The 288,358-nt window shown below is 41.8% G+C and overlaps 4 protein-coding genes and 1 long non-coding RNA gene across 8 annotated transcripts; 1 reads left to right on the forward strand and 4 right to left on the reverse strand.

The window, feature by feature from the left end:
* Positions 1-110,649: 110,649 nt before the first annotated feature.
* LOC134022940 (uncharacterized) lies at positions 110,650-183,899 on the reverse strand. The gene is made up of 3 exons (XR_009930719.1): positions 183,763-183,899; positions 182,811-183,664; positions 110,650-110,969 (listed from the first exon to the last, which is right to left on the reverse strand). It is a non-coding gene; the product is annotated as an uncharacterized LOC134022940 (long non-coding RNA).
* Positions 183,900-200,791: 16,892 nt separating this feature from the next.
* Positions 200,792-213,548, reverse strand: trmt11 (tRNA methyltransferase 11 homolog). Of its 3 annotated transcripts, none has more exons than XM_062464684.1 (13): positions 213,528-213,548; positions 209,645-209,710; positions 209,464-209,537; positions 209,148-209,229; positions 208,757-208,849; positions 208,501-208,635; positions 207,215-207,371; positions 207,036-207,116; positions 206,756-206,920; positions 206,446-206,518; positions 205,840-205,974; positions 204,061-204,181; positions 200,792-201,124 (listed from the first exon to the last, which is right to left on the reverse strand). In XM_062464684.1, exons 3-13 carry the CDS (start codon positions 209,484-209,486, stop codon positions 200,987-200,989), a joined length of 1,203 nt encoding a protein of 400 aa, XP_062320668.1. In that variant the 5' UTR covers positions 209,487-209,537; positions 209,645-209,710; positions 213,528-213,548; the 3' UTR covers positions 200,792-200,986. The 3 variants fall into 3 exon arrangements, with proteins under 3 accessions (XP_062320668.1, XP_062320666.1, XP_062320665.1); XM_062464682.1 differs by lacking the exon at positions 213,528-213,548 and adding an exon at positions 209,909-210,052 and having other exon boundaries at positions 208,757-208,834; XM_062464681.1 differs by lacking the exon at positions 213,528-213,548 and adding an exon at positions 209,909-210,052.
* si:dkey-29b11.3 (actin-binding Rho-activating protein-like) lies at positions 210,341-222,734 on the forward strand. Of its 2 annotated transcripts, none has more exons than XM_062464685.1 (2): positions 210,341-210,561; positions 220,459-222,734. In XM_062464685.1, exon 2 carries the CDS (start codon positions 220,510-220,512, stop codon positions 221,011-221,013), a length of 504 nt encoding a protein of 167 aa, XP_062320669.1. In that variant the 5' UTR covers positions 210,341-210,561; positions 220,459-220,509; the 3' UTR covers positions 221,014-222,734. The 2 variants fall into 2 exon arrangements, with proteins under 2 accessions (XP_062320669.1, XP_062320670.1); XM_062464686.1 differs by lacking the exon at positions 210,341-210,561 and adding an exon at positions 219,342-219,429.
* Positions 221,934-235,218, reverse strand: hint3 (histidine triad nucleotide binding protein 3). The gene is made up of 5 exons (XM_062464687.1): positions 235,063-235,218; positions 234,660-234,777; positions 234,306-234,375; positions 223,212-223,338; positions 221,934-222,991 (listed from the first exon to the last, which is right to left on the reverse strand). The coding sequence occupies exons 1-5, from the start codon at positions 235,177-235,179 to the stop codon at positions 222,944-222,946; spliced, it is 480 nt and encodes a 159-aa protein (XP_062320671.1). The 5' UTR covers positions 235,180-235,218; the 3' UTR covers positions 221,934-222,943.
* A 19,517-nt stretch (positions 235,219-254,735) lies between these two features.
* On the reverse strand, positions 254,736-261,182 carry LOC134023757 (uncharacterized). The gene is made up of 4 exons (XM_062466122.1): positions 260,751-261,182; positions 260,553-260,658; positions 254,927-255,393; positions 254,736-254,752 (listed from the first exon to the last, which is right to left on the reverse strand). Exons 1-4 carry the CDS (start codon positions 260,944-260,946, stop codon positions 254,736-254,738), a joined length of 786 nt encoding a protein of 261 aa, XP_062322106.1. The 5' UTR covers positions 260,947-261,182.
* Between the last annotated feature and the right edge of the window lie 27,176 nt (positions 261,183-288,358).

Here is a 288,358-nt window from a genome sequence, read left to right on the forward strand (position 1 = left end):
CTAAACTGCAAGTACATTATTTTTTCTTTGTTAACCCTTGTGTTATCTTCGGGTCATTCTGACCCATCAGCCGTGTGACCCACCGTCGTATTGCGACAAATTTACCTCATACAAAAACAAAGTGAAGCATTTTCTTTTAACCGTTGGGCTGTCTCAGACCCCCCACATTGCAAAGGTTAAAAGAAAATTATTTTTATTAGTTTTTGTATTGGGTAAAACTGGGTAAACACGATGGTTCGTTATGAACCTTTGGGTCATGTGACCCGAAGGCAGCACAAGGGTTAAAGTAGTTTTAGGAGTTCAACTGAATCAAACACCCCAAAATATGTCTAATGTATTTTATAAAAATATTGTGAATTTTCAAAATGTATCTTTGATCTTAGATTTTTATATTCAACAGGTAAAAGGTTTCAAAATCGTATGCAACTCTCTGTGGTTTTAATTTTCTCTATATGGCCTGTTTGCAATACATCCCACCACATGAGCAAAATGTATGGATTTTATCAAATTTATTACAGTTTTTCACAATTGCTAAAACACATTCTTGAAACAGTCACCGATTTTCTCAAAACTGTAAACACAAAACCTCATCTTCAAAATGATATACACTATCAAGCAGTCAGTAAACAACACAGAAAAAAATTGAAAACACATTGTTCAAAACATATAGTTCTGAAGGAGAAGTACATTTTTACGTAATCTCAAAACAAATGTCATATTTATCCGTCATTGTCTTTTGATGAACGACAACATGTTCTATCATAGTAGCTCAAAATGTATCAGAAATTACTACTCTGCTTTGCTCTTTGCAAATTTTTTTGTTCTTTCTCCATCCTTGTACCTCTATACAGTACTGTACCCTGCATCTCACTACTCACAACTCACTCTTGTTCTTTGTTGATATGAACCTGCAACCAGTCAAAATCTATTGAGCAGTCAGTACTGTTACTGTAACAAATGGAAAGCACAATGTTCAGGGCCATACAATTTGTTCATTGTACAGTATACAGCCTACAATGCACTGTACTACAGTATACAATACTACAGTAAAAGGGACAAAAATCTAAGGAGTAAACATGTGATCAATGTGCTTCTTCTTGTCTTTGGGCTGGGTCAGGCCAGAGCACTTCGTCGACATCACAAGCAATATTTTCCCACCTTCAACAACCTGTTTGCTCTCTGAACTGGCTTATATTGGTTTGGGCTGGGTCAGGCCAGAGCACTTCGTCGACATCACAAGCAATATTTTCCCACCTTCAACAACCTGTTTGCTCTCTGAACTGGCTTATATTGGTTGTGTCACATCATTTGAAACAAGTGAAATCAATTTTGAGTGGTTGTGTTTTGTCAATGACATGTTTTCTCTATTTGTATTTGATTGTTGCCATTTGTGTTTACCAGTATGGATGACATGTGCATTAGAGTGCAGAATGTGTTTTGAGAATGAGAATGTGTTTAGAGTTTTGCTGAAAAGTCTATGTGAGATCTGCAAATTGTGTTTTATCATGTGAAATGGTTTAAGGTATTGACAACAGACTGCACAATTAGCTACATGAGTTCAGGCAACTGAGAACTTTGTTCAGCCGATGGGTTTTAGTGTTTTAGCAATTCAGAAAAACTGTAAGACCTATGCCTTTGGCACTATTGTATCGGTTTGCCAATTTCCAAGCTCAGGTTTACATACCGTATACCCACCCACATGCAAACCCACACGTACACACACCCACAAACATATTTCACACACATGTAGACACACATATACACACAATCTTGTATCAGTTCCATCTGCATCTCCTGTTCAGGGCCATGGTAGCCAGCAGCAGCCTGCTCTAATTGAATGCTATATGCCTTATTTTTGGACTGGATAACGATATCTACTTATTATATGGTCCAATCAGGAAATTCAGTAAGACAAGTCCCTTCAAACCACTGCCAACAGGAATGTCTGCTTTTCAGACGGTTTCTGAAAGGACCAGATATGTTCTGTTTTTGGATGACCACATGTTGAACGGGTCCTGGTTTACCCTGAGCGTCTCATACAACTATAGCCTCACCACGCTGACACCCACTCCACTAGACTGACCTGCCTCTCTGACTCCACACACTGCTTAACTGCTAACCTCTCACTTGCTCATCCCGTGTGAGTTTTAAACAGTGCTTCCTGTGTTCATCATCACCAGCTTCACACAGCATGGGGAGCTGACAAGAGAACAACAGAAAAAGGGGAAAAAGAGAAAGAGGGATAGAAGAAGAAGGTACTTTAAAGGACTGAGATGGAAATACACACAAATTAAAGGAATGAGGTTTAGTATCAACATTACGATGGCAGTTCCCTCCCAGCTCCCTCATGTTACTTTGGAAGAAGCACCTGTTTCATAAAAGGATGTCCATAAAGCCTTCACACAGATAGAAGGTGACGGGGAAGAATGCACACATGTGTTCCAGTTTCCGAGCAGACACGGGTGAATAGTTCACGTCATGTAACAACAAAAAACGGATGGCAGTGTTTACTATTGGAGGTAAAACTCAATGGGCTGCTTTGGATATACCAGGGATGAATGGGTGTTCATAGGGTATATGTGTCACGTCATGGTTTCTATGAGGAAAGGCATTCAAGATGGTTTGTCAAAATACGGACCTGTGGGCTATGTGTGATAAATGAGCCTGTGACTGAATAAGGATAAGCCTTTAGTTTATTAGCTTAGCCTGTGTTTAGACAAGCATTTGCTAAACCTGGGCTGATCCTTGGATGTGGGGTTAGGCATTCACACTCTCAAGTCAGTGACAAACATTTCACACACAGTTTGTTGGCTATTCAACATTAGCATTCCACCAAAACGAGTTCAGTTCAGGAGTTAGCTAGGGCTAATGTGCATCGAGCCAGTTGTTGTTCTGTCTATTTGGCCTACCTTGTCCTATTTTCCTACTGTAGCAAAACTATAGGGCTAATCCTAACCTTAACAGTGGTTTGCTCGCATGCAGTAAGCCCTAGTAGGACAATGTTAGGACACCAGCAGTGTTGCCTAATCTGGTAGTAGTTGCACATAGCCTTGCTAAGTTCTGTGTACATAAAGTAAACCATAGTGTGAAAACACCTTATGGGGCCTGACTGGCTCGATCCCTGGAGAGGATAGGCCTTGGTGAGAAGGTGAACTGTTCCTCCAGAGTCAGTCTAATTGTTGTTAAATGGGTAATTCTATCCCCATTACCAGGGACCAGCACTCTCTCCCTCTCTCTTTCTCCCTGTCTCTGTGTCTCTCTCCCTGTCTCTGTCTCTCTCTTTGTTTAACTTAGCTGAAAACATTCCAGGGGTTTTCCCTGTTCTACATAACCCAGGCAAACTGACTGCTCTTTGGACTCATTGGGTTTCTTTTTTCTCTTCGCCATCCTTTTTCTTACCACTTTGTTTTCTTTATGTATTTATGTATCCACTACATTCAACAAATTGTACCTGACAGAGTTGGCTTCCAACAAGCTAGTTTGCCTCACTATCTAATATCCATTGAGCAGGTTAATACAGCGTACTACTAACCGTACCCCACTGAAGGTTGTCAGTAGGACTATTTGAATAAACTACAAATAAAGTATGTTATTTCTGAAACCCTGTGGGGTAGATACAGTTTTGGTTCACTGCATCTGAATTTATTTATATATTTTGCATATACAAAAGTGTAACAGCTTTATATTTTTTAAACAAACTCCTTGGTAGTAATCCAATTTGTAAGTTGAAATTGCAGGCATTATATTATTACTGTATAGTATATAGTGTGTACAATTACCAGATGTCAGTGTATTAGCACAATCATTAAGTTGTTTGGTGTATTGATGTCTCAATAACATTTAATAACAAGGCAAACACTGTAAGTTTAGGTAGTACATACTGGGTGTGAAAATGATAACATTTGGAAAGAAAAGTCCTGTCCTAACAAAGTTGTGAAACAGTGTCTTTGTGCTCTCGGGGGGGGGGGGGGGGGGGGGGGCTTTAGAAGGCTTTCACCATGGCATGGAAGCTCCTATTGGGTCAAACAAGGTGTCAATCGAAAGGGCAGAGTGTAGCGGCCATCTTGACACTCTGCAATTGTAAATATTCGAAGAAAATCTCCTTCAATGAACGATAAAAAATCTGCAAAAATTGAATTGGCGAAGGCAGAATGACAAAACAAGATCGTGGCTATGTGCTTAAGTAATACATTGTTTTGGACAAACTACTTGACATGGTTAGATAGTTTGGACCTTTGGGAATGTAACCAGTCCATTTTTGTTTGGATATTTTGCATACATGGACCATGCTGAACCTTTTAGGGTGAGTAGAATCATTTGCTTTTGCTTTGTTTACATATTTGTGACTGGACAAAGACGTTGGTAATACTTGCTGTTGCGAGTTGATCTTGAAATGGTTTCCATAAGTACAAGCACAAGAATCGTAGGTTTCCAATGATGTATGGCATGTGTAGCAGTCAAAAAAATATATTTGTTAGAATTTAGTGCTAGTAACTGGGGGAGGAGGGGGCGGAGTTTCCGTCCCGCGGGCAGGCCCACCATTCCATGTCAAAACTCTTGATAAAGCCAGAATGCTCATTGTCATTCACAAGGTGAGACATTGATGTGTATATAATAGTTTTGGGATAATTTCTAATTAAATTAGTTGTTTATAATAGAATACGCGACCACCAGCTATGCTAAAGAAAAGCTAGCAGCATTTCAACATACCTGAGGAGTAAGTTTAACCAATCTACACCGGCCTCACACACCCCTCTAAATTCACTCCTCACACCACAGCTATCCTAGCCTCTCGGCTGCAGCTAACCTGATGATCCGGGTCACAGCACCAATGTAACAGACATGGCCGGACCCCCGTCGGAGGTACACTCGGACGACGTTTGCCCGCACCTGGGATCGAATTTGCCACTTCCAACCACTACCAGGTACGCCAACAAAAAACGAGCAAATCGCTGGCGCGGGTGGCCTATTACATACCTGAGGAGTGTGTTTCACCGATCTGCACAGGCTTCATATATGTATTAAAAACAACAATATATGATTTAGTGTATCTGCTGCATGTGTACAATATGTTTTCTCCTTCCATTGTCTCACAGTTTCTTCTCTCCTACTGTGGAGTTCTCTCTGTCTACTTACTGCTAGTCTCACAACACAGCAACATGTGCACCTGAAACTAGTTTGGGCATCTCAGAATGGGAAAACTAGACTTTCGTAAAAAGTGGCTACATAACATCTGACTCAGTCTTGAGAAAGTAAACATAAATGTAATGACAGGGATTTAAACTGATATCCGTTTTTGTGTTCTTTGTTCACTGACAGATTTGGGAAACATGATCCAATGATTATAGTTATTATTACACTGAGAATAACCAAACAAAGACACTTCATCTAATATGTTATTGTACTTAAATAAATAAAAAAATCAGGTTTCTAAATGGAGAAAGTCTGTCCCTCATCAAATGTAATTCAAACAAACAGGACTGGTTACATTTCAGTCTCATGGTTTCAGAGGAGAAAACCAAAACTCCTGGTTTTGAAGGTTGGCCAAGCCAACCTCAGATTCTCTAAGATTTCCTGTCTTTCACTCTTTAGCATCTGAGGCCAAATCAGGCAGCAACAAAGATAAGATAAGGGTTTGACTACTTAGTTGATAAGGTAATGACCACTTAATTAAAGGCACACTAAACCTTGTAAACATTTTTTTAAACAATAATAGGATTACAATTAAGATTATATACATAAAGATTTGTTATCTTTTTTTACTTGTGGCCATGTCAATATTGTAATGAATAACTTGGTTGAAGCGTTGCATCTGCAATGTTCTCATACTTTCTGCTACACACTGTAAACCCAAAAGGTAACAACTCATTTCTTAAAGTGGCTGTAAAGCAGAACTGCAAATGAGTTTCAAGTTCATCACACCACAGAAGAATGTGTTGTTAACTACCCATCCAAATTCGAATGAAAAAAAAACACAGACAAGTATGTCAAATTAAGCTTTGAAATCGTGAGAATTCTCTGCTTGATAATGGGGGGAGTGTCGTCTGAAGGAGCTGAAGCTCCGCCCCCTCTAATTTATTGAATTTAGCAACAACAGCAACAACTAGCTAAATCAATTGCAGATATCAGAACAGACCTACCTGCAGTCTCTGAGTGTTTTATGTGTTAATTACTTTGTCTTTGCTTCGTAACAAAATGCAGGTTATATATATATATATTTTTTTTTATTGTAAGACCTAGTCCTAAAGCAGAACTGTCTGTGATCTGACGTAGATAAGTGGCTGTGACGTAGATAGGTTGGGTTTTGCCCCGCCTATACAAAACTGAAAACAGGTGTTCAACGGTCTAACTCCACATTTCAGTGTGACAAAGTTTTTGCGCTTTGTACATGCTTTCAGCAACTCATTTCACACATATATAATGTACTGAGAAGCAAATCATGGAATTTGTTTTACAGCATCTTTAATGCATCTTACCAAATGAATCAAGTACATTTTACTTACCAATATTTACAGTCGGATAAATTTACTCAACTCCGCTCCACGAGTAGTATGAACTTGATCATTGTGTATTGTGAGTATTACTGTGAGGTTGTCTAACTCAAGCATCCAGGAAGGTGGTAGGTAGGCAGACTCAGCAGACTCGGTAGGTTTACAGAAGTGAATATTTAATTGTTGAGTTCTTCATGACAGGAAACAAAAAGAAAAATAACTAAAGAAAACTGGATAATAACTCAGAAATCGAATCATAATAACTCAAACAAAATATACATGGTTGTAAGATATCCCCCCACCCCTGGTGCTAAACCTCCACTGACCTTATAGGGTGGTGGTCCACTCACATCTAGACCTCTTCAGCCAGTACCATAGAAAATATCTCACCATCTCAGTCACCCGGGGCCAGTTGTTCAAAAAATTTAATCTGGATCAGAATTATCTGGATTTTGAAATCTCATGTTTTGCTATCCAGGATCGGGTAATCCATCTTACTTTTGTACTGGTTTTTCAAAGCAACATTGGATTGGATCACCCTGATCCAGATACAAACTTTTCAAGATTACAAAAACCGGATTCCCAGTGTTGTAAATGAGACTACATATAACAATGTAGGCCAATGTAGTAGGCTAGCCAAGTAAAAAAACAGGTTCAAAAAGGCTAAATGAATAAAAAACTAAATTAAAGAACTTTCAAAGTTAGTCTTCGGTTGCGGAGACTAACTTTTTGAAACTCTACTTTTAGGAGGCGGATCTCAAGTTGGGCTTTGGTTTGCTGAAGTTGGGTAAGAGTGATTTGTTCTTCTGCCAGAAGAATCTGTACTTCTGCTCTTACATATAAATACATTTATATGACTACATGATATAAATATAGTTTTATTTGACCAATTTCAAGTTTTATTACATTTGTTGCTGAAATTGATGTTAGTTTCCTCCAGGATCACAATGACTCTTATTGAGAGACTTGTTGCTCTTGTTGGTTAGTTGTAACGGATTTAAATTCTTGTACTCGCTGTGAAATATTTCACTGTTGATTGTTTTTCTACTGGTACACTCTTGCACTTTTTGAGTTTCATGTTGTTTAATTGTGACTTGTTAAACTGCATGCTCTTATGGTTCTTCCCTTTGGCACTTATTTGGTTTTTCACAATGTATGCTTCATGTTTTGGCTGCTCGCAATGTTGGGGCTATCTCGTTGTTATGATCAGTGACCTATGCACTTTTGTAAAGCTCTCTTGTGGAAGTCGCTTTGGATAAAAGCGTCTGCTAAATGCATAAATGTAAATCCATCCTGAATCCACCATTCTGCTGGGATCAGAATGATCTTGATTTTTTGGATCAAAGGTATCCCAATCCTACAAAAAAGTTTTGGACAACACATATTGAAGGTTTGATCCAGATCAGAAACAAGATTGGATTACGTGATCTAATCCAATTTCAGAATCCTTTTTTTTTTTTTTTAACAACCCATTTTCAAGATTTGATCCAATCCAAAAGCCGTAATCCTATCAGATCACTTCTGAACAACTGGCCCCAGGCTGTCTGTGCTTGTTCAACACTTCTTGCATTGCTCAACCACAAGAGTCCAGTCAATCCACAACTAGCACTGTTAGTGTTGAAGAAGTGTTATTGTCAATTGACATATGCAGTCTCAACAAACATAAATTGTCATATAAATATACCGTATTTTTCGGAAAATAAGCCACATTTTCTATAAACCGCACCCCACCAGAATGGAAGCTTTGTGTTTGTAAATCTGAGTATAAACTGCACTGGAATATAGGTCGCACTTGATACAGGAACAATGATACCAAGCAATGCACGAGTATAGGCGATCTTACAGCATGCCATTGCAACACACTTCGAAAACGAAAGTAAGTGCGTTTTCTATTGCACCGGAATTAAATAATATATACCTTTAGACGCGTGAGTTCTAAATATTTCCGACGGTCCCCAAAGCGTAAGTTATTTTCCGAAACGGTAGCTAGCTAGCTTAGTTATCTTCCAGGCTAAGTTAGCTAGCATAATACTTGTAGCAATGCTACTACCATGCTAGTGTTACTTGTTAGCCTTCTCATTAGTACATTTTGAAGCCTGTTTTGTTATATAAACGTTTTATAAGCCGCTTCGAAATATAAGCCTCACCACCACAAGAAAAATGTAAAATCGGGGAATAAACCGCGGCTTTATTTCCGAAAAATAAAGAAAGTGCATTCAAGTCATTCAGACCTACTTGGAAAGAGTAGTATGACACATTCCATATGTGTTACATGGGCTCAGTCAATTTAAGGACATTCAAGGAATTGATCTGAGTGAGTTACAGAAACATAAGGAATGTAAACAACCCATGTTGCACTTTTTGTATTGTATTGGAGGAGTTGGTAATACAAACGTATTTGTTTTCCAACTCAAATGGTTCAAGGCAATCAACTTCCGAGTTTAGTTAACTTTCAGGTTTTAAGTGATTTGCTCATGCAAACAATCTCTGGACACCTATCCACAGTCATGTGAACACTTATACGCACTCAAATGAATCACCCATCATTAAATGAGAAATACTCAAGCATATATTGTATATAAACTACTGTCTCATACAAATACATCTGACGATCTTCTCCCTCCTGCCCGTGGCTTACGGATGTTGTTCGTGAAGAACGGTCCATCCTTCGGGCAGCTGAGAGGAGATGGCGCAAGTCCAAAAACGGTCTGGACCTTGATAAGTATCACTCTCTCCTTAAATCCTTCTCTGCCCGCATAACTGATGCTAAAACCCACTACTTCCTGAACAAAATTAACTCTGCCTCAAACCCTCACAAACTTTTCTCTACCTTCTCCACCCTTCTTAACCCACCTGCCCCACCCCACCCCCCTCCACCCTGACAGCAGACGACTTCTCCTCCTTTGAGAAAAAAGTTGCTGACATTAGCAGTTGGTTCCCTGAACCCACCTTTCCTATCCACTCACCCTCTATGACTGACCCTACTAAATGTCTAAACTCTTTCTCTCCCCTGTCCGAGGCAGGGATTCTCTCTCATCGCCCCACCTCCTGTCCCCTTGATCCAGTCCCCTCCCCTCTCTTTCAAACCATCTCCGGCACTTTCCCCTCTGCCTTCAAACAGGCCAGAGTTAGCCCTGTACAAAAAAAAAAAAAAACTTAACCCAGCCGTCCTCCAGAACTACAGACCGGTATCACTGCTACCCTTCTTTTCTAAAACAATTGAACGCGCTGTATCTAACCAACTGTCAAACTTTCTCTCTCAGAACAACCTGCTTGACCCCAACCAATCAGGCTTCAAGACTGGCCACTCCACAGAAACTGCCCTCCTGTCAGTCACAACTGCCCTCCAGTCTGCCAGAGCGGCTTCGAGGTCATCCGTCATCATTCTGCTGGACCTTTCTGCAGCGTTTGATACGGTTAACCATCAAATGGGGGTCAGATGGCAGAGCGATTAGGGAGTCGGGCTAGTAATCAGAAGGTTGCCGGTTCGATTCTTGGCCGTGCAAAATGACGTTGTGTCCTTAGGCAAGGCACTTCACCCTACTTGCCTCGGGGGGAATGTCCCTGTACTTACTGTAAGTCGCTCTGGATAAGACTGTCTGCTAAATGACTAAATGTAAATGTAATGTAAATCCTGCTCGCCAGACTTTCTGAGATGGGCATCACTTCGGTGGATCTCATCCTACCTGTCGGGAAGATCCTAAAGGCAAAGTGTCAGGCCCCCGCCAGCTCTCCACTGGTGTCCCACAAGGCTCCGTCCTTGGACGCCTTCTCTTCTCCCTGTACACCACCTCGCTTGGACCAATCATCACCTCCCATGGCTTCTCCTACCACTGCTACGCTGACAATACGCAGCTGTACCTGTCGTTCCCCCCCGACTGATCCGGGGATCTCAGCTACGATCGAGGCCTGCCTCACAGACATCTCCGCCTGGATGACCGAGCACCACCTCCAGCTGAACAAAACAGAACTCCTCATCATCCCGGCCAAACCCTCAATCTCCCACGATCTCTCAATCACCCCGGAATCTGCGACGGTGACCCCTTCATCCTCTGCCAGGAACCTCAGGGTGACAATGGATGATGAGCTCTCCCTCACAGCCCAGATTGCTGCGGTCTCCCGGTCGTGTAGATTCACCCTCTACAACATCCGGAAGATCAGGAGATACCTGTCTGAGCATTCCACCCAGCTGATAGTCCAAGCATTTGTCCTCTCAAAGTTGGACTACTGCAACTCGCTGCTCGCCGGTCTCTCGCATGCGCAACCCGCCCTCTCCAGAGGATTCAGAACGTGGCAGCCCGTCTGGTCTTCAATCTACCCAGACGCTCCCATGTTACCCCGCTCCTCATCTCCCTCCACTGGTTTCCCATCACAGCCCATATCAGATTCAAGATCCTGGTACTGACCTTCCGAGCGGTGAACGGGACTGCACCCGACTACATCAAGTCTCTCCTTCAGCCTTACACCCCCACCCGCCACCTACGGTCTTCTTCTGAGAACCGTCTGGTGGTCCCACCGCTCAAGAGCGCCCGGTCCCAACACAAGCTCTTCTCCTGTCTGGCCCCCCATTGGTGGAATTAACTCCCCACCTCCATCAGGGACACTGACTGTCTCCCCACCTTCAAGAAAAGGCTCAAGACGCACTTGTTCCGCTGGACCTGATGTTAGTTTCCTTCAGGATCACAATGTCTCTTATTGAGAGACTTGTTGCTTTTGTTGGTTTGTTGTAACTGTCTTAAAATTATTGTACTCGCCGTGAAATATATTACTGTTGTTTGCTTTTTTCAAAAGGTGCACTATTGCACTTTTGAGGTTCTTGCTGTTTAATTGTAACTTGTCTAACTACATGCTCTTATTGTTCTTCCCTTTGGGACTTATTTGGTTTTCACAATGTATGCATCGTGTTTGGCTGCCCGCAATGTTTGGGGCTATCTCGTTGTTATGATCAGTGACCTATGCACTTTTGTAAAACTCTCTCTTAGAAGTCGCTTTGGATAAAAGCGTCTGCTAAATGAATAAATGTAAATGTAAAAGCTTGTATATTGTTGAACACATATGATCACAAGTTAATCTGTTGCTAAAGTAGATTTTAAAACTATAAAATGTTTAACAAAATATATTAAAAAGTTCCTTTAATATTCTGATTGTAAAACTAGTTCATTTTCCACTCCTGCAATTGTAACCATATTGCATGTAAAATGGGTACATTGTGTTTGGGCTGTCAGAAGCATCCACTCTTTCATTCATTTTGACTTGTGTGTGTTGTGTACAGTAGCTTTCCTTGGATCGCTGAAACAGAATACTAATGCTGAAAAGTAAATCTATGATTTAATGTTAATGTCATGTATGTCACTGTATGACTACACAGACTGCAGTGTCTTGAACATTATTTCACACAATACAGAAATGTTTCAGATGTAGGATCTGGATGTGTAGTGTTATATACAGTAAGATACTAAGGACCATATATAACTGGTGTAGTTCTATCACAGACTAGGCACACTGCTCTCAGAAGAGAACAAGGCTGAACCTTTTGTCTAGAAAAGCTTACAAAATTTAAAGCAACATCTTGTAACACCATTGTCAAGAAACATATTGGTAGAAGGTGATAATCAATTAGAAAGATAGATAGACCAAGCTTAGACCATTTTTTTATTTGATTAAGAAACACTACAAAGTTTCTCCAGTATACCACCTCCATAATCACACCATCTGATAAGAGAGTAAAAGAAAGACTGTCAGAAAAAAACGGACCCTCCCTTGCAAGGTTCTGTTGAGGGCACCACCAAGCTGTTACAAAATAGCAGGCCCAAGTTCATGAAACTAGTTATACCCAGGGATGGCAACTTTGCCCCCACTTTCAGTACAGCCGCTGTGATGCTAAGCTAAGTTAACCAAAGCTATGTCAACCGCAGATAAGTGAACTGTCTGGACGATATTCAAGATTAAAACGGAAGCTCCACCAGGCAGACAAGGACATGTATGGAGGTTATCTCCATCTCCATCAGCTTATCCATCTATTCAGCCCTCCATATATCCCCTGGCCTTCTTCAGAGAGAGCCCAGGCGTGACCAGATCTGGGACGGTGCTAATTTGGAGGAACAATGGGTATCTTGTTTGGTGTACAGGCCAGGGCAGCCCAGTCTAATTCTCAAGTCCCTGTCCCAAACAGGGCCTCTCGTTGCCTGGAATCTGGGATTGCAGTCATATGTGTAAGAAAAACATGATGCTGCAAGGAGGGAGACATTCCAGAGATATCTGTGTGTGTTAGATGGAGGGGGGGGGGACTGTGAGGAGTAAGAGGATAGCAGGTTGAGAGTGCGGGAGGAGGAAAGGTGTGAGAAAAAAAGATGGAGGTTTTTAAGTTCACTCCAAATAAACAACCTCTCTCACCACAACTGTGTCTTCAGACAGGGGGCGGTGCCTGACATGCACACAGCGTGCACGTGTGTAAATGAATGCGTGTGTTTGCGCTCACCAACGCATGTGTGTGTGTGTGCGTGTACTGATCCCATAGGCGACAACTCGTTGGACAAACAGTGGGGCGTTTCTTCTGTGTGTCAGATCCAGCATCAACATTCTCTCATCACCTGTCCCAGCGACTAGCCAAATTAGCCATGCCTATTTATAGGAACTGCCTGAATGTCAGCAGTGTAATTACAGTTAGCTTCGGCACCCTACACACAGCAGCAGCTGGCCTCAGCCCCCAAACCTAGGCCGTGCCTACATCTATCCTGAAGTTGGTGTCAAAAGTTCATCAGTCTGTTGGAGAATAAGACCTCACTGTTATCCTCCATATGGCAACACTCCCCACTGGGCTGAGAGCTGCAGGGCTGAGAGCTGGTCTCAGATTGATTCAGTTGGGTGAGATTGAGGTGAACACTACCAGAGTTGTGGGGTTTTGGGAGTCTGTGAATGACCAGTGATGACTCGTCCTGGATGAGAGCCACTGTATCCACCAATCCGAGGCAGAGAAAGAAGATGGGGTGGATATCATGGAAAATAGAAGAAGTGTTTTCCTGGCATCTCTCTTGGCCAAACAGGCAGAGATGATTTGTCAAGTGAATGGCTTTGTTTAAAGAGAAAGAGAGTCCAAGCTGAAGAGATGGTACTGGAGTAGGGCTGTCCAGGAAGGAAATGTTAACTCCACTCTTTCTCCTGCTGTTAAGTCGTGCGTCCGATTCAACGTCAGAAGAAGACTGGATGGAAGGCTGGGTCTCATTTTTGAGACACCTTCTCTCTCTGTTTCTCTCTCCTGTTCCTGTCTTTCTCTATCTTGCTCTCTTTGTCTGGTGATTTATTTTTGCCTGTAAGACTCTTCTTATACTCTGTGTCTGTCATCTGTCTATCTATACTACATACCCATCTTCTAATCTAGACTCTCGCTTGCTGTCCATTTCTTGATATAAGTTACTGTTCTTGGGATACAGAGGAAAACCAGTGGCAGAACAGTTTTTTGGAAGAAGCCATTATTTTTCGATCTACAGACGAAACATAAAGTAAAAGCAGATGTGTGGTTAGCTTTCAACATGCAAAGCAGCTGAACCAACTATGGGGAGGGACGGGTGTGATATCCCAGAGGGCCTTTCTTCTGGCTGGGCCCAATATCAATGCTCACCCCTCATTCTGCTTTACATATTGTCAATGCAGTACTGGTTTAACAAGATAAGGTAGATCAGCAACCTTTCTTTGATGTCATATACTTTGCTAGAAAAAAATATTAATACACAGGTAAAGTATAATAACAATAAATATAGTATAATAGCATAAAGTAAAATAATATATATTGTGCTAGATCGACTGAAAGAAAGAGACAGAGACAAAGAGGGAGAAATGTATTTATTTTTTCATTTGCCATAAACATGTTTTGCTCATCTAGTTTCTATGTAGAGGTTTCCTCAGCACACACATTTTCCACAGCCCCACATGAGTTCCATCACAGATGAATCCGTGCATGGAGAATAATCCTCTACTGTACTTGAGAAAGTGTCCAATCATAATTTTGGTGTCAGATGTCAAAGAGGATGAGTAGAAGAAGATGTGATGAAAAACACGACACGTCTGGGTCAGAGGTATGCCAACCAGAGACACACATGGTGACATCTGAAGAGAACAAACGACCAATAACAAATGGGAGTGGTGACAGCAGCCAGTTGGTACAACTGAGAACCAAGACCACATATCTTAAAAGGGTATCACTCATACAGACTCACACACAGATACATACACAGATTAAGTCAAACACAGACATGGTCACAGTCACACAGGCATGGAGAGAAGTAAGTGTTGGAATATGAGGCTCCTAAATCAGACAATTGACACCTCGTACATCATAGACCAGACCAGTGCTGGCTACTCTTCTATCCATACTCAGATAACACTTCTCAAGTTTAAAGCCCTTGCAAAAATGATTGAGAATTCAATAAACTTAGAAAAAAAGACACCAACACGATGTTTCTCATAAACCCTATTTACTCAAACCAGAGGAAAAATATGCTATTTGAACCGTTTGTGTGCCAGTTTCAAACATGGATATCCTGCTATAGATTTTGAAACCCTCTTCTGTTTGTTTGCAAATGTCAAAAATAGTCATTTGTCCATCCATCATAACATGAAAAAGAAAAAATCTAAATACTACATGGGAAGGACTTTGCTTTCCAGCAGCCTCAATACCATCATCAGTGTCAGTCTCACTTCTGTCCTTATCCTCATCCCACACACAGTTTCAACTCCAGCCTCAGCCCCATCTTCATTTCCAGCCTTGTCCCCTCCTGCTCCTAGAACCAGGCAGTGGAAGCTGTCATCTGTTTCCAATGAGGAGGACGTTGGATTGTTGAACTTGTTAAAGGGCTTTTCTGCAGCATTCTGTGTTCTCTCCCCAAACATCCCCCCTTCAACCCCTGCCTTTTTATTTCTCTCTTTGACTATATAAACAGGAAGGGTATACTTGTAACCAGAATATGCAGGCTGGTAAGTCTGTGCCAAATTGTTCAGGCAGAGTAGAATCCTATCAGTACACTACTTTACTCTACTAATATCTTCTCTACTCTTTTACTGGTGGAGGATCTGACAGTAACAGAAAGAGAGAGAACCATGTGTGTACTAGTAGGAGGCAGGGTAAAAATGGTGAAGCTAGTCGAAATCAAGTTGCTAGAAAATGAACTTACTGTTTTAATCTCCCCAAAACCTTTTGAAGGCTCCCAACATTTCCATCATCACCTGAGCCGGAGTCCTCTGAAACACAACCTTAATTGAAATAAAGTGGTCCAGAAGTTTTCTGAGGACTCAATACATATTTTGCAGGAAATCTCCCATGACTCCCCCAAAAAGAGAAGCCATAATTTTGAAGAACTATAAATCATCATCTCTGCTCCAGTGCCCTGTGCTAGTCCATTTACTGACTGCTCTGGACTTAATCACTACAAACTCTTAAACAATGGCCCCACAGCCCTGCAGTACACCATGGACATGAGAGCTGCTTGTGGTACCCTGAACAGGAGTACTTGAGGGCTACGAGAGTAAGGCAGGGGCAGGGGGGCGAGTGAGCAAAGGCGGGGAGGAGGGTGTGTGTATGTGTGTGTGGAGGAGATAGATGGGGTGGTTATGTTGGATCGGAGTGGGGAGAGGGTGGAGGTATGAGAGAGAGAGGTATGGAGTGGTGAGGTGATGGCGAAAGAAAGGGAGAGTGAGGTGGAACTGGGTAGGGGGAGCACAGAGGTAGGGGGGAGGTGTTTTTTGATGGGAATTCTGATGTTGATGGAGTGGATGGGGCTGGAAAAGCTGAATTCTGACTGTCTGGGGAGAATGCTGTTGATGACAGCAACTGCCCCCTTCCACCTACAACACCTCTGTTGATGCTTTAGCCTTGATCGATGGCCTCACACCCCACCACCCTCCTCTGTCTGTCCCCCCTATTCATTCACACCCTCTTAGCTGCCTCTCCAAACCAAGCCCATCATCGCTGCTTCTTTCCCACCTCCACTCTCTCTCTCTCTCTCTCTCTCTCTCTCTCTCTCTCTCTCTCTCTCTCTCTCTCTCTCTCTCTCTCTCTCTCTCTCTCTCTCTCTCTCTCTTTCTCTCTCTCTCATGTCTGTCTAGACACAACCTCCAACCAATTAAATGGTTCCTACCTCTCTTATTCCTACCTCCCTAGTTTCTACCTCCCTAGTTTCAACCCCTCTAGTTCCTACCTCTCTAGTTCCTACCCTGCTGGTTCCTACCTGCCCTGGGTAGGAAGCCCCCTGGCTCAAGGCCCTGGGGCTGGGGGAACCAGAGGGAGTTAGAGGATCAAGACCAAGGGCTAGAAGTTTGGGTCTAGACTCATGTCCCCTGCTGCATCCCTATACCACCCTGGCAGCAGGTCTCTTCATCATCTTTATCAGTTCAGTCTGCATCCTCACCTACCCACTCGCAACCTCCCGCCCGCGCCCACATTCAGAACCACCCTACCGTCCCCATCCTCGTCCCCGTAAAGCCCCCCCCCCCTCCCCTGTCTAATCTGTCTGTCTGTCAGTGGCTGGGTAATTGGAGCTGTTTAGGGGGTCACCTATCCCAGGTGGATGGGGGGCAGGGCAGAGGAATGTGTGACAGACTAAGAGTCTTGGCTTCCCACGCCTGGGTGCCACCCCGGGAGCACACTGGGCATTCTTTGAGGCACATGCTACACACACACTTCTTGAAAGAATTACAAAAAGCCTTTACTCACAGCATCAACATTCATTATCTTACAACATCCTAATGAATCAGAACAGTGTTTTTTAGCAATTTTTGGGACAGTGTAGTGTGTCATTTTTAAAATGTGCACTCTATTACAGCTCAGGTTCTTTTTTAAGTTTTCAGAAGTTAAAGCCTGTCAATACAATAAGTGAACAATTACTTAACCCTGTGTGTGTGCCCGTAGCTTTTAGAGGCCAATATCTACAGTACACGTCTCAGTTCAACTGAGACACAAACTTTAGCTTTAACATTCTATTAACAACAACAAAAAGTATTGTGGTGATCATAGACAAATATTCATTCAAATTAGACTTTCCACAATAATGGCTTAGTATAAATAATTTGTCTCTTTGAGTGGCTGGCGCTTTTGGTGTCATAATGTAACACGTCTGTAGGGTTTGATGTAATTTTCAAGAATGGATATCACGTATGCTGATCTTAAGTTATTGTGAGTAGCCAAACATGTTACATACCAATGTTACATACCCTTTTCGGAGACCTTAAGGAACAGTGTGAAATACCCCCAAAACCCAGTCAATGACCCCTTTAATGTCCGATTCACTTTGTGTGTATGATGGAATCCCATAAATGAGACCAAGAGCCCCTGACTGGAGGGGAAATCCATGAATGCAGTGGAGACAGCAGAACAATGATGGTTTGTTGTCTCGCTTGTTGTCTTGTCCACTCCCTAGGAATTATGAAAGCTACCCACTCGCTTGGAAAGAAATCATCATTTATCATCTGGTAATTCATTGGGATGGAGGGTCTACCAGCGAGAAATACTGTAAGAAGAGAGAGAGAAAAGAGAACGAGAGGTAAATGGATAAACACAAAATGACAAAATTATTTACAATCTGTTGTGAATTTCAATCAGACATTTGGGGATTTTGGATTGTAGCCTATTCATCTTTTTGTCTAACACACTTTTTAAAACTATGGAACCCCTTTATAGTTATTTATTTGATCACTTTTCTCTCTCTCCAATCCATGGAAAATAAATGAGTAAATAAATGGTTTTGACATGAACACAGAGAACACTCAAAAATGTGTCCATAACCATATTTGTCAATATTTCAGCATACTTACAGTCATAGAATGTAAACAACATTTTAAATGAATATATACAAAGTTATACTACACAGCTAGGGTAAAACATGTTAACAATTTTAATTGATTGATTTGAACCATTCATTTACTTACTGTGTGTAAGTAAGTGTTACTTTGGAATAAAATACTTGCATTTATAGATCATTATTTAATTTACAATTCACCAAAATACTAAGAAATTTGCATTCCGGTTATTTGTTTTCAAAATACTTAAGGAACTTTGGGTGAATAAGGAAAACTAACCCAAAGCACAGTCTGCTGATCCGGGGGGAGATTTAGGACTATGTTGCTTATTATTCCTGCGCCACTGAAAGGTGCTGCCTTTTCTTGTTTTTTACGTGTGTCCGGGATGAGAAAGCTATCTCACAGAAGCACCAGGTTCAGAATGACAACAACACAATGATCTCTGGAAAAAAAAGTTATGTAAAGTTAAGAAGTATTTGAGCATTGGAAAAGGTACTGTAAAGAGGTGAAGTTAATTAAAACTGAATGCACATCCCTCCAGTCAATGAGACTTGTTTTATTCGACCAAGTGACTGGAAAACCATTTGTTCTTGCCTTTGTCAAACAGATTTGTCAGAGACAAAACAACAACACAGATGGTCAGCAAAGGGTTGGGATGGAAAGAGTATCTAGCTTGTATGCATTGGTTTCTCCAGTGCTGACAAGAGCCATTAATTGCTAGCAGATAACATGTGTTCACAGGGATATGAGCAAGAAACCCTCAGAGTGCTTACTCACGTTCTCCCTGCCTGTGTCATGGTCTGCTGGTGTTTTTAGAGCAGTGTGCGTTTGTGCATACAAGGGTGTGTATTGTGTTTATGTATGAAGTGGGGGGCTAGTGGATTTGTTAGATGGGAAACCACTGTAAAACAATGAAGACTTTATCTGACTTCCAGTATCATGGGGAATATTCTCTCCTTTCTTCCCTTCTCTCCATCCTTGTTTCTTGGAACTGGATCCCTGAGAATCCCAATAGACTCCGGAGAGCATTCCCCAAGGCTTCTTGGCTATGTTTGAGCTGACTGTTGGCCCCCTGTTCCAAGGCAGCAGAACTAGATTTTGACAACACACTGGAATTATGTTCTGTCACTAGGAAAACCCTCAGGACAAAAGTCTTGACTTCTGAAAGTATTTTCATTTTTTTGAGCTGTGCTCAAGTGCTTGAAATCCCCATCAGTGCTAATATGTGGCTGGCTTACTCTCCCTTCAGTCTCAGTATTGGAGCGTCCTAACATGCATTTCAAGTTACAAAGAACTGATGTGCCGATAATGCATATCCATGTACCAGAGAGGAGTTTGCTATAATGTTTCCGTACCGAAATACGCATAACAGCGTCTCTTATATATATTCCAGTCAACCCTAGAAACCAGGCAAAGTCATTGGAGCTACCTGCGAGATAGTAACTGTGTTACTCGAACAAGTGAGAGGGCAGGCAAGCGAATGGACCACATGGCGGTATATCCTGCGCTTAGCCCAGTTCGGATCTTAAATTCCGCTGCTCGGCAGTATAGGATTACGACTGCACAGACGGTAAAGTAAATAGAGGCTTTATTGCAGCTCATCCATTTGGTTTTCACCTTATTAAATTATGGAGCAGACTGGGTAGTAACAGGTATGTCAGACACGTCAACCCCCTCAGAGCTTAGATTGTTTTCATTTACGAGTTCTGGGGAGGCCTTGTTTTCACTAAGCTCCCCGTTGTTGTCTTTCCCCAGGGACCAGCGTAGAGCTGGGTCACTAAGCTAGGGAGTGTCTGAGTGTGGCTGTGTGTGTGTGCGTATGTGTGTGTGTGTATGTGTGTAACTGTGTCTGTATCCATTCCCAAACCTAAACCACTCCACATACTCTAGACGCTCTCCCACAGGCATCTTCCTGCTCCTCCCACCTTAAAGGTCTGTGTGTCGCTGGATCCTCACTTCTACAAAGACAGTGATACATCTGGCACATCCAGTCATCCATGTTCCAGGCAGTCATAGAGCCCTCTTACTCCCTGAAATGAATTAACACAAATACAAACTCCACGACTCCATTTCCTGTTTTCATCCAAACATACAGTACCGCAAAACATGTACATTTCCTACAATACTGTATATACATCTGTTTAATTTTGTCTACTTTCCTGTACATCAAACCAAACTGTGAATTCAGGGCACAAGATGGAGAGCAGAGTTGTGTTTTGTCCACATGCCTGCAGGTCAGACCCCCATGTTCCACGGTTGTAATTAAAACTACATTTCATGTCTCAGTGGCTATTCTCATAATATTTACTCTCCTGTAGCCGCAGTTCAAGAGAATTCCCTCCAAATGTGATATCAGCGCGCAGAGACTCAAATAAACAAGCGGTTGGAGGTAACAGGTTTAAGATGTCACAATCAGACAACCATCCATCATAGGCCTGCTTTCTCTGTCACTGGATTGTAGGTTACCAACAACAGGAAACTAGAGATAGAGGGAGGCACAATGAATGAATGTAGTGTGCATGTGAATGTGTGTGTGTATCTAAGAGAGAGAGAGAGAGACTTCAGACTCCAAATCAGACATGGGAACAATTAGGCCAAAAGTAAATGAAGTGAACAGCATACAGTCATTAACACAGACATACGTATGTTTCTTGACTGAATGTGTGCTGAGTAGCTGAAAAGTACACTTTTAGCTTCTGTATTGGAGGTGGTTTGAGACCATGGTGACAGAATGAGGTTGCTCCACCTGCCACCTTTGTCAAACAATGGTTTGACACTGGTCCAATGGTGCTGTATGCAGTATGCTTGCATAGAAGACCTGGGTTTGATCCCCATTGTTCTCACTATTGCCCTCTTCTCCACTGTCCCTTGTGTGAGAGGAGGATATAAAGCCAGTCAGATACGATCAATTCCCCTCTTGTTTCTCTTTCCCCTTGGGTTTGAATTATCTGATTAAAAGCTTGGAGATCTCAGTAGACGTTTTTATTTTGTGAGGGTGGAGGCTGCTGGGGTGAGCAATCTTTTCCTCTATCTTTCTCTGACAAGAAAATGTTTTGTCCGTCTCTTCGTTAACAGAGTGACTAAATTCAGTTGAGTTATGGATTTTTAAGTAAGATTTTTAAGAAGTATTATCAATCTGCAGATTAGGATAGAAAACAGACCTCTGACAATAAATGACAACACAACACCAGGCTTAGGTCTCAATCATGTCTCTCTCAGCTCTGAAGGCCAGAGGACCCTCTTTTATAGGGCACAAGAAAGTAAACATACATAATGACAGTCAGGCAGTAATGGTGTTACAACAGTTACAGAGAAAGAGATTCACAGCTCCCAGCCCATGACCACTCAGGGCAGAGTGTCATCACAAGGGACGTTTATCCAATACTTTCTCCTGACCCTGAACATCTATTCAACCTGACAAATAGACACAATCTACCCTTATCAATAGTAAACTCACATGAGAACATACTAACTAGTATCCAAAGACTAGTTCTATTGATTAGTGAGAGTTTTGTTGATTAGTGAATAACATAAGTACACAGGATATCCCATTTTCCTGCACACCTCCACTCTCTCTCTCCTTCCTCTTTCTCTCTATCTTCTACTGTATTTTCCTGGTCTAAATACCTCTAGAGAAGACAGGCGGTCAAACAGGTGGACACTCCCTCCTCTCATCGCCTCCTGAGGGACATGAAGATGTCACTGCGAATGCAAGTCATCTTAAAGAAGACAAGAAGTGAGGAGTTAGGTTTCAATTGGGAATTGACGTGAATAAGTGCATACAGTCCTTTATAATGAGAAAAAAACATACCACAAACATGAACACAAGCATTCAACATATAGACAGTTGATTTACTTCTTACTGTGTGTTTACCTAATCTTTACGTGAACAGTTCAGACGTGAACTGTTTCCTTGGTGAGGTATTTCTTAGAGAGGTTTTAAAGTCAATCTGTGGAAGAAATACAATAACATTAATACAACAATGCTAGAAACATAAAACAATGTGTGTGTACATGGGTGGAATACAGTATAGTAGGTTTATCAGTGATAAACACCGTGTGTGTGTTTGGGCGTGGATTTTGTGGTTAGGGCGGAACCAGGCACTAACACTTACTCAGGCATTGTACCTTCCCAGACATGTTCTCCCATCGCTGCACACCGTGAGCATACAGTATGACTCCAGCATAGTTAACACACGTTTAGCACATGTCTCCCACACGGCTAGCACAGCTTGTACATGGCCCACACACGGACCAGGTCCTTAGCACTGACCATGGGGGACACTGGTGATAATGGTAGCCACATGTTCCAACCCTGCTTTGCTGTAAACACACACACAGACAAACACACACAGGCACACACAAAAACACACACACTTACAGGGCGTGAGAACTCTTTCACGACCAACAGGTCTCCAACTCTCCTCCTCCCTCCTCTGCTGCTCCCACCCTCCTTTCCTCCTCTCTTTTCTCCACGACTGTGTTTTGCTGGATGGCTGCACCCCAGATGAAGGGTCGGTGTCCTAGGGAGTCATTGTTGGTGTCCCAGGTCAGAAGCCTCACCCTGGAACCAGCCTTTAACAATAAAATACTTTGACAAGCAGCATCAGGAGGCATTTTCAAAAAAAGCAAACATATCTTACTGGGTAGGAGAAAATACCTTGAAGTCATTGTTAAAAACATAGAAAACATTTTCAACCCTGTGGTGTGTGAATCTTTGTTTAAGGAGTTTATGCAGTGTGGGGAAAACAATAATTAATTGATAACAATTATTATTTTAATGATTTGATCAATCCATACTGGTCTCATATATGTCCAGAATTACAGACCATCAGTTAAAACCTCCCCCTCCTGAGCTCTGATCATTAAACCTGGGTGGTCTTTGGAGGGAGAAACAAGAAGTTCCTCTATCATACATCAGAAGATCCTCACAGATGGAGGAGGGGCTGACAGGAATCGACATCATCTGTGAAGGATGTGTCACACACATCCTGACTGATTTAAAACCTTATCAGGGCGTCCGAGAGCAATATGCCTCATGGGATGTCAATATCTCCCATCCATCATCCTCCTCCTTCTAAGCAGCTGGTATGTGGGAAGCCCCCCCCCCCCCCTCCCCAAGAACTGTCAGTTCCATTTGTCAATGCCTGGCCTCTCCGGTCATTACTGTCAACAGCTGGGCAGCAGACCTCATCTCACACAAAACACCCACCACACCTCACCCCACCCCCATTCTCCATTCTTTACAGAACATCGTTATCACAAGTATTTTTCAACAATGTAACCCCACCCCCTAACCTTCACCCAACACTGGTCCATACACTGCCTAAATGACCCCTGACCTTGAGATGTGTTGGAGAGAAGTTGGGGCGAGTGGCTGTCACTGGAGACTTCTGGGTAATGACTGAGATGGAGGGGAGGAAGATGCGGTGGATTACTGCACGTGTGTGTGCGAGTGTGTGTGTGTTTGTGTCTGTGACCTACTCGTTCATCACAAGTGACAAAGTGTAAAAGTCAGTTAGGCCAGAGATTTACTCTCAGGTCATTAATCAGACCATGGCAGGGTCTCTTAACACACTTCAACTTTCACCCTCTCCAGCTCCCAACTCTCTATCTCTACATCCCCCCTTTCTCGTGGCTCCCATCACTCTCTCTTTTTCTTTCTCTCTCTTTCTCTCTTCCTTCATTTCACTCATGACACCAATTATGATACTGTATACCAATTATGACATACAATTATATCATGAGAAGTTTTATATGCATGCGTGTGTGCAGTATGAATACTCATACTCATGAATACTCATCCATACTTAAACTAGTAATACTTACACGTGAGAGGTCAAACCACCCACAGATTAGTGGTCAGGGGATTGGCGCAGCTTCCTGATGGTGAGGTTTACTTGCATCCGACTGGGGTCCAGAGTTTGGTGGATGGGGGTGAGGTAGAGGTGATGAGGGTGTGCTCTACCCCCAACCCTGGGCTTTTAGGAGATGAGGAGGGCTCTTTACCTTTTCTCTTTTCTTCTCTTTTTGTCTGTCCTTTTCCTTCTGTGATGGGAATATTGGCTCACATTCTCCTTCATGTAAACTCCAATAACAAAATGTATCTAATTTCTTATATCCTAACCCCCACAATAATTGTTCTCTGGATCCTCCAAGGTAACAGACCAAACACGTACAAGATAAGGAATTGAAACAAAAAATCTCAATTACCATAATGTGTCAGGCCCACAAAGAGCAAAGTTAATTAATCAAAGCTTTTATTTTGGCAGTCAGTGATGTCCGCAATCATGTCATCATCTGTCTAAATGTTATTCTCTGCCCTGCCTTCCACACTCATGCTTTCTATCAGGTAACACTGATTGTATTTACTGTATCTAAGTATGTAGCTGCAACAGTTCCCGGGCTGATGTAACAGAGAACAGAAAAACATGGCCTTTTATGGTGTCTGGTGTGCCAATCTCCCTCTCTCCCACAAACTGTGGTATCTCTAGGTAAAAGTGGAAATACTGGCAGACAGTCAGACAGACAGATACAGAAATAAAGGATGGATACATGAATGAAGTGAAAGAAGGGAATAGTGGATGTTCAGCTAACCTAGTTGAGAGTTTAAGTTGCCTGCATCGACCTGTCATGGTGGAATATCAGGTGAATGGACCTCCATCTGTCTCAGATTTGGACAGATTCTGGGTTGCTGACCTTACCAGGAGAGAAGAGGAGAGGCCCAGACTGGGGTGGAAGAGGGATGGTGGGTATAGGAGGATGTGAGGGGTTAAAAAGAAGGTTTCCATCACATTAAGCAATTTCATAACATGATATCAGCAAGTTTGCCCCATTCAGAAGCCAACATTGTCCCCTTCCAACATTGACAAGCTCTATGTGTGTGTGAATTTGTGCATATGTTCGTGACTACAGTATGTGTTGTTTAAAGTTTTGAGTGAGCTCACCACTTTGCCAGCCACCCATAAAAAACAACCTGCAGTTTCAGGAAACAGGTGACTCAGCACCCCGTAACTCTCATCCTCATGTTTAGGAAGATTTATCTCTGGGGTCCGAGTCGTGATAGGTTGCGGCTGACAGACACACTGATTAGATGGCAAGCCTGTGCTAAAGCTAGCTGCCGTATAACAACATACAGAGGCCTGAGTTATGATAATGTGGGTTGCTGGCTGGGCTGAGTCATCAGTTAAACATGATTACGGAACAGACAAACTCAACTCTCTGGACAGTGTCTCCTCTCTGGCATTGTCTAAATTCAACTGCCGTCTGTGTAGCGGTGAGAGGGGGAAGCAGAGTGTAGGCACAAAGCCACCTATCTGCATAGTGTACAACTTATTCAGCCATTTTCTTGTCCAGATGAAGCTAGAAACTCTTTTTGTCAAGCTCTGATCATCAAATTATGATTATGATGATGATAGCAGTGACAACAGCAAAAGTAAGGATGAATAGAATAAGAGTTAAATCACCTTTTTCATTGTAAATACAATATATGACTATGAGCTCCATCTAGTAAGTTCCAAGAATCCCCATAATTAAACAATTACCATGATGACGCTGCTAAATAAAAGGTCTCCATTACCCAGTTGGCAATGGGGTCAAAGGTCACATCTTTAAGGAAAAGTTCATGTCAACAGTCCCTAAAATAGGACTCTCCCCCTCTTCTGTCTCTCATTCCCTCTCTTACTCTCTCTCTCTCTTCCCTCCATTTCTCTCTCCCTCCTTTTTCCTCTCTTCCGCTCCCTCCCTGCCTCCCTTACTCCTCTCTTTCTCTTTCTCTCTCTCTGTGAGGTTGCCTCTTGTCGTCGTTTGTTTTGTTTCACCCTCCTTCCCTTTTCCCAGGTGTTGTGATTCTGAAGGAGCTGTAAAAGGGAAACACAAACCTTTCAGCCATAGCAGTCGAACATCCTGACAGTAACTCTAGACCACCATTAAGCCTAATGGGCCTCTCTGGAAGACAGGGCCGACCAGGGCAGAGCAGGCCTTTAAAACCACCTATCTGGGCTACAAAGGCAGCCAGCCCCCCTGCTCCTCCTTCTTCTCTCCCTCCAGTTCTTTTTCCTCCTCCTTTCACCTCCTCCTTCAAATGGATATAAACATTGCGCAATGGAGTGCCGTTTACAAAGCATCACATTGAGCGAGAGGTCTTCTCCGAGGTAGAAGGAATGAGAGCCAGGTGAAAGTTAGTCTATCAGTCAACAGGGAAGGGTTCCACAAGGAAGGAACTTTACACATAACATATTTTCCCACAGTTATATGGTGCATAGGTGCAGGTCTTTAAGGAAAGGTACTGTACATACATTATATGTTATTTCTGAGGTTCAAGGTATCAGGTTGAACTTCAAGGTGTACACTGCAGCTGCAGCACTCATACTAATCCTACTACAAGTATGTGTAACCATGCAATACCTTTGAGGGCAGTGTGCTGCTAATGTTTCTGCAGACATTTAGCTAAGAGTGCATAGATAGAACCTCCTCTCTAATCTTCATTTTTCTTTTCTGCTAGTGAAAACAAGCAGCCAGGCATGGCTTTTACAATCAGCCCTGTTTACAGTGTTTATTCATGATATGCAGAGAAGCATGCCCACATACACACAGATCTCAGGTAAAAAGCGGGGTAGTGAGAGGAGAAAAAGATTAGTGCCGTCTCTCCCTCTCTGCTTTGCTCGTCTTTTGTTTGTTTTTAACACTGAGGGAACAACACCCCTTTCAATTAGCGAGGAAGTGCTTTTTTATGGGGCCCAGTCTATCGGTACAGGACTTTCTTACACACACACATACACACTAAATCTCGGTCTCTCTCTTTCTCACTCTTTTTAGATCATTCTCATTCTCATGGATAGCAAACCCAAATAATCCCCAGTGTTCTCCCAACCAGCATTACATTCTGGTGTTCACAGGGAACACAGGCATACTCACGTGGAGTGTGTTTTTAATTAGTTGTACTGTAAAGCTCACTGTCAGAAGGCTTCTACATCAGCCCCTGGTCTAAGCAAGGCAAAATCAACACCGCAAAAGACTCCAAATGACTCAGACAGGGAACCCAATGACACAATTGTAAGATCTCTTTCCACACAGTCCAATCAAAGGAGAAAGGGTGAGACAGAGAGCGAGAGGGATGTAAAAAAGTTCCTTGTTATCTCTCATGACCCCTGTCAAACAGAGGAACACCTGGGGACCCTCCTCCCTGTCCTCATCCCCTGTGTCTCCTTCATCCCTTCCTCTTAGACACTGGAAACCAGTTTAATTGATTTCCCTCTGTGTGTGTTCTTCCTCCCCCTTCTCCCCCTTCTTCTTGTCCTACTCCAGAACCAGCATAAAAGAGTGTGCTACTCCCTCTCTCCCAGGCACGAGTTGTGTAAATCAAACTCTCTCTGGGGCTCCGGAGAGAGGGTAGGCGAGGCTCTGGGTGCCCCTCCCCCACCCCCAGCATGGTGGCTGCCCGAAATGAAGGCAGGGGTGGGAGGGGAGCTGGAGTGTGGAGATTCCAGGATGGTTGTGCGGCTAGGGCCTTTCTGATTTCTCCACAGGCAGCCCCAAGAGCAGGATTCCAGGACCCTCGCACCACATCACCGCGGACGACCTGGATCTGATCACGGCGTTCACAGTCACACCTCTACCTCCAACTCCCCCCCCCTCTAAATACCACAGTTCCCTTATCCACAGTCTCGACCTTCCAATTTCCTCTGTCCAGACATCCCCCCCCTTGTCCCCTCAACCCCCTCACTCCTTCCCTTGATCCACCCCTCCCCACATCCCTCCATCCTTCCTGACCTGGCATTTGTCTCTCTAATGCTTTTACTGCTAGTTTTACTGATTACTACTACTTTGACCAGCAGTAATCTTAAAATTCAACTGAACCTTCCCTCTCATCTCCCCACAAAATACAGATTTTTTTTTATTAAGAATTTAAATAGTAGCCTCTTAAACCTCTTAAAGTCTTATTCAATATAATAAATATGGAGGCTGTTATGTATATTATATGGCCAAGATTATGGAACAGCAGATTGCTCCAGGGTGCTGTCTAAAGCTCCGGGAAAACTTAATTGCTTACACAATTCATCGAGAACTCGATGAGACCAGCTCCACCATGTGGGTGGAATGATTGAATAATTAAGTAATTTGGTTGGTCCCGGTAACCAATCAGGTGCCCGACTGTTGAAACGGGGGTTGTGTGAAAATATGCTATATGATACTAAGACAATCTGAATTCACAGAGGCTGAGATGAAGAGATAAAAAAGAAGGATTTATTGAGATGCTTAACATCCACCACAGATTACTACATTTATTCATTTAGCAGACGCTTATATCCAAAGCGACTTCCAAGATTACTACAACTAGAACCACGAGTGAGGATTTCGAAGTGGCTGTCAGTGCATCTTTGACTGGCAAGCCAGGCTCAATGACCTCAGACGGAGTTTGGAGAGATACAACATACAGTAGACCTGATGTAATCTCTCATATCCCACAAGCTGAACATTTACACAATGGAAACCCTGGTGATTTACATAGATGGCAAAGTGCTGTTGTGTATGAAATAACTGATGATTAATTTATTTTATTTAAATAGAGGAGGCTTTTAGAACATGGTAAGCAGTTCTTCAACCATTTTTACTTACCTACCTTTACCCTTTACCTTTGTTTACCATTACCTAGTGAATCAACACACAAGCGAGCACTGGTCTCCATCCTAAATGTAATTTTCTCCCACAGTTAAAGACAATTGGTGTAAGGAGAACCATCTTTCATGTGAGTGTGTGTGTTTGATGTGTGGGCGTGTGGGGAGGGGTGATAATATGTAAATAAAAAATAAAAAACACCTGTCTAATGTACATTTGAGTAAGAAAACCATGTGTATGTCAGCAACTGAGGCACTGTATGTAGACCACAGAGATTAAGTCTGCATGTGGGATTGTGAGTGTATACTCTGTGTTCATGTTTGTGTGTATTAGTGTGTGTGTGCGCGCTAGCCAGCTGTGGAGAGTCTGGGTTAGGTCTGAGAGCAGGGACTCAGACATCCTTCATAGTGTACTGGTAGAAGTCAGTGGGTGAAGCTGAAAGTAAATAAGTCTATTGATTTGAATCTCCAAAAATGTGAATGCTGAGTTCCTCACTTCATCACCTCACACTTGACTCCAAGTGTGTCAGTGTGCATGAGTTTATCTGTGTAGACTAGATTAAAATATTAGATGGAGTGATTAACAATCATGGCCTCTGAGATCTGTTCCTTTCCAAACGGATGTGGCGCTCTCTTCTGTACCTCAGGGAATAGTAGTGGTCTGTGAAAGACTCCCAGGGAACGTGCCTGTGTGGTCGTAATGCCAATGGTTTCATGGCCTAGACAAGCATGGCATTACCTGCCCAAGGACAAGCCAGCCCACATCAATTTTTGGGTAGACCTGTCATAGACAGGTTAAAAAAAGAGTGTAACTTAGTGTGAATTATTCATTTTGTAGTTTGGGCTCCTGATTCAGTAAATAAAGCAAACACTTCCCACCTATGACACAATTCAAATGTAGGTATCTTGAGAGCTGCTAATGAGTTAAAATGTACAAAGAGGTGTATAGGTGGCTGAGCGGTTAGGGAGTCGGGCTAGTAATCTGAAGGTTACCGGTTCGATTCCCGGCTCTGCCAAATGACGTTGTGTCCTTGGGCAAGGCACTTCACCCTACTTGCCTCGGGGGAATGTCCCTGTACCACTGTAAGTCGCTCTGGATAAGAGCGTCTGCTAAATGACTAAATGTAAATGTGTATGTTTCAGTGTGACGTAACCTCAGCACACTATAGCTGTTACGGTGTGTGGAGGGTAGGACCCAAACGCGGGAGGTAGCCAGTCATAGTATCAAAAAAGGTTTTAATCATCAAATGTGGAAAAACAGACAAGGTACTTACAGTAACATAGGGTAAGGAAAAGACAAAGACTGGACACAAAACAGGAACCTAAATACACAGAACCAAACAAGACATGATAAGACAAACGAGAACTGAAACCATTCAACGAGACACAGGTGAAGACAACAACAGACACAGGAAAACACTAGGGCAGGGCAAAACCAAAAACAGGGAGGCACGGCTGTGGCCGTGACAATAGCAAGCATGTATATCTTGTGTGTCATGTGCCAAAGACACGCCATTGATTACTATGCTATTGTGTGTTTTTATCTGTGTGCAACAGTAACAAGTTTGAATGTTAGTAACACTGACTGTGAGTTCATTGAACCTGCATGAATATTCTACGTTAATGCCTGGCCTCTTGACCTAAGGATATGAGAACTTACTGTAGGTGGTCAGGTGAGCCCAGGGCACTGGGTTCCTGGGTTACCTGGGTCCCTGGATAACGAGTGGAACGACACACACATACACACACATTCATACACACATACACACCAGAGTCTTTCCGCTGGTTTGTTTCCTGGAAAAGTCGGCCAGTGAAAGAATTCTGGCTGTGTGACTGTCAGGCCCGTAACGGAAACACATGAGGCCCCCCGCAGAATAAGCATGAGAGCCCCCCCCCCCCCCCCACCACATATGTAACGAATAATGTAATACAAATACCGACGGGACGAACAGGACCCCGACGCGATCAACTGAACTTTTTGGAACATTCTGAAGAGCCGTGTAATAAATGCAAGATATCAAAACTCAAGCTTGTCTTGTGAGGGAAATGTATTCAAATTCAAATGTACTCAATAAGAAAAAAACGCTCAAACGGTTTGCAGGTGAATAGCCTACACATGTGCGCGTCTTTTAGCAAATCTGTGTGCAAAGTCTTTTACCACACTCTTTACATCTAAACTGCGCGCACATTCATTTTCTATGCTAAGGATGGCAAGACCTGACAGCCTCTCTCGTGACATGGAGCTTCTGAGATATGTTTTGATCAGTTTCAGCTTGGAAAATGACCTTTCAGCGCTTGCGACAGTCACGGGAATTGTCAGAAATAATTTGATGGCCGTGGCTACATCAGGCACACTTGATAGTATGGAGTTGTGTTTTATTATTAGCGTGTTCGCTAAATCATAAATGGAGCCATTTTTGTCGTGTGAATCTTGTAGAAAGCAATGACTGTACGTTTTACACGATCATAATATGTATATAACTGAAATACAATGACTTATTGTAACTTTGATTATGTTTTTTGTATGTTTAAATAGTCAAACGCAATCGCTGCAACTGCACGATACTACTGTCGCATAGCGTTACGTTATCATGTTTGCTAATAATGTCAGTTATGTAATATATTTTATAATTAAGCACTTTTTCTACTTTCTATTTTTTTGTAGTTTCACTCCATTTCAATGTTGTCAGCTTGATAGAAAGTCAATAAAGGAGCAAGGCTAAAGGCTAACACAGACAGAGCAGTACAGCTGTCAAAGTATAGGCTAACGTTAGCTACGTGGTACAGTAATGTTAGCTATAGCAAACAGTACAATACCTGTCTCTTCTGGCAGATGAGTGCATCCTTCACCGGCTGGTCGAAAAAGAAATTTGTAATTTTGGGAAGTTTGGCATTTAATTCAGAAATGTTCTGTTTTGAATGCCGCTTTTGGGCACCGCTTTTAAATGTGCGTTTCATTTTTCCTACGCTACGCTACACTATTAAATATACTTTTCTTTATTTTTATATCCACTCTGGAAACACAGACAAGACAATAAGACATCCCATGTAATTCAAATTGGATAAAAAAAATTAAAAAAAACGGGGGGCCTGCCACGCGAGGCCCCCCATCCCTGCGAGCCCCCCCCGCGGTGCGGGGGCTGCGGGGGTAATCTTTACGGGCCTGGTGACTGTGAGAATGAAGTGGCTCAGGTTGGCCTCCTGTCCCACCATGTCCTCTCCTGATCCAGCAAGTAATATACTGCAACACACACACAAACACACTGAGTAATTGATAGTGACATATAAATACAATGTTGAGATGATAATATTTTCCCTGTGATTCCCTGGACTCTGGGCTGGGGATTAGAAGGCTAGAATACTAGGATCTTGGAGGAGAAAGACTAGGAACGAGCTGTCTTCTAGTGGATCCGGCCCTTTGAAAAGTTAGAACAACTACAATTTCAAATGGGAGGCTCTCAGTACAAATCACAATAATAAAATCTTGTCTTTCTTTCTTCATTCCTCTCTCCACCTCTCTTACCTTCTCACCACCTCTCCCTCTCTCCACCTCTCTCTCACCCTTTCTCCACCTCTTTCCACCTCTCTCTGCACCTCTTTCACCCTCTCTCACCTCTCTCCACCTTTGCCTGCTTCTCTCTCAATCTCTCTTTCCATTTCTCTCTCACCCTCTCTCCATCTCTCTCCCCCTCTCTCTCTCCTTCTCTCCACCTCTGTCCACCTCTCCGTTTCTCTTACAAACCCTCTCACACCCTCTTTCTACACCTCTCTCCACCTCTCTCTCCATCTGTCTCGAACTCTCTCTCGGACCTCTCTCCATTTTTCTCTGTCCCAGCTGTTTCCTAGACAGATGAGTAACAGAGGTTCAGTTTGACATCATGGTGCGGCCCCCAAACACCAGCTCACAGCTTTGTTTGTTTTTGTAAAAACAGGGAAAGAGGAAACAGGTACCATTTCTTTGAACACGCTGGTCACTGTTTCCTGTCCAAGCTCACAGGCCAGACAGACTCTGTTCCACCTGTCACTCTGCCAAACTGCCTGACACACATTTCCTAACTTTCACTTAGAAAGGCACCAGAAGCTAGAGTTGCTCCTACAAACAGACATGCATTATGTCCGACATGTATGAAACCCAAAGACTCTGGGGTACCGTCTAACTACTGCGGTCACATAACAAACATTCTGGGCAAAACGAAAATACTTAGATATTTTTATAACATAATTTAACCAGAAGCTAGTGAGGCCAGAAAATTTGGCCTACACTGAGACATTTTACAAAAGTTGAAATGGCTCATTCTCCAGAGTCATTGTCATTCATATGGTGTGTTCCATTTCTAGAATTGTGTTTTCAATTTTTCACTACTGTGTGCTGTAAATTCTTGGTAGTGTGCAGCAAATGCTTATTGTGTGTACTGTTATGAATGGTATGTGTGTGTCATTTGAAAATATGGCTGTGTGTACCAAATGAGAACACGAGTTGCATTTTGTGAACAGGTAACAGATTTGATAGCAAAGAGTCATCTCGCAAAGGGAGTGTCATGTTTAGCATTTTGTGTGTGAGGTTTTTAGTTTTGTGTGCAGTTTTGAGAAAGCCGTCATTGTTTTGAAAAATGTGTGTTAGCAATTGTGAAAAACTGTAATGGTATGTGTGTGTCATTTGAAAATATGGCTGTGTGTACCAAATGAAAACACAAGTTCCATTTTGTGAACAGTTAAGAGATTTGATGGCAAAGAGTCATCTTGCAAAGGGAGTGTCAGGTTAAGCATTTTGTGTGTGAGGTTTTCAGTTTTGTGTGTGCAGTTTTGAGAAAGCCGTTATTGTTTTGAGAAACATGTGTTAACAATTGTGAAAAACTGTAAAGACTGGGGTACACGGTCTTTCTGCTGGGAATTGGCAAAATGGTTTTGTGAGGATGGCTTACACATACCATTTTTGTGTGTTAGCAATCGAGAAAAACTGAAATATAATGAATCAGTGAAATTTGTTTGTTTTGTCATGTCAGTGCGTAACCCTGATTTGGTTTTCATGGAAAGGCACATTCTTGGCATGCTAAGAGCAGTAAATCAGAAATGTTGCAGGTACAAGCGTGTTAGTCCTCTTACTGTAAAACAATTCAATCAAGCACCAACCCTAATCCTAATCTGAACCATTCGTATTTGCACCTATGAGAGCCTTAACCTGTGTGCTTGGTATGCATTCCCATACAAGTTCTGCACAATAGAAATTGTATAGAATGGGTTGCAAAAACAAGTGTTCAATCTTTAGGATGTCTGTTTGGACTACAAAACACAATTGTTTTTGATCAATTGTGCATGAGAAATGAATTTGTTGTTGAAGTAAAATACATTGTTTAGGAGTAATATATTTATTGTGCCTGCTGTGCTGTGATCATCTTGACCCAATAATAGAACAGCTGCATGCAACTATCAAGTTATTTGTTATTTCTTGCATGGATGCTTTAAGAAGGTGTCCACATTCGTTCCAGCACCTGCATGCATTCCAGTTGTTTTGTTTATCTACAGGAACAAACAAACAGACTTAGCCCTTGTATAAAAAAACAAACACCTATCTGTTAAAAACACAAGCACAGCTGGAGGAGGGAGGAATGCTGTCATGAGGGGTGAAGAGGAGCTGTCAGCACCTCTCCTTATTCCAGAATCTGCTGGGTTCAGAGTCACTGCAATCCGACCTCGTCAAGTACGCATGGGGAGAAAAAAGTCGGTGATTTTCCAGGATACCATCTAAGTGCAAGTAATAAATGTAGCATAAAGAGATTGAGAAGAGAGGAATTTGAGAGCAACTTTTGGCACAGGCTTTGAAAGGGGCCGCTGAGCAGTAACCCACCCCCATCTGACCAGCCATGGTTCTGATGACAGGAGACAAAGATGGCATCCACTGATACTAGCTATTCATCATCACCTTAGCTTCACTGGCTGCAGCCAGGGCAGAGCGACAAGGTGTGTGTGTGTTTGTGTGTGTGTGTGAGTATGTGTGCATGTGTGTGTGTTTGTGTGTGTTTGTTTGATTTGTTTGTTTGGTTTGTTCATGTGTTTGTGTGTGTTTGGTTTGTTTGTGTGTTTGTGGGACAGGGGGGTGTTCACTCAGAGTTGGAAGGTTTAATTAGGGAGATTGTGTACAAGAGGCAGAGCCCAGTATACACTAGGCCTCATACATAATCTCCTCACCTACAGTGTGACCTCATCACACTGTCTCTCATCCCCCGCAACCATACACCCATGATATGTATAGGAGGGATGGAGAGAAGTTGGCGCATTAGAGTAAGCCTCTTCTCTCCTTTCTTTTTTAAAATGTTTGTTTGCTCTCCACTTCTCTCCTCTCCTCCTGGTGTCAGGCTCCCTTGATAAAACTAACCAGACTGTAGGTGGAAGCTTGATCTGTTTTAGCCATAGATACCCGAAGACAAAATGTCTGTGTGTAGAAAAGGTGGTTTGGAACAGGTATACCTAATTGTCGACTTGGATCACTTTGTCATCTTGGTCTAATGTTAGCTGTTTCAACCACCAAAATATGAGACGGTGATGATTCATTACATGCATTGTTTTGGAGCAAATTTCTTGACCAGTTTAGACCTCGAACCCATGTCAATGCATGGTGTAGTGTCATGTGAAAAAAACAGATTATGTTTGCTGCAAACTATGTACAGCAGATCCTGATTTGTGCCAGGGTTTCTAAGGGAAGCAGATACACCTATTTGTCTGGCTTGGCCGGGGCCTGTCCACAAGGCTGAGGCCAAACATGCTCTGTCCCAGGTCAAACATGCATACACACTTTCTCACACACACATACACAAACACCCCCCCCCCCACACACACACACAAAAACACATTTGATGGCTAACAAGAAACACATTTTGAAATAAGTGTTCATCCACATGATAGGACAGCGGTTTGTTTCAGAATACTTACTTAGACATTTCCAATGAAATGGGTTGACAGTACTGTAAACTGTGGCTGCTCTCTGATAGAGATACGTAAAACAACCTGCTGCCAAAACACAAGATCTGGACAGTCTCTTGTTAAATTTTCATTTCAACGTGCGTGCCAGCAGATTGTGTAAATAACATACTGTAGGTCCATCATCATTACAAACTGCAATGCACTATACCATACACGTCAATTTGAGCTACGTAGATTGATCTATTTGATGTCTGCCTATCAGTTTACTGGTGGTCAAGTAGTGTCTGTCTGCCTCCACCCGCCTGCCTGCCTGCCCGTCCGCCTGCTTGTCCGTCGGGCTGCCCGTCGGGCAGAGTGATCAGGGTGAGAAGCAGCAGATCATGGAGAGTGTCTGTCCCTCCATCTGCCTCTATCCATGTTACTGCAGTTTGACGCCACATAGGACAGCAGTCTCAGCTTGCCGGGCCTGGTCAGGGGCCATTGGACCCTGATTGTTTTACCATTAGTCATCTTTAAACAGGACTCAGGTGTACACTGACCATCCTTATACACACCTTATGTATCCTAACACTCTTACTCGCTTTCTCTCCTTCCTCCACCTCCTCATCTTCATCGTCTTGATTTTCCCTGGTCCAAGTTCATCTCTACCTTCTCTTCCTCAATTAGTCTCACCTACCCTATAGTGTTTATGTTAGGTTTACATCATTCTGATACTCTTTGATGTTAATGAAACACAATGAATAGCACCAACAGTATGTAGCATTCAGACCATGATCAGGTATTAGTCGTTTTTTCCCTCATTGAGGAATCTGTTCTAGAAGATCCACACAGCCCAGCCTCTCAGGTCTCCCCTTAAAACTCGGCAAAAGGTTTTAAACAAAAGGTTCCCTGGCGCAGCCAACATCAACATCCAATAAAGCTCAAAGATAAACATGGAACTGGAGCTGTGGCAGAGTAGATTTCACCCCTTGGGAACCACCGTCAATTCTCCCCCATCTGCCCAAACACAATCCTGCTGGGTCTCACTGACTCTCCCAAGCTACAAACCTGTATACCTAGACATGGACCTGAGGAGACGTAAGTCTTCACTGTGTGATTACAAAGAATTTGGAATGTTATCCACAGAACACATGTTCTCTGTTTGTGTCATCATGTTTGTTCTAAGAACTTTGCAGTCCATAGGTCATTTCCACTGCCATTTCCAGTGCAGAGTATGAGAAAGTATGAGAGAGTGAGCGGTTTGATTTTGAGAATGTCATTGTTGCGATCTCACTCAGTGTCCTTAACTTGCTCCAAAAATGAAGGGAAATATTTCTGTTGAAACTGGCTCAGTGAGGAGCAAAACGCAGGTGTTTTCTGTAATTGCAAACAGTGGAAAATGGTTCAATGGGAAAATATACAGAGCGCTAATTTAAAATAAAGTATCAGTTGAAAAGGAAAACATTCAAGGGGCACCTAATAGGATCTTTATCTGCCTGCCCGTTGCCAACTGGAACATCACGACTAAAACAATCTCATCTGTGTCCTGAAAAACATCTGACTTCAAGTTGTTTTTCTTTTTGCTAACCTAATTTCACTCCGAATGATACCAAATGATAGTGGCCTCCAAGTCAGTGATGGCTATTGTATTCATTTGTTTTCCACTCCAGGCTGCTATGGCTTATTGGGTGCAGGTTTTCATAAGGCTATCTGACAGAAGGGGGTGTATGTGGCTGGTGTGTGTATGTTTGTGTGTGTGAGTGTGTACAACACTTGTAAACCTCTATGTTGGACCCCTGTGCAAGCGAGTGTGCCTGCGTGAGTATGTGTCTACTCATGCATTAAAGACCCATCAGTCTATGCCAGCACACGTTTGGCCAGATCTCTACAGGACTGCATCTGCATTCTCTACAGATAGCCAAATACACTGTTTCACACTGGGTGAACCTGGGTGCACCTTCCAGAGCAGACGGCTGCTGTCCTTGCACTCTTCAAAGGGATAGCTAATCACATTTACATTTAAATTTATTCATTTGGGTTGAAGTTCTGAACTGGAACTGGTTTTACTCAGGAATAATATCATATTATTCCTACGAGTGGAATAGGGATGTGTGGCTAGAACAGCAGGCAGTTAGGAGGCCCAGAGGTCCAGATCATCTTGATAACTGGATCTGCAGGCAGAAGGACAGACAACTTGTCTGCCACCTGACCTGTGAGGTGCAGTCCCGAACCTGAAAGCAGTTAATGGTAATTTTTTCTGAGATGCAGCAGAGTAGCTTGGAGGAGAACTAAATCTGTGAAGCGACCCTAGGGAAAGCTAGGCTATGATGACCTACTGTATAGAAAGACAGATGGATGTGTAGCCGGTTAAGATTGGGTAAACTCACTCCTCAGGTATGTATAATGAAGCGCTAGCTTTTTGTTGGCATAGCTGGTAGTGGTCACACTTGGGATGTCAGAGGTGGCAGGTTCGATCCCAGGTGCAAGTGAACATCAGCCAAGTGTACCTCCGACGGGGGCACGGCCACATCTGTGCATGGATACGAACATGGATGCATGGATATATCACAATATGGAGGTATAAGAAGAAATAGGCCAACCAGGCAGGTGGATGCAGGCAGACAGACACTACTTGACTACCATTAAACTGACACCATTCTCTGTGTATGTATATTACGATATAGAGGTATGACAAGGAACACGCCGACAACCAACAGACAAACAGACAGTCTGGACTGATCTCATCACTTAATATCACAGGATAATACTAGATTTTTGGTGAGTCTAAAGATCCATCACTGTCTGACTCTTACGGAAACAAATGAAACCACCGTAGCTCTGTGGAACCAAGTTGAATTTGATTAAACTCACGCATGAGCATAAAGACCGCCCACTGAGGTTGAAGCGGTGTTCGAGAGGTGGTCGTTTGCGTGCATCAGCCAGGAGTTTGAACCTCAAATGTGGGCAACGCGGTGACACCTGCGACATCTGCAATGAGCTCTCAGGGCTCTGTGAGCTAATTCATAACGGCAGCAGGGGCTTGACTGCGTTAAAGGAATGTATTATATAATCAGTGCCGCTGCTAGCCATTTTGGTGCCCTAAGCATAATTCCTTTATGATGCCCCCCCCCCCCTAAAAAAACCTGATTGTTTTTACCAGTTTAACTTTTTATTACCAAACATATAACTCAATACCAATAGCCTAACACTACAGCAGCATCACAATGTAACACCTATTCAGAGGTGGTGGTTCTCTGCTGTGTATCTGTCCCTAAACAGCTGGTTGAGGGTGGTTGATCAGGGCTTGGCAGGGACGGACTGGGAGTAAAAATAGGCCCTGGACTTTGATCCAGACCGGCCCACCAGAACCGGCCCCCGTATACGCCACCACAGCTGCCCTGCCAATGCATCCACATTCTGTGTTTGATGTGATGCTAGTTACGGAGTTCCCAACGTAATAAAAATGTTGGCCTTTATTTGAGCGCAAAATAGTTTTTGAGCTTCATGTAAAATAAACAGCCGTTTTTCAATTGGTAAAACCTCGTCTAGTGAAGGTGATGTATTTTTGTCTCTTAATGCTTCAGCCCCACCCTTACGTTTCTTAGCCTGGTTTTCCAAATTATAAACATTTAAAACTGAAAGCATGCAGCCAAGGAGCTTTCCACCTTTATTACTCATTTAAAAACTATTTGATGAAACCATTTTCGAAAAGTTGACCCTACTGTCAAAGTTCGTCAAGCCACTGAGATAGGACAGGGCACCCACGGCGAGCTTGGGAAGTTGAGTGTGTATTTGTTTTGGGGGGGGTGGGGCACCATCGTAACTTTTTTTGAGCAATTAAATATATCTCTTGTTCTGCCTGTTTTGTGATATACATGCCTAAAAGGTGCCTAATATTTATATACTGATATAATATCGGCATTATAATTATTAGTACTATGATGATTTTTGAGTGAATTTTTTGGTGCCCCCTCAGGGCTTGGTGCCCTACGCACAGCGCGTAGTGCGCGTTATGGGAGCGGCAGTACTGTATATAATGTTAATGATCAATTTGACCACAGGGAAAGAGAAAGTGTGAGAGTTAAATAGGAACGAGTAGGAAAGACACAGTACTAAAAAAGAGAGAATGGCAATCCAATAGTTTTAGCTGTGGTCTTGGTCATAATCAAGCCCACCTGAGTCTTGCTGTGCGTTATTCCCCTTAGCAGAGCAAGCTAATAATGCAAGGTCTGTTGTTAGAGGAGCTGGTCCAAGGAATGCTCCGGCTCTGGTTACATCACACAGGGTCTGGCCTGGGTCACTCAGGCACAAACACTTGTTATTTCTCCTTACATCAGTCCCTCCTTCCCATCCCTCTGTCTCTCTCTATCCCTCTTTCCATCCTAGCCTAATGGTTTCCCCTGACCTCAGATGTCCCTTTCAATAAGTCACCTAATCTTGACCAGGCTCTTTTTATGAAACAAACAGTTCCTGAATGATATGGTGACTAAGTATGATGATTGTGTGTTTACACGCTATTGTTACCTCTCCAACAGACAATCGTGAGGGAAAAACATTAAGAAAGAACGTCAACCAGCCAAGAGGTAGGAGCCTGGAATGTTTTGAGGGATGTAACCCACTGTGAGGAAACTGGATCACTGGATCAGATCCCAGTGTATAGGAAATACACTAGCACACATTCCCATGGTAGCGAGTTAGCTAATGAATCACATGCAGTTTGAGATCTTGGGGTGCCTTCAGCATTCAGCTCCCTCCCTCCCCCCCTCTCTCTGTTTTCCCTATTCTCTTCTTTTTTCTTCCCCTCTCGCTCTCCATCCTTCTCTGTCTCTCTTTCTTTTTCGCTCTCTTTCTCTTACCCTCCCTTCCCCGTTCCACCCCTAAGTCTCTCTCAGTGTGTAACTGTATTATATGCTGGTCTCCCGTTGTGCCAAAGGCTAGCCAGCCTCTTCAACACACCATGTCCAATTTCAGTTCCTCAGTGTTCTTATACTCTTCTCTAATTAAATCTCCACTGAGTGGGTCCTGGGCACTGGGACTGCATTGTGGCTCTTTGGACAAGCAAAACAAATCGAGACCCCAGAAAGACGAGATTAGAAGCAGACCCTCCATGTGGCTTTTGTATGGTGGAATGGAGGGTGTAACTGTAGGGGTGGGAGAGAGGAGGAGGAGGAAGAGCTGGGGGCGCAAAGGGAATTTGGTGGTGGGAGAGTGGAGGGGTAGGTGTGGGAAGAGGAAGGGTCCGGAGAGGTGGAGGTGCGGAGGTGGTGAGCAGGAAGGAGGAAGGGGTGTGCAGGAGTGTATGTGTGAGGCGGGTGAGAATTCAATGGACATGAGAAGAGCAAGAAGCAGAGCACGACGCTATGAAGACCGCAGAGGCCCCCCAAAAAAACCTGCCTTAGCTCTGCGGCTGTACCAGCTTCAGGAAATAAGTTTCTTCACCTTGAACTGCATCTTCTTAGTTTGACTCCAGCTGTGCAAACATGGATGTGACTAATGAGCCAGTGGCTGAGAGTCCTGCATGGGGGCATGTGCTAGGCAAACAAACAAATAGCCAGGTTCGACTCCAAGCGACGGCTGCTTTCTAGCAGTAACCGGATCAGGCGTGACCGTGGTTTCTGTGGTCGTGTTTTTCTCAGCTCATTACTTGTCTAAACAGGAGCTCTTTTACAGCTCCAGCATTTACAGAGCGCTCTGTAGCTGTCACTGAAACAACTATTCAAATACGAAGACAGAAAAGATGTACAGATGCCTGTACCAGGGGTCTGAGCTGTTTGACACAGGGGTGACATCTTTGATTAATCTGATCTGGAAAACAATATCATCTTAAGAAAATGTCTGGCACATTTCTGTTTTTTTGGGTGGGGATTAAAAGCTCATGTGGTGTTGGTGCTCCTACCGACAACCTGGGCTGCGTTTCCCGATAATGATGGATCGTAGCAACGATCGAGCAAAAAACAAAACCATCGATATTTCTTACGTGCGTTTCCCAAACATGCTCGTAAGGAGTAGGCTAATCTATGAGCTTTCAAGAGCTACGAATTTTCAAGAGCCACTTTAGCTACGATGTCTTTGGGAACGGCCCCTAAAACTAAGATTCGTTGTAAGATGAATTCTACGATTAACTTAGGCTTACAACGCTTTTGGGAAACGCAGCCCTGGCTGACTGAGGAGTAAGAGGCTTGCAAGGCTTCTACCATGAAAACTGTGTTGGTTGACTTTGCTGCCGTAAAGGTGGACAGGATACCATTGTCTGGAACATCTGATGGCTCAGTGGGCTGGGTGCTGAGTTTAAGACCTTTTGAGTGAGAGAGAGAGGGGGGGGGAGAAAGGGAGAGGGATATAGAGGAAAAGAGAGAGGGGGAGAGAATAAGAGAGAGCTCTCCCACTACTATACGATTTGTTGTTGTTCCTGTTGAACCCAGAAACTGGCGTGAGACTGGAGTGGCCCTGCTGAGGTGGCAGAGCTCCATCGGTTGTGTGAGTCACACATCCCTAAATACCAAATGGGTTTTTCAAACTAATATCATGTTGGGCCTCCGGGAGAGGGTGGAGTGGGAGCGGAAAAGCAGAACAATATGTCACAGGGGCAGACCTGTTCTCTGCAGCTGGTGGTTCTTGTCTTTTTTAATGTGTTCCTTTATCTCTCGTGATTTCTCACTGAGCTCTGAAAACCATATTTCACACAGAGGCACATTTGTATCCTCCTCGATAGGAAACAGCAGATGAGGAAAGGGGTTAGTAGGGAGACAAGAGCCCTCTCTTAACAGCCTTGTGTTCTCTGTGTGCTCCTGGATGCATCAATGGGGTCAACCTGGAGGGAGATTTATAGACCAGCAGACTACCAAAACACAGAGCCTTAGGGGCTTAAATGCTCTACCACTGAGCTATACCTATCCCCTCTCTGTACATCCTTCCACACCTAATGCATGGCGCAGAATGACCTGGCACATAGGGGCCCCAGCCGAGAGAAGAATACGACAGCTCCAAAAAAGAGGCATGATAAACAATGTCATAAATGGAAAGAAAGACATCTGGAGAGCATTCTTGTGTTTTGGCGGTCCATGTGTAGCAGTCTTCCCTGGTGGGTTCAGGGTCTTCTCTGGAAGCAATGCCATGCAGGCTACTGGGAATCAGGCCCCTGGCTGGACAATTAGGCCTGACACTGGGCTTAGAGCTGTTTGACTCCTGCTCACCTCAGGGACCAAACCACTCCCATACCAGCTCCTTGTGGAGAACCGCTGAAGACTGTTACTCTGAAATATCAGAGATCAGAGAAAGATAAGCTTGTGTGTGTGTGAGTACAGTTATATATTAAAAAAAGAAATATTTAGCGTTGGTAGTTTAGACTGAACAATTTCACACTTTTAGCAAAGGCGCATCCTATTGATTTATTTGTTCACCATGCAATAGCAAAGTGTAAACCACTCAATGTTTATTATTTGGTCTGCTTGCCTTTGGAAAGGCACAACCTATATTCACTCTCATATATTATTATTATTTTGCCACCCTAACTCATCCCTCAATTTGTAAAACTACATACACAATGTCAGTGTCAAAATGTTCGTCTTGCGTTGCTTTTAGAATGATTTAAGTTCTTGTGGCAAAAAGTGAAGTTAACAATAGCTAACTAGCTAGCCACAGTCAGAAACGTCAGGACATCAAAAAACGCCACAACTCGCACAACGCGTGCGTTCATAACAAGGCCTGTACAATCAATACAAGCTGTGAGTCAGTGGAGACCGACTCAGTGAACAAGTCTTAAGTAATTTTGATACTTGCATTGCTAGTTCTGGATAAGAGTGTCTGCTAAATGACTAAATGTAGTTACAGCTGACAAAAAAAAATACAGCCCAGGGTGGCGTTATCGCAGAAAACATAGCTGGCTACATCTGCGGTGTCGCCCTGTTTGTTTAACAGATTTGTCAGTTTTTTTGTTATATATATAGCTTCTAGCTATCTTCCATGGGGGAGTCAGGTGGCCGAGTGGTTAGGGAATCGGGCTTGTAATCTGAAGGTTGCTGGTTCGATTCTGTCCGTGTCAAATGACGTTGTGTCCTTGGGCAAGGCACTTCACCCTACTTGCCTCGGGGTAATGTCCCTGTACTTACTGTGAGTCGCTCTGGATAAGAGGGTCTGCTAAATGACTAAATGTAATGTAAGCTTCCGGGAGGTATTGTACCTGGTTACTGTAGCTGGCTAGCTAGTTGTTAGAACTGCAAGGCCACACACACAGGCCAAGGTGATAATGTCTCATATGTAGTTCGAGCTAAGTAGCTTGATATGCTTTTCTGTGATATCAACTCTGTATATCAGTGTTAAAGCACTAACACGAAAAGTACTGCTAGTGCTTGCATAGCTCTACAACTCAACAATGTAAAATACAAGTGGGCTTGTCATGGAAATTTTGGAATACAGTTAATGTGTGTGTTTCATATATGAGGAATGTGTTTTAACGGAAGTCTAAAGTTGATTAAGAGTCAACTCCATTTGGTAGAGATGCCATTTGCAGTTTTATAACTAGGAGACGGGAAGTCTGGGTGACCTGAGAGAGTTCTTGTCACCTGGGGAGGAAGAGACAGTTGGTCTGGAGACAATGTGGATTCAACTGTATTGTTATTGTGATCTGCTGCTCTGACCCTTCCTGTAGACTTGTTTGAAGTGGCCCACACAAAGGACAGTTGACCATTTGACTGGTGAACCCCTGTGGTTTTACTATCTACTGGTTTGGGGAGAGAGGCCACAATAAAGAACCGTGGGAACTTGATATGAAGTCACTGTCACTGAGCAGTGCTGACCAATCACAGAGTTCAGAATAACCATTTGATCTAAAGTTTATATAAGGCAGGGTTTTGGGGTTGTTCTGTATCACTCTGGCGAACGACCTGTGGCTAGCACCTCCTTCGTTATGACTGATCACAAAGTACTTTGTTAAATCTTGATTTGTACAAGCAAAATAAATTTATTGTAACCGCCATCTCTTGACTATTCAAATCTACACAGTGCCGCTAGAATTTTTCCATATCACTTGGTGGCCTGTGGGGAGATCCTCGTCTGCTCAGTGTATCTCCGACATGTACTCCCTTAGAAAAGGTGATTTGATCAATCCGGCATAGCCGCCTTTACCTCTATCCAAAATTGTCAGAGAAAGCGGGGCCGATTCGAGGGGGTGCTTGACTGGTTGCACTTTCGCTGGCGCGGGATCCTGAAAGAACCGGTAAATATTCTTTTGTGGCTTCTGTGTAATTTGAGTTGTCTAAATGTGTGTTGTTTAGACTATGGTCAATAATTCGGTTTAGTTAGTAATAGGGCGGAGACTGGAGAAGAGCTTTGTCCTGTACGTGCAAGTCGTACGAAATTAATAGGGCGGAGACGGGAGAAGAGCTTTTGTCCTGTACGTGCAAGTCGTACAAATTAATCGGGTAAGGCCGGAGAACTTATCCTTTACGTGAAAGTCGTAAAAAGCATGCAGGGAAAGTGTGCTGACGAGCGCACAAAAGGGTGATAAATTCACATGTTATATCATGTTATGTGTCTTTTGAGACCCTAGGATTAGAATATGTTGGGTTAGTGATAGTTTGAGAAATTGTATTGGCTTTGGTGGTCATAACAGTTCTTATTTATTTACGGCCAAAACGTGATTCTAAGTCCCGAGAGAAAAGTATACTAGTCAGCTGTGTGAGTGAGAGTGTTTACAAAGGGTTTGAGTCCCTGAAGGTGGAGAACAAAGAAAAGAAAAAGTTTAGGAAGTATAGGCCTGTGAAATTTCAAAGTAGAGGTTTTAAGTTTGCAACACGCGTGTTCATTTTTGTTTTATATGTTTTTTGAGGTTAAAAGAAGTATGAGTAACTAATGGTGTCTATTATTCAAGCTATATACAAATTACAAAAATCAAAATTTTAATTACTTTTCGAAATTTTAATTATTTTTTCGGTTTGAATATTTGTAATTTAAGATTGTGCAGTTATTTTCATTGAAAGTTGGGAAGTCGGAATTTAATTGTTTTTAGAAAAGAAAAGGGGTAATTGTGTCTTTATTTTCCGTTGTTGGTTATCGTTTATGGATTGTAATTCTAAAAATGAATGGTCTGGAGGCAGAATTGACCTGTCTAAACATCGATTACATGAAGCAAAAGTATGGTAACGATAGTTTATTGCAAATGCAAATATGGATTGATAAATGTGGATTTTCGAGTGTGGAGTCGTTTTGTTTTAAGGACCTTATTGTATTGCGAAATGGGTTTGTGGAGAGAAATAGATACACAATTTTTTTTGAAGTGGAGAAAAGAATAGATTTTAGCCTGATTGGAGAGCTTTTTTTCTGATTGGATGGAGATAGGTAGAGGGATAAAGAAATATTACGACAGAATAGTGTGGGGAATTTTTCATCTATTTCCCCACAGATTCACGATTGAGATTTTCTGGCTGTTCCGCAAACAAATTTCGCCTCATCCGCAGCCAGGGGTGTTGCGGCAGGATGCGCGGGCGCATGAGGGTTTGCGGGAATGCGAGAACAGAATACGAAGAGGTCAGACATTTGCCATTTCTTCTGACAGCCGGTTATATCTAGGAAAAGTCAAGAAAGTAGGATCCTGGAATGTTCTTTATAGATTTGCTTTGGATTCCCGCAAAGATTGAAGCTTGTGCCTTGACTTGCAATTGCCATTGTGTTTCCAAGAAGGAAAGGTTAAAGTCCTCTCCGGAACAAAGGGTTTGAGTCCCTGTTGTGTTTGGAATAAGCGTGTTGTGGGCTATGGTCAAAGCTGATGCAGAGCGTGTTGACATGCTGTTGAAAACATGTAGGCCAGCACGAATTGCTAGGTATGGTCAATCCAAAATGCGTGCTTTAACTGTGGGAATTTGAGCAAAATGTACGTGAATGTCCGGAGATGTGTCATCACTGTTGAAAGTTTTTTTTGGAAATTGTGAGCGAACTCTCAAATCAGAGGGGTTCGTGACCGGAAGTTGAGTTCTGAACTGGTGACGTACAATGTTTATCGGTTATGACAGTTGGTAGAGGAGAGACGATTGACTTGTTATATTGTTTTACAACTCTGTGTTAACCGTTATATATTTGATGTTAGACTTTACATCGGTCTGATTACCGCCAGAAGGCATTTGTTTTTGAAGACGGAGACATTCTGTTTTGAAAATGCTAATGTTAATTCTTTGACTGAATTCTCCACTTGAAAAGAGGCGCATGCGCTTGAGCCTAGCGGAAGTTGATTCTTTCAGTGAAGCTCATTCTGCGTGCAGTGCCCACACGAGTACAAAAAATAAAAAAATAAAAAATCACTCATTTTATTGAGAATTTGACGTTGAATTGAGAAGTATATTGGTTGGGAAAACAGATGTGTGTTTCTGTTTCTTTGTCGAACTTAAGAAACTATTGTGAGTTGCCATACTCTTGATTTGGATATTATGTACAGACCGATTTTCTATATTATGAGCTTGATTCGTTATTGAATAACGCGCTGGAAATTTAGTGTTTGGGTAGGATAATTGGTAAAAGGCCAGTTTTGGCAATAAAAGCGGTATTCATTTTAAGAATTACAATCCCGGGGTTATTGAAACTTTTATAGAAAGTTATGTGTTCAAACGGAAATGTTATGTTGTTTAAGGAATATTTTTGTTTATGTCTGGAAATGTTCGATGGTTTTATTTTTAATTTTGTGGGAGTTCACAGATGTTACTGTTGTTTAAAGAAATATGTAAAGGGTTATGAAGAAGTGATTAGAAAGATTGAGCCAGTCCGAGGGACTGAAATGTATACAAGGGGAACTAGTTCGAGTGACCGAATTGCGTTTGTTGTTAAGGGCAAAGGTGCTACATATGTGTGTTTATTGCTGCTGAGATGATTTGTTGAAATGTGTTGGGTTTGGTGGTATTCATATTTACCTATTTAAATGGACTTGAAGTTGAAGCTTTGTCCAACCAGAATGCTAATACATGGGTAAACTGTCGTCCTCTGACGAGTGATATTAGGTGCATATGTAGATTTCGGAGCCTAATTTTTATGTTGAAAATAAAATAGTACTAATGGTTGTAATTGTAAAGAAAATCTAGGCTGTGACTGTTGGTTAATGGCTAATGGTGAAAACGTGGAGGAAGTGCATTTTGCTCTGTCCTGAGACAAAGGAGAGTCCAGGAAGTTGAATTTGCAACTATGACAACAAAATTTGTAGCTAACAAACGTACAGACAGACTCAACAGCGATGGAGGCGGGTACAGGCTAGTAAAGGAATTGCAGCTTGATATTTGAGATCCAGGATGAGTAACCGCATGACGCATGCGCAGATGGAAGTTGAGAAATTTACAAAGACGCAAATTTAGAGAAATAGATACATTTGGAGCGAATTTTACATATTAATTTGGTTACTTTTGAAATATGTTACGTGATGAGCATTTTGAGACATTTGCTAACAAGGTTTTGTTTGTTTGAGGACATTTTAAATGAGTTTCAGAAATTCCGAGGAAAGGTGGGGGCTACAAAAAAAAAAAGTCCCGTTACGTTGAGTCTTACAAAGGTGATCCCAGAGGGTGTAATTCTGCATACTTATGTGAGTATTAATGGTGAAAGATGTGTCCGTTTAGATGAATTCGAAGTTTGGTGGTTTACGAATGTATGATTTAACATTTGTTCTAAATCCTAGCCAAACTGGGAGGTAGGAGCCTTTCAGACCAGGACTTGTATTTACGAGCGGAACATCTGTGGTGTGTGATGGTATCCATAAAAATGCAGAAATTAGACCCTGGTTCATAAATTAGTTCTAATTGAATTGGAAAAGTTATACTTTAGCAAAATTAAGTGAATAGATGGTAAACGCCAACCATCTGTGTTGTTTAAAAGAAGAAAAAAAAGAGAAAAAGGTTGAGAGTTTTTTGCTTTGTTCCAGAGGGCGCTGTTTGTTTGATTCGAGTTTTGAAATGCGCGATTGTTTATTTGAGTTGATACACTAACAAAGAGTAATTGAGATAGCTGGTAAATATAGGAATATTCAAAGGTGTATACATTACATGCTTTGATAAAACTTTTGAGGTGTTAAAGAATAAGGTTTTGTTTTACGGGTTTATGTTAAATTGTGAATTTAAAGGTTTAAAAGAAAAAAGGAGAGTTTATATTTTCTTTTGTCTTAAGGGCATGGTACAATGTTTTGGGATAAACAGTTAGGGTGATGAGGTTGTATCATTATGGTATTGGTTCATAAAGAGGGTTATGATAATTTGGTTTTGAAATAATTTGGGAAGACTCATTAAGTCTGATAAATTGTGGTTATGATGGTTTGTGCTAAGTAGCTTGTTCTGGACTGCAGCCAAAGCAAGTTATGAAGTTCTACCTATCTAACCTATATAGAAATATAGATGGGGTATAAGTTTGGTTAATGGTTACATTAAGAACATTTTATGGTCTATGTTTTATTTTGGAACCATACAGATTAAATTCTGGTTTAGGGTAGTGATGCTGGTTTTCTACATGTCTTGGAAAAAGAGAGATTTGATTTAATAAATTTAAATACAAAAAAATTAAAAGGGAATCTGAAATTTAAAGGTATTCATTTGAACTGTTCCTAAAGGTTTTTTGAAGAAAAGATAATAAGAGACTAAAAGTTGAGGTTATTCGTAATTTGGCTGTTTTCTAAAAATAGTTTTATTTTATACAAATTGGTTCAAAGGTTGGTTGCTTCAGTGTAAGCTTGTTAATTCATAAAAGGGAAAAGAGTTAAAATATTTACTGATAGTTAAATACATCATTGGTGTTACATATGATTTTGGGAAAGGTATGGAAACAGGAAGTTTCTTATTTTCACTTATAGAACAACTTGCTGTATGCAAATGTGGAATTCACTCTAACAATTATGATTATTCCACAGGGAAAATGCTAGTGCTGATACTAGCTGGAGCAGTTTCTAGATTGCCTGAATGCATTGATGAACTAACTAGAATATGTTTTTGATGTTGATATGTTTACAGGAAGTGATGAGATGATGTTGCTATGTCCGGATGAGCCTAACTTGACAAATTTGGGCTTACAGGACTCTTTTGAGGAAAATTGTTGTGTGACCTTGATATAACATTTGTTACAGATTCTTTAAGGGAAGCGCAGGCTTCTTAGAGAGGAAGAGGTGACGTTTAGGAATTTATGACTGACTGATGACTGACTGATCCAAACAGAGAGTGACTATGGGGGTTTTATGGTTTTATGAATTTAGTTTCAGTAGTTTGGATTTGTGATAGGATTGTGAGGGTTTGATATGATATTGCTGAGTTGAAAGTATTGGACTGTATTTAACCCAGAGTGAGAATTTTGTTTTGTTTGAGTATATTTGATAAGAATTACAGAATACAGCGGACAGATGGAGAAAGGAATGGTGGAATGTAGATTCGAACTTGGACTAATCCACAAGAAAATGCGTTTTGGAAAAAGGAAGGATATGAGAATTAAAAAATGGAGGTTGTATGGTCTGCATAAAACATTTATCTTGAGATTTTGCTAAGTTAACACATGGAAAGATCATGCCTCTACAGTTTGTGTGATATCAAGAAGAATGCATTATTTTAGCATACAAGAGGATTTGTAATGGATGCATAGTCATTTTGTCAGTTCTTCATATGTGGGACAAGTATTATGAGAAAAGGAATTTAAACACGATAAGCTTCACAGTTAAGGTTAGAGAAACTATTTGGGTATTGATAGATGGATTTTGTAGAGTTCAATTTTTGGAGAAGTGATACTGTTTAATGATTGTTGATGGGAAGAAGTTTTAGACTTCAGGGGCTCAGTGATCAAGCTTTTGTTAATTTAGATTATTTTCGATGGGATTTTTCTTTGAGGTTATGTAATGATAATGGGTCACACTTGTTTAAGGAAGTTATTTTGGTGTTGATAGGATTCAACATTGTGTTAATCACTTCAGTTGAATGAGAGAACAGAACTTTGAAGACTAAGTCAGACGACAAGAAGTCAGTTACCTTTAACTGACCTGTGAGAATGTGCTTGTTTATCACTGTGCAACCTTTTTGGAGTCTATTTTGTGTGAGATTCACAGGCAGGTGAAGGAGACTATTGCTATGACTGGACCGCTGCATGATTTGATACCAGAGGACTGGATCGTGGTGAAGGACCTGAAACGCCTGGTAAAACCCAAGGTGGACGGGGCCATACCAGATTCTCCTGACGACTAATCCGGCCGTTAAGATCGAGGGGAGAGCAACGTGGATACACGCTAACCATTGCGTGCACCTTGTCTGGAGACGGAAGCAGAGGATACGCGTTCTGCGTAGTACCAAGGAAATTTCCGAGCTGTGCGCAAAGTGCAGTGTCGTTGAAAGTTGCCCTGAGCAATTTGATCGTCGTTTGCAATCGATTCGACTAGACTACACCGCCTGACAGAAGTTTGCCTACATCCAACTGAAGATGGCATCCGTTCCGACAACCTGGACTTTGTGGTGTACGGGGTACAATGGGTTTTGTCTTGAGACTAGCATTTCTTATGTTAATGTTTGAATTTATTTTTCTTAATTAACTGTTTGGGTTTATGGAATTGTAAAAAAAAAAAAATATTTTGGAATTGTCATGGAAATTGTGGAATACAGTTAATGTGTGTGTTTCATATATGAGGAATGTGTTTTAACGGAAGTCTAAAGTTGATTAAGAGTCAACTCCATTTGGTAGAGATGCCATTTGCAGTTTTATAACTAGGTAACGGGAAGTCTGGGTGACCTGAGAGAGTTCTTGTCACCTGGGGAGGAAGAGACAGTTGGTCTGGAGACAATGTGGATTCAACTGTATTGTTATTGTGATCTGCTGCTCTGACCCTTCCTGTAGACTTGTTTGAAGTGGCCCACACAAAGGACAGTTGACCATTTGACTGGTGAACCCCTGTGGTTTTACTATCTACTGGTTTGGGGAGAGAGGCCACAATAAAGAACCGTGGGAACTTGATATGAAGTCACTGTCACTGAGCAGTGCTGACCAATCACAGAGTTCAGAATAACCATTTGATCTAAAGTTTATATAAGGCAGGGTTTTGGGGTTGTTCTGTATCACTCTGGCGAACGACCTGTGGCTAGCACCTCCTTCGTTATGACTGATCACAAAGTACTTTGTTAAATCTTGATTTGTACAAGCAAAATCAATTTATTGTAACCGCCATCTCTTGACTATTCAAATCTACACAGTGCCGCTATAATTTTTCCATATCAGGGCTCCCCTTCGTTCTTCTGGTTAGCAGTCCCACACACATCATTAGTATTATTACTACTCATAGTTAGCTGACTCTCTACCTACCCCTTGCATGGAGCGGAGAACTCAAATGAGGATCATAAGTCCTGTAGAGCAATCTATGCCATTCAATATCCAAACGATTGGAGTGGATACGCACAAGGCGGTTTTCGAGAGGCAGCTAAATCCCTCATAGCGTCATGGACGTCCATATGGATGTCCTTGCTAGGGGGAGTTTTCGCATGGACGGACGGCGATGGCTGCTTGATCTTTGCATGGATGGACGGACGGCGATGCTGTTCAGAGTGCCATCCCTGATTAGCATGGACGGCCGTCGCTAGGGGGAGCATAGAGCATGGACGGCGATGCTGTTCTAAGTGCATAGAGCATGGACGGCGATGGACAGCGATGCTGTTCAGAGTGTGAACCATGGCTCTGGTTTAGCTCAACAGCCTGCTAAACATGGCCATCCCTCTCAACCATTCAGGTGCTATCGCCGTCCGTCCATGTTAATCAGGGACGGCACTCTGAATAGAATTGGAATGGAAGGCTACCATAGAATGTAGCTACAGCAACCTTGGATGAGTCAATAACTTTTGTCACGTTATTTTGTATGAATTTCATTTATGTGTAGTCTACGGTGGCGGACATCTACCCAGACGCTCCCATGTTAACCCGCTCCTCATCACTGGCTTCCCATCACGGCCCTTATCAGATTCAAGACTCTGGTACTGACCTTCCGAGCGGTGAACGGGACTGCACCCGACTACATCAAGTCTCTCCTCCAGCTTTACACCCCCCCCCCCCCCCCGACACCTACAGTCTTTTTCTGACAACCGTCTGGTGGTCCCACCGCTCAAGAGCGCCCAGTCCCAACACAAGCTCTTCTCCTGTCTGGCCCCCCAATGGTGGAATCAACTCCCCACCTCCATCAGGGACACTGACTGCCTCCCCACCTTCAAGAAAAGGCTCAAGACACACTTGTTCCGGGAGTACAACGGCACTTAGGAATGCTTGGCTGGACCTGATGTTAGTTTCCTCCAGGATCACAATGACTCGTATTGAGAGACTTGTTGCTCTTGTTGGTTGGTTGGAACGGTTTCAAATTCTTGTACTCGCTGTGAAAATATTTTACTGTTGATAGTTTTTTCTACAGGTACACTCTTGCACAATTGAACAACTCATGTTGTTCAATTGTAACTTAACTGCATGCTCTTATGGTTCTTCCCTTTGGCACTTATTTGGTTTTCCACAATGTATGCTTCATGATTTGGCTGCTCGCAATGTTTGGGGCTATCTCGTTGTTATGATCAGTGACCTATGCTCTTTTGTAAAGCTCTCTCTTGGAAGTCGCTTTGGATAAAAGTGTCTGCTAAATGCATAAATGTAAATTAAGAAAACACATGCAAATAGACAAAACACAAGCAAATTAAGAAAACATCTTCATGAATTTGACAACACATGCGCAGCATTCAGCAAACGCGTTGCAAATACACAAACGCGTTGCAAAAACGAAAGCACGCAAACCAAAAACGCTGCAAATACATAAACGTGTTGCAAAAACGAAAGCATGCAAACCAAAAACGCTGCAAATACATAAACGCGTTGCAAAAAACGAAAGCACGCAAACCAAAAACGCTGCATCCAGTATTCACAACTGAAGTTGTCCAGGCCTCTAGGGGGAGCACTAAGTGGAACAGCTTGATTTTCGGCCCCACGGAGCGAAAGAGAGAGAGCATATGAGAAGTTTGGACCAACATCGAAGTATAGAGGCGAGATAAAAAGGTTAGTATTCATTTTTACATGTGCCCTTCCTCTTTTACAGTTTTTCAAAAGAGCAACTTCGATTTTGGTCCCATTTCCAAAACAAACTTCTCATATGTTCTCTCTCTCTCTCGCTCCGTGGGGCCGAAAATCAAGCTGTTCCATTTAGCGCTCCCAATAATGTTGAGCAATATGTAGGAGTTGGACAGACGGGGAGGGATGTTGTTTTAGATGCGAGGTTGTAGTTGTGGCCTGGCAGTACGTAAGAATCCATATCTAGCATGAACATTGCCTTGAATAAAAATTTGCAAATAGCAGTGTAAGCCAAAAGCAGATAAGTAAATACAACTGCACTTGACATTATATGCATGATAATAGGACCACCGAAACAATAAAAGCATAATAACCTTTACAATTAAAAAACCTACCATGAAGAAAACAAACAATGGTTCTCAGTTGCCCCTGCCTGGAAGCGGGTCACCGGCCCCCCCCCTGGAGCCAGGCCCAGCCCGAAGAGACAACGTGGGACTGGTGAGCCCAACTTCCAGTGGGCTCACCATCCGCAGGAGGGGTCATGGGGGTCGGGTGCAGTGTGAGACGGGCGACGGCCGAAGGCGGGGGCCTTGGCGGTCCGATCCTCGGCTGCAGAAGCTAGCTCTAGGGACGTGGAACGTCACCTCACTGGTGGGAAAGGAGCCAGAGCTGGTGCGCGAGGTAAAGAAGTTCCAGCTAGATATAGTCGGCCTCGCCTCAACGCACAGCATCGGCTCCGGAACCAGTCTCCTTGAGAGGGGCTGGACTCTCTTCCACTCTGGAGTTGCCCTCGGTGAGAGGCTTCGAGCTGGGGTGGGAATACTTGTTGCCCCTTGGTTCGGCACCTCTACGTTGGGGTTCACCCCGGTGGACGAGAGGGTAGCCTCCCTCCGCCTTCGGGTGGGGGGACGGGTCCTCACTGTTGTTTGTGCTTACGCACCAAACGGCAGCGCAGAGTACCCACCCTTTTTGGAGTCTCTGGGAGGGGTGCTGGAAAGCGCTCCTCCCGGAGATGCCCTCGTCCTCCTGGGGGACTTCAATGCTCATGTGGGCAATGACAGTGAGACCTGGAGGGGCGTGATTGGGAGGAACGGCCCCCCCGATCTGAACCCGAGTGGTGTTTTGTTGTTGGACTTCTGTGCTAGACACGGCTTGTCCATAACGAACACCATGTTCAAGCATAAGGGTGTCCATATGTGCACTTGGCACCAGGACACCCGAGGTCTCAGTTCGATGATAGACTTTGTAGTCATGTCGTCGGATCTGAGGCCGAATATCTTGGACACTCGGGTGAGGAGAGGGGCGGAGCTGTCAACTGATCACCACCTGGTGGTGAGTTGGCTACGATGGTGGGGGAAGACGCCGGTCAGGCCTGGCAGGCCCAAACGTAATGTGTTCCTTAAGGCTCTGGATGTTGTAGGGCTGTCTTGGTTGACACGACTCTGCAACATCGCGTGGACATCAGGGACAGTGCCTCTGGACTGGCAGACCGGGGTGGTGGTTCCCCTCTTTAAAAAGGGGGACCGGAGGGTGTGCTCCAACTTTAGGGGGATCACACTCCTCAGCCTCCCAGGGAAAGTCTATTCAGGGGTTTTGGAGAGGAGGGTCCGTCGGATTGTCGAACCTCGGATTCAGGAGGAGCAATGTGGTTTTCGTCCTGGCCGTGGAACTGTGGACCAGCTCTACACCCTCGGCAGGGTCCTGGAGGGTGCATGGGAGTTCGCCCAACCAGTCTACATATGTTTTGTGTATTTGGAAAAGGCGTTCGACCGTGTCCCTCGGGGGCTCATGTGGGGGGTGCTCCAGGAATACGGGGTACCGGATTCCCTGATCGGGGCTGTCCGGTCCCTGTACGACCGGTGCCAGAGTTTGGTCCGCATTGCCGGCAGTAAGTCGAACCTGTTCCCGGTGAGGGAACAGGTTCGCCAGGGCTGCCCTTTGTCACCGATTCTGTTCATAACTTATATGGACAGAATTTCTAGGCGCAGCCAGGGCGTTGAGGGGGTCCGGTTTGGTGACCTCAGGATCGGGTCGCTGCTTTTTGCAGATGATGTGGTCCTGATGGGTTCATCGGGCCGTGACCTTCAGCTCTCACTGGAGAGGTTCGCAACCGAATGTGAAGCGGCTGGAATGGGAATCAGCACCTCCAAATCTGAGGCCATGGTTATCGACCGGAAAAGGGTGGAGTGCAATCTCCGGGTCGGGGAGGAGATCTTGATCCAAGCGGAGGAGTTCAAGTATCTCGGGGTCTTGTTCACGAGTGAGGGAAGAATGGAGCGTGAGATCGACAGGCGGATCGGTGCGGCGTCCGCAGTGATGCGGGCTCTGCATCGGTCCGTCGTGGTGAAGAAGGAGCTGAGTCGAAAGGCGAAGCTCTCTATTTACCAGTCGATCTACGTTCCTACCCTCACCTATGGTCACGAACTGTGGGTAGTGACCGAAAGAACGAGATCGCGAATACAAGCGGCCGAAATGAGTTTTCTCCGCAGGGTGTCCGGGCTCTCCCTTAGAGATAGGGTGAGAAGCTCGGTCATCCGGGAGGGGCTCAGAGTAGAACTGCTGCTCCTCCGCGTCGAGAGGGGCCAGTTGAGGTGGCTCGGGCATCTGATAAGGATGCCTCCTGGACGCCTCCCTGGTGAGGTGTTCTGGGCACGTCCCACTGGGAAGAGGCCCCGAGGAAGACCCAGGACACGCTGGAGGGACTATGTCTCTCGGCTGGCCTGGGAACGCCTCGGGGTCCCCCAGGAAGAGTTGGTGGAAGTGGCCGGGGAGAGGGAAGTCTGGGCCTCCCTGCTTAGGTTGCTGCCCCCGCGACCTGACCCCCAGAAAAGCGGCAGATGATGGATGGATGGATTAAATAAAGAAAAAAAACTGTGTTTGGCCTTAAATGTTTAATTGAAATACAAAACCCCACCAACAATATAAAATCTAACTATGTAACATGAATAAAAGCAGCCTAAGTAGCTTTCCTGCTATGGATAAATAGTTCAGCCATGTAGCAGCACATCCCTTGATGCCTGTAGAGTATTCTTATAATGACCTAAAACAACACTAAACATTTTAATAAAAAAAAATAAAGGTATATATTTATATATACATAGCCTACACAGAAATGCAATTCATACAAAATAACGTGACAAAAGTTATTGAGTCATCCACGGTTGCTGTAGCTACATTCTATGGTAGCCTTCGACGACTGCAACTGGTTTAGCTCAACAGCCTGCTAAACATGGCCGTCCCTCTCAACCATTCAGGTGCTATCGCCGTCCGTCCATGCTAATCAGGGACGGCACTCTCAACAGCATTGCCGTCTATCGCCGTCTATGCTATATGCTCCCCCTAGTGACGGCCGTCCATGCTAATCAGGGACGGCACTCTGAACAGCATCGCCGTCCATTGCCGTCCATGCTCTATGCACTCTGAACAGCATCGCCGTCCATGCTCTATGCTCCCCCTAGCAACGGCCTTCCATGCTAATCAGGGACGGCACTCTGAACAGCATCGCCGTCCGTCCATCCATGCAAAGATCAAGCAGCCATCGCGTCCGTCCATGCGAAAACTCCCCCTAGCGAAGACGTCCATATGGACGTCCATGACGCTCTGAGGGATTTAGCCCCTACTGCGGTTTTCCCTACGCATGACCCCCTACTAGCAGTCTCTTTGTAATTTAATATTTCACTCGATAATACACCAAAACAGCCAGGATCGTTGGGTTTTGTAGATATGAGCATGCTGCATCTAGCCAGTATCTACATTTCTTGCATGGGGTGTGTTTAAATTGTATTTTTGATTGATAATTTGACCGCTGCTGGACAGTACTGTATTGCTGTTCGCCTCAGTCAGGCTCTTTCACTGGCAGTCTGTTTTATTATTTACTGTCAATGGTATTCGTTTACTAGATGTGTAAATTCAACCATTTGAAACTAAATACTTTTGGCAGACACAGGGATTGAACTGGTCATTCTTGTGATCTATAAAGGCATCCATCAGATGATAAAACAATTTGATTCATGTTGAACAACTGCAACTATACTTACAAGCTAAAAATTTCATTTGTATCACTTGTAGATGGAAAAAGCTTGTTTCAAAAGGGGCTCTTTAGTTATGAATGAATTCAATATGAGTAAATGCTTGAAAAGGGGAAGTTGAAGTCATATAGGTTAGGACCATTTTTACACAGGATTGCACAATTTATTCGTTTTGATTCAAGTTTGAACTATGTGAGGCTGCCACAGCCCATCATTCCCTCTTTCACTAAGGGAAATGAGAAGAGTATCGATTCATTCTACACTTCACTCTTAGTATTTTGAAGTGTAAATGAGCAGCAACAAATGTATGCTTTTTAATCTATGCAATCTTCATAAATAATAAGTAGGCATATTTATTTAAAATATACAGAAATATCCGTTGTAAAATGTAAGTCAATTATTTTTGCCATCTGCAACCGACGCAAGCACACCTCACAATTTTCCAAGAAATATTACCCTCTCTAGCTGTATTTAAATTTGTATTTTATGTTTATATGGATGGCTTCTGAAGTGTCCATATTTAGCTTTGCCGAGCAACTCCCTCTCCAGTCCACCACATTACATTGCATTTGTTGTTTTGTTCCTTACATTGTATTTCCCAAGAGAACTCACTAAAATGTGTTAAATACACTTTGGTTTTGTGGATGACAAATAACCAATGTATCCTTATATTGTTCTTTACTGTTGTCAAAGGCCGGACGCCAACTATTTTGTTTTTAAAACAAGGAGGGGGGAGACTGTCGTGGAAATTTGGAATACAGTTATAATGTGTGTGTTTTATATATGAGGAATGTGTTTTAAGGGAAGTCTAAAAGTTTGTTGAGAAGCTTAATACAATGAAAGTTGAATCAACTGATTTGGCAGAGATGCCACCTGTAGTTTTATAACGCCTAACTAGGAGACGTGAAGTCTAGGGACGGGAAGTCTGGGTGACCTGGGAGAGTTCTTGTCACCTGGGGAGGATGAGACAGCTGGTCTGGAGACAATGTGGATTCAATTGTATTGTTAACTGATCAAGTTGCTCTGACCCTTCCTGTAGCATGGGTGGTGTTAATTAAATACTTGTTTGAAGTTGCCCACACAAAGGACAGTTGACCATTTGACTGATCAACTTCTGTGGCTTTAGTATCTACTGATTTGGGGAGAGATGCCACATCAAAGAACTGTGGGACACTTGGTATGGAGTCAAACTGTCACTGAGCAGTGCTGACCAATCACAGAGTTCAGAGGAACCATTTGATCTAAAGTTTATATAAGGCAGGGTTTTAGGGTTGTTCTTTATCACTCTGGCGAACGACCTGTGGCTAGCACCTCCTTCGTTATGACTGATCACAAAGTACTTTGTTAATTCTTGATTTGTACAAGCAAAATACATTTTATTGAAACCGCCATCTCTTGACTGTTCAAATCTGCACAGTGCCACTAGAATTTTTCCACTACATCATGGTGCCGAAACCCGGGATCCTCGATTGGTCTACGGCGTTCAGCAGGCTGCTCCCCTCGGCGAATTGATCTTCCGGCAAAAAGCCGCCTTTCCTTCCGCCATACGTGAGACAGCAGGGCCAGGGGGGGCGCCCGTTGGACGTTTTGTGGCTGACGCGGGATCCTGAAAGAACCGGTGAGATATTCTTTTTTGGCCTCTGTGTAATTTGAGTTGTCTAAATGTGTGTTATTTAGACTATTGTCAATAATTCGGTTTAGTTAGTAATAGGGCAGAGACCGGAGGAGAGCTGTGTCCTGTACGTGCAAGTTGTACGAAATTAATAGGGCAGAGACCGGAGGAGAGCTGTGTCCTGTACGTGCAAGTTGTACAAATTGGGGGAACGTTGGAACGTTGGTCCCATTACGTTAGAGTCGTACAAAAAAGCATGCAGGAAATGTGCTGACGAGCGCATAAAGGGTAATAATTCACACGTGATATCGTGCTGTGTGTCTTTAAGGCCCTGGGAAATTGGGTCAGGAAATGTATTGATTTCTGAGTCCCAAGAGTAAAATGGTAAAAAGTATACTTTAGAGGATTGGTAAAGATTAAATTGGTAAAGAGTAAATTGGTAAAGATTAAAGAGAAATTGGTAACCAGCTGAGAGTGTTTTAGAAAAAAAAAAAAAAGGAAAGGAGGCCTGAATTATGGAATTTCAAAGTTAGTAACGTGCGTGTTCATTTTTTGTTTTAATTGCAAGTTATGTTTTTTGAGGTTAAAAGAAGTATGAGTAACTAATGGTGTCTATTATTCAAGCTATATATAAATTACAAAAATCAAAATTTTAATTATTTTTCGAAATTTTAATTATTTTTCGGTTTGAATATTTGTAATTTGTGTGCAGTTGGGGTATATTTTCATTGAAAGTTGTGAAGTCGGAATTTAATTGTTTTTAGAAAAGAAAAGGGGTAATTGTGTCTTTATTTTCCGTCGTTGGTTATCGTTTATGGATTGTAATTCTAAAAAATGAATGGTCTGGAGGCAGAATTGACCTGTCCAAACATCGATTACATGAAGCAAAAGTATGGTAACGATAGTTTATTGCAAATGCAAATATGGATTGATAAATGTGGATTTTCGATTGTGGGGTCGTTTTGTTTTAAGGACCTTATTGTATTGCGAAATAGGTTTGTGGAGAGAAATTGATACACGATTTTTTTAAGTGGAGAAAAGAATAGATCTTAGCCTGATTGGAGAGCTTTTTCTGATTGGATGGAGATAGGTCAGATATCTTCTGACATCTGCCATCTTTATATATTTATATATTTGCTTTGGATTCCCGCAAAGATTGAGGCTTGTGCTTTGACTTGCAATTGCCTATACTGCGTTTCAAAGAACGAGAGGTTAAAGTCCTCTCCACAAAGGGTTTGAGTCCCTGTTGTGTTTGGAATAAATAGTGTTGTGGGCTATGTTGGTCAAAGCTAATGCAGAGCGTGTTGACATGCTGTTGAAAAACATGTAGGCCAGCACGAATTGCTAGGTATGGTCAATCCAAAATGCGTGCTTTAATTGTGGGAATTTGAGCAAAATGTACGTGAATGTCCGGAGATGTGTCATCACTTGAAAGTTTTCTGGAAATTGTGAGCGAACTCTCGCAAATCAGAGGGGTTCGTGACAGGAAGTTGAGTTCCGAACTGGTGGCGTACAATGTTTATTGGTTATGACACTGTTGGTAGAGGATAGACGATTGACTTGTTATATTGTTTTACAACTTTGTGTTAACCGTTATATATTTGATGTTAGACTTTACATCGGTCTGATTACCGCCAGAAGGCATTTGTTTTTGAAGACGGAGACATTCTGTTTTAAAAATGCTAATGTTAATTCTTTGACTGAATTCTCCACTTGAAAAGAGGCGCATGCGCTTGAGCCTAGCGGAAGTTGATTCTTTCATTGCAGCTCATTCTGCGTGCAGTTGCCCACACCCGCCAATGAGTGCAAAAAAAAACAACAAAAAAAAACACTCATTTTAGAAAGAATTTGACGTTGAATTGAGAAATATATTGGTTGGAGAACAGATGTGTGTTTCTGTTTCTTTGTCAAACTTAAGAAAATATTGTGAGTTGCCATACTCTTGATTTGGAAATTATGTACAGACCAATTTTCTATATTATGAGCTTGATTCGTTATTGAATAATGCGCTGGAAATTTAGTTTTTGGGTAGGATAATTGGTAAAAGGCCAGTTTTGGCAACAAAAGCGATATTCATTTGAAGAATTACAATCCCGGGGTTATTGAAACTTTTATAGAAAGTTATGTGTTCAAACGGAAATGTTATGTTGTTTAAGGAATATTTTTTGTTTATGTGTGGAAATGTTCGATGGTTTTAATTTTTAATTTTGTGGGAGTTCACAGATGTTACTGTTGTTTAAAGAAATATGTAAAGGGTTATGAAGAAGTGATTAGAAAGATCGAGCCAGTCCGAGGGACTGAAGTGTATACAAGGGGAACTAGTTCGAGAGACTGAATTGCGATTGTTGTTAAGGGCAAAGGTGCTACATATGTGTGTTTATTGCTGCTGAGATGATTTGTTGAAATGTGTTGGGTTTGGTGGTATTCATATTTACCTATTTAAATGGACTTGAAGTTGAAGCTTTGTCCAACCAGAATGCTAATACATGGGTAAACTGTCATTCTCTGACGAGTGATATTAGGTGCATATGTAGATTTCGGAGCCTAATTTTTATGTTGAAATTAAAATAGTACTAATGGTTGATAGAATGGTAAAGGTTGTAATTGTAAAGAAAATCCAGGCTGTGACTTTGTTGGCTAATGGCGAAAACGTGGAGGAAGTGCATTTTGCTCTGTCCTGAGACAAAGGAGAGTCCAGGAAGTTGAATTTGCAACTATGGCAACGACATTAGCTAACAAACTAACAGACCGACAGGCGGGTACAGGCTAGTAAAGGAATTGCAGCTTGATATTTGAGATCCAGGATGAGTAACCGCATGACGCATGCGCAGATGGAAATTGAGAAATTGAGTAAGACGCAAATTTAGAGAAATAGATAAATTTGGAGCGAATTTTACATATTAATTTGGTTATTTTTGAAATATGTTGGGTGATGAGTATTTTGAGACATTTGCTAACAAGGGTTTTGTTTGTTTGAGGACATTTTAAATGAGTTTCAGAAATTCTGAGGAAAGGTGGGGGCTAAAAAAAAAAAAGAGTCCCGTTACGTTGAGTTTTACAAAGGTGATCCCAGAGGGTGTAATTCTGCATACTTATGTGAGTATTAATGGTGAAAGATGTGTCCGTTTAGATGAATTCGAAGTTTGGTGGTTTACGAATGTATGATTAACATTTGTTCTAATTCCTAGCCAAACAGGGAGGTAGAAGCCTTTCAGACCAGAACTTGTATTTACGAGCGGAAAATTTGTGATGTGTGATGGTAATCAGTAAAATGCAGAAATGAAACCCCTGGTTCATAAATTAGTTCTAATTGGATTGGAAAAGTTATACTTTAGCAAAATTAAGTGAATAGACGGTACACGCCAACCATCTGTGTTGTTCAGAAGAAAAAAAAAAGAAAGAAAGAAATATGGGAATGCTCAAAGGTGTATACATTACATGCTTTGATAAGACTTTTGATAAGTAAAATAATAAGGTTTTGTTTTACGGGTTTATGTTAAATTGTGAATTTAAAGGTTTAAAAAGAAAAAGGGAGAGTTTATATTTTATTTTGTCTTAAGGGCATTATTTGATTGATGTGATTGCGAGTCGTAGCGTAATTCTACGTTTTAAATCAGAATACTAAAATCTAGAGGTTTTTAAGAGTTTTGATAAAGGTATTAGATGCAATGTGGTTGTGAAATAAGAGAAAATGATTACAATGTACTTTTGTTTCGAGTTTGACTGTAATTTGATTTTAAGTTTTCTTTGAGAGTTTTATCAGGGCATGGTACAATGTTTTGGGATAAACAGTTAGGCTGTGATGAGGTTGTTTCATTATGGTATTGGTTCATAAAGAGGGTTATTATAACTTGGTTTTGAGATAATTCGGGAAGACTCATTAAGTCTGATGAATTGTGGTGTGATGGTTAGAACGAAGTAGCTTGTTCTGGACTGCAGCCAAAGAAAGTTATGAAGTTCTACCTATCTATCTAGATGGGGTATAAGTTTGGCTAATGGTTACATTAAGAATATTTTATGGTCTTATGTTTCATTTTGGAATCATACAGATTAAATTCTGGTTTAGGGTAGTGATGCTAGTTTTCTACATGTTTTGGAAAAAGAGAGATTTGATTTGGTGAATTTAAATACAGAAAAAAATATTTTTTAAGGGAATCTGAAATATAAAGGTATTCATTTGAACTGTTCCTAAAGGTTTTTTTTTAGAAAAGATAATAAGAGACTAAAAGATGGGATAATTTGGTTGTTTTCTAAAATAGTTTTATTTTATACAAATTGGTTCAAAAGTTGTTTGCTTCAGTGTAAGCTTGTTAATTCATAAAAGGGAAAAGAGTTAAAATATTTACTGATAGTAAATACATCATTGGTGTTACATATGATTTTGGGAAAGGTATGGAAACAGGAAGTTTCTTATTTTCACTTATAGAACAACTTGCTGTATGCAAATGTGGAATTCACTCTAATAATGATGTTTATTCCACAGGGAAAATGCTAGTGCTGATACTAGCTGGAGCAGTTTCTAGATTGCCTGCATGCATTGATGAACTAACTAGAATATGTTTTTGATGTTGATACGTATGTTTACAGGAAGTGATGAGATGATGTTGCTATGTCCGGATGAGCCTAACTTGATAAATTTGGGCTTACAGGACTCTTTTGAGGAAAATTGTTGTGTGAACTTGATACAACATTTGTTATAGATTCTTTAAGGGAAGTGCAGGCTTCTTAAGAGAGGAAGAGGTGACGTTTAGGAATTTATGACTGACTGATGACTGACTGATCCAAACAGAGAGTGACTATGGGGGTTTTATGGTTTTATGAATTTAGCTTCAGTAGTTTGGATTTGTGATAGGACTGTGAGGGATTGATATGATACTGCTGAGTTGAAAATATTGGACTGTATTTAACCCAGAGTGAGAATTTTGTTTTGTTTGAGTATATTTGATAAGAATTACAGAATACAGCGGACAGATGGAGAAAGGAATGGTGGAATGTAGATTCGAACTTGGACTAATCCACAAGAAAATGCGTTTTGGAAAAAGGAAGGATATGAGAATAAAAATGGAGGTTGTATGGTCTGCATAAAACATTTATCTTGAGATTTTGCTAAGTTAACACATGGAAAGATAATGCCTCTACAGTTTGTGTGATATCAAGAATCCATTATTTTAGCATACAAGAGGATTTGTAATGGATGCATAGTCATTTTGTTAGTATTTCATATGTGGGACAAGTATTATGAGAAAAGGAATTTAAACACGATAAGCTTCACAGTTAAGGTTAGAGAAACTATTTGAGTATTGATAGATGGATTTTGTAGAGTTCAATTTTTGGAGAAGTGATACTGTTTTGATGGTTGTTGGATGGGAAGAAGTTTTTGACTTCTCAGGGGCTCAGTGGTCAAGTTTTGTTGATTTAGATTATTCTTCGATGGGATTTTTCTTTGAGGATATGTAATGATAATGGGTCACACTTGTTTAAGGAAGTTATTTTGGTGTTGATAGGATTCAACATTATGTTAATCACTTCAGTTGAATGAGAGAACAGAACTTTGAAGACTAAGCAAAATAAATTTTATTGAAACCGCCATCTCTTGACTGTTCAAATCTACACAGTGCCACTAGAATTTTTCCACTACAAGACCCTCTACATGGTTACTCAACCATGTGCTAGGATGTAATGTATGACCAACCTGTTTACGCTCCTGTTTCGCTCGCGAGACAAAAATGCTGCCTCCCCCTTCCTCAGTTACGACGCACTAAATTCTAAAAAATATATTTTTTAGACGCTACACATGTTATACATCGTTGGAAAGCTACGATTCTTGTGCTTCCATTGAAATAAACCAATTCAAGATCAAGTCGCAATAGCAAGCAAAGTCAACGTCTTTTTCCGGTGAACATTCCTTCAACAATGCCAAAGAAAAAAGTTGTACTCACCCTAAGTTGTTCAAATAGGTCCAGGTGTGCAAATTATGCCATCAAAACTTGATCTGCGTAAGTCCCAAGGGTTCAAAGTATCTAACCATGTAAAGTAATTCGTCCAAATACAATGTTTTACGTTCATGAATAGCCATTATCCTTTGTTTCATTATGCAAGTTAGCCGACGGAAGAAACAACTTGTTCACATAAAAGTGTTATTTTCTCAGATTTATCAACAGAGTATTTACAAAATGAAGGTCTCAAAATGTCCGTTGAACCCTCCCCTTTTGATTGACACCTTGTTCGACCCAATAGGAGCTTCCATGCCCCGTTGACAGCCCTCTAAAGCCAACTAGGTCTGTGCGTCCTGCCCCCCCCCCGCCCCCCCCCCCACACTCGTTCTAAACAAATTTCTCGAACTGGCTTCGACTGGCTCTGAAATTAGCTCGTTAGCCTTGTAGCTGACAGCTAGCTGAAAATGCCAATACCTCATTTGTATGCGTCTGTGGAGCCTTCAAAATAACAGTCGATTGCGCAATATGGTTGACAGAATCAGTGTTCTTTGTGCGCCAATCCTTGGAATCAGATAAAGCACTCCAATGTGTTCATGCTTCAGTTTTTGTGTTTCAGTATTACTAATTAGGGATTTAGCTATTATATATGATAGTTCTAAGTACCACCTTTCATTAGAGATAACAATTATGAAAAATAATACCTTTTTATTTGACCTTGACCTTGGTTACAAAGGGTCATTTTGGAGTCTCCAAAAGACCCTTTTAGAAAATTCCTGGATGTACTCTTATAAAAACATGTGTCAAATATGAATATATTGTGGTATTATGTTTGACTTTTGATTTTAATTGGGTAAGGCTTCAACCTGTGGTCCAATTTAGTCTTCCAGATAATACCTACCACCTCTAGGCCTATTCAGGCCTCTGTTTTCAAAACAAAATCTAGGCGGAAATAGAAATTTTCACTTTCCTTGTGTTCAAGCTTCTATTACTCAACACTAGAAGGACTGACAGGGGTCCTGACAACAGGGGACATAACTTCAGAGTGTCAGCTTTCAAAAGAGATCATTTACATGCATGTACTCCAAATGGTTCAAGAACAGCTTCCAATTTACTTTGGGTATGCTGTTTAGGCGTTTTCAGGCAAATTTAACAGGAACATGAAAAGGTTAAGAGGCAAAAATGGTTTATTAACAGGTATTAAGTAATAGTGAAATCCAAGTACATGAAGGCAAAAGAGGGATTGTTGAAGATATCCAGAACTGATACAGCCCATCAGGAGCGTGGTGTAGATAAAGCATACACACACTCATACACAGACACACATGCACACACAAATATGTTGTATTATACACTGATTTGTATAAAAAAGAAGCTCACTTTATCCTTTTTTAGGGCCACAAGGTGACCACAATGTTTCCTCATGTTTCCAAACCCCTTTTGCAGTTTGCTTTTCCAGGCTATTGCTGTTCTTCACAACATGTTTGATATTAATGGGTGCTGTATTTGCTGAGCCTGTGGTGGACCTACATCATGCATGTATTTAAAAAGTGTCCGTTGGGACTCTTCGTGGTCGGAAATAAGAAAATCTTATTCAACGTGACCAGTGTTGCCACTAGGACTGTCCCCGACTAAGATTTTCTTTGGTCGACCAAGACTTGACTAAAACGTCTGAAAATCGACTAATCAAAATTTGAAACACTTTTTTTCCTTCACAAAAAAAAAAACCTACAAACATTTTCCCGATCTGACTCAATGGCTGCTGGACATTGTAGATTCAGCCGATAGCCTACTAATAATAATACTTGTATCACCAGCCCTGTTGGAACCGAATGCCGATGGTATTTAGTATCTCTTACAATGTACTAAAAATTAAAAAGATTGTTTGTTTAACATGCAAATCATCAGAGTGCGCTTATCACTGCCTGAAAACTTGCAGCATGCGAACTTACGTAGAAGCTGAGTGGGGAACGGTGCAACAGAGAAAGATTTGGTTGTCTTGGCCGGAGAAGATAATGTCATGTGATTTGGATGTGATTCTTATAATAGGCATATTCATTTTTCAACCCAGCGCGTTAGCATGAGCGAAGTAGGGCTAGGCCAATTTATGTTTTTCAGGTGGTAGGCTACATCATTTTCGACGTCAAACTATGAAAAATAAACCGTTGTTGGCAGAGTTTGCATTCAACGTTTTTCGAGTCACCCGGTACTTTGTAAATGTACTTTATTGAAATGCTGCCATACCACAGATTTCTTTGCCATTTTGACTAATAACACCGACAAAGTAGGATATGGCAGAGTTTGTAGTTCGGCAGCCAATTGTTCTCGTGCCGTGTGCAAAATACCAAACCAAAACAAAGCGCAGATTAACGAAAGGGAAAACAGTAACACCTTTTCTTTTAAATTAAATATTTTTAGAGTTGCTTTATTTGTCTTAAATAATATAATCTATAGAAAATTTCTGTAGAAAATGTTGTTAATTCAGCAATGATGACACAAGCGGGAATCAGATCTCACACTGCCATACGGCAGCTCGACAAAAAAAATCTTAGTTGACCAACAGCATATCGACCAGAAAATCGACTAGTCGACTGAGTGGGGACAGCCCTAGTTGCCACAGTTACTTTGAAAAAGTAATCTGATTACTGATTACTCCTTTAAAAAGTAACTTAGTTACTTTACAGATTACTTGATTTTAAAAGTAACTAAGTTAGATTACAAGTTACTTTATTAGTTACATTCAGCAGCTGCCGACAACACACCCGCCGCCTCAACATAAAAATGACAACCGCTTTTGCCAACACTCACTTTATTAGAAGTGCAGGTAACACTTTACAATAAGGGTGCATTAATTAGCGTTCATTAATGCTTTAACTAATACATAACTCAGAAAGTACTTAATTATGCACTGATCATGAACACATCATTTGTTATTATGGAGTCACATATGATTTACTATTAATTAAAACCGGAATCATGTATCAATTCCTATCGATATTAACACATTACCTGATAGGTGAGTTAACAACTTTAGTTAAACGTGCGAACTAATACTGTTAGTTAACTGTGTGAACTAAAACCCTGAGTTAACAGGGTAAACTAATGGTAATACCTTAATTCATGTGTTAATTACCACAATGGCGGCATCCATGGAATGAGACGGTACTTAATCATTTGTTAATAGTAATGTGCCACCCCAAGTAAAGTGGTAACATAATGATACATTCACTAATCATTAACTAATTATTCACTAAAACAAATACTGTTTTTGCAAATACTGTTGTCCGGACGGGACGTTCGCAGCTGGCTACACGATGGACGCATGGGAGAATTGGCGTGTCGTGTGTCTAGCGGCGCTTTCCGTGGAGGACGTTGAAGACATCTTCATATTCGGTACCATGATTACAGGGTTTCTGCTGTTTGGAATAAGCGCTGGCTTTGTATATCGGAAAATCAAGGAAACGGCTGCAGCCATCAAAAGCCCCGTTAGGCTGCCCGACATGATTGATGCGTTGGGCAGAGCTGTTGGAGCTCAGACTGTGAACTTAACAGGGATAAGTTTGCGGCTCTGCAAAGGAAGATGGAGGACATGGAGACATTCCTGAAGGGTGGACGTGAAAATTGAGTGCGGCTACTCGTCAAAACAATTACCCCAATCTTATCCACTTTCGGCCCCGTAACCAGCACAGGCCTTGGCCAAGGCCGTCGCTGGAAAACAACTCCCCTGGAGAGCGCTGAAGCGAGACTATCTTGCTCCTCCCTCCCCCCCCCCCCACCGACATCTGTGGTTTGGTCTCTGCCTGGGTCATGACCAAGGATGTCTCCTGGCCAACACAATCTGCATAGGGAGAATCGGACTGCTTGTGGCCTAGGTCGAGGGCGCCAACCCAGACCTACTCACACATTAACTTTCACCTACTACAGATATCACCACCCCCCCACCCCCATCCAACGCCTTCGCCTGTTTTTGTAAATGTTGTTGTACTTATGTGCTGAGGTTTTTGTCTGTTCCCACACTGTACTCCTCTAGGAGCATTGTCTGGGTGTTGCCTTTTTTCCTCCTCTTTCCTCATGTTTACCTTGTCTTGTCTTGTGTATTAGAAACTGCAAGTGGCAGCTCGGATCTAAGATGGATTCGAGAGACCGCAGATAGAGTGCGGCTAGTTTAGATCAACACTTGTATTATTGTTTTGTTAATTTTATGTAAAGCACTTTGAGCTGCAATTCTTGTATGAAAAGTGCTATATAAATAAAGTCTTACTTACTTACTGTTTTTTACAGAGACAACATTAAAATAAACTCTATTATGAGTTGGAATATCCTGCTTTACATTCAAAATTACTATTTTGACAAATGGATGACTATCATGCCGTTTGCAAAACTTTTTATTTCACTCGGACAACACATGCAATGCCACCTTTCTAAGACGAAGAATTCAACTCGAAGTATCGATCAGATCTTCCGTAGAACATGCCTGGCTGCATCACATCCTGGAGTCTGGACCGATTTATGACGGTGAACTTCTATCTTCAAATGTTAACTTTCCACTATCCCCTAAGCTCAACATAATGCATCAACTTGAAAAGGGTGAAAGCTAACAGAGAAGAAAACACAACGGCGAACAGGAAAACACAACGGCGAATAGGAAAACACAACGGCAAATAGGAAAACACAACATTAACTTCTGACGGAAAAGGTAGGGCCTATCTAGCAGAAGACGGATCCTCCTGATTGGACAGACGGACTGTCTTTTAACAGGAAGGAGAACGCCTATTTTGAAAACATGAATCCCTCAAGCCCTCGCCCCCAAGCCCCCACCCCTCGGCTTGAAGCAACAGCCCCGGTGGATGTAGGTGGTATTGCATTTCTTGTTAGACTTCCGGCTCCTCCGGTCGTTTTTAATTCTATTAACTCCAGTCAACATTTACAAAACTATCTCCCCAATATTTTTTGTTCGATTCTCGAACTAGGCTCATACTACTAGCTTTTTCATAGAATAATTTTTCCTGATTTTTGCTAAGTTTGAAACCAATCCGAAATGGGTAAACTAGCACCCCATGTATTTGCTTACGTCAATAAAAGTTGCCTGCAAATGTGCTCGCGGATACTAACAGGGCACAAGCACAAAAGTTCACATTGGCCGATAGCCGATTTACCTGGAGCTGAAAGAAATGGCTTGAGTTGCCTGCCCTGTTGTAGCAAGTTTAACAAATGGTTGTCACACATACATGAAATGTTGTTAATATAGTTTATTCCCGTTATTTTAAAACAGATTAGATTTTTCGTAAAAACGTTCATGACAGATGGCAAATATTATATTATGTTAAGCGTGAGCATAGATTGTTGACATGTCTATCTGGAGCAAAGACGAAGATTAATACTTTAACTGATAACCACAATAGGAAATGATATATATTTAAATAATATTAGTCTTGCCTTCAGAAGCTTTTGTTAAACACACTCATTATTCTTTTTTTGATCGTGTCATCAAGCCAGACTGCTTTTGTGGGACAATGAAGGTCCTCAGTGACTCTGTTTCACCCCCACTTATATCTGATGGAAACGTCTTGTATATAGTTCTGTTAATATGCCCCTTTCAAAGGCACATGTTCAATAAAGTAGACTATATTTTAGACACACTTCTCAATTTATTACATTATTACCAAGTCTTGTTAGATCATGTTATATCCATTAATAGGCCTTTGGTTTTGTAGATTAAACATATAAAACACACGCCACATTTCTACACTGATGTTAAATTGAAGGTAGTGTGAATTTCGTGGCATTTTGTTTGAATATAAAGTTGACAGTAAGCTATGGTAAGTCTGCATTATGGAAGATTTCTGTTACAAAAATAACTATTAAGCTTTCTTTGCCTGGCGAGAACAACGACGGAGCTAAATGTTCATGTTAACAGTTTATTTAATCCGATACAATGCATTGGAAATCATACTCATATCTCAAAGAAAAAAAGCAACATATGTGATGAGTTCCATCTAGAATAGCCCTATAGCCTATTTGGCCCTATAGCCTATTTCTAAAAACCAAGTGAAAGGAATTCTATACAGTGACAGCATACATTTCCGTAAAGTTTGCATCATGTCTCTGATTCTTATCGGACTTGTACCCCATTCTGCCACTGCAATGCCTTAGCTCACACGCTCGCAACCATATAAATCTATGCTCGCGACTGGTTGTCGCAAAGTATGACGTGTACAGCTAGTTGCAAGCGTGCACAAGGTCTCGGAGCTAGGGAAAAAAAGAGCCACTGTTTAAAGCTAGACCGGAAGAGTCGGAAGTGGAAAGATGGCACGGTCCAGTTTCGTGCTCTCGCTTGCCTCACTGAGCCACTGAGCACTTTTCATAGAAATGAATGGGGACGCCATCTTGGAAGACAAAAGTTGCTTCCTCTAGTAATATTAACTCTATGGAATCCCTCGAAGACACTGTCGCTATTTTTAAGAATGATTTTGATGCAAGGCATACATACAACGTGATAGTTGATATGTTGTCAACCAATCACAACATCAGGATGAGTATAAGCACTTGAAGTCACGTTAGTCAAATTAGTTCTAACGTTAGTAATTGGTGTTCGTTGGCATACAAAGTTAGTCTTCTCTTATTAGCGTAGTTAGTGATTAGAGCTAGCAACCATGAATTGCAGATTAAGGGTTCCTATCGTCCAGCTAGCTCTCAACGCTCTGCAGAAATTTCAGGTCCACTCATTAAAAACAATGACCCTCTCACTGGACATATTGTATAATAAAATGTTTTAACGAATGCAATTGGTTGCCTTGTATATTCTGTTCTATTTACCAAACTCCTTTCTTGTCTTAAATTGAGCAGTCGCTGGTGTGATTGCTATCTAGATTAGATTCAACTTGCATCAAGTAGGCTACTACAAATATCAATGTTCAAGTCTTTATTGTCAGGTGCACAGAACAACACAGGGTCCGACTGGGCACGGAAATTCTTAGGACAAGAAGCAAAGCAACCTGGCATAACACAAAGTACACAGAACATAACACATGTTGTTAACGTGGTAAATTGTGAGTGGGCTGATGAATGAAAAAACGTGTTTAACAAGTCCCATTTACTTCAACAGTCGAAAGTTAAATGTTCAGTAGAACAATAGTCCTCAATCATTAGGCTTTAGTACGCAGCTAGCATAGCCATTTCTAGCTCTGCTTCACAATATGGCTGCCTATTGTTGTAGGTTAATCATGTAATACATGAATGTTAATAAAGTATGAGACATATACATGATGTAACACACCAGTAACCAATTGATATTATGTGTTAGTATACCGTGTTAGTTTGTGTTTTTCACCGCTCCTTCCTGTTAAAAGACAGACAGTCCGTCTGTCCAATCAGGAGGGTCCGTCTTCTGCTAGATAGGCCCTTTTCCGTCAGAAGTTAATGTCGTGATTTCCTATTTGCCGTTGTGTTTTCCTATTGCCGTTGTGTTTTCCTATCGCCGTTGTGTTTTCCTGTTCGCCGTTGTGTTTTCCTATTCGCCGTTGTGTTTTCTCATTTGCCGTTGTGTTTTGCACTTCAGGGCCACCGTAGCTTACAGATCTAATGACAGTCATAATACAAAGCATAACAGTTTTTATACGACCGCACAGTGCATTGTGCCACTGGGGGCCTCGCGCCTGCCTGGTTTGCAATCACAAAAATCTACTTTCAATATTTTTTTATTCCTGTTCTTGACTCAATGTGCTCTAAAATGAAATTCCCGTTTGTCAAAAAATCTCATTTTTTCGTTCATGATTTACGTTACTCCACAGGGCGTTAGTGCACGCCCTGTGAGAGTGCGAGGAGGAAGGAGACGGCCGGGAGAAGCAAACGTCACCTACAAGAGCAAGACCGATTTTGCAAATATGAGTCGGTTGCTGAGAAAAGGAATACAACTAAAAAGAAGCAAGAATTTCACAAGTCGATTCGAGGATCGCTGGATAAATTTGTCAGCACGTCTTGCAGAAATGGTGTGGCTCCGCGCGCGCGCAGGATAATAGCTGTCGGAATTATGGACAGTCTTGCGCGTGCATCACGTGTATGTCAATAAGCAGCAGTGTTGCCAGGTCCGCGGTTTTCCTGCGGAATTTGACTACTTTTGAAGTGTTGACGCGGGTTTCATATTTTGTCCGCTGGTTAGGGTAGACCTATTTTTCATGCAAATTACATGAATATTTTTTAATAAAAATCCATATTTTAAATGAAATAATTTATTTATACCCAAATCCTACCAAACTGACTCCAGATCAGCACGTACACACATGGACATGGGACACGCCCACATACACACACGCACTGTGCGTGTGCACACGTGCCTAATGCTCTCAGTCTCCTGAGAAAACCTCTTGAAAACTGTTTTTAATGCTGGCATACTAAACATTTGGTGTTACTTTGTAGATATTACAATACATGTAATGGTTTGGTTACAGGCTGGTTTTATTGGCCATTGGTCTGGTTTTGGTCTGGTTTTGATTGGCCATTGGGCTGGTTTTGTCACACAGACCTGGCAACTCTGATAAGCAGGGCCTTGCATGTTAAGTTATCACAGGGCCTGCCCCCCCCCCCCCCCCTGCGACAGCTCTGTGTAAGTAAGTAAGACTTTATTTATATAGCACATTTCATACAAGAATTGTAGCTCAAGGTGCTTTACATAAAATCAATAATACAAGTGATAAAAGTAATAATTAAAATAGCAAATCTATAAAAACAATAATATAACTAATAAAAGTAGTAACACCCTTCTGAGATCAAATTACTTAAATGCTCCGGTAAAAAGGTAGGTTTTAAGCTGTCTTTTAAAAATGTCTGGTTTGTGTGGTTTGTTTAAGTCTTAATAAACAATGATGTGATACGTGCTACGAAATGCGAAAGGGTCCATATACAGTATATATTTTTTGTATTCCTTTTATTCCCCCAGCCGCTAAGTAAGATCCTCACAGGAGCAGGTAAAGAGCCGCAGGTTCGCCACCCCTGCTCAAACCTATCTATTTAGAGACGCTGAGGTGATTATTGAAATGATCAAAAACAGTATACTAAAGTGAATGGTAAATGTTGGAGGCAGAGATTCTAATGTAGAATTGGAATGAATTGACCGGAAGTAAGCAGGAAGCAGACGTGCATTTCGTAAGAAGGATCAACGCCACACTCTCAAGTAGAGAGGCCTACAGTAACTGTCTTAAAATGTAGTTTAAAAAGCTAATATGCTTTATTAATATTGTTATTGTTATAATCAGTTTTTACCATTCATTCTAGTATATACTGTTTTTGATCATTTTGATAATCACCTCAGCGTCTCTAAATAGATAGGTTAGAGCCTGTCCGCTAGCCTGGCTGCCTGGGGTAGAAGCCACCTCCCGGAAATGAGTCTCTGCAGGTGTCTGTCTGGTGGTATGTTCCAGTGGAGCGAGTGGTTCGTGACAGTAGCTTGTGGTACATGCCAGTGCCTCCACTGGCACGTGACAGTGGCTAGTGGTACGTGCCACTCGCATGTGTTGTCCGAGTGAAATAAAAAGTTTTGCAAACGGCATGGTAGTCATCCATTTGTCAAAATAGTCATTTTGAATGTAATGCAGGATATTCCAACTCATAAGAGTTTATTTTAATGTTGTCTCTCTGAAAAAAAACAGTATTTGTTTAGTGAATAATTAGTTAATGATTAGTGAATGTATCATTATGTTACCACTTTACTTGGGGTGGCACATTACTATTAACAAATGATTAAGTACCATCTCAATCCATGGATGCCGCCATTGTGGTAATTAACACATGAATTAAGGTATTACCATTAGTTTACCCTGTTAACTCAGGGTTTTAGTTTACACAGTTAACTAACAGTATTAGTTCGCACGTTTAACTAAAGTTGTTAACTCACCTATCGGGTAATGTGTTAATATCGATAGGAATTGATATTACATATACATGTAAGTAATACATGATTCCGGTTTTAATTAATAGTAAATCATATGTGACTCCATATTAACAAATGTGTTCATGATCAGTGCATAATTAAGTACTTTCTGAGTTATGTATTAACTGATGATGATTCATGCATTAGTTAAAGCATTAATGAACGCTAATTAATGCACCCTTATTGTAAAGTGTTACCGAAAAAGACTCAAAATAGTGATTGTATTTCCAACTCGAAAATGCGCGTCTCTCTCCTCCATTGTTTTTTGTGTCGTGGTACTTCAGTTGTCTCTAAACATCTCCACTGTAACTTAACCGATGAGAGGCATGTCACAAGTGTAATGTTGATTTATAGACAAGAGTTTCTTTTGAATGTTGACCTAAGAACGCACTTGGAAAAACGACTCAAGTCGTCGTAATGTTGATTTATAGACAAGAGTTTCTTTTGAATGTTGACCTAAGAACGCACTTGGAAAAATAACCATAAAAAACGCCCGGATTACAGTAAATCTGAGATCATTTGCAAACCATTACTTTTAGAAAAAACATTGTAATAGTTTATTAATCTTATTTGTCTTTCTTATTTGTCACATATAATCAAATCAAGATTGCACCGGAGCAAAGGGGCTTGAGGAAAGTGGCGACTCAAAGTCACTGGGAGGGAGTGGTTAGGTATGTATATACACGACCCTCATGCTGAAAACGTGACTTAATTGTCGCATAGGCTACATGACTTCACTCCCAGAGACGCAAGAAGAAATCAAATATATATTTTACTATTAATGACAAAATAGTAACGCACAGTGATTTGGACAACTAACTTTAATCTGATTACTGGTTTGGAAATAGTAACGCGTTAGATTACTCGTTACTGAAAAAAGTGTTCAGATTAGAGTAACGTGTTACTACCGGCATCACTGAACGTGACGAAAAGCAACAGGCACACAGCAACTTGTTACCTTACTGTCAAATATTCTTCCTTTGCCATTAATTTAGCACACTCCATGTTTGTTGACCTGTGTAGTGTGACGGCTTGAATAGTAATGTCCTTGTGTCAGGGTCTGGTTTGACCCCGAATATTGCTCACTAACCAATTCTGGCCCAAAGTTTGCCAGCCATCAGGACCAATCAGGAAGAATGGAGGTGGAGGAAAATAACCTGGGGTCTCATTTATAAAACTGTGCATAGGATTCTTACTAAAAGTGTACGTACGCCCAAAAACCTAAAATGGCGTACGCCAAAAAAATCTGTTTTATGAAACCGTGCGTACGCACACCTGTGAGCAATGTTCCCTTTATAAATCACAGATTACCCACAAGTGTGTGTACGTGAATCAGCATTTTACCCCGCCCTGAACACGCCCATTTTTAACCATAAATGGTCAATGCAAAGCACCTCATGAATGCTAATCCAGTATATTAATGGGGCCCTGGCATGCCATTGTTCTTACGTGACGTTACGTTGAATCATGGCGTCCGGAGAGAAAAGAACGAAAAGGCGCAACTTCTCAGACAATGACATTTAAATACTTATAGGCGAGGTGGAAGAGCGAAAAAAAACACAGGCCTATTTGTTGGCCACAGCAGCGGGATCACCAATAAATAAAAAAGCAATGCAAGGTAACAATTTGAAAACAAAAGCGTATCCGTAAACACACGTTTCTTCATGCCGGTTTTGTTATGAACAGTGTTAAAGTTTGGACTGATAACGAGGACGAGGTGTAGCAATTGCACGGGAGCTTAAAGGCAGTATTTCCAGTTTTTGACATATGATGATATATGCACAGTATTAAAGAAATATATTTAGTTATACACTATGTTTTGCAGTTATGTAAAGGTAGGATATGTTATCCTGCATTCCATGCAGCCTCCTGCACTCCTGTAGTGGACAATCTGATGGTGAAACAGCGCAGAATTTTGATTTAAAATTTGAGTTGGATTGTACAAGGTGTTTATGGAACAATTATCACTCAGTACAAGCGCAAATAACACTGCTGGATGTAATCTTCATGATAATGATGAAATTGTGTGAAAAAAACGTGTGTGAGGAAAACAAAATATATAAATATTACGAGTAACTGTCTTCCCACGTTTACTTTCTGCAGTCTGACTACAGTACGGTCATCTGCGTCGCAAATTCCCACTGTCTCCAAAATGTGGGTAGGCCTACGGATGGGTCAGAGTTTGCGTGGAGGACCGCACATTCTCCCGTCAAGTTAGTTTTTTATAAATCACAACCTTTGCGTGGGAAGTGGCGTACGCAAATTTTTCAGCCCCGTTTTGTGCATACGCAACGTTTATAAATGAGACCCCTGGTCATACCTGGGTTGTGGCTTTCCAAACTCTGAGTAACTGACAAAAGCGAGACTTAGAAACATTCATCTTACCCCCTGGATGCTTCACACAGGGGCTCAAGGGTCATCTGAAGAGTTTAAAATCAAGTGTAAAGTATCTGAATTTCGATTTGGATGCACTGCTAATTTAATAATTGGAGGAACTGATGAAAATGTATATTTGTTGGTGAGGCACTGTTGGTGAGCAGGGCTGGAGTGGGACCACTTTTCAGCCCGGGAGTTTCAGGCCCAAGACCGGCCCACTTTTTTTTGTATACCAAACAGGGCCGGATGCAGCCTGCTTTGACTGGGGGTGAACTTTTTTGGGGGGGGGATCATGATTACAGAAAGGGATCGTATTTTTTATATTGATACCAATTTTGAGACTGATTAACAATCCGAGTGTTAATCAGGCACGGAGCCGTACGGTGTAAACATTCAGGGCTCAGCCCAAACCAACAACGTATTCTGGGTTTGATCTGATGCTAGAAAGGGAATTCCACACTTAATGCGAGCGCGCATGGCACGCAAGCGAAAATATGTAAAATAAACATAGCCGTTTTTCAATTGGTAAAACCTTGTCTAGTGATGCCATCACTCCGGCCCTGCTCCCATCCATCCTCCCTGACGCGTATTGTTACGGTAGGGTCACCCGGCCCAGCTATCGGTAGGCTATCTGAGAAAACTTTTTGGAAAAGTTTGGCCCAAAAGTGAAGCGGCCCACCGGCCCAAAAGTGAAGCGGCCCACTAGAAAGTGAAGGTTCCACTGACTGATAAGAAGCTTAGATGGGTGCACACAGTAGGTTGGCGCACAAACCACACGTATCTTGGCCACATTGTACACATGGCAATGTCTAGTCAGGCCTTCACACAGTCCTTTATCCATGTTGAGGGAAAACATACTACTTACTTGAGGGGTGGGAAGGGGTAAGTGTTAGTAAGTAGATTCCTGAGTCGATGGACATTTTTTTCAGAGGAATCCATTGTAATCAGCATACAGGACATAAGGGGGCGTATTTCTCATGTCTTGCCAATAAAAAAAGAATAGGTTGTTTGACTGCACTAGCGTGAATAGCCTAGTGTGACCATAAACACTCTTTTGGAGCCGCGAGGCCAACAGAACCACTTGTCCTCACTGGCAGTAAATTGAATATGATAAAGGTTCTGACTCTGCCCTGGCGCTGGACCTGACAGATTGCTAATGACCAATATTGATTGTAGCAACACATGCTGATTGAAAGGATGAAAGCTTTGGCTGTCCGCAAGTGACATCTGTTAGCAATGCTCCCTGATTAGATTAATATGCATTGGTAACCCAATCTAACCAATGGGAAGGGGGCTTTCCCTGAAGAACAGTGCAATACCATCCAACCAAACACATTCTTGGACCTACATTAATATGGTTAAAACCAGGCGCAGAAAGTTAAGGGACACAGCTTGATTCTTCAAAATGATTTCAGAAGGATGAAGCTGTCTATTCTTTCTTCTAAATGAGAAGACAAATACACACACTGGCTTTTTGCAAAACTGTTCCAAAACCTGAGTGAAGACCATGTGAGATGTAACAGTTCAGAGGAAGTTCATGCAAGAACAATGTCCATCACAGGGGTTATTTATGAACTTGGTTTGAACAATGTCGCATACATTTGGAGGTTCAGTCTACTTTACACTGTCTAGTAAAGTAATGCCAACAACTTCTGCAAATGTATACAAAATATTGAACTTGAGAGATGTTCTTATTGCACTTGTAATCTTGTAGTGGTGCATTATTGTTGTCACACTGTCTGGTAAAAGTAATTTCCTTGGCACCTACCTCTGTATTACTGATAGAGCTATCCTGTTCTTGTCCTTAATTTTCTGCTACACTTACCATGTACTATTTGTACATCGCTTTTGATAAAAGTGTCTGCTAAATGACAAAATGTAAAGAGACGGTCTTGAAGTACTCTGAGGCATTGGGTTCAAACTCTAGGACACTGTTTTGGGAGCAAGAGACTGTAAATGCAAGTCAGTGATGGAGTTGGGGGTGGGAAGTAAGGGTACACACACACATACACACACTCCAGCAGAACCCCCTGTGTGCTATGCCATTCCTTGTCTCCACCCAGGATTATGCCAGGAAATTGTCTCGTTTTCAGCGACTCATCCGTCTAAGCTGGCCTGTGACGAGAGACAGCGCTGGGGTCCAATCTGGGGTCCATTCTGGGGATCCATTGTGGGGGTCTCTGGAACCACCTTCACCAGACCTGGATTGGATCAGACCATTCATCTGCATATGCAAGCACATCTTTCCAAAAAGTGTATTTGAAATGTTTCAATGTACTTATAAATATCTGTTTATCTATCAGTTAGTTAATTCTCATTAGGTGTAACTGTTAATATACCCTCCATACTTACTGCTTAAAACCAAAAGCACCTTGTTCAGGCTGAATCAAATCAAATGTATTTGTATAGCCCTTTTTACACGCAAGCATATCACAGAGGGCTTCACATACGCCCATAGAACTGCCCTTCAATCAACCTAAACTCTCAAGGAAGACGAGGACAAACTTCCAGAAAAAGTCACTAGAGGAGAAAATATTTAAGAAACCTTGGGAGGAGCAATTCAGTGAGGGATCCCCTCCTCCACAGACGGTTGGTGAAAGAGAGGAGCAGAACACAGGCTTAACATAGTCTTACAGCAGGGAAGTATCAATGGGTTTTGAAACACCAAAAACCATTGTTCAACTTGGTAGATGTGGGAAGGGACCGGGAAACTCGCTGTCGCCCGTCATGGAGACTGGTTTCCGGTTGGCGACTAGATCCAGCTTTGGCAGACTGTCACAGATTGACGTCCACTGGCGACCAGGTCCAGCGTTGGCAGACCGACGACCAGGCAGGTTCTGACAGCTCAAACCCCCCACACCACAGGGGATGTTGTTGAAGAGGTTGACATCAGTTATAATAACACCCAAAATAGGCTGTTGGGTCTCTTAATTTGCATGCTGTTGGTCTCTAAACTACAGCCTTGTTCACTGGGGTTTTGACATGATGCACTTCTACAGGGACACAATCAGGATTCAAGTCAGGGTTAACACCAGGGCAGAACATTAAATTATGCCAAAACAGTCTGGGAGAGGGTGGATGTCAGTTACTGTTACAGATACAGTTGTAACATACTAAAGGGCGCATGTGGTTAAATAATAATCTCACATTTTCTCTCTGACTCATGAAGTTCCTCTCTCAGACTGCACAATAATTATTGCTCATCTAATGACCCTCGCAGCACCTCTCCCCCCAACCCCATAAGAGCATCTGCTAAATGACTTCACTTTGATTTCTTCCCCCTCTGCTCCCAGAAACTCCAGCCCCGTCCTTAAGGCCGCAATATGCTTCTCCAACTCCGTTTACGGATGGGCGGGCTTACGGATACGGATGGATAGACTGCGTTTATGGTTCTCCGTAGGCTGTGGGTGCTGATAACAATTCACCGCCAGAAGAGTAGGTGGCGCAAAGTTTTTTTGTAAGTCATGGTCGAATGTTTATTTACCTAGGTTATCGAGAAGTCGGAGCAAATTTACAAATTAGTCATTTCATCAATAAAATACGCTAATTTTCAGAAACTACACTGCCCATTTCTAGTCACATTTTAATTCAGATGCTGATTTACATGTATTGTTTAGCTGAAATATGATTTGTAAAAACTTACAGCAATGGCGGTCAAAGGATTCTGTTCGTCCTGTTTATCACGGCAACCCCGCCCCTGACGCAAGCGGTTCTAAATACTGACCAATCACAGCCAAGGGGGTATCCGTAACTATCCGAAATTACGACAGATAGTTAGAAAATTCAGGAGGTGCACGTCGAGCTCTCCGGGGGCTCTCGGAGAGCTCGGAGAGGGCGTTCCCCGTAGAGGAGGGCGTTCCCATGTGTCCGTTTTTTGGAAAACGGAGAAGCAAATATCAGCCTTTAGTCCTCACCTTCCCTCCAGCCAACCCCCTAAACCTTCGTCTGCCCCCTCCCCCCCTCCACTCCATGTCACTCCTTCCCCTTTCCTCTTGCCTCCCCACCCCCTGCTCACAGTACTCCTCCCCCAGGTACTGAGCCGCTGTTTGAGTCAATTATAGTTCTCCACAGGCCAAGGAGCCAGTTAGCTTGGAATGGCTGGCTTTCAATAATAAAGCGAGGCGTTCGAGCTGCCTCCCCGCACGCAAACATGCACGCAGAGCAAAGTGACAAGCTCAGGTGCACTCATGCAAATGCATTCCCACACATGTTCAAAGACACAGATCGTACCCTCCCCCCAAGGTTCACAAGAAACTACAGTTGGCTTCTTAATATTTACCTGCATTGGCATGCACATGCAAATGTACAGACTATGTTTGTACAGACAACAGGCTAAAGGCTCAGAACAACATCCAAGTATCCAACTTCCATTGTAATCAAAGAATGCGGAAGTAATGCGTGTCATGGGCCGACCCATAGTTCCAAACATTGTATAGTTCCAACGTTCAACCCCATTCATTTTCAGTTTTTCTGAAGCACGTTAGCTGGTAAATTGATCCAATTACTGAATTTATTTCATATTTCAAGACATTCGTGGACCTCTTATCAATTTTGTAAATAGTGGTATTTCATATAGCCAGCTGTAGTTATGACAAGGTAGCAGCACAAGTGTGGATGATCAGAGTAAAAAGAAAGTTTAATTGCAGGTAGCTAATAACTTTACAGTTTTTCACAATTGTTATTGTTTTTTTCAAATGCTTACACACATTTTTTTTACTTGTCCTCTTTTTTTCAAAACTCCACACACAAAATGCAAAATGCCTCGCTTCTCTTGCAAAATGAAGCACTGCATTCAAAAGATCACAAACACGTCTCAAAAGCACACATTTGTCTCATGTTGCAAACACTTTTGCCATTATATGACATTTTTGGATATATCATATAAACAGTTATTCAAAACCTAAAGCTCTTCTTTCATGAGCTCCTTTGTACATTTCTCTACAAGATTGAAAGTAAATGGCAGAGATCATGAAAAATTCATGGTAAACACGAAAACAAGATTGAAAACAAACATATTTTTTTACTATAAGCATTTATGGTTGTGAATACAGTATTACACAGTACAAAAGAAAGAGTGTAGTAGGACAGAAACCAGACCTAATTTTGAAAAAGGTGATTACGGAATGGTGTGTCTGTGTGTGTTTTCTACAATATTGTCAGAATGTCTTCTTACAGTCACTGTACTGTTGCACGGTATGATACAGCAATCCACCACACTGTGACCAATCATGCAGTGCACTGCAGTCAATGGATGCATGGGTGCTAAAATATGTTTGTGTATAGTATACCGTGTGTTGTGCTGAAACAGCTATTATGTGTACATTAGAACCAGGGGCGTAGCCACAGGTAGGCCTGGGTAGGCACAGGCCTACCCAATTTGTTCTAAGGCCTACCCAAAGACGAAAATATCTCCGAAAAATTATGCACCGAGTGCACAGTAAATACAGTTTTTCTCGATTGGTTACACACATTTTCTGAATGCATACCTCATACTCTCAAAACTCTACACACAAATAAAAAAAACACACACACAATGGACAAAACCCCTCACTTAAACTTTACATTCAAAACAATGTTATTTAATCTCAAAATTGTATTTTGTTTTCAAATGACAAACACAAACCATATGAATAGACATTTATAAGAACCATTTGAACACTGATGTGCTCAATGTAAAACACTATGATGAATGGAAAACACTTGTTCTTCATTCATCATAGTGAGTTAGGCCTTTTTTTGTTCAGTGTTACACTTACTACAGACAGTACATACATAAGTGTGTTGTAAAATATTTGAGAATATTGTTTTTATACTCAGAACACAGAAATACACGGTAACAAATATATTTTACGTATTTTTCCCAGAAACACAATGTACACAGTGTACATCCCAACCAACACAAAGTTGCACATACAGTGGTCTACATACAAAACAACAGAAGAATTTACGGTATAATGTACACAGTTACATTATTATTATTTTTCTTTGTATTTGCCGTAATGTTATGGCGTTATTTTCTAGGACCATGTTTATGATTTCAGTTTCCTGTTCAGGAGACAGAAGATGTTCCCGACCACCTTGTGTTGGTAATCTTTCAGTTCTGCCAAACAAATAGTAAAATACTGTAAATACTGTGTAGTAATACAAAGTAGGAATACATTTCCCAAATACTTGAAACATACTTTATTTTTACAGTCCTACAGAACAGTCCACAGGCAATACTGTACTACTGTTTATAGAGCTGAACCATGTGATCGCGTGTCGTCGAGATCAAGGAGTGCAACTCTTTTTATATGGCTCTGGGTACGTTGTCACGCCTGGGACCAGTGTTGCCACAGTTACTTTGAAAAAGTAACTTAGTTACGTTACAGTTACTTGATTTTAAAAGTAACTTAGTTACTTTACAAGTTACTTGATTTTAAAAGTAACTTAGTTACTTTACAAGTTACTTGATTTTAAAAGTAACTAAGTTAGATTACAAGTTACTTTATTAGTTACATTCAGCAGCTGCCGACAACACCCCCGCCGCCTCAACATAAAAATAGGTGCGTTCGACTTCATGCAGCGCCGCCGGTGCTGCATGAAGTCGAACACACCTATTGACAACCGTCTCTATAAGTTTGACTGTGCAGTGCTGCGACTCCAAATGTTTCTTCAAATTTGACGTCGTGTTTTTGTAGCTTGATAGCACTTTGTCGCCACCAGCACAGAGTGTACAACGATCCTTGATATTTCCATCTTTAGCTGACAAATACTCAAAATAGTGATTGTATTTCCAACTCGAAAATGCGCATCTCTCTCTCTCCTGCTACATTGTTGTTTCTTATATACTAGTGTAATAATTGGACCAATACGCTGTTCCTATTGGTCCAGAAGACGTTCTCAAAAGTTAATAATACCGTTTATATACCTCCCGAATGTTCGCAGAGGTAAATAAACGGTTTTATGGACCTAGCAACAAGCGGTTGCCTTGGAGATGTAGCCATTGACCTTAACAACGTGGCATCTGCTCGGCAACAAAGTTGCCTAAATTGCCCCCAAAAAAGCTAAAACAACCAAATATGGTTTCTGCACAGGTCCGCAAACGCCCCGCAATCGCTTCCCGTTTTAAAGAAGTATCTGAAGCAGACAGAAGACGAATTGATGTTGTTGATATGTTGCCTTGGAGGTGTAGTGACGTCACCAGTGCAAATGCAGCTGATTGCTCTGACAACATGGCGTCTGCTCCAGATTCAACGTGTTTGATTTGTGATCTTCCCACGTATTGTTGTAGTATATAAGAAACCAAATGTTTACTCCTCGACAGGTCAGCAAACGCTTTGTCTCCTCGATTTGTTAAAACGAAAATCTCAAATCTTGGTTTACAAAGGCGTTTGCAGACCTGTCGAGGAGTAAACATTTGCTGTTTGTGTCGCTGAGTGGTAGGTCTATGTATATACACGTGACGTGACCCTCGTGCTGAAAACGTAACTTAATTGTCGCATAGGCTTAACTCCCAGAGACGCAAGAAGAAATCAAATATATATTTTACTATTAATGACAATAGTAACGCACAGTGACTTGGACAAGTAATTTTAATCTGATAACTGGTTTGGAAATAGTAACGCGTTAGATTACTTGTTACTGAAAAAAGTGGTCAGATTAGGCATCACTGCCTGGGACACACTGGCTGCGAAGCGCATGGAAGCGCCCGGAAGCGTCACGATCGGCTACGACTGGCTCAAGGCTGTTCACACCAGACACGCATTTCTCTGCGCCGGTCACCAAGCCTTTCAGCTGACATGGTACATAAACATGGCATAGGCTATATTTAGGAAACGTGTTATTCCAACAGCTGCCCCAACAGCATCCCAGCATTGATCCTTGTCTACGTTGTCCTTGTAAAATTGGTGCTGGGGGTCATACAACTTCCTGTGCTTTTCAACTCAAGAATTAATTTGATGTCGACCATCTCCTTGAATTTCTCGCTGATTTTCAAATGCGACTTGGGGGTTCTCTCTCGTTCAAATTGAAGATGAAAATCTCAAATTGTCAACGGTGGTGGCTAAATTTGAAGCATACTTTAAACATCTAACACTAAAAACATCACGTACGAGAGATACAAGTTATTTTCCTGTGACCAGAAGTCCGGCATCAGTTTTGATCAGTACTTAGCTGAACTGTATGTCTTGAGCAAGTCATGTGAATTCCAAGATCTTCGAGATTCACTAATAAAAGACCGCATAGTTTGTGGAATTGCAGACAATGGATTAAGAGAGAGATTTCTGCGTGAGAAAAATTTGACTTTGTACAGGACTATGGATTTGTGCAGAGCTCACGTGCGCAAGTAAAATAACTGAGTAAATCAGAAATTGCAGTGCATGCAGTAAAAACAAATGAACACTACAAGAACCGTCAGGCTAGACAAAAGACTGAAAAAGGGACTGAAATTAAATGCAACAAATGTGGAGGCAGTCATGCTCCTCGATCGTGTCCTGCCTATGGAAAGACCTGTAATAATTGTAACAAAATTAATCACTATGCGAGATGCTGCATGGCTGGTGACACAAAGAGAAAAGTGCACACAGTGGATGAGGAACCAGAGGAACCTTTGTTGATGTAGTACAGGCATCTAGTGAAAAACAAGAATGGATCTTACCAGTGACTGTAAATGAAACAATAATTCCTTTCAAATTGGATACCGGAGCCCAAGTTAACCTGCTGTCAGCAGCTGACTACAGTACACTCAAAGTGAAAAGCAAGATTCATCCTGTGAATGTTAGAGTGACAGGCTATACATGAGAAAGTGTGCCCGTTAAAGGGAGTTGTTTAGCAACTTTTCAGCACAAGGGCCAGAGCCTAAAGGCACAGCTACTGATAGTTGACAAGAAAGTGCAGCCAATATTGGGCCTATCTGCCTGTGAAAAGCTCAATCTTCTCAAAAGAGTGTTCATAGTTGCCTCAGAGCCCAACAATGATCAAGATGCACTCATGACTGAGTACAAGGATATTTTTGAGGGACTAGGCTGTTTACCTGGTGAGCACAAAATACATATTGATGAGACTGTTGCACCAGTAGTTCATGCATGAAGGAAAGTTCCTTTTGCACTAAGAGAGAGACTGACAGAGGAATTAGCACGCATGGAAAAGCTTAACGTCATAAAGAAAATTGATGAACCGACAGATTGGGTGAGCTCACTAGTGATAGTGCAAAAGACAAATGGTGCATTGAGGATATGTCTGGATCCCAGAGATCCGAACAAAGCTGTAAAAAGAGAACACTTCAAGTGGCCAACACGCGAAGAGATCATGTCCCAGTTTGCTGATGCCAAATGGTTCAGTAAACTTGATGCATCCTCAGGTTTTGGCAAATTAAGCTTACTGAGGCTAGTTCAAGACTCTGCACCTTTTAATACACCTGAAGGGCGCTACCGCTTCCTTCGCCTGCCGTATGGGATACTGTCTGCTCCGGAGGTCTACCACAAGACGATCCACACAATATTTGAGAACATCCCTGGGGTCACGACCATGATGGATGACGTCATCGTCTGGGGGTCAACAAAGATGGAACACGACACACGGCTGAGGCAAGTACTGGACCGGACACGAACCATCAACCTGAAACTCAACAAAGACAAATGTGAGTTTGCAGTCAAGTCACTTACCTTTATTGGAGATGTCGTATCCGAGGAGGGGGTGAGTCCTGACCCGAGGAAGACGTCAGCCATTGCAAACATGGAGAAACCCCAAAACAAGGAAGAGGTGAGGCGTTTCCTTGGACTGGTGACCTACCTTGCGAAATTCATCCCCAGGCTGTCCACCGGTTCAGCACCACTAAGAATGCTGTTAGAGCAGAACAATGAGTGGATGTGGCAACATGAGCAAGAAAAGTGCTTCCAGACACTGAAAAACATATTGACCTCAGAGCCTGTGCTCAAGTTCTACGACCCAAAGAGGAACACAAAAATCTCAGCGGATACATCACAGCATGGCCTAGGAGCTGTCCTTCTACAGCTGCATGAGGAGACCTGGCAACCAGTGGCCTACGCATCTAGGGCCCTGACGAGTGCAGAAGTCAACTATGCACAAATTGAGAAGGAGTTGCTGGCCTCAACGTATGCATGTGAACGCTTCCATCAGTACGTATACGGACAAGCCGTCGAAGTTGAAACAGACCATAAACCATTGGTCGCCATCATGTCCAAGCCATTGACTGACTGTCCAATGAGAATACAGCGCATGTTGATTAGGCTGCAGAAATTATGTGAAGATGATGTACACACCTGGAAAATACATGTATGCGGCTGATGCGCTCTCTAGAGCTGTGGACAAACATGAAAGACAGCACAGTGAAAAATGCACTGACATACAAGCGTATGTTGATATGATCATGACGTCACTTCCTGTGTCAAGCGAAAGAACAGAACAGATCAGAAAATAAACTGCAAAGGACGTGTAGCGGGGTTTGCTCGTTTAAAGATAGAAAAAGTTATCATAAAGTATGTAGTTCTTGGGGGCACCACCTCTTATTTCTTAAAGGGACAGAGGAAACCTTGTTTAACCTTATTGAATAATAGCCTTCGTAATAATCAGTCTAATCTTAAGTAGTGAATTCTATGAAAGTAGGGCAGATCAGATAACGTGAGAGATACGCGAATATTATACACAATGATTTATTTAGGAAAATTTAATTATAATGAACAAATACCAGATAAGTTATGGGTTAGTTTGGCTAGAGTAGTACAGTGGCTAGATTCTAATGAGAGCGAGCAACACAATGGCTGTGTAGAGCGCATGAAGGGGGGAGAGAGAGAGAGAGTGGGAGAGAGGTAGAGAGGGAAATGTAGGCCTTTCTAGTAACAATGGACGATCAATGGCAACTGACCTAACGATGGTTAGGTTAAATCATTTGTAAAATACAATCAAACAAAAACAATTAAATCACAACATGCCAATATGTCACAAGTAAGAAATATTGCAAATCGCAGTTACTTTTGTCGGTTTGAAGAAAGGAGTCAATGGTTCGTTATGTCCAACGACTAGAAAGCGGAATCTCTCATCAAAGTCCCGGGCGCTCAGTGAATGTGCAGGTTGAGAGGAATAGGTAAGAGAGAGTGACGCGTTCACCTCAATTTAATCTTACGAACAAGCGGGGGTGATTGTACGTTTGGGGGTTTTATACTCCAAAGAACAGGGGGGGTCTCCGTGAAGGTGACCTCTTTCATTGGTCAGTTACTCCCCACCTGGGCAGGTTGAGAGGAATAGGTAAGAGAGTGACGCGTTCACCTCAATTTAATCTTACGAACAAGCGGGGGTGATTGTATGTTTGGGGGTTTTATACTCCAAAGAACAGGGGAGGGTCCCCGTGAAGGTGACCTCTTTCATTGGTCAGTTACTCCCCACCTGGGCAGGTTGAGAGGAATAGGTAAGAGAGTGACGCGTTCACCTCAATTTAATCTTACGAACAAGTGGGGGTGATTGTACGTTTGGGGGTTTTATACTCCAAAGAACAGGGGAGGGTCCCCGTGAAGGTGACCTCTTTCATTGGTCAGTTACTCCCCACCTGGGCAGGTTGAGAGGAATAGGTAAGAGAGTGACGCGTTCACCTCAATTTAATCTTACGAACAAGCGGGGGTGATTGTACGTTTGGGGGTTTTATACTCCAAAGAACAGGGGGGGGTCCCCGTGAAGGTGACCTCTTTCATTGGTCAGTTACTCCCCACCTGGGCGTCGTCTTGAGATCTGCCCAGGTGTGAAGTGGCTCTTAGCTTTGAGTTCTGTTATTTCAACTGTCCATGGAATGCTTAAACTTCAGAATATAACAATACAACATTCATAAATGGTTTTGTTAGTATGGTATAATCATTTTGATATCAAGATTGGCTGACTTAACTATACCTGAAGGGAAGTTATAATCAAACCTCAATTAAACAACGTTCTATGTAAATGAGAAAAGCACACATTATAAGATTACATTTACATTTATGCATTTAGCAGACGCTTTTATCCAAAGCGACTTCCAAAAGAGAGCTTTACAAAAGGGCATCGGTCACTGATCATAACAACGAGATAGCCCCAAACATTGCGAGCAGCCAAAACATGAAGCATACATTGTGGAAAACCAAATAAGTGCCAAAGGGAAGAACCATAAAAGCATGCAGTTAAACAAGTTACAATTGAACAACATGAAACTCCCCACAAGAGTGTACCTGTAGAAAAAACAATCAACAGTAAAATATTTCACAGCGAGTACAAGAATTTGAAACCGTTACAACTAACCAACAAGAGCAACAAGTCTCTCAATAAGAGTCGTTTGTGATCCTGGAGGAAACTAACATCAGGTCCAGCAAATCATTCCTAAGTACCGTTGTACTCCTGGAACAAGTGAGTCTTGAGCCTTTTCTTGAAGGTGGGGAGAGTCAGTGTCTCTGATGGAGGTGGAGAGTTGATTCCACCATTGGGGGGCCAGACAGGAAAAGAGCTTGTGTTGGGACCAGGCGCTCTTGAGCGGTGGGACCACCAGACGGTTGTCAGAAGAAGACCGTAGGTGGCGGGTGGGGGTGTAAGGCTGGAGGAGAGACTTGATGTAGTCAGGTGCAGTCCCATTCACCGCTCGGAAGGTCAGTACCAGGGTCTTGAATCTGATACGGGCCGTGATGGGAAGCCAGTGGAGGGAGATGAGAGGCGGGGTAACATGGGAGCGTCTGGGTAGATTGAAGACCAGGCGGGCTGCTGCGTTCTGAATCCTCTGGAGAGGGCGGGTTACGCATGCTGGGAGACCGGCGAGCAGCGAGTTGCAGTATTCCAACTTGGAGAGGACAAGTGCTTGGACTAGCAGATGGGTGGAATGCTCAGACAGATATCTCCTAATCTTACGGATGTTGTAGAGGGTGAATCTACATGACCGGGAGACTGCAGCAATGTGGGCTGTGAGGGAGAGCTCGTCATCCATGGTAACCCAGAGGTTCCTGGCAGAGGATGAAGGGGTCACTGTCGCAGATCCGAGGGTGATTGAGAGCTTGTGGGAGATGGAGGGTTTGATGAGAAGTTCTGTTTTGGCGAGGTTCAGCTGGAGGTTGTGCTTGGTCATCCAGGCGGAGATGTCTGTGAGGCAGGCCTCGATCTTAGCTGAGATCCCCGGATTAGTCGGGGGGAACGACAGGTACAGCTGCGTGTCGTCAGCGTAGCAGTGGTAGGAGAAGCAATGGGAGGTGATGATTGGTCCAAGTGAGGTGGTGTACAGGAAGAAGAGGAGGGGTCCAAGGACGGAGCCCTGTGGGACACCAGTGGAGAGCTGGCGGAGGCCTGACACTTTGCCTCCCCAGGAGACCTGGTAGGATCTTCCCGACAGGTAGGATGAGATCCACTGAAGTGCAGTGGATCAAAGTTAGTCTTCTCTTATTAGCCTAGTTAGTAGAGCTAACAACAATGAATTGCAGATTAAGGGGTCCGAAGCAAGTTAGCTGGTAAATTGTTGAAAATCCTGCATTTGTTCATATTTCAACCACCACATATCAATTGTTATTAGTAGTATTTTATATAGCCAGCTTTAGTTAAAGTTTATTGTAAGATATAGCTTCTTAAATTCTAAATGCAGTTAGAGCTAGACTGTAGGTCTAGTATCTAACGTAAGCAACACTTTTACTGTAGCTAGCTAGAGAGCACGTGTATCATAGCCAGAAGTCCGTTGGTTTATAGTCTGTCAAATTAGTTCTAGTTATTGGTGTTCGTTGGTATACAAAGTTAGTCTTCTCTTATTAGCCTAGTTAGTAGAGCTAGCAACAATGAATTGGAGATTAAGGGGTCCCCTATCGTCCAGCTAGCTCTCGACGCTCGTCAGGAATTTCAGGTCCACTCACTAGCTAGCTCAACTAGATAACATGGCTATTTGCATCTAGCAAGGTTGTTCCTTGGTTAATTCAGTCATTACACAGTTGTATTAGGTACTGTACTGCATCAATCAAAACAATAAATTACCTTGAGATAAGATCATCAGCACAAGTGTGGATGATGACAGTAAAAAGAAAGTATAACTGCAGGGAGATGATAACTTTAATGATTATTCTGTGGTACTGTTGCTTTCCCTGTCTTAAGTAATAATTATTTTGAAGACCTAACATCTGAAGCATGGGAGGACAACTTTGAACCTTGGATCCAAAAAGCAACAAGGTATTGTCAGGCTGGTGGAGAGATGACCAGGTTGATGTTGCAATGACAAGGCTGGTAAGTGGGTCTGGTGGAGAGTTGGAGAGGTTGTAATATACAATTATATGGCATGTTAATTCTCCCAAATTACAGATTGTTTTTCATAAATAGTTTCAGCTATGTAGCACCCGTTAGTGCAGATTATATATTAAACACATTATATCAACTTACTGTTTGTGTAGGAGTGATGGTGAGGCTAGTGGAGTAATGCAGCTGGTGGAGCAATGGAGAGGCTGGTGGAGCTTGCCATTCCTGTAAGCGGCGGAGTGATGACGGAGCCGGTTAGTGGGGCTATTGATGGTGAGGCTGTAAGATTAAGATAGAATGATGTCTCACATTAGTATGTAAATTGCCAGTTACCACAAACAAACATAACATTGCATTTTCTGAAGTAGATGAAGCAGATATGTTGACCCTGGTCCTGGGGATCCACATACCTGTAGAAGCTGAAGTCAAGGTAGGTTGTGGGACATATGTTGGTGCAAAAGTCAGACCGAGCACCTCCATAGCAAAGATCAAAGTGTTTGATGGTGGCCTGGTTGTTGTAGGCCTAGATGTTGCTTGGCTTTGCTGGTTCTTCTTTGCTCTTTTTGTCTGGCTTTTACTTCCAAGATGCCCATCTTTTAAGAGACTTTTTTTTCTTTCAGCCTGTATCTGCTTTGCTGCGATTCTCAACCTCAGCCTGATGTATCTGTTGGTAATTTTTTTTGTACATCATGACATAAGGGAAACCTGCAGTCGATCACCATATCTTCTCTCCCCAGCACATCCATGGCATTCTGGAGATCCATGAGGGAGGCACTGGTCCTGGTACGGAACAGCTCCTCGATTTGCCGGACTAGGTCAAAGGCTTCTTGCGACGGCCGACAAAGCGCACCAGCCTTGAATTCCTTCAGCTTCAGTAAAGTACTGTGCCCTCCTTCAGGTTTGTCAGCATTGTGGTTAATTGCATTTTTGCATTCGTTACAAATTTTGTAGTATTTGTTCACTTTATTTACAATGTATCCTGTCAGATGGTAGAGAGCGCAGGTCTCTGATTTAGTGAGGTCAGGTGCAGGACTGCGCTCCATCAGCTCCTCCCCTCGCAGGTCAGGACTGGGTAAGGTCTCCTTTGCATCCAGAAAGTCAGACAAAAGGCTGTTTTCATCATCCTGATAGCTTCCTGATTTCATTGTTGTTAAAAACTGCCCAACAGAAATTGACTTCAGTGCTTGGTGAAACTCCACTGCAGTTGGGACTGGATTCCTCTGTCGGATGTAGCCAAATAGGTTTTCCAGACAGTCTTGGGTAAACCTGCTGGTCAACACAAACAAGTGTCCCTGGGACAGCATGTCTCTTGGATGGACAGTATTGTAGATGTTGCCATCACAATCCCAGTTTGTAAAGGCTTCCAGCTACTTGGTTGTCCAATCTTCAGCCCACGGAATAGTTGGATCATGTCCTGGAGGAAATTTATGGCCTTTTGGTACTCCTCCATTTTGTGCCTGCTCAGTGCCATTACTGTGGCGAGAGGACATGAGGTCAAACCAGTGGTCTACCTGCTCCAGGAGCCATGCCGTTGTCCGGTAAGAGGAGGGTCGTTGTTCCTTCTCAACCATATATTTCAGGCCAGCACTTGTTGCCTTGCTGAAAACATTTAGTGCAGGGCCTACCTTCATCTTGTCAAAATGACTGGGCTAAAGGGTTTTCATTGATACATTTTGAGAAATGTTCAGATTGCAGCCAATCACCAATCACCTTCTCAGCAGTGCGGATGATACGCTGCAGTCTGCTCTTGTCCTTGGCAGTGGCAGCAGCATACCAGATGGTGATGGAGGAGGTGAGGATGGACTCAATGATGGCTGTGAAGAAGTGCACCATCATTGTCCTTGGCAGGTTGAATTTCTTCAGCTGCCGCAGGAAGTACATCCTCTGTTCTGCTTTCTTGGTAAGGGAGCTGATGTTCAGATCCCACTTGAGGTCCTGGGAGAGGATAGTACCCAGGAAGCGGAAGGACTCCACAGTGTTGACTGGGGAGTTGCACAGGGTGATGGGGGTGAGTGGGGCTGTATTCTTCCTGAAATCCACAACCATCTCCACTGTCTTAAGAGCATTGAGCTCTAAGTTGTTCTGGCTACACCAGGTCACCAGGTTGTCAGCTTCCCACCTGTAGTCCGACTCATCTCCACCAGAGATGAGCCCGATGAGGGTGGTGTTGTCCGCAAACTTCAGGAGTTTGACGGGGAGAAGAGCAGAGGAGAAAGGACGCAGCCCTGAGGAGATCCGGTGCTGATGGACCGGGAGTCAGAGACTTGTGTTCCCAGCTTAACGCACTGCTTTCTGTCAGACAGGAAGTCTGTGATCCACCTGCAGGTGGAGTCAGGCACGTTCAGCTGGGAGAGCTTGTCCTGAAGAAGGGCGGGGATGATGGTGTTGAAGGCAGAGCTGAAGTCCACAAACAGGATCCTGGCGTAGGATGCTGGGGAGTCCAGGTGCTGGAGGGTGAAGTGAAGGGCCATGTTGACTGCGTCGTAGTTCAACCCTCAATTACACATTTGCTCGAACCATTTCACCAAGGACAATTTTGAAAACCTGGGACAATGTAAAGCAGGATTTGCTATGAAGCTGTTGCTGAAAAGAGGTGAGTTCCGACCTTATGTTCATCACAACCGCAAGCTGTAGTATGATTTTGTCGGTAACAGTTATTAGCAATGCTAACGTATCCTGCCTGTATCTAGCATCGGTAGAATGTATGATGATTTAGTTTATTGGCAATGGGGCTAACGTTATTTCATGTTCCTGACTGTGTTTCATAAAAAATAAATAACCTGTTGTCATGTAAATCTACAATTCAAGATGCATGTTTGTCCAGATCTATTTTTCAGCAAGATAGCTAGAGCTAACTGAAGCTGAGTTGAATCACAATAGTTTGTTTGCTAAGCTATAGTGCTAACGTTACCCACCTAAGTCGATCCCGTTTGCTTCGACAACAGAAGTGGAAACAACTAACGTTATAATTTCAAATGATATCTAGTCAATCTGTTGAAAACAGTGTTGTGTAGACACAATAGATTTATTTGTACGTCTCCACCTACGATGTTTCAGTGAGTGCTGTTGGCCGTGTTGCGTCTTTGCTCCGCTCGTTGTAAACCAACCAATCAGCGCGCAGCTCATCTATATATTCATGAGCATACCATAAAAGGAGAAAACTTAGCGTTTAATTCTAGGGCTATTTTACAGGATGCATCAGGGGGCATAGAACAGTACCCGGGCCATTTTCAGCCCAACCAATGTTACATACCCTATTCGGAGACGTTAAGGAACAGTGTGAAATACCCCAAAAACCCAGTCAATGACCCCTTTAAGAGTAAAAAAAACACAATTGTTCACTTTTTAGTCATGTTACTTTTGTGATTAGTAATTAATTGGTTATTCTTTCTTAAAGGTCCTGTAAAGTAAATTCCATGTTTTGCTTCTAAGTACATTATATACGTGTGAAATGAGTTCCTGAAAACGTGCAAAGCGCTAAAACTTTGTCGCACTGAAATGTGGAGTTAGACCGAAGAACAGTTTCTCTTCCGTTTTCAGATTAGGTTTTAATGGGCGGAGCCACAAAACTACCTTCTCTACGTCATTTCGACCTATCTACGTCAGATCACTGAATGGCTCCTCCTGCTGTACTGTTATTGTAGCTTACATCAGCTAGCTAGCTAGCTTCAGGATGTCTCCCACCACCCGCAACTGCATCTTCCCTGATGCAAGAACTCCAGCTGCGCTGCAACGCCATTTAAGTTCCCTATTGATAATGAAAGGAAAAATAGGTGGATAGATTTTGTGAAGAGCCACGCTCATGGAAAGCTTCGGATAAACTCCAACAGCCGCCTCTGCACTGACCATTTCACGGAGGACAGATTTAACATGGACCAGAGACAGACAAGGTTCACCAACACACGCTTCTCTTGCAGCGCGGAGTCGTACCGAGCATCGCCCCCCCGGCCATTCATCCTCCAGTCGCACCTGGACCATCCACCGCCGCCAGCAGTTCATCACTCAGTTCTGTGTGCTTGTTATAATTAAACTAGATAACTTTTCCAGAGGTATCTCTGCTATGAGTTAGTGCAAACCGCTAACTTGATATTAGGCTACTCGGTGTAGAATGATGGTATTTTAGTGAAATTCATATGCATCTGTATGTTTCACTCATTGAACAAATACATTCTAATTAGGCTGTTAGGCTCTACTGTTTTGTTCGGCTTGACGTAGCGTCCATTATCTGGGTCGTAGGTAGCTTACTTGAGAGAGGTGGCGCCTTCCAGCGAGGGGGCCAAGCTTCTCCTTCAGGCGACACGCCCCCCTAGTCTCGAACAGAGAAGACTGCTGATTTTCTTACGATTTCAAAGCCTAATTTAACATACTTGTCTGTGTTTTTTTCATTCGAATTTGGATGGGTAGTTAATAACACATTATTCTATGGTGTGGTGAACTTGAAACTCGTTTTTAATTCCACTTTACAGGATCTTTAATTGGTCATAGTTCACAAGTAGTTCTCAACGAGTATATATTTATTTAGTAATAATCAAATACCTAACAAGGAACTACCTTTGTACTTTGCTATTACTTACTGCTAGTTAATCTTGGTTCCATATTAGTTAATAGTATTAAGTTCGGTGTTAATGTAGTACTACCTATTACTTCCTGCATAGCTACTCGTTAACAACAGACCATTATTCTCAAGTGTTACCCACAAATGTTGTGTAAAAGTGGTATTTTGGTCGATAGTGTGAGTTCATGAACCCAAGTCTGCACGCTTGGCCATGACTACAACAGTGACCTTAGAGAACTAAAACTCTGTATTAACTTGTCTAACACGCCCCCGAGCGTGGTGTACTGTGGGAAGGCAAGCGGTGCAGAGCGTTAAAAAAACGCTGTAGTGGACACGCACTGTAATGCCTCAGCGCTCACCTGAGCTCCACTCCTTCACTGAAGGACTGAAAGACCTTTATGGAGTCAAATTAGGGTAAATAATATTTTGGACCCGTAGAAATTGTTTTTTATCCATAGAAATAGTTTTGCATCCGTAGAAAAAGATTTGCATCCGCAGAAAAAGTTTTGCATCCGTAAAACAAGTGTTGGTCAAAAATATTTAGCATAATACAACACTTTTTACGGATTCTAAACTATTTCTACGGATGCAAAACCTTTTCTGCAGATGCAAAACTATTTCGGCGGATGCAAAACTATTTCTGCGGATGCAAATCTTTTTCTGCGAGTGCAAAACTTTGGCCGCGTCAAAATCGGGCCAAAATGTTGGCCTATCAGTATGATGCTTGTTGATGGACACACGAAGGTTGAGTACACGGTTCGAGACCTTCCTCACACCAACAACGTTTGAAAGATTATCGAAAATCATTCTCAAACAAACATCCAAACTTGAGAAGAGGTACTCTATGAAAACTAAATTTTTGACAATCTTACAAACGTTGGTGTGAGGAAGATCTCGAACCGTGTACTCAACCTTCATGTGTCCATTGCTGCTGCGGTCGATGGGCAGCATTCTGCTTATCAACAAGCGTCGTGCTGATAGGCCAACATTTTGGTTATGTACAAACTGACATTAATCTTTAACAACGCAATTAAACTGGAGAGTTGCCAAAACAACTGCGATACAACATCGTCCACCTTCTTCTTTTGGACGGAATGGGCCATGGAATGGGCCACATGACTGTGTCCCTAAAGATCCATCATCATCTTTGAAAGCATAATAGTGTTGACAAGGCCTTAGACTTTGGGTCCCCTTGCTCTATGTAAGACACTTTAGCTTTAGCTCCGAGGGTGATGCCAGATGGCAGGTGCCAGGCAAGATCCCTCGGCAGGCCAACATGACCATACAGCCACTAGCCATCGAAGTGACGGGGCCTGGGATTCAAAAAAATTGATAGTATTGATAGATCGTCTTTACAGAAACCACTGTAATTACTGTGTCATGACAGGGTAAACAAGAACAATGTTTATTAACCTAATGGCCAAAAAAGTCCAATTTTTAAAGGTCTTGTTAGGTTTAAAGGCTTACTAGGACAAAAAAAAAAAAAAAATGGGAAAATTTAACTTGTAACATCTTCTTTTGTGGTATTTGGTCAGATGTAGGCATTTTGTGAACTCGAGAACATCATACTGGGTCATTTTGTGGCATTAGGTTTCAGGACAGACAAGACAAATACAAGACGGAAGGTGGAGTTCTAGGTTTGACATCATCAGAGTATCAGAGTAACATCCCATTATTACTACAAATGAATGCTACTAACAGGCCTAGATTTCCTATGATGAGAAAATCTCATTTAGATACATTTTGTACAATTAGGGAATATTATATATAATATATATAATATAAGAAATGCAATTACAAGAGTATGGAGATACATAGATATTTTCTCGTGTTAGTAAATACACAAACATGTACATTGAGATTAAAAACATTATTTGATATTTTGGTTCAAAACCCAGCTAGTGTGTTAGTACATAAATTAATACATTATAATATTGACTTGTTTGTAATGCATACACAGTTTTCTACGTAATTAACTTCATACAGTAGGAATGGCACAATGGTCTGCATCCAGATTTGGCAGGATAATAACATGGTAACGTTATTTTAAGTGGAAGCCTGATTGCTGCCCATGTTGTCTAAAGTAAGGCTGGTCCAACATGACATCAGTGACCTACAAGCTGCTGGAGGTTCATTCAGACCAGATGCTTCTGACCTGTCAGACCAAACACATAATCAAGACCTAAACGTTCTTGACCCATTATGTACACCAGACACTCTCTGCTCGTCCAAACCAGACACTTCCAAGCCCTTGTGCAGACCAGACATCCCTGGCCTGTCATCCAGACCTGGACCAATCTGGCAGGCAGATGACTTTGTATCTAATGTAATCACATTGATTAACTGAAACGTTAACATAGTATCTAATTGCAAGATTTGAAAATAGTAACATTTTATATAAACATACTTCTGCAACATAACCGGATTGGTGAGCCATAGATATTGAATGTATGTAATCACCAGTTGCAAAATTGTTCTACAGGAGAGTAATTCACGTTAGATTAGGTTTCCAGATCAGACACTAAAAATAAATCTGATCATTAAGATATCAAACATCTCAAAATGGTCAGTTAAATACAAAATGTTGTCATGTAACTACTTACTGTAGCAGTTGCTATGTAATATTATAATTGTATGAAAAGTTGTGATGTAATGTACACCTAAAGTATTACCACTGTATCGTATGTCTTAATTCAGGGAAGGTAGCACATATGGCACTAATCTATCAACATACAAGGGCACATTTTATGCCTGAGCACATGTCGGGTGTCTCACAAAATAAAAAACTTACAGTCTGAAAGTCAGGAACATAATACATTTAATGTGCTAAAGTCAAACAGGTAAACCAAGGGTTGAACGCAAACAATCACAACTGACTAAAAAGAAAATAAAGATTCTGTAATAAAATGTACATGCTTTGTTACATTGCATCAGAGTCAAGCTGGGCTGTCTGTCCAGTATCAACAAAAGGAAAGCCTACAGATTCTTCACAGGGTTGTGTTGATTATTTTCGTATTTGATCAACCATCAAATGTGGCGATGGCCATCCCTGGTTCAGAGGGAGAACAAAGTGAGAGGCCATGACCGCCACCCTGGCCGCCTATCCTGCCTTAGTGACGTACTTCCTGATCTTTTACAAAGCACTAGGAGCCTTCACCGCACACATGGATCATATTCTCTTCCTAAACTGTGCTGTCCCCCTGAAAATTCCCAGATGAGGGCAGGGGCGGATCTAGAAAAATATTCATGGGGTGGCAAGAGGGTGGCAGGAGATTTTGAGGGGTGGCACCCTGTGGCAAAAGTGTGTGAGATAAAAATGCTGTGCAGCATGAATGCACACATCTTCAACAGTTTAACATCATTTGACGCTCCTAGTTCATGTTGTTGAAAAGCTATTGACTTTTGAAATTTGTAATTTGTTGATGGTCCCTAAACATACGCGTTGTTTAGGCAGCCAAAAGCATTGGCTAAGCGGCTGGTCGTAGCAGTGCTAAACACCGGTTAAAATAACACAATACTGGGCGTCCGGATATCTATTGAATATCGAACTTCAAATTAACTTTACCACAGTCATCTTTGTTGTTGCTTTCCCAAAGCATTCACGAGTTAACGTTAATAACCTCAATTCAACAGGAAAAGTAACGTTGCAACTCTGTTAGCCCTTCACTTTTCTAATTATTCTTAGTCATTAATAGATAATTGCTTAACACACCTCATTCCTCCGGTGTGGTCTGCTGTCCGTGCCGACGATTTCTTCCTTGAGTTGGAGCCTTCTATGGTCAGTTCGCGCCTTCCTTGTGTTCAAATGAAAGCAACTTCGATGGTGGTGTGGGGAGGGTGGATGGAGTCGTTTCGTGCTGCATTTACTTGCATTCGGATATTAGAAATTTGCTTTTGCAAATGTCTGACTCGGCGGAGTGGGGAGGGTGGATGGAGTCGTCTAGTGCTGCATTCACTTGCAGTGGGATATTAGAAATTTGGTCTCGCAAATGTCCGATGAGCCACAATTTTTATTTGTTGTCAAAGCTGCAAACTGGGTTGGCAAGGCTATTTTTAGGGTGGCATTTGCCACCCCGGTAGATCCGCCCCTGGGTGAAGGTTTTATACTTGCTTGGAATTCACTTGTTCTAAACTCTGTTGAAATTGGTACAAGAAATCAAATACAAATCTGTTGATAAGGGAACTAAGTTGCCAGACAAGAAAAACCTCACAAGCTGGAAGCCAGATCAAACAAAGTAATGTGTACTGAGGAAGTGAGAGGAGGATAATGGAAAAGATTGTTAATTGTTTCACTTGGTTGCTTTATGGCTGGATTAGGCCCCAGTAAATCAATGGCACCTTGCAGACAGGGTCTCCTTTACGTCTCGCAGGGGCCCCCACCTTCTGTCTTATAAAGATAGGCCAGCTGCTAGGGCTCGCTTATTAGACCTTATTATCTCACCAATCACCACCTAGCCACTGGTATTGGACACATAGACACACAGACATGCACACACAAACACACAAATTTGCTTGGATGCATGCGCTCACTCACATACACACAGCAAAATGTCAGGCCACCACTTCAATACAAATCAACTTGTGGCCAGTATTCCAGTAAGTCTAAGGTGGTCAGCGCCAGCTGGATTAATTACGACAGACACACTGGAGCCAAACACCAGGTGACATGTCAGTGACATGCACACTGACCACTTCAACCATCCATCTGTGTGTCAAACAGCCTCATTTACCGTGCCTGGGCCATCATATAGAATACACGCAAGTACGTGAATAGACACACACACACGTGTGCATAATCACCACGAAATTGAGGGCATATCCTGGATGCTTTAAGAACAGCAGGAACATCCTTTTTTTCATCTAAATGTCAACTTCTCCAAAGGACAGACATGCAGATTTGTTGACCACCTGCAAGTGTTTATAGCTATCAGTAGCCAACTATCTAGACAGAGGCTATGAGTAAATTGCATCTGGCAGGACTTAATGTAGCACACCAACTACTGTAATGGCAAGTAACCATAAAACCACACATGTAGTAGTTAATATCCAACTCGCTCTCAGCCATTAAAAGCTGTTTAAGAACTTCAAAAGCACCATTACACCAGAGTTCTCATATCTTCAGAGAGGACAATAACCCATGTTTAAACTGGTTGGTCCGCTTCTGTTGTGGAGAATATATGCATTAATGTGGCTGTAGGGTAAGACATAGTCATCACAGGCGCTGTGATCTACTGGATCTCATCATCATCATCTTCTGGGGGAGTGGAAGATGACTCTCAGATGCCAGGCCTACGACTTGAGAGTTTGTTACACAACATCACAAGCATGGTAACACCATTCTGGTACCTCCAGAAAATTGGAGAATGTTTGTGGGTTGACAAGTTGTCAGGATGATATTGTAGCATATGCAAAAGTTAGAGCATTAGAGCTAATACAAATCTCTGGTTGTAGAATCACACAACCTGTGTTAAATCGAAAGAGGATATCAATTGTTTTATTATTCAATGAGAATACTAATAAAACAAGTATTTGAAGTATTTTGACCCCAAAGGTCAGGCCGAGGTAATTTCACTGGAATTTTCTGGATCTTAGGATAGCTAGACAAATACAAAGCACAGACTCAAACACAGAAGACAGTCTCTGAAACACTTTCTGGCTGATCATTGAAATTCCACTTCACACTTGCTCATAGATTACTGCAGGATCTCACATAGATCATGCACCTGAAAATAAACTGAAACAGGCACTCTTTGAAAGACAAATTCTTTACTGAGAGGGACAGAGAGAGAGAGAGAGAGAGAGAGAGAAAGAGAGAGAGAGAGGGGGGGGTGCTATAGGTACAATTCTTAGACTCCAGAACGATGTGAAACATCTGCAAATCATTTGCTGAATTAAAAATAAATTAATAAATAATAATGGGTCTGAAACATTGCCAGAACCTTGAGTCCATTTAATGGCACATGTTTCATGGTTCCTATTAATTTCTCCAGGGTTTGGCATTTGGCTGAGTTTGGAAATGAAAGAGAGTAGCCTCAGGGCACATACATCATATTTACTAATAAAAAGAAATATCAGTTCAGCAGGATTTTTTTCATCCTGTGTTCCATACTGAGTTTGAAGTACAAATGTGTCCATGGCCAGTGAAAGCACAATTAAAGCGTGAACATGTCTTGGAAGTAGGCCACTCAGACCATGTAGATATTCTCTTTATTCCCATGAATAAATGATGGTAGATTACCTCTACTCTGGGTAACACATATACAGCAAGTATATTATATGTGCGTATTTTGCAGAGCAATCACTCATAATGTAGCAGTGTATAATGATCCTCAAGTTCCATACACCTAGACTTTGTTTTTTCATAATGACATCATACACATTCTAGACCAACCCACAAAGTATAATGGTCCGTCTCTATATAAAAGCTACAATTACAGTAAATTTTTTGTGTTGCATTGCTTTTCTTGTGATATTTTATAGACTGGTAGAGAAGGGAGACATCCCCTACAATAAAAGCTATTTAGATGTCACAGATGGAATGACATATTTCAACAGCAATGTTATGGAAATTCTCAGAAATAGTTTTCTAATGGGTCTAAAACGAAAGCAGATTGAATGTATTTTTGGTGCTGCCGTAGAGCCACATTTTAATGGCTAATCAAATGAAGCAGATACATTGTACCAGTATTGTGCTAAGGTCTTTACTCAAAGGTGGCATCTCAGCTATTAGAGCAAAGCATATTGGTGAGTACTGGTGACAAATTGAAACCCATTGACCCATTAAAGTGGATGCAAAATGCTCTAATACATTGAAAATGAATAGCATGTAATACCCCTGTAAAAAAAAGAATACAAAACTGATGGTAAAGAAAGCGTCTGGATCTTTGAAGTACACATTTAGTCCAAGGGGAAGTTATTTTAAGTAAATCTGCAGATCAATTGTTTAAAAAGTGTTGTGATAATTAGCCAGTGGGCCTCAACACATTTTTCCACTTTCTGTTGTGGCGTAATCCCCGGTTCTGGGGTTGCAATGGCGATCAAAGAGCTTTCATACATCATTAAGCAGGATGTGGCGCTGCAAAGACGGCAGGCTGTTAAACTTTATCTCCCTCATCTTCACACTCCACACTCAGTTCCTCCATTTGGACAATCTCTGTGCTTTTCAGAAAAACATTCATTTGATTCATAAAATGTAAGGAGTCCTTCCAGTCATGAAGTTGTGTTCTTAGTTTTGTACAATATTTATGTTTCTCTTAGGCTATGATTTTGGTTCCATGTTAACCCGGGAACCTTAACTTGGGACACACCTGGTTAGTGGGGTTTAGGGTAGTAGTATTCTTTATAGTATGCCAGAAAAAGATTAAGTGTGTCCCAATACACCATTTGTCAAAAGTAGTATGTCAAAAATACCATTATGTCCTACTGTAGAACTGTGATGGATGTATGAGAAAGAGGGTCAAAGTTCAAGGTCCAATGATATGGCGAAGTAGTAAGCCGGTGTCCCAATTGTATGCATGTATGCATACAGTGCTGCATGCAACAGTATATACTTTGTAAGGGCAGCTGCAGTGTGTATAAAAAGTAAATATAAAGAATACTCAATTTGGGACACAGGGCTAGTGACAGCGATCTCTGGAAAAATAGTCAGTGTTCTCCTGCTCACGTTGAGATGACATCAAATGTAGCCCAGTTATGTTTATGTTTAGTCTTACAAATGAACTGCTGCACTAGTTCACACTTGACCAGTGGGGACCTTACCCTCACTGTTTTGTAACTGCTATTTGCACCTTTGCATTCTGTAATCCAATTTCTTCTTTCTCTCCCCCCCAACACCTCCCATGTAGTGTGGGAGTTGAGCTGTCTACACCAGCCAGGTCGCGGATCCGCCAATTGTGGGACCTCGTCGCCAAGTGGGCATGATGGACCACACAGAGTTCCTGGTCTGTTGTTTTGTAATGTATATTGCTGATTGCTGATAAAATGTTTTTTTTTTTTTTTTTGGAGGGGGGGGGGAGGGGGTGGCAGGGGGTAAAACATGTCATGTTTCTTATGATGTAGTATTCATTCATACTGTGTGTGCTTTGTAATATGTTGGCACTACACATTCTCCAAGAGAGTGCTCGATTGTCTCATTTGAGAAAGGTCAGGGAAAAATTTGTACAGTTCTCCTATATTGGCCCAAATAGGTGATCTGTTTTTTTGCTTCCCTCTTTTTGTGTCAAACAAAAGTGTTTGTATCCGCCCCCCCTTCTTCCCCTCTGTGAAGCACATGTGTTGTTTCCTGGGATGAAATGCGCTATATATATACAGTAACAGTCAAAAGTTTGGACACATGGGAAAATGTGTCCAAACTTTTGCCTGGTACTGTATATAAAGTTTGATTGGTCCGTTCCTGTCCATCTACCTGGCTGTCCTGTGATGCTGTGCTGATCCTAAGCTTCCAGCCCTATCACTGCCTGAACTGATGTGCGCCAACTCTGAGCACTGAGGTATTTCAGAATATCTGTTTCAACATCCCTGTACATATTTTATTCTCTATTCACGAGTTCAGTAATCACACCAAGCCTAATGCAGTGTGTTAAGGCTGGTAGCAGAGCCAAGCCTGTTGTGGTTCATGGAGGCTGGTAGCAGAGCCGAGTCTGGAGCGGTTCGTGGAGGCTGGTAGCAGAGCCACACCTGAAGCGGTTGGTGGAGGCTGGTAGCAGAGCCAAGCCTGGTGCTGATGGAGGAGCCCGGTAGCAGAGCCGGGCCTGGGGTCCTGGGAGGACGAGAGTGTGATTAGGGGATGCACAGAATGGTGATGGAGGTGAAGTGAATAGTGCATGCATAGTTACCGGGCATGGACTCGGGGTGTAGCATAGAGTCCTAACGGGTCACGGCCAAGCAGCAGCTCAAGCAGATCCCCCGGGAAGCCTGGATAGATGACAGGGAGAAGCAGAGAAGACAGGGAAGGGTGGGAGGGTGACAACAACATGCTAGCACAAGGACCAGAGGAACGAAAGAGACTTTATGCAGGACTCTTAATTGACAACGGGGAGTTTGGTTGTATTCTTCCGTGCTTTACTGGGCTGATGCATATTAGTTGTTTGGAGAGAAGGAGGAGTCTTGGTGCGCTATCTTCCTCCCGAACTTTAGTTAATTTAACTCAATCTCTTGGTGCATGACTATGTTTTGCCTATGGTCTGCACCTCTCTGTCACCAACCGTCTCTGGAGGAAGGGATCCCTCACCGAATTGCTCGTCCCAAGGTTTCTTCCATTTTTTCTCAATTAGTTTTCTTGGTAGTAAATCCTCGTCTTCCTTGATGGTTTAGGTTGGCTGAGGGGCAGTTCAATGGGCATATGTGATGCCCTCTATGACATTGCTTGTAAAAAGGGATATGCAAATACATTTTGATTTGATGCCATCCCCGCTTGACAAGTACATATTTCACTCTGTGTCTCTTATCAAAATTGTCTTCATTTCATAATGTATTCATTATGTTTTATAAACTATTAATCACATTTGAACAACTAAATTACAAATGCTTTCTACCATGTAGAACTATAAGAACTCATTAAGGACATTGCGGTAGCAGTTCCTCAAATTCCTCAAAACATTTGCAGATATCTCTGCCGTATCACAAAGCTCTTTGGCACATCAACTCAACATTGTAAACACCCCACGACAGGCAAAAAAAAGTCACCCATATGTTGGGTTGTTTTTAACTTATACATCCCTCAGTAACTTGGATTGCTAGAACATTAAAGGGGTGATTGACTGTTTTTGGGGGGTATTTCACCCTGTTCCTTAAGGTCTCCGAATAGGGTATGTAACATTGGTTGGGTTGAAAATGGCCCGGGTGCTGTTCTATGCCCCCTGATAGATCCTCTGAAATTTTCCCGGGAAAAAACACTAGCTTTTCTCCTTTTATGATATTCTCATTAATATTTAGATGAGCTGCGCGCTGATGTCAGCTGCCATATGGCAGTGTGAGATCTGATTCCCGCTTGTGTGATCATTGCTGAATTAACGAAATTTTCTACAGAAATTGTAGATTATATTATTTAAGACAATTAAAGCAACTCTAAAAATATATCATTTAAAAGAAAGGTGTTACTGTTTTCCCTTTCGTTAATCTGCGCTTTGTTTTGTTTTGGTATTTTGCACACGGCACGAGCACAATTGGCTGCCGAACTACAAACTCTGCCATAGCCTACTTTGTCGGTGTTATTAGTCAAAATGGCAAAGAAATCTGTGGTATGGCAGCATTTCATTAAAGTACATTTACAAAGTACCGGGTGACTTGAAAAACGTTGAATGCAAACTCTGCCAACAACGGTTTATTTTTCATAGTTCGATGTAGAATATGATGTAGCCTACCACCTGAAAAACGTAAGTTGGCCTAGCTCTACTTCGCTCATGCTAACGCGCTGGTTTGAAAAATGAATGCCTATTATAAGAATCACATCCAAATCGAATGACATCTTCTCCGGCCAAGACAACAACCTCTTAGTGATGTGTCGTTCGTGAACGATTCGTTCATTTTGAACGAATCCTTACAAGGACGCGGGAGTAACGAGTCCTCTCAAAGAGTGATTCGTTCATTTTCTCGTGGCCGCGCATCGGGACTGTTGCATAGGCTCGTCCAAGTAAACAGAAATGATTGTTCATTTCCCGACTCGGTCTTCGGGTACGAGTCTTTGGATCATTTTTCACGTGACCTGCATAGGCTCTGTACTGGTAGCGAGAGGAAACTCTAGAGGGAACGATTCGTTCATTTCCCAACTCGGTCTTTTCTACGAGTCTTTGGATCATTTTTCACGTGACCTGCATAGGCTCTGTAGTGGTAGCTAGAGAAAACACTAGAGGGAACGATTCGTTCATTTCCCGACTCGGTCTTTCTACGAGTCTTTGGATCATTTTTCACGTGACCTGCATAGGCTCTGTACTGGTAGCTGGAGGAAACGAACGATTCATTCATTTCCCGACTCGGTCTTTCTACGAGTCTTTGGATCATTTTTCACGTGACCTGCATAGGCTCTGTACTGGAGGAAACAAACGATTCGTTCATTTCCCGACTCGGTCTTTCTAAGAGTCTTTGGATCCTTTTTTCACGTGACCCGCATTGTATTTTTTAGTAGAGGAAACAGTTTCCTCATTCCCTTTCGTGTGGCCGCTGTTTTAGTAAGACGTGAATGATATTCGCTCAAGTCATCATACTGACTGGTTTTGTTATTTTCACTTTACATTTACACTTACAGTTTAGTGCAGTGTAATTGTTTGCCGTGATAATTAAATGCTGGTGTGATAATAAATGACCAAATCATACAAACTGTCATGATACATTATTTTAATGTAATGCAGGAATTTCTTTTAAAATAGTATCTGCTGGTGCACATGTCATGCACTAACCTACATGAGAATATGATACGTGTTTGCAGTGGATGGATAGCCCCCCCCCCCCCCCCCCGTTGAAATGAACGAATGACTCGAAAAAAGATTCGTTAATTTTACTGAACGAGATTCAAAGAACCGAATCAGTAAAATGATCCGAACTTCCCATCACTACAACCTCTTTCTCTGTTGCACCGTTCCCCACTCAGCTTCTACGTAAGTTCGCATGCTGCACGTTTTCAGGCAGTGATCAGCGCGCTCTGATGATTTGCATGTTAAACAAACAATATTTTTAATTTGTAGTACATTGTAAGAGATATTACATAATAACCAATCAGGCATTTTGTATTATATCGGCATTCGGTAACAACAGGAGTGGTGACACAAGACTTATTATTAGTAATTAGCTTATTTTATAGCGGCTGAATCTGGAATGTCCAGCAGCTACATCAAATCAAAAATCAAATTTATTTGTATAGCCCTTTTTACACGCAAGCATGTCACAGAGGGCTTCACATATGCCCATAGAACTGCCCCTCAACCAACCTAAACCCTCAAGGAAGACAAGGAAAAACTCCCAAAAAACTCTCAACAGGAGAAAAAAATGGAAGAAACCTTGGGAGGAGCAATTCAGAGAGGGATCCCCTCCTCCAGAGACGGTTGGTGAGAGAGAGGAGCAGAACACAGGCTAAACATAGTCATACAGTGTCGATGGGTTTTTAAAACACCAAAATCCATTGTTCAACTTTATAGATGTAGGACAGGACCGGGAGACTCGCGACCAGGTCCAGCGTTGGCTGACCAACGACCAGGCAGGTGCTGACAACTCAAACCCCCCACACCACAAGGGATGTGTGTGGGAGGGGACAGAGAGAGGAGAGCAGGGATTAGAGAATGCCAGGAGCAGCTAACAGTTACAGTCATAATAGAATGAGATCCCCACCGGTCAAGTGTGGACTGGTGCAGCAATTTAACAGAGCAAAAAAGGGGAATTTGATGCAACCCCACACACCAAGACAGCGACAGCCCCCCTCATTTGGAACATGAAATCTGTTCCAGGGGAAGAGAACTCTAAAATAAGTTATACTTATAGAATAAGGATGGAAACAACCCGTCCCCCGTTGCCTCCAACTAGTAACATACTTACCTTTAACAGTCGTAGAATTGACTAAACAATAACGTTTTTAACCTCATTTTAAATGTCGAAACAGTATCAGACTCCTTAATTGAGACGGGTAATTTGTTCCAGAGAAGAGGTGCTCTATATGAGAACGCCCTACCTCCAGCTGTTTTTTTCTTAATTTTGGGAACCACCAGATAGCCGGCATCTTGAGATCTAAGTGTCCTTGCGGGGCAATAGGGTGCAAGGAGACCGGAGAGGTACAGTGGTGCCAATCCATGCAGAGATTTGTAGGTTAGTAGTAGAACGTTGAAGTCAGCTCTGGCTTGGATAGGGAGCCAGTGTAGAGAGACAAGAGTAGATGTTATGTGATCAAACTTTCTTGTTCTGGTCAATAGTCTAGCAGCAGCATTTTGCACCCGCTGTAAATTTTTTAGGTGGGTAATTGGGAGGCCAGAGAACAACACATTGCAATAGTCCAATCGGGACGTAACAAATGCATGTATTAGTTTTTCGGCATCATCCTTTGAGAGAAAGTTTCGTATTTTGGCAATATTACGTAGATGGAAAAATGCAGTTCTGGTAATTTGCTTAATATGGTACTCAAACGAAAGGTCTGGGTCCATTGTGACTCCTAAATTTTTTACTAGCTGGCTTTGAGAGACTTTGACGCCGTCTAGGTCTAATGTCAGATTGGAACATTTATTTCTATATTTTTTAGGACCGAAAATTTGAACGTCGGTTTTATCCGAATTTAGAAGAAGGAAATTTGCAGTCATCCAAGCTCTCAACCTAGAAACACATTTTTCCATAGCATGTGGAAATTCTCCAGACTTTATAGACATATATAGCTGAGTATCATCTGCATAACAGTGAAAATTTACCCCAGAGCTTCTAATTATGTTTCCTAAAGGCAGCATATAGAGAGAAAATAACAGAGGGCCTAGAACTGAACCCTGTGGTACTCCGTATTTTACAGAGGAGCTCCTGGATGAGCAGCCATCATAGTGGACATATTGTGATCTATCAGATAGATACGATCTAAACCACTGAAGTGACGTACCAGAAATCCCAACATAGTTCTCCATACGTTCCAAGAGAATCTCATGATCCACCGTGTCAAAAGCTGCACTTAGGTCTAGAAGAACCAGGACAGAGATAGAACCCGCGTCAGAGGCTAACAGTAGATCATTGACTACCTTGGCTAATGCAGTTTCAGTGCTGTGGTGGAGACTAAATCCAGACTGGAGAGGTTCATAAAGCTGATTTGAGGAGAGGTGCTCAGTGAGCTGTTGTGCCACAGCCTTCTCTAAAATTTTGGAAAGAAATGGCAAATTTGAAATTGGCCTGTAGTTGCTAAGACAACCTGGATCCAGGTTTGTTTTTTTAAGAAGGGGCTTAATAATAGCTTGTTTGAAATCGTTGGGGACTTGGCCAATTACAATAGATTCATTAATAATACTAAGCATGGGTGGTCCAATAATAGGGAGAAGTTCCCTACAGAGTTTAGCAGGGAGGGGATCAAGAAGGCAGCTAGTGGGTTTCGAGGAGTCTATCAGCTCGATGAACGCTTCCATAGAAATAGGGTTAAAGTGAGTGAGAGCCTCAACATGCAGCATGCTTGGTATAGGGGAAAGTTCAGTGTTGATGGCCACACTCGGGACAAACTACAAACTCCTCCAGGACTAGTCCTGGAGGAGTTTGTAGTTTGTCCCTTATTGCATAGATTTTTTGGTCAAAGAAATCTAAGAAATCATTGGGAGAGAAATCTGAACTAACACAGAGTGTACTTTTCTTAGTGAGATTTGCAACAGTATCAAATAGGAACTTAGTGTTGTGTTTGTTCTTACTAATCAACCTAGAGAAATAATCTGATCTGGACCTGATGAGGACTTGCTTGTACTCCATTAGGCTGTCCTTCCAGGCCAGGCGGAAAACCTCCAATTTAGTGGTACGCCACTTATGTTCTAGTTTTCTAGTGGACCTCTTAAGAGTGCGGGTTTCCTCTGAATACCATGGAGCCAGTTTCTTGTCCTTTCTTTTCCTTGGTTTGAGAGGGGCAACAGAGTCTAGGGATAGCTGAAGAACCAAATTCAGATCCCTCGTTTTAGTATTTAATGATTTATTTGGGATGTCAAGGACTTCTAGTGCAGCGGGTAGAATATTAGCCAGTTCCAGAGCTGTGTTTGGGGTTATGCAGCAGCTAGTAGAAATATTCTTAGTGCCTCCAAGGCTCTGGCAGAGGTCCATTTTGAAGGTCACCAGGCAATGGTCTGATAATATAGGATTGTGGGGGTGGACAATGACGTCACTAATCTTGATTCCCCGCGTGAGAACTAAATCCAATGTATGCGAGTGAAGATGGGTAGGTTTACATTGAGACAGATCGGGAAAATGTTTGTACATTTATGTTTGTCTAGTTATCAATCTCCCTTCTTACGTATGTATTTCTTTCATATTATCTCTTGGAGGAGGGGATCCCTCTCTGAATTGCTCCTCCCAAGGTTTCTTCCATTTTTTTCTCCTGTTGAGAGTTTTTTGGGAGTTTTTCCTTGTCTTCCTTGAGGGTTTAGGTTGGTTGAGGGGCAGTTCTATGGGCATATGTGAAGCCCTCTGTGACATGCTTGCATGTAAAAAGGGCTATACAAATAAATTTGATTTGATTTGATTTAAAACACTGAGGGAAAACATCACACAAAAGGGTTTGATGAAAAACATTGTGACATTTATAGAAAAAAAACGTTTCAAATTTCGATTAGTCGATTTTCAGAAGTGTTTAGTCGAGTCTTGGTCGACCAAAGAAAATCTTAGTCGGGGACAGCCCTACACTGCACTATCTATAATTCCAGAAATCTGTGTGTGTCACCAACATCATCACGGGCACTACCCTATCTATAATGTAATACTAATCCTGACACTTATTCTAACCCTAACCCTCCTGGTAAACCCTAGAAATAGCACTTGAACCTGTGAGGACCAGGAAATTGTATGCAGTCTTTTTGGCCAAAGTTAAATATTTCCTTAATTGGGTGTGCTCAAGCCTTCGGCGAGAGCACAACCTTTGTTCTCTCACATATATATTATTGTGAGAATGCTGTTAAGCATTCTCACTATTGTTTTCCTGTTTCTCTTTATTATTGTGAGAATGCTGTTAAGCATTCTCACTATTGTTTTCCTGTTTCTCTTTATTGTGAGAATGCTGTTAAGCATTCTCACTATTGTTTTCCTGTTTCTCTTTATTGTGAGAATGCTGTTAAGCATTCTCACTATTGTTTTCCTGTTTCTCTTTATTATTGTGAGAATGCTGTTAAGCATTCTCACTATTGTTTTCCTGTTTCTCTTTATTGTGAGAATGCTGTTAAGCATTCTCACTATTGCTTTTCAACTTCTCAGTTCTTCCGCCGTTTTTTGGCCTTTAACTCGTTCTGCATACTTTAACCGATTCCTACAACTTTTGTATCAAAACGTTCAGCTCCTTCAGGAGATGATGGCTATGACTTTTGGTATTTCTCACTTTTATACTTTTTAAGACATTAAGGTTTTTGTGCAAATTATTCTTCCATTAAAAGTAATGGTAAATCCTTTCAAATCATTAAAAAGCTTCCTCCTCTTTCAAACGTAACTACTTCAGCTTACTTTCAGCTAGAGACACCATTCAACCTTTAAAATGTTCACAAGACATTCAGCTATTCCCAAATGATTCAGCTTTTTCAAATGTTCAGCCAATTTTGAATTATGACAGTTTGAAATACATTAAAATGTTTGCTCCTTCTTGATTTTTATGAACGAGCAGCAAGCAGAGTGGCACACTCTGCTTGCTGCTCTTTTTCTGATATTCAACTAATTTGTCAAACAAATTCCTCTAACGTTCATATAGTTTAACTTACAGAAACAAGTTATACCTTAAAATGTAGGAAAAATTGTCCTCTTTCAGCCAATGTAACTACTAAAGAGCTCACATTTACAGATTTTCAGCTATGAGCCTTGAAGCGAGAGCAGCCTTTCAAATTCTCTCACTAACTTCAATGGAGAGGTGAGTAAAATCAGTCAGAGAAAGCAAGAAGGAACAAGATTTTGAAACTGCCGATAGAGTCGTATTTCTGACCGCACAGACATATAAAGGACATCTCTGGGTTCGGCAGAGTCTTGGGTCTCGGAAAATATCCTTATATTTTGGATTGGACGTATAGTTTTGCGTCTAGGTCAACTTGTTTGAGGTGTGGATGCTAGGTAAATGTTCGTTTTTCTCTCTGCCTAGCTCGTTAGCTATCACAGCTGCGCCATCACCGTGGCAACCAAACAAACAAGCACCAGGAAAGCAAAAGGAACACGTTTTTGAAACTGCAGGTAGAGTCGTATTTCTGACTGCACAGACATATAAAGAATATCTCTGGTTTCGGCAGAGTCTTGGGTCTCGGAAAATATCCTTATATTTTGGATTGGACGTACAGTTTTGCGTCTAGGTTATCTTGTTTGAGGTGTGGATTCTAGCTACATTTCTCTTATTCTATGCCCTCAGCGCGTTAGCAATCATAGCTGCACCATCACCGTAACGACAGACACGCACCACTCAGTCTCTCACACAGGTGATTGGTACGTTTACTTGACCATGAGAAACACGCAGAGGTGGGACCAAGTCATTTTTTTGCAAGTCCCAAGTAAGTCTCAAGTCTTTGCCCTCAAGTCCCGAGTCAAGTCCCAAGTCAAGACAGGCAAGTCCCGAGTCAAGTCCAAAGTCAAGACTGACAAGTCTCAAGTCAAGTCCAAGTCCTGCAGTTTGAGTTTCGAGTCATAGCAAGTCCTTTTGATCACAGAGTAATAATATATTTACACAGATATGACCAGTATGTTTTTAACATCTGTATTTATTTATTATAAGTACAAGTATAACTTGTATAAGTGCAATTGAAATTGCAGAAAAAAATTGTGCTGACATTGCACTATTAACCAGTCATTTCTCATATTTTGAAAAATAATATTCTTCATTTTAAACCACTCCTTTACAGAATGAACACCAATGAAAAAACAAGTGCAACTGTGATTATTTGTACAAAAGTGCTAACATTGTATTTTGCATTTTAACTAGTTCCACAGCAGTTTCTGTCCTGTATTTATCTCATCTCATTTATCACACCTCATATTGTCTGTGTGTGTGTGTCTACATTGAACAATGACAGGGTTGTGCTTTTTATATGTCAGGCCCTATGCTGCATTGCATTTGCAAAAGACCAAATTGGCCAAAAGTCTGTCAGTCATTTGTGCACGATGGGGACGTAGTATGATTCCACCATGGCTGAAAACTCGCTCCACTAGAGCACTGGAGGCAGGCACTGCCAGGACTCTGATGGCCACTCGGAACAGTGAAGGAAGAGTCTTCATGTTCAATGCCCAGAACAAAAGCGCGTTCTGTCCTTCGGCTATGTCAAGGTAGTGACTTAGCTGTAGTGCTGGAGTGGTCCCAACATCCTTCTTCTGCCTCTTACGGTATGCAGCAAACAGCCCTTCTCCTTCTCTAAGGTCCTCTTGCTCTTCTTCATCAACAAGAGGCACAGGTTGCTCAGTCTCTGCAGCATCATGCAAGATCAATTCTGGCAAAACGTGTAAAAACAATAGCATAAACAAAAGAGCCCTTATTAGTAATAGGTTATTACCATTTGTGTTGGTGATGCAGTGTGTTAGACTGAAATACTTAATTATTGTTGCAGTCAATTATATCAGATTATGTGGGAAAAAGGTACACTAGACTCAGTAACATTTACCTTTAACATGTTGTACCACCTCTGTCTTGGCGTCACGACTGACCAGGACATGGGGCTCCACCCACAACAGAGAAAAGGCTGGATCCAAGGCAGCTGCTTTGAGGTAGACTGGATCTGAAAAGGGGGCAGTGATCCCATCTTGTGTCCTGGCCATTTTCATGTTGATGAAGATTCCAAGAAATCTTTTGTTCAGGGATGCCTGGAGACTTCTGACCAGGCCACTCAGGAAACAGACTTGAGGCTTCATCTTCTCAAGGTGGTGGTTGAGGGACAAGATGGATGGAACAACAGCACTGATTGTGATGACCTTCTCCCCCTGTGTCAAATCAGTCGCTTCTCCAAATGGCTTCAAGATGTCCACCAACTCCTTCAGCAGATTCCACTCCCGTGCTGTGAATGACAACTCCCTGTGCCCAGCCTTTTCTAGAACAGCACCAAGCTTTAGATGATTGCACTGGAGAACTGCCTTCACTTGCCTCAGTGTTGAGTTCCATCTTGTGTTTACTGCAGCAGGGATGCCTTTCTGTTCCCCAAATTCAGCATCAAACACATCTTTGAATGTTGTGCTTGTGTGCAGCAGTGAGCTGAGTTTTGATAACTTTGAAAGAGAAGGAGATGCCACTTTTGTTTCTTTCAAACCATCTCCCACCACCAGCTGAAGAGTGTGCGCAAAACACTGCAAGCGCTGTTTCTTCGCCATAGCAACATCTACTGTTTGCTGATCTTCCAGGGTTAAGTCACACCAGAGCTCAGGGTCATCAAGATGATCTCCGTCATCGTCATCCTCTTGTTCACTGGGGAAGCACACAGTGAATGCTTTTCGCATGTTAGCAGCATTGTCACTAATAATGTAGTCCAGTTTATCTTTAATGTTGTATTCATCACATATTGCCTCAAATTGGTCTCAGATTCTTTCAGCTGTGTGTGAGCCTTTGAAGCGCTCACAGGCCAAGAGATTGGACTTTAGCTGTATCCTCTCTGCCTCTTTCTCTATCCAGTGCAGTGACACCAAGGAATCCCCTCATCTTTCGGTCAGACCAAATGTCCACAGTGACTGAAACATGGTCAGTGTTGCTCAATTGAGTTTTTAATTTTGAACGTATCTCTTCAGCGAGGTTCTCTGTTTTTGATGTCAGTGTTCTGCGACATACTGGGCTATACTTGCTATCAAGCACTGTCAGAAAGTGCCGAAAACTCTTGTTTTCCACAATAGACAGGGGCAAGTTGCAATCAATAATCAAGTCGGACATTATTGCATTGGTGATAGCTTTCTGCTTTGGATGGCTCATGCTGTAATGCCCTACACGATTGTCCAGGAATTGCGAAATTGAGGGCTGCTGTGGTTCATTTGGGATGCTTTTGTTCATCTGGTATTCTTCAAATCTGTAAGAGGTAGCGTTAAGCATATTAATGTTAATTAGTAGCGTCACACATATGTGATCGTTCGAAAGCGGGCCCCACAGAGTACCGTCACACATGTGTGATTCTGAACATTCCAACCGACTATTTTCCGATAGACAAAAACGATATGACAAACGCTATAGTATGGCTTCAAAATTTACAATTAGGATGCTAACAAGTAACACTAGCAGGTAGTATCATTGCTACGAGTATTATGCTAGGTTGCTAGGTAACGGAACCTAACTAAAGCTAGCTAGCTTCCGTTTTGAAAAAATAACTCACTCTGGTGGAAGCGTCGGTAATATTTAGAACTCCTCAATAGGTTATAACGGATGTCAGAAAATCCCTTATAGCCACAAATGAATTGTATTGAAACTACTCTTTATTACTCATATTATTATTATCAATCTTAACATTGTGTTAATATGAATTGTATTGTGTGTGTGGTAAACATCACGTTAGAGTTGCTGCTGTAGCAGATTACAGCACTGGTCATGTATTGTAAAACTTATTTTGGGATTTGTGAAGTTGGGTTGTATGAGGGACTACTGTACCGTTCTTTGTGCAACTTCAAATGTCGAACGAAGTTTGAAGTTGTTGCATCTCCGTCGGAAATCTTCGACCCGCATGTTTTGCAGACAGCAGTTCTTTTTTTGTTGACCACCTCATAATTTTTATAGCCGAACGAAACTACCTTTGGTATCATTTTTTCCAAAAACTGGCGCGTTGTTTGACAGTTTCTCTTATTGGTTTACCTGCAGTTGGATTGGATGGATGCTGTCGCTTCAAAACAACGTGGATCTAATTTGATTGGATGTTGTGCCGACCATAGATATATATGGTGCCGACAGCACGTACACACACACACACACTGACGCACACATACACAATGAAAGATACAGAGCGTTCCTTAGTAACATACTTTTTAATATTTGGGTTTTGGGGAAAGGAGCAAGTCTTATCAAGTCAGAAGGCTCAAGTCCAAGTGAAGTCACGAGTCATTGATGTTTAAGTCCAAGTCGAGTTGCAAGTCTCTTTACATTTTGTCAAGTCGAGTCTAAAGTCATCAAATTCATGACTCGAGTCTGACTCGAGTCCAAGTCATGTGACTCGAGTCCACACCTCTGGAAACACGATTACTAGCAATTGTCGGTTTATACCAATAATACGATTACTCCGTTTACATGTGTAATTAGTTATGCGATTACTCAATAAACGCATCTTCTTTTTTATTAATCGTTGTATGCTCCACGGCCAAAACTTGCACCATCATCCTTCTGCAACAAAGTGTCGCCGTGTCTTCCTGTATCGGCTCTACTGCTGTATGTTCCATTCCATCAACACATTGAATCCTACTAAGAAAGCCGAGTAAACACACTCAATGGTAGGCTACATCTGCTACTGCTATTACTATCCCAACTATAATTTCATCTGTTAAAACGATAATATTCTTGTTACGACTAGCTAGCCTACTTCTTCTTCTGTTTAACAGTTCAGCTTTCAGCTTCTCCCACATTGTAGGCTATTTTAGCTCTTAGCTTTGTTAAGATGATGCAGTTCAGCTTCCACACTGCCTCTTTTGTGTGACTCACACATTTTTGAAATTCATTTCAGCTTGCGGGTATTTTCTCATTTCTCACTTTTATACTTTTTAAAATATTAAGGTTTTTGTGCAAATTATTCTCCCTTTAAAAGTAATGGTAAATCCTTTCAAATCATTGTTGGAATGCTGCTCCAGCCCCTTTCAAAAATACCTTTCGGTTGCTTTGAAGCTTCAGCTTATAACTTTCTACTAAATTTTCACTATTTTCAGCTTTTTTAGCATGGTCAGCTATCCCCATTCAGGTTTTCAGCATTCTCACTGCTGTTTCGCAGGAACAGCCTTTTCTAGTTATTGTTTATTTTCGCCCCCCTAAGGATCAGTCAATATTTGGACTACATACACAACGGCGGTGTCAAAAGGTTCGTCTTGGTAGCGATTGCGTTGGTTGTATTTTTATTTACGTTCCGTTGCATGGTTTAAGTAGAAATTGCGTTTTTGTGGTGAAAAGTGAAGCTAACGGTGGCTAATTTGCTAGCCACAGTCACTGACGTTACTAACGTCACTACGTCACTAACTTCACGAAAACACGTGACTACCTGTAGCAGAACATTCGTTTCACGTCTGTTAACATGGGGGATAGCTAGGCTAACTATAGCTTTACTGCAAGGCAGCTGCAGGAACGCCACAAGCAAAGAGGCCAGGGTGATAACTATTTACTCATTTTAGTTTGTGATGTGAAACACAATTATGAAATGTAATGTACAATATTAGCTGATATTATTAAGGAAGGGGCCCACATCTACTTTTGGAAACGGTAGTCTACTATTTCACTGAAGCATTAGCATCATGACATTAGCCTCTGTTGCCCGGGCAACACATACTACAGTGGTCTATGATGTAGCGTTATCTGTTTTCAATCGTTAAAATAAACATTCCTCACATATACATTTTCGTTGTAGGGTTTATTCTGACATTAGTAAACGATTTGTTGGTGAAAAAACCATTACCTGTGGTTTCAAACCAGTGTAGCTCACTGCAACGCTGTAGCTTACGTGAGACACACTACAAAAACATCTAGCTTACACAACTGTAGGAAGTCAAACGGCGACAGAACATGTTCGGCACTCCCCTTACTTAAATCAAAAGTCTATCTAACTATTAACCTGAACTTCATTGCCACAGCCTAAACGTTATCAATCTGTTCATGAAAATAATTAATTTCAGCTTAAACCGTACAACGGAACGTTAAATCCAATTCAGCCAACGCAATCGCTACCAAGACGAACACAGCAGTAGTCTAGTACTGTACCGTAGTAGTACAATTTACCGGGCAGCTTCTCCACACAGGGCTATATCGCATTTTGCGTTGTTACTGACAATGATCGCTACCAGTGAGCTTTTTATGAATGAGCGATTTTCCACTAAATAAATGTCAAGCTTATTTACGTTTTGGGGGGCATATTTTCAGTTAGCAGATGGTACTGTTTGAATCGCGATTCCATCTTCTACTGCCGGGTAACGTCGTAGAATAATCTTCAAAGGGGGTTCTTTATTAATGAATGAATGCAATGAGTAGGCTAAATGCCTGAAAATATCATGAGAAGGGAAAAACTTAAAATAACGTTTAAGTCATAGAGATTAGGTCAATTTTTACACCGGTCTGCCCAATTTATTCGTTTTGTTTCAACGATGAGGCTGCCTCTTGCAGGGGAAATGAGAAGACATCTATTTCATTCTACACTTCACTCGTATTTCAGGTGTAAATGAGCAGCAAAAAAAAAAATGCTTTTAAATCTATGTCATCTTTATAAATAATAAGTATGCATTTTTATATAAAATATACAGAAATATCAGTTGTAAAAATGTCATTCAAAAACGGACCCCTGTGCAACCGACGCAAGCAAGCACACCCTACAATTTCCCCAGAAATTGTACCCTCTCTAGTTTACTATTCTTTTGGAGACTTCCGGTCCTTACAGCATATTTCATAGCCAGTACACACACACAAGGCTTAAAAAAAGGTCTGGATAAGTATTGTACACCAGGTAAGTATGTTGTTATTTGGAGTCCAAGCATCATTATGATTCTTTGTCTTCTTCTCGGGTCGCGGGGGTAGCAACCTAAGCAGGGAGGCCCAGACTTCCCTCTCCCCGGCCACTTCCACCAACTCTTCCTGGGGGACACCGAGGCGTTCCCAGGCCAGCCAAGAGACATAGTCCCTCCAGCGTGTCCTGGGTCTTCCCCGGGCCCTCTTCCCAGTGGGACGTGCCCAGAACACCTCACCAGAGAGGCGTCCAGGAGGCATCCTTATCAGATGCCCGAGCCACCTCAACTGGCCCCTCTCGACGCGGAGAAGCAGCGGTTCTACTCTGAGCCCCTCCCGGATGACCGAGCTTCTCACCTTATCTCTAAGAGAGAGCCCGGACACCCTGCGGAGAAAACTCATTTCGGCCGCTTGTATTAGCGATCCGCGTTCCGACCTTACGTTCATCACAACCGCAAGCTGTAGTATGATTTTGTCGGTAACAGTTATTAGCAATGCTAACGTATCCTGTATCTAGCACCTGCCTTTCTCCAGTTATTTCAAATAGATAATCTAGACAGGCGTTAGCAATAGGCCAGACTGCTATTTGTTTTCTGGCTATTTTTTTGGAAGCTTCCCTTCTAATGCCGACTACAGCTAGTCTAGCTAGAGTCATTTGCTAAGTAAAGTATATTGATGTGTTTAGAAACGTATTTAGCATTTTACCTATGCTAGATACAGGGGACGTTAGCATTGCTAATAACTGATACCGACAAAATCATACTGTAGCCTACTTACAGCTTGCGGTTGCGATGAGCGTACGGTCGGAACAGCACATCTTTTCAGGTTCAGTTTCTTAGCAAATCCTGCTTGAAATTGTCCAAGGTTGTCAAAACGGTCTTGGGTGAAATGTTCAGAGCAAATGAATAATTGAGTGTCGAACTTCGCCGGGATCTTCTCATAGACAAACAGCAGCCATGCTTGTCGAATGTTTGGCTCCTTGGGAAGACTATTAGTGTTAGCCTTCCCTGTACAGCCTGGAACACAGCATTTACGACCATGGTCCATTTTCAATATCCTTGTTATACTTCAAAACGTTATTATTTGTAATTGCTTAGAAGTAGCCTACACAGAGCAGCGCACAGCTAAACTAGCATGGGAGATCTACGCTACCTCGGACTGGGCAAGAACACCAGTGAGTGGGCTGGTCTGGATGTAAATTTTGGGGCGTGACAAAGATACAGACCAGAGCCAAAAAAGGCGGTCCCCGGACTGACGTCAGTCCAGTGGCTTTGTTGAAAAGCTAGCGTTTTACAGACAAATTTTTTCATTTTGAGATTTGCATAGGAAAGAGGTGTCAATGGACTTTGAGGTTCACTGTATGTTCATTTTACCCACCGAACTGTCGTTATTCAACTATGACAAGGTAAAATTGGTTTTGCAATCAATCACCCCTTTAAAGAATCAGCTATGGCTGGTGGTCCCACCGCTCAAGAGCGTCCGGTCCCAACACAAGCTCTTCTCCTGTCTGGCCCCCAATGGTGGAATCAACTCCCCACCTCCATCAGAGACACTGACTGTCTCCCCACCTTCAAGAAAAGGCTTAAGACGCACTTGTTCCGGGAGTAGAACAGTACTTAGGAATGATTTGCTGGACCTGATGTTAGTTTCCTCCAGGATCACAATGACTTATTGAGAGACTTGTTGCTCTTGTTGGTTAGTTGTAACTGATTAAAATGAATGTACTCGCTGTGAAATATTTTACTGTTGCTTACTTTTCTATAGGTACACTCTTGAACTTTTTGAAGTTCATGTTGTTTGATTGTAACTTGTTTAACTACATGCTCTTATGGTTCTTCCCTTTGGCACTTATTTGGTCTTTCACAATGTATGCTTCATGTTTTGGCTACCCGCAATGTTTGGGTCTTGTTGTTATGATCAGTGACCTATGCACTTTTGTTAAGCTCTCTCTTGGAAGTCGCTTTGGATAAAAGCGTCTGCTAAATGAATAAATGTAAATGTGATGTACTGTACGGTACCAGTGCAGCGACACAATATATGTAATTTTTACAATTCTACATGAGACCCCGTCAGCATTGCCACCTCTCGATCTTGCCCACACAGGGGTTCAAACTTGAGTCCTCTTACCAATGAATGCAACAACCGCCTCCATAAACACCACATTAACCAGCTATAGGCCATAAAAAAAGCTAGTTCTTAGATTGGCATGGGTGGGTGATGTTATTGAGAAGTGAATCTAAAACCATTAAGTTTCACCAACCATGCTACGAAGTGCATTGTTCAAGTTCAAGTCTTTTATTGTCAGATGTACAGAACAACACAGGGTCAGACTGGGCACTGAAATTCTTAGGACAAGACAACGCAAAGCAACCTAGTATAACATAACATGTCACATTGCAGTTGAGTAGAACGTAAACAGGAGACATATATGTATGCAGGAGGTTGTGGTTTAATGGATGTCCATCGGCAAAACAAAGAACAGCAAACAAACTGGTAACCCTTCCTTTTACAGTCCCTTAAGTACTAAGTATTTACGTAGAAAATAAAGGGTATGTTTTGTGTTTGGTTATGTTTAGGGTTTTATTCTGAAGAGTTTCTGTCATCAGTGAGTGGTTTCGACAGTTGGTTAACGGTGCATGAGCTAACTCCAGCAGCCGTCTTGCATTACTAGCTAGGTAGGTTAAGTCACAAAATAATAATGTCGCCTAATATTTGTTTGTCAAGCAAAAGTATAGCAATGCATATTAAATGATTGTATTTTGATCTTGTGCTAATCAAATGTATTTTGATAATAGTTAGGCTATAGCTAATGTTAGCACATTGCTAGACGGCTAGCTACCTCTAGTGCTAGTTAGCTAGCACAAGTAGCATTACAACAATTTAGCTCTATTATGTTAGCAGTCGCCATTGCTTGGTTGCTTGTCCACGTTGCTAACGTGAAATAACATTAAACCACATTTTCTTTAGCGCAAAATGTACTGTAGTTAGCTAGATCATTCGTTTAACTATGTTGTATTTATATAATTGTGTGATTATGATGTAGCACTAATGTATATTTTCATTTTATTATCTGTCTTGTAGTTCAGAGACTCCAGAGGATGTTGTCCACCGCTATCGTGGTCGGCACACCAGGGGGGTGTTCCATCAACGTCGATTAAGGAAAAGCGAGACTTATCTCGCCAAGTCTCACTTACTTTAGCGAGAGTTCCGTTCCATTAAGGTGGCTTATTTTAGTTCTAGCTACGTAACCAAGGTAACTTATACTTCGGAACTAGGTCTGATCCGTGTCAGGCTAAAAGTCAAGCTAAACTAAAATGTGTTGCAAATCATTTCAAACAGGCGGAAACAGAATCTCAAAAGACAGTTCCGTCGAGTAAATTCCTGCGCGCAAACCACTTTAGTCCGTGTTCGGAAACGTAAATTCAGACTTTTTGAAGTGCAGACATTAATGATTTAGCTACATGTTTACTTAATCTCCAAAAAATATATTAATTTAAATAAACAAGTTAAGAAATAATGTCACTTTAACTGTTTTCAAAAGCCATTGGTTAATTGACATAAAATAAGGACTTAAAAACTAAGCAGAGCGTCTAGACAAGTTACAATCAATTATGGCGTATCCGTTCTTTGACAACCCTGTGGTGGATGAAGGTGCTCAGATTATACAAAGAGCGTTTATCCCACCAGCCCCAAGGGTCTTCAGAGACAGAAGTAATGGTTCCCTGAGCAGTATCTGTGGAAGAAGTATAGCAGGCCCAGCATAGTTTATCTAGATAAATTTGGGAGTTAGGTGGCTGAGCGGTGAGGGAAGCGGGCTAGTAATCCGACGGTTGCCAGTTCGATTCCCGGTCATGCCAACTGACGTTGTGTCCTTGGGCAAGGCACTTCACCCTACTTGCCTCGGGGGAATGTCCCTGTACTTACTGTAAGTCGCTCTGGATAAGAGCGTCTGCTAAATGACTAAATGTAAATGTAAATTTAATTGTCATTCTTAAAAATAAAAAAAACATAAATATATATATATGAAATAACACTATAGCAACTCTTAAGGATGGCAATGAACACATAAGAGCAGCCTACCATCCTTTGTAGAAAGTAATAGAAAGGAGAGTAGACTATAATAGTAGAAAGGAGGGTAGTAGACTGCAGTCTATGTAGGTAGGCCTAGACTATGTAGTCTGCTGTAATCACACACAAGGAAGCAAACCCACTGTAGCCAAGCCTTGACACTGTTCAGTCTGTCTGCATCTGTCTATGTCTATGCATGTGGGACATTCTTGAACGGGCAACTATGCCAGGAAATATGAAGGGTATACCTTGCTCCAAAGCAGTACCTGAATATTATCATCAGTTTTTCAGGTAATCTTGAAACACAAAGAATCAAGGAGACTTTTTATTCAATTGTATAAAGTATTTTCATTGTTTAAAGTAGCCTATATGTTGACAAGCCTCTATATTACCTCTCCTCTGGCTTCCCCAATATTATAGGTGCAATATACTGTCCCCATGGGTGTATCCAGGCCCATTGGAAGACTCAGGGGGTGACTGCCTGGTGCCCCCATGGTTGAAAGTGTTTCTAAAATGCCCTCTAGAGTGGCAAAAATTAGACCAAGTGCCCTACTGTCTGCCATTCACATTGTGAAATATGCTTGAGTGCACAGGATGCCCCATGCAATAAATGACAGTGTGCCCTCTATAAATGTAAAAACATGTCTTCATGAGTTCCTTTATAGTATAGAAAATGTGATGCAGTACCCTATAAGGTGCCCTTACAATGGCCTAAATTGGACTGTTCCCATGCCCTTACTTCCAATGGAAAAAGGTGCTGTTATGAAGTGCCCTTTATGCTGCCCCTACATGAGTTGACAAGTTGTCTCCCTTGCCATGTTAATTGCGGCAACATCGCCCTTATTGGGGACAAAAAAAAATCAAAAAATAAATTTACGCTGCTGAAACAACACCTTTCTGCTGCTTTACGCTATACTTTTTGGGACATAACTCCTCTTTTCGACGATCGCCTGATCTGGGCTGCACAGTCTAAGCTTATTGAGGTTTAGCTTGAATTAGCGTTGCCTGTTTGTGGAATGGAACGTTAGTGGAACGGCTTGAGGCTTAAGTCTAAGTTGACGTTTACCCAAGTGAGACTTATTCGTGTTAGCGCGACTTGCGTTAGCGACGTTGATGGAACACCCCCCAGGAGCATGATCCTCAGCTGCCGAAAACTAAATGTCGACAAGAACACAATAGCTTTGAATGCAGGGCCGGATTAACCATTAGGGCACTAATGGTTAAACCATTAGGGCACCAGGTAAGATGTCACTTGCCCAGGGGCACATGACATCTAAGGGGCCTTAAGCCTTGTTGCCCAGGGCACAGAAAATTGTTAATCCGGCCCTGTTTGAATGCCATCATTGGGGAAATTGTGATCTAACCTTTGTATTTCGTTCATGTCATGCCATGGAAACAGAGCTTTCATTTAAAATAATGTTACAATTTACATACTGTCATGTTTGTGTTTATTGTATGGACAAGGGAATGAACCGAATGAACAGTTGAAAAGGATATGGTAAGAGCCTGGTAACACCACGGAAACAAACACTGCTTCCTTTTACAGTACAGTTTCATCTTACTTACTGAGTAAATAGCCATGTGTTACACTGTGTAACGTATATTACAAGTTCATAATAAGGGTAACGTTGACAAAGTAATATTCGGTCACAAAGGATATGGTAAGAGCCTGGTAACACCATGGAAACAAACACAGCTTCCTTTTACAGTACAGTTTTAGCTTACTTAGTAAGTAGTCCAAACATGCGCAAGAACTTACCCAGTATCCAAGAAGATTTACCATGATAGTAGAGGAAAACTCTTCCTGCGGAGGTTGTTACCAGCCAAGTAAATGAGTATGGCCATCATCGATAAATGTATCTGAAAGGGTGTTTTATTGGAAAGTACCATCTTATATTCTAATTAGACGTGGATTGTTACCGACATAAACCTTAGGTAACTGCAGGGTAATAGTAGAGCTTTTTCTTAGTAATTCTGCTGGAGCTTGGCCGTCTTTACCTACTTAGTAGCAGTGGTATTTACCCAATAACACATTATTACTCACCATATATGGTAACTACAGGAGATACATATATGTATCTCCAACTTACTACCAGCAGTATTTAAATAGTATAAGTTTCCAGGTAAATGCTAAGTTTTGTTTTCTGTCTTTACCTAATTATTACCAGTGAAAATTACCCAGTAATAACCAGTCCGTATTTAGTTAATGGGTAAATACTTATAATATATTATCTCTGTATTTACCACCATTGGTACCAATCGGTATACCAAAAAATACACAAAACATACCCTTTACTTTCTACGTAAATACCTAGTACTTAAGGGACTGTAAAAGGAAGGGTTACCAACAAACTTAGGTATTCTTAGTACAGAACAATAAACGGAAACAAAAATCACGCTCGTAACCAGCGTAGCTCTCAGAGACAATTCTGATGCCTGACATGGTCTAGGAACATAAAAATGTGACAATACCTGACAAATGACAAACACAAACTCACACTTTAAATACATAAACATAATTGGCTACAGCCGAGGACAAACAGGTAAACAGGTGCGCGTCATTAAGCATCCCTCGCTCCCGAAGACGGAGGTGATCGAGGACCCCTAATATTCGGGAGAGAGGGAGTGTCGTGGCCCGGCCCGGATCTCCCAGTAGGCGTAACAGCATATAAGAGAACAGAACATAGATTACATCTATGATAAGCTAAAATATAGTATCATTACTTGATGTTAGCCTGTTGATGACGTCATTTCCTGTTTGACGATACACCGCGCTGCACACTTGAGCTGCTGCTCCAAACTTTTCCCAAGTTTTTTCCTGTTAATCGCTATATATTACATATTACTTCATTTATTTTGTCTCCCGATTTAATCTACACATTTATAGTCTTATTGATGATGTTAGGCTGAGGCAGTCAGAGGTCACAAAGGTTAATATAGCACGGGCATGTGACCTTGCTCAAAAGATGAGTCGGCATCGAGTAATAGTCTCTGGTCCACTACCTGTTAGGGGGACTGATGAGATCTACAGCAGACTTGTCTCTCTTAACCGCTGGTTGGCTCGCTTCTGCAGAGAACAGGGTTTAAGATTTGTAGATAATTGGTCTCGTTTCTGGGTCAAACCTGGCTTGTTGAAAGGTGAGGGGCTCCACCCGAGCTACAGAGGTGCTTTTCTTTTGTCTAGGAATATTGAAGCTATTTTAGAGCAGGCCTGACACTCACTAGAACAAGCCGGGCCACAGTTTCTTAGAGAGTCTGATGGGTATGTTGTGAGTTGTTTGGGGCCCGATAGCTTAGCTTGTAGTCAGGGTTCTAAATTAACACCCGCCAACCCGCCAAATGTGGGTTAAAATTCATTTTGGCGGGTGTTAATAAAAACTCACTAGCCAGTTTGGCCGGTGATGCATAAGGCATTACATGAATGATACATAAGGCTCTGTTCTCGGCATGGTTCTCGTCATTTATCCCCCTGGCAGTACTTCCTAAGTTTCCCATGAACACTGTGCCGTAATGCTACGTGATAACGTTTTATACGCCCATTGGCTGCGCCCAGTTGAAATGAAACCAGCGCGAGAAACCGTGGAAACGAACGGAGCATCCACCAGAAAACACAAGGAAGAAGTAAAACGAAGCATAGCGGATCATACGAGGTAATAAGAGCTAGCTAGAGTAGTAAAGTAAAGTCAAAAGTTAACTTAATGCGGCGGTGGTTAGGACAAACTTCTGGGGGTGAGAAGAGGAACGAGGCAGGGGATGAGGATATTGATAGCACTAGAGAAACGAAGAAAAGAAAATGTAATGCCAAATGGCTGGCGGGTCGGGAATGGCTTGTGTTTGACAATGAAAATGTTGTCATGTTTTGTAAGGATTGCCGCATGTAGTCTACGCATAAGAAAAATTATGTTGCTTACTGACAGTCTTCTGTAATGTAAATACACTGTTCTTAATAAAGAGTATATTAGGTCAGTTTAATTAATGCCTGCTTAGGACAAAACGTTACTGTAAATGCATGGGCAGGAGTCAATCTCATGACGCGAATGGACGTTTTAGCCATTTACAATAAATCGTGTCCTTACTTCACATTCCCTTGCATCATACTTCTGTGCTTCATTTTACTTTATTTTCTGTGTTTTCCATGCCAACAATGTTAATAAAATGATCAAATGCATTCAGTGAAACTCATAATTGTTCTTATTTTCACCGGAAAGAATTTGGCTAGTGGAAATTCTGGTGATCACATTGGCTGGTGATCAAAAAAGTTAATTTAGAACCCTGCTTGTAGTGTAGCCAGTGTGGTTGCTGATGTACTTTTTCCCATTGAGAGGGTGTCGGTCCCCCGCCCCTTTTCCAAATTTCGGCCTTCAATTATTAGGAATTATACCAATTTAACATGTATTCAGCCTTTCTCCCCCGTTGCCCTTCCTACTAAGTTTTCTGCTAACAGTGCTACCTTTTCAGAAGAAATATCTACGACTAAAACTGCCAAAAACCCATACTGGAATGTTGGGCTCCTAAACATCAGATCCCTATCCACAAAGGCCGATTTGATTAATGATCTGATGTCTGAATGCAGCCTGGACCTGATTGGACTCACCGAAACCTGGTTAAAACCTGACGAATATTCCCCCCTGAATGAAGCATCGCTTCTGGATTTAGCGTACTCACACATTCCTCATGTCTCAAAGAAAGGTGGTGGTGTTGCTATGATATATGAAAGCCCTTCACGATGCTGCTAATACTGAATATTGTTATTGTTACTGTTACGTGTATTGATTGTGCTAAGGTTTACACAGGGGTTATTTATGGGAAGTTTATTGGAGGGATATTGCACTTTGTATTGCACTTTTTATGTCAAACTATGCAGTGTTTGAATACTCTAAACAGAATTTCGTTGTTTTCTATGACAATGACAAATAAATATATTGAATTGAATTGTAGCTAGCTTCAACCTCAGCCTAAAATCTGTGAATACCTTTAAAACATTTGAAATAATTTGTATGAAACCAACTACTTTAAAGAGGAGTAATGCTACTACTCCTGCCCCCCCTCCCTCATTTTGTATAGTCAATCTATACCGGCCCCCTGGCCCATACTCCCTCTTCCTAGAGGAATTTGCAGATTTTAGTGCTGATATTTATGACATATACTGATAACATCTTAATTATGGGTGATTTTAACATTCACGTGGATGACCCAAATGATCCTTTAAGTAAGGCCTTTACTGCTCTAATAGATTCCACAGGTGTCACACAGGTGGTTTCCAAACCTACCCATCTGCACTCGCATACATTAGATTTAGTTCTCACATGGGGAATTGTGATTACTGAGGTCATTGTCCACCCCCACATATTATCAGACCATTGCCTGGTTACCTTCAAAATGGACCTCTGCCAGAGCCTTAGAGGCAGTCAGAAAATGTCTACTAGCCGTTACATATCCCCAAACACAGCTATAAAACTGGCTAGTATTCTACCCGCTGCACTAAAACCACTTAACGTTCCAAATAAATCATTAAATGATAAAACTAGGGATCTGAATTTGGTTCTTCAGCTATCACTAGACTATGTTGCCCCTCTCAAACCTAAGAAAATAAAAGATAAGAAATTGGCTCCATGGTATTCAGAGGAAACCCGTACTCTCAAAAAGTCCTAGAAAATTAGAACGTAAGTGGCGTACCACTAAATTGGAGGTATTCCGCCTGGCCTGGAAGGACAGCCTAATGGAGTACAAGCAAGTCCTCATCAGGTCCAGATCTGAATACTTCTCTAAGTTGATTAGTAAGAACCAGCATAACACTAAGTTCCTATTTGATACCGTTGCAAAACTCACTAAGAAAAGTACACACTGTTAGTACAGATCTCTCTCCCAATGACTTCCTAGAATTCTTTGACCAAAACATCTATGCAATAAGGGACAAACTACAGGCTAGCCCTGGAGGAATAGCCATGAACACTGCATTTTCCTCTATACCAAGCATGCTGCATGTTCTCTCACTCACTTTAACCCTATTTCTATGGAAGCGTTCATAAAGCTGATAGATTTATCGAAACCCACCAGTTGCCTTCTCGATCCCCTCCCTGCCAAACTTCGTAAGGAACTTCTCCCAATTATTGGACCACCCATGCTTAGTATTATTAATGAATCTATCGTAATCGGCCAAGTCCCTGACGATTTTAAACAAGCAATTATTAAGCCCCTTCTTAAAAAACCAAACCTGGATCCAGGTTGTCTTAGCAACTACAGGCCAATTTCAAATTAGCCATTTCTCTCAACATTTTTAGAAAAAGCTGTGGTACAACAGCTCACTGAGCACCTCTCCTTAAATCAGCTTTATGAACTTCTCCAGTCTGGATTTCGTCTTCACCACAGCACTGAAACTGCATTAGCCAAGGTAGTCAATGATCTACTATTAGCATCTGACGCAGGCTCTATCTCTGTCCTGGTTCTCCTAGACCTAAGTGCAGCTTTTGACACTGTGGATTATGAGATTCTCCTGGAACGTACCACAGGGTCCAGTTCTAGGCCCTCTGTTATTCTCACTTTATATTATATTTTCACTGTTATGCAGATGATACTCAGCTATATATGTCTATAAAGCATGGAGAATTACCACACGCTATGGAAAAATGTGTTTCTGGGTTAAGAACTTGGATGACAGAAAATTTCCTTCTCAATTCGGATAAAACAGAGATTCAAATTTTCGGTCCTAAAAAATACAGAAATAATTTATCCAATCTGACCTTAGACTTAGATGGCGTCAAAGTCTCTCAAAGCCAGCTGGTAAAAAATCTAGGAGTCACAATGGACCCAGACCTTTCGTTTGAGTACCATATTAAGCAAATTACCAGAACTGCATTTTTCCACCTACGTAACATAGCCAAAATACGAAAATTCCTCTTAAAGGATGATGCTGAAAAACTAATACATGCATTTGTTACATCCCGACTGAACTACTGCAATGTGTTGTTCTCTGGCCTCCCAATTACCTACTTAAAAAATGTACAGCGGGTGCAAAATGCTGCTGCTAGACTATTGACTAGAACCAGAAAGTTTGATCACATAACATCTACTCTCGTCTCTTTACACTGGCTCCCTATCCAAGCCAGAGCTGATTTCAAAGTTCTATTACTAACCTACAAATCTCTCTGGTCTCCTTGCACCCTATCGCCCCACAAGGACACTTAAATCTCAAGATGCCGGCTATCTGGTGGTTCCCAAAATTAAGAAAAAACCTGCTGGATGCAGGGCGTTCTCATATAGAGCACCTCTTCTCTGGAACAAATTACCTGTCTCAATTAAGGAGGCTGATACTGCTTCGGCATTCAAAATTAGGTTAAACACGTTCTTGTTTAGTCAATTCTATGACTGTTAAATGTAAGTGTGTGTATGTACTTTCTATGTAAACCTGGGGTGTGTGTTTGTTTGTGTGTATCACATGTAACTTTTACATGTAACATCTAGATTTTATAAATAAAGTAAACTTGTTACTGTATATTGTTATTAGGATTCCTCCGTAAGGAGGAAACCTATTGTTGGTGGCCAAGCCGCGAAGCCTCCTTAACCCTTGTGTTATCTTCGGGTCATTCTGACCCATCAGTCATTGTGACCCACTGTCGTATTGCGACAAATTTACCTCATACAAAAACAAAGTGAAGCATTTTCTTTTAACTGTCGGGCTGTCTCAGACCCCCCACATTGCAATGGTTAAAAGAAAATTATTTTTATTTGTTTTTGTATTCGGTGAAATTGGGTAAACACAACGATGGTTCGTTGTGAACCTTTGGGTCATGTGACCCGAAGGCAGCACGAGGGTTAAGTGTTTTTACCATTTTGGTGGCCAAGCCGCGAAGCCACCTTAAGTGTTTCTTCTTCTTCTTCCTCTTCCTCCATGGGAGTCTATGGCAGCCCCTAGAACCGTATTGTCAGAAGTTGTGAAACTTGGCACACTCTTTGGGACCAGTCCCCTTATCAATTTCACCAAGTTTCATGTCTCCCATTCCAACCATCTAGCACCACCAATGGGTCAAAGTTGAAGGTGTGTTTACACACGTTACTTTTGAACCATATGCCTCATTTTCCAAAATGAGGTATTGTTGTATTCCCTGGATCAAGACGAGTCCAACGCACTCTATGACGTTATATAGATTCTCCGCCATTTTGAATGTTAAGGAAAAGCGTTTTTTCGCTACTCCTCCTACAATTCTTGTCGAATCTTCTTCAAAATTGCCACAGATGATATTCAGACCAAGCCTCACAAAAGTTATCCCCTGGAGCTTTGATTTTCGCAACCGTTTGTTAGTTACAGCCAATCAAATTGATGTGGCTGAATTGATGTGGCCGCCATTTTGAATATAACCTTTTTTTCGCTACCTCTCCTATAAGGTTTGTCCAATCTTCACCAAATTTGGCACAGATCATCTTCAGACCAAGCCTCACAAAAGACATCACATGTGTTTTGATTATCTAAACCTTTTGACTGGAACAGCCAATCAAAGTTGTCAACCAAGCCACCATAAAAGAATTGAGGTCATATCTCAGCACGTCTTTACGGCATTGACACCAAATTTGGTATAAGGACTAGGGACCCTGTTCTAAAGAGGTCCAAAATAGGTCATGCCATTTCACCTCTAGGTGGCGCTGCAATAAGCAAAAATTTTGCAACATTTATCTTCAGATGAAGCCTCACAAAAGACATCACATGTTTTTTTGATTTTCTACACTTTTGACTGGAACAGCCAATCAAAGTTGTCAACCAAGCCACCATAAAAGAAGTGAGGTCATATCTCAGCACCTCTTTACTGCATTGACACCAAATTTGGTGTAAGGACTAGGGACTCTGTTCTAAAGAGGTCGAAAATAGGTCATGCCATTTCACCTCTAGGTGGCGCTGCAATAAGCAAAAATTTGGCACCATTTATCTTCAGATCAAGCCTCACAAACCTTTTCACATTCCGGTAAAGCTGATCAAAGTCGGCGATGAAGATCATATCTCAGGAAATATTCGCTGAATTGACAACAAACTTGGTACAGGTGCTCGGGACCCTGTTTCAAAGAGGTCCACAAAAGGTTGTGTCATCTAACCTCTAGGGGGCGATCCCGTGTCTGACACATATTTAGTGTGTTTGCTGCAAGCAAAAACACTATTGTTATTCTGCATACTTATTATTTATTTTTTTAAATGTTCCTCCCACTTTTTTTGCTCGCCTACTCCTTTCACACCGTTTAGGCTAGAAACACCGTTCAAACTTCACTTGATAAAGTCTGAACTGCTCTAGTGTGCTATTACTTTTCTCACTGATAACTTTTAAAGTTTTTAAGATATTAAAGTTTAAAGTGCTAAACAAAATGAATGGGTTTCAATGGTTCAGAATGTTCAAGTCAAATTCCATTGTGACGTCATGCACTGACAGAACTGTTTCTCATCGCATCAATTTTTGACACTGTTTAACACTTTCCTGCCTGAATATGCAGACTTTTTCAAATAATATACCTGAACTGTTTATACCATTTTGAAGGGCTTTCTAATGATGTAAATATTTATATGACCATGTTAGGTAAATCATCCTTTATCAAGACGATTTCACGGAGCCATTCTGACAAAAATCTTCTCCGTCTGCATTACTTTTTTAGAAAACCTCATTTTTAACCACTTTCAATACAAGATAGAGGATAAATTAGAGCGTATGAAATGTGCGTACTTTTGTCGTGAATTCAGAACAGCAGACAGATTTAAGATTTTCATTTATTCATTTAGCAGACGCTTTTATCCAAAGCGACTTCCAAGAGAGAGCTTTACAAAGTGCATAGGTCACTGATCATAACAACAAGATAGCCACAAAAACATTGCCAGTAGCCAAAACATGAAGCACACATTATGAACAACCAAAGTAAGTGCCAAAGGGAAGAACCATAAGAGCATGTAGTTAAACAAGTTACAATTAAACAGCATGAACCGCTATAAGTGCAAGTGTACCTGTGGAAAAAACAAGCAACAATAATAAAAACAATATATCACAGCGAGTACAAAAATTTTAAATCAGTTACCACTAACCACAAGAGCAACAAGTCTCTAAGCAAGAGTCATTGTGATCCTTGAGGAAACTAACATCGGATCAAGCGAACCATTCCTAAGTACCGTTGTACTCCCGGAACAAGTGCCTCTTGAGCCTTTTCTTGAAGGTGGAGAGACAGTCAGTGTCTCTGATGGAGGTGGGGAGTTGATTCCACCACTGGGGGGCCAGACAGGAGAAGAGCTTGTGTTGGGACCGGGCGGTCTTGAGCGGTGGGACCACCAAGGCGGTTGTCTGAAGAAGACCGTAGGTGACGGGTGGGGGTGTAAGGCTGCAGGAGAGACTTGATGTAGACGGGTGCAGTCCCGTTCACTGCTCGGAAGGTCAGTACCAGGGTCTTGAATCTGATACGGGCCATGATAGGTAGCCAGTGGAGAGAGATGAGGAGCGGGGTAACATGGGAGCGTCTGGGTAGATTGTAGACCAGGCGGGCCGCTGCGTTCTGAATCCTCTGAAGAGGGCGGGTTGCACATTCTGGGAGACCAGCGAGCAGCGAGTTGCAATAGTCCAACTTGGAGAGGACAAGTGCTTGGACTAGCAGCTGGGTGGAGTGCTCAGACAGGTACCTCCTGATCTTCCGGATGTTGTAGAGGGAGAATCTACACGACCGGGAGACTGCAGCAATGTGGGCCGTGAGGGAGAGCTCGTCGTCCATGGTAACCCCAAGGTTCCTGGCAGAGGATGAAGGGGTCACCGTCGCAGATCCCAGGGTGATTGAGAGATCGTGGGAGATAGATACACTATTTTGTTTAAAAGTTATGACCACTGAAGTGATGAGTGCGATAACGCTATTCTAATCTAGCGATGGCTCTCTATAACTAAAAACGGTTCTACTTTTTTCCACAATCGACCAAATTGGCCAAACAAGGTATGTACATTGAACTTAAAGTGTACATAATCTAGCTAGATTATTTTTCTTTAAGAAAGTTTCACCGAAATCTGCAAAAATCGAGGCTCAACACTGTCATAGCCGACTGTCACGAACAGCCAAACCGGGGTCACGAAAGGTTTACTGCAGCTGGCGTTACTACGAACAAAAGCTTTGTAACTGAAAAGTTTTCACTTTTAGTTGACAATATTGAACACAGATGTTAAGAAACTTGTCTTTACTCTAAATATATTCTCCGTTTTCAATTTGAAGCAGTAAATCTAACACAGTAGGAATTCTCCCACGACATCCGCTCGCTCTGCTTTGACAAATATGTTTTCTCAGTCCACCATACATTAGACAAGCTAATTTTCGAACACTTTCAATACAAGATACATGCCATGTTAGAGTTGATATATATATACATAATTGTGTGGGCAATGTAGAACAGCAGACAGATTTGAAATATGATTGTTTGTTTTAAAGTTATGGCCATTCTAGTGACGAGTACTTACAACGCTGTCATCATAACGTTAGCTGCCATAGAACGGCGAAGGTCACATAGCTAGCTACGTCTATCGTTCGTTACCTACAAACAAATGCTTCGTAACAGTATTTACTTTATATCGGCGATATTGACAACAGAGGTTAAGGAACTTGTCTGTAATCAAAATATCGTCTCCGTTTTCAAGCAGTAGATCTAGCTTACTGTAGGAAATCTCCCATTGAATCCTGATACTGAAACCTAGATTCTAGGTTAGAAATGTTGACAATGACCAACGGTTGCTACGTTACAAGAAACAAGGAACCAATCCGATTGGCCAACGCTCTTCACTGTTCCACTGTTCAAACTTTTTTCTGTTTCTACATCTTTCAATTATTAATACTTTTCAGAATGGGTTTTATTCGCCAAGAAAAATCACACAGACAAGGAATTTACTGTGGCAGGAAGGTGCACACATTAAACATATAAGAATCTTAAATAAGAAGTGTACAAGTCTAACTAATATTAAGGGGCTAAAAATGTAAAAGGGTTTGAATGAAATAAAATATAAAAAGGCTCTAATATAACGCTTTAACATTTATGAAATTAAATAAGATACCCTTTTCATCACTCTTTTTTTATCCTTTTTCAACCGTGAGAAAATATTGCAATGCATAACAATGACAGATATACTTTTAACACTGTCTCACCATTTTGGTTTCAAAGCAACACTTTTTTTCACCTTCATACTGCTGACATACTTTTGTCTGCTATGATATTGATAACTGTTATGCAATATACTCTTCATCACTATATTTGCTCATTTTTCTTCTAACTTTTTTCTGTTTTTCTGTCTTTCATTCTTTAATACTTTTAATGCTTAAAAATGTATGAAAGTCAATAAGATACTCTTTTCATCACTGTTTTTTCTCCATTTTCAACAGTAAGAAAATATCGCAATGCATAACAGTGACAGATATACTTTTAACACTTTCTCACCATTTTGTTTTTAAAGCACATACCTCTTTTAAAAATGTTGTGAAACCTTCTTCACTATTCAAGCCATCAAAACAATTGTTTCAACTGCTTTCAGCAAACACACACATTTTCTTCAGGAAATGTACCTTTCTAGTCAATTGTGATACCAGCTGAATTGATGTGGCCGCCATTTTGAATGAATGAATAAAACGTTTTTGGTGAATACCACATATTCACCTAATTTGGCACAGATTATCTTCAGACCACAATCACCTTGACATGTCAAAATAGAACTGAATTACAGCTGTTTAAACTTGGGACAAATCTGACAACCGCTTGCCACAGGAAAAATTCCTTATATTTTTACGCAGTCACTGAAATCTGATTTCCAGCACTGAGAATAGCTCACTAGGATACATTGGTGTCCTGACGTCAACGTCAGAGGTTCAAATCCAGCCAAAGCTGACAAGCTTGTCATGTCTCTGATTCTCTGTTTAGCGGTGGTTTTCCTTCTATACCTACACCAAGTTTCATGTATCCCATTAGACCACTCTAGCGCCACCAATGGGTCAAAGTTTGACTTGTTTACACACGCAACTTTTGAACCGTATGACAGATTTGAATATTACTTTTATATTGGATTTTCACCGTATGACTCACTCAGGTATTACTTTTATATTGGATTTTCAAAACCGTTTGTCCGGTACAGCCAATCAAAAGTTGGGTCAAATCTCAGCAAATCTTTGAGATATCAACACCAAAGTTGGTATATCGGTGGAAGGCACTACAACATGTTACCATGTGCAAAGGCAACTTCATACCTCCAAAAATGATTGATATAAAGCAAATCGAATATATCGCTAACGCTAAAATAATGCTTTACACATCCTCCGGCCAAAAACTGATACTCTGATTCAATCACAAGTTCATGAAGACTCTTGAGAATGTTTAGTACACAAATCTCAGAAAAAGTTGACCGTAAAATGAAAAGTTGATTTTTGGTGAATATTTAAAAAATGCATGCTTGGCTAATTGTTAAGGAAATTTCCAATGAAATGTCTCCCCTGCTCCTCAGCGCGCGCGCTCCACATTCTCACACACTCAGCCTTTCCCTTGACACACGCGCAAGCTTGGCGAGACACACACACAACATTTCAGGAGAGTGTGGGCTGACCAAGCCCCCACTCATTGCTTGGTCTTTAGCAAAGGCCCATGTGGATCTTGATGGTATTGCATTTCCGATTTTGTGTGCAATGGTAAAAACCAGGCCATTGCTGCTTGCAGCGATATTTGTTATAGTTTCCGTTACTAGTTGGTGACAACGGGGGACGGGGCATTCTCACCCTTATTATATAAATATAACTTATTTTAGAGTTCTCTCCCCTGAAACAGAATTCATGTTCCAACCTAGGGGCGCTGTCTTAGTGTCTAGGGCTGCATCAAATACCCTTTTTTGCTCTGCTAAATTGCTGCACTAGTCCACACTTGACCGGTGGGGATCTCATTCTAAATATGACTGTAACTGTTAGCTGCTCCTGGCCTTCTCTAATCCCTGCTCTCCCCTCTCTGTCCCCCCTCCACACATCCCCTGTGGTGTGGGGGGTTTGAGCTGTCAGCACCTGCCTGGTCGTCGGTCTGCCAACGCTGGACCTGGTCGTCAACCGGAAACCAGTCTCCATGACGGGCAACAGCGAGTTTCCCGGTACCTTCCTACATCTACCAAGTTGAACAATGGATTTTGATGTTTCAAAACCCATTGACACTTCCCTGCTGTATGACTATGTTAAGCCTGTGTTCTGCTCCTCTCTTTCACCAACCGTCTCTGGAGGAGGGGATCCCTCACTGAATTTCTCCTCCCAAGGTTTCTTCCATTTTTTCTCCTGTAGTGAGTTTTTCTGGGAGTTTTTCCTTGTCTTCCCTGAGGGTTTAGGTTGGTTGAGGGGCAGTTCTATGGGCGTATGTGAAGCCCTCTGTGACATGCTTGCGTGTAAAAAGGGCTATACAAATAAATGTTGTTTTGATTTGATTTAGTAAACCTCCTAATATACAAATAATATATGTAACCCGGCTAGGGTTATTAGTATTATCATTTTATTTGTGGATGGGTTTTATTATTTTAAGAAGGGTCTATTACAAATATAAACATTTTGGTTTTGTTTCTTGTTTGATTGAGAAATAATGGTTTGTGTTCCTTTGAGAGTTAAGCCTGGTAGTTAAGTTTGTAAGCAATGTACATACAGAACATGTGGGTCGTGCTATCAAGTTTGTGCAGTCAAGGTCTGATTGGATGCTATTTAGATTAATCCCGCCTCTAATAGAGAGTGGGAATGGGATTGGAAAGGGAATCCAGCGGAAGGCGGCGAAACAAGGGGAGAAAGAGGAATGGCGTGAAGAAGCACGATCGGACAAAAGTTTTGTTCCGATTCATTGAGTAAAGTAAGCCTATGTTAGACGCGGAGTCGTATGCATCCCACAAGTAAAGTGATCGTTACTTTCTGTAAGATATAGTGCGAGGCACTGCGTATAAACCTTGTCTGTAACCTATAGTGACAGACTGAGTTTGGACCTGGCTAGCTAGGCTTTTTTGCTACAAAGCGTGGTGGAATGGACTGTCGGCGTGCGGAGGAGAAGAGGATTGTCTGCTAGGTCCGCGTACTGCTGGAGCTGGTTACAGACGGAGGAACCAGGCTACGTGAGCACTTGTGGACCAGTTCAACATTGTTCTACAGTCGGAGCAGAGTTCCCCGGAAAGTTTGTTTTTTTGGCTCTTCGGAGTGAAGTGGCCATTTGTGAGTTTCACGGCCACCACGCTCTCAAGCCACGATACAGGCCTGCAACGGAGAGTGGTATGCGTGTGAGTGTGTGTGGGCCCACAGTGCACTGTTGTGATAAGTAATTAAGATATTGCAGCACCTTAGCATCTTTGCTATCTGTTAAGTTAGATTTTTTTTTTTCTTATGCTGGTGTACAACTACTGACTGTCGGTAGCTACCTGAAATAACTAACTTGGTTTTCAGTCACTGAAGGTTTAGTTTATTCCATTCAACACCCATGTAACCATCCAGTTGATGGGTAAGGAAACGTTTATGTATTTATTTTACATGGAGAACCACCCCAGGGTAAAATTGCATTCAGTTTATTTGAGATGAATAAAGAGAAGTGTTATTTGGACTAAGTACAGGGCGTGTACATGGTAATCATTATACAATATTCAATACAGTATACTAAACCTCTAAATACACATACACATAATAACCTATACTAACCTTATGAACCTATACTAACCTAAGACAAGTGAAGTACAATAGTGCAATATTGCTGATAGTGCAACCAGTAGCTGAAAGTGACAGTGTGTAAAGCAACTAGTGAGAAGTGTATCAGTGTCCATATCAATGTCCATTCAGAAGCCTGATGGCCCTTGGAAAGAAACTATTGTCCAGTCTGCGTGTGCAAGACCGAATGCTTCGGTATCGCCTGCCAGAAGGCAACAAAGTAAAAAGACTGAAGGATGGGTGTAGTCTCTTAGAATCCTGACAGCTTTCTTGAGGCATCGTGTGTGGTAGGTGTCCTGTAGGGCTGGGAGCTTCCTGCCGATGATGAACTCAGCAGACCGGACCACACTACATAGGGCCTTGCGGTCCCTGTCTGTGCAGCTCCCATACCACGCTGTGAGGCAACCAGTCAGTATGCTCTCTATAGTGCATCTGTAAAAGTTAGTGAGGATGACTGAGTCCATGCCAAACTTCTTAAGTCTCCTCAAGAAGAAGAGCTGAGGGAGAGGTTGAAGAGTTCTCTGAAGACCCCTGCTAGCTGGTCAGCGTAGCCCCTGAGGGCCAGGTGCCTTGCCAGGGTTGATCTTTTTGAAGCAATGCCTCACCTCAGCTACAGTTAGTGTAGGCACACCACTGGCTAGGCCTTCAGGCAGCTCCACTGCAGGGGGGTCACTGTCCCTCTCAAAGCGAGCGTAGAAGGCATTCAACTCGTCTGGCAATAGGACAGAGGACTGAGTCTCACTGTAGCCTCTCTCTTTGTAGTCTTACAGAGGAAGAGGGTTTCCATTCCACATGCGCCTGGGGTCAGAGCCATGGTAGCTTGATTCCACCTTGATCCTGTAAGCCCTTTTTGCTGCTTGATGGCCTTAACCCTTGTGCTGCCTTCGGGTCACATGACCCAAAGGTTCATAACGAACCATCGTTGTGTTTACCCAATACAAAAACAAATAAAATGTAAAAATAATTTTCTTTTAACCTTCGCAATGTAGGGGGTCTGAGACAGCCCAACGGTTAAAAGTAAATGCTTCACTTTGTTTTTGTATGCGGTAAAGCTGTCGCAATACGATAGTGGGTCACAATGACTGATGGGTCAGAATGACCCGAAGATAACACAAGAGTTAAGAAGGTCGTATCTGGCCTTCTTGTACCGATCAGGGTCCCCAGAGTTAAAGGTGACAGACTGGGCTCTCAGGTTGGCCCGGACCGCGGCATCAACCCAGGTTTTCTGATTGGGGAAAGACTGGACAGCCTTCTTGGGGACGACGTCATCAATGCAGTGTTAAATGTAGCTGGAAACAGTGTCTGTGTATTCATTAATGTCCCCGTCTGCTGCCTGTCTAAACATCAGCCAGTCAGTGGTATCGAAGCAGTCCTGGAGGGTCGTCACACTCTCGTCACTCCATAGGTGAACTGACCTTGCAACCGGTCTGACCTGTTTTAGCTTTTGTCTATATGCGGGGAAGAAAATAATGGATGTGTGATCAGCCTTCCCAAAAGCAGGGCGGGGGAGGGGTTTGTAGCTGGCCTTGAATGCTGTATAACAATGGTTGAGGGTCTGGTCTCCACGTGTGAAGAAGTCAATGTGGTGATAGTATTTGGGCAGGACCTTCTTCATGTTGGCTCTGTTTAAATCACCAACAACAATGAAGGCTGCCTCTGGGTGCACATTTTCCAGACCATTGATAATCTCATACAGTTCATCCAAAGCAGCGGCCTTAACCCTTGTGCTGCCTTCGGGTCACATGACCCAAAGGTTCATAACGAACCATCGTTGTGTTTACCCAATTTTACCCAATACAAAAACAAATAAAAATCATTTTCTTTTAACCTTCGCAATGTGGAGGGTCTGAGACAGCCCGACGGTTAAAAGAAAATGCTTCACTTTGTTTTTGTATGCGGTAAAGTTGTCACAATACGACGGTGGGTAACAATGACTGATGGGTCAGAATGACCCGAAGAGAACACAAGGGTTAACTGCATGGGGGGGGATGTAGACTGCACTCATGACGACCGCAGTGAACTCCCGAGGCAGGTAGAAGGGTCTGATTTTTACAGTTAGCAGCTCAAAGACCGGAGAGCAGTGAGATGCTAGTGCCACTACACCCGTGGCCCATAGAAAGTTAACCAGAAAGTTAACCATAACACAGACCCCTACGCCCCTGCACTTGCCTGAATCAGCTGTCCTGTCCTGGCGGTATATGTTGAATCCGGACTGTGTAACCGCGTGTCAGAGATCTCCGGAGACAGCCAAGTCTCGACGAACGCCAGTACACAGCAGTTCCTGATGTCCTGTTGGAATTTGACACGAGCATTAAGTTCATCCATTTTGTTGTCGATGGACTGAACGTTAGCAAGTAGGATGGTTGGAAAAGCAGGTTTGAAGCATCGTTTCTGAGTTTGGACGAGAACTCCAGCATGTCGGCCTTGTTTCTTCTTCCTCCGCCTTGCAGGTAAGCACAGCGGCGGAACAACAAAGGGTGCAGTCCGAGCTTGTACTCCGGAAAGTGGAATTAAAGTTTGTAAAATAATCCTTGCCAAGTGACAACCTAATATCCAGAAGTGTCTGCCGGTCGTACTGAATGAGCGACAATGTAACATGGACAAAACTAATTACGAACACTAACATAACAAACAAAATGCTAGGTACTCGCGGGGCTCTCGTCAGTGCGGCCATCTTGCTGGCGCACTGGAAACCTAGGCTGAGTTAAGATTGTGGTAGTCCTTTGAAATTGTCTTTCTTTTGAGGCTTTTCACAAACCTCAACTCCCCACATAAAACATTGTTTGGGGTTTTAAATTCATTCTTGCAGAGGTACACAAGACCATGTGAGTAAGCAGTGTATCTCTGGGCAGTTTAGTTGATCCCAATAGAGGGAAAGCTATTCCAGGCCTGAGAGGCATTGAAGCTTCTGGATTAGATTAGGTCCAAACTGCATAAACCACCTGGGAGAGATCTCCCACACACACACACACCGCATCCTGATCAGATAACGTCCAACACTTTTGGACAAGGTGATTGGTTAAATGTGTGACGTGTTGTGTGTCTGATCTAATCCCTACTCTGTGAGGTGTTTACTACCAGGTGTGTGACTCCCGCCCCCTGACAGTGACCCTGTGTGTGTGTGCATGTGCAAATGTTATTGTCTTTGGCCAGCCTACTCCCAGATCTCCGGCACTGGCATGAAGGATAAAACAGGTGCATGAATGTAAGGAAATGGCACCCAGATTCGCAGGCAGAATGAGTGAAGGGTGTTTTCCTGTCCCTGTTCAATATCAATACACCTTATTTTAAACCTTGCACACGTGTGTAGGTGTGGGGGCATCGTTTGAACCAACCATGTGGCAGAGAATAGGACTTAGTGAGACTCGTGTGCTCGTTCAGTCTCCAGGTTTTTGATGTAGTGGGTGAGAACTGGGGAATGTTCTTTTCTTGGTGTTTGTGAAGGTGTGTGTTCAGAGGGAATGTATCTTACATCTTTCCACATGAAACCCATGTGGAGGCACACACGTCACACCATGGTGTTACATATACTTTTGTTCACCTTGCAGATACCCATCATACACCAGTGTCACCTTTCAACCTTGTTGTAAAGGTTGGAGTTTTACACATCCAATGACGTGGAGAACACAACTTTGCAGTTGTTAACAAAAGCTCATAAAAGGCCCCTTGTCCAACTTAAGCATTTATATTCAATGTGTTTTTTTTTGTTTCATGCATTTGGCCAGATGGATTTTCAATAATATGTTCCCTTTATTAAAACACATAACACAGTAAGTAAAACCACCTATTTGACAAAACTTGAGTATTTTGTGCATCTGCATATTATCACATACTCTTTTCAAAACTGTTTCATGTTAGAATTTTGATTTGGACAGCAATGTGCAAACAATTGTACAGTAATATGGTATTAAAGTACATTCAATATCTTGGCTCGTTACAATCTCAAAATCTGATGAAGGCTGAAGGCTGTGACAAATTGCTTCATTACAACAACAACAGCTGCAGACCAACCTGTGTGTTTTACTTTCCAACGCCATCACTGTATTAACACTTACTGTGTTGTATTGAGAAATTAATGGGGTCAGCTACAGTATAGCTCAGCGGTAGAGCCTTTGACTGCCGGTCAAGTGGTTGCAGGTCTAAATCCCCCCTCTGTATATGTTGCTTTAGATAAAATAGTTTGCTAAATGAATACATTATAATTATAACCAGTTATAAAAAGGGGACCTATACAAGAACGTGTTTACTTTCACATGGCCTTATCCAGAGAGAGGGTTTTGAAGAAGTGATATTCATGGGGATGACCTCTACGCAAGGCTTATGTCATGTGCGGAAATAGGGGGGAAGTGAGGCAAAATATGCCAACCTTTGTAACAGTGTGGGACAATGTGGCATTTCACTACTCCCTTGCACAGTGTTTGGAACCTTAAGGAAAGAGAGAACCTAAAGTTTGGTGTGGTTGAGGGTCAAATGCAGATAAGGGGCCGACTAGCACATACAGTGTGTGTGTGCTTATGTGTAGGTGCGTGTGTGTGAGTTTGTCTGTGTTCACAAGCAGCAACAGTGTGTCATCCCAGATATGGCGTTCCCTCAGGCTGACTAATCAGTCATGGTAAGAGACAGCAAGGGGTCCGGAAGAAGACGTTCAAACTATTCCACTATTCAGATCCAAACCTTCTCATCCATTCAGACACAGATGTAGGATTTGTGTCCATCAAAGAACACGTTTTGCAGTTTTCAATAATAATAACCACACACCACTGTTGGTTGAAATGCCCCCTTCTCCAATCTCCTTCAGTCTCTCCAAATAAACAATGACAAGTCCCAGGACTTCATATTTTCTTCAAAATCTTATTCACTTCTGTTAAGCATTTACTCAATTGACCTGAGCTCTGTCTCTTTTGTTGTCTCTCTTACTTTCTGTCTTTCTCCTGTTTTCTCCTATCTCTCTTCTCTAAACCTATTTCTATCTAACATTTCAGTTCAAACTACTCAACGTTCTAGCAAATAAGAGTTTCATCACAGATAGAGCAAGCTTGTGGGAGGGGGAAGAGGTAGAGAGAGTTTCACAACATTTTGCATAAACTGGAACATTCAGTTTCTAACTGCTCTCTTTCACTTTTGCCTGACTAAGACAGGCACCAAGGGAATTTAGAGGCCTCCATTCCATTTTAAAGATGTGAAAGTAAATGTGAGCATTTTAGAACACAAACTGTCTCCAACCAAATAGCTGTACAAACATTCTCAAGTAGAAAGGACGACTGTATCTAATTGCAATGAATCCATATTTTTTATTATTTGGCCAAAAGCTTAGATTGTGCCAGTTTAGGGGAAGATGAAGGGGATCGGTGGGTTTTGGTTGATTTTGAAATGGAGTTGCTACTAAGCTGGGCTTCAGCACAAGGCCTACTGAGAGTGGAAAGCAGAAAAAAGTTGGAGAGAAGTCTGTTTGCATTCCCAAGTTGTGTTTATATGTTCACTTGCATGCTACAGAGTGCTGTGTGCTCTCTGGGACCAGGGATAGCTCCATTCTCTGTCAGCTGAAGGAACATGGTAAGCTTGAGACACACAAATGCACACACCCAAAGCGGTGTGTGTACACTCTACACATGTACAGGTGTAGCTGATGTGGATTGGTAAAATCACTCCTCAAGTATGTAAACAGGCCAACAGTGCAAGCAACTAGCTCACTTTTTGTTGGTGTAGCTGGTAAGGAGTTGTGCTTGCAAGTCAGAGGTCAAGGGATCAAGTACCAGTGAGGGGAAAGATCGGGATGACTGAATAGCAGAGCGACTACCCTGTTACACAGGCACATAGATGCAAGTACTACTATGCTGCAATAAGTTTTTATGGCTATTCTTGTAGGAACTCACAATTCATTCATAGTCAAATCCTGTTTTCCCTGACCCCTAACCTTCATCCCTAAACCATAACCCTAAACCTAACCATTGCTCCTGACCCTAACCCTAAAAACTCCTAACCAGTGCTTAATTTGTAATCAGAAGGTGCTGGAACGCGAAGTGCATAAAGAGAGCTCAATATCTCTAATAATGACAGGAATCTCTGTGTGTGTGTGTGTTTGTATACTGGTTTAGTTTCCCACGATCACAGAAAGATCATCTTGCAGGGCCCCGTTCGTCGTAAGGGTTGAAGCTAAGCTAAGCTATCAATTGTCCCTTTAGCCCGTTAACATTAGCGAGATGAGTGAGAATAGCAAATATCGGTTCGTCAACGGCTGATCCGCATCCAAATCATGTGGTTAATTTCAATCAGGCTAAACTTATCAGGGAAATTGCACGTGCACGTCCTACTTCAAAAGGCAGGAAAGGTCGATCACCAAAACCGTGATTTTCTAACGGTATGATGGCGGAAAATACGAAAGAGAGAGCGGTGATAGGCTATTCTCGCCATCCGAGCAAACTATTATAATGAGTCTCTATAAGACAATAAGCATATATTATCATGGCTAAGTCAAACACCGCCACCGCTGCCAGAGCAAGACAAGCAGCTTGGCAAAAAAATTGCCAATAAGCTAAATGCGAAAGTTTTGGGGAAAGTGCCTCATTACCCCAATCAATCAGATCACATTTCTTTAAATGTGCCTGCTGGTATAGTAATGGAAATTAATAATCGAATGAGATCTTGCTAGCGAAAATAATGATCTCAACTCTTTCAGAATAAGTAGGCTAGATAAAAACAAGGCCAAAGAGTATCTAATTGATACGAATTCATAGACACTTATGAGCATATATGTAGGCTACTGAGCTTATATCATGTACTATATATGTGTATATGCATGTAGGCCTATGTGTAAATCCCTCTTTGATTTCATTGACTGGGACATGGCCAGGGAATATGATGAATTGATTCATCAGCTGGTTAAGCGCCAAGTACACTTTTCTTACAGCAACGCATGCTGCGGCTTTGCCAATGTTTTCTGCATCGCCATATACTGTATAAAAATGTAGCCTATAAATCAAATCAAATGTATTTGTATAGCCCTTTTTACACGCAAGCATGTCACAGAGGGCTTCACATATGCCCATAGAACTGCCCCTCAACCAACCTAAACACTCAAGGAGGGTATAGTACCTGACGCAAAAAAAACTCAAGGCTATGCAGTCGGAAGCACAGTTAAAGTTTCAAGTAGCTTTATTGTCAATTTCTTCACATGTCAAGACATAAAAAGGAATCGATATGACGTTTCCCACTCTCCCACAGTGAAACATAAAAAGCACAGGCACAACAGATAAGACAAGACATTTCGTAAAACATAGCGTTACATATTCACATACAGCAGCATAAGCTCATAATAAAGCATAAAGCTTGCTGCGGCGTGTGATATTTGCAATGTACGGCCCGAGAAGGTCTTGCAAATAAATGAGTCCTTGTCGGCTGAATCGATATCGCTCAAACAAGAACTCATCCGTGTGAAATAAAGGATCTTGGCAATCGCGAAGAACTGTATTGGTATGGAAAGCTAATCGAACTAAAATATAGCTCCTTGGTCAACTGGGTCTCTCAAAAAGGGAGCTGCCATGTTATTTTCCGGGGGTGTGGCAAGCTTATCCAGCTACACTTACGTTAGCCTGCTCTGGAGCAGGTTAGTGCTAATTGATATGTTACTATGGTGATTTATCGAAAGTTGCTTCCACGAACCAAAAAGAGGGGCGTTTTTTATCTTAGCCTGAAAATTAGCTCGCTAAACCGCTTAGCGAGCTACGACGAATACCCCCCAGGTGTCCTCTTCATAATCACAACAGAGTGCAGTGCTGCGATGGACATTGTTTGGATAAGCATTTCGACATAAAATAATGACAAAATATTAAAGAATTATTTGCCACCAGTCTGGCTTGCTCTCTTCCCGTCCCAGCCCCTTCACTCTGATTGGTCCTCTGGTGCAGCAAGTTATTGTTATGATTAACAAACTCATTCGCAAATAAATGAAACAAAGCGTAGTAAGGAAAATAGGGAAATCCTGTTTAGTTATTTAGAAGCTAATTTGCATTTCCAATCAATATTCCACTGTTTTCAAAGGGGCTAGCTAGCCAACAGAACGACAATATAAAGTGGATATACTTTCAGTATAGAACAGTGAATTTCGTTAGGCTACATAAATTAATGTGTTTAGCCTACTGATGTGAAAACTGCCTAAGTAGCCTACCGCGATAGAACTAAAACGATTAACGAAGGCATTCTCAATTAAATGAAACTAAGCTAGTACTAAGTTACACTGCAATTTCTTAGCTGAAAGAAGCTATTCACTGCACAAGCTTTGACATTTGAAGAATCCAGCTCTTCTTATGAAACGTAACAGTAATTTAAGTCATGGTTACAATGGTAAACCACCACAACAATGGCCCCGCAACAAAACACTACATTCTAAGCAGACACATTTAAAAAACGAAATTCCTGAAGTTACATTTGTATTTCGAACAAACTGCAAACTTATCAGCAAATTTTAACACTATTTACCGCCTTGCATCATGGGAATTGACCAGCCAATGAGCCATGCTATCTTCATTTTTTCACGTTGTTATTTCGTTCTTCAGTCAGTTTGACAGTATAACCTTCAAATGCATAATGCAACCCTTCTGTCTGCTTCTTTCTCACATAGCTTTTTCTTTTTTCCATTAATACTCCAATTGATAATTGGGTGTGCTCACGCCTTCGGCGAGCACAACCATTGTTCTCTCACATATATATTTATTATTTATTTTTATTGTTTATTTTCGCCCCCCCAAGGATCAGTCAATATTTGGACTACATAGACAATGCCTGTGTCAAAATGTTCGTCTTGGTCTCGATTGCGTTGCTTGTATTTTTATTTATGTTCCGTTGCACGGTTTAGGAGGTTACAACGTTTTTGTGGCAAAAAGTGCCTTTAGTCAACGAAGGGTACTCAGTGCTAGCTACGTCACCACGTCAGCACATGTTAGCAACGACGCATAGATTGATGTGCAGTTGCACAGCGAGTATCGTGCTGTGGTGTACTAGCAGCACATGTACATTCAAGCAAATCAAGACTTGCATTTACAGTAAGTAATGTCACATTAAATAATGTATTTAAACTCAAGCTTGTGTGGTGCGTCGCTGTCTTCAATGCCACAGCCTAAACTTTGTCAAAAGAAACATTCTCATTTCTGTCGCTTTCAAACAATCCCCTCAGTGACGTTTGGCTAGCAACAGCAGCTAGCTTGCTCGTAGCAAACTTCTTTTGAATTAGCCATTTCCCCCTAAATTAATGTCAAACTTGTTTACGTTTTTGGGGGCATATTTTCAGTTAGCAGAAAGTACTGTTTGAATCGCAATTCCATCTGAAATACTGCCGGTGACAATGTTGTTACAGTAGCGTGTTTCAAAGGGGATTCTTGAGTAGGCTAAATGCTTGAAAATATCACTAGATGGGAAAAACTTAAGGGGACGGACCCACCTGCAACCGACGCAAGCGGGCACACCCTACAATTTCCCCAGAAATTGTACCCTCTCTAGTTATTAGTATAAGATTATAGGGCTTCAGAATGTTTTGGCAGTAATTAAGGTTACAGCTTCAGTACCAAAAAAGCTTCAATGTGCAATGCATAATAGATTTTCATAGACATGAATAATTAGAATGAGATGGATCTAAAAAATTTTACCTGTAATGTACTCTGAACTTATTTTGACTTTTTGCTGTATAATAATAGAAAACGTACATCCTACTCCAGAAGAAATGTATACTATTTTCTGTTTCTAAGCATACTTCTTAAAAGTATATCAAAAGTGAACTATTTTCAGAGCATACTTAAAAGTACATCAAAACTGAACTATTTTCTAAGTATACTTCTTACAAAAGTGAACTATTTTCAAAGCATACTTATAAGTATATCAAAAGTGAACTATTTTCTAAGTATACTTCTTAAAAGTATATCAAAAGTGAACTAAAAGTGTACTATCCATATTTTAGTATACTTATATATACTTCTTTTTTGTAAGGGATGTAATGACTTTTGTTATGAACTAGCTTAAATGTTTAGATGTTTGTGCTGGTAAGACAATTTAACAGAGAACCAATATAGTACATTTTGATCAATCTAACAAAGAATTTATAATGTAGGAAACAGCAGACAAATGAAGGGTACATAATCATTTCTATGAATGTTGGCTACCACAGCATCTGCAATTTGACTAGAATAGATGTGGAGGTTGAACAAGTACTTCAGAGATGACAGAGAATTTCAATTGTGACCTGAGAAATATAGGTACCAAAACCACTGAGAAGAAATGTCATCACCAGCTTCATCACAGGCACTGCACTAGCGCTGTCCTCACTCAGTCGACTAGTCGATTTTCTGGTCGATATGCTCTTGGTCGACTAAGATAGTCAGCTGCCGTATGGCAGTGTAAGATCTGATTCCCGCTTGTGTCATCATTGCTGAATTAACGAAATTTTCTACAGAAATTGTAGATTATATTATTTAAGACAAATAAAGCAACTCTAAAAATATATCATTTAAAAGAAAAGGTGTTACTGTTTTCCCTTTCGTTAATCTGCGATTTGTTTTGGTATTTTGCACCCGGCACGAGCACAATTGGCTGCCGAACTACAAACTCTGCCATAGCCTACTTTGTCGGTGTTATTAGTCAAAATGGCAAAGAAATCTGTGGTATGGCAGCATTTCATTAAAGTACATTTACAAAGTACCGGGTGACTTGAAAAACGTTGAATGCAAACTCTGCCAACAACGGTTTATTTTTCATAGTTCGATGTAGAATATGATGTAGCCTACCACCTGAAAAACGTAAGTTGGCCTAGCTCTACTTCGCTCATGCTAACGCGCTGGGTTGAAAAATGAATGCCTATTATAAGAATCACATCCAAATCGAATGACATCTTCTCCGGCCAAGACAACAACCTCTTTCTCTGTTGCACCGTTCCCCACTCAGCTTCTACGTAAGTTCGCATGCTGCACGTTTTCAGGCAGTGATCAGCGCGCTCTGATGATTTGCATGTTAAACAAACAATATTTTTAATTTGTAGTACATTGTAAGAGATATTACATAATAACCAATCAGGCATTTTGTATTATATCGGCATTCGGTAACAACAGGAGTGGTGACACAAGACTTATTATTAGTAATTAGCTTATTTTATAGCGGCTGAATCTGGAATGTCCAGCAGCTACATTGAGTCAGATCGGGAAAATGTTTGTACATTTATGTTATCAATATCCCTTCTTACGTATGTATTTCTTTCATATTATCTCTTAAAACACTGAGGGAAAACATCACACAAAAGGGTTTGATGAAAAACATTGTGACATTTATAGAAAAAAAAACTTTTCAAATTTCGATTAGTCGATTTTCAGAAGTGTTTAGTCGAGTCTTGGTCGACCAAAGAAAATCTTAGTCTGGGACAGCCCTACACTGCACTATCTATAATTCCAGAAATCTGTGTGTGTCACCAACATCATCAAGGGCACTACCCTATCTACAGTTAGGTCCATACATATTTGGACATTGACACAATTGTCATCATTTTGGCTCTGTATACCACCACAATGGATTTGAAATGAAACAATCAAGATGTGCTTTAAGTGCAGACTTTCAGCTTTAATTTCAGGGTATTTACATCCAAATCAGGTGAACGGTGTAGGAATTACAATACATTTTATATGTGGCCCCCCCCTTTTTAAGGGACCAAAAGTAATTGGACAATTGGCTGCTCAGCTGTTCCATGGCCAGGTGTATGTTATTCCCTCATGGGAGTTCGTTATTTCATTGACAAGGAGCAGATAAAAGGTCTAGAGTTCATTTCAAGTATGGTATTTGTGTTTGGAATCTGTTGCTGTCAACTCTCAATATGAAGTCCAAAGAGCTGTCACCATCAGTGAAGCAAGCCATCGTTAGGCTGAAAAATCAAAACAAACCTATCAAAGAGATAGCAAAAACATTAGGTGTGGCCAAATCAACTGTTTGGTACATTCTTAAAAAGAAAGAACGCACTGGTGAGCTCAGCAACACCAAAAGACCCGGAAGACCACGGAAAACAACTGTGGTGGATGACAGAAGAATTCTTTCCCTGGTGAAGAAAAACCCCTTCACAACAGTTGGCCAGATCAAGAACACTCTCCAGGAGGTAGGCGTGTCTGTGTCAAAGTCAAAAATTAAAAGAAGACTTCAACAGAGTAAATACAGAGGGTTCACCACAAGATGTAAACCATTGGTGAATCTCAAAAACAGGAAGACCAGATTAGAGTTTGCCAAAAAACATCTAAAAGACCCTGTACAGTTCTGGAACAACATCCTATGGACAGATGAGACCGAGATCAACTTGTACTAGAATGATGGGAAGAGAAGAGTATGGAGAAGGGAATGAACTGCTCATGATCCAAAGCATACCACCTCATCAGTGAAGCATGGTGGAGGTAGTGTTATGGCGTGGGCATGTATGGCTGCCAATGGAACTGGTTCCCTTGTATTTATCGATGATGTGACTGCTGACAAAAGCAGTAGGATGAATTCTGAAGTGTTTCTGGCAATATTATCTGCTCAGATTCAGCCAAATGCTTCAGAACTCATAGGACGGCGCTTCACAGTGCAGATGGACAATGACCCGAAGCATACTGCGAAAGCAACCAAAGCGTTTTTTAAGGCAAAGAAGTGGAATGTTCTGCAATGGCCAAGTCAATCACCTGACCTAAATCCAATTGAGCATGCATTTCACTTGCTAAAGACAAAACTGAAGGGAAAATGGCCCAAGAACAAGCAGGAACTGAAGACAGTTGCAGTAGAGGCCTGGCAGAGCATCACCAGGGACGAAACCCAGCGTCTGGTGATGTCTATGGGTTCCAGACTTCAGGCTGTCATTGACTGCAAAGGATTTGCAACCAAGTATTAAAAGTGACAATTAGATTTATGATTATGTTAGTTTGTCCAAATATTTTTGGTCCCTTAAAAAGGGGGGGGCCACATATAAAATGTGTTGTAATTCCTACACCGTTCACCTGATTTGATGTAAATACCCTGAAATTAAAGCTGAAAGTCTGCACTTAAAGCACATCTTGATTGTTTCATTTCAAATCCATTATGGTGGTATACAGAGCCAAAATGATGAAAATTGTGTCAATGTCCAAATATTTATGGACCTAACTGTATAATGTAATACTAATCCTGACACTTATTCTAACCCTAACCCTCCTGGTAAACCCTAGAAATAGCACTTGAACCTGTGAGGACCAGGAAATTGTATGCAGTCTTTTTGGCCAAAGTTAAATATTTCCTTAATTTACTATTCTTTTGGAGACTTCCGGTCCTTACAGCATATTTCATAGCCAGTACACACACACAAGGCTTAAAAAAAGGTCTGGATAAGTATTGTACACCAGGTAAGTATGTTGTTATTTGGAGTCCAAGCATCATTATGATTCTTTGTCTTCTTTTCAGGTCGCAGGGGCAGCAACCTAAGCAGGGAGGCCCAGACTTCCCTCTCCCCGGCCACTTCCACCAACTCTTCCTGGGGGACCCCGAGGCGTTCCCAGGCCAGCCAAGAGACACCCTCCAGCGTGTCCTGGGTCTTCCCCGGGGCCTCTTCCCAGTGGGACGTGCCCAGAACACCTCACCAGAGAGGCGTCCAGGAGGCATCCTTATCAGATGCCCGAGCCACCTCAACTGGCCCCTCTCGACGCGGAGGAGCAGCGGTTCTACTCTGAGCTCCTCCCGGATGACCGAGCTTCTCACCCTATCTCTAAGAGAGAGCCCCGACACCCTGCAGAGAAAACTCATTTTGGCCGCTTGTATTCGCGATCTCGTTCTTTCGGTCGCTATACCCACAGTTCTGGACAAACATGCATCGGGAATTGTAGATTTACATAACGACACGGGTTATTTATTTGAATGAAACACAGTCAGGAACATGAAACAACGTTAGCCCCATTGCCAATAAACTAGGCTAAATCATCACACATTCTACCTATGCTCTTGCGTTAGCAAGCTTAACTAGTTTACATGCCTACAGTCTAGGTGTTTTCGCTATCTAGCTGTTCTTGCATTCCTTGCAAATCAGCGTTAATAAAAAGCAGATGAGCTAGAGTCTAGCTAACATTGACTAGACGGGCATGGCTGATGTTTGTATATACCGTAGCGTAGAAGATCCCTGTGCAGTTTGACCCTCGACACATTTGCGCGAACCATTTCACCAAGGACGGTTTTGAAAACCTGGGACAATGTAAAGCAGGATTTGCTATGAAGCTGTTGCTGAAAAGAGGTGCGTTTCCGACCTTATCACAACCGCAAGCTGTAGTATGATTTTGTCGGTAACAGTTATTAGCAATGCTAACATATCCTGTATCTAGCACCTGCCTTTCTCCAGTTCTTTCAAATAGATAATCTAGACAGGCGTTAGCAATAGGCCAAACTGCTATTCGTTTTCTGGCTATTTTTTCGTAAGCTTCCTTTCTAATGCCAACTACAGCTAGTCTAGCTAGAGTCATTTGCTAAGTAAAGTATGTTGATGTGTTTAGAAACGTATTTAGCATTCTACCTATGCTAGATACAGGAGACGTTAGCATTGCTAATAACTGTTAGCGACAAAATCATACTGTACTTACAGCTTGCGATGAGCATACGGTCGGAACAGCACCTCTTTTCAGGTTCTGCTTCTTAACCCTTGTGTTATCTTCGGGTCATTCTGACCCATCAGTCATTGTGACCCACCGTTGTATTGCGACAACTTTACCGCATACAAAGACAAAGTGAAGCATTTTCTTTTAACCGTTGGGCTGTCTCAGACCCCCCACATTGCGAAGGTTAAAAGAAAATAATTTTTATTTGTTTTTGTATTGGGTAAAATTGGGTAAACACAACGATGGTTCGTTATGAACCTTTGGGTCATGTGACCCGAAGACAGCACGAGGGTTAACAAATCCTGCTTGAAATTGTCCAAGGTTGTCAAAACGGTCTTGGGTGAAATGTTTAGAGCAAATGAATAATTTAGTGTCGAACTTCGCCGGGATCTTCTCATAGACAAACAGCAGCCATGCCTGTCGAATGTTTGGCTCCTTGGGAAGACTATGAGTGTTAGCCTTCCCTGTACAGCCTGGAACACAGCATTTACGACCGTGGTTCATTTTCAATATCCTTGTTATAATTCAAAACGTTCTTCTTTGTAATTCCTTATAAGTAGCCTACACAGAGCAGCGCGCAGCTAAACTAGTATCAGAGATCTACGCTACCTGACTGGGCAAGAACACCAGTGAGTGGGCTGGTCTGGATGTACATTTTGGGGCGTGACTAAGATACAGACCAGAGCCAAAAAAGGCGGGCCACCGGACTGACGTCAGTCCAGTGGCTTTGTTAAAAAGCTACCGTTTGACAGCCAAATTTTTTCATTTCGAGATTTGCATAGGAAAGAGGTGTCAATGGACTTTGAGGTTCACTGTATGTTCATTTTACCCACCGAACTGTCGTTATTCAACTATGACAAGGTACAATCGGTTTTGCAATCAATGACCCCTTTAAAGTAAAATGTAAGTTAATAATAATTAAAGTAAATATAAGCACATTTGGCAATAATTTTGGCAGATTGTAGCCTAACTTAGATGTCAGTGATTTAAAAAGTGAATCGCGTGCATGTTGAAATAATAAACTACAAAAATGAAATATTTAAGTGGTGAAGGAATCTGTGAAAAGTGTATTCATTTCATAATATGTATTTAAATACATTGCATTTATAATACATTTCCAAACTTTGAGGCAGAGAGAGAATGTGTGCAAAATGAGAATAATGTAAATACAGAATACTCCATAGTGTTTCATGGGGCAAGATTAGTGGACCCACTTTTATGACACAAGGACAAAGTTGAAGCTCACCGAAGTATTTAACAAGGAATGACGGACAGGCGGGGTAGTAGGCACGGCAGAGAAGGGCAGGCTGGGCAGAAAACAAGAAGGCAGGACATGTAAGCATAGGCGATTCTAGGTTTTAAAACTGGGGGTGCAAAGGGTAGTGATTAATTTATTTGTGCTTACAAAAACATGCTCAAAATTAATACTAGATCTTAAAATTAATCATTAGAGTACAACAAACCACGATAGAACATACAACTCTGACATCACTTAAACATTTTCTAAAAACATTTCATCGTTTTTTTATATTAATTTGAAAATATAAATGTTTTCATCCCAACAGTAAGGCAAATGCACCCCCTGCACCCGTGGTAAAATCGCCTATGCATGTAAGGGCAGATTGTGCAGGGCAGGATAGCGTATACTGGGCAGTAAGCAGGGCAGGCTGGACTGAAGGACAGACTGGTGGGCAGGCTGACGGACAGGAACGAGGAGTGTCTGGGCTGGAGGCACATGAGAGAAACGTAGGTTCAAACAAACATAAAAACTCTGGTAAGAACTTTGAGCACAGACGTGGGAAATTAACTGGGGTCAGTAGTACTGCGGTGTACACTATATGAACAAAAATCAAAAGCAAACCATGAAGATCAATGTCTTTAATTTAACTATCTTACACACTTGGTCACAAAACCTTAGGCACGGGTGTCAGTCCAGGTACGCACCACAGACTGTATAAAGATGGACGTCTCCGCTTCCTCCCACCTTACAAAAATGAAGCCAAAATATCCCGGATACGAGTGCTGCCATCTTGTGCTGGTGATGTCTTTTGGAGCCAAAGTCTCCCCAGTAGTGATCGGGTGGTGGAGCCGCAGTATCGAGGTCCCACCCATACACTCGCCCGACCCAATTGCGAGCACACACTAACCCCTTTTTATATCAATTAAAAACAAAGTGATACGAAAAATTTGCACTTGAACAGACATCAGCGTGATAAGAACTACCTAAAATGACAGAAACCATATTTGGAAGAAAAAATTGACGTGCACTTAGAGAGGGGGTGGGACTTATGAGCTTACACTGCAGCCAGCCACCTGGGACCGATCGAGATGTTTTGGTTTCACTTTTGGGGAGCTGTCATGCCGTCCATTTTTATACAGTTTATGGCAGATACATGGTTCTGAGCAAATTATACAATGACAATCGGGGGGGTTACGATTACAGGTAAGAACGATATATAAATGTATCGACCCCCCCGACCTGTTGTTTTTACCTCTTTTGGGGGGGTCCAAGTCTTAATTAGGGGGGTCAAACCCCCCCCCCCCCCCGTAATTCGAACCCTGGTTCTGAGATACAGTGCATGTGTGTGTGCGTGCATGCATAAGGAGTCTGTGAGAGCTCTGACTCAGTCCAGCGGAAGGTCGCTAGCTAGCTAGAACAACAACATAGGTGTACACGCAGAGCCCAGTAAGGCATCAGTGTACTCCTCCAATGGAGGGTTCAAAGGTCAGAAGAAGTGTGACCCGAGAATGCAGCATATAAAACTGATTTACGGCACTCTTGCAGGGTGCAGTGCACTTTATAAAACTGTCGTAGTGGGATTTACGACCCAGGTAAAACACACACAAACATACACAAACAAACATGACCATTTCTTTCTCTTATTCACCCGGTTCTCTTTCTTTTGACACTCCCTTTTAAGGGAATGGACAGACCCTTGTAAAATGATAATCATCTTCCGTTCATAAGGAAACAAAAGAGGACTTCTGAAAATTAGTTTGTCTTGCTCCTACCTTGGATAGTTGAAGGTATGTGTCTGAAATCTTGGCAGGTAACAGATCTCTCTCCTCCCTCAATTCAAACAAAGAAAGCAATTAATTTGTGCTGATAAACAAAGGAAGGTTTGTGGGGGGTTGAAGGGATTAGGCTTAGTCAGCACTCCGTGAGTTTGTGTGTGTGAACGGTGTTGCGTATCTGTTGGCCGGGGAGTCGTGTCGGCAGTGCCATGCGCGGGGGTCTTGTGTAAGAGAAGGGGTCCTGTACAAGGGGAAGGGAGTGGGAGAGGGGAAGGCTCTGTTTTATCTCACCGGCCTCGTTCTGGGGCTCTCTGATAACAATACAGTCACATCAGAACCTCCAACTCCAATTATAGCGAGGGAAGGACTCATACCATTAAACACACAACAAATCTCCCATTTACACACACACAAACACGCACACACTTGATGATCTATAATGCATCTGAACTAAGGCACTGCAGTGCTCCATGCTCCTAGTTTCTGCTATCTCATTCTGGAGCTTGAACTCGATAACTCAACCATTAATATTGCATGGAGGAAAGCAGGGCTACGTAATGTAGCAGACTGGATGCACAGCTGCTTCATTTAAGAGAGCGTTGGTGGAGGAGGGCTGGACTGCTTGGTCAGAGGGTGAATCTCAGTGGCAAAAATTACAATCACCATATATTCTACCCAGCTGCATCACCCAATGAGACGAACAACCTTTAACCTGGTTCGCTGTACAGCCTGTGTGCTTACACACACCCACACACACGTCCAATCACAAACACAAAAGTACCCCCACACATCCACACACCAAATGCCTTACATACAACATTACATATAACATGATGCCAGATGCCCACATAAGCCCACACATGTTTGCACACACACAGACGATGTGGAGATAGCAAGTTGTCCTCTCCTCCTTTTAGGGAAAGCAGAGACAATCAGCTCATGAGTTTAAATCAAACACTACTAAAGCCTCCCTATCTAGGTTTCATCCCCGGCCGGACCCAATGCTACGGTCCTGCTGACATTAAGCAGATGTGGCTGAGTTATCCGGGACAAGACAAGCGCTACTGAGGGCAGCCCTGCCGACTCAGGGGTCTTTATAGTCCTGTCCACCATGACAGCTGCCTAATAACCTGCTGGTGTTTACTGATATATGACAGCAAGATCAAGCCACCAAGCGTTGTGTGTGCAAGGAAACAACTTGCTAATGTTAATAGATGAGGAAAGGAGAGTTGAAGTGTAGACAGGAGAGGAGAGTGGAAAGGGGGAGGGGGAGAGGAGAGCAGAGGATGGATGAGGAAGAGGAGGAGGGGTAAGGGAGAGAGAAGGGAGGAGGGATGAGGAGACGAGGGGCAAGGGAGAGGTAAGATGAGATTGTGGGACAGCAAGGGAAGAAATGGAAAGGTCAGCTATGACAGTATATTAAGTCTTTGTCCCCTAGTGTTGGTTCCTAAATAAGTACTCAGTACCACATACTCATAAACACACAAACACTGTACAGTCCACTACTACTACACCAGTTTGTCCTCTTCCCCTCTATCATGTCTTCCCTGGTAGCTACATGGGCTTAGCCGGTCAATAAATAGCCCTGCTAATTCAGCCATTGTAATGACACAGACAAGGCTTGCAGTAGCCTGTCGCGTGGTCCAGCCATGAGAATCAGACTGGAGATTCCTGGAGCTGGTGGGGGACAGATCCGGCCCTGTGTCCCCAGCGGAGAAGGGTGATCCTGGGGATTAGGGCCTTGTTGGTTCAGACCGGCCGGGCGGAGACAGACTGGGGCTGTCACCCTGCCAACGGACAGAGTCACCCGGAGGTGAGGGGCACTGCCAGCACACACGCAAGCACGCACGCACACATTCAAACCCACATATTGTCATGCATTTGCACACACACACAAAGTCCAGGGGAGCAGGGTCACTGAGTCTGAGGGGGAGGGGTCACAAAAAGGGAGGTCACAATCTCTGTGTTTTACACATTTAAGTCAAGATTTCCTCGCCAGGGGTTGTTCTGTCTCAATGAAACAGCCCTGGGCAAAGCAGTACTAGTTCAAATACATCCTGGCAAAAGTCAAACCTATTTGTACAAACATATACTGTAGTAGGTGGCATAGTTTATCATCTAAATAGCAGTGAATGGACACTGCAATGGAGTTAGCGTATACAATTAGAATATTTTCCAATGACCTCCAATGATATGACACTGACAAGAATAAATAACATCAGATAATGTTCCCCAGGTGGCGGGCCCAATGTATACTGTTTCAGAGAGGGGTCATTGTCACCGTGGGGGGAAGGATTGGGGGCTGGGGTGTAGGACAGGCCCCTTCAGCACCTCTCTACCCTCACAATGGGTTGCTTCTGCCAAGCCAAACAGTGTGTGTGTGTCTGCATGTTTGCGAGTGTGTGTGTGTACTGGGGGAAAATGTTACCTCATGCAGAGTAATGTATCTCCCTTCGAGCAGTGACCTTGTCCCGACATGAGGGGTATCTGGTTTACCTGTTCACAGTTGGTGTGTGTGTGTTTGTGTGTGTGACCATGCCTTGGTTGTGTGTGTTTGTGTCCATCAGTCCAAACCTGGTAGTTTGTTATTAGTAAGTGCCTGAATCCACATTTATCCAGAGGGCAAACAGATTTATATTTAAAGAGAGGAAGGGAGAGGAGAGGACAGGTGAAGAGAGGATTGGAGAGGAAAGGAAAAGAAAGGAGATACTCTGACCCTCTGACTCCCTCCGGTGGTCAAACCCAGTCAGGTGTGAAGACGGTACACAGACCCTTGTCTGTCTCTCCCCCAACCCCTCTTGTTTCAGCAGATAAACACTGTATGCTGGTTGAAATAAGCCTGCCAATGACTGAACCACCAGCACCAGTTCCTCAGAGATTGACAGGACAATTGTGTTGTCAGGCTGGAGTGTAGGGAGGCAATGGTGCTCCTGTATGTGACAGGGAGGTGGGTTATGCACGTTGAGAAGAGATTAAATATTTTTTTTAATGATTCATTTTGGTTACGGTTAAGAGCAGTTCCATATGTGTGGAGAGAGGGGGATTGGAGGAGTGATGTGGCTCTCAGGGGTCAGTGGAACACAGAGACTGATGATAGGCTATGGGGCCGTGGCTCCTGTGTGACACCCCCTGACTGACGAGGTAACCAGAGTAGCGAGGAACACACTCCTACAGAAGGCCACTGCAGTGTGCCCACTAGCACACTCATCCAAACAAGAAGAGCGTTTCTGTCTGTCTCTCTCTTTCTCTCATGGCTGTGTGTAAGATTGTGTGTGTTTGTGTGTCGTTGCTTGTGTGTGTGTGTATGTGTATCCCGTCGCGGAGATGTCACAGGGTCTACTTAGCCCCGAACATATTTTCAAAGGCCGCAGGTGAGATCGGCATTGTGGGACCCGACTTCTCATGTTACTACCCTTTCAACTCTCTGGGCCGGTGGGACCAAAGTAGAGGGCTTAAAGAGCCTGTCATGGCTAACCTCCATAAACAAACACACACACTCTCGCCATTCAGCAAGGCTTTAACTGTATCTCTTCAAAGATAACAATGGAGTCTTAGGACCAGTCCCCATGTTGACTGATTGGTGTGTTTAGATGCACGTCATCGATGAGAGATGTGTGTGTGTTTTGGTGCGTGTGTGTATGTGTGTGTTATATGCAGTGTACATGATAAACAAATTATGAATCTGTCCATCTGTTGTTGGATGTTTTAGGATACAGTGAGGATGAAATAGAACTACTTCAAATCATCATTCACACAGTATGGCCAGTTTTTATACAGTTTTCACACATTTTGTCAAATTTAAGGATTTCATTTCACCTTTGGAGAGGCCAAACCCTTGCTTGGAATGTCTGCGCCTCACCAGGAGTGAAATCTTGTTGCTGATGTGGGAGAGCAGGGCAGAGATACTAATGGCCTGCCAAGTCATTTGAATTTAAGACATCAATCTAGAGTATGTACCTCCTCTGGAATAGGATGAAGCAGGGATGTCAGGGCCTGTTAGCAGACCATTAGGTATGTATGTGTGTTCTGTCACAAAACGATCTTAGTGAAAAGATGGACATTACAATTTATTATGGCAAACCCACAGCCAGCATGATCTGATGTTGATCTACTACATCTGCCTGTACAAAGCAAGCAAACACACCTACAGTCCAGATACACTAACACCTACACCCACACACCCACCCAGAAAAATCACACACACACACAAATCAACATGGTCAGCCCCAAAAAATGCAGTCCTGACATAAAAAAGGGACATTTATAACTTCAAGGAGATCCTACTTAAGCAATAAACTGGGAACTATTTAATGTCAGGGGCAACAAATGTATCAAATTTTGATAAAGAAAAGTTAATGGGCCTCTCTAAGTTAGAGATACCAGTCGACTTATTGCTGTAATAGACCTGATTGGAGTAATAAAATGTTGGTAGAACATGCTGATAGGACCGGAGAGGAGGATTGGGAGGAAGAAGGTGAATGAGCGGCATAACTGAATGTCCCGATAAAGATAACAGCCTATCTAATGAGAGGGGATTTAGCTGATTTAGCAGTTCTGATTTAGCAGTTCTGCATCATGAGTCCCACATTATTATATTAGAATAAATCAGTAATTTAAAGATGTTCTCCCCCCCCCCTCTACATAACCGAGGGCATCTCAAAGGTGTTGCCTACCCACGTTAGTGACTGTGGTTCTGGTAAGTCCTCATGGGGAAGCACCATAAAGTGATCCCCTTGAAACAAAGGACACATTTTCCATCAAGGGCTGGTGTGATTTATTCAACGAGCCATTTCCATCTCTGGGATACAAAATTCCCAAAACAAGTGTGTGCGTTTGTAGGAGTTCAATGTCAATACCCTTTGTTACAGTTTTTCACAATTGTTAACACACAAAAAGCAAAATATAGCACAATTTTCACAACCTTCACTTCATGTACCAATTGCTCGACCCAATTTGGCACTACTTCACACTGCCTTATCTTCATTAGACTCTGACTTTCCTTGTTTACACACTGATGTCAATTACACATCACCTTGTTGTCAAAACACTACACACAATGTTCAGTTGTTGCACACACTTCTCAAGTAAAATCTCAAAGCATCAACCTACTACACACAACTATTCAAATCTCTAAACACTCAGGTCTGGTGAGCAATTTGCAATCAGGACTGCAGCATAAAAAGGGCCTTGGGCCTCTGTTTTGTTTGGTGAACAATGGAGAACTTAGAACATATTGACAACCAGAGAAGGAGAGGGGTAAGAGTGAGAGGAGGAAGAGGAGGACAAGAAGGAGGGGGACAAGGGGGAGGAGGAGTAGCATGTAGAGGAGTAGGAGGACAGAGAGAAGGAAGAGGAGGAGGACATAGATGAAGAGGACAAGGAGGAGGAAGAGGAGTACAAGGACAAGGAGAAGGAGGAGGAGAAAGAAGGAGAACGGTCATCTCTAATGAGATTCGGGCCACTGTGGTAGACCATGTGCTCAACCATGGTTTGAGCATGAGGGAGGCTGGCCAGAGGGTCCAACCAAATCTCAGCCGCTTCACAGTTGCTGCCATCATTAGAACCTTCAGGATGGAGAACAGGTACGAAATCTATTTGCCTTGTGTACTGAGTACTGTACTGTAATAATAATAATACTGAGAGTACTGTAATACTGCATATCAATAGAATACAGTGTGCTCACAGTATTTGTATTTTGCAGGACTGAAAGAGAACACTTTCACAGCCGAACAGGAGACTGAAATTGTAAATATGGTTCGTGAGAACAACGCTATCACACTCCGACAAATACAAACTAGGATCCTGGCTGACCATGCTACATTCAGGAACGTCCAGACCGTCAGCCTGTTCTCTGTGTGTGCAGAAATAAAACCTTTTATGCTGCATATTTGTGTGCTGTTTTTTGTTTGACTATGAAAAAAGTAGGCCTACACAGCAGTGGCGGCTGCTGGTCTTTCAAAGAGGGGAAGCTCATTTTCGGCCTAGATCCTAAAAATGTTTTATTTATTTTAGGGGATGCTGAGCTTCCCTTGCAGTCTTAAAGAAATCGCCACTGCTACACAGACATTTTACAAAAGGAGAAATGGCTCATTCTCCAGAATCATTGTCATTCATATGGTGTGTTCCATTTCTATAATTGTTTTTTCAATTTTGCACTACAGTGTGCTGTGAATGCTTGGTAGTGTGCAGCAAATGCTTAGTTGTGTTTACTGTTATGAATGGTATGTGTGTGTCATTTGAAAATATGGCTGTGTGTACCAAATGAGAACACAAGTTCCATTTTGTGAATAGGTAAGACATTTGATGGCAAAGAGTCATCTTGCAAAGGGAGTGTCAGGTTTAGCATTTTGTGTGTGAGGTTTTCAGTTTTGTGTGCAGTTTTGAGAAAGCCGTTATTGTTTTGAGAAACGTGTGTTAACAATTGTGAAAGACTGTAATACACCATTCCAGCAGGACTGGTACTGCAGATCCATTTTGGGCCAGGAGGCCCAGTATAGTCTCAACAACAAAGGTCCAAATGTAGTAGAGGTACTGCAGCAGGAGAGAGATCCTTTCTTCTTTATTCCAACAGCTACACCACAAGCTCTCCTCCTATAGTAACTTTTGGGATGATGTCACCTCAATAAAAATAAATTCCCTAATGAGCCCTGTTCCACATGAATAAGTTGATTTGGAAAGGAGCTGTGGGCGTGTGAGTGTATAGAAAGTAGGGGGTATGCCAGGTAGGTACCATGACCACCATGTCTGTTTTGCTGCGGGGGCGAGGTTTTATACATATGATACAGAATCAGTTCAGCAGTTCCACCATTCGTGCAGAGAAGTTTGAAACTGACCAAGGATCAGTGTCTGGAGGTAATCTACACTGTATGTTAAACTCAGCCTGTCTCCAACCCCTCCCTGCGTTTCCTTGTTAATAACCACTTTAGTTTATGCTGTGGTTTGCCTCTGTTACTGTACTCCTGGTGAGGTTGCTTGGGAAAACAGCAAAGAGAGAGTCACAGAGAATCATGTAGAAAGAGAGGTGTATGGTACTGTGAGCACATGTGTGTTTGTGTGTGAGACCACCTTGTTGGCCCAGACTAGACTGTGTGAAGGGCACTGTCTAAGCTCCCTGTAGGGTGCTGACACCACGCCTGCTCCCCCTGCCAAGTGGAAAAGGTCAAACACTCATCCCTCTAACCGCACGCCGTCGTAAACAGCAGGTTTGAACTGTACAGTTCTCAAGAGGACTCAGGAGGTCTGGGGTGGGCTGAGTACAGTATGGTTGAAGAGGGATGAGGAGGTCTGTGAAGTGGGATGTTGAAGGCTGGGGAGGGATGATTATAGGGCTGAATACATCTGGGAGGGCTGAGGAGGGTAGCAGAAGTCTAAGGAGGGCAGAGGAGCACTGCAGTGGTCTAGTGATGGATAGACAGGGTCAGGGAGAGCTCAGAAGGACTGGACAGACCTACATTATGAAGGGCTGTGAGGTTTAACAGGGCTAGGGAGAACTAGTGAAGGCTAAACAGGGCTGGAGTCTGTTTTAACGTCAAACAAATGCAGTTATCAATTTCTCAGGTGCTGAATTTTTTAAACCGTTGAATGATATTCAGATTGCTCCCAGAAAAGTATTTGCTGTTTCTTCCCAATTACTTTGTTCCTTCAAATCAGTGAGCAGCAACTCAATACAATAGACTAGTTCCAAAATACACAAAAAAATACTTTATATCCCTAACAGAGTACATATTCACAAGCTTGCTTGCTGCTCGCTTTTACTTTACCTCCTTTGACATAGACAACTTGCGATTTCCAAAAGTTGAAATGTATGATTGTACTCTCTTTTCCTGCGCCAACAAGACTGGCTGGCCTAGACTCTGAGGCACAAACTAAGGTTGGATGGCACTGGAAAGCGGGAATATGTTAACAGGCGTTACCTCAAACAGTGCACTCTCATGGCTAGCACAGAAATGGACTTGCCGGTGAGAGGTGAGAAAATAAAGTGAAGTGGAACTCGCAATGGGTCTTGCAATTTATGGTCAGTAAAAAACGAACAGATTAATTACAGCGCATTAGTGTCGGTTACGCCTACATTAAATATCTTGAGGTTTAGCTTTAGGAAAGTTAGATGTCAACACTGGCAGGGAAATCTACTTTACATCCCTGCTCACTGGCATCTCATGGGTGGAAAATTATACCTAAGTAATGGGAATGGGGGTATAGGTTGACTGCTTCAGACCCATGGTGCGTTTGTTTTAGCACAGATCCTATAAAACCAAGGAGCATCTGACTACCATGTTTTATCCATGCCTTAATTCATTCCTTATAATATAAAGTTTCCCCCACCTCAAGGGAACCCTGGCAGTAAATGAAACGGACCCTCAGTCTTCTCCTGGTGCTTGGAATGTGTGCTTTTTATTAAATGTCCGACGTTTTTTTTCTCCAGTTTTTCTTCAACTTTTATTACACAAAAAAGTGTTGGATTTTTGGAAATATTTTTGATGAACGACTTTTGGAAGCACACACTGTAATTCTCCATTAAACACTTACTTATCGGTGATTGAGGGTGTTTTGGAGGGACAAGAAGACAATGTCCCTTTTCCTTTTTTTTTATATGGTCTCATGTATCATCTACAGCACGTCTCACAACAAGGTTACCATAATGGCAAACCAAGCACACAGTGTCTTTTAAACTGTAATTCAATAAGATACGATTTAACTTTATTGTCATTGTGCACAGTACGAGTACAGAGTCAATGAAATGCAGTTAGAATCTAACAAAAAGTCAAAATGGCTTATTAACTGAGGTATAAAGTGTGCACGAGGTATGATGGAAAAAGAACAAGGGATATTGACTCTAAAGTGTAAGCTGTACCAAACAACAGTGAGAGAGAAAAGGACTGTTTTGGCATAGCAGTCAGAATGTTATGCTATCTCATGATGTGTTTAGCCCAGAGACATGCTGTTCAAAATAATTAACGGGGAGTAGGTCTGAAATTGCTTGAGTCTCATGAGACACAGTTTAGCATAGTCGGTAGTTCTGACCCTCTGGCCCAAACTGTGGAGAACATACCAGGGCTGGTGCTGGAGTCGGTCCAGACCTTGGTTGGTTTAATGGCTTTGTCTAACAGTGTCTGATGAGGTGTTAAGTGTCCAATAAAGACATATCAACAATCTAATCGGTAGAGGGTTTCTTTCAAGGCACCCCAACTTGGCTTGTGTGCCTGTACACACACAAATACACACACACTCCCAAACACAGGTGAAGCCAGTTTACTTCCACTTATTGCTTAACGGATCATAACATTATGAGAGAAGTTGATCAGCCTTTGAAAGCATATCATTTTGAACAGTCCCTGTTTTCTTGTCATTGGCTCAAAAATAAAACTGCATACTTGCAAGTTTTCTCATTTGTTTTCAGAATATGGCCTTGTAAATGTCTTGTAATTAAAGGTGACATGACTTGAAAACTTCACTTTAGGAGGTTATTTAACATTAATATGAGTTCCGGTCCGTGTACTTTGCGGCCAATGGATTTTCGTTTTGAAATAAGAAAACCAAAATCGGGAAACAAGCTGTTTCCCGACTACCATTTAGAAATAGGAAAACAAAAAACGGAAAACGACACATTTTCCGTTTTCTGTTTTGTTAATAGAAAACGGAAAACGAAAAAACGACCCGTTATCTGATTTTCTTTGATGTGCTTAAACATGGAAATCGGGAATTAAAATAGTGTGTGGAAATCTTCTTTCTCAATTTTGCCTAGATTTTTGTGTTGTGACCCGGAAGTTGCTCCCACGAGCTTGACAGTCACATATTCATGATGTCAGCAGAGGGCGCATAGCAGAGCAGATGAACGATAAAATCGCTTGTAGAGCAAGCGAGCCTCAATGCAAAATTGGATTAGGCCTACATCGGACTGAAGCATGGTTCCAGAATCTCATCAGCCACTAGGGATGGAGATTTGAACTGATTTCACTATTCGAATAGTATCCGAAATTATTTTCGAATATCCGGATAATCTATTTTTATTAATGTGGTTCCGTTATGTAATTAGCCTGACATGACGCAAAGCATACAGTAAACACATGAACCACCAAACATGCTGGCAATAATTGGGACTGTTAAGCTATTATATTAAATAAGGATTGAATAAAGAAAACAAATGAAAGATCAATTATCAACATGACGAAAAGACAATGAACTTGAAAAAACGCTGCGTCTTCAGACGTATAGGCTCTTAAATTGGCGGAATAGCGCTGAGCTATTATGTGTAATAAAAAGTTAGAAAAAATACATTGGACGAAATTAAACACATTGGGTAGGCTATCCTCGATAAAAACGAAAGACACACATGGAGAAATATTGCATATTAACTTGGATATTAACTTGGAACCGGAATCCTATAGGATACGGTGCTCCACCACACAATGCAAACATAAATAGCCGATTATGCTAGCTCTTCATGGCTACTGGTAAATAAAAAAAAAAATAAGCCACAACTGCATTAGCCATACGCATTTTTATTCAGGAAAATGAGCATATAAACAGGGGAGAGGCGAGTACGGAGTCGATATACGAGCAGGCCGGCCCGTAGAAACGACTCTGCAGGAACTGAGGTTGCGGCGAGGTACCTACTGCTTAGCCAGGAAACTAAGCTTCTTGTAGCGCCAAATGAAATGAAAGGAGACTCGCAGCAGAACGCAGGGTCACGTAGCATACCTTTGTTGATGGTTTTCATCATTTCTAACGTCACAACTATTAGAATTCACACCACGAAGCAACGGTTTTTCATTAAAAAAAACTTTTTTAATTAAACTATGCTCATAAGTATTCGAAAAAAGTATTTGAATACTAACTTACTTTAGGATATCCGGATATTCGATTAACCACGCCCATCCCTATCAGCCACCTCACAAAATAAAGAAGGTTCTACACCAAATTTGAATATTCTTCTAAGAAAGTCAGCGACCGGATATAGGCCTATTTTATAAATTATTTTAAAGTGAATCTCTTTGACTTTTGGGGAAATGGGCCATTTAATGAATTTAAAATGTTTTTTTGTTTTTTTTATGGACAATGCAACCATATTCGGAACCTGTACACACAATCCTCTGTTATCAAAAACATATTTAGATTTCAAAGCATCACTAATATATGTATTATTACATTTAATTTCAAATAAAGTACAATCATTAACTAGAGAGGGTACAATTTCTGGGGAAATTGTAGGGTGTGCTTGCTTGCGTCGGTTGCACAGGGGTCCGTTTTTGAATGACATTTTTACAACTGATATTTCTGTATATGTTATATAAAAATGCATACTTATTATTTATAAAGATTACATAGATTTAAAAGCATATTTTTTTTGCTGCTCATTTACAACTGAAAATACGAGTGAAGTGTAGAATGAAATAGATGTCTTCTCATTTCCCCTGCAAGAGGCAGCCTCATCGTTGAATCAAAACTAATAAATTTGGCAGACCGGTGTAAAAATTGACCTAATCTCTATGATTTAAACGTCATTTTAAGTTTTTCCCTTCTCATGATATTTTCAGGCATTTAGCCTACTCATTGCATTCATTCATTAATAAAGAACCCCCTTTGAAGATTATTCTACAAAGTTACCCGGCAGTAGAAGATGGAATCGCGATTCAAACAGTACCATCTGCTAACTGAAAATATGCCCCCCAAAACGTAAATAAGCTTGACATTTATTTAGTGGAAAATCGCTCATTTATAAAAAGCTCACTGGTAGCGATCATTGTCAGTAACAACGCAAAATGCGATATAGCCCTGTGTGGAGAAGCTGCCCCGGTAAATTGTACTACTACGGTACAGTACTAGACTACTGCTGTGTTCGTCTTGGTAGCGATTGCGTTGGTTGAATTGGATTTAACGTTCCGTTGTACGGTTTAAGCTGAAATTAATTATTTTCATGAACAGATTGACAACGTTTAGGCTGTGGCAATGAAGTTCAGGTTAGTAGTTAGATAGACTTTTGATTTAAGTAAGGGGAGTGCCGAACATGTTCTGTCGCCGTTTGACTTCCTAAACAGCTGTGTAAGTTAGATGTTTTTGTCGTGTGTCTCGCGTAAGCTACAGCGTTGCAGTGAGCTACACTGGTTTGAAACCACAGGTAATGGTAATTTCACCAACAAATCGTTTACTAATGTCAGAATAAATCCTACAACGAAAATGTATATGTGAGGAATGTTTATTTTAACGATTGAAAACAGATAACGCTACATCATAAACCACTGTAGTATGTGTTGCCCGGGCAACACAGGCTAATGTCATGATGCTAATACTTCAGTGAAATAGTAGACTACTGTTTCCGAAAGTAGATGTACTTCCTTAATAATATCATCTTATACTGTACATTACACATCACAATTGTGTGTCATATCACAAAGTAAAATGAGTAAATAGTTATCACCCTGGCCTCTTTGCTTGTGGCGTTTCTGCAGCTGCCTTGCAGTAAAGCTATAGTTAGCCTAGCTATCCCCCAAGTTAACAGATGCGAAACGAATGTTCTGCCAAAGGTAGTCACGCGTGTTTTCGTGACGTTAGTGACGTAGCGACGTTAGTAACGTCAGTGACTGTGGCTAGCAAATTAGCCACCGTTAGCTTCACTTTTCGCCACAAAAACTTAACTTCAGCCTAAACCATGCAACGGAACGTAAATTCCAATAGAAGCAACTCAATCGCTACCAAGACGAAACTTTTGACACCTACGTTGTCTATGTAGGCCAAATATTGACTGAGTTTTAGGGGGGCAAAAAGAAATAAAAATAATAATAATAATATATATGTGAGAGAACAAAGGTTGTGCTCTTGCCGAAGGCTTGAGCACACCCAACTAGAGAGGGTACAATTTCTGGGGAAATTGTAGGGTGTGCTCGCTTGCGTCGGTTGCAGGTGGGTCCGTCCCCTTAAGTTTTTTCCCATCTAGTGATATTTTCAAGCATTTAGCCTACTCAAGAACCCCCTTTGAAACAAGCGAACCCCCTTTGAAACAAGCTACTGTAACAACGTTGTCACCGGCAGTATTTCCGATGGAATCGCGATTCAAACAGTACCATCTGCTAACTGAAAATATGCCCCCAAAAACGTAAATAAGCTTTACATCTATTTAGGGAGAAATGGCTAATTCAAAAGAAGGCTAGCCAAACTTCACTGAGTGAGGGGATTGTTTTTAAGCGCCGGAAATGAGAATGTTTCTTTTGACATAAAGTTTGGGCTGTGGCACTGAAGCCAGCGACGCACCACACAAGCTTGAGTTTAAATACATTCTTTAATGTGACATTACTTACTGTACATGCAAGTCTTGATTTGCTTAAATGTACATGTATGATGCTGCTAGTAGTAGTACACCACGGCACGATACGATGCTCGCTGTGCAACAGCACATCAATCCATGCGTCGTTGCTAACGTGTGCTGACGTGGTGACGTAGCTAGCACTGAATACCCTTCGTTGACTAAAGGCACTTTTTGCCACAAAAACGTTGTAACCTCCTAAACCGTGCAACGGAGTGTAAATTAAAATACAAGCAACTCAATTGCTACAAAGACGAAACTTTTGACACCTAGGTTGTCTATGTAGTCCAAATATTTACTGAGGCTTAGGGGGGCAAAAATAAATAAAAGTAATAAATATATATGTGAGAGAACAAAGGTTGTGCTCTTGCCAAAGGCTTGAGCACACCCAATAATAATAATAATAGTAATAATAATAATAAGAAGAAGAATACATAGAAACACTTAAGGTGGCTTCGCCGCTTCGCGGCTTGGCCACCAATAATTTACCTTGCTTAGTGTGCACACTGTTAGATCCAGTGGAGAACAATTCCACTGCTCATCTTACTGGTATGATGTTGTATGTGACAAATAAAACCTTTAAATTGCACTTGGACTTGAACATCATATAAATTCAACCAGGCCATCCAATTATCACTGATCACTCGACCTATTTAATGGGAACGAGTGTGCACCCTAGGCATACAATATGGCAAAATTGCTTTTCGCTTGGACATAACGTGCGTTCCTGTTGCTTTCCTAATTGTGTCGATTCTGACTGCACACGTCACTGCTGTTGCGTGCCCTTATAAGGAGCTGTCGGGGCGTGTATGTATGCAAATTCAGGAGCACGAGGACACGCTTTCAACTTAAGAAAACTAATTCGGGGGAGCACAGCTCAGAAAACTTCTTCTGCGTAGGAACACATTTTCAAGCGTTCATGAATTTGGCGGATGTCTTTTTCTTACGTTGTTTTTCTGAAGCCCGTAAGAAACATTTCAGAAGAAACTTCAGAAAATGTTCGAGAATGAGGCCCAATGTTCCACAATATATCACAATGTATTCACAGCTCACATATTCACAGCTCACATATTTATGGTGTACTTATTCGTTATCTACGTCAAACAACATTCTGAATGCCTAAAGGGGATATAGGCCATAGCTTCTATAGGCTATAGCTTCTATAGGCTATTAATTGGTTACCCTTAATGAGACATCTTTATCACCTTCTATCTATTAATGCCAAGAATCTGTGTGTCTGTGTTTTTATAATTGGATTTTAGGGCAGCCGATAAATTAAGTCAGTTAAAAACATGACTAAATATATAATTATATCATACAATGCTTAAATAGATGACTTAATTATATAATTAAATGCCTAATTGACATGTATGAATTACAAATGAACAAAATGTATGAATTACAAAACACTTTATTTCATAATGGTCACACGTGTCACAACGCGTCAGAACGCGTGGTGAAGTAACATGAACGAGACGCATCTGTCGCTCCCTGCATTGAATGATTACTATAGGCGAGATGTATTGAATTTGGCCTAGATGAGGCAGTGCCCGAATCTGTGATGCAGCTGGTAAATATAATGTTAATTTGGTGTTCGTTTATTAGGAGTTTGAGCACATTTGCAATGTGGTGTTTGCATCAGGCTCACCCGTTCTCATTTCCAAGTCGCCAAATTGCTTTGTCATGGCCGTAGGCGTCGGATGCGGACGCACAGGGTACCCTTTGGCGTCAGTATGAGACGTTGAATATTAGGGTTGGGGTTTTGAGTTCCTTTTATGGTACATAGTCATGGCTTGGTACAGTGAATAATTGGGGTTAGTTAAACTGCAAATGTTTACTCTTCGACAGGTCTGCAAACGCCTTTGTAAGCAGATTTGTTAAAACGAAGAGTAAACATTTGGTTTCTTATGTACTACAACAGAACGTGGGATTGGGAAGATCCCAAATCAAACACGGCGAATCTGGAGCAGACGCCATGTTGTCAGAGCAATCAGCTCATGGGTTTCAGTCGCGTGACTTTTTTGTTGTGGCCGCCATGTTGGGGACCAATTCGATTCCCGTTCGTCGTAAGGGTTGAAGCTAAGTTAATCAATTGTCCCTTTAGCCCGTTAACATTAGCGAGATGATTGAGAACAGCAAATATCGGTTCGTCAACGGCTAATCCGCATCCAAATCATGTGGTTAATTTCAATCAGGCTAAACTTATCAGGGAAATTGCACGTGCACGTCCTACTTCAAAAGGCAGGAAAAGTCGATCACCAAAACCGTGATTTTCTAACGGTATGATGGCGGAAAAGACGAAAGAGAGAGCGGTGATATTGTAATAAATGTGGGTTTGTTCGTGGAGCAGGAAATTACTGCCAGTATGTCAGGCTGGAAGAACACAGGTACAAGCTTGTAACAATATAAAAAAGGTCTTTATTAGGTCCGGACAATGGTTCTCTAAAATTCATAAGCCAGGGTGGAATACTCCAGGGCACAACACAGGCTACACAGGCATTTAAGGAAGTTGGGCTCTCCCTGGACCACACTCCACCCTCCCCAATCCGGTGAAAGCACGGCACTCTCAGAGCTGGGCCAAACCCCCAGTAGACACCCCAACGTCACTGCACTCTCAAAGCTGGGCCAAACCCCGAGTAGACACCCCAACGCCACTGCACTCTGGCACTCACTCGAACACACACCTGTGCTACGTCACACGTGTATAGGGGAGACCCAACTACCCACTATGGACGGTGCACTGCTCCTCGCACCCTGTTCTCTCCCACCGCCAGGTAATTAAATTAAGCTATTTAAAATGGACAAGACAACAGTCAATAATTGGATACTTAGCCGCCGCTTGGCGAGACCCTCCCCGGGGTCTGAGCTTGGGCGTCGTACACTCTCCGGGCTGAATGTTAGCTGGACGCGTTGTCGGCTTAAGTCGTTGCGGTCTATTAGCAACGGAGCACTCTCCTACTTTCCCCGCCCTATAGCTGCTACAGGAGGCAAATACTCCTCCCCTCCTGCCACAGGAACACTAACCCCTCTCACTCACTGACTTTGTCGCCGGCAGCCCTTGTGACTGCGAACGCTCGCCACCCGTCTCCCAGAATGCTCCAGCTCCGACCAGCCTACCTCTGTCTCGGCCCAATCCCCCTTTTAACCCCTCCTCTATACCCCCTATAATCAGCCACACCTGCAACCACTAATTAAATGAGCCCGCAGCTCATTTCCATTACAATATTCTCGCCATCCGAGCAAACTATTATAATGAGTCTCTACGAAGACAATAAGCATATTATCATGGGTAAGTCAAACACCGGCACCGCTGCCAGAGCAAGACAAGCAGCTTGGCAAAAATTTTACGATAAGCTAAATTTGTACGTTTTGGGAAAATGTATAGGCATATCTTAAGTGCCTCATTACCCCAATCAATCAGATCACATTTCTTTAAATGTGCCTGCTGGCAGTAGGCTTAATGGAAATTAATAATCGAATGAGATCTTGCTAGCGAAAATAATGATCTCAACTCTTTCAGAATAAGTAGATAAAAACAAGGCCAAAGAGTATCTATGAATTCATAGACACTTACGAGGATATATGTACTGAAAGCGCTTATATCATGTAGGCCTACTATATATGTGTATGCATGTAGGCCTATGTGTAAATCCCTCTTTGATTTCATTGACTGGGACATGGCAGGGAATATGATGAATTGATTCATCAGCTGGTTAAGCGCCAAGTACACTTTTCTTACAGCAACGCATGCTGCGGCTTTGCCAATGTTTTCTGCATCGCCTATAGGCCTACTGTATAAAAATGTACCTGACGCAAAAAACCTCAAGGCTATGCAGAGTCTGAAGCACAGTTAAAGTTTCAAGTAGCTTTATTGTCAATTTCTTCACATGTCAAGACATAAAAAGTAATCGATATGACGTTTCCCACTCTCCCACAGTGAAACATATAAAAAGCACAGGCACAACAGATAAGACAAGACATTTCCTAAAACATAGCGTTACATATTCACATACAGCAGCATAAGCTCATAATAAAGCATAAAGCTTGCTGCGGCGTGTGATACTACCCTTACAAAAAAGAAGTAGATTAAAGTATACTATAAGTACAGTATACTAAATGGATTATATGGATAGTACACTTTTAGTTCACTTTTGATATACTTTTAAGAAGTATGCTTTGAAAATAGTTCACTTTTGATATACTTTTAAGTATGCTTTGAAAATAGTTCACTTTTGATATACTTTTAAGAAGTATACTTCGAAACATCAAATTGTTTACATTTCTTCTGGAGTAGGATGTACGTTTTCTATTATTATACAGCAAAATAATTTTTAAGTACATTACAGGTTAAATTCTTTAGATCCATCTCATTCTAATTATTCATGTCTAGGAAAGTCTACTATGCATTGCACATTGAATCTTTTTTCGTACTGAAGCTGTAACCTTAATTACTGCAAAAACATTTTGAAGCCCTATACTCTTATACTAATAATTATCGATTGAGTTGAGTATTAATTGAGTATTAATGGAAAAAACGAAAAAGCGACTTGAGAAAGAAGCAGACAGAAGGGTTGCATTGTGCATTTGAAGGTTATACTGTCAAACTGACTGAAGAACGAAATAAGGACGTGAAAAAATGAAGATAGCGTGGCTCATTGGCTGGTCAATTCCCACGATGCAAGGCGGTAAATAATGTAAAAATTTGCCGATAAGTTTGCCGTTTGTTCGAAATACAAATGTAACTTCATGAATTTCGTTTTTTTTATGTGTCTGCTTAGAATGTAGTTTTTTGTTGCGTGGTAATTGTCATTGTTGTGCCGGTTTACCATTGTAACCATGAGTTAAATGAGTGTTACGTTTCATAAGAGGAGCTGGATTATTTTACTTTAGTGTATACATAATAATTAGCTTCTTTCAGCTAAGGATCTGCGGTGTTACTTGGCGATGCAAAATCAGCAATGCGAAAAGGGCCCCTAAAAATTTAAATATATTAGTAAATCAGGGTAAATTGACATTTATTGAGTTTACTTCTTGACGTACTTACAATAATTGAAAGTGCACTTGAAAGTATTGCAAAGTATACTTTGAGGTACTTTAGGAAGTATACTTCATGAACTGAAAGTGCACTACACAGGTTACTTTAGAGTATTCCAAAGTATACTTTGAAGTACTTTAGGAAATATACTTTATGAACTGAAAGTGCACTACACAGGCTACTTTACAGTATTAAAAAGTAGAGGGAGTCAGGTGGCTGAGCGGTTAGGGAAGCGGGCTAGTAATCAGAAGGTTGCTGGTTCGATCCCCGGCTCTGCCAAATGACGTTGTGTCCTTGGGCAAGGCACTTCACCCTACTTGCCTCGGGGGGAATGCCCCTGTACTTACTGTAAATCGCTCTGGATAAGAGTGTCTGCTAAATGACTAAATGTAAACCTCAAATACACTATAAGTGTACTTTAAAGTGTACTAAATGACCTAAAAAGTGGGCCAATTCAGTTTACTTAGTACAAAAATAGTATAGAAATAAGTACACTTTTAGTACACTGATAGTATACTCTTAAGTACCATGGTAATAGTATAATTTTTATACTAAGTATACTTACAAAATAAACTTGAAGTATACTTCTTTTTTGTAAGGGTAGTATTTGCAATGTACGGCCCGAGAAGGTCTTGCAAATAAATGAGTCCTTGTCGGCTGAATCGATATCGCTCAAACAAGAACTCATCCGTGTGAAATAAAGGATCTTAGCGATCGCGAAGAACTCTATTGGTATGGAAATGTAATCGAACTAGAATATAGCTCCTTGGTCAACTGGGTCTCTGAAAAAGGGAGCTGCCATGTTATTTACCGGGGGTGTGGCAAGCTTATCCAGCTACACTTACGTTAGCCTGCTCTGGAGCAGGTTAGTGCTAATTGATATGTTACTATGGTGATTTATCGAAAGTTGCTTCCACGAACCAAAAAGAGGGGCGTTTTTTTTCTTAGCCTGAAAATTAGCTCGCTAAACCGATTAGTGAGCTATGACGAATACCCCCCGTGTCTCCTCAGTGAGAGTCACAAAATTTTCGCACACGAAAATAGCACCTTACCACCGACGAAAAGCAACAATATTTTTATGAGATAGATACTTTAGGTTTTGATCCTTATTTACTGACAAGTGAACTTCTTACTCCACTAAAGTATAGTAAAAACCAGCCATATTTGACGTTTGCTGACATCTATATTTACCTCGTCCACAATCCCTCTCCATACACCGGGGAAGCCCTTAACCCTTGTGTTATCTTCGGGTCGTTCTGACCCATCAGTCATTGTGACCCACCGTCGTATTGCGACAACTTTACCGCATACAAAAACAAAGTGAAGCATTTTCTTTTAACCGTTGGGCTGTCTCAGACCCCCCACATTGCGAAGGTTAAAAGAAAATTATTTTAATTTGTTTTTGTATTGGGTAAAATTGGGTAAACACAACGATGGTTCGTTATGAACCTTTGGGTCATGTGACCCGAAGGCAGCACGAGGGTTAAGGCATTTAAAAGCACCGAAGCCTACCGCTACTTCTCATCAGGATGAGTTAATGATCCCAAAATGTATAATTCGGGAGATGAAGAAAATGTTCTTGATCATAGGAAGGGTCAGTGGCAGTATGTTAATCAAGCGATATTAACACTACACGAATAGCTTTTATATCACTGAACTGAATTGCCATCAGATTCTGTTGTAATATCAGTCACATCAGTACATCAAATGAAAAGTAGTTTAGCATACTAAAGGCCGAATTATACTACTCCGACTCCATTACGGACAGACAGAGGACGGAGTCGGACGGATTTGTTGAATTTATAGTACTCCGAAGGCTGTGGGTGCTGAAAACAATTCACCGCCAGAAGAGTAGGTGGCGCTGCACTGCGATGCTAGCTAGGTTATTGAAAAGTCTGAGCAAACTTACAAATTAGCCGTTTTATCAATAACATAAGCACATTTTCAGCAATTACACTGCCCATTTCTCATCACATTTTAATTCAGATGCTGATTTACATATACTGTTTAGCTGAAATATGAATTGTAAAAACTTACAGCAATGGCGGTCAAAGGATTCTGTTTGTCTTGTTGGTCACGGCAACCCCACCCCCGCCCCTGACGCAAGCGATTCTTAATACGGACCAATCACAGCCAAGGGGTATCCGTAAACTGACGGACGGACGGATAGTCAGGAAAATCAGGAGGTGCACGTAGAGCTCTTCGAGGGGCTCGGAGAGGGCGTTCCACGTCGGAGAGGGCGTTCCCTGTGTCCGTGTCCGTGAAAACGGAGTAGTATAGAACAATTTTTTGTTTGTAAACATTCGGGATGCGTGCGCAACGTGGCTGCAGAAAACCGGGAAAGGATAGCATTTATAATGGCAAAAGGACCACACGGATAATACAAATAGTTAGATTTGAGACGTACTGCGTCTCAGTAAAAGACGCAGTACGCAGATAGCTGAGTGAGACGTACTGCGTCTCACGGCGTTATACTGTTTTGACGTTAGCCTCAGAGTCAGACTCGGGTCGCTCACTGGCACAATGTTGTATTTCACTACACCAAAAACGTCAGGGAGGACTGCCTATTGTAGATACGAGCCTGCTGAAGATAGCCAGCATCTCGGATTTATTTAACCGAGCCTGTTTCATTCGTCATTTGCCTGAGAAAGTGACCTCCGTTACCCTTACAAAAAATAAGTATACTTCAAGTTTATTTTGTAAGTATACTTAATATAAAAAGTATACTATTATCATGTTACTTAAAGTATACTAGCAGTGTACTTATTTATATACTATTTTTGTACTTATTTATATATTATTTATGTACTAAGTAAACTGAATTGGCTCACTTTTTAGGTCATTTAGTACACTTTTAAGTACACTTAGTGTATTTCAAGGTTTACTTTTGAGTAAAGTAGCCTGTGTAATGCACTTTCAGTTCATAAAGTATACTTCCTAAAGTACTTAAAAGTATACCTTGGAATACTCTAAAGTAACCTGTGTAGTGCACTTTCAGTTCATGAAGTATACTTCCTAAAGAGCCTCAAAGTATACTTTGCAATACTTTCAAGTGCACTTTCAATTAATGTAAGTACTTCAAGAAGTAAACTTAATAAATGTAATTTTACTATTAGATAGTAATATATTATAATGTTTAAGAGCCCCTCAAACGCCTCAGATTATAAGTCACTTAGCGAGAATGGGGCCCCTTGCAAAGTTACACTGCAGATTCTTAGCTGAAAGAAGCTATACACTGCACAAGCGTTAAAAGAATCCATCTCTTCTTATGAAACGTAACAGTCATTTAACTCATGGTTACAATGGTAAACCACCACAACAATGACAACCAAACAAAACACTACATTCTAAGCAGACACATTTAAAAAACGAAATTGATGAAGTTACATTTGTATTTCGAACAAACGGCAAATTTATCAGCACATTTTAACACTATTTACCACCTTGCATCATGGGAATTGACCAGGAAATGAGCCACGCTATCTTCATTTTTTCACGTCGTTATTTAGTTCTTCAGTCAGTTTGACAGTATAACCTTCAAATGCATAATGCAACCCTTCTGTCTGCTTCTTTCTCAAGTAGCTTTTTCGTTTTTTTCCATTAATACTCCAATTGATAATTATTAGTATAAGATTATAGGGCTTCAGAATGTTTTGGCAGTAATTAAGGTTACAGCTTCAGTACCAAAAAAGATTCAATGTGCAATGCATAATAGATTTTCATAGACATGAATAATTAGAATGAGATGGATCTAAAAAATGTAACCTGTAATGTACTTTAAAATTATTGGGTGTGCTTTGCCTTTGGCAAAGGCACAACCTTTGTTCTCTCACATATATATTTATTATTGTTTATTTTCACCCCCCTAAGGATCAGTCAAGATTTGGACTACATAGACAACGCCTGTGTCAAAATGTTTGTCTTGTTCTCGATTGCGTTGCTTGTATTTTTATTTACGTTCCGTTGCACGGTTTAGGAGGTTACAACGTTTTTGTGGCAAAAAAGTGCCTTTAGTCGACAAAGGGTACTCAGTGCTATCTACGTCACCACGTCAGCACACGTTAGCAACGACGCATGGATTGATGTGCTGTTGCACAGCGAGTATCGTATCGTGCCGTGGTGTACTACTACCAAAGAACTTATATTGACTCTTTGCTACTACTAGCAGCATCATACATGTACATTTAAGCAAATCAAGACTTGCATGTACAGTAAGTAATGTCACATGAAAGAATGTATGTAAAGTTTAAACTCAAGCTTGTGTGGTGTGCGCTGGCTTCAGTGCCACAGCCTAAACTTGATGTCAAAACAAACATTCTCATTTCCGGCGCTTTCAAACAATCCCCTCACTCAGTGAAGTTTGGCTAGCCACCGCAACTAGCTTGCTCGTAGCAAACTTCTTTTACATTTACATTTATTCATTTAGCAGACGCTTTTATCCAAAGCGACTTCCAAGAGAGAGCTTTACAAAGTGCATAGGTCACTGATCATAACAACGAGATAGCCACAAAACATTGCGAGTAGCCAAAACATGAAGCACACATTGTGAACAACCAAAATAAGTGCCAAAGGGAAGAACCATAAGAGCATGTAGTTAAACAAGTTACAATTAAACAACATGAGCTGCTATAAGTGCAAGTGTACCTGTGGAAAAAAAGCAAGCAACAATAATAAACAATATATCACAGCGAGTACAAAAATTTAGGTCAGTTACCACTAACCACAAGAGCAACAAGTCTCTAAGCGAGAGTCATTGTGATCCTTGAGGAAACTAACATCGGGTCAAGCGAACCATTCCTAAGTACCGTTGTACTCCCGGAACAAGTGCGTCTTGAGCCTTTTCTTGAAGGTGGAGAGACAGTCAGTGTCTCTGATGGAAGTGGGGAGTTGATTCCACCACTGGGGGGCCAGACAGGAGAAGAGCTTGTGTTGGGACCGGGCGGTCTTGAGCGGTGGGACCACCAGGCGGTTGTCTGAAGAAGACCGTAGGTGACGGGTGGGGGTGTAGGGCTGCAGGAGAGACTTGATGTAGATGGGTGCAGTCCCGTTCACTGCTCGGAAGGTCAATACCAGGGTCTTGAATCTGATACGGGCCACTTTTGAATTAGCCATTTCTCCCTAAATAGATGTAAAGCTTATTTACGTTGTTGGGGGCATATTTTCAGTTAGCAGATGGTACTGTTTGAATCGCGATTCCATCTGAAATACTGCCGGTGACAACGTTGTTACAGTAGCTTGTTTCAAAGGGGGTTCTTGAGTAGGCTAAATGCTTGAAAATATCACTAGATGGGAAAAAACTTAAGGGGACGGACCCACCTGCAAGCGAGCACACCCTACAATTTCCACAGAAATTGTACCCTCTCTAGTTATTGGGTGTGCTTTGCCTTCGGCAAGGGCACAACCTTTGTTCTCTCACATATGTGGGTAGTTGACAAATAAGGGTGAAACAGTATTTTTTTTAAATAAAGTTCTAATGAGGATTACAGTTGTATGAAATTATAATGTTAAAATGCTGAATTTTTTTAAACTGCTAGTGTTCCGTAGATTTTTTGTATAATTTCATTATTTTTTAAGCTTTTCTTATAGCTTCAGCCACAATTTGTCCTGCGGTGTGACATGTCACTATGACAAAATTACAATATTTTACTATTATTGATTTCAAGTACAACTTAGGTATGTTTAAAGTTTAAGAAGTACTCTTTCAGAATGTTCATTAAAATTCTGCATATGATTATTTTTCACAGCTGTTTTTTTATTTGATTATTCACTTTTGCCATCTTTTATCACTCACTCTAGTGGAAATATTCTATAAAATGAAAAAAAAACCCTAATGAAAATGTCTGCTTTCTTTTTGATAGTTAAATTATGCAATATTTTCATATGTACATAATAATAAAAGTTAGTTAAGATTAGGAAAAGTAATTTAATTGTATTTGAAGTGATGTCACACCACAGGACGTGCCGTCACACCACAGGAAGAGATGAGACATTGTATGAACTTTATTGGTAAAATGTATTAAGTACTTTTGTAACAAACAAATCCATTTGCATTTTTAACTTAAGATTTGTCAACAACAAGACATACTGAATAATCAACATATTAGAGGCATCAGTCGTCAAAAAGAAGAAGACAAAACATATCTTGCTTCTCAGTAGAATGTCATTGAAATCATGTTAGAAAAAGCTGTGTTGAACATGATCCAATCAAGTTGGTCCAATTTTGCCACTCTACCACAGGGCTCAGGCTCAGATATCCCCCCAATTATGTTGGTACGAGAGTAATAGATGCGATCATTTTTGTCAGGCCACTGGAAAGCCCACATATCGCTTCTCATCATATTTGACAATGATGAACTTTCTCACCTCCAACACGTCTTGGTCACCTTCATCATCTTCATCTTGGGAGGGAGGGACTGTGCTCACCTCTTGACCTGGACTGCCAGTGGTCATTGTGACTTGTTTGACATTAAAGCAGTCACACACTTTGGGATAGTTGCAGAAGCAACTGACTTCCCTGTGAAATATTTCCCCCGGTGTCGTAGTGAAAATCTGGTGTGTGCCCAGTATACCCTTCACAGCTGGTAGGACAGGAGGGAGCAGTGTGTCAAATTCAGCAATGTCCTTTTCCTCTATCCATTTAATTTGGATTTTCATCTCATCTTTGCTGGACAAGAAGTCAAACAGTGCCTCAGCAGTTTGTAGATCATGTCCCCTTAGCACAACCTGGTCTGCCATCCGCTTCACACAAGCTCCGACCCCATCAGGAGCCCCTTTTCCGTGACTTCTTTCACTGTAATTCCATGTTACACTCTGGAACCCCCAGGTAAATGGCACAGTGCTCATCAGGAAACAGTTGGTCTTATTGCGGTACACTTACTGGCTTACTGCGTCACAGGACCATCGCTGATTACATGGAGTGACTCAAACGGTGAGCCATGCTGGATCTGGAGGTCCTCAATGACCGGCTGTAAGTGAGCCCACACAGCATGCTCATCGTGCCTCAGAGACTTTGATATGGTTGCAAAGCTCTGAGTGGCCGTTTTGGTGTATGCTACAACTGTATGGAGGGTAACCTGGCTCCTACTTCCACCAAAGTGAAAAGCTTGTATCTCAGTATTAAGTTTACAAGCATAGTTTTCAGAGAAATCTATATGTAAAGCTAAGTCGTTCTCCTGCAAATTTCCCTTCAACTCTCTTATTTTCCGTGCTTGGTGCATCCAGTTAAACTGGTGGGATGCTATCGACTCCAAGGCATGTTGGAAGGCCTCTGCAAGTTGTCCCAGTGTTCCACTCACCCCTTTCTTCACCCAGTTTTTGTACACCTTGTCACATCTTCTCGCTGCCACCTGCTCCCACCTTGCCAATTCAGAGGTATCATGTGTGTTGCGCTGCACCTCATCAAAACAGCAGTTTGTGCACAGCCTCTTCATACACTGCTGATCTTCAGCATTGCACGTTATCTCAGACAGAAGATGGGAAAGGCTCTTGGTTGCGATCAGGCCTTTACGTACCAAACACTCTATGAGAAGATGCATGTTCTCATGCTAATAACATGCACAAGTATTCCTGTCTGTGGGTCTGGCCTCTGTGATGTGCTTGGGCCTGTACCTCACAAACTGACGGTATGACATCTGATGCACCAAGGTGCATTCCTGGCTGAATTTGGTGTGGAGCTCCAATAATGTGTTGGTCAGAACACGCCGCTGCATTTTATTTTTCCGCCCTACTGTATCCTTTTTTCCCGCCAAGAGCCTACTGTTTTCATCTCTGGTTAGAAAATGAATAACTTTTTTTTTTTTTTCTGTAGCAACCTTTTTCTTTGCTCGTCTGGTGGTGGATTGACGGGCAGATTCCTTACTTTTTCCCCAGCGATGCTTTTGGACCCTCATTTTGCTGTTCACTTTTCTTATGCCATCCAGCTCTGATTTAAGCGTCATGTTCTCTTTTTCCAGCTTCTTGACTTTGGCTCTCAATTTGGCTTGACACACTGTTTTCTTCCGCCTATTGCTTGGTGGATGGGCTAAGGGAAGGTTATGGCTGATTGTTGACAGAATAGAAGGACTTGGAATGGGAGATAGAGAAGGAGAACCATGCACAGGAGAACCATGGACAAGTCCTTCAGGTGATGGGGGAGTCATGTCTAAAAAAGCTGCCAGATCCTTCTTCTTCTTCCTGTTCTTTGCCTTTGTCTGCCTCCATTCTTCACGACGCTTTTCTTTTTTTTGTTTTGGGAGGCCACTTATATTTCTTGGTGGAATTTCTCCCTTAGCTTTCTTTTCTTGATATCTGTTGATAAAGCAGAGACAGTTGTTGCACAGTTTCTACACAAAGTGTACATTTTAAAGAAAGCCTCAACTCCCTTTCCCTATTATCAGCTTATTAACTTTCTTCTTCTCTCCCTAAGGATCTCCTCACGCCTGGCTTCATCCTGGTTTAACCTTTCCCGGTACTGCTTAGTCCTTTCTTTGCTCATTCTTTGCTCATGCTATAAAAATCGACAAAAAGACCTTTAATGTGATTGTTAACATTCCAGATACAATAAATGATTATGTCACATTGACTCAAATACCTAATATATATATAACATTTAAAGAATAACAGATAAAGACCAAACAAGACATCAAACTTATTTATGTCACACCACAGGACAGAGTAGTCACACCACAGGACAGGGCCGTCACACCACAGGACAGGGCCGTCACACCGCAGGACATTTTCATCGTTGTGGCCATTTTGAGTCATTGCTATACAAGACTGACCTTAGCTATTATGCTAACTGAATAATTACACCGTTTTAACCTTAATATGTTTAATTAAAAATCTATATTTTTTACAAATTTTGAACTACAGCTGTCACACTACAGGACTCTCAAAAAATGACACATTCATTGTCTGACAGAAACAGTGAAATTTATGAAATGAATCAGAGGTAAACGCTCACCTTTTAACCTTCACTGTACATTCCAACATCTGGGGGGCTTCCTTGTAGGGGGGGTTGACTAAGGACCCCTATAGTTGTCCATGTAACTGCCGTTTCAAAAATCTGATTTTCCATGTCACGCCACAGGACAGCATTTGTGTTACGAAAGTTATTTTGCTGTAAATACTATTTTACTAGTTTTGCGCATATTAAAACCTAATATTAATAATGTAAATATATACAATATAATGCCAAGGCAGTTATTAGCTGCTCCAGATATTTCTGGTTTATTTTGTTCATATGTAAGTTTAATGCTTCACCTATGTTACGGTCACACCGCAGGACATTTTGCGTATTCACCTTAAAATATAATCAAAACATAACAGATATTTCATACAAAATCATAAGTTTAAAACAAAGAACCATAATATGCTTCACTACCATGTGTTGTTTAAGTGGTAAAATGCATCTAAATAAACATTCACACTTAATTACAGAAAAATCATGTGTCATGTCATCTACCCACATATTATTATTATTATTATTATGTTTTCCTGTTTCTCTTTATTGTTGGAATGCTGCTTCAGCATTCCAAGTATTGTTCTTTGAATCTTTATTCAACTTATTGTTGGAATGCTGCTTCAGCATTCCAAGTATTGTTCTTTGAATCTTTATTCAACTTATTGTTGGAATGCTGCTTCAGCATTCCAACAATTGTTCTTTGAATTGTTCTTTGAATCTTGCAGCATTCCAACAACTTATTATTTTTATTATTATTATTTATCTTCTATTTCTTCCGTGGCACGTTTCAGCGCCTTCAAATCTTCAGCTATTAAAACCGTTCAGCTATCAAAAAAATCAGCAGTTTCAGGCCATGGGTACTTTGACTTTTCAGCTTTGTACCTCTTATGCTTGAATTAATATAAATCAATATTCATAATATTTTTAACATGGGTTTCCAATGGAGTTTTCTTTCAAATCCTCTCAAACTTCTTAAAACTTCTTCAACTTCCAAATCCTTCTTCTTCCTCAATCTTCCAGCTAGAGCCACCGTTTAAACTTTAAAATGTTGACAAAACCCTAAACTATTTTTAAATAATTCAGCTTTTTGATATCTATTCAACTTTTTTCAATATCACTGATTATGTTTCATGACTTTTTCAAGCCGTTTCTGAGATTTACATGGGTTTCTATGTAGAGAGCTAGAGTGAGGCATTGGAATGTTGCGCAAATTCAGAGTGACAGCATAGTCCGAAACCGTTTTTTTTTTTTAATGGCACTTTTGCCCTCACGGCCACAATATTAACTTTTCAAGCTTCATTTTGGATCAAAACGATGCCGTGCTTGTGCTGGTCGGATATGGGTATGGAAACACACAGTTATTTACTTTTTGCATGAGGAGCCCGAGAGTGAGACAAAGTCTGTCTCAAGCCCCATAGAGACTAATGCAAATGTTGGGACAAATTCGTCAGAGAAAGCAAAAAGAACAAGATTTTGAAACTGCCGGTAGAGTCGTATTTCTGACCGCACAGAAATATAAAGGACATCTCTGGTTTCGGCAGAGTCTTGGGTCTCGGAAAATATCCTTATTTTTGGGATTGGACGTATAGTTTTGCGTCTAGGTTAACTTGTTTGAGGTGTGGATTCTAGCTACATTTCTGTTATTCTTTTCCCTCAGCGCGTTAGCAATCATAGCTGCACCATCACCGTGGCAACGACAGACACGCACCACTCAGTCTCTCACACAGGTGATTTGTATTAGCTGATTAGTGGAGTCACAAGACAGAGCTATTCAGTCAACTCGTCTCATTAAAAGACTAAGAGCACTATAATTTCAGCTACTAAGACGAATATAATACTTCTACTAGCAATTGTCGGTTTATGCCATACGATTACTCCGTTTAAACATATAGGGACCTAAAATTTTAATATGTGGACTATATACTAAGGGTACATAAACTAGCAGTACTAAGTGGGATTAGAATATAATTTATTTTATTGTATATTTAATTCTATTCTAATCCCACTTAGTACTGCTAGTTTATGTACCCTTAGTATAGATAGTCCACATATTTAAATTTTAGGTCCCTATATGTTTATTGTATGCACCTTCCTGCCAAAGCAAATTCCTTGTCTGTGCAAACTTTCATGGCGAATAAATCCCATTCTGATTCTGATTTACATGTGTAATTAGTTATGCGATTACTCAATAAGCGCGTCTACATGATTCTTTTTATTAATCGTTGTATGCTCCACGGACAAAACTTGCACCATCATCCTTCTGCAACAAAGTGTCGCCGTGTCTTTCTGTATCGGCCCTACTGCTGTATGCTTCATTCAATCACATTGAATCCTACTAAGAAAGCCGAGTAAACGCACTCAATGCACACATCTGCTACTGCTATTACTATCCCAACTATAATTTCAGCTGTTAAGACTATAATATTATTTTTTATAACTAGCTAATGTAGCCGATGTGTATCGGTGAAACTCACTCCTCAGGTATGTAACAGGCCACCCGCATCAACGAATAGCTAGCTTTTCGTTGGCGTAGTTGGTAGTGGTGGCGCTTGGGAAGCCAGAGGTGGTAAGTTCGAACCCAGTGCGGGACGATTTGCCCGATACCTCTGACGGAGCTTGCAAGACCACGTCTGTTACACTGGTGCCGTGACCCGGATCGCTAGGTTAGCATCAGCTAACCGGCCGGAGTAAGTTTGAGGGGTGAATGTAGCCGATGTGTATCGGTGAAACTCACTCCTCAGGTATGTAACAGGCCACCCGCATCAACGAATAGCTAGCTTTTCGTTGGTGTAGTTGGTAGTGGTGGCGCTTGGGAAGCCAGAGGTGGTAAGTTCGAACCCAGTGCGGGACGATTTGCCCGATACCTCTGACGGAGCTTGCAAGACCACGTCTGTTACACTAGCCTAGGCCTACTTCTTCTTCTGTTTAACAGTTCAGCTTTCAGCTTCTCCCGCATTGTATTTCAGCTCTTAGCGTTGTTAGATGATGCAGTTCAGTTTCCACACTGCCTCTTTTGTGTGACTCACACATTTTTGACATTCATTTCAGCTTGCGGGTATTTTCTCATTTCTGTATTTTCTGCAATTTAAGAAAAATAATTTCATCTTTCAGCATTCCAACGCATTTTCAGCAGGAAATGCCTTTCTAGTTATTAGTGTGTTTGCTTCAAGCAAAAACACTATTGTTATTCTGCATACTTATTATTTTTTTTATTATTATTATTATTTATTTTTTTTTTCCTCACTTTTTTCCGTCGCCTACTCCTTTCACACCGTTTAAGCTAGAAACTATGGCGTGAAATTAGTGCCAGGAGAGCGAGCTCTGTAAAAACTATTTGTAACTTGCAAAAATGATGTGTCTCTGTAGAAAATGATTTGTGTACTTGCAAAAAAAAGTTTTGTGTCTCCGTAGAAGAAAAAGATTTGTGTACAGTAATCCCTCGTTTATCGCGGGGGTTACGTTCCGAAAATGACCCGCGATAAGTGAAATCCGCGAAATAGAAAACTTTTTTTTTTTTACAATTAGCAACTATTACATGTATACAAATACAGTGACTCACGTGTAGGCCGTTTCACTGCTCTTCAGACTGGGCCGCTGCATCCTGACTGCGCTCTGCAGTGTTCTCTTCTTCTGAAGCCCGCGGTGTAAATTTGCCAAGCTGTTTTATGTACGTACACATAACTGCACGAGACGACAAAATGATAGCACAATTCGTAGCATGTTTTGATACAAGAAGCGGGAGTGAGTTTTTAGCGAATCAGAATGCAGAGCACAATGCACCAAAAAAAAAAAAAAAATGCATTATGAAAATCCGCGAAATAGCGAATCCGCGATAAGTGAACCGCGAAGTGGCGAGGGATCACTGTACTTGTAAAAAAAGTTTTGTGTCTCCGTAGAAGAAAAAGATTTGTGTACTTGTAAAAAAAGGTTTTGTGTCTCCGTAGAAGAAGGCGGGAACACTGCTCCCAAAACCATCTAAGCCAATCAAATATAGCAATTTCTGTGTCTAGTATCATTGGACATTTTCGTCTGTCTATCACACAAAGAATGTCAGAGAATAAGAACAAAACTAGAATGCTGATGATTTCAATGGCGAGTCATTTGGTAAGTAGTTCAAAATATCCATGGGCATGTACCTTTAATGCAACATTTAAAGATTATTCGGTTAGCACACTCTTAACAGTATAAATTAATGGATAAGAGTCGTAGTAAGTTGAATAGTTTTTGTTTATGACCTGTTTATACCATTTTGAAGACAAGATTTAGGGCTTTCTAATGATGTAAATATTTATATGATCACGTTAGGCAAATCATCCTTTATCAAGACGATTTCACGGAGCCATTCTGACAAAAATCTTCTCCGTCTGCATTACTTTTTTAGAAAACCTCATTTTTAACCACTTTCACTACAAGATAGAGGATATGTTAAAGATGAAATGTGCGTACGTTTGTCGTGAATTCAGAACAGCAGACAGATTTAAGATAGACTATTTTGTTTAAAAGTTATGACCACTGAAGTGATGAGTGGGATAACGCAATTCCAAGCTAGCGCGATGGCTCTCCATAACTAAAAACGGTTCTACTTTTTCCACAATCGACCAAATTGGCCAAACAAGGTATGTACATTGATCTTAAAGTGTACATAATCTAGCTAGATTATTTTTCTTTAAGAAAGTTTCACAGAAATCTGCAAAAATCGAGGCTCAACACTGTCATAGCCGACTGTCACGAACAGTTAAACCGGGGTCACGAAAGGTTTACTGCAGCTGCCATTACTACGAACAAAAGCTTCGTAACTGAAAGGTTTTTACTTTTAGTTGACGATATTGAACACAGACGTTAAGAAACTTGTCTTTACTCTAAATATCTTCTCCGTTTTCAATTTGAAGCAGTAAATCTAACACATTAGGAATTCTCCCACGACATCCGCTCGCTCTGCTTTGACAAATATGTTTTCTCAGTCCACCATACATTAGACGAGCTAATTTTCGAGCACTTTCAATACAAGATACAGGTCATGTTAGAGTTGATATATATATACATAAATTGTGTGGGTAATGTAGAATAGCAGACAGATTTGAAATATGATCTTTTGTTTTAAAGTTCTGGTCATTCTAGTGACGAGTGCTTACAACTCTAGCTACGACTGTCATCATACAGTACTGTACTAGCTGCCATAGAACGGCGAAACTGTACAAACAAATGCTTCGTAACAGTATTTACTTTTTATCGGCGATATTGACAACAGAGGTTAGGGAACTTGTCTTTAATCAAAAGATCGTCTCCGTTTTCAATTTGAAGCAGTATCTACCTTACTGTAGGAAATCTCCCATTGCATCCTCTCTCTAGCTTCTTCGGCTAAAGATGGACGACAATGACGATGCATGCATTATTCACGCCTACTGTGTTAATACAGTCTGTAAAAATACCACTTTGACACACTTGCAAGAAATGATCCGCTGGCTAGATGTAGCATGATCTTATTTACCACCCACAATAGTTCTGCTTTTTTTTGCAGCAGCATTCTGAGTTAGAGTAGCTAGCTTTTCCAGTTGCACAACAAAGTCACATAATGTGACGAGATTGAATTAAAAAAACTCACCAGGGACAACGACAACATCGGCAACCCTGCACTATGGATTATTATTTTGATGTCATCTTTAAATTAAGTGTCAGAACAGGACTGGTTGTGCAGGCACACATGATTAGTTTCTCCTTCATCTTGAACCTAAAACCTAGATTCTAGGTTAGAAATGTTGACAATGACCAACAGTTGCTAGTTACAAGAAACAAGGAACCAATCCGATTGGCCAACGCTCTTCACTGTTCCACTGTTCAAACTTTTTTCTGTTTCTACATCTTTCAATTATTAATACTTTTCAGAATGGGTTTTATTCGCCAAGAAACATCACACAGACAAGGAATTTACTGTGGCAGGAAGGTGCACACATTAAACATATAAGAATCTTAAATAAGAAGTGTACAAGTCTAACTAATACTAAGGTTTAAAAATGTAAAAGGTTTAGAATTAAATAAAATGGCTCTAACATAACGCTTTAACATTTATGAAATTAAATAAGATACCCTTTTCATCACTCTTTTTTCTCCTTTTTCAACCGTGAGAAAATATTGTAATGCATAACAATGACAGATATACTTTTAACACTGTCTCACCATTTTGGTTTCAAAGCAACACTTTTTTTCACCTTCATACTGCTGACATACTTTTGTCTGCTATGATATTGATAACTGTTATGCAATATACTCTTCATCACTATATTTGCTCATTTTTCTAACTTCAAACTTTTTTCCTGTTTCTCAATGTTTCATTCTTTAATACTTTTAACTAGTGGTGGGCCGTTATCGGCGTTAACGCGCTGCGTTAACCTGAGACTTTTATCGGGCGGTAAAAAAAATATCGCCGTTAATCTATTCTCAAAGTTGGGTTGGGAGCTGGGTCTGTACTACGCAAGCTATAATGACTTTCACCTTGATATTTTAGCGCGGATGTATACCTTGCCGAATTGCACTGTAGAGGGCGAGAACGAGTCTTTGAACCTGTGTGTATGCCTTGTGTATGAAATTATCACATCAAACGTAACGTGCTAACATGGATGCAGCTATGAAGCCGCCTGGTTTGCTTCAGGGAAAATGTATTTTTAAGAAGCTTCCCAATGGAAACCTCGACAAGACTAAGGTTGTTTGCACCTTGTGCTATGCGGAATTAGTTTACTGTAGGAGTTCTTCCAGTCTCAAATACCACCTAAACGCAAAGCTTCCCTTAGCTAATGCGGAAGATGCCGGGCCAAGCACTGATGTAGCGCAGGGGAAGAGTCGTCGTCAAACTACTGTTTGAGTGCAACCGAGGCAAGCCCGTCAGCACAGCTCTATCAGCCAATTGGCTGATACCAGTGTTGCTCACTGCAACGCTGTAGCCTACGCGAGACACACTACAAAAACATCTACTGTACACAGCTGTTTAGGAAGTCAAACGGCGACAGAACATGTTCGGCACTCCCCTTACTTAAATCAAAAGTCTTTCAATAGGTGAAACTATCTGACTACTAACCTGAACTTCATTGCCACAGCCTAAACTTTGCCAATCTGTTCATGAAAATAATTAATTTCAGCCTAAACCGTACAACGGAACGTTAAATCGAATTCAACAAACGCAATCGCTACCAAGACGAACACAGCAGTAGTCTAGTAGGCTACTGTACTGTAGTAGTAGAATTTACCAGGGCAGCTTCTACACACAGGGCTATATCGCATTTTGCGTTGTTACTGACAATGATCGCTACCAGTGAGCTTTTTATGAATGAGCGATTTTCCACTAAATAAATGTCAAGCTTATTTACGTTTTTGGGGGCATATTTTCAGTTAGCAGATGGTACTGTTTGAATCGCGATTCCATCTTCTACTGCCGGTAACGTCGTAGAATAATCTTCAAAGGGGGTTCTTTATTAATTAATTAATGCAATATGAGTAGGCTAAATGCCTGAAAATATCACGAGAAGGGAAAACTTAAAAGGACGTTTAAATCATAGAGATTAGGTCAATTTTACACCGGTCTGCCAAATTTATTCGTTGATTCCGCTATGAGGCTGCCTCTTGCAGGGGAAATGAGAAGACATATTTAATTCTACACTTCACTCGTATTTTCAGTTGTATATGAGCAGCACAAAAAATGCTTTTAAATCTATGTAATCTTTATAAATAATAAGTATGCATTTTTATATAAAATATACAGCTCAATTCATTTCATAATTTTATATTCTGAACAAATGTAATGATCACTACATTACAGCCATTCACGCCATAATAAATGGAAGCTAAGAAAATAAAAGATTCGAGTGGGATTCGATCCCACGAGCAAAAACACATCAATTGTTGTAATCCTTTAGATTACATCGCGAGCTACTGATGCAGGAATTCAGTCACAAATTGATTAACTACGTTGGCCTTCAGGCAACATGTTGTTTTGGTTATTCTGAATCAGCTAGTTACCGTAGACCAGGGGTGCTCAATACGTCGATCGCGATCTACCAGTCGATCTCAAAGGTACTGTGGGTAGATCGCATGACATAAAAAAAATAGACGTCAGCCTATCATCCATCCCGTCAACTTTGGAAGGACATCGCAGATTGCGAGTGTTTCTCGCTGCAGTTGGACGAATCTACGGACGTGAGTGACACAGCAGATGTGCATTTTCATTCGTATGGTGTTTACTGAAATCACTGCAAAAGAGGAGTTATTAACAGTACTGCACATGAAAGAACAGACGCGAGGAGAGGACATATTTCAGTCGTTCAAAAACTTTATCGAGAAAACCCAGCTCCCGGTGTACAAATTGGTGTCTATCACTATGGATGGAGCACCCTCAATGGTTGGCCGCTTGAATGGATTTATTGCCAAGTGCAGGCAGGACGACGCTTTCCCGGACTTCCTGAATTACCACTGCATAATCCATCAGCAAGCGTTGTGCGCTAAAATGCTCAACATGAAAGAGATCATGGACGTGGCAACGAAGATCGCCTGTTTTATTCGCGCCAGATCTCTCCAAAGACGGCTATTCCGTGAACATCTGGAGAAGGCTAATTGCGAACACTCTGAGTTGTTGCTACACACTGACGTGAGATGGCTTAGTCGAGGGAAATTCCTGCAAAGATTCCGAGAGCTCTGTCTGGAGATTAAGGAGTTTTTCCGTGTAGCGGGAAATGCAGAATACAAGCAGCTAAATGACGGCCAGTGGCTGTTAGACTTGGCATTTTTAACAGATCTGACAAACATGTTGAATGACCTTAATCTAGAGCTGCAAGGAAAAGACAAAACAGTGATCAATATGATCAGCTCAGTTAATGCTTTCAAACGAAAGATGCAACATCTCTCCTCAAAGCGCCATGATTTGGCAAACTTCCAGAACCTGGCGTCAGAGCTGGAGTTGCAAGGGAAGGCCTGTGTGCAACTTGACAGTGTACGCTACACAGAGCAGATTGACAATTGTCTGTCAGAGTTTCACAAACGCTTTCAAGACTTTTCTTTGCTCGAGCCAGTCGCTACATTCATGTGCTATCCCTTTCGGGAAGATGCTGAGGTTGATTCACTCGCATAAAAAATTGCAACACTGTTTCACCTGAACTCTTCTGAAGTGGAAGATGAGATTTTGACACTACAAGCCGACATTCAGCTGAAGTCCAGAGCTCATGCACAGTTCTGGAACTTACAGAGTAAATGTGCTACCTCCTTGACTGCATTATTCGGCTCCACTTATTTATGTGAGTCGGCCTTTTCACACATGAAGATCATTAAGTCAAAGTACCGTTCCACCATGACTGATGATCATTTGAAAGTGTGCTTGAGGCTGGCTGTCAGCAGCTACTGTCCGTACTATGCATCCCTGGCTGATTCTATTCAGTGCAAGTCATCAGAGTAAAGTCAGGTAATGACAAAAATGTACATAGTTAATTGTGTTGTACAATATGGGCTCATGCGGGTATGTAAGGTACATCAACATACATTGTAAAAATAAAATAAAAGTTTTGCATTTTTGTAGTAGGTAGATCATTTTGACTTGGTCATTTTATAAGTAGCTCGCATGCTGAAAAAGTGTGAGCACCCCTGCCATAGACACTACCCGAATGTAGGCTACTCATCACGTATTTGTAGTAGCCTGTATATGTAGTTATAATCTACCCGCAACACAGTACTGAAGGTGTCGAATTTATTTGTGACCAGCGTCCAGGAAACTTTGCAAGGTTTCTATGATACATACATCTGTATTTTATGTCAAACAAACACACAACACTCATGTAATGCCATCCTATTGTCTTTATTATGTGAAGCACTACACATGTTTGTATGAAGTACTATAAACAATTATTACATCTCCTTTGAATATCCCTTTTTACAAGCAGGGTCACAGAGGGCTTCACATGTGCCCATAGAACTGCCCCTCAACCAACCTCAATTCTCAAGGAAGACAAGGAAAAACTCCCAGAAAACCTTGGGAGGAGCAATTCAGTGAGGGATCCCTTCCTCCAGAGATGGTTGGTGAAAGAGAGATGCAGAACACAGGTTAAACATAGTTTTACATTAAGAAAAGTGCTGCACAAATAAAAGTACAACTTTTATTTGTTATCAACAGTCACTTTTTGTCGCCGTAGGCTATCACATCTCGTGGCGTACGTATGGGTTCTAAAGTGCGCAGAGAGTACGCAGATTCTCACGCCTTGTGTTTTTTCATAAATCTGAAACTCTGTGTAGAAACACCTGTACACGTTTCTATGCCCATTTTCATGCGTACTCGCCTACATTTGCTCCCTGGTTGTTCGACCCCACCTCCACCACCCCCACTCCACTGCACGCACGCACTCACAGTCACACACATACAAAGAAACACAATATTTGAAAAGCCATGGAATATACAGTCAAATCAAATCCAAACTACCCGTATGTAGTGTAGATAACTGATATTCCTACCACAGCCCTCATCCAGATGTAGAAGTATTCAAGCAAGACAACAGAGACGGCTCTCTGTTTGGTTACCAGAAGGAGTGTGTGTGTGTGTGCGCATCTACCACTCAACCCAGCGACCTAGACCTGACAACCTTTGGCAGGCTGGCCTCACTGGAGTTAGCGGTTTGTTTATAATTTTATAGTGAAAAGGGGTTGCATAGCAACATTGTTTAAAAACAGTAAAAAACTGAAAATAGCAAAAATAAACAGCATTTCTGGCAGTGGCCTCTTGAAGGCTCTGTTCTAACAAAAAGCAAGTTGTTAACCTGCCCATAACACTTGATTTTACACATGCCATTTACTGAAGTAGCTCCTTCTACTCTAGGCTCCTGTGGGAAAAGCCGAGTGAGCGAGAGACAGAGAGAGGGACAAACAGAGAGACATAGATATAGCATATCAAATTATGGTGGGAGTCAAAAAGAGACTCCATGTTTTACAGGTCCAATGCTATCAAGACTACAGTGAGACAAGACTACAGTAAACCAAATCAATGTAACTTGTCTCATGACAGCATGCACATTTGAACTTTCACAATAATTACTGACCACAAATATGTAATTAAATGTGACTTTATGTCTGCAGCATTGTGAGGATTGAAACCTTGTCTAATCATTATCCTGAGATTATACATGTGAATGGGCTGGGGCTGATCAACCAGATGGCTCACCTGTGCACGGCAGACAGGTGTGGTTGCGTCTGTCTCTGGCCTCCACACTACCCAGCTGCCTGCACGGATCTGCTCCTGCAGGGATAGGGGCGACTGTATCCCCACGTCCTGCTTGGAGACGGCTCCGGCTCAACAGCGTGCACACTTCCTGGCCTCCACAAACGCACGCCCTCATGGAGCAAGCATTCCAGTCAGTAATGCAGCCGTGAGACGCAGCAGCAACTCCACTCCCCCTGATCCTCACTACATACACACACACACACCAATACCCAACCTCCACACGCACCCACACTTCCACAATCAGACACTCCCCACACTCAAAATGCTACACATTGCCAAAATGTTAATGTTAACCCAGAACCACCCCCCCACACACACACACACACCCCCAGCCGACACTGCCTTGAGAGCCAGAGCGATGTAATCTTTGAGGAAGGAAGCCTGGTGGTAGCAGGTAGGCCTTGTCGAGATAGAAGCTGGGAGCTAAAGCCACTGCTCACTGAGAACACCTGTGCCATGCAGGTTCTAATCCTGAGGTCAAATTTGAGCAACTAGGAGTAATAGGATTAGAGACAAACTAAGAGGTGGATAGACCATGCCTGGTTTTAGTGACATTTTAAAGCTGTTCAAAACCGTAAAAGGTATTAATAGCTAAAAATAAATAAAAAGTAAACTAACATATTTGTTGGTGTACAGTAAAATAAAATTAAAGCCGGCTGAAGGAGTGTTCCGGAACAAGACTTTGGTTTGTTTACTCTCATGCTGTGTTTCACCCCAATCAAAAACATGTGCATTGGATATACTCTCACAACAAGGTCAATATCGTACCTCAAAATAAAACCTTGCTTTTATTGTTGTGTTTTTGTGGCAGCAGTGTTGTCTTTCATGCACTCGAAATAGGTGCCACTGACACACAATCAATTAGTAAGTATTTGTCTCCGTTGAGACGTCATATCCCGCCACGTGTTATAAGCATCTTCAATATTCATTTGGTTTTGATTTTTCATCGTTATTGAATGTTTTCTTATCCATATTCTTTACAGGTGTATGTTTATAAACAACGTGTAACTTAAGCACAAGGGAGAAGGTGGGTAAGCTATGCAGGACTTTGCTAGATGGCATGAACCCGCCAGGAAGACAGAACGGTTAGTCACAGTTGGAGGCTGACATGGATTGGCCGTCACTTATAGTCAGCCATGACTTCAATTACAGGTGTCGCCAATTCCAGCGGTTAATTAGCGACAATTCACTTCAAATGTATCCGGTTGAACTTCCTTTAACTCCCATAACAAGCTCTTAATTAGATTTTATTAACAGCATTAGCGGTGCGATTCCTTAACATTCTGGAAGAGGAAATGTGCTGCTGATGCGTCAAGTTTGCCCACTTGGCAATGTGGCGTCATTAAAAAAGGGCAGGACGAACCCGTCCGGAGGTTCGTCTCATTAACAAAGCGTGGCTGAGAAGGCAAACGCCAGTATAGTTTACCGACTTTTTCCCTTTCCGTCGCTCTCACTCACTCAGCCACGTGCATATTCCGATGTTTCTCAGTTTAGTCTGCCAACTGCTATGTAAATAACAATTTTTTGTTTCTGTGCCCGCCAAATAAAGTAATGATAGTTTTATTTTCACACGTGGAAATCAGAAAAGTCTTCAATCGCATGCAGTTAGGACGGGCCAGCCTCTGTAAACCAGGCCCACTTTTCATTCTCTAAACCCATATGCAGGGAACTCAGAGCTGTTGTTGATGCCAGTGCTGTGTTAAAGAACTCAGTGTGGTCAAACCAGGCCATGGAGAATAGTGCCTGATAAAAGGCGCCGTTGCAAAGGGTCTCAGAGTGTAGGTCACCGATTGGTCGGGCAATGGCCTCCCTTATTTCCGTGTCCCTGACCCGCATCACTTCTAGGCGTCTGTTCCTCACTTGTCTGCCTTTTCTCACACACTCCTCTCTGGGGGGCATCTCAATAGGCAAAGCTGAGGCCTCGTCCCAATACAGTCCCTGAGCCCTATGCCCAGACATTATGCACTTGAATTCTGAGAAGAATAAGACACAAAGGGTTAGGGTTAGCTAACCCACAAAAAAAACAGTTGGAAAAGAAAACCCTTTAAAAGTTCCACAAGGGCATACATCCATTTCCTTTCCTACCCTGTATACCCTCTCAAAAGGGAAAGACCAGGACAGATGACAGGAAGATGGAGTGTAACGTTGTGAGATCTGACTCCGCAGCTGGTACTGCTGCGGAGTCCAGTACTGGAAGTACTGGACTTGCAAGGATACCATGGCAGAAAAAGCAGAGTGTTGAGTAGGAAAAGTGTGCCAGTTGCCACCATTGAAACCCATCCTCCCATCTCTGCATGATTTGGCCATTTAATTAACCCTTGTGTTATCTTCGGGTCATTCTGACCCATCAGTCATTGTGACCCACCGTCGTATTGCGACAGATTTACCGCATACAAAGACAAAGTGAAGCATTTTCTTTTAACCGTTGGGCTGTCTCAGACCCCCCACATTGCAAAGGTTAAAAGAAAATTATTTTAATTTGTTTTTGTATTGGGTAAAATTGGGTAAACACAACGATGGTTCGTTATGAACCTTTGGGTCATGTGACCCGAAGGCAGCACGAGGGTTAACCTTTACTCAAGCCTGTCACCTAGTGGCATCTTCACTTAAAACAACAAACAGCTAGGCTCTGAGGTTTTCTTCTCTACTCCTCTCGCCTGAGTTGGAGGGAGTTAGGGACTCGAGCAGTTGATGTCGCAACCCCATGTATTTTCTTTGTCAGTGGTTTACGTTTCACAGCTGTGCTTGTGTGTGTGTGTGTGGGGGGGGGGGGGGGGGGGGGGACTGGTTAACCCTTGTGTTCTCCTCGGGTCGTTCTGACCCATCAGTCATTGTGACCCACCGTCGTATTGCGACAACTTTACCGCATACAAAAACAAAGTGAAGCATTTTCTTTTAACCGTCGGGCTGTCTCAGACCCCCCACATTGCGAAGGTTAAAAGAAAAGTATTTTTATTTGTTTTTGTATTGGGTAAAATTGGGTAAACACAATGATGGTTCGTTATGAACCTTTGGGTCATGTGACCCGAAGGCAGCACGAGGGTTAAGACTGATGCAGTGATTTTACCGAAGCTATATAATGACTTTGTTGCTAAATAATGACCCTCTTCACACTGGTGTTTCTCTAGTAGACCCTAAAATGAAAAATGAGTGGAGTTGTGGGAGTGGGATAGGAAGGGTAGGTAGACAGGGGCTATAGGGTTACCTGAGGGCAGGGGATGAGGGAGGTAGGGGGCGAGGGTTGTGGAGGAGGAGAAACCTGCAGGTGTGTAAACTTCTCTGACTACAGACAGATAGGCAACGCACCTGCAGCAACTATCTGTAATCACTCACAGATACATTCAACACCACACACACGCACACACACTGTGTCCTCTCCTCCCTGTACTTTGAGCAATTTTGAACTGTCTTGGGAGTGTAGATGGAGTGCTGTGTGTTGTGTGTCAAGACCCCCTGACCTAGGCGTCTCTGGGCAGGTATGGAGCTTTGTTTGGTGTACCAGTCTGACTCAGCAGAGTAGAGGGCACTTTCACACGGACAGACATAGCAATCAGGGGGCAGTGTTCCAGGACGATGGTTTTGTGATGGTTTTCCTGAGGCCTGTCTAACCAGAAAGGGAGGAGAGAAGACATGGTATTACCACATGCATCCCCTGCAGTAACATCAAGCCATCTGTTTCATAAAAATAAATCCCTAATGCACCTTCTAAATATTAAACATCAGAAGTAATATACTGCAATCATAAACTACCAAATTACAGCATACCAAGACATCTACAGTATTTCCCAATGTTGGCCTTATTAGGAGGAGAAAAAAAAATTGAAAACAAACTTCAGTTCAGAACAACAAAAACCCAGCATGGCCGAACACAGAGTTGTGTCTGGACAGCATTAATGTGTGCCGAGAGGACCCCAAATCCTTAGCCAGCCACAGGGCCACGCTGGAGGAAGAGGAGCAGTAAACATGTATCGCTGGTGTTGTGGCTACACTACAAAATGAAAAATACATAAATAAACCTTTGATGAGATCCTCTCATTTCCTGTCATGAATAGTTTGTTTATATGTGATTGGAGCAGGAGTGAGGTAGGAGGAAGAGCGGACATGTCTCCTTGTCGTGTGGTAAGGGTCGTTCATCCCCGATGGAAAGTTGAAGGGAGAGTGGGGGCATCGCGTGATCATCCTTTTATCCTTTTTGTTGGCTGGTTGAAAGGATTGGTTGTGGTGGTGTGGTGAAATTGGAGAATTATGGTGAAAGCAGTACCCTCCACCCCATCCCCTTGATAAACAGTCAGAAGGGTAGAGTAAAGGCAGAGACAGGCTGCCCAGTCTTTGGAGATGAAAAATGGGCCGGCCACACGTAAACTGTGGTCAGAAAACTCAAGAGCTGCTGACTAGCTGCAGGACGAGGAGGAGGGAGGTGGGGGTCCTGTTATTTGGTCTGGGCTTGGCTGCTAGAGCCTCTTTCACCTAAACATGTAAAAAAAAAAATTTATGGCTGTATTTTGAGTCACCATCTGCATCGTGTAAAGCACCGCTCAGCACCTTCCTCAGAGAAGCCAGCTTATCGAAGACACCCTTCTGATGTTACCAGCATGTGAGGCCAGAACACATCCTACACCATTGACATTTCACTTCGCTCACCCTTTTTTTATACCCCTTTACATTTTCTGCCTGTTTTACAACCGAGTCGATAGCTACTGGTTGGCAGTACAGTCTCGGATGAATCTAAAGCCTTTCTTTACGCAGGGGGAGTTCACCCCCCCCCCACCCCAAACACATCCAGTTCAGAATACCACCCTCATCCGATGGCTCATGGAACAGACACTCAGACAGTTCCATTTCATACAACCTGGAAAAGGCTTAGCTCTTGGCGACCACAAACGTCATGCTTACGCACACACGCATGTCAAACCAGGCGAGCCAAGAATGTGGCATCACTTCCCAGAGAGACACTTAACAAAACAATGAACTTGGCAGGTCGATTTGTAAATGGAAAAACAATGAATCTCGATCCTAGCTATGATAACAATTGGATGTAGGTATCTCTGTTGATGGTTCGCTGTCCTAATTCTCAGTTTTATGAACTTATAAGGTTTGGGAATGTAGATATCTTGTGAAAATCAGCGCTGAAAGAGGAAACCCTATCCATAAGCGAGCAGTACCAGATCTGACCATTCTGAAACCTTTGATAAATGTGTGTGACAAGGCAGCATTGTTCTATTACAGTCACACAATTATATTTGCAGAAACATTAACTTCTGTCCATTCATAATGCATATTTATATGGTATTTTTATTTGTTTATAAAGGGTAGCAGGCATAGAAAATCATGACGATAACAACAACAAAAAAAGATAAAAAGAGAGAGGTGTTTGAAACAGCAGTGGAGCCACCGGCGCAGGCATTGTCAAGTCACCTCTGTTCCTTCACTTTCCGTTGTCGGCCATTTTGTCGTCCTTGGTGGTTTTCTTGGTAACACCGCTAAAGTACTTGTCCCTGAAGGCGTTGTGTCCTTGGTAGGGGCTATATCGGGGGTCTGACAGGTGGGCCAGTACATCTGCCTCCTTAGAAGATAGAGACAAAATGGTCTGTCCTGTAATGTCTATACCTAGTCAAACCCTTACCCCAAAACCACCCTCAGCCCCAGTACCCACAAAAGCCAGTGATGTAAAGTCAGGTCTACTATTCATCTTTCCATTATCTAGCTGTATTTCCTCCACAGAAATAATAAATGTACAGTCCTTGGCCTTTAATGTTGGCCTACTAAAAAAAATATTCTCAAGCAATATCATTTTGCAGCACACAAAATAGAAGCAAAGACAAGGAACTAAAATAATAAACCCTTTGGTCTTTGCCAGGTATCTTTACGAATAAACCTACTATAAAGTAGGAGAGAGGAGGACATGGTGGATAAGGATATGGAATCCTTATCCACTCCCAGCAATGTGAGGTACATGCTAGCAGAGACTTGAAACGCTTGCTGGAGCTAAAACAGGGGAGATGTCTCAACTGGAACAGTTCAGAAACTGAGCAACTGAGTTTTTGATAGCGGCTGGGGCAGAGTACCTGGCTGAAACTGGGTTACCTAGCTGGGGCATCTAGCTAGGGCTGGATTACAGAGCTTGGGCTGGAGTAACTGGCTGGGGTATCTATTTGGGGCTGGTGTATCTTGCTGGGGTATCTAACTGGGGCTGGTGTATCTTGTTGAGGTATCTAGCTTGGGCTGGTGTAGGGCATCTAGCTTCAAAGTCCTACTCCTAACTTACAAATCACTCCACAAATTAGCATCTCTGGCATCCTCACCCTGTACCCAATAAGGACACTATAATCTTAAGATGCCGGTTATCTGGTGATTCCCTAAATCAACAAAAGAAACTGCTTGGGGCAGGGCGTTCTCACATAGAGCACCTCTTCTCTGGAACAAACTCCCTGTTTCAATTAAGGAGACCGACACCGTTTCGACATTGAAAGCTAGATTAAAAACCTTTCTGTTTAGTCAGTTTTACGGCTGCTGAAGTTTGTGTCTGTATTTATAAAAATGTAATTAAATACAACTTTAAATTACAAATAAAACAATATGTCTGTGTCTATATGTCTGTATGTGTATCATACAACTTTAAATTACAAATAAAGTGAACCTGAACTTGTTGGTTACTTCTGTTGCTAGTTTGAAACGACGGGGGAAAGGGCAATCTTATTTAGAGTTTCTCTTCTCTGGAACAAATGTAATGTTCCAATCTAGGGGGGCTGGGGCTGTGTTGGTGTCTAGGGCTACATCAAATACCCTTTTGCCTGCTAAACTGCTGCACTAGTTCACACTTGACCGGTGGGGACCTTAGCCTTACTGTTATTGTAACAATTTGTTGTTCCTTTGCATTCTCTAATCCTGCTCTCTTTTCTTGGTCCCCCCTCCACACCTCCCCTGTGGTGTGGGGGGTTGAGCTGTCAACATCTGCCTGGTCGCTGGTCTGCCAAAGTTGGACCTAGTTGCCAAGTGGACATCGGTCTCCTTTGACGGACAACAGGGAGTTCCTGGTCCCCTCCTGCTCATCTACCTGGCTGTCTTGTGATGCTGCACCGATCACACTCCCCCAGCCCCATGGCTGCAACTGCTTAAACTTAATTACTTCAATTTGCCAACTCTAAAGGCATTTCCGTTTTCTTTTCTTTTTTTTTTATTCCTGATGCATGACCATGTTTAGCATGTGTTCTGCACCTCTCTGTCTCTGGAGGAGGGGATCCTTCGCCGAATTGCTCCTCCCAAGGTTTCTCAATGAGTTTTACTGGGAGTTTTTCCTTGCCTTTCTTGAGGGTTTAGGTTGGTTGAGGGGCAGCTCTATGGGCATATGTGAAGCCTTCTGTAACTGCTTGAAAAAGGACAAATACACAATACAATTTGATTTGATTTAGCTGGGATTGGGTTGCAAGAGCTGGGGCTAGAGTATTTTGTTGGGGCTGGGGTAACTACTGGGGCTGGGGTATATGGCTGGAGCATTTAGCTGAGACTGGGTTATAGAGCTGGGGCTGGGGGTACCTGGTTGGGGTTTAGAGCTGGTGTTGGAATCAGACCAAGCAAGGGGCAGTGTTTGGCGTGGCTACGCATGAGGTGGACAGATGGAGGCGTTTGCATAGGGAGTAATGAGGCGTCAGGAGAAAGAGCGATGACTCCACCGCCCGCCTGCTTATCGTCAGCGCCACCTTGCTTCATCGCCAAGGACAATGATGCCAGGCAACCTGAAGACTGTTTCTATCCACATCCAGGAGCCAAGTGCATAACAAGACAGGCGGACAGCACTTTCTGGTTGGGATTTCAACCATCTCCGCCTGAGAGGCAGAGTCTGAACAGAGACTTCACCCTGACAGGCAGCCTTCTAGCTGCACTCTGAAAAGAGCTAGGAGGTACTACGGAAACAGAACATGTGTACCTTAGTATCTAGGTATAGCTATTTACTGTATAAACAACAGTCTGTGTGTGTCCTACTCCACTAGGAGCCTTAGACACATGCCAGTTGATTTTGATTAAATAGCAGCGTGTTAGCGTGTGTGAGGGGGATATTGTGTGTGTGTGTGTTTGTGTGTGTGTGTGATTCACTGAGGCCTTTATGGGAGCAATTTGGGGTTTTGAAGTGAAATGAGACGGTTGTCAAGTCCAAAGATGGATTATTTTCCATACAATGTGTGATTAAGTCATTTAAGTGTAATATAAAAATAAGTCAATCACAGCCAGATGGTGAGGTTGAGCCCATCAGTCTCAACACTCTCTCTCACACACACATACAGTGTGCACAAACAGTGTCACTCCACACAAAGCACATGCAGGTCTATGTGCATGTTCACACATACAAACAGAATGTAAACATATTCGGTGGCACACACAGGAAGTTACTCTTGTGAATGTAGAAAGATTCATTATAATGTGTCCACACACACATACATATACACAGTAGGGGGGCAGTAGGGAGATGCCTCTGAATGGATTATCACGTTATCAACTAAATACCTCCGGCTCCTTGATCTTCTCCATGGTGATGAGTCGTCGGGAGGTGTGGCTAGAAAGGGTCTGTTCACAGTTACTGGTCAGCTGGAGGCAGAGATGCAGGGGGACCATCTCCTCACAGTACCTGGCACACACACACACACACACACACACACACACAAACAAACACCAGTTTACATTTACAATCGCCTGACATCCAACCCAAATGAAGAAGCCAGAGAGGCAGTAGGCCTCAAATCCTGGGTCACCCTCTCTTCTCCCCAACCCTCTAGGTACAGAGGGTCTGTAAGGTCCAGCACAGCATTCATCCAGGATGCAATCCCCCCACACCACCACTCCTCCCCAGCCTGTAATCCCCTCAAAATTACACTTCCCTTCTTTGCCAGCTTCTATCCCAGTCTACTGGTTCCTCCCTCTCATCTTGGTGTGGCTAGCCTGTCAGTGACCAGGAGGGAGGGAAAGCTACTGTGAAAGGTAGATTACACTAAGGCACCGGAAAAATCGAGTCGTTGTCAGGAGCCCTGTCAACTCCAGCCAAGCAGCACAGCTACAGCAGACCAGAGAGGGGGACCAGGGCCAGACTCGGTATTTTGGCCGGGTGATGTATGTGTTACAAAGTCAGTCAGTAGCTCCATTCAACAACCCTCAACATGTTTTTGTGTGTTTTTTTTTTGTGTTTTGTCGGCAGCGTTGCTATGGACACTATGGCATATGGGCCTCTCGAGTGGTGTGGGATGTTTGTCGGCACGGCGACCGACGGCATAGCCGCCAGGTTCCAGTTCTCTCTTAAGCCAATCATGTGACACCCAGTGGAGTGTTGGACTTGCCCTTGTGCCAACCACAGGTCTTTACACTGAATAATGGAGTGTGACTAGGCTTTTCCTTGTCAAATGGCATCCCTATAAAGATGTGGAATGGGCAAGGGCCAGTCTGTGCTACGTGTGTATAGGATGCATAAATATGCACTTAAAAGCGACAACTAAAACAGCATTAATTCCTGCAAAAGGTCCCCCCAAATCCCCTAAAACGTACCATCAAACAACCAAAATGTTTTATAAGCAACCCCCTTACTAGACAGTCGCACCATCACTTCTGAATCCTCTCGCTCAACACTTTCTCAAACGCCTCAGGTGTGGCATCAGTCAACAGTGCCCTCTGGCTGCAGCAAGGAAGTCGACACTCAACAAAGGCGAGCCGTGTCAGACTCATGTTCTGGGATCTCTCAGTGACATCACTGGCAGTGACCCCCCCCCCCCCCCTCCCCTGCACCTCCTCCCCAGCTATGAGGCCTGCAGCTGTCTCCAGGGAACTCCAGTGTGTCTCTGACAGAACAGGCTGGGGCCTGTCATGACTTCATCTTCCTCCTTACACCTGCCCACCCTGTTATCCTGTGGTCAGTTTATTTTGACTGATGGGGTCGCACGCATGCACACACACGTGCACACGGGTCCCATCATGTGGACAGAACAGGTGTTGTTGATAATCAGATTTTTGGAGGACTCTGTAGGACTAGCCACAGATAAAACAACTGGTTTATGAAGACAGACAGTAAACAACCCTGACAAGGTTGTCCCCTAGTGGTCATGACATGGACAGACAGGAATAGGCAGTGTACCAGCCAAATCTCTGACTGATATACTTAATGGACCTGCTAGTAAGGATAGTGATTAGACACTGTTCATACTCTACGATTGAAGATCCTGTGTACCCAGTAGATTTGTGATTAGAATAACACAAAACTATAAACCAACATACATAACTGAATCTCTATGGCGTACTCACTCTGGTCTGTAGATCGGCAACCAATAAACGAGTCTACCGCCCATAACCAAGTGGTGAACTGCAAAGTTCAATAGGTCGGTGAATATGTCACTCAAGTGGTAAGCCATGGATACGGGAACGTGGCTCTCTCCAAAGCTGGGGGAGGGGTTACAGAGTCGTATGTTACAGAATGTAGGTACCTTTAAATACAAACTAACTAGGATATGTTAAAGACCAACGTTATCATAGATCTGACTGGATGTGGTGTTACATGTAGACATCCCCATTGTCATGGCACACATGTTGGTTGAACACACAAGCAGTTGAAAAGGAGCTTCTATTTAACATGTAGGGGACTGGCAAGTTAAACAGATAAGTGCCTTAGCATTTTACCAAGATGTCTGTTTACATCTTCCTGATAAAGTTGCAATTATTCCTGAAAATACAGCTTGTACCCCACAACATGTAGAATTCCAGTCTCATTTAAAACAAATGTTGGTCCATCAGTTTGAAATGTTATGCTGACATTGGTATTATGAGTTTACATAAAGCACAGGGCCCAATATAAAAGCATGAGTATGGTTGATTAGGTTGATGATATCTATGAGACAAAGAGAATGATCTTACAAGTCTTCAGTGGGTTTGAAAGAGTCCTTCTGAGATCCTGTCCTCCTGGTGGATTCGCGAATCCCATAGGGGGCTTAGAATAGATCATGCACTCCGTCAATCACAGATCAATGTGGGGATCCATAGCCATGTCCTCCATTTCTAATAAGGCTGGAACCCTCTATTTTTTTCTCTTCTTTTTTTCATTTCATAATTTATAAAATCGCTACTATTTTAAGAATGTAGGCTTTACTGAGTCTCACACCGAAAAAAATAATACACTTTCCCTAAACAGAACTTAAAAGTGTGTGGTCTATTGAACAGAACCTACGGTCTGTGATGATGGCGTCGAACAGGAGCGCGTGCCTCCAGACAGACTTGGCGGCGTCAGACACCAGCACGTCCACGTACAGCCTCTCCGTGCCGTACTGGCGCAGATTGGCTCGGATGTTCTCATCAGGGCCTCGCCACTTCTGGTTTTTGCGACTTGCCTTGCCTGGAACCACACACATTTTACACAGTGAATCTGTACATTCAACACAAGCAAAACATTTTATTGCAGAAAAAGAAAACTAGTGTTTGTTATATCATTGATGGATTTTGGGTCCTACCTATACCATGGATAGTGTTGTAATCAATATCTGTTCCACATACATAGGCACCGAACTGAGAGCAAGCAACTAGCAGGCTTCCTACAGGAGACACATTGAGAACAGACAGTTAGAGTGAGACTACCCTACCAGTGTTTTAAGGGACTACAGGAGATGTTTGGTTTCCTAAAATCCCTTGCCTGTCCCAACGAAAGGGTCATAGATGAGGTCATGCTCTTTGACCTTGGCGTGGTTAGCCATGATGAAGGACAGGCCGGCGTCCATGCTGGTATTGCCGATGAAGTGCCTGTTCTTCACACTGTGGGACCGTATAAGCTCCCTCTGACCATCAGCAATCTGACAATATAAAAGAGAACTAGAGAGGGTACAATTTCTGTGGAAATTGTAGGGTGTGCTCGCTTGCGTCGGTTGCAGGTGGGTCTGTCCCCTTAAGTTTTTTCCCATCTAGTGATATTTTCAAGCATTTAGCCTACTCAAGAACCCCCTTTGAAACAAGCGAACCCCCTTTGAAACAAGCTACTGTAACAACGTTGTCACCGGCAGTATTTCAGATGGAATCACGATTCAAACAGTACCATCTGCTACCTGAAAATATGCCCCCAACAACGTAAATAAGCTTTACATCTATTTAGGGAGAAATGGCTAATTCAAAAGAAGTTTGCTACGAGCAAGCCAGTTGCGGTGGCTAGCCAAACAACACTGAGTGAGGGGATTGTTTTTAAGCGCCGGAAATGAGAATGTTTCTTTTGACATAAAGTTTAGGCTGTGGCACTGAAGCCAGCGACGCACCACACAAGCTTGAGTTTAAACTTTACATACATTCTTTAATGTGACATTACTTACTGTACATGCAAGTCTTGATTTGCTTAAATGTACATGTATGATGCTGCTAGTAGTAGCAAAGACTCAATATAAGTTATTTGGTAGTAGTACACCACGGCACGATACGATACTTGCTGTGCAACAGCACATCAATCTATGCGTCGTTGCTAACGTGTGCTGACGTGGTGACGTAGATAGCACTGAGTACCCTTCATCGACTAAAGGCACTTTTTTGCCACAAAAACGTTGTAACCTCCTAAACCGTGCAACGGAACGTAAATAAAAATACAAGCAACGCAATCGAGACCAAGACAAACATTTTGACACAGGCGTTGTCTATGTAGTCCAAATATTGACTGATCCTTAGGGGGGCGAAAATAAACAATAATAAATATATATGTGAGAGAACAAAGGTTGCGCCCTTGCCGAAGGCAAAACACACCCAATAAACATGACATGTCAAACATACCACATTACTCTAGCAAGTAAGCTCTGGGTGTCTCTACAGACCAGCACTAGTCCTCAGGGCCGTGCTTGAGAACTGCTTATCTAAACGACCCAAATGAAAAGGTTAAACTGAACGTAACACTTTTCTTTTTGATGTGTCGGTTTCTGACACATCAATGTGTGTGCCATTACTTACCCATCTTCCAAAGTAGATGTGGAAGGGCTCTTCTGGGATGTTGTTGGGGTCTGTACCATAGTCCTCCAGCAGACAGAAGATCTGTTGTGGGTTCTTCAGACTGACACTGCCCTGAAAGGGAAGATATTCCAGTGCCTGGGGAGAGATACAGATGAACATCAGGGGCATATGGAAACAGGAAGGCAAATATGGACAGACAATCCTACTGAAATAGTTGCATCATGTTCATAAACACGAAAGGGGATCTTCTACTCACATCTATCTTTTTAATCCTGTCCTGGAACTCCAGAGTCTTGTTGAAGGTGTACACATTGATTTTATATGTTGAGTTCTTCTGTAGGAAGGGTGACTGTTGAGAGGCAGGGTCAAGTGAAACATTTACATTTAGTCATTTAGCAGACGCTCTTACAGTAAGTACAGGGACATTCCCCCGAGGCAAGTAGGGTGAAGTGCCTTGCCCAGGGACACAACGTCATTTTTGCCAGCAACCTTCTGATTGGTAGCCCGCAACCTTCTGATTGGTAGCCCGATTTGATAACCGCTCAGCCATCTGACCCCCCATGAAACATTTGTAGTAGTGTTTTTATGTAGAAAGTCTACAATAATCTGTGCCAGTGCAACAACCGTTAAAAACATGTCAAACCAACCATGTCCTCTGTTGGATATTGCAGGAGAGACGTCTTAAGTTCACTCTGTGTTTTTCCATGCCCCCACAGTTCAAATGCAGACCTGATGTACACAAAACAATACATGATCCTGACAAATGCCAATGAAGAAACGATAAACTCCAGGAAGGAACTTTCTCAACAACCAGCATGATTAAAATCTTGTTTCCCCTGTCTTGTTGCTACATAAGTTATCACATTTTAGCTGTAACTTCTCAGGAGACAAAGGTTACAAAGCAACGTTGTACCTGCATCTCCCACCAGTCAATGTACTGTAAGGTTAGCGAATGTCACTCACTTGGCACACACTGATCTGCCCATGATGTTATGGACATCCTCTTCTGATAAACCGTCGAGCAGCCAGAAGGGAGACTAGTTAAGAGAAGAGTGACATTTGGAAACAGAGTAAGCATTAATAGAATTTGAGCTTGCGAGCTACACACAAAACTCTAAGGCAGAAGGAAGTTGACACAGATCACCTTTTCTTTGAAGTGTTCCCCTGGATGAAAAGGTTTTCCTCTTAAAGAGAGCAGCGCCTTGATTTCCTGTATGAGGTGAGGAATTATACAGCTGTAATGTATTTAGAGTTGTACTGGGTAGCTAGTTGGCTAGCTTAGATATGAGGCAACATGGAAATTGTAACAAACAACTTGCGGTGCATATGCAGTTTTTCATTATTTGTTTTAAGCCGCGTGGCGTCTGTGTGACAATAAGCTAAGATATATGAATGAAAAACTCCATACCGGTAGCCTAAACTCAAGATGATCGTGAGCAAGATGAAACAAATACTGCAAGCATGATCTACTATAGTGCGTCGCCATTTTTTTTCTCCCTCAAAATATATCCGGCCAGAATACATTTTCCTGGTTCCAGAGGGTTCCGGATTCAATCCAATAATGGAACAATGGCTTGTTTTGCCTAAAGCAAGACATTACACAAATTGCATTAGGTTGTAACTACCAGTGATTCAGTAGGCCTATGACCTATATGGGCAACAGCTATTTTATATATGCGTATTTTGTTTTATTCAGATTTGACAATAAACAATCATCAATACATTATCAATACATGTCTTGAAATTTAACTCAGTTTGGTACTGGGATTTGCTGGGTGTAACTAAACATATCTCTTCTTTAAGCTGCTTTATTTCAGAACGGCGTTGACAGCTAAGCACATGACATCTCCTAAACGATTGGGTCATCCTTGGAGCCTCTCATCAGCACCAGGCTGTCATTGGTCGATGTCAATGTCAGTCAGCATTTTAGCAGATGTAATTCTCAGCCGGACAGTGTAATGTAAAGTTCCATAGAATGGACTGTGTTGCCAACGCCGAAAGGTGACTCGGCTTAACTGGAGCAACGGACGCAACAAGTAGAGATGCACAGAGGTGATTGAGGTAAGACATCATGATTGTGACAAGTCTGTTCTTTACTGTAGCTAGTTTATAGTGAAGAAGCCAGAATATTTTTTGATCTGTTAAAGTTGGACTAGGCTTTTCATGAACTTGTCCTGCTCTGATGTGCTGCAGAACACCTATGTTCATAAAATCACTTCAAGTTGTAGCCTACTCTGTCAGTTTCCATATTGCAATGAAATTGTTTTATGAACTTTATAACGTATTGAAACAAAAATAAAAAATATTAACATTAATTAACCGTAAAATAATTGTATTTTTCCTGTACCAAATTGACGAGATATATCTGTAATATCACATTACAGCCTGTTCTTTGTCGGTAATTAAGACTTTTATTAATTGAAATTCTCTGTAAAAAAAAAAAAAAAAAACAGCATTTTCAATAAATAAAAAGCTGTACAAATTGGAGAGAATTATTTTTAGCGTAACGTAGGGGTACAACAGACAGGTTTGATGGCCATCTAACTGGACAACATTCACACTCAGGGTGAACACTTAATGTATCCAAACTACAGACCATCACATTACACATATCAAAACAGAACGAACACAACAGCAATGTCACATTACACAATCCAAACAATGCTTATCTAACTAAGCTTAAACCTTTAACTCCGTAGCTTTTCGGCTTGCCGCGGGGCATTCTGGGTAACAAGAGCGTTACCGCTACACAACTATCTAATCAACTTTCCTTCGTCCTACTCTGGAGTCTTTACATTTATTCATTTAGCAGCCGCTTTTATCCAAAGCGACTTCCAAGAGAGAGCTTTACTAAAAGTGCATTGGTCAATGATCATGAACAACGAGATAGCCCCAAAAAGGCTTTTGCAGGTTTTGTAGTCTTTGATATTGACTGGTGCATGCTGGGATTTCATGACGTCAACTACCCGCGGTCAGTTCACAATTCAAGGTTCCTATGTCTAAACCAAAAATGTTATTTGTCCGTGGGATGAAAGTAAATATCTGCAAAATAACTGTTAAATTAGCTAGTTTTGATAAAGTGAAAGTAAGTGTTTTAACAGAACATTTTGGTGAAAATGCTATTAATATTTGTAAAAAAACGGACATTTTAGTGTATTTTTAAGTAACAACATTTGGCTGTAATGTTTATGTAAAATTATAAAATTACAGTTTGCATTATCTTTCTATCTGTATTTCCTGTCATTCAGAAATACAGAAAAAAACACGTATAATTTACAGAAAAAGTGCGGTAATTTCATCTTTTTTACAGTGTATGTGTGCTGGGAATAAACCCTGTTAATTCATCGGTAGTGACAGGTTGTGGTGCTCATGTTAGTTTCCTTTCAGTTGAGGCTTTTTAAACTCTTTTTCATCCCTATATCTTGCAAAAAAAGAATGTCCATAAGTACCTAATTTTATTGGCTAAATCAGACACTTACTTTTTCTCCTCCTTCCTCGTAAAGAAATGGCTCCGTCCCAATACTCATTCTGCTACTATTACTACTGTTTACAGTAGGCTATAGGCTACCAAAAATGTTATGATGACATAGCTTACTACAGCAATTTACAGCCAGCTATGGCGTCAAATGTATGTCAAAAATCGCATAGATTACTTCACGCGCGCAGATATTAACTTTTCACTCGCAAGATAGCCTATAAATAGCCTATGCACAAATTCAACAACCAAGAGTTGTAGGCTACGTACAGGTCGCTGCTAGTGAGCGCCTGGCACGCTCGCATAGGGTGCGACTAAATTCGAGTGAATTTGCCTATAGGCAAATTCACTCGAATTTATTCACTCGCTAGCCAAAAGCGAATATATTCGCTTCTGGCTAGCGACTAGGTGTAGAGCTGGGATTAGCATACTTCCTTGCATTTACTTATTTGTTGTGCTATACTAGTTAGTTTGGTTTTGACTGGCGACATACCAATGTTGCTCGTCCACTAATGCCCCAATAAACGCATAGAATAGAGTCCCCCACCCCTCGCTCCTGGGCTTGAGGCAAAGCCCAGCTTGTTCCAGCGACTACTAGTGCACAGTGCCCGTGATGCAGTCGGTGATTTAAATGACAGTGAAACACACAAATACAAATTCCTTGAACTATAGATAGTGAAAAGTGCCCTGGATAAAATTGGTGGCACACACACACATTCCTGGAATTATAGATAAGGCACAGTGCCCGCAATGATGTCGATGACACACAGATTTCTGGAATTATAGATAAATAGTGCAGTGCCTGTGATGCAGCTAGTGATGACATTTATTCTCAGTGGTTTTGGTACCTATATTTCTCAGATCACAATTGAAATTCATGTCATCTCTAAAGTTCTTGGTCAACCTCCACCAGGGGCGTGGCCACGTGGTGGCCAGGGGGGGCCACGGCCACCATTGGTCAGAGAATGGCCACCCTGCCACATAAATGCATTAGTATTTTTTTATAAAGTCGTCTTATATTGTCATTTGTCACTTAGGCTACAAGCCCCATATTCACATGTTGGGCCACGCCCCCATCAACAGCGCAAGACACAAACCAACGTACCTGCATTCTGACAGCGCTTCAATGGAGACTAGCAGCCAACCACTGGATACCGTTAGAAAACTGCTGCTCTGAGTGATGCAGTGTGTGAGTTTTAAAATAGTAGTTTTTGACAATCAAGTGCCACCCCAAATAAAAGACTGGCCAGAGCTGGCCCCCCCAGAAATAATGTCCTGGCTACGCCCCTGACCTCCACATCTATTCTAGTCAAGCTGCCAATGCTGTAGCCTTAATTTGTGTGCTGTTTCCTACGTTATCAATTGCTTATGTTATGTTGATCAAAATGTACTATATTGGCTTTCTGTTAAATTGTCTTTCCAATAAATTTGATGTTTATAGGTCACATGACCTAAAAGCTATTGAAGTTTGAAATAAAAAAAATGCATTGTTAATAGCCTGAGATTAAAAGCTTTTGCTGCGTTGAGACGCAGCAAAAGCCGGCAAATTTACCTTCCCACGTTTCTTTGGATCACGTCTTAGCTAAAGAAAAGGAAATATATGGACACAAACTGCAAGTGTTGGGCACTTGTGATCCATATACAGCACCCGCTGCCGTATTTCTGCCCCTAAAAACCGCAAGGTTTTATATGTGATGAGTATGTGATATCATTACTGTAAACTAGCTAACCCCTCTCTCTCTTAAAAAACTGCTCACTATTCAAACGGAAAGTCAACTTTTCCTTTAATTTTTACTTATTATAACCTCAATTCCAAAAAAGTTGGGATGCTGTGCAAAACGTAAATAAAAACAAAGGACCAAATGAGTATGAAAAAACAATCAGTCTTAACACAAGCCTCGCACATTGTCTTTGTTTTACATTCAGTTGAATATCGGTGTAAAAGGATTTCCCAATCATTTAATTCCAAATGCATTTTGAGTTTAGTTGTGTCTAACACAACAACCCAACTATTTAGCTAGCTAACTCACTACGACCACTGCAGTTGGTCGCCTCGATACACAACAAACTATGTCAAACTGACTACATAAAGATGTGTTTTATGGCAAAAAATACCATAATTAATATACCTGTATATTCTTGTGTTTAACTTTACTTGAGCTTGATGAAGTGTTAGCTGCAAATATGTGTATATTTGGACGGCTGTTTGCCCTCCCCGGAGACAGAGGAAACTTTAGGTTTAATGGAACAAATCCACAATCTCCTCCTCTCTGGGTTTTCTTTATCGGACGAAATTCTAAATTTCGCGACACAAAAGCAACAGACTCAAAGAAAATGTATGACTTTATAATGGGTGTCGGGCAGAGGAAAGTATTTTTTTGCCCTCCAAGGGGGCGTGCCCCTTGGAAAGTGACGTCACGTGAAAACTATGAGTTGACTTTGGACTTTTAATGTGTAATTTGTTGATGGTCCCTAAACATATGCATTGTTTAGGCAGCCAAAAAGCACCGGCTATGAGGCCGGTTGTAGCGGTTCTAAATCCCGCGGGTAGCCAAACATTGCGGGTAGCCAAACAGGAATAGCCTGGCTCTGCCCTCCTACGTACTTCCGCTCAATTTTGATTTTGCTTCTGGCTGAGAATGATGACGTTGATGTTGTGCATTAGTTGGGTGTGCTTTGCCTTCGGCAAGGGCACAACCTTTGTTCTCTCACATATATTATTATTATTATTATTTCTTTTTGCCCCCCTAAAACTCAGTCAATATTTGGCCTACATAGACAACCTAGGTGTCAAAAGTTTCGTCTTGGTAGCCATTGAGTTGCTTCTATTGGGATTTACGTTCCGTTGCATGGTTTAGGCTGAGCTTAAGTTTTTGTGGCAAAAAGTGAAGCTAACGGTGGCTAATTTGTTAGCCACAGTCACTGACGTTACTAACGTCACTACGTCACTAACGTCACGAAAACACGCGTGACTACCTTTGGCAGAACATTCGTTTCGCATCTGTTAACTTGGGGGATAGCTAGGCTAACTATAGCTTTACTGCAAGGCAGCTGCAGAAACGCCACAAGCAAAGAGGCCAGGGTGATAACTATTTACTCATTTTACTTTGTGATATGACACACAATTGTGATGTGTAATGTACAATATAAGCTGATATTATTAAGGAAGTACATCTACTTTCGGAAACAGTAGACTACTATTTCACTGAAGTATTAGCATCATGACGTTAGCCTGTGTTGCCCGGGCAACACATACTACAGTGGTCTATGATGTAGCGTTATCTGTTTTCAATCGTTAAAATTAACATTCCTCACATATACATTTTCGTTGTAGGATTTATTCTGACATTAGTAAACGATTTGTTGGTGAAATTACCATTACCTGTGGTTTCAAACCAGTGTAGCTCACTGCAACGCTGTAGCTTACGCGAGACACACTACAAAAACATCTACAGTACACAGCTGTTTAGGAAAATGTTCGGCACTCCCCTTACTTAAATCAAAAGTCTATCTAACTACTAACCTGAACTTCATTGCCACAGCCTAAACGTTGTCAATCTGTTCATGAAAATAATTAATTTCAGCCTAAACCGTACAAAGGAACGTTAAATCGAATTCAACCAACGCAATCGCTACCAAGACGAACACAGCAGTAGTCTAGTACTGTACCGTAGTAGAATTTACCGGGGCAGCTTCTCCACACAGGGCTATATCGCATTTTGCGTTACTGACAATGAATGATCGCTACCAGTGAGCTTTTTATGAATGAGCGATTTTCCACTAAATAAATGTCAAGCTTATTTACGTTTTTGGGGACATATTTTCAGTTAGCAGATGGTACTGTTTGAATCGCGATTCCATCTTCTACTGCCGGTAACGTCGTAGAATAATCTTCAAAGGGGGTTCTTTATTAATGAATGAATGCAATATGAGTAGGCTAAATGCCTGAAAATATCACGAGAAGGGAAAACTTAAAAGGACGTTTAAGTCATAGAGATTAGGTCAATTTTTACACCGCTCTGCCAAATTTATTCGTTTTGATTCAGCTATGAGGCTGCCTCTTGCAGGGGAAATGAGAAGACATCTATTTCATTCTACACTTCACTCGTATTTTGAGTTGTAAATGAGCAGCAACAAATATATGCTTTTAAATCTATGTAATCTTTATAAATAATAAGTATGCATTTTTATATAACATATACAGAAATATCAGTTGTAAAAATGTCATTCAAAAACGGACCCCTGTGCAACCGACGCAAGCAAGCACACCCTACAATTTCCCCAGAAATTGTACCCTCTCTAGTATTATTATTTTTATTTCTTTTTGCCCCACTAAAACTCAGTCAATATTTGGCCTACCTAGACAACCTAGGTGTCAAAAGTTTCGTCTTGGTAGCGATTGAGTTGCTTCTATTGGGATTTACGTTCCGTTGCATGGTTTAGGCTGAAGTTAAGTTTTTGTGGCGAAAAGTGAAGCTAACGGTGGCTAATTTGCTAGCCACAGTCACTGACGTTACTAACGTCACTACGTCACGAAAACACGCGTGACTACCTTTGGCAGAACATTCGTTTCGTATCTGTTAACTTGGGGGATAGCTAGGCTAACTATAGCTTTACTGCAAGGCAGCTAATTTGCTAGCCACAGTCACTGACGTTACTAACGTCACTACGTCACTAACGTCACGAAAACACGCGTGACTACCTTTGGCAGAACATTCGTTTCGCATCTGTTAAGGGATAGCTAGGCTAACTATAGCTTTACTGCAAGGCAGCTGCAGAAACGCCACAAGCAAAGAGGCCAGGGTGATAACTATTTACTCATTTTACTTTGTGATATGACACACAATTGTGATGTGTAATGTACAATATAAGCTGATATTATTAAGGAAGTACATCTACTTTCGGAAACAGTAGTCTACTATTTCACTGAAGTATTAGTATCATGACATTAGCCTGTGTTGCCCGGGCAACACATACTACAGTGGTGTATGATGTATCTGTTTTCAATCGGTAAAATAAACATTCCTCACATATACATTTTCGTTGTAGGATTTATTCGTAAACGATTTGTTGGTGAAATTACCATTACCTGTGGTTTCAAACCAGTGTACTGTAGCTCACTGCAACGCTGTAGCTTACGCGAGACACACTACAAAAACATCTACAGTACACAGCTGTTTAGGAAGTCAAACGGCGACAGAACATGTTCGGCACGCCCCTTACTTAAATCAAAAGTCTATCTAACTACTAATCTGATTGCCACACCCTAAACGTTGTCAATCTGTTCATGAAAATAATTAATTTCAGCCTAAACCGTACAACGGAACGTTAAATCCAATTCAACCAACGCAATCGCTACCAAGACAAACACAGCAGTAGTCTACTATACTGTACTGTAGTAGTACAATTTACCGGGGCAGCTTCTCCACACAGGGCTATATCGCATTGTGCGTTGTTACTGACAATGATCGCTACCAGTGAGCTTTTTATGAATGAGCGATTTTCCACTAAATGAATGTCAAGCTTATTTACGTTTTGGGGGTCATATTTTCAGTTAGCGGATGGTACTGTTTGAATCACGATTCCATCTTCTACTGCCGGGTAACGTCGTAGAATAATCTTCAAAGGGGGTTCTTTATTCATGAATGAATGCAATATGAGTAGGCTAAATTCCTTAAAATATCACGAGAAGGGAAAAACTTAAAAGGACGTTTAAGTCATAGAGATTAGGTCAGTTTTTACACCGGTCTGCCAAATTTATTCGTTTTGATTCAACGATGAGGCTGCCTCTTGCAGGTGAAATAAGACATCTATTTCATTCTACACTTCACTCGTATTTTCAGTTGTAAATGAGCAGCAAAAAAAAATGCTTTTAAATCTATGTAATCTTTATAAATAATAAGTATGCATTTTTATATAAAGTATACAGAAATATCAGTTGTAAAAATGCCATTCAAAAACGGACCTCTGTGCAACCGACGCAAGCACACCCTACAATTTCCCCAGAAATTGTACCCTCTCTAGTTTGAGTTGTAGTTCAGTAATGGCGGCGGAGAAAGATGCGAGCGAAGCTATTCGGTCTGTTGTGGCAACGCTGCCGAATATCCATAAATTAAAGCCGGCGTAAGAACAATCCTTGCTGAGTTTTGTTGGTGGCCATGATGTTGTGGCCCTCCTCCCCATAGATATATATAAAGACTTACCCTAACCCTTTATATATATATATCTATGCTCCTCCCCACGGGGTTCGGGAAAAGTTAGATTTTCCAGCTACGGCAGCTAGCTCCATTACAGTAGTGGTGAAGGAGTTGGCTAAGGCAAACGCTAGCGATAGTGTGTCTCGCGTAGGCTACAGTACAGCGTTGCAGTGAGCTACACTGGTTTGAAACCACAGGTAATGATAATTTCACCAACTAATAGTTTACTTGTAATCTATTGTCATAATAAATCCTACAACGAAAATGTATTAGTGAGGAACGTTTATTGAAAACAGATGCATCATAGACCGCTGTAGTATGTGTTGCTCGACAGAGGCTAATGTCATGATGCTAATACTTCAGTGACATAGTAGACTACTGTTTCCGAAAGTAGATGTACTTCCTTAATAAAATCAGCTTATATTGTACATTACACATCACAATTGTGTGTCATATCACAAAGTAAAATGAGTAAATAGTTATCACCCTGGCCTCTTTGCTTGTGGCGTTTCTGCAGCTGCCTTGCAGTAAAGCAGTAGCTTAGCTATCTCCCAGAAGTTAACGAGCTGCTAAACTAATGTTCTGCTAGAGGTAGTCACGCGAGTTTTCGTGACGTTAGTGACGTAAGTAGCGTCATTGACTGTGGCTAGCAAGTTAGCCACCGTTAGCTTCACCTTTCGCCACAAAAACTTAATTTCCACTTAAACCATGCAACGGAACGTAAATCCCAATAGAAGCAACTCAATCGCTACCAAGACGAAACTTTTGACACCTAGGTTGTCTATGTATGTATGTCTATGTTGTCAAATATTGACTGAGTTTTAGGGGGGCAAAAAAAATAAACAAATAAATAATAATAATATATATGTGAGAGAACAAAGGTTGTGCCCTTGCCGAAGGCAAAGCACACCCAATAATATATATGTGAGAGAACAATGGTTGTGCTCGCCGAAGGCGTGAGCACACCCAATAATATATTTCACGGCGAGAACAATAATTTTAAGACAGTTACAACAAACCAACAAAAGCAAAGTCTCTCAATGAGACATTGTGATCCTGGAGTAAACTAACATCAGGTCCAGCCAATATAATATATTGTAATATATTGACATTGCCACGATATGTTGAAGCATCTATCATTTAATTACATAGTTAATTAACTGCACTAATAAGTAGGCTACAAAGCCTAGCTGTCCGCCCTACCCCCCAGCCAACAAAGGATACAATCATAGCAAGAAGTTTGTCTTGGGAAAAAAGGTAAGTTCACTTAGCAAGCTGGACAAATATTGTGTTCACTCTTTTAAACATAGGCTACATTGTAGCTAGAAAAGCTTGGACTCTGGAGTTGTGAGTAAATTGTAATGATTATAATAACCGTCCTTAAGATTCTATTGTTCAAGGTAAGACTGACATTGTTTTCAAACGACTTCGTTTTAAGTCTCTCCTACATGGGGACATAGAAAATAGGCTAAGGGCAACCCTTTATATTAAGGTTACATTGACTTACATCTAACTACATAGCTGCATGTCCCTACATGTAAATTGCTAGCCCATGGTAAAAACATCATAGGCACATATAAATTGTTATGTAATTAAATTGTATTAAGTGTTAGGGTATAGTTTATTGCAATGTTGAAGGTTGTGTTACCAAAACAAGATTGATGTTAATACCCCTGGAAAGCCCAACCTCCCCCATACACTACATGGTAATAAAGTCTAACTACATAGCAACAACCTGAGTAACTGAATTATCTTTAGTGCGCAAAAGTCGCCTAAACCAAACTGAGGACCCGTCTATCATCACTGAAGTATTATCGTTAACCCTCGTGCTGCCTTCGGGTCACATGACCCAAAGGTTCATAACGAACCATCGTTGTGTTTACCCAATTTTACCCAATACAAAAACAAATAAAAATAATTTTCTTTTAACCTTCGCAATGTGGGGGGTCTGAGACAGCCCAACGGTTAAAAGAAAATGCTTCACTTTGTTTTTGTATGCGGTAAAGTTGTCGCAATACGACGGTGGGTCACAATGACTGATGGGTCAGAACGACCCGAAGATAACACAAGGGTTAATGGGCATTTAGGTTTCCTTTTTCCAAGGGCTCCAAGGTAAAATTATCCTAAAGCAGCTAAACAAAAACAAAAAACATTTATTATGAAAATGTCAAACAAAAGGTTTGGCATGGAGAGGTCAACTCTACACTATATATGCTAAACTACCTTGTTTTACATAGGCTCTACGGTTCTTTAACTATCTTGCTCTGTGTTCCTGCTTGTCTGCAGAATGTAGGCCATGTCCAAAAGTGGACAGATCCCCTGAGGAGAAACAAGCCAATGTACCAGCGCCGGATAGTCACCATGGAGATGGCCAATGACGCCCCACCCCCCTTTGAAGACGACAGGACTGTGTGCGTGGTGTCTGTGAAAGGTCTGAAGGAGAACTGGCAGAGGTGGTCTAACGAACACCAGGAGCACCAGAAACACAACCCCTTCAGCAGCGATGGCCAGCCCGTCTGCACGCAGCCCCTGCTGGGTCAGAATGGCTATGGCCGCCCCCAGGAGGGCTCCCTCACTCAGCGGCGGGGCCAAGACGCCCAGTCCCACATTGGCCGCGAGGTCCAGGAGCTCTGCCTGGTCATCAGGGAGATGGGAGGAGGGCATGGGGAGGAGGGGCAGCCAGTGGTAGAGTTTGGCCAGCTGTTTGAACGCTATGTGACCATCTCCAATAAGTTGGTGGGGATCCTGTTGCGTGCCAGGAAGCAGGGCTTGGTCCAGTTTGAGGGGGAGATGCTTTGGCAGGGTCAGGATGACCATGTGGTCATCACACTGTTGCAGTGACTTTCACAGATGACACCATGGAAAAGTCAGATACTGTATAGGCAAAAGAGGTCCCTTCTTTTTGAGGGTCTTTGAGTATCACCACATCACTAGGTATTTCTCTACTCTAAAATGTCACCATTGATTGTATATCTTGCTGGACTTCTTATCCTAAGTGCACACTTCACATGACCATGGTTCTATGGATTAGAAAGACTGGGAGGCGATGCAGGAGAGAAAGGGGGAACAGACATATCAATAGTCACACATTTCAAATAGACAAACCAGGCTTTTGACAGAGAATGTTGCAAAAGATGCAGATAGTAGATTAGTACTGTATTGATCCTCAGGGGCAAAGTGCACTGTACAGCCACATTGACAGGCACAGTAAAAAGATACATAAAATGTAATAAAAATTAGCATAAAAACACTGGTTGTCTGTAAATCCACTGTATGAGTCCTAGCACTCTTTGTGCAGATTTCTCTTTTCAGGTATTTTACACATCAACCTTTTACATGGGGAAGTGAAGAGGTCCACACTGAATTAGAAATTGTAGGGTATCGAGACACAGCCCCAGAGAACCCGAGGAGGCAACAGTGACATGTAATATAGGGCTGAAGAACGAACCCGATCCCGCTGGCCTGAATGAACACTGTTTCCTGCTGCACTCAAATGGAATAAGGGTGATAACAAAAACACTGACAAGATGATGAGGCTGCCAACAGAGTACTCACCTGTGAAACACTGCATACTTTCACTGAAGATGGTAAAACACTCCCATCATAAGAAATAACAATGACAAAAAAGGCTTTAGCAGGCATACACACACATCCCATAGTTAAAAGTCATGAACTCTTTCAGAAATCTACAAGATGTCCAATAATGTCATGCATTCACATCTAACAGTTTTACTTTGCAGGTACATAAAAGTAAAACAATGTTGTTGATTTTTTCCTTTATTGAAAGTACTGTACACAGCTATTTATGTTGACATGTTTTTTTGTAACAACATTGAAACATTCACAAACTCATTTTCTGAGATACATTTGGAATGTCAATCCAGGCAGTCCTTAGCTTTCACATAATTATTGGGAAATCAGCTGGAGCAACTGTTAGCAGTTCCATTAGAATGGTGCTTCCCTTGCAGGGGGAAACATGGTATCATCCCAGTCATCATTAAACTGATACTGGTTAGCAGCAGCATCACATTCATTAAACATAATCCATCAATCAATGGATAAAACAAATTGTATTGTAATGTAGCACTCAGTCAAGGATACATTGTCATTCACTTCAACATTCAGCTGTATTATAATTAACTTGACAATATTCTACAACAAATGTTGCTACATGCTCATGAGTGTCCTTTGTTGACTGTGCTCCCTGACAGACACAAATATAATGGGATGAAAGAGACCTCTATTGATCAACCAGATGAATAACTAATAATGCTGTTATTCGGTGTATGAAAGTGGAACGTTTCCCCTCATTTAAGATTTGATCTCATCTGTCCTGTTTGTTTATCTTAGGATTTAGATATCCTTTTGCATAGTGTATGCTGTGGCTACTGTACTACGGTAAACACACATGATAAAAGTACCTCTTCCAGGAGAACACTTAAGATGTCTTTTTACAGGTCAAACTTGGGACATTTGTCATTACTTATAAGATCGATGTATTGACAATCATTTCAGAAACAAGCAGTACGTTTCCATGCATCTATTGGGGGCCAATTTTAAAACAGCTCAAAAGATTTGTTTCTGATTGAGGCAGCTCGGCTTGATACGACAAAAAAATTGTGTTTGTCATCACGGCAATAGCACCCCTACTAGTCATCAAACACATATATACAAGCTCACCCACACACACATTCCTCACATGCACACACCTTCTCACACAATCAGACTCAAGCCCAAAATCAGCTTCAAATGATGACATCATTTTTATCACTTAATTAAGCTCTCCTTTGGAGTTCAGGTGTTCAATTAGCTGGTCTGCCTGCGGGGGATGAACAGACACAAGGCATTGTTTATGTCAAGAATGGCAAAATAATATATTTGCTATTGGCAAGACAGAAAAGTGAGACAGTCAAGAACTAAGAAGCTATAGTTGCTACAGGAGGAGGGAGACTTATGTGCTTGAGTGTACGTGTTTGAGTACGTTTATTCATACAACTGAAGAACTGGACCCAGATGACATGCATGTAATTGGAGCTTACTGTGATGAACCAATAAGAGTTGAGGCGGTAAAAGAGGCGGGACATCAGGCCCATTTGACTGGCAGGAGCCAGGACGTGCAGGTGCAGGTGACTGACAGAACAGAAAGGGGGCCAGTGGAAACCAAACCTGCAGATACAGACAAGGGATGTATTATTAGATGTCTGATTTTCACACATCCTGCCTAGATCAATATTGACCTTATGGGTCTCATCTAGTACTGTTGTGGTCACAAAATAACGGATGTATTCAAACTACATGAAACTATGTAACTACGTAATGGTAAACCATTGCTTCGTGTTTGTAGCTGGGTCCTGTTGGAAAAATTGAAGATGTAACACATTTATCCTGTATAAGAATGATTCTGTGTTCAGTATTCCTTGGGTGCAAAGAGAGGCCTAACCCCAAATCTGAATTCTGGGTAAACATACAGGACCCTTATCTTGGGGCTGAGGACTTAGAAGAAGGGGGTTGGTTTGGTTGTTTTAAGGAGATACTTTGTGACAAGGACTATAGGTGGAGACGCAAGGTCTGGTGACCATTTGTTGACACCTATGTGAAGGAGTTTACGACCCCAGGACTGGATCCTGTTGTTGTGTTTCAATCAGGGTTGATGTCGTAAACACGCACACACGTAAACACGCACGCACACACGCGTGCCAGGTCTATGCAAGGAGCCAATGAAGAAGAGCCATGGGACATTTGCATGCCTTTGTCTTAACCAATGACTGTAAAGAGCGGGGCTGCTTAAATAGGTAGCTAGCGCAACATGCTAGCAGACAAACTTGTAGCACAATGGCGTGTGATGTTTTTGTCTCCTTGTGGGCCGGCCGCAAGCAATAAAGCTTTCTTAAACTTGTTCACCGACTGACTGTGCAATGCTTGATAGATTAATATTACTGACATTTTGGTCCTTCGAAGGCCGCATTCCAACATCCTTTCCATCATCCAGAACCAATAACTGAAATCGTGCAGACCTGCATGACGATGGAGAACCTCGCAGCAAATATGGCTGTTTAAAAAGAGGCCAGTTTTTTTTTCTCTGTGGGATGGTGGAAAGGTGACGGAATTCTGGACTAGCTAAGAGGCACAGCTTTCGATGGACAAGGTAAGAATAAATTGTATATATATAGTCGAAGAATACTTGTTTTTATTTGTATATACTGCGAGGGATGAAACCTCCACAGTGAAGTCGTTAAAGACTAATCACTGGTTATAGTCGACTTTTGTGTTCCCCTGAGAGAAAAATTCCACAGTGTAGTCGGAAGAGATGCACTTTGGTCCTATATTTGCTAAGACCCGGTGAAAATCCAGTGCAGCTAATATAGGACGTCATATTTTACTGAGACCGGTATTGGTGGCGTATCAGTGAACTAAGTCATTTTGCTAAAACCTAATATTTGAAGTGAAAGTGTGTGTGCATAATATTGGTAAGGCGAAATGTTTCGAAAACTGATGCAGGAGAAATACTGGTGACGTAAATAGGCGGGGTTATAGTTACTAACGTGGTGACGGGTAGCAGAATTAGTTATGACCTAACCGACCAGAACTGAGATATTTGAAATATATCTGAGTTTGGTGGTAGTCAAATACCTAACCAAATGGAAAGATTTTTTCTCATTTCTGTGAGAATGCCATTGAAGTAAATATAACCTGTAAGTTCATAGCCTTATTGAGGAGGCTACAGAAAAGAACATACTCCGTCGCAGCGTCGAAAATAATGAGCCAGTCCGAGGGACTGAAGTGTATACATGGGGAACCAGGTCGAGACTGAAGCGCGATTGTTGTTAAGGCCTAATTTTTATGTTGAAGTTAAAATAGTACTAATAGTTGATAGAATTGTAAATATCGAGGTTCTGTTGTAAATATAACCATGGGTAATTGTTTTACATGTTGTAAGAGGGTAGAATTGTCCCTAGAAAGAAATCCGAAGGCTGACATGATTCTAGCGAATGTGCCAGTCCGCTGTCTGTTGAACCAAGTCTTTTACAAATTGCTAGGATAGCTGGGATTTGAGAGGAAAAAATCCAGGCTGTGACTTTGTTAGCTAATAGCTAATGGCTAATGGTGAAAACGTGGAGGAAGTGCATTCTGCTCTGTCCTGAGACAAAGGAGAGTCCAGGAAGTTGAATTTGCAACTGTGGCAACGACATTTGTAGCTAACAAACTTAGACAGACTCAACAGCGATGGCGGCGGGTACAGGCTAGTAAAGGAATTGCAGCTTGACATTTGAGATCCAGGATGAGTAACCGCATGACCCATGCGCAGACGGAAATTGAGAAATTGACAAAGACGCAAATTTAGAGAAATAGATGAATTTGGAGCGAATTTTACATATTAATTTGGTTACTTTTGAAATATGTTAAGTGATGAGTATTTTGATACATCCGCTAACAAGATTTTTGGTTGTTTGAGTAAATTTTATATGAGTTACAGAAAATCCGAGGAGAGATGGAGAAAGTTGGGGGCTAAAATAGAGTCCCGTTACGTTGAGATCTTACAAAGGTGATCCCAGAGGGTGTAGCATAATTATGTGAGTACTACTGCTGAAAGATGAGTCCGTTTAGATGAATTTGAAGTTTGATGGTTAACAAATGCGTGATTAACATTTGTTATAATTCCTAGCCAAACAGAGAGGTTTTTTGAAGCCTTTCCGACTAGAACTTGTATTTATAAGCGGCATATCTGTGATGTGTGATGGTATTCAATAAATATGCAGAAATTGAACCCCTGGTTCATAAATTGGTTCTAATTGGATTGGAAAAGTTATACTTTAGCAAAATTAACGCCAACCAGCTGTGTTGGTCAAAGAAAAACAGAGAAAAAGGTTTTTCCCAGAGCGCTTTGCTGTTTGTCTTGAGTTCCAACACGCGCTGAGAGGCTGTGTGTTTGATTCGAGTTTGAAATGCGCGCTGATAGATAGTTTTTACTCAATGAATCAACTCAAATAAACTAAGAGTAATTGAGAAATGAGAAGTGTTACATAAAATCATATAGGCTACAAACTACTAAATATTCAAATTAAATATTTTCATTTTGGGTTAATTTGGTCCGCAAATTTCGAATTGAGAAGGTTGACCGTGCATTACGCATGCGAGGGCTGGCAAATAATATAGGCATATTCAAAGTATTTAATTCAGAGTATTCTGTATTACATGCTTTGATAAGACTTTTGAGAAGTTAAAGAGTAATGTTTTGTGTTTTATGGGCTTATGTTACACTTGTTAAATTGTGAAGTTAAGGGCTTAGAAAGGAAAAGGGAGAATTTATATTTTCTTTTGTCTTAAGGGCATTGTTTGATTGACGTGATTGCGAGTCATAGCGTAATTCTAGCATGAATTACTTATTCTAAGAGCAGTTGTAACGGTCAGAACATGGATTTCCTGAAACAAAGTTATGATAACGATAGTTTAAAGCAAATTCAAATATGGGTCAAATAATTATTAAAAGGCTAATTTTCAAAGGCGAAATTAATTTGATAATTGCAACATTGAGTATTATGGGAACTTATGGGAAGTTTTTGTGTTCAGACAGAAAGGTTATTTTTATTTGGCGAAAGAATGTTTGATTTCATTTGAAATGTAACTTCATTTTCTAATAACCACGTGCACATCAAATATCCATTGACATGGAATCAATAGATGGCATTTTTCCAGTTTGGGTTGTTTTGAAGCTGTGTTTTTCACGAATGTTTTATTTTGGTTTAAGGAAATGTGAAATATTATGAGGAAGCGATTAGAAAGTTACATAAAAGATTGGTTTAGAGAAGATCATGGACGTTTATGAAATGAAACGAAAGAACGTTTTGTGGATGTGAAGAGATGATTGGTTTAAACACTTTGATGTTCTGAAAAGGGAACTATGCATATACTGTCAAGGTATATGGGAAAACATTTAAAGTCAAAATAGTAAAATCTAGGGTTTTTAAGAGTTTTGATACAGGTAGATGCAATTTGGTTATGAAATGAGAAAGAGAAAATAACTAAGATATACTTTTATTTGGATTTTAATTGTAATTTGGTTTTAAGTTTTATTTGGATGTTTTATCAAGAGCCTGGCATACTGTTTGTGATGAACAGTTAGGCTGTGATAATGTTGTATTAATAAATGGTATTAGTACATAAAAAGGGTTATTATAACATTGAGTTCTGAAATAATTTGGGAAGACTCATTACGTCTGAAATTGTGGTTATGATGGTTTGTGCTAATTAGCTTGTTTTGGACTGCAGCCAAAGCAAGTTATGAAGTTCTACCTATCTGACCTTTATGGAAAATATAGTTGGGAAAAATGTTTGGTTAATAGCTACATTAAGAACATTATTTGGTCTATATTTCATTTAAGAAGCATACAGATTCAATTCTGGTTTGGGATGATGACAATGGGTTTTATCATATCTTTGAGAAAAAGAGGTGTGATTTGATAAGAGTATTCTGAAACAATATAGGTCTTAAACTTGACTGTTTTAAAAGAAAGAAAAGTGTTTTTTTGTAAAAGAAATGAGATTAACAGTTGATTTTCTAAAGGGAACAAAGAAACAGTGTCATTTCTAGGCATGACTAATAGGAGTTGAATATCAAATGATGATGTATTGTCTTATCATATACTGTTACATGTGTTTGCTCAACAAAAATAAATGTGAAGGGAAAAATACTAAGCGGATTGAAGTCTTTCCCAGTCCTATAGCAGGGGTATTAACACAATTTGAAATGATTTATGGAAGATCATATGTAATACCACAACTTAAACCTTTCACATAGCATGATGAAGAGGCGGATCAAAATGTTAACCGATTTTATAAAAAATGCTAACTAGAAAAGAGATATCTTCTGCTAAATTCTGTTCCAGGTGAAGCAGTAAACCAAAGAGTGGATGAGTCAAACCAGGAGATTGGGTATTGATTAAAGTTATCAAAGGAAAGAACTGGTCCAGCCCAAGTTGGGAAGGACCATATCAGGTACTAATCACCACACCCACTGGAGTCAAAATAGCAGAGAGGACATTTTGGAGACGCTTGTCACACTGTAAGAAAGGGACATTGATACAGGGACAGATTAGTTACTCACCACAGTCTTGAGGCACAAGTCTGACTACAAAGGGGAGTCTTTCTTTAAATTGAGAGGCTTGTCTCAACCTCAGTGAAGAAATCAACGGCCAACAGAGACATAGGGTGTAGACTAAATAGGCTAAAAAGATAGGAGACAGTAAGCAGGGAAAGGTAGAAAAGATGGATGACCTATTTCCTTGTCCGTAGTATTGTGACATCCGTGGTACCGTATGTAGCTTATTGTTGCTAATATTCATAATAGTCTTCCCTATACTATGGTTTGAAAAGGGAATTGCTCTTGCATGATGAATAAGGGAATGATCTACAAGGGAAGATATTGATTATAAAGAATTAGTTTGCTCAACTAGAAGTTCATACTGATAACATTGATGTTATTTTTCTGGGAATGCTAAAGCAGATGTGGCAGCAAAAGAGGCAGCCATACAGGATGTCTTAACATTAGGAAATGTGGATGAGACTGTCTTGAGAGATATGCAAGAAGTGTCACCAAAATGATGGGTTATGTAAATTCATAGGAGGAACTTATGTTACTAAAGAATCTATTTCGTTATGTATTGATTTGAGCCATGGGATGAATCATGTCTCAAACAGGAGGGATGGAGATAACGAAAGAGTGTTTATAGCATATAGATTTACAAACTATACAAGAAAAACTTTAAGAAAAAAACTTTTTTAGCATACCCGATTTGAGAGAAGACATAATATGCATGAACTTTATTGAGCTAAAGAAATGTAAAGATTCAGGAATGGGTGACGACAAGTCAGTTACTTTCAACTGACCTCTGTGAGAATGTAATTTTAATTACTGTGTAGTCTACTTCTTCTGAAATTCGCAGACAGGAGAGAGATGCTGTCTCAATCTAGTGAGAAGTGCTGACCTAAGGAGACTGGATAGTTGTGACGGATTTGACACGTAAAGTCCTGGAAATGACCCGAGGTGGATGGGGTCATTCCTGGCTAGTTTCAGAGGTGATAATCGAGGAGATAGCATGGTACAAGTGAGTCATTGCAAGCGTGAACTTTGTTTGATATCGTCAAGCAAAGGAAATGCATTCTGCGTCAAATCAAGGAAAACTCTGCGCTGTGTGTATAGTACAGTGCGTTGAGGTTGCCGTTTTAATCAACTAGACTACATTGCCTATGAGAAGATTACACAATCACCATGCATACACAATCATGGCATCCGTTTCAGCAAATTGGACTTTGTGATAAGAATGGGAATTGTCTTGGGAAGACGTTCTGTTTTGTATGTTGAAATACGTATGGACTAAATGGTGCTTTGACTACGGATGTAATGATTTAACTGTTTCATTGGTAGCAAATGGTAAATAGATTCAGAAGTGAAGTTTAATCTTGATATGAGTTAGAAACTTTTCTGTGGAATAAGATTTAGGTACAAACACTCCTATAATGTATACGTTCTACCAGTTACGTAAAGATGTTCTAGTTGATTTGTTATGTTCCAGGGCAGAAGTTTGAATGTTTTGAGAACAGTTATAGACTGTCGGAAGAGGAGATAACAATACTGTTTCATTTATGTGATTTGATGAAGTATTATTTGGGAGTTGCATTAAAGCTTAATGTTTTGTGTTTGAGAAACCGGTTTGTACTACAGAAAGTTGATATTAATTTGAAAAGAAACAGAAATTGAGAACATGTAATGAGATTTCAGGATTTGTGCCAAAGTGATGTGTCTTATCATGCAGAGGTTGCGAAAGAGTTAGCAACAGGCTGGAGAGAAATGTCTGCTGACCTAAAAGTCCTGATTGCTCTGTAGGAGATCACCTTCGGGGGAGGGGGAGCTTCTTTTGCCATCTATAAAATGGAGATAAGTTTGACCGGGGGAGTACATCTGGAGACAAAATCTGGGGTGACTTAAGGGTTAAACAGGTTTTTGTTTGGTTAATTGAGGTTTATGACTCCCTGACCTGGAGAGAAATGCTTATCACCTAACCTGGAGAGAAAGAGCACAATCAGGGCCTGGTTTAGACTGTCTTAGAAAAACCTGACTGACAGTTTACTGAAGGGTTGATGGTTTTATAGATGACTATGTAAGACAACAAGTAGGCATGTTCTTATATCATGATAATTTCTGTATTGATTTCTTTGTTGCAATCTTTGTTTCTATTTTTTTTTTTTTGGTTAAGGAGATCTGAGATGAAGTCCAGGTCTGCCGGTGGATGCATCAGACGTCAAATGACCACTCTGCTGGTGATGACGGGTTTTAATCCCAAAACCATGGGTTTCCCTGTTATGTCACAGCATTCACACTACTAGACTATAATGCTGTATAGTTTTATTGAATATTACACATTTTTATTTTAATGAATTATTTTGATTTTATGTATTTTTTATTTTATTGACTGTGTGTAGGCGTGGTTTTGGAATAACACATTTTATTCAGGATAAACAGGAGGGATATGTTGGAAAAAATTGAAGATGTAACACATTTATCCTGTATAAGAATGATTCTGTGTTCAGTATTCCTTGGGTGCAAAGAGAGGCCTAACCCCAAATCTGAACTCTGGGTAAACATACAGGACCCTTATCTTGGGGCTGAGGACTTAGAAGAAGGGGGTTGGTTTGGTTGTTTTAAGGAGATACTTTGTGACAAGGACTATAGGTGGAGACGCAAGGTCTGGTGACCATTTGTTGACACCTATGTGAAGGAGTTTACGACCCCAGGACCGGATCCTGGGGGGTGTTACATCAACGTCGCTAACGCAAGTCGCGCTAACACGAATAAGTCTCACTTGGGTAAACGTCAACTTAGACTTAAGCCTCAAGCCGTTCCACTAACGTTCCGTTCCACTAACAGGCAACGCTAATTCAAGCTAGACCTCAATAAGCTTAGACTGTGCAGCCCAGATCAGGCGATCGTCGAAAAGAGGAGTTATGTCGCAAAAAGTATAGCGTAAAGCAGCAGAGGGGTGTTGTTTCGTCAGCGTAAATTGATTTTTTGAGGGGTTTTTTCCCCAAAAAGGGCAATGTTGCCGCAATTAACATGGCAAGGGAGACAACTTGTCACACCATTACGACCGTTAAAATGCGTAAATTGTAGACCTACCAAATCTACTTAACATATATATATATGCATTTAGGACTACTGATAATTAGCGTAATTTGATGAGCTGTCTGAAACCGTTCTGACAGGCTAGCCTATGGCCGATATTCTCAACAGGAGATTGAGAATAATAGCCAAAAAAGAACGTGGCAGCAATTGAAAATTGATCAAATTCAAAACACTGAAGAAGGCCATGGTTAATTGCACTTGATGTGGGCTAATAATGTTTATGTCTTCACATCTTGAACAAAATCAAAAATTACTTCAAAATAACTTTGCCACACACATTTATTAACTGATAGGCTAAATGCTGAGCTTTAAGATAAAAGGGAAAGATAACCATGACTTAAATGGGGATTCACTGAAATGACTAGTATTGCACAGATCCAGCAATGACTTTTTAGATCAGAAGGTGACCCAAACTGCACACTTTGTTTGGCAGAACAGTCATTTAAAATTGCTCAGCATGACTATCATTATTATATTACGAGTATTTCCAATTAACATAGTCTGCCTCCACAGATCCAGAGGGGGCTTGGACAGTGACAGACTGTGGCTGTGCCAAGTGTTGTCACAGCCTCACTTTGGGAAAGCATGCCCTACTGGGAACATTAGGGGAGACTGTTGGGCACAGAATCTAATTGTCTTCTTTGGAAAGGGCAACATTTGGGACACTGTCATGTAGGGGCAGCATAAAGGGCACTTCATAACAGCACCTTTTTCCATTGGAAGTAAGGGCATGGGAACAGTCCAATTTAGGCCATTGTAAGGGCACCTTATAGGGTACTGCATCACATTTTCTATACTATAAAGGAACTCAAAGACATGTTTTTACATTTATAGAGGGCACACTGTCATTTATTGCATGGGGCATCCTGTGCACTCAAGCATATTTCACAATGTGAATGGCAGACAGTAGGGCACTTGGTCTAATTTTTGCCACTCTGGGCATTTTAGAAACACTTTCAACCATGGGGGCACCAGGCAGTCACCCCCTGAGTCTTCCAATGGGCCTGGATACACCCATGGGGACAGTATATTGCACCTATAATATTGGGGAAGCCAGGGGAGAGGTAATATAGAGGCTTGTCAACATATAGGCTACTTTAAACAATGAGAATACTTTATACAATTGAATAAAAAGTTTCCTTGATTCTTTGTGTTTCAAGATTACCTGAAAAACTGATGATAATATTCAGGTACTGCTTTGGAGCAAGGTATACCCTTCATATTTCCTGGCATAGTTGCCCGTTCAAGAATGTCCCACATGCAAAGACATAGACAGATGCAGACAGACTGAACAGTGTCAAGGCTTGGCTACAGTGGGTTTGCTTCCTTGTGTGTGATTACAGCAGACTACATAGTCTAGGCCTACCTACATAGACTGCAGTCTACTACCCTCCTTTCTACTATTATAGTCTACTCTCCTTTCTATTACTTTTTACAAAGGATGGTAGGCTGCTCTTATGTGTTCATTGCCATCCTTAAGAGTTGCTAAAGTGTTATTTCATATATATATATATATTTATGTTTTTTTTTTTTAAGAATGACAATTACATTTATCTAGATAAACTATGCTGGGCCTGCTGAACCTATACTTCTTCCACAGATACTGGTCAGGGAACCATTACTTCTGTCTCTGAAGACCCTTGGGGCTGGTGGGATAAACGCTCTTTGTATAATCTGAGCACCTTCATCCACCACAGGGTTGTCAAAGAACGGATACGCCATAATTGATTGTAACTTGTCTAGACGCTCTGCTTAGTTTCTAAGTCCTTATTTTATGTCAATTAACCAATGGCTTTTGAAAACAAAAGTGACATTATTTCTTAACTTGTTTTTTAAATTAATATATTTTTTGGAGATGAAGTAAACATGTAGCTAAATCATTAATGTCTGCACTTCAAAAAGTCTGAATTTACGTTTCCGAACACGGACTAAAGTGGTTTGCGCGCAGGAATTTACTCGACGGAACTATCTTTTGAGATTCTGTTTCCGCCTGTTTGAAATTATTTGCAACACATTTTAGTTTAGCTTGACTTTTAGCCTGACACGGATCAGGCTAGTTCCGAAGTATAAGTTACCTTGGTTACGTAGCTAGAACTAAAATAAGCCACCTTAATGGAACGGAACTCTCGCTAAAGTAAGTGAGACTTGGCGAGATAAGTCTCGCTTTTCCTTAATCGACGTTGATGGAACACCCCCCTGTTGTTGTGTTTCAATCAGGGTTGATGTCGTAAACACGCACACACGTAAACACGCACGCACACACGCGTGCCAGGTCTATGCAAGGAGCCAATGAAGAAGAGCCATGGGACATTTGCATGCCTTTGTCTTAACCAATGACTGTAAAGAGCGGGGCTGCTTAAATAGGTAGCTAGCGCAACATGCTAGCAGACAAACTTGTAGCACAATGGCGTGTGATGTTTGTGTCTCCTTGTGGGCCGGCCGCAAGCAATAAAGCTTTCTTAAACTTGTTCACCGACTGACTGTGCAATGCTTGATAGATTAATATTACTGACAGGTCCTTAGTTAAGTTTTGGTCTATTTTAGCTTTGTCAGTAACTTGCTTCAGTATGAAATCACTCAATCAAAACTAGTTTGGATGTTTTACTTTTGATTTCCTTTCACAAAATTCTAATAATTAATTTGGCAACACAACATTAAGGTCAGGCTACATTAACTTCCACGTAACTAAATAGCTACACTTCATTACGGTTTAGAGGTACAAGTTATTACACATGTGAAAACGTGTGTAAGGTTGGAGTTTTCAGAGGTAAGTGGTTATTAACATCAAATTTGTTTTGGTAATAATCCTCTACTGCCCCTTTTTACATCCATTTTACATAGCACTTAATGTTTACATATAATGTTTTTACTATACTTTTGCTATATAGCTATAGTGTAGTGAATGTAATCTTAATGTGAAGTGTTGCAGGGTTTGTATGGTTGTGGGCTGGCCTACCTGGCATCGCTGAGGTCTGTCACACTGTTCTCCAGCAGTATCTTCTTCCCAGTATCCACCATGCGCTCCACTGTGGGCACATAACACACTGCTTGACATTTACAACTAAATATTGACATGCAAGATTTAAGAACCATCAAGGTTATTCCTAACTCCTGTTTTCATATGACATGATGCCTAAGCACGTCAAATTAAATCCTGTCAACAATAGGCCTACATTAGAAGTTAATTTGCAGAAGGACTTCAAACTTTTAATTCAGTATTTTGTGTTACCTCTTCTACTGTAGCAAGTGCTGCACAACTCTACACATGCATATAATACTGGATTCTTTAATCAAACACTACTAAACCTACCCAGATGCACGTGCTCTTTGCTTAGTGAATTACAGTTGCCAACGTGTCTGGTGGGCACGACAAGGTAGTGATGGGGTGCTCCAGGCCTGATGTCTTTGAAACAAGAGATGTCCTCGTCCTGTCAGACAAGGGTCGGTTATTGTCAGCCACGCCTTAAACGACGGTTTCATAGACATAGTGTATAACACAAGACCTATCCACTTTGTATGCTCATTGCTCTGAAAATAAACAGCATTGTGTGGTTTCATGTAAACCACAAAATTGTATTTGTATCCAGTATTTTGCCTTGTGAATCACTATCAATGGTGCTACAGTAGCATAATGCTATCTCATGTCTTTCAGTCTGTCATTAGTACAGTACAGCTAGGATTTACAGTTGTTGGTCCTGTCTCGTCATACATACCGAATGAAGAAGCTCTGTGCCCATTTCTTTGTTAACTATTTTACAAAATATACACTTTTTGTTGTAACCTTCGCCTGAAATAACTTGGCTAGAACCTATATCCTCGTTTGTTGCCATGATAATAATTTATGTAAGACCTTGCAAAGGAATCTAGAAATCATCGAGTCGAAGGGAAAGCAATCAATTATCCATGTAATCGATCAGAATTTGCAGTAAAGAGAAAAAAAACACCAGAGAGCGCTATCCTTCATTCAGTCAAGATTGAAACTTCCTTTGAGAAGTCATAAAAGAAAAATGGAACACATCTCGTTTAGATTTCGACATTTGTTTCTCTGAGTTGAGATTTAAATCACTCATTTGCACCAACGTCTAACAAGGCATAACAACACTATTGTGAAATAGTTGTAGTAGCTTATCCTATATTCCCATTCCCACCCATAGTAGGTCAGTAGAGGTTAGAACCAGTGGCGGCTGCTGGTCTTTCAAACAGGGGAAGCTCATTTTCGGCCTACATCATATACATTTTCAGTTCACTGGCTAGTTCACCCCTACGACACTAGCCTAGCCTACTGTATGAATGAATGAACGAACGATCTAACCCAAAAATATTTAAACCCGAAGGAAATATGGGAATTAGGTTAAACTGAAACAAGGAATGTGATGTATAATTGTATGAAATGTATGATGAAAATTGTTTAGCAATTTCGCCAAGCAAATACCAAGAAATAGGTTGCAGCAGTTTGCAAAATCCGTGATGGGACTGAGCTTGAATAGCTTTGGCGACTTTTTATAGTACAAAATTACTGTCAATCAAAAGGAGATGCAGTCTTTCGACAGACCCTCCAATCATCACGCGGAAGCCCAGCGTCCAGGCCAGCCCACTCCTCCATTCACCCCAGAGACGCTGAGCATCCAGGGCGGGACATAATCGCAGCATTTATCCAATGACCGTATAGTTTCGAAGCACTGAAAAAAACTGTTCAACGCAGCCCCATTGAAGTCCATGGAAGCTGAGCTTCAACAGGGAATTGCACTGTGACGCTACGGGAATGTATGAGAAGGAAATCAGTCAGTCGACCTGCTAATATATGTAGCTGATTCTGAACAAACTGGTCTTCGATATGAACGTGTTCTAACGCATTTAAAATGTTAACACAATCGTAAATATTTGACCATTAATATTTTGAAATGTTAGGGGAAACTGAGCTTGAATAGCTTCGGTGACTTTTTATAGTACAAAATCACTGTCAATCAAAAGGAGATGCAGTCTTTCGACAGGCCCTCCAATCATCACGCAGAAGCCCAGCGTCCAGGCCAGCCCACTCCTCCATTTAACCCCAGAGACGCTGAGCGTCCGGGGCGGGACATAATCGCAGCATTTATCCAATGACCGTATAGTTTCGAAGCACTGAAAAAAACTGTTCAAAGCAGCCCCATTGAAGTCCATGGAAGCTGAGCTTCAACAGGGAAATGCACTGTGGCGCTACGGGAATGTATGAGATGGAAATCAGTCAGTCGACCTGCTAATATATTGTAGCGACCCAAGGGTTGGTCGCTTGTTAACTCGCGCTGTTGGCGCAAAGGATTGTGGGTGGTGGCATTTTCATACTTTTGTATGTTTAATTAATGTTGTATGCATGTTTGAGTTGAGTGTTGTCGTTCTGTCTATTAGGTTTGTCAATGGATGATGTTAGTAACTATAAGTTGTGCTGTTGTTGTTGTTGTTGCCATAACTGTGAATTGTATGTGAATTAATGACTTGTTGTTGGCATTTACATGTGATTGGTGGTGTAGTAATAAAGCATGTAGTTGTGCGGTGTATGGGACACAGGGCAAAAAGATCTTATTCTCTGTGTCAGATCTTTAACCCTCGTGCTGCCTTCGGGTCACATGACCCAAAGGTTCATAACGAACCATCGTTGTGTTTACCCAATACAAAAACAAATACAAATAATTTTCTTTTAACCATTCCAATGTGGGGGGTCTGAGACAGCCCGACAGTTAAAAGAAAATGCTTCACTTTGTTTTTGTATGAGGTAAATTTGTCGCAATACGACGGTGGGTCACAATGACTGATGGGTCAGAATGACCTGAAGATAACACAAGGGTTAAGCATCCACTCCTACGTAGCCAGCTAGCGCCACCGTTACATTGGTGTCAGAAGTGGGATGGCGCAACCACGCAGGATGGATAAAGAAATCGCAGATCTTGAAGAGACCATTAAGCGGTCTCGGCTACACCTGGAGGATGTAGGCTGAAGATGGAGCGGTCCAGGGGAAGACCGTCGTCTCACGCCTCGTCGCCCCCTAGAGGTCGGGAGTGGAACCACAGACCACACAGCCATAGCTGTGAACATTCAACCTGAGCTGCCTGGGGCATCTCCACAGGTGAATGTTGGAGCTAACCTGCCCTGTTCCACTGCCATGCCCAGAACACCAGCGAAGGTGCCCAAGTACAATGGAGAGACACTCCTGGAGCCATATCTCGCCCAGTTCCAGTTGGCAGTGTGGCACGGTGGTTGGGGCAGCGAGGAAGCCGCCACTCATCTGGCCCTGGCGCTGGAGGGGAATGCGCTGCAGGTGCTCCTGGACCTGACCCCTGTGGAACAGCGGAACCTTGAGACCTTGACCGGGGCCCTGGAGAGACGGTTCGGGCGGCAATCATTCCCTGACCAGAGTAGGGACAGGCTAGCCAGCTGCCGCCGCCGGGAGGGAGGGAGTCTAGGCGCTTTCGCCGCGGACATCCAGCTCTACGCCCGCCATGGCTATCCAACATTTGACGCCGCCGCACGAGGAGACGCTGGCTCTCCATGCATTTCTTCACTCAGGCTGCCCCACGGCTGGCCCCTGTGTCCCTTCCACACGTCCGGGCCATCGACTGTGAGGGTGAGGAGGCCGAGGCGGCCTGTCAGGTGCAGTTTCAGCGGCGGCCAGCCTCAGCTGGCCTCAGAAACCGTCGACCTCGATCCACTCTTCGGTGTTATCGTTGTGACGAACTTGGTCACATTGCCCGTGACTGCCCAGCACCAGCACCAATCGCCAGAGCACCACAGCAGACGGGAAACGACGAGGAGGTGGCGCAGTGAGGGACCCGCCACCCCAATCGTTGGCCCCTCCCCTGAGCCAAGAACTGTTGATTGGTCGTGTAGGCCACACTAAGGGACTGTATTTGGACTGTTGTCTTGATGGCCAACCCTGCCAAGCTCTAGTAGACACGGGGTCTACCGTCTCACTGGTGCGTCCTGGCGTCCTTCCAGGAACCATGGGGACGCTTTCCAGAGCATGGGCAAAGTCTGACATGAACCTGGTGACCGGGGAGAAGGCCGCTACAAAGGGGAAGAAGCAGCTGCGGATCCAGGCTGGGAACCAGGAGGTGGAGCACGAGTTCTGGCTCGCTAACATCCAGGACTCATGCATTATCGGCCTGGACCTGCTGTCCCATTGGGGTGCCCGTGTTGATGTCCCGGGGGCAGCCATCACCCTTGGTGGGGAGACTGTGGCACTCCAGGTCGGCCAGGACAAGAACATGAAGGTCAGAGACCGGCAAGCCAGCCGCCAAACAGCTGCCACCAGTGACTCCATACCAGGTCAGCCTGCCAACCGTACATCGGCGGAGACGTCTGAGGCTGTGAGGGAACTTTGCCGACGCAGCAGTGATGGCCTTGACCAACAGCAGTGCGGCCAGTTGAGGCGCCTCCTTGAGGACTATGCAGACATCTTTGCAGCAAATGATGAGGACTGTAGGCAGACGGGTTGGTTCAGCATGCCATTGAGACTGGTACCGCCCAACCCATCCGCCTGCGGCCTCACCGACTGGCCCTCGGCAAGCGACAGGTGGCCAAGGACAAGGTTAGGGAGATGGCTGCTGCTGGGGTAATCGAGCCTTCTGACAGTCCGTGGGCCGCACCAGCTGTCCTGGTTCGAAAAAAAGATGACAGCTGGCGGTTCTGCGTAGACTATCGGCGTCTCAACGCGGTGACCAAGAAAGACTCTTACCCACTCCCTCGCATAGATGACGCCCTGACGTGGCGGAAATTCAAGTGGCACTGTGTAGATCTGAATAGTCAAGATGGCGGTTTCAATATAATTTATTTAGTTTGTACAATTTAAGAATTAACAGAGTACTCTGGACCGGTCATAGCGAAAGACATGCAGATGTAACCTACAGGTCGTCCGAGAGAGTGGTGAAGAACAACCCTAAAACCATGCCTTATATAAACTTAGAACAAATGGTTCTTCTGATGGTCAATCCATCAATATAGCGGTCTCTGTGATTGGCCAGCACTACTCAGTGACAGTTTGACTCCACATCAAGTGTCCCACAGTTCTTTGATGCCCCAGCTCCCTCTCTAAAGAAGGAGATGGTTAATGATACACAAACAGGACACAGGACACAATCTCCTTGGCCAAAAGGTTAGGTCAGCTCGCTCAACTGAGATAACAATCTCCCCCAACCCCCAGACCTAACTAAGACCCTCTGGCTCTTAGTTAGGTATCATAAAACAACACCATAAATACCTTAAGACAATCTGAGTGTCCATTCCACAGAGTAAACCACACCACAGAGCCTCAGTTTCTTACATTAGTCTGTCTATAACAAAGGAACTTACTTTTTACCGCTTAAAGAAACATAGATATTGTAACTATGTCAAAAACTGCCATAACATTCCTCAATTTTTTTTTTTAAAACAACATAAACCCAAACAGTCCATTAAGAAAAATAAGACTCAAACCTCAACAAAGTAGCAAACACATTAATACCTTCATCTGTAAATCTGATTTCATACTATCATTCACATTAACCTCTTCTTCCTGAAACCCAGTCAGAATTCTCTGACTGGACTATAGTTCACCATCTGAATTGAAAAAGTCTTAGCCATTGTTCTCTAACCCAGAAATCGTATCCACCATGTAATTATTAAAACGTTGCTGATTATAATATGTATAATTAATACAATCCACATTTTGCTAGCCATACGCAAAAACATTATTCTAATCCTGCAGCTACCTGATTTCTAGCTTTAAACTTCGTAGGCACATCTCTTTTTAACAGCTGCATCATTACTGGTGAAACAATTGAAGTCATTACATTTGTCGTCATAGTATCATTAGAACCCGTTTTTTTTTTTATACAGAAGTGGAAACATAATAAGAAATGCCATTCCCAAGACAAAACCCATTGTACCCCGTACACCACAAAGTCCAGGTTGTCGGAACGGATGCCATGGTCATGCATCCGTAGTGACCATCTTCAGTTGGCTGTAGGCAAACTTCTTTCAATCAGTGTAGTCGAGTCGAACCAATTGCAAACGACAATCAAATTTCTCAGGGCCACTCTCAACGACACTGCACTTTGCGTACAGCTCGGAAATTTCCTTGGTACTACGCAGAACGCGTATCCTCTCCTTCCATCTCCAGGCAGGGCGCACGCTTACAATGGTTAGCGCGTATCCACGTTGCTCTTCCCTCCGGTCTTAACCGCTGGATTAGTCGTCAGGAGAATCTGGTATGGCCCCGTCCACCTTGGGTTTTACCAGGCGTTTCAGGTCCTTCACCACGATCCAGTCATCCTGGTATCAAATCATGCAGCGGTCCAGTCATAGGAATAGCCTCCTTCACCTGCCTGTGAATCTCACACAAAGTAGACTCCAAAAGGTTGCACAGTGATAAACAAGCACATTCTCACAGAGGTCAGTTAAAGGTAACTGACTTCTTGTCGTCTGACTTAGTCTTCAAAGTTCTGTTCTCTCATTCAACTGAAGTGATTAACACAATGTTGAATCCTATCAACACCAAAATAACTTCCATAAACAAGTGTGACCCATTATCATTACATATCCTCAAAGAAAAAATCCCATCGAAGAATAATCTAAATTAACAAAACTTGACCACTGAGCCCCTGAGAAGTCTAAAACTTCTTCCCATCCAACAACCATCAACAATCATTAAAACAGTATCACTTCTCCAAAAATTTAACTCTACAAAATCCATCTATCAATACTCAAATAGTTTCTCTAACCTTAACTGTGAAGCTTATTGTGTTTAAATTCCTTTTCTCATAATACTTGTCCCACATATGAAGTACTGACAAAATGACTATGCATCCATTACAAATCCTCTTGTATGCTAAAATAATGCATTCTTGATATCACACAAATTGTAGAGGCATGATCTTTCCATGTGTTAACTGAGCAAAATCTCAAGATAAATGTTTTATGCAGACCATACAACCTCCATTTTTATTCTCCTATCCTTCCTTTTTCCAAAACGCATTTTCTTGTGGATTAGTCCAAGTTAGACCATACAACCTCCATTTTTATTCTCATATCCTTCCTTTTTCCAAAACGCATTTTCTTGTGGATTAGTCCAAGTTCGAATCTCCATTCCACCATTCCTTTCTCCATCTGTCCGCTGTATTCTGTAATTCTTATCAAATATACTCAAACAAAAACAAAATTCTCACTCTGGGTTAAATACAGTCCAATATTTTCAACTCAGCAATATTATATCAAACCCTCACAGTCCTACCACAAATCCAAACTACAGAAGCTAAATAAAAACCATAAATCCCCATAGTCACTTTCTGTTTGGATCAGTCAGTCATCAGTCAGTCATAAATTCCAAAAGATGTCATCTCTTCCTCTCTAAGAAGCCTGCGCTTCCCTTAAAGAATCTGTAACAAATGTTGTATCAAAGTCACATTTGCATACAGCAAGTTGAAAGTGAAAATAAGAAACTTCCTGTTTCCATACCTTTCCCAAAATCATATATAACACCAATTATGTATTTTACTATCAGTAAATATTTTAACTCTTTTCCCTTTTATTAATTAACAAGCTTACACTGAAGCAACCAACTTTTGAACCAATTTGTATAAAATAAAACTATTTTAGAAAACAACCAAATGACGAATAACCTCAACTTTTAGTCTCTTATTATCTTTTCTTCAAAAAACCTTTAAGAACAGTTCAAATGAATACCTTTATATTTTCAGATTTTAGTCTGTATTTAAATTCACCAAATCAAATCTCTCATTTTCCAAGACATGAGGAAAATCACTACCCCAAACCAGAATTTAATCTGTAGGATTCGAAAATGAAACATAGACCATAAAATGTTCTTAATGTAACCATTAGCCAAACTTATACCCCATCTATATTTCTATATAGGTTAGATAGGTAGAACTTCATAACTTGCCTTGGCTGCAGTCCAGAACAAGCTACTCAGTTCCAACCATCACAACCACAAGTTATCAGACTTAATGAGTCTTCCCAAATTATCTCAAAACCAAAGTTATAATAACCCTCTTTATGAACCAATACCATAATAAAACAACCTCATCACAGCCTAACTGTTTATCCAAAACATTGTACCAGACCCTGATAAAACTCTCAAAGAAAACTTAAAATCAAATTACAGTCAAACTCCAAATAGAAGTACATTGTAATTATTTTCTCTTTCTTATTTCATCACCACATTGCATGTAATACCTTTATCAAAACTCTTAAAAACCTCTAGATTTTACTATTTTGACTTAAAATGTTTGCCCATATACCTCTTCAAAGCATATGCATAGTTCCATTTTCAGAACATCAAAGTGTTTAAACCAATCATCTCTTCACATCCACAAAACGTTCTCTTGTTTCATTAAATCCATGTTCGCACACTTAAAACTGCTCTTAGAATAAGTAATTCATGCTAGAATTACGCTACGACTCGCAATCACGTCAATCAAACAATGCCCTTAAGACAAAAGAAAATATAAATTCTCCCTTTTTCCTTTTTTTAAAAAAAACCTTTAAATCCACAATTCAACAAGAGTAACATAAACCCGTAAAACAAAACCTTATTCTTTAACTCCTCAAAAGTCTTATCAAAGCATGTAATACAGAATACACCTTTGAATGTTCCCATATTTACCAGCCAACTCAATTATTCAAATCTCAAATTTGCGGACTAAATTAACCCAAAATGAAAATATTTATTTTCAATATTTAGTAGTTTGTATATGATTTAATGTAACACTTCTCATTTATCAATTACTCTTAGTTTGTACTCAATGAATCAACTCAGATAATATCTATCAGCGCGCGTTTCAAACTCGAATCAAACAAACAGCGCGCCCTGGAACAAAGCAAAAACCTTCAACGTAACGGGACTCTTTTAGCCCCCACCTTTCCTCGGAATTTCTGAAACTCATGTAAAATGTCCTCAAACAACATCACCTAACATATTTCAAAAGTAACCAAATGAATATGTAAAATTCGCTCCAAATTCATCTTTCTCTAAATTTGCGTCTTAGTCAATTTCTCAATTTCCGTCTGCGCATGCGTCATGCGGTTACTTATCCTGGATCTCAAATGTCAAGCTGCAATTCCTTTACTAGCCTGTTACCCGCCGCCATCGCTGTTGAGTCAGTCTGTTAGTTTGTTAGCTAATGTCGTTGCCATAGTTGCAAATTCAACTTCCTGGACTCTCCTTTGTCTCAGGACAGAGCAGAATGCACTTCCTCCACGTTTTCACCATTAGCCATTAGCCAACAAAGTCACAGCCTGGATTTTTTCCTCTCAGATCCCAGCTATCCTAGCAATTTGTAAAAGACTTGGTTCAACAGACAGCGGACTGGCAAATTCGCTAGAATCATGTCAGCCTTCGGATTTCTTTCTAGGTACAATTCTACCCTCTTACAACATGTAAAACAATTACCCATGGTTATATTTACAACAGAACCTCGATATTTACAATTCTATCAACTATTAGTACTATTTTAATTTCAACATAAAAATTAGGCTCCGAAATCTACATATGCACCTAATATCACTCGTCAGAGAATGACAGTTTACACATGTATTAGCATTCTGGTTGGACAAGGCTTCAACTTCAAGTCCATTTAAATAGGTAAATATGAATACCACCAAACCCAACACATTTCAACAAATCATCTCAGCAGCAATAAACACACATATGTAGCACCTTTGCCCTTAACAACAATCGCAATTCAGTCTCTCGAACTAGTTCCCCTTGTATACACTTCAGTCCCTCGGACTGGCTCAATCTTTCTAATCACTTCTTCATAACCCTTTACATATTTCTTTAAACAACAGTAACATCTGTGAACTCCCACAAAATAAAAATTAAAACCATCGAACATTTCCAGATAAATTCAATACATAAACAAAAAATATTCCTTAAACAACATAACATTTCCGTTTGAACACATAACTTTCTATAAAAGTTTCAATAAACCCCGGGATTGTAATTCTTCAAATGAATACCGCTTTTGTTTGCCAAAACTGGCCTTTTACCAATTATCCTACCCAAAAAAACGAAGTTTCCAGCACATTATTCAATATCGAATCAGCTCATAATCGGTCTGTACATAATTTCCAAATCAAGAGTATGGCAACTCACAATATTTTCTTAAGTTTGACAAAGAAACAGAAACACACATCTGTTTTCCAACCAATGAATTTCTCAATTCAACGTCAAATTCTCTTTAAAATGAGTGTTGTTTTTGTTTTTTTTTGCACTCATGACGGGTGTGGGCCACTGCACGCAGAATGAGCTTCAATGAATCAACTTCCGCTAGGCTCAAGCGCATGCGCCTCTTTTAAAGTGGAGAATTCAGTCAAAGAATTAACATTAGCATTTTCAAAACAGACTGTCTCCGTCTTCAAAAACAAATGCCTTCCGGCGGTAATCAGACCGATGTAAAGTCTAACACCAAATATATAACGGTTAACACAAAGTTGTAAAACAATATAACAAGTCAATCGTCTCTCCTCTACCAACAGTGTCATAACCGATAAACATCCCTAAGAATCTGAAGAGAATATGACATAAGTTCTCTCCAAGTGTTTCATCTGTGTATGTGTGTAAACATTGTACGTCACCAGTTTGGAACTCATTCAACTTCCGGTCACGAACCACTCTAGTTTGCGAAGGCTCGCCCCCAATTTCCAGAAAACTTTCAACAGTAATGACACATCTCCGGATATTCACGGACATTATGCTCAAATTCCCAAGCACGCATTTTGGATTGACCATTCCTAGCAAATCGTGTTGGCCTACATGTTTTTCAACAGCATGTCAACACGCTCTGCATTAGCTTTTAGCAACCTTAACTCAGTGCAACCAAGCCTATAACATTCTTTATTCCAAACACAACAGGGACTCAAACCCTTTGTACCGGAGAGGACTTTAACCTCTCCTTCTTTGAAACGCAAAATAATAAGTATAGGCAATTGCAAGTCAAAGCACAAGCTGCAATCCTTGCGGGAATCCAAAGCAAATCTATAAACAAATTCCAGGATCCTGCTTTCTTGACTTTTCCTAGATATAACCGGCTGTCAGAAGACATCTGAGTCATAGAGGAATGGCAAATGTCCCGCAAAACCTCATGCGCCTGCGCATCCTGCCGCAAAACCCCTGACTGCGGATGAACCACGGCGAAGTTTGTTTTGCGGAACAGCCAGAAAATCTCAATCGTGAATCTGTGGGGAAATAGATGAAAAATTCCCCACACTACTCTGTCCTAATATTTCTTTATCTCTCTACCTATCTCCATCCAATCAGAAAAAGCTCTCCAATCAGGCTAAAATCTATTCTTTTCTCCACTTAAAAAAAAATTGTGTATCTATTTCTCTCCACGAACTTATTTCGCAATTCAATAAGGTCCTTAAAACAAAACGACCCCACACTCGAAAATCCACATTTATCAATCCATATTTTCATTTGCAAAAAACTATCGTTACCATACTTTTGTTTCATGTAATCGGTGTTTGGACAGGTCAATTCTGCCTCCAGACCATTCATTTTAGAATTACAATCCATAAACCAACAATAACCAACGAAGGAAAATAAAGACACAATTACCCCTTTTCTTTTCTAAAAACTTTCAAATTCCGACTTCACAACTTTTCAATGAAAATATACCCCAACTGCACAATCGTAAATTACAAATATTCAAACCAAAAAAAATAAAAAATTAAAATTTTGATTTTTGTAATTTGTATATAGCTTGAATAGTAGACACCATTAGTTACTCTTACTTCTTTTAATCTCAAAAAACATAACTTTCAATTAACAAAAATAAACGTGAACACGCGTGTAAAAACTCAAACCTTTGTTTTGAAAATCCCTCAGGATACGTCCTAACTTTTTCTTTTTTTTTTGGTTCTTCACCTTCAGGGACTCAAACCCTTTGTAAACACTCAGCTGATTACCTCACTAGTATACTTTTACTCTCGGGACTTAGAATCACGTTTAGGCCACGTTAATAAATAAGAACCGTTATGACCACCAAAGCCAATACAATTTCTCAAGCTATCACAAACCCAACATATTCTAATCCTATAGGGTCTCAAAAAGACACATAACACGATATAACATGTGAATTTATCTCCCTCTATGTGTGTTCGTCAACACACTACCTCTATGTGTGTCCGTCGACACACTTCTGTAGACTTTTTTTTACGACTCCCATGTAAAAGATAGGTTCATCAACCTTACCTTATTAATTTCGTACGACTTCATACGTACAGGACACAGTTTTACCTCTGCCCAATTAACCGAATTATTGACAATAGCCTAAAAAACACACATTTAGACAATTCAATATCACACAGTGTCCAAAAAGAATATCTCACCGGTTCCTTTGAAGATCCCGCGTCAGCCACAAAACGTCCAACGGGCGCCCCATGGCGCATGGCGGAAGGCGGCTTTTTGCCGGAAGATTAATTCGCCGAGGGGAGCCGCCTGCTGAACGCCGTAGACCAATCGAGGATCCCCGTACTTGGCCACCAAATGACGTGGCGGAAATTCAAGTGGCACTGTGTAGATCTGAATAGTCAAGATGGCGGTTTCAATATAATTTATTTAGTTTGTACAATTTAAGAATTAACAGAGTACTCTGGACCGGTCATAGCGAAAGACATGCAGATGTAACCTACAGGTCGTCCGAGAGAGTGGTGAAGAACAACCCTAAAACCCTGCCTTATATAAACTTAGAACAAATGGTTCTTCTGATGATCAATCCATCAATATAGCGGTCTCTGTGATTGGCCAGCACTACTCAGTGACAGTTTGACTCCACATCAAGTGTCCCACAGTTCTTTGATGCCCCAGCTCCCTCTCTAAAGAAGGAGATGGTTAATGATACACAAACAGGACACAGGACACAATCTCCTTGGCCAAAAGGTTAGGTCAGCTCGCTCAACTGAGATAACAATCTCCCCCAACCCCCAGACCTAACTAAGAGCCAGTCTTAGTTAGGTATCATAAAACAACACCATAAATACCTTAAGACAATCTGAGTGCCCATTCCACAGAATAAACCACACCACAGAGCCTCAGTTTCTTACATTAGTCTGTCTATAACAAAGGAACTTACTTTTTACCGCTTAAAGAAACATAGATATTGTAACTATGTCAAAAACTGCCATAACACACCCTCGACCATATTACAGGCTCCAGCTGGTTCAGTTCCCTCGATCTGCGTAGTGGCTACTGGCAGGTGGAGTTGGCCCCCGACGCACGACCAAAGACCGCCTTTACCATTGGACAGGGACTGTGGCAGTTTCGTGTGATGCCGTTTGGACTTTGTAACGCACCGGCGACGTTCGAACGGCTGATGGAGAGGGTGCTGGCTGAAATACCACGGAGTCGTTGTGTGGTATACCTGGATGACCTGCTGGTGCATGCCAGCAACTTTGACCGGGCCCTGGGTAACCTGCAGGAAGTCTTTGAAGCCATTCGTCAGGCTGGGTTGCGGTTGAACCCTGCCAAGTGTCGCCTGCTGATGAGAGAAACACAGTTCGTGGGCCATGTGGTCAGCGCGCACGGGGTAGCTACCGACCCCGCCAAGGTGGCCGCAGTCCAGAATTGGCCGTCCCCTGCCAACGTCAACGAACTGCGGAGCTTCTTGGGCCTGGTGTCCTACTACCGCCGTTTTGTCCGGGGCTTCGCTACGATTGCCAAACCCCTCCATCGGTTGACTGACAAGGGACAGCCCTTTGACTGGGACGATGTGTGTGCCGCAGCCTTCACCCAACTCAAAACTGACCTCACAGAGGCTCCCACCTTGGCCTACCCGGATGCTCAGCAGCCCTTCATCGTGGACACTGATGCCAGCAACGTAGGGGTTGGTGCCGTACTGTCCCAGAGTGTTGGAGGGGTGGAGCGTGCAGTAGCCTACTTTAGCCGCACTCTGAACCGAGCTGAAAGGAACTACTGCGTGACCCGACGTGAGCTGTTGGCAGTGGTCCTGGCACTGCGACAATTCCGGCCGTACCTGCATGGCAGCCATTTTCTGGTGCGCACCGATCATGCTTCCCTTACCTGGCTTTTTGAACTTCAAGAACCCTGAGGGCCAGGTGGCTCGCTGGCTGGAGGCCCTACAGGAATATGACTTTGAGATCCAGCATCGAGCAGGGCGGTTGCATGGTAATGCTGATGCCCTCTCCCGCCGGCCCTGTGCAGTCTTGGACTGTCGGTATTGTCAACGACAGGAGGAGCGGGACCAACCACAGACGGTGGCAGCCATTCAGACCGCCGACTGCGAGGGGAGTCCCCCATGGACCTCCACTCAGCTGCAACAATGTCAGGAGGCCGACGCAACCTTGGCAGTGGTAGTAAGCTGGCTAGCGACGGGGCAGCGTCCTGAATGGACAGAAGTGTCTGCCCACGGACCGGAGGTTAAGGCCTACCACTCACAGTGGGGCAACTTGGAGCTCCATGACGGGCTGGTGCACCGGAGGTGGCAAGCTCCTGGCCGGGGAAGCGACCTCCTGCAGCTGCTGGTACCCCGTGAACTCCGCCAACAGGTCCTTCAGACCATCCATGGCTCGGTGGGGGCGGGGCACTACGGTATCACCAAGACCCTCCGCCGCCTCAGGGGCCGATTCTATTGGCCAGGGTGTCGATGGGACGTGGAGCTGTATGTGCACTGCTGTGACCTTTGCACTGCTAAGAAAGGGCCAACGCAGCGCTCCCATGCCCCATTGCAGCAGTACCTGGTGGGGGCTCCGATGGAGCGAGTAGCAGTGGACATACTTGGGCCCTTTCCAGTGACTGATTCCGGCAACCGCTACGTCCTTGTGGCCATGGATTATTTCACCAAATGGCCGGAGGCATACGCGGTGCCATCACAACTGCGGAAAGGCTGGTAGAGGAGATGTTTGCCCGCTTCGGGGTCCCTGCAGAACTCCATAGTGACCAGGGGCGAAACTTCGAGTCCCACGTCTTCAGTGAGGTCTGCCGGCGGCTGGGAGTGTCCAAGACGAGGACGACGCCTCTCCACCCGCAGAGCGACGGGCTGGTGGAGCGGTTCAACCGCACCCTGGCTACCCAGCTCGCCATCCTGACCAGCCAACATCAGCGGGACTGGGATCGCCACCTGCCCCTGGTCCTGTGGTCGTACCGGACGACCGTACAAGAGTCTAGCCAGTGCACACCAGCGGCCCTCATGTTTGGGCGGGAACTACGGACACCGGTGGACTTGGTTTTCGGGACCCCGCCCGAGCCGGAGATTGCTGGGGGAAAGGAGATGGATTACTATCGGAGGTTGATAGATCGCCTCCAAGTAGTCCATGAGTACACTCGTCAGGCCCAGGCTAACTCTGGGGTGCGGCAGAAAAGAGCCTACAACACCCGGTGTCGGAAGCTGACCTTCAAGCCTAGTGACAAGGTCTGGGTGTATTGCCCTACTCGTAAGAAGGGGGTGTCTCCCAAGCTATGCAGTCACTGGCAGGGGCCCGGTGAGGTGATGGAACGGGTTTTTGAGGTGGTATATCGGGTGCGCATGCCTGGTCGGGGGCGTGTGGTGGTGCTGCACCAGGACAGACTATCACCGTATCGACCCCTTGCTCCAAAGATGGGTGGAGCAGGGAACGACACCAGCGGCACCACTCACACTGGACAATGTGACCCCCCCCCCAATCGCACCTTCTACCAGTCCCAGGAGGACAACTCGGCGGCAGCTACGGCCAGGACACTTAAGAGACTACCTGTTGAGTGATGGGGTTGTCGAGGACGACTGACCCCTCAGGTGGGGGCTATGTAGCGACCCAAGGGTTGGTCGCTTGTTAACTCAAGCTGTTGGCGCAAAGGATTGTGGGTGGTGGCATTTTCATACTTGTTTCATTTTTAATTAATGTTGTATGCATGTTTGAGTTGAGTGTTGTCGTTCTGTCTATTAGGTTTGTCAATGGATGATAGTTAGTAACTATAAGTTGTGCTGTTGTTGTTGTTGTTGCCATAACTGTGAATTGTATGTGAATTAATGACTTGTTGTTGGCATTCACATGTGATTGGTGGTGTAGTAATAAAGCCTGTAGTCGTGCGGTGTATGGGACACAGGGCAAAAAGGTCTTATTCTCTGCGTCAGATCTTTAAGCATCCACTCCTATATAGCCAGCTAGCGCCACCATTACAATATGTAGCTGATTATGAACGAACTCGTCTTCGATATGAACGTGTTCTAACGCATTTAAAATGTTAACACAATAGTAAATATTTGCCCATGAATTTTTTGAAATGTTAGGGGAAGCTGAGCTTCCCTTGCAGTCTTAAAGAAATCGCCACTGAAAAAATCAGCAGTCTTCTCTGCTTGACTGGGGGGGCGTGTCGCCTGAAGGAGCTGAAGCTCCGCCCCTCACTGCCTAGTGCCGACCTCCGACCCAGATAATGGACGCTATGTCAAGCCGAACAAAACCGTATAGAATTAGAATTTATTTGTTCAATGAGTGAAACATATGCATATAAATGAAATGTTCCCCTGAGCTGTAACAGTAAAAATGGACACCAGAGACAGCAGACAGTGAGCTCTCCAACTAGGCTACTTCTAACACATTAGCTACCATTTCACCAAAATACCATCATTCTACACAGAGTAGCGTAATATCAAGCGGTTTGCACTAACTCATAGCAGAGATACCTCTGGAAAAGGTATCTAGTATAATTATAACAAGCACACAGAACTGAGTGATGAACTGCTGGCGGCGGTGGATGGTCCAGGTGCGACCGGAGGATGAACGGCCGGAGGGGCGATGCTTGGTACGGCTCCGCGCTGCAAGAGAAGCCGTGTGTTGGTGAACCCCGTCTGTCTCTGGTCCATGTTAAAACTTTCCGCCGTGAAATGGTCAGTGCAGAGGCGGCTGTTGGAGTTTATCCGAAGCTTTCCATGAGCATGGCTCTTCACAAAATCTATCCACCTATTTTTCCTTTCATTATCAATAGGGAACTTAAATGGCGTTGCAGCGCAGCTGGAGTTCTTGCATCCAGGGAAGATGCAGTTGTGGCTGGTGGGAGACATCCTGAAGCTAGCTAGCTAGCTGATGTAGGCTACAATAACAGTACAGCAGGAGGAGCCATTCAGTGATCTGACGTAGATAGGGCGAAATGACGTAGATAGGGCATTTTTGGCTCCGCCCATTAAAACCTGATCTGAAAACGGAAGAGAAACTGTTCTTCGGTTTAATTCCACATTTCAGTGTGACAAAGTTTTAGCGCTTTGCACATGCTTTCAGGAACTCATTTCACACGTATATAATGTACTTAGAAGCAAAACATGGAATTTACTTTACAGGAACTTTAAAGGCTTTGATATGACAGGATGTGATATAGCCTAGGGGGAGGGGCGGTAAAAGGGCAGTTGAAATAAAGGCATGGTGCTTGGCACTCGTCCGAACTCTCTCTGTGTTTAATTGCTAAGTTAGAATCACTTAACTCTACATGGTGTCAGAAGTGCTTCAGTTACTAAATCGGGTTCACATGAGACGCGATTTCGCCGACTTAATTGGAGGGAACTCACGTGAATTTTAGTCAGTCAGTAAGTCTGAAGTTTAGCTAGCTTGCAACGCTAACGTGACTCGTGGTTCACATTCGCGGCAGACGAGAAGGAAAGAAAATGGAGCGATTCCAGATTCCCCCACCACCCAAGTTTGATTTCACAAAACCAGAAGAGTGGCCCAAATGGATACGAAGGTTTTAGAGGTTTCGGATTGCATCGGGTCTAGAGCTACAGCCGGATGAAAACCAGGTGAACACGTTAATTTATACTATGGGGGACAAGGCGGAAGATATCGTGACTTCACTTCACATGACGGAAGAGGAGGCTAACGCTTACAACACTGTCATAGACAAGCTAGAGAGACATTTTGTGGTGAGGAGAAACGTTATTTTTGAGCGGGCCAAATTCAATCAGAGACAGCAGGAACAAGCCCTGTCAACACACCCATGTGGGGCCCATGTGGGTTGTATATGGGCTAGTGAGTGGGCCCCATATGGGCTGACCACATGGGGCCCAGTCAGTTTTGTCATGGGGTTCCATAGGGGCCCCATGTGGGCAAGCCCATATGGGCTGAAGGTGGGCTTCGGGTGGGCCCTAGCTAAATCGCACATGGGCAACCCAGGTTACTCCCATCTAGGACCCACTAGCTGGGCCTCATGTGGGCTGATTATGGGTCCCTGATAGTACTACCCTATGGTGTTTTTTGGGGCTTATTTTACAGGTAGCCCAAACAGTTATTTAAACAAGTTACAATAACAAAGAGACCAGTAATACAATTACATTTTTATTTGTGTTAGAATGCAAAAAAAAATCAGTAGCACAAACATAAATTCGGTACCACACAAAGAATGATTGAAAACTTGCATAAACCTTAACCTTATTTCACACATTAGATTTTTTTTTCATGTCTTTCAATTATAATTTTATCTATAAATGTTCAACAATTCCCTACAGTTCATAGTTAAGACTATTTCTTACTTTTCCACATTTTCATACTCCTTTAGCTGATTCATATACATTCAAGCCATCAATGTAGTTCAGCTCCAAGTCAAATACTATTTTTACAGTTTTAAGTTTTTTATCGATGTCTTTCAACTTATTTATCATTTGATCAAGAAATGTTATTCAAACCTCTATATATTCAACTTTTTTTTTTTTTTTTACAGAATGATCAGAATGAACTTTATAAACCTTTATAGACCTTTTAAAAAAAAGAAATCTTCATACTCAGCTATCCAGGTTACCTTTGAGCCTGTCATCTTGGTCTCATTTGAGATTCTCTATTAATATTATATCCTAGTGTGTGCAGTAATAATTGTAGAAAAATGAATAGCACATATTGCAATTTAGACAAAAGAATCTAACCTGCCATTTGCAATTTTTTGCTGATTCAGAATTATTTCTTCCCATAAAATATAAAACTAATATCTAGATCTATATTTTTAGTAATATTTTTTTGGGGAAATGTTCTGTTAATTAAAACAAAATTTAAAACATTAAACAAAGTTTAAAATAAGCCAATGAAGAACTACTCCCAACACATTCACAACAACCTATTTAATTTATCCTAAATTGTACCAACATGTATACTTATTTATTTAAACCTGCAGTGTGTAGAATTTTGGGTTTTATTTCCTAGCAGATTTTGTAGAAAGTAATTATAATATCCGTAAGTACATTTAATTTAGTGCATAATAGCTGAAAACAATGTTTTGAATTATTATTTTTTCCCTTAGAAGGGGTCTCATATATGTCCATATTTCTGCATATTTTGGACCAAGGCCTAGTGTCGCCATCTTGAAAGTGTCATAGTTGGAATGTCATCAGGTGCATTGTTTAAAATGTAGAATTGTTCTTGTCCTTGAAGGCCACTGTAGCTTGTTATTATTCAAAAGGGTTGGGGTTACCCAGGGAGTTTTGCATTCTAGAACTTAGTAGAACTTTCTTGATGATGTCATATTACACACTGCACCTTTAATAGGCTATGTTTAAAGGTGCACTGTGTAATATGACATCATCAAGAAAGTTCTACAACGTTCTAGAATGCAAAACTCCCTGGGTAACCCCAACCCTTTCGAATTTTCAGGATGGCGGCACTAGGCCTTGGTCCAAAATATGCAGAAATATGGACATATATAAGCGAAAAAATAATAATTAAAAACATTTTTTTCAGCTATTATGCACTAAATTAAACCTACTTATGGATATTATAATTATTTTCTACAAAATCTGCTAGGAAATAAAACAGCGCTGTCAAAGAGACAGCATCTGCTCATTAGCAACCTGTCGCACTAGTGTGAGTGGACTTGTATTCATCATATTATGGCTCCTCAAATGTCTGAAGTCTTTGTTGAGGGGTGGCCTGTCGGACCTGTCGATTACCCCCCCGGTCCCTAGAACCAATGAACCATTTGGAGATGGCCTTCTCTGCATCTTTACGGGTAATATTGCTGGTCATCTGGTTTTTCTTCATGCCTCCTGCAAGAAATAAATATAACGGTCATTTACTTACTGTATGTGCCAACACAACTCTCCACCAGGACTGTAAAGGCAACTATGTTAAGAAAAGCGCTGTATAAATTAAGATTATACACACTCTTTAACACACCAGTTAGGCATCTCGGAGACATGAGCAAACATACTGCTCAGCCAGGACAACAAACATTACATAATGTTAAGGTATTATAAACAACTTTCTAGTATCTGTACAACACTTAAAACATTATCCACATGCACACCTACCATATATCACTTCAAACAACTTCAAGGCCTTAAACTCCCTCTTCCCGTTTCGGCCCAGAAGGTTGTAATTCCTAGACAGGCCGTGGTCTAGGAGGAAGGCCATCATCCTTCTTGTGGCCTCATCAATAGTTGCCCCCCCAATGTCAGCCACAGCTGCGACCTGAGGGGAAACAAAGGCAATACAAAGCAAATTTATCAACCTGAAAGAACTACCATAAGCATGGGTGTGAGCACACTTGGGAAGTTTCAGATGAAATTCATTGCTAGCCCGCTAATAAAATTGAATTAAGTTGTACTACCCTAGACTTAACATATAGTACATACCAGTTCAGACATGACGTTTGTGGAGATGGAGCGGTAGGCGGTGACCTTAAGCTGGATGTAGCGTAGGATGGAGCGGTAGGTGGTGACCTGAGGCTGGATGTAGCGTAGGATGGAGCGGTAGGTGGTGACCTGAGGCTAGATGGAGCGTAGGATGGAGCGGTAGGTGGTGACCCGAGGCTGGATGTAGCGTAGGATGGAGCGGTAGGTGGTGACCTGAGGCTGGATGGAGCGGTAGGTGGTGACCCGAGGCTGGATGGAGCGTAGGATGGAGCGGTAGGTGGTGACCTGAGGCTGGATGTAGCGAAGGATGGAGCGGTAGGTGGTGACCCGAGGCTGGATGTAGCGTAGGATGGAGCGGTAGGTGGTGACCTGAGGCTGGATGTAGCGGTAGGTGGTGACCTGAGGCTGGATGGAGCGGTAGGTCCGATGGGGCTGTCATCGTCCTCATCCTCATCCTCACTTGTAAAAATGACTTTCCTAGAAATGTTTAATACAAGCACAATCAATGAGTTAAAGCATTTTAAACATGTGATGTTAACTTTTTGGGTGTGCTCAAGCCTTCGGCGAGAGCACAACCTTTGTTCTCTCACATATATATTATTATTATTGGGTGTGCTCAAGCCTTCGGCGAGAGCACAACCTTTGTTCTCTCACATATATATTATTATTATTATTATTATTCTTTTTGCCCCCCTAAAACTCAGTCAATATTTGGCCTACATAGACAAAGTAGGTGTCAAAAGTTTCGTCTTGGTAGCGATTGAGTTGCTTCTATTGGAATTTACGTTCCGTTGCATGGTTTAGGCTGAAGTTAAGTTTTTGTGGCGAAAAGTGAAGCTAACGGTGGCTAATTTGCTAGCCACAGTCACTGACGTTACTAACGTCACTACGTCACTAACGTCACAAAAACACGCGTTACTACCTTTGGCAGAACATTCGTTTCACATCTGTTAACTTGGGGGATAGCTAGGCTAACTATAGCTTTACTGCAAGGCAGCTTCAGAAACGCCACAAGCAAAGAGGCCAGGGTGATAACTATTTACTAATTTTACTTTCTGATATGACACACAATTGTGACGTGTAATGTACAATATAAGCTGATTTTATTAAGGAAGTACATCTACTTTCGGAAACAGTAGTCTACTATGTCACTGAAGTATTAGCATCATGACATTAGCCTCTGTTGCCCGGGCAACACATACTACAGTGGTCTATGATGCATCTGTTTTCAATCGTTTAAATAAACATTCCTCACAAATACATTTTCGTTGTAGGATTTATTATGACATTACAAGTAAACGATTTGTGGGTGAAATTATCATTACCTGTGGTTTCAAACCAGTGTTGCTCACTGAAACGCTGTAGCCTACTGTACGCGAGACACTACAAAAACATCTACAGCTGTAGGAAGTCAAACGGCGACAGAACATGTTCGGCACTCCCCTTACTTAAATCAAAAATCTAACTACTAACCTTAACTTCATTGCCACAGCCTAAACTTTGTCAATCTGTTCATGAAAATAATTAATTTCAGCCTAAACCGTACAACGGAACGTTAAATCCATTCAACCAACGCAATCGCTGCCAAGACGAACACAGCAGTAGTCTACTGTACTGTAGTAGTACAATTTACCGGGGCAGCTTCTCCACACAGGGCTATATCGCGCTTGGTGTTGTTACTGACAATGACCGCTACCAGTGAGCTTTTTATTAAAGCGATTTTCCACTAAATAAATGTCAAGCTTATTTACGTTTTTGGGGGCATATTTTCAGTTAGCAGATGGTACTGTTTGAATCTCGATTCCATCTTCTACTGACGGGTAACGTCGTAGAATAATCTTCAAAGGGGGTTCTTTATTAATGAATGAATGCAATGAGTAGGCTAAATGCCTGAAAATATCACGAGAAGGGAAAAACTTAAAATGACGTTTAAGTCATAGAGATTAGGTCAATTTTTACACCGGTCTGCCAAATTTATTTGTTTTGATTCAACGATGAGGCTGCCTCTTGCAGGGGAAATGAGAAGACATCTATTTCATTCTACACTTCACTCGTATTTTCAGTTGTAAATGAGCAGCAAAAAAAAATGACATTCAAAAACGGACCCCTGTGCAAACGACGCAAGCAAGCACACCCTACAATTTCCCCAGAAATTGTACCCTCTCTAGTTGGGTGTGCTCAAGCCTTCGGCGAGAGCACAACCTTTGTTCTCTCACATATATATTTATTTATTATTATTTATTGTTTATTTTCGTCCCCCTAAAACTCAGTCAATATTTGGCCTACATAGACAACGTAGGTGTCAAAAGTTTAGTCTTGGTAGCGATTGAGTTGCTTGTATTGGAATTTACGTTCCGTTGCATGGTTTAGGCTGAAGTTAAGTTTTTGTGGCGAAAAGTGAAGCTAACGGTGGCTAATTTGCTAGCCACAGTCACTGACGTTACTAACGTCACTACGTCACTAACGTCACGAAAACACGCGTGACTACCTTTGGCAGAACATTCGTTTCGCATCTGTTAACTTGGGGGATAGCTAGGCTAACTATAGCTTTACTGCAAGGCAGCTGCAGAAACGCCACAAGCAAAGAGGCCAGGGTGATAACTATTTACTCATTTTACTTTGTGATATGACACACAATTGTGATGTGTAATGTACAGTATAAGCTGATATTATTAAGGAAGTACATCTACTTTCGGAAACAGTAGTCTACTATTTCACTGAAGTATTAGCATCATGACATTAGCCTGTGTTGCCCGGGCAACACATACTACAGTGGTCTATGATGTAGCGTTATCTGTTTTCAATCGTTAAAATAAACATTCCTCACATATACATTTTCGTTGTAGGATTTATTATGACATTAGATTACAAGTAAACGATTTGTGAGTGAAATTATCATTACCTGTGGTTTCAATCCAGTGTATCACTGCAACGCTGTAGCCTACGCGAGACACTACAAAAACATCTACACAGCTGTAGGAAGTCAAACGGCGACAGAACATGTTCGGCACTCCCCTTACTTAAATCAACAGTCTATCTAACTACTAACCTGAACTTCATTGCCACAGCCTAAACTTTGTAAATCTGTTCATGAAAATAATTAATTTCAGCCTAAACCGTACAACGGAACGTTAAATCCAATTCAACCAACGCAATCGCTACCGAGACGAACACAGCAGTAGTCTAGTACTGTACCGTAGTAGTACAATTTACCGGGGCAGCTTCTCCACACAGGGCTATATCGCATTTTGCGTTGTTACTGACAATGATCGCTACCAGTGAGCTTTTTATGAATGAGCGATTTTCCACTAAATAAATGTCAAGCTTATTTACGTTTTTGGGGGCATATTTTCAGTTAGCAGATGGTACTGTTTGAATCGCGATTCCATCTTCTACTGCCGGTAACGTCGTAGAATAATCTTCAAAGGGGGTTCTTTATTCATGAATGAATGCAATATGAGTAGGCTAAATGCCTGAAAATATCACGAGAAGGGAAAACTTAAAAGGACGTTTAAGTCTTAGAGATTAGGTCAATTTGTACACCGGTCTGCCAAATTTATTCGTTTTGATTCAACGATGAGGCTGCCTCTTGCAGGGGAAATGAGAAGACATCTATTTCATTCTACACTTCACTCGTATTTTCAGTTGTAAATGAGCAGCAAAAAAAAATGCTTTTAAATCTATGTAATCTTTATAAATAATAAGTATGCATTTTTATATAAAATACAGAAATATCAGTTGTAAAAATGTCATTAAAAAACGGACCCCTGTCCAACCGACGCAAGCAAGCACACCCTACAATTTCCCCAGAAATTGTACCCTCTCTAGTTATTATTATTTCTTTTTGCCCCCCTAAAACTCAGTCAATATTTGGCCTACATAGACAACGTAGGTGTCAAAAGTTTCGTCTTGGTAGCGATTGAGTTGCTTGTATTGGGATTTACGTTCCGTTGCACGGTTTAAGTAGAAATTACGTTTTTGTGTCGAAAAGTGAAGCTAACGGTGGCTAACTTGCTAACCACAGTCAATGACGCTACTTACGTCACTAACGTCACGAAAACTCGCGTGACTACCTCTAGCAGAATATTAGTTTAGCAGCTCGTTAACTTCTGGGAGATAGCTAGGCTAACTATAGCTTTACTGCAAGGTAGCTGCAGAAACGCCACAAGCAAAGAGGCCAGGTGATAACTATTTACTAATTTTACTTTGTGATATGACACACAATTGTGATGTGTAATGTACAATATAAGCTGATATTATTAAAGAAGTACATCTACTTTCGGAAACAGTAGTCTACTATTTCACTGAAGTATTAGCATCATGACATTAGCCTGTGTTGCCCGGGCAACACATACTACAGTGGTCTATGATGTAGCGTTATCTGTTTTCAATCGTTAAAATTAACATTCCTCACATATACATTTTCGTTGTAGGGTTTATTCTGACATTAGTAAACGATTTGTTGGTGAAAAAACCATTACCTGTGGTTTCAAACCAGTGTAGCTCACTGCAACGCTGTAGCTTACGTGAGACACTACAAAAACATCTAGCTTACACAACTGTAGGAAGTCAAACGGCGACAGAACATGTTCGGCACTCCCCTTACTTAAATCAAAAGTCTATCTAACTACTAACCTGAACTTCATTGCCACAGCCTAAACGTTGTCAATCTGTTCATGAAAATAATTAATTTCATCTTAAACCGTACAACGGAACGTTAAATCCAATTCAACCAACGCAATCGCTACCAAGACGAACACAGCAGTAGTCTAGTACTGTACCGTAGTAGTACAATTTACCGGGCAGCTTCTCCACACAGGGCTATATCGCATTTCGCGTTGTTACTGACAATGATCGCTACCAGTGAGCTTTTTATGAATGAGCGATTTTCCACTAAATAAATGTCAATCTTATTTACGTTTTGGGGGGCATATTTTCAGTTAGCAGATGGTACTGTTTGAATCGCGATTCCATCTTCTACTGCCGGGTAACGTTGTAGAATAATCTTCAAAGGGGGTTCTTTATTAATGAATGAATGCAATGAGTAGGCTAAATGCCTGAAAATATCATGAGAAGGGAAAAACTTAAAATGACGTTTAAGTCATAGAGATTAGGTCAATTTTTACACCGGTCTGCCCAATTTATTCGTTTTGTTTCAACGATGAGGCTGCCTCTTGCAGGGGAAATGAGAAGACATCTATTTCATTCTACACGTCACTCGTATTTTCAGTTGTAAATGAGCAGCAAAAAAAAAATGCTTTTAAATCTATGTCATCTTCATAAATAATAAGTATGCATTTTTTATATAAAATATACAGAAATATCAGTTGTAAAAATGTCATTCAAAAACGGACCCCTGTGCAACCGACGCAAGCAAGCACACCCTACAATTTCCCCAGAAATTGTACCCTCTCTAGTATTAATTTATTACATTTAATATTATCTCTTATTTAATCGTATATCTCTTGTATTTTGTCATTTTTGGAAAAAGTGACAGCCCTAGTATACATCCCTCATTTTGACAGATTTGAACACAATACACTTAACAAAAATCACAAAACTTTCCCTCCCTGTATCATTGGGAGAGTGTCAGCATCCATTGAGTATCTACCATTTCACGATTCAAACAGACTCACCTCCTTTTGCGCTGTCCTTTTCCCAAGTTCTCGGAATCAGACTCGGTCAGGACATCTGTATTTTCCTCGTACTCAACCAATTTTGAGCGGGCAACTCCATACGTTGCTGTGGGAGACAAACAAATGTGTGGCAGTGAATAATGATGACAGGCGTTCTATACATAATCCCTTACTTAATACACATGAACTTGAGATTACCGGCTTTTCTCTTGACCGTCAACTTGAATGTTGCCCAATCAGTGTGCGGCTCCAGTTGTTCTGCGACCGCCTTTGCCATGTTGATCTTGGCTGGTGGCCAGTAACATTCGTCCTCCTCACCCCCGGTAAACCATTTTGTTGGAATAACTGCCAATCCGCCATTATTTTCAAATGCCACTATGGCGAAAGGCAACATGCTTAAAGAAAAAAAAATACATAAAATACATACAGTTGCGAGAAAAAGTGAAAATGCAGAAATCCAAGTAATCCCAAAGGGTTCACATACTTTTTCTCGCAAATGTGAATAAAAAAACAAATCGGTAAATCAAAACGAACAATAAAAAATAAATAAATAGCACACTAGTGCAGGAGTGGCAATGCCACGTATCCAGTCTTGAATGGCAACAAAACCATTTTAGTTTTTAACTCCTCAACAGGTAACAGCTGCAAGTGTTCAGATAAATTGAAAACAAAAAGAATTCCAAGACGTGAGGAGTCCATTGGATAGTTGAAAAAGTTTTTGTCAGTTTCAAAGAAATTACACAGGACTTCAACAGTTCCAGAATGTGAAAAAATGTTCCGCACAATAAGAACCCTTCCCCCCACAGAAAAACAGTTATCGCCACGAGAGGAGGAGATCATTGTCTGTCCATCATTGTAACGCCTGTATTGATCCCATGTTGCAGTTGAATTAATCATAGGTCCAGAAAAGTGGAGCTGTTTAAGTGGGCTGCAAACTGATGTGCTCTTTTGGCTTGCCACTTTCTGTTTCTCATGGAGCCGCCTGACTAGTTGTTGGACAGGGTTTTGAGGCCGACGGACAAGTTTTTTAAGTTTACCTAAAAATGTCTCGAAGGGAAATGCTGAAATACTATCTAACGGGCCGAATTTCCGTGCATCTTGAGCTAAGTGGATCAATGAATGCATGTTATAGCTGACAAAATCATTGCCATAAATTGCAGCAAAATCTGTTACGAAGAGTTTCAAAATCTCCTCAGCATAGTCTAAATTGTCAGGAGAACATAAGGCAAGAATTCTCATAGACACAGATAGAAGTAAAAAGTTTCTGTACATTCTACTGGGAATATTATTGAGGAGAACAACAGGGCCAGTGTAAAGTAAAAATTGCCGAAGCTCTGTAGCTTTCCATTTACCAAATTCAAACATGGATCGTGGTTTCCTTGCAAAATTGCTAGGTATATATTGCCTGATAGACACCATATATGCAGACATTACAACAAAAAAATGCATAGCTTGCCTGGATTTCTGCGGCCCCTTCAACCAAAGAAATATTAACTTGTGCATTGCGCCAAAGCACACAAGGTGCATATAATCTAAAACAAAACTGCTAACTAATCCTATACCCAGATCATTTAGGGGGGAGGCTGACAGTTGGTGCTGTTGATAGCCTTGCCTTTCAAATTGCTTGTCTGTCCTGAGCTCTGCTGATATTTCAGGATAAACCACCTTCCCATTAATGTACTGGCCTTTTTGAGTGCACCTCTCACACCCGTAATACCCAGTGTGGCCTTTGGAGCATTTAAGAAAGGCCCGCGCAGGTGCATCACAAATAAAAGCATCGGGTAATGGTACACTGAAATGTACACCATTGTACACAATACCTCTCTGAGAAACGGCTTTCATATCTACAATGAATTCTTGCAAATACTCTTGGACATTTTTGGGTTTGGACGCACCGGAGTACACTCCAATTACAAACACACTACACTCTGGAATTTCCTTAATCTTTCCCAGAATAGGCCACAGACTCATACTGGAGCTACGAAATAAGGGCAATCCATCTATATTAATTCGAAGTGTGAGAGTATCTGTCATATTTGCTAAATGTCCAAGAGATGTTAGTTCAGCTATGAGAGCATTTTCGATTCCAAAGTGGTAGTAGGACCCTCCATTCACAGCCGAAACATCGCAAGATCTGTCAGTAGACATAAGAGTTCTGGCATCCATTGGGATATCAAGGCCCTTCCTCCTTAGGATTTTAAGAAGTGCAGACAGCGCTGTTTGTGGTATGTTGAATTCCGAAGCCCATTCTGCAAGCCCACATTCATCATCATCATTATCCTCTTCCAAGTCGGAACATGCATCTCCATGCGAATCACAGTCACTATCACCAGCAGGCACCCAGTTTTCAGAATCCAAATCATCAAATGAGGAAATGTTGCAATCATCAAAGACAGAGGAATTCTCTTCAAAATCATTTGATGACTTCTCAAAACAGTTCTGATCACAAGCATCGTAGAAAGTATCCATGGAATCTTCTCTTTCAGAGTCCTTTAACAAATCATCTTGTGGGTATTCCCTTTCAGAGCGATCCTCATCGATTTCAGAGTCTTTTGCCAACAAATCATCCATCATCAACTCATTTTCAACAACACGCAAATGTTCCTCCACTTTCGCTGATATTTTCTTTCTGAACACGCCATTGTTTCTAAAAAAGAAGAAGAAAGTATTTAAGTTTTTAGCTATGATTAAAAACTGCTTGTTAAAACTAGTATTAATAGAACTTTTTTTGAATTTTATTTCATTAACTGCTCTTACAGGGACTACAGGTAAGTATTTAAAAAGTGACCTTAGCGACAAAAATACTTATTTTTAGTGTCAAATTACTCTTTTTAACATATATACACAGGTAAGTATTGCATACAGTCAAATTACATAAAAAAATTAAAATCCCAGATCAGTAATACCACATTTCACCAGACTGAATAATCTATGAATTTGTATAATTACCTACTGTGTGTCTCACTGCTTTTACTTTAAACTTCTATGGATTATACTAATGAACTGAATTATCTAACATAACTAGTCTTTGACCCACATCCATTTACTATATTATTTTCACACAGATTACAATTAAAGTTTTAAACACTGACAACCGCACACTACTTATCAAAACGTCATGCAATCCTTCATGACTGGGGAACACCCAGAGGATGTGCCGTTAGCATTTACTAGCGATTAGCATTATCTTAGCCTGCTAAACAATACAGTTTTCACTCCTTATTGCTCACACAAGTGAAAAGTAGTAGCTGTGTGTACAGTGTACACGACGGGCGAGCGAGCGAACAAACACACACACACACTCTCTCGTTTGCCGTCTTTGCCGCGCGCGGGAGCGCGACGTTGTGTGTATGAGAGTGTGTGAGCACGCCTATACAGCGCTGACACACACACACACATTCTGCAGACTAATAAGATAATAAGTGAAAATAATATCCAGTCTAACAGAACTGTTATTACAACAAGAACTAATAATATCACCACAGCTAAAATCACGTTTATTTCTGGAAAAGAGTACGGCAAAGAGGCGAATTTAGCATGTTGAGACTATAGCCTAACCATCTCTCTCCTTCTCATGTGTGTGCGCGCTGCGCTCACCTCCTTAACTTTCTCCATAGCCCATCAAAAAAGAACCAAATCGTCCCTTCTCTTCAAAACAACTACACAACATACTCATCCAATTCGAGAAAACCGGAGGGAAGGCAACAGACAAGAAACAAGCACAAGTGGAAAAAGCAGACGATAAATTTTAGCTTGTGCTACAGCTTGTTTTAACCACTTGCTAACTAGGCCTGTTTGACTGCCTTGCTAACAAGTTTACAACCAAATCCTTCCAAACAATATATGTAAGTCAACCACTCAAAATAAGCTCAAAACATGCTTGATATTAACTTAATAAATTGGACTTGTATGTTCAACACCATGCTTTAACCAGGTTTAATTACCATAGGTAGCTGAAAGCTGCTAGCTAGTTTGGCTGAAACCTCATTGGTTTACGTTCAAAACTGGCTAACCGAACACTCTCCAAAAAAGCTTTTAGTAAACCTCATGCGTGAAAAATACATCCCCCGTTTAAGTATACATAGAGGCAGATTCTTACCTGTTTTTTCGTGTTAAACTGATGGTGTCTGAAATCCGATCGTCATGACTGACTGCTGCAGAAGTTATCAGACAAAGACGCTCTGACGTTGGTACTGGTACTGAAGGCGGGAATTTTTTAGGCGGCAAATTCAAAAAACAATATATTTTTGAAAGGCGGCAAAGTGACGTTTTTTTTTTTGCTCCGTGATGGGGTGGAACTGGGAAACCTAGATAGTACAATAATATAATCAAATAATAGTAAATGTATTTTATTACAATATTGTCTGTTGAAATTCATATTTTGTCTTAAACCACTATTAAAGTGCAATGGCTACACGCTAAATAGCTAAAAAGCCTGATAAAATTTGAATAAAAAGTGGAACTAGCCAGTGACTGTTGTAAAAATAAGCCTATAACAAAAGCATCCATAATCAATTTTGAATATCTTAAGAGTGGAGCCCAGCTGGAACCCACTTATGCCTATGCGTAGTTTAGCCCATCTTATGCCCATCTACTGCCCATGTGGGGCCCAACAACAAAGCCCACTCTGAGCCCATGCCCAGCCTAAGCCCATCTAGCCCAAGTGAGGCCCATGTGGGGCCCAACTAGACATGTTTGCAGGGAGGGGAGACAGTGGATAGTTTTATCACTGCACTTCACTGCTTGTCAGAGCACTGCGGCTACGGACAGCTACACTACGAAATGATCCGGGATAGACTGGTTGTAGGCTTGCGCGATAAAAAAAACTGTCAGAGCAACTGCAGCTGGACGCGGAGCTTACGTTGGAGAGAGCTGTGACGCGCGCGTCAAAGTGAAAGTGTGAAAAAACAACAGGACCTGTTGAAGAGTAACTTTAAAAAGAAATTACAGACGTGGACAGCATTCAAACAACATACAAATTTGACAAAGGCAAGGGAAGACAGCAGAAAATGCAGGCTACAAGAAATAAGGGAATACCAAGAACTGGACGAAATCCTGAGCCAAGTAAAAAAATACTGTACTGAGGGCTGGCCAGACAGATCCACAATAGACAGAGCTTACCTACCGTATGCACATTTCGAGGATGAGCTATCAGTGGAGAACGGCTTATTACTGAAGGGATGTAGGCTAGTTATTCCCAAGCTGCTACAGACAGACATCCTTCAGAAACTGCACGCAGGACACCAAGGTATAGCAAAGTGTCGTGAAAGAGCCAAACAATCTGTCTGGTGGCCGGGACTGTGTACACAGCTTCAGAAAATGGTTGAGGGCTGCGACACGTGTGCAAAAGAAAGAATCAACCCCAAAGAGCCACTGCTGCCCACAGAATTCCCTGATAGACCATGGGCAAAGGTGGGTGCTGACTTGTTTCAGTGGAACGATAACCAGTACCTTTTGGTGGTAGACTACTTTTCCCGTTTCATTGAGGTAGCTAAACTCACATCAACAACCTAATTAGCAGTAGTGGAACATTGCAAGTCTATCTTCGCCCGGCACTGCATACCGTCCGAGGTCGTGACAGATAATGGACCCCAGTTCTCGTCTGAATACTTCACTCAGTTCGCAACACAGTGGGGGTTCACACACGTTACGTCCAGCCCCAGATATGCTCAGAGCAATGGAGAGGCAGAGCGTGCTGTGCGGACAGTTAAAGGTCTCCTACAGAAAGGAAAAGACCCGTATCTGGCACTCATGGCTTACAGGGCCACACCACTCGCCAACGGGTACAGTCCAGCACAGCTGTCTATGGGCCGGCAGCTCAGGACAACAGTTCTGGTCACTCTGTCATCTCTCAACCCAGGCTGGATGGACATAACCAAACTCAAAGAGGTGGAACAGAGGAAACGACAGAGAATGAGCTGGAACTTCAACAAAAGACACAGAGCTCATCATCTCAAAAGTCTGACACCAGGCGACCATGTCTGGGTAAAGGACACAAAGGAGAAGGGGACAGTGATAAGACAGGTGGAAGCACCAAGGTCATACATCATTGACACTCCCAGAGGGAATCTGCGCCGCAACCGAAACCACCTCGTCTCTACGCCAGTGGCGCCAGCAGCGCAAGCCATCCTGCCAGACCATCCTACCAGACCATCCCACCAGACCATCTTACCAGGGCCAGAGCAACTTACTGGTCAGCCAGTGGGGCCAGGTCATGCAGAGCAGGGCTCAGTTCAACCATGCAGTCCTGAGCCTCCGGCACGCTACCCTGTAAAAGAGAGACAGCCTCCAGGGTACCTGAAGGACTTTGTGGCTAAATAGTAGGTACCCCTGGTGAAACTGAGTGACTTCTACGGGGCAGAATAAACCCCCACACTCAGTAGAAGGATTGGGCAGTCCACCCCACCTTCTTAGTTCAGATTTTCAGTTAATGTGCACATGCTTATTGTTCATAAGACACAGTTGGGTATTACTCTACAGTTAACTTGTGATATAGTTGGTTACAGTACAGAGGTGCTAGTTTAATCTGTCATATATCAGTACAACTGATCTTAGAAAGGGGGATGTAGTGTTAAAGGCTTTGATATGACAGGATGTGATATAGCCTAGGGGGAGGGGCGGTAAAAGGGCAGTTGAAATAAAGGCATGGTGCTTGGCACTCGTCCGAACTCTCTCTCTGTGTTTAATTGCTAAGTTAGAATCACTTAACTCTACAGTAGCTAGAGGAAACACTAGAGGGAACGATTCATTCATTTCCCGACTCGGTCTTTCTACGAGTCTTTGGATCATTTTTCACGTGACCTGCATAGGCTCTATAGTGGTAGCTAGAGGAAACGAACGATTCGTTCATTTCCCGACTCGGTCTTTCTACGAGTCTTTGGATAATTTTTCACGTGACCCGCATTGTATTTTTTAGTAGAGGAAACAGTTTCCTCATTCCCTTTCGCGTGGCCGCTGTTTCAGTAAGACGTGAATGATATTCGCTCAAGTCATCATACTGACTGGTTTTGTTATTTTCACTTTACATTTACACTTAAAGTTTAGTGCAGTGTAATTGTTTACCGTGATAATTAAATGCTAGTGTGATAATAAATGACCAAATCATACCAACTGTCATGATACATTATTTTAATGCAGGAATTTCTTTTGAAATAGTATCTGCTGGTGCACATGTCATGCACTAACTTAAATGAGAATATGATACGTGTTTGCAGTGGACGGATAGACCCCCCCCCCCCCCCCCGTTGAAATGAACGAATGACTCGAAAAAAGATTCGTTCATTTTACTGAACGAGATTCAAAGAACCAAATCAGTAAAATGATCCGAACTTAGCTAGTGGTACATGCCAGTGCCTCCACTGGCACGTGACAGTGGCTAGTGGTACGTGCCAGTGGAGCTAGTGGTACGTGACAGTAGCTAGTGGTACATGCCAGTGCCTCCGCTGGTACATGACAGTAGCTAGTGGTACGTGACAGTGCCTCCACTGGTACATGACAGTTACTGTTCTGTTGATAGTGGTACGCAAGTGTCTCGTGGCTGTTGCATTGGGTGTCTTGCAGCTTTTGTTTACTGTCGTGTAACTGCCCCGCGGACATTTTAGAATAGGAGAACAGGCTATAAACTTTTATTTAAAAAAATAAGTTAAACTGTTCGTGCTAACTCCAAACCACACTTTTGAGACATCAAAAGTGAGATTTCAAAAGTAGTCGATTTAGACATTATATTGCATATAGTGTAATCATTTACATTTAGTCATTTAGCAGACGCTCTTATCCAGAGCAACTTACAGTAAGTACAGGGACATTCCCCCCGAGGCAAGTAGGGTGAAGTGCCTTGCCCAAGGACACAACGTCATTTTGCACGGCCGGGAATCAAACTGGCAACCTTCAGATTACTCGCCCGACTCCCTCACCGCTCAGCCATCTGACTCCCATGGTAATGGTGTGACTGTAATGTAAAGCAGACTTGTACACACGTAATGAATTAGTAACAATTTATTTTACTCAGAGTAACTGAATTTAAGCGTGCACATGAGCCACCGTTGTAGACTCTCGTCTCTAATGCACATTGTTGTGTTGTTATCAGCGCCTCCTAGTGGCGTATATTATTAATTGTAATAACTGAAGTCAATATAGGTAGCCCACATTTGCATTTCGATACTGAGTAAATATAGTTGTTAATAATAGTTCATTATTTTCATATGAAGAACCTTGTCAATAAATGACAGCCTATGATTGCAAATGTACTTTCTGGGTATTATACATATTGGAAACTACACGCTCCTGGATACAAATCTGTTTAAATCACTCAGATATCTTTAGCACAACTGAAGTTACATAATTTTAAAGTCGACCTGTGTCAAATAGTGATATGGGAGAAAATCCTTTTGTTCGTAATGACGTTGTGAATGTAAATGTCAGTTTAAGTATAGGCTATATTAATAACTTCTCAGCAAGTTATTTTATTGATCAGTTGTTATGGGCTGCTGCAGCACTCAAAAGAGCAGGCAAACTAAGCATTTAATTTGACATGGCTTGAAAATCTTGCTAGCTGACATGTCCAAAAACCGTTGAAATTAATAGTTTTTCATAAGTAATCATATACTGTTTGTACATTACAATGAAGTTCAGGGTGTTAACTATACAAAACATCAAAAATCTCAATTTTGACAGAAAACGATTTTCGATCTTTTATGGCTTATAGCCAACAATGAGCGGCCGTGACATCCACGGGTTTCCGCAGGCCGCCACACATACTTAAACAATTCTATTCTAAAATGGCCGCTGGGCAGTTAGGCTACATGACAGTAAACAAAAGCTGCAAGTCACCCAATGCAACTGCCACGAGACACTTGCGTACCACTATCAACAGAACAGTAACTGTCATGTACCAGTGGAGGCGCTGTCACGTACCACGAGTTACTGTCATGTACCAGCGGAGGCACTGGCATGTACCACTAGCTACTCTCACGGACCACTAGCTCCACTGGCACGTACCACTAGGTGCCAGTAGAGGCCCTGTCACGTACCACTAGCTACTGTCATATACCAGCGAAGGCACTGGCATGTACCACTAGCTACTGTCACGTACCACTAGCTCCACTGGCATGTACCACTAGGTGCCAGTAGAGGCCCTGTCACGTACCACTAGCTACTGTCATATACCAGCGAAGGCACTGGCACGTACCACTAGCCACTGTCACGTACCACTCGCTCCACTAGCACGTACCACTAGCTACAGTACAGTACAGTTTCGGTTCTAACTGCCTCTCTAGTAGGTGGTGGGCCGAGCCCGCGTGTCTATGGAACGCCGAGTTAGTTAGAATTAAATAAATAGATAAATAAATAAGGCTATGAAATAAATTCTTAAATTACATTTAAAAAAGATGGCAATAAATATATAAATATAGCATCAAATAATTATATAGCTGAATCCATTTGTCTACATCAATATATAAATGCATTTACTTATTTCAAAATGACGTTTTTGTAAAGACAACATTTATTTATTTCATGGGACTTTTATTTCCTAATGCCACATTTATTTATTTTTTGAGACTTTTATTTCCTAACGTCACATAGCCTATATTTCCGAACACCACATTTATTTCTGTGCTGTATTTATTTTAGTGGTGGGCCGTTATTGGCGTTAACTCGAGACTCTTATCGGGCGATAAAAAAAATATTGTCGTTAATCTATTCTCAAAGTTGGATTGGGAGCTGGGTCTATACTACGCAAGCTATGATGACTTTCACCTTGATATTTTAGCGCGGATGTATAGCTAGCCGAATTGCACTTTAGGGGGCGAGAACGAGTCTTCGAACCTGTGTGTATGCCTTGTGTATGAAATTATCACATCAGACGTGACGTGCTAACATGGATGCAGCTATGAAGCCGCCTGGCTTGCTTCAGGGAAAATGTATTTTTAAGAAGCTTCCCAATGGAAACCTCGACAAGACTAGGGTTGTTTGCACCTTGTGCTATGCGGAATTAGTTTACTGTCGGAGTTCTTCCAGTCTCAAATACCACCTAAACGCAAAGCATCCCTTAGCTAACGCGGAAGATGCCGGGCCAAGCACTGATGTAGCGCAGGGGAAGAGTTGTCGTCAAACTACGATGTTTGAGTGCAACCGAGGCAAGCCCGTCAGCACAGCTCTATCAGCCAAGCTAACTAATCTAATAAACAGTTAATAAACACAAGTACATCTTATTGAACATAATTTATTTTCATCACCAATTATCATAGAAGAACAGCTTTCTCAAGCAGTTTGTGATGGATTTTGGAAACAGGAGATGAGCCCCTGGTCTAATGCGCCACCTGGCTTGAGAAACCCGTTCTCAAAGACTTACTTTTAGTCATTATTTGGGTAGCACACATATTCTGACTGCCTTCGGCGGAATTCAAATGAGCCATTTTAATCTAGATTAATCTAGATTAACGCCAAGATTACAGTGAGATTAATCTAGATAAAAATAAAAAAAATCTATGCCCACCACTAATTTATTTCCAATCTCACATGCAAACAAGAGGGGCGTGGTTATCTTCAGACCAACGCAGCTGCACAAGATCGAAGGCAGATAGGGGCACCTAGATTCGAGAGACGATGGAAGACATTTGTCGTGTCAGAGATCGCATGCTGGCCTTAGTAGATCAAATTGATCAGCATGGCTTGTCAGCAGTGGCGATTTCTTTAAGACTGCAAGGGAAGCTCAGCGTCCCCTAAAATTTCAAAAAATTAATGGTCAAATATTTACTATTGTGTTAAAGGTGACATGACATGAAAACTTCACTTTAGGAGGTTATTTAACATTAATATGAGTTCCCCTAGCCTGCCTTTGGTCCCCCAGTGGCTAGAATTTTCGATAGGTGTAAACCAAGCCCTGGTGTTCTTTGCCTTTGAGAAAATGAAGGCTCAATTGCTCTGTTTGAAAATCTCCTCCTTGTGACGTCACAAGGAGGAAGGTTACCTCCCCTCTCTCTGCTTTGCCCGCCCAGAGAATCTGGCCAACCCATAAGAAACTGAGCTAGGCCGTGCAAGTGTTTTTATCCTCGAGAGACATCATGGCTTGCAAACGAACGAAGCATTACATTTGCTCAGTTTGAATGTACAAAGGAAAACAAAAATCTTTTTACAGTTCCTTCATCCGAGCCTCTGAAGACCCAGTGTCTTAATTTTATTTTCTCTGGAAATGCGCCTACACAACTTCTGTTGTAGGCGCATTTGTTTTGTATGTCTGCGCCAAACACTTCAGCCACAACTGTTTCTTCAATTTGAGCTAATACAAAACTGGCCTTGCTGAAATTAAATTCTGGATCAGTACTAACTCTCCTTCGTCCAGCTACTAACCTCGGACAAGTAAGTTAACTAATGCTATATCATTTTGTAGCTTTACTGTATATGGTTACCTAGCTTGCTACCCTTAGAATGTGGCTGTAACATTAGCTCTGCCACTAACAGCTGAGTTACTGTCGCTAATGGAAAGGTAGATAGCATCAAGTATGTGTGTGAATACACATGCTGTAACGTGCTAGTAGTGGCTGTAATTCTGCACCAAGGCTGAATTTTGGGAAAGAGATTTCTGATACAGTATTAGGGCCGGATTAACCATTAGGGCAACTGGGCACTTGCCCAGGGGCACATGACATCTAAGGGGCCCTGGACAATGTCAACTAAAATGTTACATCACGTTATGAACGCAGTCCTAACTTTCCTTAATGTGAGTACTTTATTACAACTCGTTCGATCAAAATGTTATGTTAAAATCACGTCAAAAACAGTGTTTGTGTAGCCTAGTAGTAGCCAGTGCCCCGCTCCCATAATGCTCACTACGCGCTGTGCGTAGGGCACCAACTCCTGAGGGGGCACCAAAAAATAGCCAACTGAAAAATCATCATAGTTATAATACTTATAATACCGATATTATTTTAGTATAGAAATATTAGACACGTATATTACAAAACAGGAAGAACAAGAGATGTAGCCTATTTAAATGCTCACAAAAAGTTACGATGGTGCCCTAACCCCCCCCCCCCCCCCCCCCAAAACAAAACAAATAGGCTACACACTCAACTTCCCAAGCTCGCTGTGGGTGCCCTTCCCTCAGTGGGTTGACGAACTTTGACAGTAGGCTAGGTCAACTTTTCTAAAATGGGCTTAAAACGATAACAGGAGTCAGGAAAATGAAAAAAGAAAGAAAGAGACTGCGAGATGGTGCCCGTGCATCACTTTCAGGTAAGTCCATGTTTAATCATTGTTAAATACAGGAAATGTGCTGCTAATTTAATGGTTAGCCTATGCATACACCTCAAACTTGCTGACGTTATTGCTAATGTTAGCACACTCAAATATGTTACAGTTTTTCTCAATTGTTTACACACAAATACTGGTACTTGAGACACAATGACCACAACATGTAACTCATGCACCAACCCCATGAACCAATTGTGCTAAACTACAAGCACAATTCCTGCTTTACACTCAAATTGCAGTTCTAACACACACTTTTTTCAAAACACTACACACAATTCTCTGCATTTGGCACAATTTTCATGAAGAAAATCTTTTGTTTTCACAAAGAACACACTGCCATTCAAATACGCACACTGACTCATCGCATGGACAAACACCTGTCACACAGTTTTACAATTAGCAATCAGAGCTTTAGAATAAAAGGGCAACAGGTGACCTTTTCTGTTTTTGAGCAATGGATGCCAACATTGGAAACAGAGGCAGAGGAGTGAGAGTAAGAGGAGGAGGACAGGGAGGACGAGAATGAGGAAGCCAAGGACCATAATCTCTGATGAGATCCGAGCCGCTTTGGTTGACCATGTAGTCAACCATGGTCTAACAATGATGGAGGCTGGGCAAAGAGTACAGCCAAATTTGAGCAGGCACACTGTAGCATCCATCATCGGGACTTTCCGAAATGAGAATAGGTAAGAAATCTACTCTCACTACAAAATTGCAGTAGGCCTACTGCATATCAATACAGTACTCAATGAGTACAGTAGTAAAGTATTGCCTGTGGACTGTTCTGTAGGACTGGAAAAATAAAGTATGTTTCAAGTATTTGGAAAATGTATTCCTACTTTGTATTCCTACACAGTATTTACAGTATTTTACTATATGTTTGGCAGAACTGAAAGATGACCAACACAAGGTGGTCGGGAACGTCTTCTGTCTCCTGAACAGGAAACTGAAATCATGAACATGGTCCTAGAAAATAACGCCATAACATTACGGCAAATACAAAGAAAAATAATAATAATGTAACTGTATACACTATACAGTAAATGATTCTGTTATTTTGTATGTAAACCACTGTATGTTCAACTTTGTGTTGGTTGGGATGTACACTGTGTACATATATTTACATTTTTACATTTAGTCATTTAGCAGACGCTCTTATCCAGAGCGACTTACAGTAAGTACAGGGACATTCCCCCGAGGCAAGTAGGGTGAAGTGCCTTGCCCAAGGACACAACGTCAGTTGGCATGACCGGGAATCGAACTGGCAACCTTCGGATTACTAGCCCGATTCCCTCACCGCTCAGCCACCTGACTCCCATATATATGTAAAATATATTTGTTACCGTGTATTTCTGTGTTCTGAGTATGAAAACAATATTCTCAAATATTTTACAACACACTTATGTATGTACTGTCTGTAGTAAATGTAACACTGAACAAAAAAGGCCTAACTCACTATGATGAATGAAGAAGTGTTTTCCATTCATCATAGTGTTTTACATTGAGCACATCAGTGTTCAAATGGTTCTTATAAATGTCTATTCATATGATGGTTTGTGTTTGTCATTTGAAAACAAAATACCATTTTGAGATTAAATAACATTGTTTTGAATGTTAAGTTTAATTTTGCAGGAGAAGTGAGGGGTTTTGCCCATTGTGTGTGTGTGTTTTTGATTTGTGTGTAGAGTTCTGAGAGTATGAGGTATGCATTCAGAAAATGTGTGTAACCAATCGAGAAAAACTGTAATTTAGTTAGGTGCAAGCTAGATTGAGATTTTACTGTTAAACATTATCTATGCATTTTACAAGTAACTGCGCCAGCTAGCTGTTACTTTCTTACCTACTGTCTGCCAAGATTTTACCAATTGAACAATGGCTTGTAAAATGTTTATTTTACATAAAGCTCAAAAAACTTTTGCGCTCAAATAAAGGCCCAAAAAATTTGCGCGCTCGCAATAAATTGGGACATCCGTAACTAGCATCACATCAAACACAGGGGGGGGGGGCCTTAAGCCTTGTTGCCCAGGGCACAAAAAATTGTTAATCCGGCCCTGCCAATAAAGCCTATATAAAAGCATCCAAAAACAGCATGTCATGTCACCTTTAACATTTTAAATGCGTTAGAACACGTTCATATCGAAGACGAGTTCTTTCAGAATCAGCTACATATATTAGCAGGTCGACTGACTGATTTCCTTCTCATACATTCCCGTATCGTCACAGTGCATTTCCCTGTTGAAGCTCAGCTTCCATGGACTTCAATGGGGCTGCTTTTAACAGTTTTTTTCAGTGCTTCGAAACTATACCGTCATTGGATGAATGCTGAGATTATGTCCCGCCTCGGACGTCTCTGGGGGTGAATGGAGGAGTGGGCTGGCCTGGATGCTGGGCTTCTGCGTGATGACAATTTAGAGCAAAGAATTCAAATACACTTGCAAAATGATAAAATACAATCTGTAACTCAATTCAAGTATCTTGGGTTGGTCCTCGACCCCCAACTAAAATTTGATAAACATATTGAGAAAATATCAAAAACAATAAAACAAAACTTAAATTGTTTCAAATTAATTTGACATTACATTCCGCACCAGGCGGCCCTGCTGTACATGCATGCTATGATCTTCTCTCATATTTCATACTGCATGACAGCATGGGCCCAGGCAGCCCCCTCAGCTACAAAGCACATTGGTTCACTTTATAACCAAGCAATGAAAATTATGGATAGAAAACCAATTCGCTTTCATCACTGCCACATTCTTAAGAAATGTATTTTATTAAGTTTTGAAAGATTCAGCGATTTATGTTTTCTCAAATTGTTATTTAAGTGTACCAATAAGTTGGCTCCTGAACCCCTGAGTACATTTATTCAGAGACTAAATAGCGGTAGAGTGACAAGGGACTCCCTAAACCAAAATTGTAAAATCCCACAGCGCAGGACATCTTTGGTACATCAGCCTTTTCTTACAAGGCTTGTAAACTGTGGAACTCACTGCCCATAGAGATTAAGATCATTTCTGAGTTTAAAATGTTCACCTTTAGGCTTAAGGCATGGCTGAAAGCAAATCAAAACTGTACCCATGTAAATGTGTCACTGAGCATGAGTTTTCAATTAGTACAATTGCATTGTGTACCCTTCGAATTAGTTCCTAGAATGCGTGTGTTCTGAATGTGCATTTTTTTATTCTGTATTTTTAAAATTGTATATTGTTTTTATTATGTGCTATTGTAGAAAGGCTCATCCAGGGACGGAAGTTGAAAATTAGCTCTTGCTAGAAACTCTATGTGCATCACATCAGCTGCAAACTTTGCTCTGTAGCTATGTTTAACTGCATTGTCCCTGTCAAATAAACTAATAAATAAATGATTGGAGGGTCTGTCGAAAGACTGCATCTCCTTTTGATTGACAGTAATTTTGTACTACAAAAAGTCCCATCGCGGATTTTGCAACTGTAGTTGAAAGACAAACTGCAGCAACCTATTTCTTGGTATTTGCTTGGCGAAATTGCTAACCAATTTTCATCATACATTTCATACAATTATACACAACGTTCCTTGTTTCAGTTTAACCTAATTTCCACATTTCCTCCTTGATTAATATTGTTTTGTTAGATCGTTCGTTCATTCATTCAGTAGGCTAGGCTAGTGTCATTGGGTTGAACTAGCCAAATAAAAAAATCATTTTTAGGATGTAGGCCGAAAATGAGCTTCCCCTCTTTTAAAGACCAGCAGCCGCCACTGCTTGTCAGAATATATCGTTTTGGCACACATTGTAGATTTTGTAGAGGTACTTAGGCAGATAAGTGCTCTACAGAACATAGACATTGACCACAAAATCTTAAATAGTTTGAGACTTATCGAGCACCGTGTTCGTGTGCAAGACGGCAAGTGGAGAAAGCCACCATGGGGCTAAAAAGAATCTGCCTTTAGGGTTAAGGGTTAAGCGTATTTTGATCGTAGCCTGTTATCTGGGTTCACAGTGACGATCTAAGTATTAATTTGTAAGATGTAGTTTCATAAGGGCATGGGCGGCGCTAGGGGGGAGCAGGTGCTTCAGCACCCCCAAGAAAGACAAAAGCAACCCGATTGCACCCCCAAAAATATTGCAAATTTATTAATAGTATTCAGGCCTAAAAATCTTGCTCGCACGCTATGCGCGCTCGCATTAATGGGAAGTTACGATTTCACCTCACATCAAAACCTTGACTAGGTCCTAGGTTCGGGTTAATCCCCGAATGTTCAACGTATGGCTCGGCCCCTGGTGGGGATGGGCTGGTTTTATCAGGCTAGGTCTGAAGCACAAAGCGCAGAATGCAGGTGAGATATTTAACAAGTTTATTAATCCTGAGCTTTCCTCGGAACAGAGCAGGCAATATAATCTACGAAGGATAATCGACACAGGAAACAAAAAGGAAAGTTCGTATCTGGCTACTGTGAGCTTCACAGAGCAGAGCAGTCAGTATAGTCCATGATATAATCCCCAACGGAAAAAAAGGTATAATCCCAAATTCAGAAGAAAAAATAAACAATAATCCACGGCAGCAGCGTTTTCACCTATTTCAGTTAAGTGCTAGCTCGAAACCAAGGGGATGCAAAGTTGCAACATTTACGTCGGAGAGCAGAGAGATCATCAAACACATGTACTCACGAGAATCCATGATGGAGTGAATGTGGAGGGACATCCAGTGCTTAAGTAGGGAGTTTGATGAAGGTGAAAGGTGAGTGGAGCGTGTTCTAAGCAAGGTGTCGCCCTTTAGAAGACCGGCGGACATGCACGGACGTGACAGGACCCCCCCCCCCCTCCGATGGCTGACCCAGAAGGCCCAGGGAGAGAGGCCTGCTGCTGTCGGATGAGGGTCTTGTCCACAATGAACTTGGCCGGAACCCAGCTGCGCTCCTCCGGTCCATACCCTTCCCAGTCCACCAGGTACTGGGTGGATTTCCCGATGATATCCAGCACCCGCCGAATGGTATAAGTGGGACCCACAGCGATGACCTTTGGCGGTGGCGGAGCGGGCGGGGCAGGACACAGGGGGGAAGAGGTGGCTGGGCGCAGAGCTGACCGATGGAAGACGGGGTGGACCCGCAAGGAACGCGGCAATTCCAAATGGAAGGCTGTCCGTGAAATCCTCTGGAGGATCCGGAATGGACCCACATAACACAGGGATAGTTTCCGGGTCTCCCCTTTCAGAGCCAGGCCCTTGGTGGACAGCCAGACTTGCTGGCCTGTCCGAAGTGTTGAACCTGGTCATCGCCGCCGGTCTGCCTGTTGTCTCATCTGCTTCTGTGATTGAAGTAACGCCTGACGAGCCTGCTGCCAGCGGGTGCGAAGGCGGGTCACAGAACTGTGAGCTGCGGGGACAGTTCCCGTCTCCAGAGAGGAAGGGAACAAGAGTGGAGGGTATCCCCACATGATTTCAAAGGGCGAGGTCCCTGTGGCTGCGCTCCATTGCTGATTGTGGGCAATCTCGGCCCACATAAAGTTCTGGCTCCACTTGGCGGGGTCTTTGGAGGTGTAGCACCGGAGATATATCTCTAGACCCTGGTTAACTCGTTCCGTTTGTCCATTTAACTGGGGGTGGTACCCCGAGGAGAGGCTAACTGAGGCTCCCAGATGACTCCAGAAGGCCTTCCAGAAATGGGCCACGAACTGAGGCCCCCGGTCGCTGACCAGATCTTCAGGGGGTCCGTGATAGCGCACAATCTCTCTCACCAGGACTTCTGCAGTCCGTTTGGCTGTGGGGAGTTTGGCCAAGGTGACGAAACGAGCGGCCTTGGAGAAGCGATCTTCAACCACAAGGATGGCGGTGTTCCCTTGTGACGGGGGAAGCCCTGATGGGCTCCGGAGCTACTAGCTCTGCCTCAGACTTGTGGAGGCGTGAGAGAGCTTCGGCTTTACCGTTGTTGGAGCCTGGACGGTAAGTCACCACAAAGTTGAAGCGACTAAAAAACAGGGCTCAGCGAGCCTGCCGGGGGTTGAGTTGCTTCGACTGCCTGATATACTCCAGGGGCCTCATGTATAAACGTTGTGTACGCACAAAAAGCTTGCCTACACTGGTTTTCACGTGAGAAGTGAGAATGTGCGGGCCGTCACAAAAACCTTTGAGCAGACGTGAGAATGTGCGGACCGTCTGCAAAGTCTTGTCTGGCTCTGTAACATGGTGAATTCTAACTGAAAAGTGCCGAAACTCACCAAACATTACAAAATAAAGTTTCCACTACAGTTACTGTCATACGTCTATGACGTTGACTATTCAAAAAACATAAAAATAAAAGTTTGATCATTAATGTGGATGATCACATCAAAATGCCAAAACCCCAAACGAGAAATGCTATTATACTGTTTAATCACTAGCCACCACATTAGCCACCACTTCTACCACTTTAACTTCTGTTAAACTTGAGGGTGTCAAACGAATGACAAAATCACTCAGGAAATGCATGTCACGCTAGCCCTATAGCTGCCATGCTGTTACGATGTGCCAGCACTCGTTTCTTAATTTCAAGTTTTACATTGGACCATTTCTAATTAATTTCTGCCATGGTCCGGTTCTCCGAACCCACAGCATTTACGGCCCTATAATAATAATAATAATGATTTTATTTGTAAAGCACTTTAAATTGAGCTAAATCTCAAAGTGCTAAAGGTTAAAAACAAGAAAGGGCGCAAATAGTGACAGTTTTCCACTCCACCGACTTTCTTTTGTTGTCAATACCTGATGACAGGCCGCCAAACAGGAAACATTTTCGCGCCTCCACCTCTGTTATTAGAACCTCGATCTCACAGTCTGTGAAATTTTGTTTTGTTTTTCTTTTTTGCGTGTTTAGCCATTTTAATTCAGACAAAGAAATGACCTCAGGAGCCTATTTATAGGCCATCTGCATATTCATTTATGGGAGGAGGCAAGGCGGGGTCAGTGGCTCGTTCACGTGCGGTCAATCTCACGTTGATTGTGATTTATAAAGGAAAGGTGCGCAGGACCTGGCGTACGACCGGTTTTATACATGTGAATATTTCTGTGCGTAGGTACTTTCGATTTTTGGCCGTACGCCATCTTCTGGTATGAAAGCTGCGCAATCCTTTATACATGAGGCCCCAGGTTTTTGTGGTCTGTGTAGATGAGGAAGGGGTCAGCTGCACCCTCTAATCAGTGCCACCATTCCTCTACAGCTAACTTGATGGCCAGTAGTTCCCGGTTGCCCACATCATAATTACAGCTCTGCAGGGGAGAGGCTCTGGAAAAGAAAGCACATGGGTGGAGCTTGCCGTCCTCCACTGCCCGCTAGGAGAGTATGCCCCCCACTCCAGAGTCTGATGCGTCCACCTCCACCACAAGAACCTCCGTTTGAGATCCTCAAAAGTCTTCTGAGCGGCCTCAGTCCAAAACAGCTGACGGGGACCCCCCCGAAGCAGTGATATGATGGGGGATGCCAAGGTGCTAAAATTCCGGATGAAACGCCGGTAAAAATTGGCGAACCCCAGAAAACTCTGGACCTTCTTTATGGTGGTGGGCGTAGGCCAGTCCTTGATGACCTGGGGTCTCATTTATAAAACTGTGCGTAGGATTCTTACTAAAAGTGTACATACGCCCAAAAGCCTAAAATGGCGTACGCCCCAAATAATCTGATTTATAAAACCGTGCGTACACACACCTGTAAGCAATGTTCCCTTTATAAATCACAGACTACCCACAAGTGTGCGTACGTGAATCTGCATTTTACCCCGCCCTGAACGCGCCCATTTTTAACCATAAATGGTCAATGCAAAGCACCTCATGAATGCTAACCCAGTATATTAATGACCCTGGCATGCGATTGTTCTTCACGGTGAATCATGGCGCATGACAACTTCTCAGACACTGTTAACCTATTGGTGGAGGCCGAAAACCACATTATTTGGTGGCCGTTGGATCACCAATCAAAAAAAAAAAACAGTGATCCAGTGATACCGCAAATCGAGATACAATTTGAAAACCAAAGTGTTTTGTTATGGACAAGTAGTCTATTGAAGTCTGGACTGATAACGAGGACGTAGAGTGTAGCGATTGCGCGGGATCTTAACGACTGTATGTCCAGTTTTTGACATATGATGATATATGCACAGTATTAAAGAAATATATTTAGTTATACAATGTGTTCTGCAGTTATCTAAAGGTAGGATATGTGATGTTATCCTGTATTCGATGCAGTCGGGCTCAGGCATCTCCCCCTCCTACATCCCGTAGTGGACAATCTGATGGTGAGACATACAGCGCTGAATTTTGATTTGAGTTGGATTGTACAAGGTGTTTATGGAACAATTATCAGTCAGTACAAGCGCAAATAACACTGGTGGATTTAATCTTCATGATAATTATGAAATCGAGTGAAAAAAGCGTGTGTAAGGAACAAAATATATAAATATTACGAGTAATGTTCTTCCCACATTCACTTTCTGCAGTCTGACTACAGTACGGTCATCTGCGTCGCCAATTCCAACTGCTTCCAAAATGTGCGTAGGCCTACCGGAGGGTCAGAGTTTGCGTGGAGGACCGCACATTCTCCCGTCAAATGTGTTTTTTATAAATCACAACCTTTGCGTGGAAAGTGGCGTACGCACAAAACGGGGCTTAAAATGTGCGTACGCAAGCTTTATAAATGAGACCCCTGGACCTTTTCGGAGTTCATGGAAAGACCCTGAGGGCCGACGACGAACCCTAAGAAGGTCATGGAGGAGGAGTGAAATTCACATTTCTCCACCTTGCAAAACAAACTGTTGTGTAGGAGGGCTTTCAGGACAGCTCGGACGTGTTCCACGTGGTCCTTAAGAGACTTGGAAAAGATCAGAATGTCGTCCAAGTACACAAACACACAGATCTCCAAGAATCCCCATCGATCGGACAGAAGATTTGGTGGCTGTGGATGCAGTTCTGGACCTCTGCCAGAGCCTTAGAGGCAGTCAGAAAATTTATACTAGCCGTTACATATCCCCAAACAATTTTTTTTATTTTTACAACTGATATTTCTGTATATTTTATATAAAAATGCCTACTTATTATTTATGAAGATTGCATAGATTTAAAAGCATAGCCTATATTTGTTGCTGTTCATGTACAATTCAAAATACAAAAAGTGAAGTGTAGCATGTCCCTGTACTAACTGTAAGTCGCTCTGGATACGGGCGTCTGCTAAATGACTAAATGCTATGTAGAATGAACCTAACCTATATGACTTAAACGTCACCCTAAGTTTTTCCCTTCTACAGTAGTGATATTTTCAAGCATTTAGCCCACTCATATTGCATTCATTCATTAAGAACCACCTTTGAAACAAGCTAAACCCCCTTGAAACAAGCTATTCTAAGTAACAACGTTGTCACCGGCAGTATTAGATAGAATAGCGATTGAAACAGTACCATCTGCTAACTGAAAATATGCCCCCAAAAAACGAATTACTTGAATTTATGATGCTGCCAGTAGCCTACTGTGCGCAACTATGGTGTGAAATTAGTGCCAGGAGAGCGAGCTCTGTAAAAACGATTTGTAACTTGCAAAAAAGATTTGTGTCTCTGTAGAAAATGATTCGTGTACTTGCAAAAAAAAAGTTTTGTGTCTCCGTAGAAGAAGGCAAGATTTGTGTACTTGCATAAAAGATTTGTAACTTGCAAAAAAGATTTGTGTACTTGTAAAAAAGGTTTTGTGTCTCCGTAGAAGAAAAAGATTTGTGTACTTGTAAAAAAAAGTTTTGTGTCTCCGTAGAAGAAAATGATTCGTGTACTTGTAAAAAAAAGTTTTGTGTCTCCGTAGAAGAAGGCGGGAACAATGCTCCCAAAACCATCTAAGCCAATCAAATATAGCCATTTCTGTGTCTAGTATCATTGGACATTTTCGTCTGTCTATCACACAAAGAACGTCAGCGAATAAGAACAAAACTAGAATGCTGATGATTTCAATGGCGAGTCATTTGGTAAGTAGTTCAAAATATCCATTTACATTTAGTCATTTAGCAGACGCTCTTATCCAGAGCGACTTACAGTAAGTACAGGGACATTCCCCCGAAGCAAGTAGGGTGAAGTGCCTTGCCCAAGGACACAACGTCAGTTGGCATGACCGGGAATCGAACTGGAAACCTTCGGATTACTACCCGATTCCCTCACGCTCAGCCACCTGACTCCCGGGCATGCATCCATGGGCATGTACCTTTAATGTAACATTTAAAGATTATTCGGTTAGCACACTCTTAACAGTATAAATTAATGGATAAGAGTCGTAGTAAGTTGAATAGTTTTTTAATTAGACGAATGTCATTAAATCTAGCCTTAGTTGGGCAATGTGCAGCTAAATGGCAGGGAACTGCCGCGAAATCACTCAATATAGTTAGTGGTTTTCATTCGAAATGAAAGCTGGCAGTAAATAATACACTCTAGAGTGAAAGATCCATATCTTTTTAATTTATGCGCTTAACTTTCCCAGCCAACATTTGAGATCTATCCAGTGTGTCCAGCTCATGTTTAGTTTAGCATGGCGAATACACCAACATTAAAAAACATGTAAAGTTGTGAACGCTTAGTATGATGCTTACCGGCTGCAATTTAGCTGCACATTGTCCAACTAATTCTAGGTTTAATGACTGGTCGTCTAATTAAATATCCGTATACATATTTACATTAAAAAACTATTCAACTTACTACGACTCTTATCCATTAATTTATACTGTTAAGAGTGTGCTAACCGAATAATCTTTAAATGTTACATTAAAGGTACATGCCCATGGATATTTTGAACTACTTACCAAATGACTCGTCATTGAAATCATCAGCACTCTAGTTTTGTTCTTATTCGCTGACGTTCTTTGTGTGATAGACAGACGAAAATGTCCAATGATACTAGACACAGAAATGGCTATATTTGATTGGCTTAGATGGTTTTGGGAGCATTGTTCCCCGCCTTCTTCTACGGAGACACAAAACTTTTTTTACAAGTACACAAATCTTTTTCTTCTATGGAGACACAAAACTTTTTTTTACAAGTACACAAATCTTTTTCTTCTACGGAGACACAAAACTTTTTTTTACAAGTACACAAATCTTTTTCTTCTACGGAGACACAAAACTTTTTTTTACAAGTACACAAATCTTTTTCTTCTACGGAGACACAAAACCTTTTTTTACAAGTACACAAATCTTTTTTGCAAGTTACAAATCTTTTATGCAAGTACACAAATCTTGCCTTCTTCTACGGAGACACAAAACTTTTTTTTTTGCAAGTACACAAATCATTTTCTACAGAGACACAAATCTTTTTTGCAAGTTACAAATCGTTTTTACAGAGCTCGCTCTCCTGGCACTAATTTCACGCCATACGCAACAGTCTTACTACATCTATGCACGTTGTAGTTATGCATCGTTGCTAACGTGTGCTGACGTTGTGACATTGAGCTTGCACTGATTCCCTTTGGCGACAAAAGGCACTTTTTGCCACAAAAACGGGGGGGGGGGGCACTTTGAATTTTTGCCATGGGGCCCGAAATTCCTGGCGGCACCCCTGATCACGAGACTATGTTGACCCTCTCCAACCTAAGAAAAGATAAGAAATTGGCTCCATGGTATTCAGAGGAAACCCGTACTCTCAAAAGTCCACTAGAAAATTAGCGTAAGTTAGCGTAAGTGGTGTACCACTAAATTGGAGGTATTCCGCCTGGCCTGGAAGGACAGCCTAATGGAGTACAAGCAAGTCCTCATCAGGTCCAGATCTGAATACTTCTCTAAGTTGATTAGTAAGAACCAGCACAACACTAAGTTCCTATTTGATACCGTTGCAAAACTCACTAAGAAAAGTACATACGGTGTTAGTACAGATCTCTCTCCCAATGACTTCCTAGAATTCTTTGACCAAAAAATCTATGCAATAAGGAACAAACTACAGGCTAGCCCTGGAGGAATAGCCATGAACACTGAATTTTCCTCTATACCAAGCATGCTGCATGTTGAGGCTCTCACTCACTTTAACTCTATTTCTATGGAAGCGTTCATAAAGCTGATAGATTTATCGAAACCCACCAGCTGCAGCTTTTGACACTGTGGATCATGAGATTCTCCTGGACGTATGAAGAACTATGTTGGGATTTCTGGTACTTCACTTCAGTGGTTTAGATCGTATCTATCTGACAGATCACAATTTGTCCACTATGATGGCTGCTCATCCAGGAGTTCCACTGTAAAATACGGAGTACCACAGGGTTCAGTTCTAGGCCCTCTGTTATTCTCGCTTTATATGCTGCCTTTAGGAAACATTAGAAGCTCTGGGGTAAATTTTCACTGTTATGCAGATGATACTCTGCATATATATGTCTATAAAGCCTGGAGAACTACCACACGCTATGGAAAAATGTGTTTCTGGGTTAAGAACTTGGATGACAGCAAATTTCCTTCTTCTCAATTCGGATAAAACAGAGATTCAAATTTTCGGTCATAAAAAATACAGAAATAATTTATCAAATCTGACCTTAGACTTAGATGGCGTCAAAGTCTCTCAAAGTCAGCTGGTAAAAAATCTAGGAGTCACAATGGACCCAGACCTTTCGTTTGAGTACCATATTAAGCAAGTTACCAGAACTGCATTTTTCCATCTACGTAACATAGCCAAAATACGAAAATTCCTCTTAAAGGATGATGCTGAAAAACTAATACATGCATTTGTTACATCCCGACTGGACTACTGCAATGTGTTGTTCTCTGGCCTCCCAATTACCTACTTAAAAAATTTACATCGGGTGCAAAATGCTGCTGCTAGACTATTGACTAGAACCACAAAGTTTGATCACATAACATCTACTCTCGTCTCTTTACACTGGCTCCCTATCCAAGCCACAGCTGATTTCAAAGTTCTATTACTAACCTACAAATCTCTGCATGGATTGGCACCACCCTACCTCTCTGGTCTCCTTGCACCCTATCGCCCCGCAAGGACACTTAGATCTCAAGATGCCGGCTATCTGGTGGTTCCCAAAATTAAGAAAAAAACTGCTGGAGGCAGGGCGTTCTCATAGAGAGCACCTCTTCTCTGGAACAAATTACCTGTCTAAATTAAGGAGGCTGATACTGTTTCGACATTCAAAATTAGGTTAAAAACATTCTTGTTTAGTCAATTCTATGACTGTTAAATGTAAGTGTGTGATTGTACTTTCGATGTAAACCTAGGGTGTGTGTTTGTTTGTGTGTATCACATGTAACTTTTACATGTAACATCTAGATTATTCAAATTAAGTAAACCGGTTACTGTATATTGTTATTGTTATAGTTTCCGTTACTAGTTGGTGACAACGGGGGACGGGGCATTCTCACCCTTATTATATAAATATAACTTATTTTAGAGTCCTCTCCCCTGGAACAGAGTTCATGTTCCAACCAAGGGGGGCTGGCGCTGTCTTAGTGTCTAGGGCTGCATCAAATACCCTTTTTTTTGCTCTGCTAAATTGCTGCATTAGTCCAGACTTGACCGGTGGGGATCTCATTCTAAATATGACTGTAACTGTTAGCTGCTCCTGGCCTTCTCTAATCGCTGCTCTCCCCTCTCTGTCCCCCCTCCACACATCCCCTGTGGTGTGGGGGGTTTGAGCTGTCAGCACCTGCCTGGTCGTCGGTCTGCCAACGCTGGACCTGGTCGCCAACCGGAAACCAGTCTCCATGACGGGCAACAGCGAGTTTCCTACATCTACCAAGTTGAACAATGGATTTTGGTGTTTCAAAACCCATTGACACTTCCCTGCTGTATGACTATGTTAAGCCTGTGTTCTGCTCCTCTCTTTCATCAACCGTCTCTGGAGGAGGGGATCCCTCACTGAATTGCTCCTCCCAAGGTTTCTTCCATTTTTTCTCCTGTAGTGAGTTTTTCTGGGAGTTTTTCCTTGACTTCCCTGAGGGTTTAGGTTGGTTGAGGGGCAGTTCCATGGGCGTATGTGAAGCCCTCTGTGACATGATTGCGTGTAAAAAGGGCTATACAAATAAATGTTGATTTGATTTGATTCTGGAGGGTACTGCAGGTGTGTGAGTTGGAAGATGGCCCGCCGTGGTACAGGTGGTCCCACAGGTAAGCAGAGAACTGGTTGCCCAAGAAAACTGGGGTTCGTGGACAGCTAGCCAGGGATAGCCTAGCACCACGGGGTCCTGCTGAGTGGTGATGTCCATTAGATTAGCCTCAGCGCCGGAGTCCACCAACGCAGAAAGGGAAACTATAGTTGAGTACTCGCCAATGTGACCAACACAAATGAGGATGGAAAGGCGGCTCCAGGAGTCTCAGCACTTCCACTCACCAGGGGCCCGGGCCCCCCTGACTAGTGTCGTCTTTTCCCTGCAGGTCTGGGCACTGCTGCCGTTGGTGACCTGAGGATCCACAGTACATACAAAGACCTCTCTGGAGGCGGCGGCTGCGTTCCTCGCGGTTCAAGCGGAAACGGACGAGTTTAACGGACGTAGTAGGCCGTGGCAGGCAGACCGTCATTGGTGCTCGGGTCTCCCGACTGTCCAGGCGCCGTTCTTGGATGCGAGCATCAAGATGGATCGCTAGGCTCATCAGCTCGTCCAGCGTCTGCCCCCAGTCCCGGTTGACCAGTTCATCCTTCACGGACCCCTGCAGACCTCGGTAGAAGGCGGATCGCAGAGCTTGACCTTCCCAGCAACTCCGGACTGCCACAGTGCGGAACTCCACGGCATATTGGGCGACAGAACGGTTGCCCTGGGTGATGATGAGGATACATTGAGCCGCCTGATCCTGCGTCTGCTCGGTATCGAAAATCAGGCTTAGGCGCGTCAGGAACGCCTGGCTATCATTTACCTGCTGGCGCTCTGAGACGGCGGTTGTCCAATCCATGGCTGGTACTGAGAGACGCGAGATGATGTAGCCCACCTTCGCCATTTCGGTGGGGAAGAGATGTGCTTGGTGGAGGAACACCTGAGAGCATTGTAGCACAAAGCCCAGACAGGCGTTAGGTTCCCCCGAGAATGGTTGTGGGGCTGCGAGAGTAACCTTGAGAGAGGCGGGAGGAACTGATGGAGCGGCCTGAGTGCTGGAGCCTGCCCCACCGCTGGGATGTGTAGCTGGCGGTGCCGGCAGAGGCCGTGCACATAGCTGCTGTACTGCTTGTTCCACACGATTCAGTCGGGGGCCATGGGCATTTATCAAAACACCCAGCTGATTTATGGCATCTCGTATCTCTTGCATTTCTGCTGTGTCTTGGTTGGACTCCGTCATGCTATCAGGCTAGGTCTGAAGCACAAGCGCAGAATGCAGATGAGATATTTAACAAATGTATTAATCCTGAGTTTTCCTCAGAACAGAGCAGGCAATATAATCTACAAAGGGTAATCCACACAGGAAACAAAAAGTTTGTATCTGGGCACTGTGAGCTTCACAGAGCAGAGCAGTCAGTATAGTCCATGATATAATCCACAACGAAAAAAAAGGTATAATTCCAAAATCAGAAGAAAAAAGAAACAATAATCCACGGCAGCTGCGTTTTCACCTACTTCAGTTCAGTGCTAGCTCGAAACCGAGGGGATACAAAGTTGCGACATTTACGTC

Source organism: Osmerus eperlanus, chromosome 7 (genome assembly GCF_963692335.1).
Source record: "Osmerus eperlanus chromosome 7, fOsmEpe2.1, whole genome shotgun sequence".
In the NCBI taxonomy this organism is placed as follows: domain Eukaryota; kingdom Metazoa; phylum Chordata; class Actinopteri; order Osmeriformes; family Osmeridae; genus Osmerus; species Osmerus eperlanus.

Excerpts from the sequence above, each read along its gene's own strand:
- trmt11 (XM_062464681.1), bottom strand. The coding sequence starts at position 209,986 with ATGGCGACGCACTATAGTAGATCATGCTTGCAGTATTTGTTTCATCTT. Across the intron at positions 207,372-208,500 it reads ACATCTACTTTGGAAGATGG|ATTGCTGATGGTCAGAGGGA; the intron begins GTAAGTAATGGC and ends TTATATTGTCAG. Across the intron at positions 204,182-205,839 it reads TTGCCGATCTACAGACCAGA|GTACTGTGAGGAGATGGTCC; the intron begins GTGAGTACGCCA and ends TGTGTGTGCCAG.
- si:dkey-29b11.3 (XM_062464685.1), top strand. The coding sequence starts at position 220,510 with ATGTACCAGCGCCGGATAGTCACCATGGAGATGGCCAATGACGCCCCA.
- hint3 (XM_062464687.1), bottom strand. The coding sequence starts at position 235,179 with ATGGCAACAAACGAGGATATAGGTTCTAGCCAAGTTATTTCAGGCGAA. Across the intron at positions 234,376-234,659 it reads CAAAGAGCACGTGCATCTGG|TGGAGCGCATGGTGGATACT; the intron begins GTAGGTTTAGTA and ends ATGTGCCCACAG. Across the intron at positions 223,339-234,305 it reads ACAGACCTCAGCGATGCCAG|GTTTGGTTTCCACTGGCCCC; the intron begins GTAGGCCAGCCC and ends CTGTATCTGCAG.
- LOC134023757 (XM_062466122.1), bottom strand. The coding sequence starts at position 260,946 with ATGTTGCCTTTCGCCATAGTGGCATTTGAAAATAATGGCGGATTGGCA. Across the intron at positions 260,659-260,750 it reads GACGGTCAAGAGAAAAGCCG|CAACGTATGGAGTTGCCCGC; the intron begins GTAATCTCAAGT and ends TGTCTCCCACAG. Across the intron at positions 255,394-260,552 it reads AAAGGACAGCGCAAAAGGAG|GAAAGTCATTTTTACAAGTG; the intron begins GTGAGTCTGTTT and ends AAACATTTCTAG.